General features: G+C 40.7%; 1 protein-coding gene and 1 long non-coding RNA gene across 4 annotated transcripts; one reads left to right on the top strand and one right to left on the bottom strand.

Annotated features, from left to right (window-relative positions):
• Window positions 1–125,599: 125,599 nt before the first annotated feature.
• On the bottom strand, window positions 125,600–285,387 carry LOC117514984 (E3 ubiquitin-protein ligase Midline-1-like). Of its 3 annotated transcripts, none has more exons than XM_034175554.1 (10): window positions 285,331–285,387; window positions 190,183–190,976; window positions 165,488–165,583; window positions 153,309–153,416; window positions 151,742–151,890; window positions 150,654–150,781; window positions 144,080–144,223; window positions 130,585–130,746; window positions 128,305–128,512; window positions 125,600–128,225 (listed from the first exon to the last, which is right to left on the bottom strand). In XM_034175554.1, the coding sequence occupies exons 2-10, from the start codon at window positions 190,906–190,908 to the stop codon at window positions 127,877–127,879; spliced, it is 2,070 nt and encodes a 689-aa protein (XP_034031445.1). In that variant the 5' UTR covers window positions 190,909–190,976; window positions 285,331–285,387; the 3' UTR covers window positions 125,600–127,876. The 3 variants fall into 3 exon arrangements, with proteins under 3 accessions (XP_034031445.1, XP_034031438.1, XP_034031451.1); XM_034175547.1 differs by lacking the exon at window positions 285,331–285,387 and adding an exon at window positions 228,656–228,956; XM_034175560.1 differs by lacking the exon at window positions 285,331–285,387 and adding an exon at window positions 228,656–228,956 and having other exon boundaries at window positions 190,297–190,976.
• LOC117515005 lies at window positions 242,870–259,489 on the top strand. The gene is made up of 3 exons (XR_004561986.1): window positions 242,870–242,882; window positions 249,784–249,793; window positions 259,329–259,489. It is a non-coding gene; the product is annotated as an uncharacterized LOC117515005 (long non-coding RNA).
• Window positions 285,388–288,358: the final 2,971 nt, after the last annotated feature.

Below are 288,358 nucleotides of genomic sequence, written 5' to 3'. Positions count from 1 at the left end.
ATATCTCAGCATTAGCAGCAGTTAGCAGTAGTGAGCAGCTATTACAGTATATAATCTTTGAGTGGATCCTTGTCATTTAATTGGTGACTTGTATGCCATGTGACATGGATTAGTCATACCATTTGCCATTTTGTTTCATTAACCGTGCAGTAGTTTTTTTTTTTTAGCATGCAATTTTGGTACTATATGAAATGTGCTATTGCATGCCCCAACCACAGCACATGCTCACAATACCGGAGGTGGCGTTTAGCTAAACATGGTGGAGTTTGTTTAGCTGGTAGATGACAAATTGATGGTGCTAATTCTTCTAACACACACACACACACACAAAAGAAATCCACCATGTCATAAGCCATCTGGAGGCATGAAGGGCTGCTAGGATGAAGTTAGGATGAAAAGCTGGACAAATTTCTGACATAATTTTTCGCTGGAGTGAGGAAAGCAGACAGCAGTCTGTACTGAATTCAGAACAATAATGGTATTACAGACTATATCTTCAGAATTGTTGTTTGCAAGTTGACTGAGAACAATTTTGGACTCCTGTTTAAAGTTTGTGTTGGACGGTTGACGTCAAAGCACCAGTGACAAACACTAAAATGTAAGTCCCCTGACTTATGTTTATAAATTAATAAAATGTCACATGACAAGTATCTATTTTTGCTGTTATGTAAAACAAATACTGTTTTTTCATTCTCTCAATGGAAGGAATATTTCATGAGGTGAAAGATAGAACATAACATTCAACTCGGCTTTACCTTGTTGAATGTTACGTTCCATCTTTCACCTCATGAAATATTCGTCCCATTGAACTCATAAACATTCATTATTTTTTAGCATTACTAGAGCATTACTGGTGGCCTCTACTGGTGGTTGGCTCTCACTGCGGTATTGTATCACTTCCTGTTCCGGAGCACAGCGGTGTTTTGCTGTATCTGTTAGCTGGTTAATCTGCGCAGTTAGATTGATCTAGATAACGATTTGTTTCACAGTGTAATCTTCACGTGCCTTAACTAAAGAACTCCGTCTGCTGAATCAACTCTAAATTATTTACACATTATTCACTTTGTGTGTTTTTAGGAATCTGCTAGCTTAGCGCAGCTACTAGCTCTTAGCCGGTTTAGCATGGCAACTTCTCCTGTCTCTCCCGCACTTTTCTGCTCTGGGTGTGAAATGATTAGTTATTCCTCGGCCTCCTTTAGCAGTAATGGTACTTGTAATAAGTGTAGCTTATTCGTAGCTTTGGAGGCCAGGCTGGGCGAATTGGAGACTCAGCTCCGCACCGTGGAAAATTCTACAGCTAGCCAGGCCCCTGTAGTCGGTGCGGACCAAGGTAGCTTAGCCGCCGTTAGTTCCCTTCCAGCAGATCCCGAGCAGCCGGGAAAGCAGGCCGACTGGGTGACTGTGAGGAGGAAGCGTAGCCCTAAACAGAAGCCCTGTGTACACCGCCAACCCCTTCACATTTCTAACCGTTTTTCCCCACTCGGCGACACACCTGCCGAGGATCAAACTCTGGTTATTGGCGACTCTGTTTTGAGAAATGTGAAGTTAGCGACACCAGCAACCATAGTCAATTGTCTTCCGGGGGCCAGAGCAGGCGACATTGAAGGAAATTTGAAACTGCTGGCTAAGGCTAAGCATAAATTTGGTAAGATTGTAATTCACGTCGGCAGTAATGACACCTGGTTACGCCAATCGGAGGTCACTAAAATTAACATTGAATCGGTGTGTAACTTTGCAAAAACAATGTCAGACTCTGTAGTTTTCTCTGGGCCCCTCCCCAATCGGACCGGGAGTGACATGTTTAGCCGCATGTTCTCCCTGAATTGCTGGCTGTCTGAGTGGTGTCCAAAAAATGAGGTGGGCTTCATAGATAATTGGCAAAGCTTCTGGGGAAAACCTGGTCTTGTTAGGAGAGACGGCATCCATCCCACTTTGGATGGAGCAGCTCTCATTTCTAGAAATCTGGCCAATTTTCTTAAATCCTCCAAACCGTGACTATCCAGGGTTGGGACCAGGAAGCAGAGTTGTAGTCTTACACACCTCTCTGCAGCTTCTCTCCTCCTGCCATCCCCTCATTACCCCATCCCCGTAGAGACGGTGCCTGCTCCCAGACCACCACTAACCAGCAAAAATCTATTTAAGCATAAAAATTCAAAAAGAAAAAATAATATAGCACCTTCAACTGCACCACAGACTAAAACAGTTAAATGTGGTCTATTAAACATTAGGTCTCTCTCTTCTAAGTCCCTGTTAGTAAATGATATAATAATTGATCAACATATTGATTTATTCTGCCTTACATAAACCTGGTTACAGCAGGATGAATATGTTAGTTTAAATGAGTCAACACCCCCGAGTCACACTTACTGCCAGAATGCTCATAGCACGGGCCGAGGCGGAGGATTAGCAGCAATCTTCCATTCCAGCTTATTAATTAAGCCAAAACCCAGACAGAGCTTTAATTCATTTGAAAACTTGACTCTTAGTCTTGTCCATCCAAATTGGAAGTCCCAAAAACCAGTTTTATTTGTTATTATCTATCGTCCACCTGGTCGTTACTGTGAGTTTCTCTGTGAATTTTCAGACCTTTTGTCTGACTTAGTGCTTAGCTCAGATAAGATAATTATAGTGGGCGATTTTAACATCCACACAGATGCTGAGAATGACAGGGCTGGATCAGGTGACCCTGAACCATCCCTTAGTTATGCTGCTATAGACTTAGACTGCTGGGGGGTTCCCATGATGCACTGAGTGTTTCTTTCTCTTTTTGCTCTGTATGCACCACTCTGTATTTAATCATTAGTGATTGATCTCTGCTCTCTTCCACAGCATGTCTTTTTCCTGGTTCTCTCCCTCAGCCCCAACCAGTCCCAGCAGAAGACTGCCCCTCCCTGAGCCTGGTTCTGCTGGAGGTTTCTTCCTGTTAAAAGGGAGTTTTTCCTTCCCACTGTCGCCAAGTGCTTGTTCACAGGGGGTCGTTTTGACCGTTGGGGTTTTTCCATAATTATTGTATGGCCTTGCCTTACAATATAAAGCGCCTTGGGGCAGCTGTTTGTTGTGATTTGGCGCTATATAAATAAAGTTGATTTGATTTGATTATTTGTATGCTAACAAAGCAAACCAGCTAGCATTTGTTGCGCACTTACCAAAAACGCTAGCAGGCTCGTCTTCTTCACTCAACATAGAAATTTAATTGATGGCCTCCAAAGCAGAAGGAAGCTTTTTCAAACAGTCAAAACGTGTGGCTTGTTTTCTTTTCATTTTCAAAACTACGAGGGTAGGCTGAAAAGTTCTAAGGCTGACTATGATGCAGTTGTCAAATTGAACAAATTCAGGGTTATTTTTCTACATAGTCTCCCTGTAACTCCACACACTTCCTCCAGCGGTGCTTGAGTGCTTCAGTTCCCTTGGCATAGAAGCTTTCATCTTGAGAGTCAAAATAGTCCTCAGCGGCAGCCATCACCTCATCATTGCTCCGATAGTGCTTCCCAGCCAAGTTTTTTTTCAGGTTTGGGAACAGATGAAAGTCTGAGGGTGCCAAGTTAGGGAAGTATGGTGGGTGATCTACCAGTTCGAATCCACACTCGTGGATAGTGGCCATGGCCACTGTTGACTTGTGAGCTGGGGCATTGTCTTGATGGAACAGCACCCCTTTCGTCAGCTTTCCTGGTCGCTTCTTTTTGATAGCCTCGTGTAACTGTCTCAGTAGGTTAGAATAGTACTGTCCATTTATGGTTTGTCCCTTTTCAAGATAGTCCACGAACACAATGCCCTTGGCATCCCAGAAAACTGAAACCATGACCTTCCCCACAGATGAAACGACCTTGGCCTTCTTTGGAGGTGGTGACCTTGGGTGTTTCCACTGCATTGATTGTTTTTTTTTTGTCTCTGGTTCAAAGTGGTGAACCCAACACTCATCCTGGGTAAGAAAACGTTCCATGTAATTGGCTGGATCCTCTTCAAATTGTGCCAAGTTTGCCTTCGACATGACTAGCCTGGTGCGTTTCTGATCAGGCGTCAGAAGACGTGGCACCCACCGAGTTGACACCTTTGACATTCCCAGTTCTTCATGCAGAATGTGTTCAATTCTCTCACAGGATATTCCCACAGCATCTGCTAGTTGATTAATCGTCAATCGTCTGTCGTCCATCACCATTTCATGAACAAGGTCAATGTTTTTTCTGGGTTGTGGCTATTGCAGGCCGCCCAGACCTTGGGTCGTCTTCAAGGCTCTCTCTGCCCCTCTTAAATTCAGCTGCCCACTTCTGCACTGTAGATATGGAGGGAGCTTCATCCCCTAATGTAGCAACCATATCCGCATGAATGTCCTTGGGCTTTAACCCCTTCTTATGCAGGTACTTAATCACACCGCAATGCCAGATTTTGTCCATTTTTGCATTTTCCCTCTACCACGAACATTCAAACTTGGCTATGAACCACAAACTACCTCACAACCTGGAAGAAAATAACACAGTTAGTCATCAGAAGAGTTGAACTTAATGCATGACAAGTTTTATTGAAATGGCATTTCTCCTTCTTGGTGAGCCTTAGAACTTTTCAGCCTACCCTCGTATAAATTACACACTTGCCATGAGGCACACTTCTCGTCGCTCTCTCCTGTGTGTGGCTTGGTGTTCGATTGCTGTCTTGCCCCCCTCCGACTTTCTAATGTGACCCAATCAAAACAGGATGAACAGTTAGTGAGACACAAACACAGCACGGTGACTGGCCATTTTGAAAGAACAGGGGGGAAAATAGAGCTTACAGCGAGTGAGCTCTAAGCGTTCATTTTATTTTTATCGGTACATTTCACAGGGCAAATTGTAGTGGGCATACATAAATTCCAGGGCTTTCTTATTGGTTATATGGTGTATACCTGTGTATCATGTAGACTACACCACTGGTTGTTCTTGGGGAGAGTGTACAGCAGACCTGGGTGTGAATCCTGCTCACACTACCTATTCCATTAGGCAAGCACTTAATTGTGTAATGGGAATTGTACATACTTGGGTGTATTCATCAATATTTGGGTATACTCATCAATATGTGGTTACACTTGTATGACAGCAGGTATAAAATAGTTGGTAATACAAATTTAAAAAATCAAACTATTTTAAAATCAGGCCCGGTTTCCTCCAGTTGGGACAGAGACTGGAGCCAAAAATCTGCAATGGGAGGCCACCCTCCGAGGCTTCCTCTGTTCGTATCTGTTGTTTTTAAGGATACCCTCTGCTCTGCATATATACCATTTTGCCATACTCTTCCCAGTTCTTCATAATTAATTAAACGGAGAGAGATAATTGGTGACATTTTGGTGGGTCAGTCCTTTCACTTGTGCTGTTCAAACACACTGTTCCCGTCTTCATGTCACTGGCTTTGGCACAGGCCCGGCGCCCAAAAAAAAATATTAAGGGGGCGATGAGTTTATCACAGATCGCACCTCCCCCTACAAAAAAAAGTGCGCACCGGAGGGTACCTGCCTCTGAGTGTGCGTAAAGCTCGTGTATTTAGGCTACACCGTTGTAAGAGACTGACTAAGAGTAAAGAGTGATGACAGTATTTTTTAATTATCATTTGAACGTATAGACGCTCGGTCAAGTGATCTCCTGCATACCACAAAACCAAACCAACAACTGATCTGAGAAACGACACGAGACAGTAGATTAACCCCACATAAACCTTTCATGTACAGTGGTCCCTCGTTTATTGCGGGAGTTATGTTCTAAAAATAACCCGCAATAGGCAAAATCCGTGAAGTAGTCAGCGTTATTTTTTACAATTATTATAGATGTTTTAAGGCTGTAAAACCCCTCACTACACACTTTATACACTTTTCTCAAACAGGCATTAACATTTTCTCACTTTTCTCTCGTGTGTAAACACTCTCAAAGTTCAATCCTTAGTAGAAAAATAAGACCAACCTGTTTTCAGGCTCAAACATTTGTTTGAGAAATAAAAATAGAACATTTTCCTATAAATAATTATGATGGCTTTTAGAACTAACAAATTTAATTTTAATGATCAACCTATAAGGTTGGACACATAAGAAATTATTAATAGTGACTGACCAGTATTACACAGTTCCTCTGATTGCGCCTCTTTGTTGTGGTGCCGCGCCACTGTCGCGCCTTTTTCCACTCACACCTCACTGCAGGTGTCTTTTTCTGAGTGAAGAACACAGTTATGGGTAGTTGTTGGTGCTCTTTTTTCTTCTGGGCGAGAAGATTCTTATAAACAGACACGCAGAACACAATGCGCATACTCTCCCTTCGCGGTGCCGCAACAGGTGTCCCGTCATCTCGACAGAACACCGGCCTGCTTGATGAGGACGCAGAGCACAATGCGCTGTTTAAAAAAAAAAAAACATGCAAAATTGGACTAAAAAAATCCACGAAACTGCGAGGCACTATATTTTCCAGTATTTCTTTTTCTTTCTTTTTATTTTTATTTTGATAACTCTCATATCCAAGGGGGCGAGGTTGATGAAGTGAGGGGGCGTCGCCTCCAAACGCCCCCTCGTGGCGCCGGGTCCGCTTTGGCATCATTCTGACACTATGGGTCATCGAGGCACAGGTGTAACATTTACACTAGAACCAGTTTAAACTACTGAATTAAACACTTTTTAGTAATCATGTGAAAGATAACCAGTTGTAAAAGTGAAGATTTAGTTCTTTGAAGACAATGTCCTCACTTTGGCATTAAACTGCATTTATAAAAAACTTTGGTATTAAATTCTCCATATAAAAAAACATGTTTGTTGCTTGTGTTCTTTTTTAAATATCAAAACATGTAAATGTCCATGGAGGAGAATACTTGCTGTTTTTGTTAGCCACGCACATTGAATGGGATGGAATTAAGTAATCTGGTATACTATATATATATATATATATATATATATATATATATATATATATATATATATATATATATATATATATATATATATAAAAACTAAAAAAAACAACAACAAAACAAAGCAAAAAAAAATCTCGATGTGAGGTAAGAAAATATATGGAGTAGAGAAACTGGCAATCATGAGGTTCAACAGCAAGTTCAGTTTTTTTTATTGTTTCGACACCACAGATTGCATTTCTGCCAGTTCCCCATTGGAATCAGTTTCCATTCATCACTTCTTATAACAGTCTCACCTGCTGGCATACATGTCCCAAGATATGTGCTGCTTCCAGATTCCTTGTTAAACACAATGTGTTTACTCACAATTGTGCCTCTCGTATATCACTTTTGTTGCCTTGTGTTCTTGGAGTTCTTCAGCAGACATTTTTACTGACTGATTTCTTAACTCTTTTCAGTTCTTTTATTTCAGCTACCTGACTTTGTCCCATTGCGTTCAATCATTTTTGCTTTGGAGTTATAGGACCCTATAGAACATACCGGGCATCTTTCTGGTGCTGAAGTTCAGCGGTACAAAGAGAAAAGTGCTGCTCTTGGGTCCTTGTACACAGCAGTTGACTGGACCTGGAGTGACATTATCACCGCACGTGTAAATACAAGTGAGCGGAGTCTCCCTCCCTCTTGTTTCCATGGTCCTCTCATGGCTTCTATAGTAAAACGAGTCATTTTTTGTGGCACATTTATTTTTAATTTCAATATTACCAACCCGACCCTTTGTGGTATTGTTTAAAATTAACTTCATTGGATGAGGTCGATGAGCTGGAGGTCAATGATCGACTCTGTAGTCGTATCATCTGACCTTTGGCCACGTATCTCGGACACTCGAGTGAAGAGAGGGGCAGAGCTGTCAACCAATCACCACCTGGTGGTGAGTTGGATCCACTGGGAGGGGAGGAAGCCGGTCAGACCTGGCAGGCCCAAACGTATCGTTAGGGTCTGCTGGGAATGACTGGCGGAACCCTCTGTCAGCAAGGTCTTCAACTCCCACCTCCGGGAGAGCTTCTCCCAGATCTCGGGGGAGGTTGGAGACATGGAGTCCGAGTGGACCATGTTCTCCACCTCTATTGTCGATGTGGCCGCTCGTAGCTGTGGTCGCAAGGTCTCTGGTGCCTGTTGCAGCGGCAATCCCTGAACCCGGTGGTGGACACGGGAAGTAAGGATGCCGTCAAGCTGAAGAAGGAGTCCTACTTATCTTTGTTGGTAGGTGGGACCCCAGAGGCAGCTGACAGGTACCGGCAGGCCAAGCGTGCCGCAGCCCATGTGGTCGCAGAGGCAAAAACCCGGGTCTGGGAGGAGTTCAGGGAGGCTATGGAGGAGGACTATCGGTCAGCCTCGAAGAGATTCTGGCAAACCATCCAACGCCTCAGGAGGTGGAAGCATCTCTCCACCAGCACTGTTTACGGTGCGGGTGGGGAGCTGTTGACCCTGACTGGGGATGTTTTTGGGCGGTGGAAGGACTACTTCGAGGATCTACTCAATCCCATCGTCACGGCTTCCGAAGAGGAAGCAGAGACTGGGCACTCAGAGGCGGACTCGTCCATTACCCAGGCCGAAGCCACCGAAGTGGTTAGAAAGCTCCTCGGTGGCAAGACTCCTGGGGTGGATGAAATCCGTCCTGAGTACCTTAAGTCTCTGGATGTTGTGGCACTGTTTTGGCTGACACGCCGTGGCGATCGGGGACAGTGCCTCTGGATTGGCAGACCAGGGTGGTGGTCTCTCTGTTTAAGAAGGGGGACCAGAGGGTGTGTTCCAACTATAGGGGGATCACACTCCTCAGCCTCCCCGGTAAGGTCTATTCCAGAGTACTGGAGAGGAGAATTCGACCGATGGTCGAACCTCGGATTCAGGAGGAGCAGTGTGGTTTTTGTCCTGGTCGCGGCACACTGGACCAGCTCTACCTGCTCCATTGGGTGCTCGAGGGTTCATGGGAGTTCACCCAACCAGTCCACATGTGTTTTGTGGATCTGGAGAAGGCATTCGACCGTATCCCTCGGGGCACCCTGTGGGGAGTGCTCTGGGAGTACGGGGTCCGGGGTCCTTTGTTAAAGGCTATCCGTTCCCTGTACAACCGCAGCAGGAGCTTGGTTCGCATTGCCGGTAGTAAGTCAAACCTGTTTCCAGTGCACTTTGGCCTTTGCCAGGGCTGCCCCTTTTATGGCCAGAATTTCTAGGCACAGCCAGCGTGTAGAGGGGGTCTGGTTTGGGAACCACAGAATCTCGTCTCTGCTATTTGCAGACGATGTGGTTCTGTTGGCTTCGTCAAATCAGGACCTTCAGCATGCACTGGGGTGGTTTGCAGCCGAGTGTGAAGCGTCCGGGATGAAAATCAGCACCTCCAAATCTGAGGCCATGGTTCTCGACCGGAAAAAGGTGCTTTGCCCTCTTCAGGTCGGTGGAGTGTCCTTGCCTCAAGTGGAGGAGTTTAAGTATCTCGGGGTCTTGTTCACGAGTGAGGGACGGATGGAGCATGAGATCGATAGACGGATCGGTGCAGTGTCTATAGTGATGCGGTCGCTGTATCGGAGCGTCGTGGTGAAGAGAGAGCTGAGTAGGGGGGCAAAGCTCTTGATTTACCGATCAATCTATGTTCCGATCCTCACCTATGGTCATGAGATTTGGCTCATGACCGAAAGAATGAGATTGCGAGTACAAGCGGCCGAGATGAGTTTCCTCCGCAGGGTGGCTGGGTGCTCCCTTAGAGATAGGGTGAGGAGCTCGGTCACTCGGGAGGAGCTTGGAGTCGAGCCACTGCTCCTCCATGTCGAAAGGAGTCAGTTGAGGTGGCTCGGGCATCTTTTCCAGATGCCCCCTGGAGGCCTCGCTGGAGAGGTGTCCTTTCGTGTGACTTTCATGGAAGATTTTTTGACAGGCAAAAACATGCTCCACGAATATCAAGAATATCATGCACCAACACGTACTATTAAGAAACCTATTAAGATGCGTTAAGTCACATTAAGAATGTCAGAATGTGTCACACATGACAGAAAAATTACATTCGTAACGCTTCTTGCTTATGTGTAAACGCACCTTAAGGTGAATAAGAAGTCTGCGGGTCACAGAGTTGTCTCTTATCGTGCCCCTGTTCTGTGGAATGATCTCCCTGTGTCAATAAAACAGTCAGATTCTGTGGAGACTTTCAAGTCCAGACTTAAGACACACTTATTTTCCCTTTCATATGGCTAGCATACTGGTACAGTTTTGTTTTATGCTTTTTACTCTTTTAATTCATTTTATTAGTAATTGGAGCGAGCCGCGGCCTCAACTTTACCTAAATTCTGGGTCTTTTAGTGAAGTTTAGGGCTAGTGGCTGGCGATCACCTTAGTATTTCTGTTTTTCTTGTTGTTTAATGCTGGCAAATTATACAGTTTTTTTTGTATTTCTGATGCCTGATTCTGTTTTTTCTCTCTGTTTAAGGTGCAGCTCCATCCAGAGATGGGAGTTGTATTCGTGTTGGCGATCCTCCTGTCCTGTGCGCCAGTAGCATTTCTTGTATATTTGCTCTGTGAATTGTTCTGTAATTTATGTTTGTAGCATGGCCCAAGCAGAGGGTCACCCCTTTGAGTCTGGTCTGCTTGAAGTTTCTTCGTCAGAGGGAGTTTTCCTTACCACTGTTGCTCTGGGGGTTGGTAAGGTTAGACCTTACCTGTGTGAAGTGCTTTGAGGCAACTCTGTTGTGATTTGGCGCTATATAAATTAAAATAAATTGAAAATGAAAATTGAAATGATGATTTATTTAATTAATTTAAAGCCTGATTTATGCAGCTGCACAGCTGTAACTGTGTGTCATGCAATGACGTCCGTGACAGCTTTGTCTCTGGATTATGCTTTAGTTTGGACTAATTTGACCCTGAAGCTTTTCTTTCTACAATCATCACCTCTAAATCAAAGGTAAGCTGTAGAATTTCCTCTTTTTCTGACTTTGTGCTGTAAAGCTGCGGACTTTTCTGATCCATTTTTAATGACTGCACACTATAAAACTGTTATAATATGAAGGGAGACGAAGGATTGAAAGTTTGAAAAAAAATAAATGGTCCGACTTTTAATCACAGAAATGACTTCGGTCCCACTTTCCTCCAATCGGCGAGTGTCAGAGCTGAACTTTAATTTGTACCTCTGCATGTCCAGACTGCTCAGAGTTTTTAATGGAAATACACTGCGATCAGACGGGAAATTTGATCCAATGTGAGCAATATGTATGTAGCGGATTAGTTACAGTCAGAAGATGCGGAACATCTATGGGGAATCCTGAATCAGGACCTGCACCCTCATTTCATGACCAGGTCAAAATTTCCTCTGATTGTTTTTTAAGACATATGTATTTTATCCATTATCAAAATGTAATCTGTGTACACACTGCAAAAACTATTAAAATATGATGAAAGACGAAGGAGTGAAAGCAGTAAAGTGTCAAATCACAGCCTTTTGCTATGTCTGATTTAACAGGCGCACATCAGGTTGCGGCTCCACGTCTGAGCACAGTGTGAAAAAAAAATGGTTGGGCTTTTAATCACGGAAAAGACTCCAGTCCCAAATGCGATGGGGTTTAATAGAAATACATTAAGATCAGACGGGACATTTTATCCAATGTGAGTGAATATCCGTTGTACAAAATCTGTTATATATGGTGTTTATTACATGGAAAACAATACAAAAACATAGTGACTTTTTTGTCCAGTGACTGCGAATATCTGGTTTATACAATGACGGTTTAGGTGAGTTTTCCTGTACATGGGACTGAACAAGAAATTTACTTCTCAAAGCTTTGATGATGAAGTCGCTTCCGTCCCACACGGTTGACTTTATTTTCCCAATTTTTTCTTCTGTTCAGATCTGAAAAGAATCTGTAGATCATGAAGCCCTTGCAGTCTATTTGTGCATCCAAATGCACAGCAACCTGGCATTTTCAGTGAATAAATAATTAAAATAGCTGGATTTACATGCAGACAGATTAACAGTGAATGCTATTTTGAACCCAAGATGGCACCATGAGTCATGTGACCGATTTCTTTATCTGTCTGTGATGTCACATGCAAAGCCTCTATTGTGGTACTCTAGAGTGCAAGAACTAGGGCTGTATTTACCTAGAATGCAAAATGGTGCACAGCAAAACATAAATTGACACTGCTAGTTTCTACCCAATGTTGTTGTCATTTTTACAACAAATGCCAACATTAACAGCCATTAAATCATTAAGAACCATTTTTCCTCTCCCATTATACGGTACTAATAACAATGGAGCAGGTCTCAGCCTCACTAAATCTAAATTCTGGGTTTGCTGGTGAAGCAAAGGGACAGCTGTCAAAGATCACATTAGTACTTTCTGTTTCCATGTTAAATTGCTACTGGCAACTAGTGCTTTAGCTGCTGTTAGCTATGGCTGACCAATTCTGTTCTTGTTCTGTCTATCTGAGATGCTGCCACTGAAGAAGGACTTGGGTCCATGATTTCTGTCAATTTTTACTGGACCACTGGATGCTTATCTAACCTTCTGGCTGGCCTGATGGGTGCCTAGATGAAACAGTGCTTCAAATTGACTTTTAAATTTTGGCACCTTCTCAAATTGGATCTCTTTTGGTCTCTTATTTGTTTCTTCATGTTCTCTTTCCAGCATTTGTACTTTGTTTTGTTGTGCAAAAATTCTGTATTAATGTTAGAATGGCCTAAGTAGTGGGTCACCCCTCTGAGTCTGGTCTGCTTGAGGTTTCTTCCTCAAAAAAAAAAAAAAAAAAAAAGAAAAAAAAATGCCAGAGGGAGTTTTTCTTACCACTGTTGCCTGTGAGCGTGCTCAGGGGGCTGGTAAGGTGAGAACTTAGAACAATGCCCATTGTTCACTGTTGTTAGCTAATATTCCTAATTTCTTCCAAAATATTAGTCATATCAACTTTTTGTTTTTGCAGCATTCATCCTTGACCCAACATACATAAGCATATCAAGCGGGAAATGTCAGCTCTCCCCAATTTCTCCGTGATAAAAGCCATATTCATGTACACACACTCACACACACACACACGTATACATACATCTAGCTTGAACCCTTTTAGTGACAAGTAATTTACGTGATCACAGGTCACCACCGGAGGTCGAGGGGGCGGAGCCCCCTTAAGCTATCGGGCTTTATATCTCTAAAATGTTATTGGCAAGCCCTATTTTAACCCAATTTCAGTGGTTTTAGATGCATTGAAAGCAAGAATAATAGACAAAAAAAAAGACATTTATGTTATATTTGCATCAAAAAGGGCTGTGCAAAGAAAATTGTGAAATCTGAGGATGCCCCCAAGGGGTCTGGGGGGCATATGAAGTTATGAATTTAATATTTCAAGGCTGCAGTCAGCGTACGATCTGGGCTGGCATGTCTGTTAATTATCTTGATGAAAAATGATCCAAATTGTTTTGTTTTTCTCAACATTCTTCAGAATGTGTATGAACAATTGTAAATTTAAAAGTAGTGATGTATGTATAATTACTTGACACATTTGTGAAAGTATTTAGAAACAAGAGCAATCAGAGATTTCTGACGTACGCCATTCTGGATCCACATCACCTCCAAATTCAGTGGAGTCTTCCATGCCCTATGGCGCAAATTGGGTGAGAATCTGTGAAGTAGTTTTGAAGAAATCCTTCAAAGCCTATATGATGGAAAATCTTGATCCAGATTCCAGATTCAGATCTGGATCACTTCCAAAATTTAATGGAGTCTTCCATGGCCTAATATGTATCCATGGTGACAATTTGGTGAGAATCTGTGCAGTAGTTGTGATGTAATCATTCAAAGCCTATATAATGTGAAACTTGATCCATAATCCAGATCCGGATCCAGATCATCTCCAAAATGTAATGGAGTCTTCTTTCAAAGCCTATATAAAGTGAATCTTGATGCAGGACATGGATCTGGACGTAATTGATGTAATTTTTGAAAGCCTATAAAGTGAAATCCTGAGCCAGAATCCAGATCCAGATCACCTCCAAAATTCAATGGAGTCTTCCATGCCCTAATATCTATCTGTGGTGAAAATTAGGTGAGAATCAGTGAAGTAGTTTTGGTGTAATCCTTCAAACCATACATAAAGTGAAATCTTGATCCAGAATCTGAATTCAGATGCAGATCACCTCCAGAATTTTATGAATTCTTCCATGGCCTAATATGTATACATGGTGAAAATTTGGTGAGAATCCATGAAGTAGTTATGACGTAATCCTTCAAAGCCTATATAAAGTGAAACTTGATCCATAATCCAGGTCTGGATCCAGATCCCCTCCAAATTGGAATGGAGTCTTCCATCACCTGTATCTTTCTGAAAAATTTCGTCACAATCCGTGCAGTAGTTGTGACATAATCCTGCTAACAGTAATCCTTCAAAGCCTATATAAAGTGAAACTTGATCCAGAATCCAGATCCAGATCACCTCCAGAATTTAATGGTTCTTCCATGAACTTAATATGTATCTGTGGTGAAAAGTTTGTCAAAATGTGGGCAGTATTTTTGACGTAATCTTGCTTACAGACAGACAAACAAATAAATAAATGCCGAAGATTTTACTGCGCCCTTGGCGGACGTAATGATTTTGAAAACATGGTGGAAAATACCCACAATGTGTCAAACCAACCAAATTTAAATAACACTAATGGCCATTTACACATAAAATCAAGAGAAATGCAAAACACGTACTTGGTTTTTACCACTCCAATATAATCCTTCGGTTCAGCCTGTATTCTCTGAGGCACAGGCAGATCTTTAATTCACAGCACTGAATAACAAATACTGACTGTGTGATTGCATTGCCGGTCTTTTCTTCACATTTTACATTAACAGGTTGTGAAAGGCGATGGTGCAGGCAGAGGAGGTGGTAGAAAAGGGAGGAAATATTGCAAATCTACGGAGACCAATTTAACTTCTCCAACAAATAATGTTGCTGTCAGCGAAATGCCACAAATGGTTCCTGAACCCATCCTAAAAGATAATGACCCAGACACACCCCTCTGTCAAGTAAAATGCAAGTACTGCTTCATCAGCCTGTTCCTTTTATTATCTGTTTTTGGCATCAAGGCATGTTTACGAGACAGTTCCTCATTGTATCTCTTGATCTTATCCTTTGCCCCATTTCATTTCCGTCCAAAGCCTTTCATTTAGACACCACAACACTGCACATTGCTTTGCCAAGCCTTGTCAAAGCCTGGCACTAAATATGCAGTGGCCCCTGAGGTGCTCTTCACCTCGCTCTGTCTTTCTAGTGTTTCTGTCATGACAATACCTCCTATTTTCACTTGTTTCTCCTCATTGTCTTTTCACTCCAACTGCGAAAACAACTGATGCACTCAGAGGAAATACAAAGAAATTCATTGAGTTTGTTGTCCATTTGATCCCTTGGAGGGAAGCCGGGGCTGACAACAGGATGAAGAGATGGAGGCCCAGATGTATGGAAGGGTCAGTAGAGCTGGGATGTAGGGTTAATGTGAAGGGCTGCTACTTCGTCAAGGGGATGTGATTGAAAATAAAGCAATGTCTCAAGTGAAATGGTCCCTGTTCAAATTTACTCCCCCTTATCTCTTTTGGCCAAAGTGAGGCTAAAACTAATCCAATTTGATTACAGAGTGGAGCTAATAATGACCTAGAAACAAAGCCCTGGACTGCATATATGTACACTGTTGAAAAACTAAAAACAATCATCGACTGTTTTAATGCTAAAAAAAATTGACAGCTATGATTGCCAGAATAATTATGTTTAAAAAATGAAATAAAAGCAGAAGAATTACTTGACTGGACTGAATTAGATTCAAAATATGAATAATAAGATTTTCAAAGAGAAATGGAAGGCTTCTTTGTGATAAACACACACACATATTTATAATACGTAATGTGAAGCCATATGTCACATTTTTATTGATCACATCACATCACCTGTGCCAGTGTGTTATGGTGGACTGGTTGCATGTTTGTCATGATGAAATGTCAAGGCCACTCAGAGCCAGATGTTATCACCAGTGATTCTGGTAACCCATTACTTAGTAATCTAACATCTTTCTTCAGTAACGAGTAATCCAATGCATTAATCTTTCCAAATCAGTAATCAGACTAAAGTTACTTCTCCAAGTCACTGTGCGTTACTGTTATTTTTGTATTGCGGGTCGATCACAGCATTAAACTGGCTCGTGGGCAGGGGGTCGGGGTTTGACTGAAATGCCCACTTTGCCCACTTTCAGTGAGCTGTGAGCTTTTCATTCGCGGTTTTCTGCAGCAGCTACGAGTAGACCTCATCTGTCAAAGTGCAGTGATGACAGCACACCTGCACTGAGCTTTACAAATACATTTCAATGCTTTTTACTTTTAATTTAAAACTCTGGTCCACTCTGTGTCCTCGCTAAAAACAGCTGATCCGTGACGCGTTAACGACAAACACTTTTTTTCACCCAAATGCGCCAAAACTCTCTTTCTGGTGACGACATGATGTAAAAAAAAACGCTGATTAAATTTTCTTACCTGTCAATGTGGTCGTGTTTTCTGGAGAAATAAATGGTATCCATTTTATTGTGTTCAAATGCCAAAGCAGGGGCAAATCCAGACACAAATCCAGACAGTGGGGCGGGGCACGGAGGTGGCCCCCCACAACACCCCTAGATTAAATGTCCAGTTTTGAATGCATTTTTTGCTACTACTAATACTACTCATAATAATAATAATTTCAACAACTAAAATGTTTTAAGAGAATTTAAATGTTAGAAAAATGTTAGAAATAATTTAATAGGTACATTTATAAACAATGTAGGTTAGAAATTGAATTGGATTAAAGTTTGACTGTTACAGTGCTGTCAACAGTTAAATATGAGGTCTTTATTTTATTTTTTATAAAACAAGTATTTATGTTCATTGAAGTCAAGAAAGGGTGACTATAGAGTGAGTATTGGCAAAAACAGGTCATCATTTTCATGTTGCAGTGGCAGGGGGTTGTTGTCGGCAGCTGCTGAAACAAACTAATAAAGTTACTAGTAATCTAACTTAGTTCCTTTTAAAATTGAGTAATCAGTAATATAACTATGTGACTTTTTCAAAGAGTAATCAGTAATTGGATTACTTTTTCAATGTAACTGTGGCAATGCTGGTTACCACTGAATAACAAATTATTAATTTGCAATACTCTACCAAACACACATTTTTGGTGTTAACTGCTTGTGCAATTTACATTTTAGTATTTGTAAAACATGTCAAAATTAGCTTCATTTTCAAATGGCCAGCCATGTCTTTTAGGGATTTTCGGGGCAGTAGCTAAAGTTATATCATGTGTTCTCTGAACATTTCAGGATATTAGAACATTAATGCCAATACTGATATCATACCACTGACAGTACCCATAATTTTGGGACAGCCATCATCATTTCTTTCGTTCCTCACTTTTGTCACATGGTTCATGATCTTAATACAACCCCAATTCCAATGAAGTTGGGACGTTGTGTAAAATGTAAAGAAAAACAGAATACAATGATTTGCAAATCCTCTTCAACCTATATTCAATTGAATACACCACAAAGATAAGATTTTTAATATTCAAACTGATAAACTTTATTGTTTTTGTGCAATATTTGCTCATTTTGAAATGGATGCCTGCAACACATTTAAAAAAAGTTGGGACAGTGGTTTGTTTACCACTGTGTTACATCACCTTTCCTTCTAACAACACTTAATAAGTGTTTGGGAACTGAGGACACTAATTGTTGCAGCTTTGTAGGTGAAATTCTTTCCCATTCTTGCTTGATGTACGACTTCATTTGTTCAACAGTCCAGGATCTCCATTATTGTATTTTGCGCTTCATAATGCACCACACATTTTCAATGGACGACAGGTCTGGACTGCAGGCAGACCAGTCTAGTACCCGCATTCTTTTCCTATGACGCCACACTGTTGTAACACATGCAGAATGTGGCTTGGCATTGTCTTGCTGAAATAAGCAGGGACGTCCCTGAAAAAGACGTTGCTTGGATGGCAGCATGTGTTGCTCCAAAACCTGCATGTACCTTTTAGCATTGATGGTGACATCTCAGATGTGTAAGTTGCCCATGCCATGGCCACTAACACACCCCCATACCATCACAGATGCTGGCTTTTGAACTTTGCGCTTGTAACATTCTGGATGGTCTTTTTCCTCTTTTGTCCAGAGGACAAAATGTCCATGATTTACAAAAACAATTTGAAATGTGGACTCATCAGACCACAGCACACCTTTCCACTTTGCGTCTGTCCATTTCAAATGAGCTTGGGCCCAGAGAAGGCTACGGCATTTCTGGATGTTGTTGATGTATGGCTTTCACTTTGCATGGTAGAGTTTTAACTTGCACTTGTAGATGTAGTGATGAACTGTGTTAACTGACAATGTACGTGTAGAAAGTTCTCCAAATTCTCTGAATTTTCTGATTATATTATGGACTATAGATGATGGAATCCCTAAATTCCTTGCAATTGAATGTTGAGAAACATTGTTCTTAAAAACTGTTGGTCTATATTTTCATGCAGTTGTTCACAAAGTGGTGATCCTCGCCCCATCTTTCCTGGTGAATTGCTGAGACTTTTGGGGATGCTCCTTTTATACCCAGTCATGAGTGTCCTCAGTTCGCAAACACTTATTGAGTGTTGTTAGAAGGCAAGGTGATGTAACACAGTGGTAAACATGCCACTGTCCCAACTTTTTTGAAACATGTTTCAGGCATCCATTTCAAAATGAGCAAATATTTGCACAAAAATAATAAAGTTTATCAGTTTGAACATTGAGCACTATGCTGCATGCAAGGTGTACTCAGCTCCACCAGTGGTCAACTCGGCATGTAGTACAGCTCAGAAAGTGGCGAATGGGCCAATCAGAAGTTGGCAAAATCCCACACCATATAATAATACTTATAATAAAAATGCATTTTATTTATAGGTGCATTTCTAAACACTCAAGGACACCACACAATGAATAAATGTAAAACAACAATAAAAGCTGTTCTAAAACTTTATGAGAAGTAAAAACAGGCTAAAAAAAAATTAGGCAGTGCAATTCGTGAGATCCAAAAATCAGTCTTAAACAAATGGATTTTGAGTTTGAATTTGACGAGTGGGAGACAGTTTTTATTTTTTAAGACAAGTGGTAATGATTTCCAGAGCTGGGTAGCAGAGCAGCTGGGGGACAGAGAAGTTATCATTCAACAGAGAAAACGGTTTGTTTTTGATAGTGTTTATTTTGTACCAATGGGGAGAACTTCTGTTTTATCACAGTTTAATTTGAGATAATTAGAAGAGAACCAGGATTTTATTTCTCCTATGCAGTCAGTAAGGGAGGAGGGTGGGAGAGTGAAAGTAGGTTTGCTCCAGAGATAGAGCTGAGCACCATTGGCATGGCAATGGAAGTTGATGTTTTATTTGCGCAAAATATTGCAGAAGGAAAGGACGTAAATGATGAGGAGGAGGGGCCCCAGGATAGAGCCCTGAGGCACACCTGAAGTGACAGTGGAAGGCTGGGGTGTGAAGCCTGAGAGACAGGATTTAAAGCAGATTAATGAAGTGTGAGTAATGACAGTTGAAAACAATCTATTTATTGGGGTGATGTGACAAATAGTGTCAAAAGCCGCACCCAAGTCAAGGAAGATGAGAATACTAATTAAACCAGAATCAGCTGCCATGAGGAGGTCTTTAAAAAATTTTAGGAGTGCAGTTTCTGTGCTGTGAAGGGTGCAGAAACCAGACTGTAACTGTTCATACAACTTACGATTGCATGTCAGAGCCAGTGGCCTCATTTATATCCATTGTGCACATATTTTTAGGTCCTATTTTATGTGTGTACAGAGGTTATAAATGAGGCCTCAGATTATTTTAGTAATTTGGAGAAACATGGCTGCAACCTTCATGTATTTCGTGCATCCAACTGCAGCCAATGGTTGTCATACTGGCTATTGGATTCTGAAAAAAATCACACCCATCACCCACACACAGCTGCAGCGTTATTAGCGTTCAGCACAGTGAACCACACTCATTGAAATCATAACATTCGGGTGCATCTGACAAGATTTTTGATGGAGTTTCGCTAGAATAGCAGGCTAATGGCTTTCACATAGATTTGATCATTAGAGCGAATGAGAGCTAGTGTTTGTCGTGCACTGGTTATTATCTGCCTGTTCCTTTTCTGGACCAATGAGAGGGGGGAAAAAAAAAGTTGGGACCACCAATTTGAATCTGCTCAGTTTGTGTTCATGTGAAAGGTTCATGATGGAATCAAAGGGCCTGGAGTGGTGCTTGTTCTCTCATCATGAGACAGAAGGAAGCCCAATCACATCACTGCACAAAACGTAATGATGGCAGCTGATGAGCAATTTATACAAAAAGCTTTTTCAATATGATGCCCATCTATGGCATCAATTTAGTGCCACAGAGCTTTCCATGCTGATAACCATCAGGAACAATGACTCACATCTGCTTTGTTTCTCATAAGTTTTCTTTTGTTGATGATCACAATAGGAAATAATCTAAACAATTATCAGTATTTTCCACCTTTCAACAAGGTTTTTTTTAATCACTCACCAAAAATACACACAAAATTCCCAATGAAACCGATTAAGGAATTGGAGTGTCTTGATTTGCAGTTGTCCTGAGTCAAGACCATAACATTTCCCTGTCCTCATCCGTTACAAACCTTGGTGTCAGATTTGATTCACATCTCACATTCGACTCTCACATCCGTCACCTCTGCAAGGTCTCTTTCCTCCACCTTAAAAATATCGCAAAACTCCGCCCCTCCCTCTCCCAATCCGACGCAGAGAAGTTGGTCCATGCCTTTGTCTCCTCCAGATTGGACTACTGCAATGCCCTCCTCGTCGGGATCCCCGGCAAAAGTCTACAAAAGCTGCAGCACATTCAGAACTGTGCTGCCCGGGTCCTGATGAGGAGGCGCAAATATGACCACATCACTCCAGTCCTCAGATCCCTTCATTGGCTGCCCATTCAACAAAGAATTCAGTACAAACTCTGTCTCCTTACACACCATTGCATACATGGAACTGCCCCTGCCTACCTTAGTGAACTCCTCACGCCACACACCGCGCCAAGAACCCTCTGCTCCACCACGTCCACCTACCTCTTGCACCAGCCCAGATCCAAGCTCTCCACCATGGGAGACAGGGCCTTCCAGGTAGTCGCCCCACAGCTCTGGAATGCCCTTCCAGAGACCCTGAGGGCCCCACAAAGTGTGGGGGCATTTAAAAAAGGCCTCAAGACACTTTTATTTAAAAGGGCCTTTTAAAATGTTAAAATGTTTAAAATGTTTGATTTTATTTGTCTGGTTATGTTTTATGAATATATGTTATTGTTTTTGACCCTGTACATTGTTTTTAGTCTCTGCTCTGTAGCACTTTGAGATTCCATGAATGTAAAGTGCATTACAAATAAAATGTATTATTATTATTAAGACTAAAGCCCCATTTACACATAGACGGTAAGAGCTCCCGGAAGTGTCCCGGAAGAGTTTTTGGCCGTCTTAAGGATCACACGCCGTTGTTAACGCCAGCACTAGGGGGCGTGGCTTAGTTCCGGCTTTACCGGGAATCGTCGAAAAAATTATTCAACATGTCGAATAATTCCGGGAGCGCTCCCAGAGAATTCGCGTGATGATGGAGACAACGCGAACAATGGCGTTGATACTTTTTAATCACCGTTTCATCCTGCCCCTTCCTGTAGTGCCGCAGTTTACACTGCCGTAACTGGCGGCCGGCGTTGTATCCCTAACCAATGGCGTGTAAAACGGCGATAGAGCCCACATCGGCATCCTCAAAGGCATTTTAACCGGCGACAGAGGCAGACAAAATGGCGGCGCGAGCGGACAGTACGCCGTTCTAAATGCCACCTCCTGGTTAACGGCGTTCCAAACGGCCGATAGGCGGCGGTCAATATAAAAACGCTAGCGCGTTGCATGCAGGCCTCTCACTTGCGGCCAGCTCCAGATATTTTTGCAGAGAAGCTCCAGTATGCCTCCTAAAAGAAAATTGGCAGTGGCAAGGACTTACCAAGAGGTCTGGTTCAGAAGCAGAGGGTAGCCCTGTGGTGGAGACGAGCAACACGTTGAGGAGGGGAAAAAGGAAAGAGAAGAAAAGGCTGAGAGATGAGCTCCCTCCCTCTGCAGTGACAGCTGCTTCAGCCTATTATACTCTGGGGGCGGTGCCTATATGCAAAAGTTCCTGGAGTAACGCAGGATTTGCCTGGATAAATCCAATGGTACACAGGGCATTATCGGCGGCAGCAGAACACCGCCATTCTCACGCGCGTCTTAACCTGCGATTGTAATGGATAGAACTGGGTATTAATCCCCGTTGCCTGACGTGTGCCGGATGCTACGGCGTCAAAACGCCACTTTATTCGGCAGATTTAGCGTCGTTTTATCCACGTATTTGCAGCTAGTATGGCTCTCAAAACGCCAGCGAAATGCTCCGCCCCTTTCCACCACGAAAACAGCCGGAACTACCGCGAACTTTGGTCTATGTACTACCTGCCGACAAAACCGTCTATGTGTAACCTGGGCTTAAGGGCTCATCACACATAGGACTAATGTGGCCAAATCAGCCCAAATGGGAAAAACAGCCAAAATTTGACCTGCATTCAGGAGGGACAGACAGACATGCATCAATACCGTATGAATACTCAGAATGTGTGTCAACGCCGCCTCCGAGGAATCACATACATTCGGAGTGCAGCAGCTCCCGACGTCAGGTCGACTGTGGCTGGAACACAGTACAGATGCCTAATGTGCAGGTCGGATGCGGCCACAACAGAACACAAAACCACACTGTCCACTCGTCCAATCATATTCAACATAAGAAGGGAAATCAGGCACATACCAGCTGACATGATTGGACGAGTTATCGAAAATTTCAGCGTTCATGTTGTTGTAGTTATTTGTCAAAGAGGAGCCTGGATAGAACATATTATCAACTATTAAGGACAGACCACCAAAAATGTTTCAATTTCTATCAGATTTGAAGGACATAATCTCCCATCATTCTGCTAATGTTTGGTGAAAGAATTTTCAAAATATCTCATCCGAGTAAAAAATGAGATCAAAAAGAAAATAGGGCATTTTTTTTGGACCACCCTGTAGATTAAAATTTCATGCTTGGTAATACACAATCAAAAGGAAAAGTTTTTTTTTTCTCTTTTTTATTGTTCCAACAACAAACAACAACCAAAGCAGACCAAATATATTATTTTTGTTGTTGTTGTTGTTGTTGAATAAGCTAACCGAAGGAGTTTGTGTCAATTCCCAGCTTGTCCATTCGGGGTCGCGCTTGTTCCGTGTCTTTGATGAGCCTGGTAATGTTATGTGAGAAGAAAATGTGAATTTGGTTATTCTGGGGCGGATTGTGACCAGAGAAGCTGTGTGTGTGGTGATCCCAGCATTGTGGACAGTTCATGTGCTTAGTGAAATTTTGTCATTGAGACAGAGTTTTGGGACTGAGGGAAAAGTTTGATTCATGGCATACAGGCATTGGTCAGTGACATCTTGGTTGGTATGTTGACATTCAACAAGCCTTTGGAGTTGGAGTGAATCGCCTTTGAACAAAAGGATTTATGGTCTTTGGCTTCATGCAAACTCAGGAAAGTATAAAGTTGGTCATAGGATTCTTCCTACACCAGGTACACTAGTGTTCAGAATAATAGTGCTATTTGACTAAAAAGATTAATCCAGGTTTTGAGTATATTTCTTATTGTTACATGGGAAACAAGGTACCAGTAGATTCAGTAGATTCTCACAAATCCAACAAGACCAAGCATTCATGATATGCACACTCTTAAGGCTATGAAATTGGGCTATTAGTAAAAAACTAGAAAAGGGGGTGTTCAAAATAATAGTAGCATCAGCTGTTAACGCTACAAACTCAAAACTATTATGTTCAAACAGCTTTTATAGCAATCCTGTGAATCACTAAACTAGAATTTAGTTGTATAACCAGTTTTTCATGATTTCTTCACATCTGCGAGGCATTAATTTTGTTGGTGTGGAACCAAAATTTTGCTCATTTACTAGTGTGCTTGGGTTCATTGTCTTGTTGAAACACCCATTTCAAGGGCATGGCCTCTTCAGCATAAGGCAACATGACCTCTTCAAATATTTTGACATATCCAAAGTGATCCATGATACCTGGTACGCGATATATAGGCCCAACTCCATAGTAGGAGAAACATGCCCATATCGTGATGCTTGCACCACCATGCTTCACTGTCTAGTACCTTGTATCCCATGTAACAATAAGAAATATACTCAAAACCTGGATTAATCTTTTTAGTCACATAGCACCACTATTATTCTGAACACTACTGTAACTTGTAACTTCTTGGACTTTTTTGATGCTGTTGTGGGCCTTTTGGTCTGGTCTACTGGTGCTATTAATTAATTCATTTCATTTATTTGATATGTGTACATGTAGCTGTACAGGTTGAAGTCCAAGTACAAATAATTTGTAACTTTTTGGACTTGGAGTTAAGTACAAATAATTTGTAACTTTTTGGACTTGGAGTTATGTGCCATGTTTTCTTTTGGGTAAATATGGTAGATGGTTACATAGTTATATAGGGGTGTAACCATTGTACATAGACTGGAATTCTTTGTGACTGATTTGGTTTTTAATTTTGAGATTAAACATACTTTTTTCATCTCAGTACATTTGCCTTTATCCCTAGTATAAGTCTGACACCAGTTCCAAGAGTCACCTGACATTTGCCTGGAATTTTACCAGGAGATGGCTAATGGTCCCAAACGTTCCGAGTGGCAAAAGACTGACAAATAGTATACAAATAATGAATGTTTATGACTTCAATGGGGCAAATATGTCATGACGTTGTGCAGCCGGCACGAGACAACATGGGGAAAGTCATGAACTCATTCACATGTGATCGGTTTGCTTGTCAGTCCACATGACGTGGTAAATTAAAAACACAGAGAACAGAGCCATGACAATTAAATAAATACATACAACAATAACTACATACATAATTACATAAGAAATACATAAAATAAATAATCACATAAAGGAACAGAGAGATTCCACGTGCTCGCACTGTATTTGGCCGCATGCACGAGCATGCACAAAACCGTCACCATGGTATTGTTCATGCAGATCCGACTGTGTGTCCCCATTTCGCTTTTTGTTCATAGTTTTTCGTCTGGTTCCTGCTTCTTTCGCCGAACTTTGTGTTATGTGTGAAGGGACCATAATATTTGCCAACTCTTTAGCAGACTCTTTCAAAATAATTTGCTAAAATGTTGCTCATTGTCACTAATGACAGAGGTGAACCCTGATTTTTGCAAACATTTTTTCAGAAAAATTGGCAAATCTAAAAATCGCAAAATTCATCAGCATTCACCACTCTGTGAGATTCTAACTGTACCATTATAGGAGTTACAGGTGTCTCACTGTGGCATCTGTAGAGGTCTTAATCCTTCCATTCTTTCAGGCATGTGTGTGAGGTCTGTCTCAAAGGCCAGCTGAATCACCTCCAGCTTAAACTCCTGGGCCCGTATCCATGAAGCAGCCTAAGGCAAAAAAAAAAAAAGCACCTTGTGATGCTATTCTAAGAAAAATCTTAGAATTCCTCAAATTCTTAGACATTTCTGAGAATTTCCTTTGGTAATGAAAGTTTAAGAGAGGTCCTAAGGTGCCAAACTGGTAAGAGGAGAGAGGAGGACTTTTAAGAAGCCTACAGTATCTCGAGGTTCCCTCATATGCCCTCAAATCATTTCGGATCCCGTTTTGCCACCATTGGAATATGTAAATTGTGGTTAGATGGTCCTCAAATAACACATGGACTGCCGTCGGATAGGTGTCCCACCTCGATGAACATGCGCATCACACTCGAGGCCGCCAGCTGATTTTGACCAAATATGTGGACTTCCGCAGATGGTTGTCAGAACGTTTTGGAACTGAAATCCGACACCTTTCAGATGTGCGCCAATTCATAAGTCCAACGCCACGCTGCATGATTATGGCTATGTGTGACAGGGGTATCAGTCTTCCAACAATACTGAAAATGTGAAAGGCACTTTGACACGCAATTCATTGTGCCAGTGTGACCTGCTGTGTTCCGCTGGATGCTCCACTTTGTTCTGCTGGATGCTGTGTTATATAAAATAATTATTTTGTTGCAGATTAATCATTTGCTCTCAGAACTTGGCTGATGAAACCACCTCTAATTGCTCCCGGAATCAAACTGAATCTTCTACAGCTGCAGCTGTTCTCATGTGCTTCATGATGTGGAGAATGCATTTAGAATAATTTCAAAGGTAATTATTTGTAATATTTATATTGTAATGGCTTGGTAAAACAGTTGCATTTTCATTCATTCATATGAGTAAATGTAAAATTATGTTTATTATAGATTTAACATCTCGTCATAATTGTTCAGATGAGCTGCTCTGACACAATGACTCGCAGTGACACAAAGTGTTTTTGATTTTTTTGTGCAATGTTCACATATAGTTCACAAAATTTATGCGTGCTATATAGCAGAAATGGAGTATAGAATTCTTAAGCATCTACCATTCCACACACTGTAGCTTTAAAAGTAGCACCTGTGATAGTTACTTCCCACCACTTTGTGGTAGTTAACAAGACCAAGCATTCATGATATGCACACTCTTAAGGCTATGAAACTGGGCTATTAGTAAAAAAAAGTAGAAAGGAGGTGTTCACAATAGTAGTAGTGTGGCATTCAGTCAGTGAGTTCGTCAGTTTTGTGAAACAAACAGGTGTGAATCAGGTGTCCCCTATTTAAGGATGAAGCCAGCACCTGTTGAACATGCTTTTCTCTTCGAAAGCCTGAGGAAAATGGGACATTCAAGACATTGTTCAGAAGAACAGCGTAGTTTGATTAAAAAGTTGATTGGAGAGGGGAAAACGTATACGCAGGTGCAAAATACTGTAGGCTGTTCATCTACAATGATCTCCAATGCTTTAAAATAGACAAAAAAAAAAGAACCAGAGACGCATGGAAGAAAACAGAAAACAACCATCAAAATGGATAGAAGAATAACCACAATGGCAAAGGCTCACCTATTGATCAGCTCCAGGATGATCAAAGACAGTCTGGAGTTACCTGTAAGTGCTGTGACAGTTAGAAGACACCTGTGTGAAGCTAATTTATTTGCAAGAATCCCCCGCAAAGTCCCTCTGTTAAATAAAAGACATGTGCAGAAGAGGTTACAATTTGCCAAAGAACACATCAACTGGCCTAAAGAGAAATGGAGGAATATTTTGTGGACTGATGAGAGTAAAATTGTTCTTTTTTGGGTCCAAGGGCTGCAGACAGTTTGTGAGACAACCCCCAAACTCTGAATTCAAGCCACAGTTCACAGTGAAGACAGTGAAGCATGGTGGTGCAAGCATCATGATATGGGCATGTTTCTTCTACTATGGTGTTGGGCCTATATATCGCATACCAGGTATCATGGATCAGTTTGGATATGTCAAAATATTTGAAGAGGTCATGTTGCCTTATGCTGAAGAGGACATGCCCTTGAAATGGGTGTTTCAACAAGACAATGACCCCAAGCACACTAGTAAATGAGCAAAATCATGGTTCCAAACCAACAAAATTAATGCCAATAATACTCAAAACCTGGATTCATCTTTTTAGTCACATAGCACTACTATTATTCTGAACACTACTGTATGTACAGGTGTGGTGCTGAGTCACCAATAGTAATGATGGACAATTAATCACATTTTGAGTTCAATTATGATTTTGGTTGACAAAAATAGTGTAATCGAGAGATAATTATTGTTTTCCTGCATTCCAGCTTAGAAAGAACCTGTCCTTTTACTATGTGTCACAAAGTCCAACTTTAACCTTCAGCTGGGTGCCTATTTCCACTGCCAATCCCTTGCTAATAGAGCAAGCAAGCATGTAGCCATTAGCTGCTGTGGACCTGACCACGTTTCTCCCTTTTCAGCATGTTAATCCTGAATATTTCAGATAATATGTCTTGCTGTTCATTTAGTCTTAAACAACAACCAACCTGACAAAGAAATCTGTTGTTGGTGTTATTCAATTTGTATGTTAGCAGGTATCGATTAGCGTGGTTATGATAGCTGGTAACGAATGAATATGAAAGCCACACTTTTTAGTACCCGCACTCAAGTCGCCAGTGAAGCAACCCACCGCCCAGTATACACACACACAACATATTAATCAAACAAATAAACCAAAATTAGTGTTTGGCCCATCCATATGCAGATAGGTTTGGACATGTTGACAACAATTTGGTGTAATATTGTCACTTCACCCACATAGATCCTATGTATTCAATGGATGAACACGCTACCTTTTTGAAATCAGGTGCCACAACAGATGAAAACACCTGATGTATGTATTTGTGTGGACAAGCAATACCAAGCTTTTCTGAAATGATGATGTCATAGCGTCACCTCTACAACCTCAACCACTCATAATGAATGAAGTTGCTGTTGTTAACAGTGTAATTCAACTTTTTTGTTTTGGTCTTGGTGGATCCTTAATGGGATTTATTTTCATCGCTAGCAGAGTGGTGAAGAGACAGAGAATGCCTATGGCCTATGACACGAATAAAATCACTGCAGAAAGGACTTTCAGCTTTTAAAATCTATTTTTCTTGTTGTTGGTGGGACAAAATGGTGGCATCCGTCAGCAAAAATTGACAAATGCACCTGGAGAAAACAAACACCATGGGACTTCTTTAAAAGCTCTGCATTTATTCACAAGTAATTTTATGTCTTATGTAATTTTAATCTTATGTGGATAACAGTCTTGAATAACAGTCTCAGTCTGTGATGATGAATCTAGCTGACAAGATGCAACAGGTCAGATTAAAAGACTTTAAATATTGTTGTGATTAGCAGCTCTCAAAGAATGAGATACAGCCCAGAAATGCAGGTCAGCCTAAGTTCCAAAAATATGCAAAAGTTTAATGTCCAAACGTGAATCAAAAATACTATTACAGGAGGAATAACAAAGATACAATTACCAACCCGACCAAGGGAGTGGGGAAATAAGCACCAACAATACAGGAAGTCATGTCCAAGTGTAAAACCAACATTAGGAGAGGCTAGTGCGGGATAAAGAATGAAAATACACTTTCAACCCTTCACAGGGGATGGGGGAAAAGAACAGCTAAGGTCAAAATGTACAAAGTCCAACAAAATCAAAACAGAAATACTCATGAACGTGGCAAAACGTACTGAACCACGAAGAAGGGAAAAACTATACACAGTAATAAGCCTGCACAGAAAAACGAACAAAGGATGTTTAAATAGACAGTCAACACACAAGGGAACAGGTGATACTGACTGAGATGATGATGAGTATTAACCAAAAGATGACTCTAGAGGGCAGCAAACCATAAACACAGAAAACAGAAACTCCAGCAAGACCAAGACAGAAAACCTGAGACTGAAATGCATAATAATAAAAAAAAAAAATCCACTCAAAATGAGTAAAGATACATTCACCATAAATAACCGGACACAAAGACTTGACTAGTAGCCACAATAAAATAAAACAGAATCACAAAAGGAAATACGTGACACGCCAACATTAACACAAGACATGACTAAATGGTAGAGACACAGAGGTGAAACATGGAAGGACAGCAACAACCACAGACAGAAATGATGCAGACAAATAAAGAAGACAGGAGAAGGCAAAACACGTCTGACACAAAACATCTGCAAGGAGGGGAGACGATCAGTGCAAAAACACACGCACACACCCAACCTGCAGCCCCGCAACTGACAGCCTGAAAAGGCGTGTCCACCAGACAGAGAGCGCACAGAACGACACACCCATAAGACAGCGAAGATCAGAGACACATGCACTCACACACAAAGGGGATTCACAGGAACGAGACACCAAACTCCCATAAAAAACCCATAAATAGGTGACATCCAGCATACGTATATCCACCCCTGCAACACTTTGTAAACTTCTAGCTTCTGTTGCTACATTGATTAGCTTCTTACATCAGTTATGTGCAAGTGTTACAGCTCCACATACAGGCCTGGAATATATACTACAGCATTTTCAATAGCTTCGTATGGAGAGATATTTCTGGAAACTGTGCTGTGTTTATGGAACACTTTTTGAAAACAAAAACAAATAGGGGAAGTTCCATTTCTGAGTGGACAAGGCCTTAGCATGCTTGGTAACTCATGGAGTGTTGGACTCCATATGTCCTGCCAAAGTCAGGCTGGTCTTGCCCACAAACCACCTCCTGTGTGGGTTGGCTGTGAGTTACTGTATATTCATTCATGCATTTATTTTCTGAAGCCGTTTTGATATAATAAGGGACATAGTGGTGGTGGTGTGGGTAGGGGAGGGGCGCTACACCCTAATCCCACCAGTCATTCTTGCAGTTGGAGTGACATCACAAGTCATATGATTTCTGGACAGCATCTTTGTTTGGAGGAAACGTTAACATTTCCAAAACGTTCGTTTTCTCTGTAGTTCCTAGTTTATTGCTGATAATTGTCTTATCAGTACGAAGATAATTTGCTGACTCATGCACTGACTCCATACAGAAAGAAGCTAGAGTTGGCAGGAATATAGCAATGCCCATCAGTGTCTGACTGGTTAGATCAGGAGTGGGCAATCGTGCCATGAAGGGCCAAGGTACTGCAGGCTTTCCTTTCTACCAATCACCTCAGCAGGTGATTTCATTGATATTCAGGTGTCTCAGCAAGTGATTTCATTGATGATCAGGTGTTTATGTTCAGCAGAGAAGCTCATCAGAAAACCCAACTGTTGATGTGACTGGTTGCAAGGAAAGCCGGGACTGTCTTGGACTTTGTTGCCCACCCCTAGGTTAGATGATCCACAATGGTCAGATCTTGCTTACAAAGATGTCTACACATACTTTATCCCCATGAGTATTCTATCATTTCGATTACTTTTTGTGAATTAGTCAACATCTGAATACTTTATGAACCCAGCCATAGTGTTAGTAATATAGTCACCTATACAGTAAACAGGTCAGTTCTACATCCGAGCATTATTTGCAAACCTTTTCCTTTGACAGTATGTGGTGTGTCCATAAAGTAACGGTCCCTTTTATTTTTTTTTTAAACTATATGGATTTCATTCATATGTTTTTACGTCAGACATGCTTGAACCCTCGTGCGCATGCGTGAGTTTTTCCACGCCTGTCGGTGACGTCATTCGCCTGTGAGCACGTCTTGTGGAAGGAGTGGTCCCGCCCCCTCGTCGGATTTTCATTGTCTGGAAATGGCGGAATGAAAAGGACTTTTTTCCATCAGAATTTTTTCAGAAGCTGTTAGAGACTGGCACCTGGAAACCATTCGAAAAATTTATCTGGCTTTCGATGAAAATTTTACGGGCTTCACAGAGAATAAGGACTTTAACTACAGCTTTAAGGACCCCTTTAAGGACGGTCGGTGTGCCACGCTCCGAGCTACGACGTCGCGGCACAAACCACTGGATCATTTCTAAGCTGATGGCTCTGTGGATACGAGACCATCGTGTGCTCTTTCTCTGGTTATCACAAGAGCTGGACATCAGCCATTTTCTGGCAGATTTCACTTTTAACAAGAGATTTTGTCATGGAAAGCCACACGGAGGCTTCGCATCACGACCGATTCGCTGATGAAGCGAGACAAAGGAACACCTCCATTTCGGAGTGTTAGAGGACAAGTTTGGACATGTCCAGCTCTCCACAAGTTCTCTTATACTCACTCGACTGGTAAGCACTGAAAGCCAAGATAGGCATGTCCAAACTTGTCCTCTGACACTCCGAAACGGAGGTGTTCCTTTGTCTCGCTCCAGTGGTTTGTGCCACGACGTCGTAGCTCGGAGCGCGGTGCACCGACCGTCCTTAAAGGGGTCCTTAAAGCTGTAGTTAAAGTCCTTATTCTCTGTGAAGCCCGTAAAATTTTCATCGAAAGCCAGACAAATTTTTCGAATGGTTTCCAGGTGCCAGTCTCTAACAGCTTCTGAAAAAATTCTGATGGAAAAAAAGTCCTTTTCATTCCGCCATTTCCTGACAATGAAAATCCGACGAGGGGGCGGGACCACTCCTTCCACAAGGCGTGCTCACAGGCGAATGATGTCACCGACAGGCGTGGAAAAACTCACGCATGCGCATGAGGGTTCAAGCTTGTCTGACGTAAAAACATATGAATGAAATCCATATAGTTTAAAAAAAAAAATAAAAAGGGCCGTTACTTTATGGACACACCACATACTTTTTGACATAGCACCGAATACATTATATGGTCTTTTGGCCAATTATTCACTTTGATATAGAAGGGGGGGAGAGTCGAGAGAATATCATTTTTGCAGATTTAGGACCATTACCGCTGTTTGGACCATTTTTTGTCCCTTTTCATAACCCTCTACATTCCATGAAAAATGCACATAAAATGACGCTTTTTCAAAATTGATTAAATTGGCAAAGTATTTTCATGAATACACCATGTGCATTCGGGATGATCACCAGGGAGATCATCCCTAATGCACATTTAAAATATATGAAATCTTTTCAAATGTTATGATTTTACAGACATAATTCCCCCCAAAATTGGAATGGTCCAACAAATGGCTCATTTACCTCAGTTTACATGTACACAGTAAAATCACCAGTGTTAAGTTAATACTGACAGTGAATATATGGTCCCACTCTGACCAGAGTAGGACCATATGTCCACTGGCAGTGTGAATTTAACACCGTCAGTGTTCGTTTTACACTGGAAATTTTACCGTGTATGTTATAAATGTCTTTCCTTATGCTACTTGATTTCTCAAATTTTGCTCTCTTGTGTTGTAGGGCTTTACTCAGAAGAGGCAATGGAAAATTACAGTGCACTGGAAGGTGGGTACAGACTGTGCATCATTTTGTCCTATGGAACAGCAGCATCTTGTTAAAAGCCAATGTCATGCCATCTTGGTACAAAAACTGAGGGACTGAGGCACTGAGGACCCTCACCAACCCCTGGGTGATAAAGAGAAGTGGCCAAATTGTAACTGCTCATTGTGACTGCATTTCTGGCCTGGGAGAAAGCTGCTGTCACCTTGAAGCCCTGGTCTGCTGTGCATCTTGGGTACACCATGTCAGCAGAGATAAGCAACATCATCCATTTATTTACCTATACAATATATATTACAGTGCATTGTTGCATTTCATCCATGTACCACTACAATAATAAAGTGCAGTGTTGTGAAAATTCCTCTGTAAATTGCCTAATTGCTTGATTTTTTTTTTTTTTTTTTTTTTTTTTTTTGGAGTTACAATTTATGGGCTGGTCTTATCCAGAAGTCTCTCTCTCTCATATGTACTTCTACAGATATTCTGCATATATGGTTATATCTTGAGTGAATGCAATGTGCTGTTTATGTAATTCTTCTAGATTGTTAAAATATTTGAGAATCAGTCCTAAACACAAATCCAAGCTGGATGTTGTACTTTTTTTTATGATTTAAGTGTCTTAAATCATAACTTGCAAATGTATACATAGGAATAACTAAACAAATACCTTCAGTGGTTGATCTATTCGTACCTCTCTTGTAGCACTTGACTACCTTAGTTTTCTCTCTGAAGTTTTGGGAAATACAGAGGGTATGTAGTCTGGATGAAAAGGGTCATTGACTTTAGCACCAGTAAAAAAAAAAATACTGGAGATGAAACATGTTTATATCTACAGTATTGCATACATTGTAACATTGTGTAAACAAATGTAGTAATTTGCATGATCTCTATTTTTGAAATTGAGTCATTCTTGCAGTCAGCATGACATCCCAAGTCATGTGCTTTCTGGACGCCATCTTTGTCTGGGGGAAACTTTTTTCCACATTTTCTGTTACAGCCTTATTCCAAAATGGAGCAAATTAATGTTTTCCCTCAAAATTCTACTCACAACACCCCATAATGACAACATATATATTTTTTTTTAATTTTGCAAAATTATTAAAAGATAAAAAAAAAATCACGTGTACATAACTATGTACACCCTTTACTCAATACTTTGATGATGCACCTTTGGCAACAATTACAGCTTCACGTCTTCTTGAATATAATGCCACAAGCTTGGTACACCTATCTTTGGGCAGTTTTGCCCATTTGTCTTTGCAGCACCTCTCAAGCTCCATCAGGTTGCATGGGGAACATTAGTGCACAGCCATTTTCAGATCTCTCCAGAGATGATCAATTGGATTCAGGTCTGGGCCGAGGAAAAAAAATCTAAATTTCATCTGTTTTCAAAGAAGGCTGTAACATAACAAAATGTGGAAATATACTCAACAAAAATATAAACGCAACACTTTTGGTTTTGCTCCCATTTTGTATGAGATGAACTCAAAGATCTAAAACTTTTTCCACATACACAATATCACCATTTCCCTCAAATATTGTTCACAAGCTCGTCTAAATCTGTGATAGTGAGCACTTCTCCTTTGCTGAGATAATCCATCCCACCTCACAGGTGTGCCATATCAAAATGCTGCTAAGACACCATGATTAGTGCACAGGTGTGCCTTAGACTGCCCACAATAAAAGGCCACTCTGAAAGGTGCAGTTTTATCACACAGCACAATGCCACAGATGTTGCAAGATTTGAGGGAGCGTGCAATTGGCATGCTGACAGCAGGAATGTCAACCAGAGCTGTTGCTCGTGTATCGAATGTTCATTTCTCTACCATAAGCCGTCTCCAAAGGCGTTTCAGAGAATTTGGCAGTACATCCAACCAGCCTCACAACCACAGACCACGTGTAACCACACCAGCCCAGGACCTCCACATCCAGCATGTTCACCTCCAAGATCGTCTGAGACCAGCCACTCGGACAGCTGCTGGAACAATCGGTTTGCATAACCAAAGAATTTCTGCACAAACTGTCAGAAACCGTCTCTGGGAAGCTCATCTGCATGCTCGTCGTCCTCATCGGGGTCTTGACCTGACTCCAGTTCATCGTCGTAACCAACTTGAGTGGGCAAATGCTCACATTCGCTGGCGTTTGGCACGTTGGAGAGGTGTTCTCTTCACGGATGATGCGAAGGAGATGTGTTGCACTGCCTGAGGCAAATGGTGGTCACATCAGATACTGACTGGTATCCCCCCCCAATAAAACAAAACTGCACCTTTCAGAGTGGCCATTTATTGTGGACAGTCTAAGGCACACCTGTGCACTAATCATGGTGTCTAATCAGCATCTTGGTATGGCACACCTGTGAGGTGGGATGGATTATCTCAGCAAAGGAGAAGTGCTCACTATCACAGATTTAGACTGGTTTGTGAACAATATTTGAGGGAAATGGTGATATTGTGTATGTGGAAAAAGTTTTAGATCTTTGGGAGCAAAACCAAAAGCGTTGCATTTATATTTTTGTTGAGTGTACTTTCCAGATGCACTGTATATAGACAATCTGAGTGGGAAAAACTCAGAAAATTAAGTGAATTTGATTTCATTTATCATAAATTGACCAATAATAATAATAATAAAAAAATAGTTTAGTTTATTAGTTTATTTGAGGGACAGTGTACAACATCATTAAGCTCATCAACACAAAAATGAGTTGTACCAGATTATAGCTATATAGCTAATTTCCATCCGCAGTCCCTGGGTACATCAAATAAATTAACAATAACTAAATTAAAATTAAAAAATTTAAAATATAATAACATAATAATCTAAAATTCTATTCTAAGTTCTAAAATTCCTCTCCCACAATAAATCACTTTCACAGGCACCATATCACCATATCACAATCAGATAAATTCCCTCGCAAGAAGGAAAAGTACATCGCCGGCAGGAACAGCATTTGTTATCTGTTCTTCTTTTACAGTACATCCAGAAAATATTCACAGCGATTCACTTCTTCTACATTTTCTTATGTTACAGCCTTATTCCAAAATGGAGAAAACACATTTTCCCCCCAGAATTATACTGGCAACACCCCATAATGACAACATAAAAAAAATGTTCTTTTTGTTTGTTTGTTGTTTTTTTTTTTTTTAATTTATTAAAGATAAAAAAACCTGTAAGAAATCACATGTACAAATATACGTATAAGTATTCACCCTCTGCTCAATACCTTGTTGATGCACCTTTGGCAGCAATTACAGCCTCAAGTGTTTTTGAATATGATGCCACAAACGTGACACACCCATGCTTGGGCAGTTTTGCCCATTTCTCTTTGCAGCAACTCTCAAGCTCCATCTGGTTGGTTGGGAAGCATCGCTGCACAGCCATTTTCAGATCTCTCCAAAGATGTTCAACCAGATTTAGGTCTGGGATCTGCTGGAGTGACTCAAGGACATTCACAGTTATCCTGAAGCTACTATTTTGATATCTTGGCTGTGTACTTAGGGTCATTGTCCTGATGAAAGATGAACCGTCGTCCCAGTCTGAGGTCAAGAGCGCTCTGGAGCAGGTTTTCATCCGGGCTGTCTCTGTATATTTCCTTCATCTTTTCCTCAATCCTGACTCATCTTCCAGTTCCTACCACAGAAAAACATCCCCACAGCATGATGCTGCCACCACGCTTCACTGTAGGGTGCCTGGTTTTCTCCAAACACAATCCCTGGCACTGGCGACAATGGGTTTGTCTCATCAGAGCAGAGAATTTTATTTCATATCTGAGAGTCCTTCAGGTGCCTTTGGGCAAACTCCAGGTGGCTGCCAAGTGTGGTTGTGAATACTTAAGTACAGTAAATGTGATTTCTTAGTTTTTTGTTTGTTTGTTTTATAAATTTGCAAAATTCTCAAACAAAAACTTTTTTCACATTGTCATTATGGGGAGCTGTGTGTAGAATTTTGAGGGAAAAAAATGATTTCCATCCATTTTGGAATAAGGCTGTAACATAAAAATATGTGGAAATAAGGATGTGTTGTGAATACTTTCCGGATGCACTGTATACTTGACAGTTATTCATGCCATAATCAATCAGTCCTAACTAATGTCAACCATTTATATATTAAATAAGATTATAAAATAATATAGGTTAGGGCACCCACAGAAAACTTTGCTGCTGCCATTCATTTTTCGTTTCACATCTTCATTTCAGTGAGCAACTGGAAAAGACCATGAATACCTCTGTTGCAGCTACGATGTCTTTTTAACCACAGCTATTTAAAAATGTGTACGTGTAGCGTGAGTGTTGTTTTAATGAAAGGACATTTTCATCTTGACTGGGTTCCAGCAGGGGAAAATTTAAACACTGGAAGTCATAATGTTGTTCAAAAAATCATGAGATAAGCCCTCAGGCTGAAAAGATCCAGAAATATGCTTTGTCATGCTCTGTGACACAGGCAAATATCATTTTGTGAGGAAGCAATTATTGGAACACACAACTCAACTGACATACTGTCAGCACACATTTATTTTCAGCTCTGAGAAAATGAACTCGAAGTCTTCTAACCTTGAGTTATATGACTGTCCCTCTTGTTTGGAGTTGCAATTCCTCCTCAAAATTATACTTTCACTACAAATGACCATCAACCGTGTTTTTTTGCCTCTAAATGCAGCGTGACTGGCTGAATTGAAAGTCCAGCACAGGTTGCCTGCATATATTTAAACCTGTATGAGCATGTGCATGTGTGTGTATATATATATATATATATATATATATATATATAGATAGATAGATAGATATGTAAAGGGTGTAACGGTATATGTATTTGTATTGTACCTTTTCTGTAGGGGACGTTCGGTTCGAGTTGTGTGTGTTTACATTCAGTTTTGCCACTTTAGCAACTTTCTTAATAAATCTGGCGACTTTCCAAACCCTCTTGATGACTTATTTTCTCAAAAGCAACTAGTGACAAATGCAACTACTTTTCCTGGCGTTAACGGAGACTTTTCTGATGTTTGGCAACTGAAAGTGAAAGTTCTGTTGTCACCGAGCGGCAGCGGGTCTCCTCGTCCTCTGCTGCCTGCAGCAGCCTGAAAGCACTGAGTGGAGGGATATCTACAATCCTCCTCACTCCCTCACTCAGACTCGCTCAGCCGACTGACCCCGTTTGCTGCGCTGTGATTAAATAGTTCCCAGACTTTGAGAAGTCGTGGCCTTGAGAAGTTATTTTATTTTAATGATGTGATGGCCAATTTTAATGGTAAAATAAATAAACGAACCAGTTTATTTGTGGTTCTAATTATTTTAAAGTGGTTTTACTCACTTTTTTGCCTCTCCCACAATGTTTTTGTTTTGAAAACTTTATTTAAAAACTTTATTTAAATATATATATATATATATATATATATTGGTTGGTTTTCTTTTACGGTGTCGGGGACTCATCACACTGGTTCCTGTGAGCGTGGTAGCAATCAGCGACAGACTTACAAAACAAAAGCTTGTGAGCAAAATACTTACAATAAAAAAGAAATTGTTGTGTGGGCCGCTGAAGAAGAGGTACTGCTGGCCCACCACCAGAGGGCGTCCTGCCTGAAGTGCGGGCTTCAGGCGTGTGAGGGTGCCGGAGCACCGGGAGTGGCAGCTGTCAATCATCAACAACGCCAGCTGTCACTCATCACCATCATCCACACCTCCATAAGAGCCGGGCAGCATCTTCACCTCACTGCCGAGAAATTGTCTACCGACAAGTAAACGTCTCAGCCTTTTGGTGTCATACAGTGGTAACGTTTTTACTTCTGTGCTGACTGACATAATTCTGAGTTTGCAGACTCTGTTTAAGTGTGACTTCAGGATCTGTACAAGCTCCGTGTGCATTGTGATTGAGAGGTGGAGGTGCTTTCCACCTTTATGTTGAACTGTTTGCTGGGTGTTCACGCACCCACCATCACCTGTCTGTTCTTCCTGCCAGCAGTACCCGATCTGACAGCCGGAGGCAGTGGCCACCTGGGGACCCGGTGCTTGGTGGCTCCAGGATTGCTTCAGGTCCGGTGGAGTGGAAGGCGTGTGGGATCCGGCTCTTTTCTAGACGGGCGTCTCCTATCCTCGAGCCTGCTCACACATCACCGTAACTTATTTGACTGTTGATCTCGATTGTGTTGTCTGTTGCTCTGTTGTGCACATTCACAACATTAAATTGTTATATTTGGCTTATTCCTTTGTCCGTTCATTTGCGCCCCCTGTTGTGGGTCCATGTTCCTACACTTTTCACAACAGAAATAAAAAAACAACTGCGTTAACGTGCGCTAAAAAAAGGTTATTACTGCATTAACTTGATAATAACGTGTTAACTTGCACAGCCCTATAGGATTATTGGATTGAATTCATGCACACACAGAGGTCACAAAGTGGAAGATATTCAAGCTGTTACACTGCTGCCGAGTAGCCCTGATGACATATAACTGATGAAAGCTGAGGAAAGCTGGGCAAGCAACTTCCGGTGGTGAAAAATGAAGTGGAAGTGCCAAAACCTGCAGTTCCTCAAATGGCTGCTTGAAGCTGGCTTCAAAAATGAGTCAGCCCCTGCAGATGCCCATGTTAAAATTAATTTTTTTGGTACTGAAGTTATGCCATAAGTTATGCCACTGTTTCTTTCTTTTTTTGCTCCGTATGCATCACTCTGCATTTAATCATTAGTGATCGATCTCTGCCCCCCTTCTCGGCATGTCTTTTTCCTGGTTCTTTCCCTCAGCCCCAACCAGTCTCAGCAGAAGACTGCCCCTCCCTGAGCCTGGTTCTGCTGGAGGTTTCTTCCTGTTAAAAGGGAGTTTTTCCTTCCCACTGTGGCCAAGTGCTTGCTCATAGGGGGTCGTTTTGACCGTTGGGGTTTTTCATGGTTATTGTATGGCCTTGCCTTGCAATATGGAGCGCCTTGGGGCAACTGTTTGTTGTGATTTGGCGCTATATAAGAAAAAAGTTGATTGATTGATTGATTGATAAGTACAGGTATGTGGAGAGTCACATAATTACAGGCAGAATCGAGTCACAGCTCAGCATAAGGACGTGATATCTAGGCAGCCAGCAGGAAAGACGTCACTAGTTCCATTCTGAGCATTTTAGTTCATAATTTTTTTAAATAATATCGCTTACTGTGCAGTCATTGTCTAATGATCTCTATCTTAGATTTATTGTCATCATTTCTTCTATGTTCATCTAATGTATTTTTAAAATTGATTACACTTGGTGCTGTTACTACAACCTCTGGCAGGATGTTCCATGTATCTATCATTCTCTTTGTAAATGAGAATTTCTCAACTCCGTGACCTTCTTGCTGTGACCCCTTTTGTTGTTGGCAGATCAGGAGTACAAAGTATCCATTTACAGTTTTCGCCTTGCATTTCATTATGCATGTACATAATTCAGCATATTCATGTGAAAGTGACCATGTCGTGGGGACAGGACCACTGACAGTGTGGTGCTGATGCCTGTGTGGACTTCTCATTTTCTTTATATTAGTATGTTGTTTGATTTTTTTTTTTTTCTATTTTTTCAGCTTTGTAATACTTTGCAAAACCTTGTAATTGCTAGAATGGCCTAAGCAGTGGCTCACCCCTTTGTGTCTGGTCTGCTTGAGGTTTCTTCAACATTGTCTTCTCCTATCATGTCCCGGTCCTGTGAAATGATCTCCCTGTGTTCGTGAGGCAGTAAGACTCTGGTGAGACATTTAATTCCCGATTGAAGATGCATTTTTTTTCTATTTTATATGATTAACATTTGTTAACATATATACTATGCTTTTTATTCTTTTCTTTTTTTTACCTTTTTAACTTTTTATTATGCTTTTTAATCTTTTAATCATGCACTTTGATCCTTTGATTTAATTTGTTTGGTTTTTCATTGCTGAGTTGTTTCCTGTGAAGCGCCTTGAGGCGACACTGTCATGATTTGGCGCTCTGTAAGTTCAACAAATTGAATTGAATTGAAATAATTTTTTTGGTTGCCTCAAACTCTGTCTTGTCACAGTTAAATTTAAGCACAAAAAATGTATCCATTTTGCTGCTGGCATGTTAGTTAAAATGTTTTCTTTTTCCCCTTCTTTTGTTGGTTAACAGTGTTTACAGTTATTTTTTGCCCCCCCCCCCAAAGAACTCTGGTGCTCCCCAGGGGAGCACACCTCACAATTTGAAAACCACTGCTCTAGGGGTTGTTAAGGTTAGATTAGACCTTACTTGTATGAAGCGCCTTGAGGCAGCTTTGTTGTGATTTGGCACTAATTATTATTTATATTTAATTTATATTATTTTATTGATTTTATTATAATTATATTTATATTTTTATTATTATATACTCTTTATTTATACTTCCATGTACTGTATTTAGGCAAGCTGGTGATTAGTTATGCTGGTGCAATTCACAGCTGTTTGTGTGCACAGACCGCAGAACACACACCCAGTGCACAAATGTGTATACATCATCCCACATACACCTTGAGATATGTGTGTGTGGGTGGGTGCATATACTGTATTTGTGTGAAACAGCATGACACATCAATGACTATAATTTTTATGATTTGCACCATGCATGGAGACAGTTATTCTTACAGAAAAAAAAACAACAAACTCACAAAGTATTAAAAGTATTAAGTATTAAACTCTTTTAATATGACCAATGTTTATGATGATGCAGTTATTGTCAAGGCTTCAATAGCTCAAAATACAAACGCTATCAACATCTCACCTCTTTGCACGTTTCCTCCCTGAATTTTGTACACTCAGGTAGACAAACCCCAAATTGCATATTGCTGAAGGCTAACATGGCAAATGGACATTATGCAGTATTTTGCACATCACATGCTATCTTTAGTATGCACTCTCAGAAAATCAGCATGTAGGGTGCATCAGGCGCATTTACAAGTTTAATGGTGTTTGCACACATTTTTACACATGCAAACCTTCAGTCAAACAGGCCTGAGGTCGCTGTTCTGACACCAGGCTCAGATGGTGCTGATGTTGGGGCAGAGTTAATGACAAAAATAAACCTACAGAGCACTCTGTGTTCCTCGCATTTCCAGGCTTTGGTAGAAGTGAAACATCACAGGAGTAAAGTGAGGTATCATGTGAATTTAAGCTGCAATTGTCCTAAAAGTCTCTCCCACCAGTGCTGCGCAACAACAAAGTGAAATTGATCCTTGTCTCAAACACCACCCTTAAGACGTTTGTTTTGCATTGCAAAACTGCCTGACAGTGAAAAGCGTGATTGGTTTAATAGGCTCTGTCTTCAACTTGTATAATTTGGAGCTGACATGTAAAGGTGCTTTGAATGTGGGATGATTTGGTTAAAGAATGGCTTGAAAAGGATCTGCGTGGTTCCGTAAATCCACACCTTGGGCGATGTCTTATACCGGAGCTATAAAGGGTGGACAGAAGAAGCAAAAGCTTTGCAAGCTGTTGCGCGGAGGGACAGGGAAATGATCCCAAGCATCTTGTTTGCATTGTCTTGCGTGGCCATTGTTTGCGAATGTCATGCAGCAGCTTCCAGCTCTCAGCATGCTGGAGAGGGTGGAAGCTTAGCGCTACGACAGATGCACAGCTTCATCTCCTCTAAAGTGTTGCAGAGGGTTTGAGAGTGGCTTACAGCTTTTCCCCAAAGCCGCAGTCTGGAAAACTTCCATTACAGTGTGTGCATTGCTCTCTGCTGGTCGTTCACAGCAACTGCATCATCCTCTGACCTACATTGTCTCAACCACTTTTACAATCCTTCTTATGCATTATTTGTTAGCGACATTATGTTAGTATGATTTAAAAAAATTAAAAAAATTAAAAAATAGTATATATATATATATATATATATATATATATATATATATATATATATATATATATATATATATAATATTTTCAATCTCATACACTTCTGAATAAAAAAAAAAAGTTCATCAGTTCAGTTTGATCTTGATCAAAATCGGCTGGTTTATTGATCCTGGCAAGAGCTGATCTGATGTAATTAGCATACGTTTTTGATGACTTCAACAAGACTCCGAGATAAACACAACAGAGCAGTGAAGTTCAATAATATAAAATTTAAAATGATTCAGTTGCACCCTCTTTCCAACTGAAGTAATATTTTTGAGACAATTATATCATTTGAATGCATTTTTGATGTTATGTTCAGAGCATCATTTTTTTTTTCAAAACATATTGATGGAACAGTGAATTAAAAAAGAATACAAATAGAAATTTCAGCCCTTCATACTGCCCTAATTACTTCTAATATAATATGCACACTGTCAACCTGAATAAGTGGGCAATTTCTTTTTTTTAAAAAAGGTCATTGATTTCCGAATTTTTGTAAGTTTATGCATTTAAAATAGGCTATCACAGCTTAAATACACTCATAAAATTACTTGCTGGATGATCTCAATGTAGTTTGCAGCCTCCAATAAATATATGTTTCTTCAACTCAAACAGCAAACATGGATGTAACATAATTTCATTTAGTTGAGTTGGGACCTTACCACTGTTGCCTGTGTGCTTGCTCTAGAGTTAGACTTTACTTGTGGCAGGTTTGTTGTGATTTTGCGCTATATAAATAAAATAAATTAAAATCGAATTGAAAAAAGTGTAATTGCTGTGCACTTGTTTAACTCAAATTAATCAAGTCAATTTTGGTGGAAAGGGTTTTTGAATATTTAAGTAAGAAAAATAATTATTTTAGCACTGCTATAACTTTATTATTTTACTCTCATCCTCAACCGCTTATCCGGAATCAAGTAGCAGGGTTATCACCCCAATCATATCACTCCAATAGAGCGCTTCGCTCTCAGACTGCAGGCTTACTTGTAGTTCCTAGGGTTTTTAAGAGTAGAATGGGAGGCAGAGCCTTCAGCTTTCAGGCTCCTCTCCTGTGGAACCAGCTCCCAGTTCGGATTAGGGAGACAGACACCCTCTCTACTTTTAAGATTAGGCTTAAAACTTTCCTTTTTGCTAAAGCTTATAGTTAGGGCTGGATCAGGTGACCCTGAACCATCCCTTAGTTATGCTGCTATAGACTTAGACTGCTGGGGGGTTCCCATGATGCACTGAGTGTTTCTTTCTCTTTTTGCTCTGTATGCACCACTCTGCATTTAATCATTAGTGATTGATCTCTGCTCTCTTCCACAGCATGTCTTTTCCCTGGTTCTCTCCCTCAGCCCCAACCAGTCCCAGCAGAAGACTGCCCCTCCCTGAGCCTGGTTCTGCTGGAGGTTTCTTCCTGTTAAAAGGGAGTTTTTCCTTCCCACTGTCGCCAAGTGCTTGCTCACAGGGGGTCGTTTTGACCATTGGGGTTTTTCCGTAATTATTGTATGGCTTTGCCTTACAATATAAAGCACCTTGTGGCAACTGTTTGTTGTCATTTGGCGCTATATAAATAAAATTGATTTGATTTGATTTATTTTAATTTAATTATAATTTTATTCATAATATGACATTGCCATTTTGATTAAAATTTGCATTGTTGAGAAAAAAAGTTCCCCTGAAGGGAAAAATATTAAAAGAACAGTTGGCCTTGAACTACATTGGGTAGCGACAATACACTCAATGATAGCGGCATCAGTGTTGCCACAGTTACTTTGAAAAAGTAATCCAATTACTGATTACTGATTACTCCTTGGAAAAGTAACTTAGTTACTTTACTGATTACTCATTTGTAAAAGTAACTAAGTTAGATTACTAGTTACTTTTTTAGTTACTTTCCCCAGCTGCCGACAACAACCCACCTCAACATGACAATGATACCTGTTTTGCCAAAACTTACTTTATAGTCACCCTTTCTTGACTTCAATGAAAATAAATACTTGTTTTATAAAAAGTAAAATAAAGACCTCTTTCTTGACCTCATATTTAACTGTTGACAGCACTGTAACAGTAAAACTTGCAATTTCGAACCTACATTGTTTATTAATGCAACTATTAAATTCATTCTAGCATTTTTCTAACATTTAAATTCTCTCTAAATATTTTACTTGTCAAAATTAATATTATTTTAAGTAGTATTAGTAGTTGTAGTAAAAAAAAAAGGCTTCAAAACATCCCTGCCCCACGCCCCCATTCCATCTGGATTCGCCCCTGCTTTGGCGTTTGAGCACAAAGAATGGATAACATTTATTTATGCAGAAAACATGACCAGATTTACAGGTAAGAAAGTTTTATTGCGTTTTCACATCATGTGGTCCTCAGAAAGAGAGTTTAGGTGCATTTTTTTTGCCAGCTTGCACTCGGCCGAGACGGACGCACTTTTCTCTTCTCCCTCCCTCCTTATCTTTAATGCTTCTGTGGCGTGTTGTCTGTGAGGCTGCAGCTTTGCTCTTCTGGAATGACAAAAATTGATCTGTTAAAGTGGTCTCTGAACGCAATTGACACTATTTTTTCTACAAGACATTCGGGGGCGGAGGACCCGACCTGTCCTGCCGGGACGCATGTGATGGGTTATGTGATGGACTCGTGGAGGAGATGGCAGGTCATTTGCCTTTACATGCTTTCTGTGGAGGACGTCGAAGATGTGTACATATTCGACTTGGTGGTGAACGGCTTTCTGATGTGTGGAGCGGGCACTATGCTGGTTTACCGGAAAATCAAGAAAGTGGAAGCAGCTTTGATTGGTCCTTCCAGGCTGCCCTACATGATTGATTCGATTGGGAAGGCAGTGGCTGTGCAGTGTTGGAAAATATCTCGAATAGAATTGCAGCCCTGGAAACCCGCTCTGACCATCTGTGAAGACCACATTCTACATTCAGATGCATTGAGAGCCACTCTGTTCTCAGAACTGTGGAATCTTTCAGGCGTCTGCTAATCTGGCTATTCATTTGGCTTCCCCAAATACAGCTGCACTTCAAGGTCGCTGTGATAAAACCTCCTCAGAAGATCAACACTTAAGCCTCGCTCCCTGGTCTTCCCCCCTCCCCTCAGTTTCTCCAGCTCTGATGTTGGACTGCTCAGGACTGCTTAGGACTGCTCAGACTGCTCAGGGCTGCCCCCCCGCCCCCTCCAGGATTGTCGGACAAGGCCGTTGACGGCGCCAAACAGGCTGCCTCCGGAGTGTTCTGATAAACTGGACCTTTTCAAATCTCGGTTGTCGTCCTGTGTCCTTGTTTTTGTCTGTGTGATTATTGTTTTTCTGTGCTGATGGGGATTTTTTTCCTCATAGCCGCTGCATTTTTTTTCTCCTTTTCCCTCATGTTTTGCTTTTCATATATATGTTTATGTACCGGGCCGGCCTATGTGTTGTGTGTTGTGTGTGTGTTGTTTGTTATGGGTCGGTGTTGGTTTGCTCAGCCCTGCTGTTGACCAAGGCAGGGATGTACATCTGGAGCTGGTCCCCGGGCGCCTAATGGCGACTTCTGCTCCTACTGGCAATTAGGATGGGTTAAATGCAGTAGACATATTTCATTGTGCAGGGAACATGTTCTTCTGTGCATATGACAATAAAATACCTTTGAATCCTTTGAATCCTTGAATTTGAATGGAAAATAGTGTTAGTTGTTGATGCATCGTGGAGGATAAGCTGTTTTTAACGACCAGATACGGAGCAGCTCAGCTCAGAATTCTAAATAAAGGAGGGAAAAAGTATAAAAATGTCTTTGTAAAGTTCAGTGCAGGTGTGCTGATCACCGCGCTTTAAGAGGTGAGGACGAGTCGAGCAGCTGAAAAAAACCGCGGATGAAAAGCTCACAGCTCACTGAAAGTGGGCAGTTCAGTCGAACCCTGACCTCCTGCCCACGGACCAAGTTTAATGCTGCTATTGACCCACAATGAAAAATAATAGTAACGCACAGTGACATGGAGAAGTAACTTTAATCTGATTACTGATTTAGAAAGATTAACGCGTTAGATTACTAGTTACTAAAAAAAGTAGTCAGATTAGAGTAACGCGTTACCGGCATCACTGAGCGGCATCATATATTACGTATGGGCTTGACTTGTGCAAAGAATACTGAGAAGCACACGGCAACAGCCAATCAGAGTGACGAAAGACTGGTGACATTCAATGGTTGCTCCCTCAAGCAAAATAACCCAAGATGGTGGAAAATGCTCCAAAACAGCTTATTTATGTATAAATCTAATATGATTATCATATATTAGGTAAAAGTTAGTGATAAATACTTAGAAATCCATAAACACTGCTTTTGAAACCAGATAACACATCTGAATCTGATTTATAAGTCATCTTATTGGATGTAGCTTGCATGCCCTGTGTTAGCGCATCACGCGCGGTCAAAGGTAACTCCTGCAGACAGCATTAAAAGGAATATAAATTATTTGGTATGGAATTCTCCACAGGGAAATATGTTTTCTTCATTAAAAAAGGTGTAATTTTGCAGTATATTTCAAAAATAAACTGGATTTTTAGAAACTACATTTTCATGAAATGTGAAAGGCTGCCCAGCTTTAAAAATAAGTTTTACACAATACATTTTGCAGAGTAAAATATACTCTGCCAGGATAATATTTGGTCCCAGTCCAAATAGAGTTAAATATACTCTGTCGCAGTGCTAAATCAGTTCTATCACAGGGTAAAATCAACTCTATCATGCTGTGAATGACTTTTATTAGAGTTGAAAATGTGATTTGATAAGACGGTAGGGCTGATTTCACTCTATAATAGAGTGTATTTAACCCACTGGAGTCCAGGGTATAATTGGCGGTTTTTTACTACTTCTGGTTTTACCTTTATAATTTACCTTTGAAAAGTGTTTACCTGGTCTTGTTTGGTGTCATTTTTTTTTCAGCACAACCTCACCTGTGTGAGTTTACAGTTTTTTATTCATTTTGACTTACTGTATTAACACAGTGAGCCTAAAATCACAGTAAAAACATAAATGCCGAGTCGAAAAAAGTTTTTTTTTTTCTGCAAAAACCACAAACTTGTTTAACAAACCATTTTCATAACTTCAAATGTAAATCTAAATTGTAAATTTCAAATCATATGTACAAATGTACCAAAAAAAAAACAACAACAAAAAAAAAAACAAAGTTAAATACAACTATTTACATAAATGCAGGAAATGCTTCAGGGTTGTTTTTTTTTTGTTGTTGTTTTTTTTTCTACAATTATTTACAAAACAGTCAGATTTCACAATAAGATTTAGAATTTCAAAAACATATGCACAAATATAGTGCAGGAAATGCTAATGCTAAACTATTTAGAAAACAATCAGATGTCAAAATAAGATTTAGAATGTAAATATAAATGGTAAATTTCAAAAACATATGTGCAATGTAGTGCATTGCAGGACATGCTAAACTATTTGTGCCACTCAAAAAAAAAAAAAAAAAAAAGAAAAAATCCTGTGCAACACAACACAGAGGGGCACACTGCAGGCCTGACACTTCCACGGTGTGTCACTCCTCTTTTGGTAAGGATCTGTGCCTGTCACAATTGGCACAGGAATGTGGTTCTGGCTCCTGTACTGTGGGACACCTGTATTGTCTGTGCCACACAGTTGACACACCAGCTCCACCATAAAGTCCTTGTATGTCATGGGCTGCACTTCCTTGACACTGCTGATCTCACGATGCAAGATGAATGCATTTGTGGCTGCAATGTCAAGGAAGTGCAGCAACACTGTTCTGTACCAGCGTGCAGTTTTCCGATGGGTGGAGTAGTACTGGATGAGCTGGGCAGATAGGTCGACTCCGCCCATGTTTTTATTATAAGCCAACACTGAGTCGGACAGGGAATGTCTTTCACTGTCCAGCATCCATCCTTTACATCCTTCTCCCTTCTCTGCACTGTCTCACCCGAAAACGCATGATGGATGGTGGTGCACACAGACACCTCCCGTGTGTCCATCCATTTTACAAACACCAGAGGCCCCTCTCTTATCCATCTTATAGATCCTTTTTTTTTCTTTTTTTTTCATGAGAGCATTTGCCCTCCCTCTGGGGCAACCTCTTCTATTCTCCCTGTATATGCCACATGCCCCAATCATGTTAGCCAAGTCCATGAACAGTTTGGGACTCGTGTAAAACTTGTCCATGTAAATGTGGTACCCAGTACCAAGCAAGGATGGCTGGATCAGGTTCATGACCACATTGTACGACAGCCCGTGCTCACTTGTGGTCACAGTCTTGCCAGTGTAAATGGTGAACTTGAGTGTGTAGCCAGTACTTGAAACAGCCAACACAAAAAGTTTCATGCCCAATTGTGTTGGCTTATCCTTCAAATATTGAGTCATTCCAGTTTTTGCCTTTGTTGCCACCATCCTTTCATCCACTGCCAGCTCCCTCCTCGGGTGGTAATAAGCCTGGCAGGCACTGAGGATGTCATCATAAAGAGGCTTGACTCGAAACAGTTTGTCATGACCTAGTGTTCTTTTTTCTATCATTTTGTACATCCTCATCTGGATCACTTAGGTGGATGTTCCAGAAAATCGATCTAAATCTGTATCTGGACGTTACTTTCACTGGAAAGGGCACCAAATATATAAAAGCATATAAAGGTAAAAATATAAAGGCACAAAATATGACTGTTTTCAGTAATCCTGGAGACTTGGCAGTGACACCAATGACATGTATATCAGAAGGCCCCAAAATTTGTACATTCCATTTCAATGTCTGTCCAGTTGTATTTTTTCCCTAATGTCTTGTTTTTTGCAGCAATGTTATTGGTGTTGGTGCAAATTGTTGTAATTGTGTCAGTTGCAAAAAACAAAAGAAAAAGGTCTTGTGGACTTTGGGTGGAAAGTGTATCAACCTGGACTCATGGTGTTCTCCAAGGCTGAAATCTGCTTACTGCTGGACCAGTGTCTGCATCCTCTTCCATGTTCCAGCAGTTAGCGCTGGAGCGTGTCTCTGCTGCGTGTCCAGGCGGAGATCTGGATTTGGAAACAGAAACGCAAGCTCTGACCCTCTGTTCAGATCTCCCTGCACACGTTGGTGGATCCACCTGCTTTGGTTGTCCTCCAGAACAGAAGAGGGATCATCTCTTTCATGACCAGAATCCTCACTGTCTGTTTCAGACTCTGACATGCTCCGTGCTGCATGCTCTGTCTTCCTCCAGTTCAAAAAATAACTGAAGCACTTGCTCCACATTTATAAAACGCCTCATTTTTACAAAAAAATAAAAAATAAAAAAAACAACAACAAAACACTAACATACACGCTTCCCACCAGTAACAAAGGAAAAATGCAGACACAGTCACACGCATATGGCATGGGTGGGTTGTAATCAAACACATGTAGGGTTAGTGAACACGCATGGGGTTACTGACGTGATCGGTGGAAAATGTCAGGTGCCAACCAATGAGGAAGAATGAGTCATATTTCTTCCCACCGCTGTTGCTGCTGCAGTAGAGAAGGAAATGATCCTTTTGGCTGTGTGTGTGTACATAAATGTGCAGCGAAAAATGACAATAATATTCATGAAAACACAGTGTAAAAAATATAAGTAATACTAGGCCTATTAACAAAATTTAAAAAGTGCTACAAAGGTTAAAGTCTCCACATTCAACACTCATTTGAAGGGAGAGTCAGAGTGCAGCAAATTGAGCGTTATGTCCGCTTAATTAGGTCATGTGACTTTTTACGCGAGGGCTCGTCATTCGACTCCAGAGGGTTAAATCTATTTGGACTGGGACGAAATGGCAGAGTACATTTTACTCTGCAAAACCTACTGTGGACGTTTTGAAATGGCTAACATTCTAGTTATTTATTTTTCAGTACATGATTAAAAAAAAATCAGTTGCCTAATTATATGTTAGTTTAATCAGTTTGTTAAAGTGCAAAATGAACTTTCTGATCTTTGTAACATTTATGCGATAGCGCTTGCATCATTGCAAAAAAAAAAAAAAATTGTTCTGGATTCATGAATAATTTTAGTCTTTTATTGGATGTAAAAGTACAGCATGTTTTCTGGTGGTGCATTCTTGTGCTGTGGTGAAGATCTGACACCAGAGTTTCACTTTCAGTTCAACCTGCAACAACTAATCGATAAAATTAATAATGAAAAATAGTTGGCAGCAAATTTCATTATTGATTAGTTGGCTCGCTGATGCCACATGCAATATGTCAGTACAGGCATAATGTGTTTGAACTGTTGCAGTGATGGTTCAAATATAATCCAAGTCATCTGGATCACGTCTGAATCTGATATGTGTGGGTTGGCCAGCTAATTTAAAGCTTGAGGTAGCAACCCGACAGTAAGAATCAAGAAGCAAAATTAGACTGGAGCTGCAGGCTAAAGTGAATGCTAAAACATGGTGACGTAACAGTGGACCCACACTGTAAATTCTAAGTTGACTTTACTAAAAAAAAAAAAACAATATGAAAACCTGCTGCCTTAAAATAGCAATTTATGTTGACTTAGATGAATCAGATTTGATTAACTTAATTATTGTAAGTGTGCAGTACTCAAATTAACTTGAATTCCAATGAAGTTGTGATGTGTGAAATGTAAATAAAAACAGAATACAATGATTTGCAAATCCTTTTCAACCTATATTCAATTGAATACACCACAAAGACAAGATATTTAATGTTCAAATTGATACACTTTATTGTTTTTGTGCAAATATTTGCTCATTTTGAAATGGATGCCTGCAACACGTTTGTTTACCACTGTGTTACATCACCTTTCCTTCTAACAAACTCAATAAGCGTTTGGGAACTGACGACACTAATTGTTGAAGCTTTGCAGGTGGATCTCAGAGCTCAATCAACTGCGATCAGATCATTTTAGTTGCTGTTTTGATGCTGTCACAATATGTAAATTGTGGTTATATGGCCGTCAGATTGCACATGGACTGCCGTCGGATAGGTGTCCCATCTCAACCACTTTCTTCTGTACTCAACCTCCTAACATACCTCCAGCTATGTTTGCAGTTGAAATTAGGTATGTTATCATTTTGTTACTTTGGCATGTGAATGCACCACTATGCAATGGAATTTCAAATTGCACTGAAATGACAAAACAGTGTAACTATGCAAACAATTTCTCAGCTTGCTTCATTTTCTTTTATTTATTACTCATTCAAGGAACAACTTCAGCATCAACAACTTCACTTAAAATGGGAACTCCAGCAGTTTTCAAGCTGGACTATTTTTTTATGCTTTTGGGTTTGTCTTTTCACTCCAAACAACAACAACAAAAATCAGTTTAATTGGTGCAGTATTGATTCAGAAAACAAACACTGTCATTAGCTAAACAGCTGCAAAATGTAATTATGCAGGTTAAGCTAAAACCACTGAGAATAAATTGCTTTTTCCACGACTGAACAGGTGAAAATATCATTACACATGTCTGTTAGTGTGGAGAGGATTCCTATGGAAATAAATGTGTTTATATTTCCATCAGTCATTTTATTTATTAAAAAAAAAAAAATGGTTATACAGTGAAGGTGCCCTGACACTTGCATGCATTTTGGCCCTGCACTCTCGCACACTTCATCATGCCAATCCCACCCGCTGTGTTCCCAGCTGGATGCTGTGCTTTGTGCGCTGGACGCTGTGTTCATAAAATAATAATTTCGTAGCAGATTAATCATTTTCTCTCAGAGTTTGGCTGTTAAAAACACCTCTGAGCGCTTCCGGAATCAAAGAGGACCGTTTCAGCTGGATTTTTTTTTTCTCTCTCCCTCTCTTTCCTGTGTTTCATGACGTGGAGAACATATTTGGAACCGTCTGACAGGTAACTATTTGTGATGTTTATATTGTAATGGCTTGGTAAAACAGTTGCATGTTCATTCCTTCTTATGCTGTAAAAGTATGTTTATGATAGATTTAACATCCCATTATAATCGATCAGATGAGCTGCGCTGTGATGTGGTGCGCTGATGCAATCACTCGCACTCACACACAGTGTATTTTAATTGTTTGCGCACTGTTCACGTGAAGTTCATGTAATTAATGTGTGATGGAGATTTTGAACATTTCAAAATTTTCATTGCGTACTTGCACAAAGCCATGCACAGTTTACAATAGTTTACAACAGTTTGTGACAAGTTTACTCTCCTGCATGGCAGAATGTGTGCAAGTGCACGAATCAAAGTTGTACAAGTGTCAGGGCACTTTCCGTCACTTACCTGAGTCCCCTCCCCATTTGGCAGCTCTATTGTCCACTGAGTCATGAGAAGGCAATTGTTAATGAGGAACTCATTGCTACTGTAAGCAGAAGAATAAAGCCCAACTGCCCAATTGGAGTAGCATAACTCCATATCTGCAACTCCTTAGCCACGTAGAGCCCTCTACGTCACTGCATTCCCCATCCAAGCCCTTTCCCATCATCTGAAATGCACCGTCCAAGAATTATACCGACATGTCAAGACAATGGAAACCACACAGCGATTGAACAGACTGTTGTTGGTCCTCTAACCACACCATTTAAAGAATCTCACTTTTCTGATTTCACAATAAATGACTTTCATGACCATAGAGGTCAAGTGATAGTAGGCCAGTCTTCATGAAAAATGATACAACCCCTACCGTTCTGGTGGGGAATTGCATTATGACACCCACCAACTTATTAACCATGATGTAGAACTTCAAACGGTTCATGATTGCCTCGAAGTGGCCACGAGTTACAAAGTAGTAGAAGCATAAAAAGGCCTTAAGGCACTCATTGCCAATTGACTTCTCTTGACTCAGTAGAGAACTGCACCGCTGAACACACAGGAGGCTAAAGGTGCCTTGATAATTGCATGCATTTAACCCCGGCACTGCCATGCAGTTTGTTGTGCCACTGCCACCCACAGTGTCCCGCTGGATGCTGCACTTTGTGCCGCTGGATGCTGCGCTACATAAAATAATATTTTCATAGCGAATTAATCATTCTCAGCGTTTGTCTTATGAAAGCATCTCTAATCCCTTCCGGAATCACAGAGCAATTTTCTGCAGCTCCAGCTTTTCTCTCTCTCTCTCTCTCTCTCTCTCTCTCTCTCTTGTGTGCTTCATGAGGTGAATAACGCATTTGGAATGGTCTAAAAGGTAATCATTGTAATCTATATTGTAATAGCTTGGTAAAACAGTTGGATTTTCATTCCTTCTTATGAGTATCTTTACAATTATGTTTATGCTAGATTTAACATCTCGTCATAATCGTTTCGATGAGCTACGCTGTGATGTGCTGCGATGACGCAATGACGTGTACTGACACTCAGTGTTTTTAATTGTTTGCACAATGTTCATGTGAAGTTCACATAATGCATGACAGAGATTTTGAACATGTCCAAATTTTCCTTGCACACTTGCACGAAACCATGCACAATTTCCAATGAGTTTACTCTCTGGTATGGCAGATTGTGTACAAATGCGCGGCTCAAATTTGTGCAAGTGTCAAGGCACCTTAAGCGGCTAACTGCATAACTGTCCATTTTAAAAAGTTTATTTACATGCAGTGAGCACATGTTTATCTCTGTGGGGATGCTCCACATGCTACCAGACATTTCTAATGACAGTTTTGTCTGTTCAGTGGTTACAAGAAGTGATTTGTTGAGTGTTTTTAGCTTGCTCTGTACAATTACATCGTGTAGCTGTTTAACCCATCACGGTATTTGTGTGCTAAATCAACACTGCATAAATTCAAGGAATTTTTATCCCGAATGAAAAAGATTACCCAAAAAACATTTAAAAATAGAACCCAGGTAAAGTCATGTTGATCTCCTTTAATATTGTTACCAGTATTCAGCAAAAGAAACCTTTTCAACAAGCTAAGGCTAACAGCTGTCATGCTAATATTTCTTTTGTGTATGTAAATTCCAAAGAGTAGTGCCTCAGTCACAGTTTTCCCCCTGCTGCTAAAATAAGAACTGCTGAGTTCTGAGTTCATCACCGTCACCCCTCATCTAATTCACGCCCTGCATGGGTCAATATGTTTTGTGTGTAGACAGGTATGTAATTGAAAGTTACCCGCGTAGGTTTCACCGGTCACAGAATCCCAGTAAGGCTGAAACTGTCAAACAGCCTCACTAGCAAACAGCTTGCTTAATCTAAACACTATTCATCAGCGTGGAGTGAGTACTGTCCTTTTCATTCATATCAGTCATGATTTCCTTGTGTAATGTTAGATAAAGGCCAAACTTTAATATTGAAGGGATAACACTGTTAGCACTGATGATAATGTAGTACGGAAGCTATTTCCTCTCGATGTGTCCTATGGCCTTAGTAATTTAGGTCCAAATTGTCACAAAGACACAAAAAAGACAGATATTGTGGAATACAATGATTACTGCATGTTCAACATGTCAAATGTTATCGCATATTGCTTTACAAAGATATTCCAGAGCCATTTTCATTCTGCCATGTAGCCATAAAATCTGTCTAACTGCACTGGTTTTAAGTGATGATAAAAAGATTTGTTGCAGAACATTTATAATGCTTCACGTTTCCCAAAATGATGCTTCCTCCCTGGTTGTAAGGCACCATTACTGCTGAAAACCTGTGTTTTTTCTTCTTTCTTCTATAATATGTGAGAATATTTACACATTCTCATTCACTTCCATAATCTTGCCTTACAGCTGAGGGGCATTTATTCAACTCAGTTATAAGGAGCATACTTGCAAGGGTACATATTTCACTTTCAAATCAATAAACAGTCCACAGGGGGGTCACTGCACTGTTCAAGATCCTAACAGATCATAAATCAGCAAACAACCTTATTGATGACTGGGAAAATTGCAACGTATTATCTTTTAATGTTTTTTATTTTTCCTTTTGCTAACAAAATTGAAAAAAAGGGAAGAGATTGTAAACTTTTAATTTAATATACACTTCAGCCTGGTGTCATAGTGTTGAGGACCCTGGTGGTTGGAGAAGGTTAAGGGGACATGCATTTTTCACCTGGCAGCAGCAGATAGATGGTTACTTTGGAGAGGTGGGGATGGATTATTTGTCTGGGTGGTTGCCATCCAGGACCCATGACCATTCCGGGGAGTCTTTGATGCAGCGACGAGTGCATGCCCCCCAGACTTGACTTGGTGTTATGAATAGATTTGTGTGTAGTGAGTCAAAGCGCGAGAGTCTAGAGCAGCTACCAAAGCTCCCTGAGGTGAAGCAAAGTTTTTTTTTACTTTTATTTCATTTATTTGTTGTTTTCAATGCAGTTTTGTTGTGTGCACAAGCACAGTATGAAATGTGCAATTGCAATTGTTCTGGGGGTGAGGAGTGTTTTTCTTACCCAACATTAGTTAATTTTAATTAATGTTACTTCAGGCAGATGCTTCATTTACTTTTGTATCATTCATTAACTGAATCAATCATAAGTTTGAATTGCAACTTAAGTTAGTATTCTTCCATAGACACTTGACACAATCAAATGTAGAACCTCTGAAGATAAGAAACTAAGGTCCCCTTCATACATAACACAACTGAGGCAGAATGGCAAATGCCACTCGTGAAAAATCGGAGCCGCCTCAAAAGCCTTGTACAGCTGTTGCTACAACCATTTGTGCACACCAGGGGCTGAAAGACAGTGAGTGCCCTGCACATGCTCATTCTATCCCCCTCTTGGCAGGTGTCGGCCAAGTTCTAGGTGTTGCACATCAACATCCAACACCTCTCGCTGGACACTTAGAAAGGGCTATTTGCACTCCTGGTATGAGAGTAGAGTGCAGGCGACCACATTTGAGCTCTCTGTGAAATTTGTCTATGTGCAACACAAGTGTGGCATCACCAAGAAACACACATGGGCGTGACTGTGCCAAACTCCCCCTCCATACACACATACACACACCATGAATCCAGCATTGTCAGCTGTGGCTGAGCAATGCTGTCTCACAGCAAGTCATGATTCAGGAGCACGAAATATACATTAATTTATTGGTTCGTGATATTGTGACAAAAAGTGCCTCATTTTCATCACAGCAGCACGAATTCATTCTCATTCATTCCGTGATGGCTGCACGAAATTAAAAGTGAAGTGGGGGGGAGGGGGTGTCGGGGGGGTTATGGTTAGGGTCGGGGGAAGGAGTATGATTAGGTTATGGTTAAGGTTAGGGTTGGGGGTTGGAGTAGGGTTAGTAATATTGAGTTAAAAAAAAGCCCCATTACAAAAATTTGACTCATTTCGTGCCGGGAGCATGAAAAACAAGCATGAGACTGGGCTGGGCTGAGGGTCCCAAGTCCAGTCGCTGTCCAGTGCAGTGCACTGCTGGGACAGCTGACCACTGTGTACTGCAGCTCAGCTGGAGAGCATGCAATGCAGGCGCTCATGCCCTCATCAACATGCTGATAATTACATACCGACATGATCACATGAGGACCAGCCAGCGTCTGAGCGCTCGGCATGGTGTGAAGCCGGCCGAGCAGCCTGATGTCACTTCCACCAAATAAATTGTAGTTTACATGACAGACAGAAAGAGTGGAGATTAAATAAAACTAATAAGGGTAAAGACATGAACTCATTTGCTCATTTGCTCATACGCTTTGCTGTGGACACAGTGCCTGTCAGCTGACCACTGACTGTCAGCTGGACGTGACCATGCACGCAAGGTGTTACATTACAAACACAGGCATCAGAGAGATGCAGGACAAAGAAGTCATAATACATACATAAAATGAAAATCACAGTATAAAGATACAGAGAGTGAGCTTGTTTTTCTGTGAGCTGACGAGGTCCACAGAAAAAAAGTGGGTGTGTCCCCCTCTGAGATGTAGCTGTTCAGATAGCTGTGCTCACAAGTCACAGCTAGGGAACACCTGTAGTAGCTTGTAGGATATGACCTGGCATAACTTTGCCGTGAGGCGTGGACATTGGCATGCTGTCCTCACGTGGAAATACTGTAAATTGAAGCACATATCGCTTTAGCTGACCACCACGTCAGCGCACCGCAATGCTGGTGAATATTGTGCCATACAGAAAATCACCACGAGGCGTGTGTCACTGCGGGATTTTCCCCACATTGAAATGATTAAATCACATTTGCAATGTGGTCACCAGCAGAACACCACACGATGGACACGCCATGCTGGCTGATGCGTTCATGACACAGGAGCCGACCCTTCATGAGACGGGAGCCTGGCTGATGTCTTCATGAGAGCGTCACATCAGGTAATTCATGTAAAACATAAAAGGGTGAACAGTAATCCGCGTCATTTCGTCATTTCACGTGTCTAACCCTGTCTGACCGTGAGTCCCTCCTGACAGCAAGGGGAATGGTTTGCAGTTCCCCATTTCATTTTTGGTTTGTGGATTTTCTTCCGGTTTCTGTGTCTTTTGCCCAATGTCATGTTACGTGTGAAGGGGCCCTAAAGTGTCCTTTGGCTTGCACCATGCACTGGACAATAGATTTAAATCAGCCATTTCAATGACGGCAGTGAAGAAGGCAAATGCAACTTCACCCAACGTTAAGAAATTACATGTTCCACTTTAGGGGACCTCTGAAGGCCCCCTGACACTTGCACAACTTTGATCCGTGCACTTGCATGCACTCTGCCATGCACGAGAGTAAACTCATCTCAAACTCGCTGTAAACCAGTGTAAGCTGTGTGCGACTTTGTGCAAGTGTGCAAAGAAAATTTTGAAATGTTTAAAATCTCCATCACGCATTAATGATGTGAACATTGCGCAAGTGAACATTGCGCAAACAAGTCAAAAACACTGCGTGTGAGTGTGAGTGAATGCGTCAGCGCACCGCATCAGAGTGCAGCTCTTAACGATTAAAACAAGATGTTAAATCTATCATACGAGGTCTATTAGAAAAGTATCCGACCTTATTATTTTTTTCAAAAACCATATGGATTTGAATCACGTGTGATTACATCAGACATGCTTGAACCCTCATGGGCATACGAAAGTTTTTTCACGCCTGTCGGTTACGTCATTCGCCTGTGGGCAGTCTTTGAGTGAGGAGTCACCCACCCTCTCGTCGGTTTTTTCATTGTTTAGGAATGGCTCAGAGACTGCTGCTTTGTTTGATCAAAATTTTTTCAAAACTGTAAGGCACAACTGAGTGGACACCATTCGATAAATTCAGCTGGTTTTCGGTAAAAATTTTAACGGCTGATGAGAGATTTTGGTCTGGTAGTGTCGCCGTAAGGACGGCCCACACCTCCTGAAGGCGATCTGCGCTTCGAGGCGGCAGCGTCTCGCCGTTTCAAGTTGAAAACTTCCACATTTCAGACTGTTGACCCAGGAACAGAGAACTTTCAGAAGAAGTCGGCATGAGGAGTTTATGCGGACATTCCATTGTTAACGGACATTTTGTAATGAAAGAACGTGCGGGCAGTCGCATGTCGGGCCGGACCCGACCGCGGGGGGTCGCGACAGGAAAAACACCTCCATTGGAAACCTTAACGGGCAAGTTGGAACATGCCCAAGCTGTTAAACAATTTCTCAGTTACTCACTTGTTGAAAACCATCAAAAGCCGCCTGAATTTTAGAAATGGTTTTCAACACGGAGGTGTTTTTCCTGTCGTGGCGCACAATTTGCGCGAATGTCTTTCATTACAAAATGTCCTTAAACAGTGGAATGTCCGCATAAAGTCCTCATGCCGGCCTCTTCTGAATCTTCTCTGTTCTCTCACAATGTCCTGGGTGAATTAATCCTTAAATTAGGGTGTTTTCAGCTCGAAACAGGCCGACGACGGCGCCTGGAAGCGCTGCACGACGTCCTGCTCCGAGGGACGTCCTTACAGCGACAGAAACACCCCATAATCTCTCATCAGCCGTTAAACTTTTCACCGAAAACCAGCTTAATTTCTCAAATAGTGTCCACTCGGATATTCCTCACAGGTCCAGAAAAATTTTGATAAAGCAACGCGCGCCGTCTCGAGCAGCATGTGAAACAAAGGAATTCAGCCGAGAGGGCAGGACCACATCTCACTCAAGGCCTGCCCACAGGGAAATTACGTCACCGACATGCGTGAAAAAACTCACGCATGCGCACGAGGGTTCAAGCATGATTGGTGTAATCGCACATCATTCAAATCCATATAGTTTTTGAAAAAATAAAAAGGTTGGTTTATTATCTAATAGACCTCGTAAACATACTTTTACAGCTGCACACAAGAAGGAAAGAACATGCAGCTGTTTTACCAAGCCATTACATTGTAAACATGACAAATAATTACCTTTATAGACAGCTTGAAGTGCTTTCTCTACCTCGCTCAGCACGCGTGCATGAGAAAAGCTCCAGATGGAACAGTCCGCTGTGATTCAGGAAGCAATTACACTCATTTTCAGCAGCCAACTCGAAGAGAAAACGATTCATCTGCTATGAAATAATGATTTTATATATGCAGCATCCAGCGCACAACGCGTGCCATCCAGTGGAACAAAGCAGCTGGTATCGTCACAGCAATGTTGGTGCAAGTGTGCGGATCAAAGTTGTGCAAGTGTCAGGGCACCTTTACAGGGATAACACTAAGGTCGGGGAGATATGAAGGGGGCATTCAAGTCAAATTTGGTCATGCCAGGCCCCCCAGTACCGGGTGCAATTGGAACCATATGCGCAAGCAGTGTACGTTTGTGTGTCCTGAATCAGGCGTATCCAGAAATTATGAATGAAATAAATATGAGGAAAACTGCACATTTTTGGTGTTCTACAACACATTCACATTCCGTTGCTGACACCACCTCATTTTAAGACTAGTGCTCCCATGAGTACACAAATGAGCCCAGCGGCACTCGCGATTTAAAGAAAGTGGGTGTTTGGTATGAAAATGACAACTCTATCAGTTGCAAACTAGCAGTGGCACTCGCATGGTGCTCTGTTGTGCCATTCTTGCATTTCCTCAATGCTGTCTGTTTATATGCAGCAGTGAGCATGCACGATCTCTTTGGAAACTGGTAATTACACTTGCACTGCACTCTGCTTTTTGCTGTTTCACACCTTTTTTTACCAGGTGGTGTACCAAACTATATACTGATTCCAGATGTGTGCTTCAGGCTACCTGTCTGTCTGTTGAACAAGACACTTCATTGGCACAATCCCAGTCTATCTAGTTGTTAATGGATGCCACTCTTGTGTAACATTAGCCAGCAAGAAGTGCTGTGCAGTGAATAAAACCAAAAGACCTTCTAGCGACCGAGGCTAGAGGCCTGGGTTTTAGCATTATGGTTAGACCACCTGTCTCCCACATCAGGGACTGTGAGTTTGAGCCCTGTGAGGGATGAAGAAATGTAGGTTACACTTGGCTTTGGAAGTAACCTGTAGTGGATGGACTATATTCCCCTCCGCAGGGAGTCATAGACCCTCATCACATCATGGTAAGCACGAGCTCAATGGGACTCAAGGGCTCTAAAGGACATGGGGAAGATGGGGTAATTTACCTTTGTTCTACATTGCTGCACTGTGCTGAGCCATTCAACCATCTTTCTAGCATGTTTGTCCATTTTGTTGTTTTTGCCTTGTCTTTTGATTTTCAGTGGTTTGCCTGAGAGATCTCATGGTTTGAATGATTTTGTATCCCCCCATCTGTGACCCCACAATGAAAACCATCTCACTCAAAAATTACCACATCTCACTGTTACAAAATTGCCCTGTGCCATCATTTATACACTGATGTATTTTGTAGAATAGAAAATATTCAGAACATGTAGTTCCTACTTCACCTTCAACAAATACATTGCAGCTCAACCAGACTCAAGAAGAAAAGAAAAATTTACAGTTTTAGATTGAAATTGAATGTCTGATTTGGTAACTCGGATAAAATCAGTTATAGGTAGTCTGCCCATATGGAAAAGAAATAGAAAAAACTTACAAGAAGTTACATCGATTCCAGTAATAAACTTTATGTGTGACATGTGTTGTGGTTATAAGTCTCAGTTTGATATTACACATATCTACTAAGGATTCTGTATGTGGAATTACTGTCATACTGTCGTTCTTTTAAGTTCCCAAGTTACATATTGTACAAATTTACTAAGGATCTTATATCTGGTTTGACTGTCACATGTATTACTTACAAGTTACAGATAGAACAGATACAAACTTTATAAAATTGATGTATATCTTTTCCATATGGGTGACATCACTCATATTGCATTAGTTTTTAGTTACAGATCCAATAATTTCCTGTATCAGCAAAAAGCAAAATACAAAAACAAAAATTTTAAAAATATATATTATTTTGCTTCCTAAGGATGAGATCTGCTTTGATTTCCCAGCAACATTGCATCTAGATTTACACAGTTATTACTTTAAAAACACTTCACTGTGATAATAACTTTGCAGTTAGTTCTTATCGATTCTATAGTGTGCGTTGTGGTCAATATGGATCAAGGATCAGCCATGGTTCCATTACACTAGTAGTGGACACAGCATATTGAAAGGTGAGCTTCGATAACGCTAATCTACAAAATTATCTGTGACAATGTGAATCCACTAGATGCTAAAGTATCTGAGCATCCTTGAATCAGATGATGTTCAAGATGTATATAAATGAAAACATGAAAGCCAATATTAGTTTCCATTCAACATAATTTCTTCACATTAGAGAAAGCATTAAACAAACAAGAAATATTAAGGACAAATAATACAAATGGAAAGTAATTTTTATAATCAATCCAAGCAGAGGGTCACCCCTTTGAGTCTGGTCTGCTTGAGGTGTCTTCCTCAGAGGGATTTTTTTCCTTATCACTGCTGCTCTGGGGGATGGTAAGGATAGACCTTACTTGTGTGAACTCTGTTGTGATTTGGCACTATATAAATGAAAATAAATTGAAAAATAATCTATACTGTAATTCATCAAATGTCCGTCCATCAGTCTGATCCTGCTTCACGCCAAAACATTAATCAATAGCTGTGATTTTTCACTCTGTGATAATTATTGCCCTTGCGTGATTTCTCTCATTGGATTTGAGTATAACCTTCAACAGCAACAAACATTTATGATTTTAGAGTTGGCAAATGTTTATTGCTGTTATGCTTGATTAAAACAAATGTTAGCTGACTTATAGTTAGTGGAAATGAATGTAGTAGAAGCTAATTGGTCTGTAAATGGCTTTAGCTGAAATGCTAATGCACTAATGAAAATGTGAGCTTCACTAATTAGCTGTTGGCTAATTAGCTAAACTGTGCCCACCAATAACCTGTGTCATAATAATGAGCCAACATTGCTTTTTTTGTTGTTGTTGTTGCTGCTGCATAACATTTAAATAGAAAGTCCAAAAATACTTATTCCTATTTTAGCATTGTTGTTTACTTTTACAAGGGTACTGAAAGCTTCAATGCAGAATTGGCATCTGTATTTTCCGGGAAGGAAATATACAATTAGAGTGATCACATGCACATATACCCAGTGGTCACTTCACAAAGGGTACTTGTCAGTCACTGACACAGACAGATGGCCTCACATCTGTAGCTGCTCTCAGTAGCTGAACCACTGTACTGGCTCCGATTATTTTGGAGTTTCTGGCCAAGCAGTCCTCCTAACCAGGCAGTAAAGTACTGCTGTCTGACAGCAGCGCCAGTAGCTGAGACAATAAAGATTTGAGAACGGCAGTGCTGTTAGCCAGGACAAATTTTATTTTGGGTTCTATGATGCCTGAGCACAGGGAATATCACTGTGTAAGCAGCACGAAGCTGGAGGCTTTCTTCAAAGGGTTTAGAAAGCGTGGCCAGAGATGTAACAATCTATATTTGCTGCAGTTCCTCAGTGTATACTGTTTATGCAGCGCTGGACAAGCAGAAACACTTTCAGACGGTAGCTGTGACAAGGCTAGGTAAACAGTCCTAGCATCAAACTCGGTTTTCTACAACAGAAGCACAGTGCATGTTGGGTTTTGACAAGCCCGTACTCGAGGAAGAACTGCTACAGAGCTTCTGTTTCACATTCCCCAGATATTTCTGGCATTTCTCCACCATTCAATGGTTAAATTACACAATTACCTCAGGACATCACATTATGCTTCCTTTCCGGTGGGGATGTAGAGAATTCCTACGCAGCCTTTGAGTTCCACTGGTGCCCGTGCCTATGCTTGGGTAAAGCAACTGAGAGTTTACAACTCCCTTTGGGTCCCATTGGGTTTCTTTCTCAGCTGGGGCTGGTACCCATTTACAACTGGGTGGCATGGGACAAGGCACATGAAGGGTATTGTCCAAGGGTGACTGGGAACTGAACCCAGCTCTACATATTGGTCTCGCACTCTGATTCCACAAAGCTGCAGGTCAAAATCATTGGGGAGGTGATGGTCTAATGGTTAAGGTGTTGGGCTTGAGACCAGAAGATCCTCAGTTCAAATCCTCACCTGACTGGAAAATCACTAAGGGCCCTTGGGCAAGGTCATTAATCCCCTATTGCTCCCACTGTGTAGTGAGTGCCTTGTATGGCAGCACTCTGACATCGGGGTGAATGTGAGGAATAATTATAAAGCGCTTTGAGTATCAGATGCAGATGGAAAAGCGCTATATAAATGCAGTCCATTTACCATTTACCACTGGCATGTCTGATTTTAAGACACACACTGAATTTGCTGAATTGTGTGAGCCCTTATCCATGACAACTCTAATATTAAAGGATTATTAACCTCGCTTGCTCGGTCTGTACGGGCAAATATCAGACTGAGGTGTTGACAGTATGGACCAAGCATCAGTACAGACTGAGCGTCAGAGCTCTGATATTCCCGTATCAGTCTGATATTCCCGTATTGATGGGGTGACTGACAGTTTTGGTTTCCAGAATGCAAAATATTTTAAAATCCATTCACATCTTTTTGAGATAGCCTTCTGAAAGGATATAGGTCTAAAAACAATACCTCCTCAGTGTTGGACATAATATATTTTATAATCCATATCCATTCTGTGCAAGTGTTTTTGTGTGTGTGTGTGTGTGTGTGTGTGTGTGTTCGTTTGTTTTGCACTTTTACCAGTATACTTTGTGCTTATTTATATATGCACATATTTAGCACCTCCATCACAGCCGTATGCTTTTGTTATTGCCTTAAACATTATGGCTGTGTCCCAATTCAGGGTCTGCATATTTTAAGGGCTGTGTCCCATGAAACACTTCAGGCTTCAGCCCTTCTCACACAGCAGATGCCGGTGTCGCCGAATGAACGGTCCCGCCTAAAAATCAGTCCCCCCCTGCCTTCATTGCACCTTCACTGTGCATGTGTCATTTTGGAGCGTCAGCAGCAATTCACAGATTATTGCCTTGTTTCTGCTTAAAACTGCACTCCAAGTCATTATCTGTTTCTGCAACAGATATCTGAAGCTTTTGTACAACAATCATTTCCACATAAACTCAGCATTATCTCATATTAAAAGATGGAGGAGTAATCAGAGCGCGACAGCAGCATGTCTGAGTCTGAGTCTCTGAGTCTGACTCTCTACCCCCAAAGCAATCAAAGGGAATAATGTAATTATTAACCATCAGATGACAAATTAAAACCTCTTGAATCATTCTAAAGTCAGTTTTAAGCAGAAATGAGGCGATAATCAGTGATTTGCTGCTGACACCCCGAAATAACACATGCGCAGTGAAGGTGGGGGGGTTCAGGGGGAGACCATTTGCTTTTGCTGTTTGGGTCTTGCATTTCTCAAGGCCTACTTCTTGTTGCCTGGTAACCTGGACAGTTGCACACACCAAGCTAGTGTAGTGGGCATAACCCATAGTTTAATAATCATTTTTCAGTACTTATCACTTATAAAGTGCACAGTACTTACTCACTTATAAATATTCCCTGTTTACAATTGTACATACTGAGCTTAGAAGTGTCATTTTGTTCTTTTTTTGTTGTTGTTTGTTTTTAAATTGACCAACTTTTTTGTCTTGAAAAGCAAAATTGTGCAGTGACTAATGGGATCGTATGGACTGTGAAGGATGCACCTGTTTTTTGGATGAAAGAAGGCTGCAAACATTGGCCACTTCACAAGCAGCCTTTGAAATGGGACAGCCTAGTCATGCCACTTATGACGGAAGGGAACTATGATTACAGCCTAATGCCGCATTCACACCGGGCGCGACGTGAGCGATAGGTTGCCATGTAATCCCTATGGAAGGATGCGTTTTGGCACCAAGTCACGCAGCGCGATGCAATGGACGCAAATGAAGCGATGCGAGTGAAGCGAATTTGAGCAATTGGTGTGTTTGTGGCACGATACTGCGTCACGTCATGTTGCCCTCCTCCCCAAGTTGAAAACTCTGAACTTTTTCGTCTTGTCGCGCCGTGATGACCAATCATGGACTGAATGTGTAGTGACGTGGAGATGTCTGGAGTTTGACTGAAGATGTGAACATGTCCTGTCTCTGGTAGCCAGCCTGTGAGCAGGACTTATGTCTCTTTTGTCCTTTATTTCACAATTATGACGGAGTTTTTGGAGCGAGCAGCAGCCCCACAGCATAGGGAGCGGAGGTTTTTTTCTCTCTTTTATGTGCGCGCGCGAGTGAATCGTCCATGGAGATTATTTTACTTATTAACTACACAGATGTATAATAAAACAAATGGTGACTGGTTTCGAAACACAATTATGACAGAGTTTTTGGGGGAAGAGCGAGCAGCAGCCCCACAGCAAGCAGCGGAGTTTTTTTTTTTTATTGTTTACATGTGCACGCGTGAACGGGATAGGAGGTCCTCAAACTGGGTCCTGCAGAGGCGGAAGGACCGCTGAAAGTGGCCGTCATCCAGAAGCAGCTCCTGCAGCAAATGATGATACTCCCAGAATTGGGAGCTTTCCACAACAACTTGCTCCGTGTGATCAAGGTCCGTCATGTTAACTTGACTGACAACCGGAGCCGGCGAGCGGAATGGAAGCTCCTCCTATTTGATGACGCACTGGGGCGAATTTGCACAGCGAAAGCAGAGCGACACACCGGGCGATGGTGGCACGTCCTTCGCCACACGACCAAAGTGAATTTGTGGCGTCTGGTCGCACACGATGTGAACGTGGCATAAGAATCATGCAGCCGCTGAATTAGGACATAGCCTATGTAGCAGTGATATTATGTGAGTTTGCAATTCAAATTTTGTACAAACTTGGCAGGTACATTGATGAGAAGATATAATCTGTTTTTTGTAAGCATTGGTCCATGGTCAAGGTCAAATTTCTGGTCCTATATTGATATAAATATTATTTTATATAAATAGTTCAGATATTTCATTATTGGTGAGCTCAAGAGCACCCGACTGGCAGCTACAGTTGCCACTTGAGTACTGTAAATTCCAACAGAAATTTGTTAAATTATATACATCACTGTGCTTCATGAGCACTTTTGATCTATTTAAATGTTGCTTTTGCACAATATGTGTGAAGTCTGTGAGAAACGGTTTATAAAACGGCATTATGTGAAGTCCTAAAACACAGTGTCACTTGAAATGTTGCCACTTTGCCTTGATCTAAGTCACAGATGATGACAGTTTAGCAGACACAAAATCTAACTCGCACTAGCTATGAACACTTTTCAAGTGTCACCTCAGACTCAGCTCAGATAATCCATAAGCAATTATTATGTGAGGGAAACAGACAAACCTTCCCACTCTGTGCAAATGCACTCAGGCAAAAAAGAAGAAAAAATGTAGACAAGTGTGAATGTGTGCAGAAATACATCTAATCTCTAATACTCTTTACCTGCCTTCTTCACACAATGTCAGCAAAATCATGTTTTCCTCACTTCTCACGTCGCCCTTAATCCCCCTTTCACACTCAGAAGAACAACCATCCCAATGAAGACCATTTCCTGACCGTTCATTGTGTAAATCCAGTGGATATTGATCACGTTCAAATTCCAAGAGAAGGTGCTTTCAGGAAACTAGGTAATGGGACATTACCTTAAAAGTGAGGTCTGACATTTGACACCAGTGACCTTGATTGAACTTCAACCAAATGATTGACCCCTGGCTGACCTTGTCAGGGTACCTCTGGAATCCACATCACTGTGTGCCATATTTAGTCCAAATCAGATTAAAAATGAGGGCATCTATAAGGGCAACATGTATGTGTGTGTGTGTGTCTGTGTGTGTGTTGGGGGGAGTCTACCATTATTGACATACCAAGTTCAGTAGAAATCACAGAAAGGACCTGGGAGGAGTAGACAAACAAGCAGACATGACCTTGGGCCCCAAATGATTGACAATGATTATGAAAATTGAAGTTTAAAAAAACAAGTAAAATTAAAAGTTGTCCATTGACCCAGTAACCTTGACCCCAATGTTTGGGCTTGGCAATAGGGCACCATAGTTTCGTTTGAACCCTGCATGATATCGCTTGTTTTGACCACCTATGGGGACCATCGCTTCATTGTGCAATATATACACAGCATAAGTTCACATGGAAAAATGGTATACAGTGGTCCCTCGCTATAACGCGGTTCACCTTTCACAGCCTCGCAGTTTCGCAGATTTTTTTAGTCCAATTTTGCATGCTTTTTTTTTTTTTTTTTTTTTTTTTTTTTTACAGCGCATTGTGTTCTGCGTCCTCATCAAGCAGGCCGGTCGTGGCACCGCGAAGGGAGAGTATGCGCATTGTGTTCTGCGTGTCTGTTTATAAGAATCTTCTCGCCCAGAAGAAAAAAGAGCGCGAACAACTACCCATAACTGTGTTTTTCACTTGGAAAAAGACACCTGCAGTGAGGTGTGACTCAGTGGAAAAAGACGTGACAGCGCAGCGGCGCCACGATGAAGAGGCACAATCAGAGGAACTGTGATATACTGGTCAGTCACTATTAATAACTTCTTATGTGTCCAATCTCGTAGGTTGATCGTTAAAATTGAATTTGTTAGTTCTAAAAGCCATCACAATTATTTATGGGAAAACGTTCTATTTTTATTTCTCAAACAGATGTTTGGGCCTGAAAACAGGTTTGTTTTATTTTTCTACTAAGGTTTGAACTTTGAGAGTGTTTACACATGAGAGAAAAGTGAGAAAATGTTAATGCCTGTTTGAGAAAAGAGTATAAAGTGTGTAGTGAGGGGTTTTACAGCCTTAAAACGTCTATAATAATTGTAAAAAATAACGCTGTCTACTTCGCGGATTTCGCCTATTGTGGGCTATTTTTAGAATGTAACTGCCGTGATAAACGAGGGACCACTGTACTGTTTTGTTTTTGGCTGCAATCACCGAAGCAGTCATGAAAAGTATGAGAAGATGAGGCAGATGGGAGACATTGTGTTGGTAAGTCTTAGCCTACACAGCTAACCAGAGTAGTTACGTTCTCTTGCCTGCAAAACCACCTCGACACGTTTGTCATAAACAAACCGTCCAAACACAGGTCCACTTTCCCACCGCATCGTCACTTTTTATTTGCATTTTCACTTTGTTTACGTGTAATTCGCCCAAAAACCCATTGAAAATGCTGTGATTTTTTTTTCCATGAAGTAGAGAAATTGTCATAGTTGTCATATTTTACCCCTTTAGCGTCCGCCCTCAAATGAGACTGTGGTGCCCAATTCTGGAACCAATCTCTATATGTGTGCCAGGCTTGGTGCAAACCAGAGTTAATAAGACCCTTTGGCTGCTCCCTTGTTTTCACTCACGGTCTGCATGTTGAATGCGCACAAATATTACGCCGGATGCCCTTCCCGACGCAACTCCACATTCAGTGACAAATGTGGCAGGGGTGAGAGATGAACCGGGGACCTTACACACTGAAACCAAGCACACCAGCCACCACCCCTGTCTGGTGCAAATCAGAGGTAAAAGGTTAAATGTTGTCTTTGGACCCCAATGACCTTGAGTGGAATGGTTGGCCATGGGCAAATTTTATCTCATCTGGCCAATTCTGGAAACAATTTACATATCTATGCCAAATTTGATGCAAATCTGAGTCAAAATTATAAATTTTTATCTGAGACCTCAATGACCTTATAACCAGAGGTGGGACGAAGTCACTCTCAAGTCATGAATCAGCAAGTCCCAAGTCAAGTCTCAAGTCATAATGACCACCAATTGTTTGCAAGCTGACTTGAGACTTGACTTGGGACTTGCAGATTGATGACTTGAGAATGACTTGATAGTGACTTCATCCCATCTCTGCTTATAACCCCAATGATTGACCATTAGTAAATACATTTCCTTGAACAATTCCAGATTCTGCCTCCATGCATATGCTATGTTTGGTGAAAATCAGAGTTAAACTAAAATTTGTACGAATGACCTCAATGACATTGACTCCACAAATTGGGCTTTGGGAAATTTTACCTCGACTGGGCAATTCCATAATCCACCTACATAAATGTACCAGGTTTGGTGGATATTGGGGAGAAAAATCAAACTTTGACCATTGCCAAAACAAATACTGTAAATTCCAGGGCTGATCTTTATTATATACTACAGAGAAACAGACAAACATTTCCCATATTATAGTATGACTAGCTGGGCATCAATGCCTCATTGTAAGAACACACAGACATTTGTGAAATATACCAAGCCCCATCCTTTGCTGAAAATGTTGAAGAAATGTGCAAGACATTGACCGACAAATGAATTTTTATTTATTCTCCATCAGAACATGTCTTATACATGTTAAGTCCAGAAGGTAAAACAACAAATTCATTTGCCAGAGTATGTCACTTTAGTTCTGAAAAAAAGCCCAAAATTCAATCTTTGCTAGTCAACATTTGTAAAAACTCACTCTTTTGGAAATGTTGTATGACTGTCCTAAAACTATCAAACTTGGCTATACAAATAATAAAATAATGAATGTTTGTTTGGTGTGTGTGTGTGTGTGTGTGCAGAGTGCAATGGTACCAAATGTATGGAACGAAATTTGCATTCTAAATGGAACCAAATTACACTCAACGCTGTGCAACACAAATGGGATGGGATAATCCATGTCATGTGACATACGAGGTCTATTAGAAAAGTATCCGACCTTATTATTTTTTTCAAAAATCATATGGATTTGAATCACGTGTGATTGCGTCAGAGAAGCTTGAACCCTCGTGCGCATGCGTGAGTTTTTCCACGCCTGTCGGTTGCGTCATTCGCCTATGAGCAGGCTTTGAGTGAGGAGTGGTCCAGGCTCTCATCGATTTTTTCATTGTCAGGAAATGGCAGAATGATTTGGGCTTTTTTTCCATCAGAATTTTTTCAGAAACTGTTAGAGACTGGCAGCTGGAAACCATTACAAAAATTTATCTGGCTTTCGGTGAAAATGTTACGGGCTTGGTAGAGAATAAGGAGTGTTACTGTCGCTTTAAGGACGGCCCCCAGCGGCTGTGGGGCGCGCCGCACTCCGAAGTCGCCATTGACAGGCTGAACGACCATTTCATTTCTAAACGGATGGCTGTCTGGATTTGTGACCATCGTGTGCCATTTCTCTGGTTATCACAAGAGCTGGACATCAACCATTTTCCATCAGATTTCACTTTTAACAAGAGATTTTGTCATGGAAAGCCGAGCGGAGGCTTCGCGTGTCATGATGGATTCGCTACTGGAGCGAGACAAAACCACCTCCATTTTCGTCTCACAGGACGGCTTTGAGATGGCGTTCAGACAGCTGTCGGTGTTTTTTCCATTGAGTGATTATCCGAGAAATTGTGGATATGCCTGGACATGCCAGAACATGTCCTGTGAGGCTTCATCACGGCATTGCTTTGCGCCATGTGGCACCGCCACGACGCGCAAAGCCTCCGCTCCTCTTTCCATGACAAAAACTCCTGTAACAGTGGAATGTGCCATTCATTTCCAAACTGGACGCTGTGTTTTATCTGGGATGTCGTCTGACTAGCACAGGAATTGTGAAAAGACGTGGACATCAGCACTTTTTCGGCACATTGAGACAGACGTGCGGAGGAATTCCGCACGTTGCGGCGGTGCCGCATGGCGCAAAGCAACGCCGTGATGAAGCCTCACGGGACATGTTCTGGCATGTCCAGGCACATCCACAATTTCTCGGATAATCACTCGATGGAAAAACCACCGACAGGTGTCTGAACGCCATCTCAAAGCTGTCCTGTGAGACCAAAACGGAAGTGGTTTTGTCTCGCTCCAGTAGCGAATCCATCATGACACGCGAAGCCTCCGCTCGGCTTTCCATGACAAAATCTCTTGTTAAAAGTGAAATCTGCCGGAAAATGGTTGATGTCCAGCTCTTGTGATAACCAGAGAAATGGCACACGATGGTCACAGATCCAGACAGCCATCCGTTTAGAAATGAAATGGTCGTTCAGCCTGTCGATGGCGGCTTCGGAGCGCGGCGCGCCCCACAGCCGCTGGGGGCCGTCCTTAAAGCGACAGTAACACTCCTTATTCTCTACCAAGCCCGTAACATTTTCACCGAAAGCCAGATAAATTTTCTAATGGTTTCCAGCTGCCAGTCTCTAACAGTTTCTGAAAAAATTCTGATGGAAAAAAGCCCAAATCATTCCGCCATTTCCTGGCAATGAAAAAATCGACGAGAGGCTGGATCGCTCCTCACTCAAAGCCTGCTCACAGGCGAATGACGCAACCGACAGGCGTGGAAAAACTCATGCATGCGCACGAGGGTTCAAGCTTGTCTGACGCAATCACACGTGATTCAAATCCATATGGTTTTTGAAAAAAATAATAAGGTCGGATACTTTTCTAATAGACCACGTACAAAAAAACAATCAAATAACAAGGATCCACTCAGCCATTATATAATGTCTCCTAATAGTGTTAAGATATTATTGTACATTTTGATTATTTATTTTTTTATATTGTTGTTTCACTTTGTGTATTCTATTGACTAATAATAACTAATGCCATGATTCTACACATTGTACTAGAGTAACTTGCGGGATACACCTCAACACTGGTTTATCATCTTATTCAGAATTATTACATTTATTTTCACACTGCTGCTGAGGAGTGAGAGGGGCACCTTTAAACAATGACTCATCTTTTCAAAGTCACAAGCATCACAAAAATGTGATGCTAACACTTAATGTTAGCATGAGTACCTCCTTTTTGTGCATTTTATGAAAATTATCTGTAGAAATATAAGTTGTGCAGTTAATTGTTCGAATACAACACCAGTTCCAATGAAGATGGGACGTTATGTGAAATGTAAGTAAAAACAGAGTGCAATGATTTGCAAATCTTCTTCAACCAATATTCAACTGAATACACCACAAAGACAAGATATTTAATGTTCAAACTGATAGACTTTTTTGTTTTTGTGCAAATATTTGCTCATTTTGAAATAGATGCCTGCAACGCATTTCAAAAAAGCTGGGACAGGGTCAACAATGCTCAAAGAACACCTGTTTAGAACATTCCACAGGTGAAAAGGTTAATTGGAAACAGGTGAGTGTCATGACTGGGTATAAAAGGAGCATCCCCGAAAGCCTCAGCCGTTCACAAGCAAAGATGGGGCAAGGATCACCACTTTGTGAACAACTGCATGACAAAATAGTCCAACAGTTTAAGAACAATGTTTCTCAACGTTCAATTGCATGGAATTTAGGAATTCCATCATCTACAGTCCATAATATAATCAGAAGATCAGAGAATCTGGAGAACTTTCTACATGTAAGCGGCAAGGCCGAAAACCAACATTGAATGCCCGTGACCTTCCATCCCTCAGGCAGCAGTGCATTAAAAACTGACAAGGATCTTACCGCGTGGGCCCAGGAACACTTCAGAAAACCATTGTCAGTTAAGACAGTTCGTTGCTACATCTACAGTGCAAGTTAAAACTCTACCATGCAAAGCGAAAGCCATACATCAACAACATCCAGAAATGCCGCCACCTTCTCTGGGCCCGAGCTCATTTGAAATGGACAGACGCAAAGTGGAACATTGTGCTGTGGTCTGATGAGTCCACATTTCAAATTGTTTTTGGAAATCATGGACGTCGTGTCCTCCGGAGAAAAGAGGAGAAAGACCATGCATTTTGTTACCAGGGCAAAGTTCAAAAGCCAGCATCTGTGATGGTATGGGGGTGTGTTAGTGCCCATGGCATGGGTAACTTACACATCTGTGATGGCACCAACAATGCTGAAAGGTACATCCAGGTTTTGGAGCAAAACATACTGCCATCCAAAGAACGTCTTTTTCAGGGACGTCCCTGCTTATTTCAGCAAGACAATGCCAAGCCACATTCTGCATGTGATACAACAGTGTTGCTTTGCAGTAAAAGAGTGCAGGTACTAGACTGGCCTGCCTGCAGTCCAGACCTGTCGCCCATTGAAAATATATGGAACATTATGAAGCGCAAAATACGACAACGGAGACCCCGGACTGTTGAACAACTGAAGTCATACATCAAGCAAGAATGGGAAAGAATTGTACCTATAAAGCTTCAACAGTTAGTGTCCTCAGTTCCCAAACGCTTATTGAGTGTTGTTAGAAGGAAAGATGATGTAACACAGTGGTAAACAAACCACTGTCCCAGCTTCTTTGAAATGTGTTGCAGGCATCCATTTCAAAATGAGCAAATATTTGCACAAAAACAATAAAGATTATCAGTTTGAACATTAAATATCTTGTCTTTGTGGTGTATTCAGTTGAATATAGGCTGAAGAGGATTTGCAAATCATTGTATTCTGTTTTTATTTACATTTTACACTTCATTGGAATTGGGGTTGTAGAACATTGAAGAAGTGGGGAGTATTTCTGTTGAGTGAAATTTTCAAATTAATTACTGTGAGTTGACATTAGCATGTTAGCAGGTATTCTCGAGGTCGATGCCACATCACACGCGAAGTGACTAATCCAAAGGCCATAATTCGTACTATAAGTAAAATAAGGTTTTACACAGCAACCCTCGAACCCACATTAGCCTGTTAGCTTTGTTCAGTAACTCCAAAGATAGGAGCAAGTTATGCCATTTATAGCCACAGCTAACTGTGGCTATAAACAGTACAGAAGATTAAACAGTACAGAAGAACAAACATAAGAAGAACAGGAAGACCCAAGCTACCAGCACACCAAATTTGGTGTAGATAGGGTCAAAACTGTAAATTTCTATGTTCCTTGTCCTTGATCATCTTTCATACTCTTGTGGTTTTATAATTAAATAAACCCCTTAAGCTCAGCTTGCTTCAGTTGAGCTGAGTTGACTCTTGTGATGCACACTGACAGCCCAATCAAAACCGCTCTCACAAATGCCATCACTTTCCACTAAAGCAATTAATCCTCAAGTGCCAAACACACCAACACATGCACACAAATGTGTAAGTTAGACTCTTTTTTGCAGGAAAGAAATCAGTGCCTGGTACAAGAAATACTGACTTGAAAAAAAAAAAAAACATAAAATCCCCAGCAGGATCACACAGAATGCACTACCCAAATTGTACTTCTGTAGATAATGTCTGACTTGGACCAAGCCATAGGAGAAATGAATAGTTCCTAAATGAAGCTGGCCCATGCCTACTACCTTTTAATTTTCACCGTTATCATTTCTTGCTTCATTGCCTTCCTCTTGTCTCCCTTAGTTTCTCCAATTAGTCGGATGCACAAAAGCCTTTGCCTGTTTGATTTCAATAAATTATCGTCTCTTAATTAGGCAGCGAGGCGGTAAAGGCATGTCTGCCCAAGTTTGCTTCACCCTGACTGAAGATTTTATGATGAGCGATGCAAACTAATTGGATTCTTGACAGACTTGTCTGGGTAAAACCACAACACTATCAAAAGGGACTGAAGTGAGAAAGTTTGACCTCACAGCCAAAAAGCAGGGTCAGTGTACACTGAACAAATATGACCTCAACAATAAATAGATCTTTTTTTTTATCTTTGGTCTGTACTATATATATATATATATATATATATATATATATATATATATATATATATATATGGCGTCCAACTGTCAGCTGAATGTCTTGAATGGTGGTACAAATACAGCCACAAATCTCAAGCAGTCTGCACACATATTGTATGAGAGCAACTGACATCCTTGCACTTTGCAGGTGCAAGTATTTGCATGCAAATGCCATGTGGGACTCTCACAGATACTGAGTGCCCCTGGCGTGGCTGATAGCCAACATTATGTGTCAAGACAATATTGACTAACTGAGTGCAAGTTTTACAAATTGTGGCAACGTTTTAGTAGGTTGTGCCCTTGTTTTAATGAAACAATGCTTAAAACGTGCACACAATATAATAAAACATGCGCACAATATATTAAAACATGCGTACTGTACATTCTCTCCACATGTAAAACATTTTGGGATGACACTTCGAGGGCTCCATACTTTCATGCAGGCAGTGTCTTTTTTCTCTTTTTTTTCCAGCTCCTTGTTGATTTTAGGCATTTTACGCTCCTGCTATAAGACAGTGATTGTAGTGCAGTGGTAACAGTTCCATCTGTTAATCTAAGCTTTTGTAAACTGCAGGTTTGAATCCCACAAATGGCATTTATTTTTTATGTTATTTAACTGCCGGGTTCTGTATTGCTTCCCCTTTTATTTATTATTGATATCAACCCAGTGATTTTCACTAATTATACAGCTGTTTTTTATTTTATTTTTCTTCACATCAGCGCCGTGTTGTGGTGGAACACCTTCCAACTGCTCTCACTGTGTTTGTGCACGCTTGTGCATGTGCACAAAACTATCACCGATGTATCGTGCACGCCTGTGCAACCGTGCGTCCCTCACGACAGCAGATGGATAATTCATGGTTCCCAATTTTGTGTTCGGTTCGTGGATTTTGTTTTGGTTTCTGCGTCTTTCGTGTTATGTGTGAAGGGGCCCAAAGACCAAGGAGTTGTGCTGTGGGGGCAGAGACAAAACACCATCTTTGCTGTTCCAGCCATTGAGCATCCAGGGTCAGATGGTGGAGCAGTTTCACTCCTTCAAGTACCTTGGAACAGAGATTGACACCTGCCTGTCCTTCTCAAGACACAGTGACACTTCATAAAAAGGCAGCGTCTCCACATGCTGAGGAAACTGAGGACTTTCCACGTCAGCAAGGATATTTTAACTCTGATCTATAAATCCCTCATTGAATTGCTCCTTTCCTTCCTTACCTCATCTTGGTTAAACCTCCTCACTATCAAACACAGAACTAAACTTTTCCATATTATCAGTCATTATAGCAAAGTACGTTCACCCCAAACCCCTCTGTCTGAACTATACAATTGCTCGATGATCAGGAAAGCCACCCTGATCACTGATGACCCCTCACACCCCCTTCACCAATCAAAACAGTTACTGCCATCAGGCAAGCAATATAAAGTCCCTCTGGCCCGCAAAAAAATATTTCAACTCTCAATAAGACCAGATAGATGTTTGTGTTGTCAATTGTACTTTTTCTTTTTTTTTTTTTTTTAAACTGTAAAGTTTTTGTATGAGCATTTAATGTGTGTTTATGAGCCGATTGAAGAAGAATTTCTGTGACCATTTTTGGGACAGACAATAAATTTTATTCTACTCTATTCTACAACTCCTCACTTGTAGGGAGGAGGAGTAACAGGAAGGCAAAGAACAGGAAGTAGAGGAACAGTAGTAGCCAGTAAATCAGTGTTGAGCAGTATTTATATTTGTGTATTTATATTTGGAAACTGTTTTTTTGTTTGTTTTTTACTTTCACTTTTGATGCTTTATGTGCTTCTTACCTTGTGTGCTGCTATGCAATACTGCTGAAACCACAGTTTTCCTGAGGGAGTCTTCCCAAGGGATTAATAAAGTTCTATTGAATCTAACCTAATCTAAGTCACCTCAACCCAATCACCCTTTTGTAAAATAATATTTTATTTCAGACTTACAAATGGCTCCATAAGAACATTTAAAAATAAATAAATGGTAAGTCCCTCCAGCTGCTCCCTTATTTCAGGGTCACCACAGCAGATCTGAGGCAGATCTACATGATGATTTGAATTTTTATGCCGAACGTCCTTCCTGATGCAACTCTACATTACATGGAGAATGGACAGGGGTTGGGATTTTTGACTCTGTCACCTTTTTTGCACAGGAAACAAGTATACTTAACCTCTTGGCCACCACCCCTGCCCATAAAAATAAATAAATAAATACATAAGTAAACAAATACATACACAAAACAAATATGTAAAACAGACACATACCAGTGTTGCTAAATGACTCGAAAGCCATGGGCACCAAAAGCAGCCCTTCCTAGGGCTTGTCAAAGCCTCTTTGATTCCATTTTTCTAATGCATCCAAATGGCACAAAAATGTATATATTGATTTTCTTAGTAGTGCCTGAGATGTAGGAAGACCAAGATATACAAAATACGTAATTAAACCATTCATAATATAAAAGTTTATCTTTGAAGACATGTTTTAAACATGTTTTTGCATGTAGTTTTTTCTTTTTGCCAGGGTAACATCTAGGAAAATACAGTTATCAAATCAGAACTCAGCATTGGCAGATACTCATTAAGTGATTTGTATTCATTTAAAAGTGCTCCAATCATGTTGCAACATCTGGACTATCTATGATCAGCAGCTGTGGGCTTACAATGTAGAAAATGCAATAAATAAATAAATAAATACATTTAAAAAAAAAAGGTTCCAAAAGACAATTTCAGTTTGTACAGTTGCTCCATTTTTTTTTTCTTTTTTTTTTTTTTTTTTAATGAAAGGTAATGACGTTCATTGGTTAAGGTAATAGGATTAAAAAACAAACATGTTGACTGTTGTGAATGCTTTGTCTCCAAAGTAACAGAAAACCAAGGTCATCACCAATTGTATTACGACACAATAAGCATAACAAATGCTGGAAATTCTTCTCTTTTTTAATTCTATTTTCTCAATTAATAATTTGTGTAACTTTTTACAAAAAAAATTGGAGAAACCTAAAGTTTTGACCCTTCTATGAAGTGGAATTGGACTTTGTCATTGTTTTTGCTGTTTTTACCCCAATCCTTCATTGGGTTTGACTGTATAATGTGTGCATTGTTGAAATCCTTGTAATCAGACAAATAATGTATATGTTTCAACATGACTGGAGCTTTTTCCCCACTTTTGACCCCTGTGCAGCATACATATTTGTTTTGAACATGGCACACTGAGACTGGATTGTAAGTGTTGTTTACTCACCTTAGGTGGTACCAAAAACTTGCTTGGCTCTTGGACTAATTGGTGAGCTAAAGTCCTTAATGGCAGTTTCAGCAAAAGTACATTATCAACAACTTTTGTTTTTGCTGATTCGCAGCCAAAGCCACCGCTACAGAGTTCATCAGAACACCCTGTGGGCTGAGTACAAAGATAAATTCAGGCAAGATCCCACTTTCTGGAAGGGGTTTCTCAGTCAGTGGTCGGGGCAGATGGCCTTAGGGCACACTTGCTTCACTTGGTTATGGATGGCACCCAGCTGGCAGTGGAGTATCAAATACAACTGAGGCCAACAGGAAAATCTGTTCTCGACCCAGAAGCAGCCGTGTCAGCAAACTAACCTTTAACTACATATCTACATCAGTGATGCACCTGAAATCTATGGTGGTCAAGTTGACGGTCATATCTACTTGCCACGTCACACGTAAATTAATTGCATTATATGATTATTAAATAAATGATGAATTTATTCATGTATATCCTCTTCTAAGATTTATTCATCATGTCACACTTCTGAGCCCAGGAGCATGGACAAGCCCATATATATATATATATATATATATATATATATTTTTTTTTTTTATATATATATATTTTTTTTATTTTAATATATTATTTTTTATTTTTTTTTTACCCATTATATTTAAGCGTATGATATCTAAAAGAAATAACATTATATAAAAAACATGGTACTTGAGTTGTAATTTTCATTGCGTCCTACATTTCCACTGAAGAGCCCCTAACTTCGTCATTGAAAATGTGACATAAAAAAACGCCAATTCCCATTTTTGTTATGAATATACACATTTTTACGTGCCAAAAACTGGGTGTGACGGTCGTAACGCCGTTCTGTCAAGTCTCATACGTGACAAACGAAGCTAATTTTGTTTACAAAATAAGTGTTTTGTTTTTAACTACAGAGATATTTTATCAGTTTTAGCCCATAAAAACATAATGCCAATGACCCCCTATTGATCCTGAGAGAACACAATGAATTATGAGCTTCGTAATTTCATCAGTGGTTTTTCTGTCCAAATCACTACCGCAGATTCCAAAAATAGAAGTGCTCTAATTTATGTATGCCTCGCCCGCTTGTTCCCGGAATTTATCACGTGATCTTCGATCAGTATGGAAATTAGTTGACGTCCGTGCTGTCTCTGTGTGAGGAAGAAGAATGCGTCCGAAACGAGGTAAGTTTTCCGTCAACAATTTTGGAGAAAATGCGTAACGACCGAACACATCGATGGGAGTTTGAACCCTATATTCTCCAGATTATTTGGAGCTAATTCATATATGTGTACATTGGGTAGAAACCTATAAACTTGGTTGATTTATCATTCGGTATCACGGTTCTCGAACTCGTGAAATGCCAAATTCCTTTGTTGACACTGGGGCGGTCGTGATTCTGACCATCAATTTGCTTGGTCAAAATTACAGCCATCATTGCTGATGTGGCATTAACGTGTTCCCATTCATTTCTGCTGCTTAAAAAAACAATTTTAACTAGGCTAGAAAACACTAATGTGTCTGTAATCGGATGTGCACTGTGCCGGCTGTGTTGTTGTTTACAAAAATAGGCGTGCGTACATTTTACTGAGTTTGCATGGCCGTGATTCGGACACTGACCTGGCCATGTCAAAATCACGACCGCGTCACATTCTGCTCTTGCCGAGGCTAAACCAGATCTATAATAGTAACAGACATGTTCTTCTGTGAATGAAAGCATGGTCCAATGCAATTGAAATTACCCCCCAAAAATTGATTGCACTGAATGTAGTTGAAGTTCTTTTGATTTTTATGAAACTGAAAAAGTGTGATGGTTGCGATTTTGACAACAACCTCCTTGAGTCCAAATGATGACTGATCGATGTTTTAGTTAACTAGGCTATGTGATACTGTTGTGATAGGTTAATGATCCCCTGATCAGTTCCATCTGGTTAATTTCATAATGACGAAAGTTATGAAAATGGTTATTCAGATTCAGCATCAACTGTGAACTGTTAGGATGGATGTTATCTGTAACTTGTGTGTCGGTCATGATTTTGACCACCTAGTCATGCCTTATTTCCTTGGTCAAAATCATGACAGAACATGCCCCAATGCATCGCAACTCATTATTTAAATTCTAATTGATAACCAAGATGATCCATCAGTTGAGTATTGAATGCCATCTTGCATGGGTTAGCTATGTAGTATTTGTGAGTCCAGACAATGTTTGCTTAGAGTGAAATGTCGAAGTATGCCACTGAGCGTGATGGCCATGATTTTGACTTGGTCAGTTTTAGGTCCAAATCACAACCACGTAGGGTTCTCTATTATCGGGCTCAGCGGACACTCACAAATAAACCTTGCTTATATTTTGGTTTTAGGTAGGGAATGCACATTTCAAGTGATAAAAGACAGGGCATCTCTTGGAATGTTCTTCATTACACAGGTCAGAATATCAAAATTGTGAAACGGTCATGATTTGGACAATCAATCTAATGGTCAAAATCATGACAGATCATGTCCGAATGCTATGATTCTTCACTCTCAACCCCATTGAAGATAACATTTTATGTTCCCCTGTATATAATGAAATACCTGGTGCTTTGATGATGAATATGCCTGAATATTGCCTGGTTTACCTATGATATCAGGAGTGTTTCCTGAGTTAGTGTGATGGTTGTGATTTTGACTTTGACAGCAAAAGGTCCAAATCACAACTGAACAGGACATTTGTCTCATTGCTACCAACAAGGCACACCTCATCTAGTCCTTCAACATAATAAGGGCATGACATTTTTAAAACAAAAATGTATGATTTTGTCAAGGAATTTGGTTTAGAGTGAAGGTCATGATTTTGACTTGGCATTGTGCTGTCAAAATCACCACCATTCACATTTTTCAATCTTTTCTTGGAAACAGTTCTACCAGATGCAGTATTTCTTGAAAAAATATTATATTTGATAATTAGGTTCTTGTATCCAAATGTGGCTGAAGAGATCTTCATGCGATGGTCATGATTTTGACCTCAACAAAATCATCACAGCTGTTGTTCTTAAGTTGTTGGTTATAAAGCTTTTAATTGGTACAAGCCATTTCTTATTCAGGATATACATGTAAAATGAACCAAATAAGCCCTTGACACTTCAGATATCCTGTGTTTGAATATTTGATTCCTTTCTTTTTTCAGATTTTCACTGCGAGTGAAGCTTAAAAAAGATTTAAGTGGTTCAACTGGACCTACCAAAGATGTGCCAGAAAACAATGAGAAGCACACTGATACCAAGGTCAAGAATGATAAGGTCAAGGACAGTGGTGTTCTTGGTCAAGATAAAGAAGGGCCTTCCAAGGATGCTTTAAGGGCAAGACAATATCGAAAGAATAGAAAGAAGGACGACGAAGCTTACAAGGCGTAAGTTTTGAAACTGCTTTATTTAAACAAAGTCTGAAGATCAAGCACAATATTTACAAAATGGAATTTAATGATACATATTGTATGAAGTGACAACAACAAAAATACTATCCCAAAACAGGACATACATCATTACATTGATTGTAATACTTCAAAAAATAATTGGCCGTAAAAAATGATATAGAAACAAGACAAGAAATCTGACCCTTTCACTTGAAATTTGTTGATGGTAAGATACTTGACTTGTGTATTTCTCTTTCAGCTACCTTCACAAGGAACAGGAATGCTCTCGACAGCGGCGTAAGGCAGAGAAGCCACCTGAACAAAAACAAAGACAGAAAGACTTGGCAAAATTACGGTGTGTATGACATGAACAATTACTGATATCAAAGTTGGTTTAACCCTTTAACTGCTGTCTCAACCATATGGTTGAGCACATTTTGGGTCATTATATCTCAATATGAGAAGTGCCTAACTTAGGTTAGTTAACCTGATTGAGCCATCTCTACTACTTGGTTGATGTACGTTATGCTAAAGAAATCCACTAGGGTGCACTGTTTCTCTAAATAGTATTATTCTCCTTCCCCTCCCCAAGCAGGAAGTCAGAAACACAAAAATCATTCAGAAATATTGACTGTTTGTAGTAAAACTTTGAAATGTAGGAATAGTTTCCTGACATATGATAGTGTTATAGACCTTACTAAACTAAATTATGTTACTTGATACCACCTCAAAAGCTAAATTAAATGTCTAATAATTTAATAATTTAAATAATTAAGTCTAATAATTTGACTATTCTCTATCCTATTTCTTTCTGTTTTCATTACAGGTCAGCTAGATATCGACAGTGCCGTTTCGATGCAGGTAAGGACCCTAACCCAACAGCAGCCAGAGCCAAAAAGACCAGGGCCGGGATTGACGCACAAGGAGCTTATTGGAAGGAGAAAAAACATGAAAGTCGGGAGAAGCTTTCCAAACAGAAAAAGAGAAGGATAAAAGAGAAGGACCGGAAACGCAAACAAGAAGCAAAACTCTCTAAAAAGACAACAAATGATAATGCAAAACCTGACAATGAGATGAACCAGTTTGTTACTCCTGAAGCACGGAGGAAAGCCGGGAGTAGAGTGTGCTCCTTTGCTCCAAAATCTCCCAGAAAATATGCAGCAACTGTAGATGCGTTGATCAGTACCTCATCTCTGCGAAAACGAAAGGCCCTTGCAGATCTTGGCCTTGAATCAAGGAAACGACGGAAACTATTTCAAGATTCCTTCCAGATCTTGAGGTGCACACTCACTGACACAAAATTCCGGAGATCCAAGAAGGGAAGGAGTCAATGCAAGCCGGTTGTTAGGAGCATAACAAGCCAACTGAATGCAGCGGACCAAAAAGCCTTAGGAACCAAACATAGAACTGAAGATAAAAGCTGTTAAGAAGTTGTGCACTGTAGCAAAGAAACATGAAATACTTGCGAAAATTGGTGACCGTTATAAAATGAACCGATTTACACTGTGCCCAAAGGCACCAGGTGAGGCCTACTATTCTGCAGCTTGCATCAGACGGGACTGCAACAAATGTGGCACAAAGAATCTGCAGCATCTACTTGCTGTTCTGCCAGGTAAACAAAATACAGAATGGTATCGCTGGGATTCAATCCAGACCAGCAATGGTAAAACCCACAAAGGTTTCCGTAAAGAAACTGGAAAGGTCAAGAAGTTACTCGAAGAGCTTGTGGAGGAGGCCCATACGATGGCGGGGCATTTGTTTAATGCATCCTGGCAGTGTTGCCAGTTTGTGAATCTTCGAGACCAACTACCGATGCTTCAAGACACTGTCTTGATGGTTTTGGATTTTGGCCAGAACTATGCCTGCTTCTGGCAAGATGAAGCACAGTCAGCGCACTGGTTCCACGAGCAAGTGACTGTCCATCCAGTCGTGGCATATTATGTCAATGATGGAAAGATTGTGAGTGAAGAGATGATCTTCCTGTCCTCAGATGGAACACATGATGCGCATGCTGTCAAGAAATTCATCTCCCTGGCAGTGCAACACCTGAAGAGAAGAGGGGACTGAAGATCGGGCACCTAATTCAATTCTCAGATGGATGTGGCAGCCAAAACAAAAGCAGGCAGCCCTTCCAACAGATTAGCCGGGCTGGAATTGAATTAGGTGTCAAGAAAGTGACAAGGGCTTTTTTTGGGAGCCGGCATGGAAAAGGTCCGTGTGACGGGGCTACTGGAGTGGTCAAATCCTTTGTGCGAAATGCAGTGAAGGCTCGACGCACAATCATTTCAACTGCTGCTGAAATGTACAAGTTTTGCAAGGAAGAGATGTCCAAAGATGAGGCCTGCAGCAAGCGTGGGTTCTTCCTTGTTGAAGACATAGATCACTCTGCACCAGTTGAAGCCAAGACAGTGAAAGGGACACGCAAACTTCACTGCGTTGCTTCTATCTCCCCAATGATAGTTGCCACCAGGAACTTGGCTTGCTTCTGCACAGCATGTCTATAAGATGAAGGTGAATGTTGCAAAACTTGCCATGTCGATCCATGGCAAGTTGTAGACCTCAGTACAGGCAAAGGGATTGTCAGAATAGAGGAGGGCCGTGAAACATCAGACCTGACAAAGGACATCAATGAACCAGTATGTTGTTCAGCTCCTAATGTCTCCATACATGTAAAGGGTGTAAGCCGAGAAGAGGCTTTCTCTAGATTACAGGAAGTGCTCAAGGAATGCAGTACATTTGAGGAGATGCGGACAGTAGCAGAAACCATTGTTTGGAGTGCTTTGCTGCATGAGTATCCTCTTGATGTCACAAGGCCAACAGTACTTTCCATACCAAAATAAATTGACCAGGTTGCTATGGAATTGGTGCCAGATGACCATGAGGGTACAAGTCGGTACCCCATCTGTGTGACAGGTGATGGAAATTGTCTTCCTCGCAGTGGAAGCATTTTTGCTTTTGGTGAAGAGGAAGAATGGAAGGAGATTAGAGTACGGATATTCCTGGAGTTACTGTTAAAGATTTTGTATATATGTTATCACTGTTAAACATTTGTACATTTGTCTTCTTTCTCATGAGAATGGTGTTGTGCTGTTTTGCACTTCACCCTGAGAATGTACGTGTTATTCAACCTTGTTTTAGCTTTGTCTTCTTTCTCATGAGAACGGTGTTGTGCTGTTTTGCACCTGTCTTAACCAAGCCTGAGAATTCAATTTTGTTTTAGCACTCTGGGGTCAATCTGAGCTGGGAATGAAGGGCTGGATGTACTTATTATTATAATATAACTTTGTTTTCGCAGCCTCTAACGACTGGGAGTAAGAGAATGTTTTGACTGTTGTGATGTGGTGCTTAGTGTGAAGGAGTGTGAAGGACAGGACACTTCAGGCAGATGCAGAACAGCTGATAACTGCAACAGACGAACGAGATGTGCTGACCTGTGTAAAAGAAAGTGTTCTTCCTTACAGCTGCACTTATTGACGTATGCGTTTATGTTACGGGAAGAAACTTGTCTTGCGTCATCACCCCCACCCTTAGGACAAGTTTTTTGTTTATGTGATGAGGGCGTCTCTTAATAAAAAGAGCGGAAAAGCAGGCCAGACTTTAGTGTAGCCTTGGTGTACAGCCTGACTGCACTCCGCGCGTAAAATTTGACTTTCTGTCTCACTGGTGTTTCTTGACTCTGTTTGTCTTGTTAAAGGTTTTAAAAATGTTTGGAGGAGAAAATACCCAACATTGACTGGGGGCTACGTCCGGGATCTCAACAACACCGGAGGTGTCCGGCGGAGGTCGTCAAGTCCAGACGTAAATCCTTGGCCAAGGTCCGATCGATTGATCGTGTCTGCAATTGTCGACCACCGTTGGCATCGTCTGGTTGACGAGATTTTCCCGAAGAAGACAGACAGGAAGTCGAGTCAGTGAGTAAAATTTCTTTGTAAACAGTACTGAGTGAGTGGTGATCAGATCGCATAAAACAGTTAAATTCCGCAAGCGATGATACAGAATCGTCTGTTAATGCAAAGCAGTTAAACTCTGTAAGGAGGGTGCGGACTCCTCTGTTTATATACGCGTACCGGTAGGGGATAAAAGTGATCACATAAAACAGTTAAACTCCGTAAGCGATGATACAGAATCGTCTGTTAATGAAACACAGTTAAACTCTGTAAGGAGGGCGGACTCCTCTACGGTTGCGAGGGACGCACGTAGTTAAATTCCGGAAGGAGGATACGGACTCCTCTGTTTTAATACGTAAAGGAAATCCCGGGTAGAAATACGTGCACTGTAAAAAGCAGTTAAATTTGGCAGGGACGGCGGAGTCCCCTAATGCAGGACATTAGTTAAATTTCACGGGAGGGCGAGCTCCCCTGGCATAAGAATACGCGTACGATTATTAAAAGTGTTTCTATGTGTACATAGTGTATTGTGTAAGTGTAAATAACTGTGTGAAAGTGTAATACTTTGGACAACGTTAGTGACAACCGTGCGTGTGGAAGCAGCAGGCAAGTGATTCCGCTTCCTACGGGGAGGTGAAAGGAATCAACCACACGACGGCAAATTAATTGTCACGTCCAAAGAAAGTGTGAAAACTTCAGATTTAGAACACCCTAGGTGTGCCCCCGTCTGAAGTCCAAATTATAACAAGGGATAAAAAATATAATAAAAATGGGGGGTAAGACGTCTAAAAATAAGGAAAATTTATCAACTGACGACTGGAAATTTATGGAGGCAAAAAATCCAAAAGCAACAAAGAAATTGGAGACCTGGATAAATAAACATGACTTTGACGGACGACTGAACCTGATCAGCATACAAAAGCTGAAGAAGGAGTTAGAACGGGAACATAAAGGTGATGAGAAAAAGATGCAGAAAGTAGGGGCAGATTTAGTGGCATTTTGGGAGGAAGAAGCAGAGAACAGACAGAAAGGAGCAGAGAAGCGACGATTAGAGAAAGCAAGGAAAAAGAAAGCTGTAGGTAAGGCAGAAGAAGATGTGATAATTCAGCACAGAGAGCCAGAACAGCCTCAACAATCACCGCCGGCTGGATCGTCGGTGACAAAGAGACCTTTATCTCCTCTACCAGAGGATGACGATGTACCGCCACCACAGTATGATTTGGCAGTAAAACCTAAGGTAAAAAGAGAAAAACCAGAAAAACCACAAACACGCAGTCAAGCGAAAGTGCCTACAGCCCCTCCCATGGTGGAACACAGTGACCAGGGAGGTGCCTATCCTATGGTAGAAGTACCAAATCCTCGTGCAGGAACAGCAGGACATCGAACAACCATGCTCGTATATCGAACATGGAATGCTGATGATATCAAAGCAGCAGTCGACATGATACCATCGCCACATGTTGATATTGAGGGATTTATGCAGGATATAGAAAACATTAGAAATTCTTACCACCTTAATGGACCTGAAGTCCAACAGGTGTGGATGAAAGCATGTGGCCCTAAATGGAGTCAGATACGCGGAGACTGGAATCCTGCAGACCAGGATGGCGTACCATTGCCACATGATGATCCAGTCTTGAAAACAAGAGTGGAAGCTATGATTACACGTGCAAAAGGTGTGTTAGGACCAAAGATAAATTATACTGAAATTACCAGGACAACACAGAAAGAAGGAGAACCATGGACAGAGTTTAGATGCAGATTTGAGAGTGTATTTAGGGTCCATAGTGGCATATTGCCAGGAACACCAGTGTATGAAAACAAATTGAAAAATATTTCACCTGTGAAGCTGACAATGACCGATTTGATTCATGATGGCAACTCAACAGCTGTCATAACAGTAACAGGTGCCACTGAAGATGTTTTAAAATTGAGATTCACAGGTATGCCATTACATGTGTCACTTTGTAAACCATATTTGACAGAATGGCAAGAATTGGGACTGACAGTCATAACAGCTTTGTCAGCCTCTGATTGGAGCAGAGTTGGACCACGAACGGAGTTCAGTCCATCAACTAAATTGTATAAAGTGCCAGTTAATGTCTCATTGGTGCTGACAGCTGGAACACACATTGATGTGTCCACTTCACAATCCTGAGTGTTTCAGTTGAGTCCTGAAGAAGATGATCTTCTCTCTTCGGTACCATCAGGATTGTGGACAACAGGTCCTTCAGACGTAGGACTGATAAAAAATGCACAACCTGTAGTTATAAGACCAAAAACAGAATACAGACCATGTGTAAGACAGTATCCATTGAAACCTGATGCAATTGAAGGAATCAGGCCAGTAATAGAGAATTTATTAACAGCAGGAGTAATAGTGCCATGTCCAGATTCACCATGTAACACACCCATATTTCCTGTAAAAAAAGGCTCCGCCCTCAGTGGGGTGGAGAATGATTCAAGATCTGCAGGCAGTAAATGCTGCTGTGATTAAAAGAGCACCATGTGTCCCAGATCCACACACCTTGTTAAATTCGCTGAGACAAAATTCTAATAGTTTCTCAGTAATTGACATGAGTAATGCATTTTTCTCTGTGCCAGTACACCCAGATAGTCAATTCTGGTTTGCTTTTACCTTTAAAGGACAACGATATACATTCACCAGATTACCGCAGGGTTACGCAGAGAGCCCAACTATTTATTCTCAAGTCATGTCAGCATGTTTAGCCAATTTCGTTCCACCAGCAGATAGCCAACTATTAGTGTATGTTGATGACATTTTGATTGCCTCTGACACACGAGAAAACTGCATAACTGACACAGTAGCATTATTATGTTTCTTATTTGACAATGGCCACAGAGTGAGTAGAAACAAAGTTCAGTTGTGTAGGGATAAAGTAAAATATTTAGGACATGAGTTATCAGCCACAGGGCGCACGATCCTGTCTGACAGGAAGGAAGCAATTTTGCACGCTCCAAAACCACAAACCAAAAAGCAGATGATGTCATTTCTTGGATTGACAAATTACTGCAGGGCATGGATTCCTTGCTATGCAGAGTTGACTAGTCCACTTTCTGATTTGATGTACAAAGATGATATTTCAATGTCAACCGTGTTGGAATGGAACAAAGATGCTGAGGAAGCCTTTGTAAAAGTAAAACAAACATTAGTGTCATCCACAGTTTTGGCACTACCAGATTATAGTAAACCATTCATTCAAACAGTTGATTGTAAGAATAAGTTCATGACTAGTGTTTTGGTTCAAGTGTATGGCTCAAAATTGAGGCCAGTTGCCTACTACTCATCTAAATTGGATGCAGTAGCAAATGCTTTACCACCATGCGTACAGGCTGTTGTTGCAGCCTCTATGGCTGTTCAAAGTAGCAGTAATGTTGTTCTATTCCATCAGCTGACATTGAAAGTTCCACATGCAGTCTCTGCACTTCTGTTGCAGACAAACATGAGCCTTTTGTCCCCAGCAAGACATCTTTCGTGCATGTCCTTGCTATTATCACAGCCACACCTTACGATAGAGCGATGTACAACATTGAATCCCTCCACATTGATACCTTTACCTGAGGATGGTGAGCCGCACAATTGTCTTGATGTAGCAACAGTCTGTACGAAAGCACGCCCAGACCTCCGGGACACACCCATCCCAAACAGTACAATCGTGTATGTGGATGGTTCTTCCACTAAAAATGCTTATGGACAAACGCAATCTGGATATGCTGTCGTCACAAATTCAGAAGTATTAGATTCTGCTTCATTGCCATCATCATTTTCAGCACAAGCAGCTGAATTAGTTGCCTTAACTGCAGCTTGCTATCTGTTTCAAGGTACGGCCGTATCAATTTATACAGACAGCCAGTACGCTTTCAGCACAGTGCATGTGTTTGCAAAACTGTGGGAGGAGCGTGGAATGGTGACATCATCTGGAAAACCAGTGACTCATGCCACTCTCCTAACTGCCCTACTGCAAGCTGTGAAGTTGCCTCAACAAATTGCTATATGCAAATATGCGGCTCACACCAATGGCTCTGACAGTGTTTCAAAAGGAAATGATTTTGCTGACAGAGCAGCAAAAGAGGCAGCAGCTTCTTCTATTTTTGTTGTACAGGAAACTACTCCAGATTTGCATTTAGGTCATACACTGCTTGCTGACATGCAACAGCAGGCAACTGACAGAGAAAAACAAATGTGGATAGCTAAAGGGGCTACGTATGCAAATGATTTGTACGTATGACCACAAAAGAAACCCATATTGCCAAAAAATATGTTTAAATGGGCAGCTATTATGAGCCATGGTGTGACGCATGTCTCATCAGGGGGTATGATATCGCAATTGCAATCTATTTTTTGTCTTTATGGGTTCGATGCATATGCAAAACAGCATTGTAGAGCATGCATGATATGTGCAAAACACAACTCACAAGGCAATTTGAGACCCCAAAGAGGTAAATTTCCAACACCACAATATCCCTTTCAAGTGATTCATATGGATTATATACAGCTGAGTAAACATGAAGGGAAGGAATTTTGTTTAGTCATAATTGATGCCTTCTCAAAATGGGTAGAATTGTTCCCTACAAAACATGCAGATTCACTTACAGTGGCTAAAGCATTATGTAAAGACATCATCCCACGATTTGGAATACCAGAAACAGTCTATTCAGATAATGGAGCGCATTTTGTTAATACAATAGTGCAATACGTAGGAGAAGCACTACAGGTTAATCTCAAAAATCATTGTGCTTATCATCCACAAAGCGCCGGATTAGTGGAAAGGATGAATGGAACAGTAAAAAACAGACTTAGAAAGACAATGGAGGAAACAGGCAGACCATGGACGCATTGTGTAGATTTGGTAAAAATGTATATAAACATAACTAGTACCATGGGGTTGACACCGTATGAAACATTGTTTGGCAGAAAATATCGATTGCCATATTATGGACAAATTTGGGATGTACCTGAGGAAGCCAATTTGGCGGATTACATGAGAAAAATGTTAGAAGGACAACGAGGGAGAGTTCCAAACACTGATGATCCCATTTCTCCACAGGAGGACCCTAAAGTGGTACCTGGAGACTGGGTGTTGATAAGAAGCATCAAGAGAAAACACTGGCATTCACCTAAATGGGAAGGGCCCTATCAAGTACTACTCACAACACCCACAGCTTTGAAAATTGGGGAAAGAAGTACATGGATTCATTTAACTCACTGTAAGAAAGTCATTTCTGCAGACACAGACAAACAGTAAGAACAGTAGGACAAGACTAGTAATAGTGTGTGAGCTTGGTGTTAAGATCCAGGTTAGACACGAAAGCTAGCAGAAGACATTAAGAAGCCACTGTTCTGAACATAGGTGTGCTGTAGTGTGCAGAAATGGCGAAAGAAAAAAATAAAAAGAACGAGGGTTTCTGGACCCCACGGACAGTCCTTGTTATGCTACTTTTCTTTTTTGAATTGGGATTATTATTAAAAGCCATGAGCACGGGACATGATAATAAGGATCACATCCGCAGATTGCAGAGACCAAAAAGAAGTAACGAAGACCCCAGTCCGATAACAAATGCCACAGTACATAGCTGTGATGGGAATAATGCGTACCGATTTGGTGTACAAGCCTGCATTCCTAGAAATACTTCTGTGATCATCTCTGTACCATATAGTGGTCTTACCCATGGAATGCCGGATGGTGACAGAGGGACTAATTACGGAAATAGTTTCTCATGGTATATGACCAACGATCAACAAGATAGGAGATGGGAAACGTTGGTAGCCGATGAATGGAGTAGATGGACACCAAGATGGGCACAAACCGAGTGGGCTAAGTACCAGAGTCAAATTCTCAAAATGTATCAAACAGATGATAAGCTGTCTATAGTGGTGAATACCACAGAAAAAGGAACCATATTCCCACCTGATATAGAGGGAGACTGTTGGTTGTTCCTCCTTTGGGTATACAAACAAGGAAAAGATCCGTATTTCCATTTCTTCCTCTGTGAAACAGATAGAGTACAGCAACCAATATTGACCGAATTAAGTACGTCAAAGGGGGTGTCCATACAAGCAAAGGGGGTGCCCATACAAGCAAAGGGGGTGTCTGTACAAGGCACAAAAGACATGAAGGCAGATGACTGGTTCCTAGTAACTACAGGAATTAGTGGACAAAATAACAATTGGCTTTTAATGGCAGAACAAGCAGGACTAGCAGCAAAGAAGGACTGTGTTGTATGTATGGGACCCAGACCTATATTACAGGTAATACCGGCAGCATTACCCAAAGACTGTCTACTGACTGCTATGACACAGACATACATTGCGGCAAACAACAATTGTTCTAAGTGGGACAAGATCTATCCAGTGACCAAATTGACTAAGATTAAACCTTTATTCTCAAGCAAAGTTGGGCATGCTAACCATACATGTGTACACTTGACAGGGACAAGTAAGACTTTGGGTAGCTTAAACCACACCGCCTGGTGTAAGAATGTGGTCCATAGTACTCCCACATTCAAACCTGTCGGGAGGAGTGACGTATGGTGGTGGTGTGGGGATAACAGAATCTTTGACAGACTGCCACGGAATGTGTCAGGTTATTGTGCATTAATATCATTATTGTTACCAGTGGAAGCCATACCCATGACCCCTGAAGACGTTACGACATATGCAGCCTCTCTTATTCCTGAAGATTGGCAGAAAGGCATAGCCAGACATAGAGTAAAAAGAGATTGGAAAGGAGTGGGAAATCCAACATATATTGACGCAATAGGAGTCCCCAGGGGAGTGCCTGACGAGTATAAACTGGTTGATCAAATAGCAGCTGGATTCGAATCTTCCATCTGTTGGTGGTGTTCAATTAATAAAAACGTGGACAGAATAAACTACATCCACTACAATGTACAGAAATTAGGAAACTGGACTGAGGAAGGATTTAAGGCTGTCCATTCACAGTTAGAAGCCACGTCCCTTATGGCCTTCCAGAATCGTATTGCTCTGGATATGTTGTTGGCAGAGAAAGGAGGTGTTTGTGCCATGTTCGGAGAACAATGCTGCACATTCATTCCCAACAACACGGCTGCAGACGGCAGTCTCACTCAAGCCATTGACGGGCTGAGGACGTTGAACAGGAAGATGAAAGAGCACAGTGGAGTAAACACCGAAGGCTGGGATTGGTGGCTGGAAGGGATGGGAAAATGGAGGTCTTTGATTTCTTCACTATTAGTGTCTATAGCAGTATTTGCTGCAATTCTAACATTGTGTGGATGTTGTTGTATTCCATGTCTCCGAGGCCTTGTAAATAGAATGATAACCACAGCAATAAGTCCAGGACCAGGAGGGGGTCCAGCATCATATCCACTTCTGGGGGCAGACGACGACAAGGAGGACGATGGCTCTCCTGACCTGTACCCAGACCAATGGAAGTATGATGACCCAGACACCGATGATGGTGACAATGATGACATCACCTCTGGGGTGTAAGCCTATAGAGAAAACATACCATGATGAACCTCTTAGTGAAAATCTCAAAAAGAAGTGCTAAGCTGAGTGATGCCTACTGTATGTTTAACAGGCGATAAACAGGAGGGGAATGTTAAAGATTTTGTATATATGTTATCACTGTTAAACATTTGTACATTTGTCTTCTTTCTCATGAGAACGGTGTTGTGCTGTTTTGCACTTCACCCTGAGAATGTACGTGTTATTCAACCTTGTTTTAGCTTTGTCTTCTTTCTCATGAGAACGGTGTTGTGCTGTTTTGCACCTGTCTTAACCAAGCCTGAGAATTCAATTTTGTTTTAGCACTCTGGGGTCAATCTGAGCTGGGAATGAAGGGCTGGATGTACTTATTATTATAATATAACTTTGTTTTCGCAGCCTCTAACGACTGGGAGTAAGAGAACGTTTTGACTGTTGTGATGTGGTGCTTAGTGTGAAGGAGTGTGAAGGACAGGACACTTCAGGCAGATGCAGAACAGCTGATAACTGCAACAGACGAACGAGATGTGCTGACCTGTGTAAAAGAAAGTGTTCTTCCTTACAGCTGCACTTATTGACGTATGCGTTTATGTTACGGGAAGAAACTTGTCTTGCGTCATCACCCCCACCCTTAGGACAAGTTTTTTGTTTATGTGATGAGGGCGTCTCTTAATAAAAAGAGCGGAAAAGCAGGCCAGACTTTAGTGTAGCCTTGGTGTACAGCCTGACTGCACTCCGCGCGTAAAATTTGACTTTCTGTCTCACTGGTGTTTCTTGACTCTGTTTGTCTTGTTAAAGGTTTTAAAAATGTTTGGAGGAGAAAATACCCAACAGTTACTTTTAAATAGGGACATGTACTTAGACTCAGATTTTCTCAGAAAGGGCATGAATGCAACAGATGAGGAGGCAGAAAAGCTGCCTGAGCTTATAGCGCTCTTTTCCAATGCTGACATACCGGGTGGTCCCATGACAAGCGATCGCATCAGGGCTGCCTATGAAGATATTGCAAGGACAAGCATTCAAGGTGGAACATACATGGGTATATGGTCAGTTCATGCCCTTGCCTCTGTTCTTGGTTGCCCCATATGTTCTGTATACCCAGATCTTGTCTGTGGAAAAGTTCGTACCATAATGAATCGCCTTATTCTGCCAAGAGAACAGAGAATTGATGATGCTGTCATCTCCATCCTGTGGTCAAGTTGTCAGAAACAGAAATCCAGGATGTGGAGCCCAAACCACTTTGTCCCTTTGCTGCCCATGACGAGTGACAGTCAGCCTGAAGTTGTAGCCAGTGATGAACCTGGGGAAGCATCTCACAATCTCCTTGATGACCTTTGTTGTATCCTTTACCTGAAAAGAAAAATGAAAGAAACAATCAGCCAGTTTGCCCTTGTTTCGACAGTGTTGAGTGTAAAAATGTACATGTATAGGAAAGGGTATCCATTGCATGCCAGACCATGAACATGTAACAGCACTTAATAATCATGGGAAAGCTTGTACATGTACTATCGGTGAGATGGTAATTGTTACATTGCTACCTTACAATTGCATTTGTATGCTTATTAGTTTCTGTTCCAGTCTCCAAATCTGCAGTAGTATTGATTCCTTGACATAGCAACAGTGACCACTAATGAAGATAATGTTGAATCAAGGTCTGAATCGCAGCCTGGTCACTCACCAGACATAAACATTTCCCTGCCAGATGAAGAAGTCCCAGATGCCACATTGGGTACATGTATCCTTTAATAAATTTACATGTGTTCTACCATGGAGGTTTTGTACTAATATGTCCCCATCAACAACACCTGTAATGGTAAGTGATTTCATTTTCAACTGGCTGCCTTTTTGACCCTTTTAGATTATGTTTCCTTAACATGCCAACAGCTGCAATTTCCTCTGGAGATCCAAATGCTACAAATCTTGCATGTGGAGTGATAGAAACTCAGCCCGATAAAGCTCAGCCTGCCATAGACAAAGAAGGTACAGCATTACTATCCACACCAAATGATGATGATGATTCACAGCCTGAAGAAGTAAGAGAAGTACCATTTCGCTTTATGACATGCATCCTTTCATAAAATTCACCATTTTAGTCAAGGAATAGAATGAAAAGCCACTCAAACAGGAGGCTTCACTGTTACATTGTGTACGTAGAAAACTTGTTAGCTGTGAACATTTATTCAACAATACATTTAGTATTGTATGTGTCATATTACTGCAGTTTTCCTTAACCGATAATCAGGTGATACTAATGGTATCACGTTGGTATTACTTACACCAACAAAGAAGAGTGAGGTAGAAATGGTCAGTTGGGATGATATACTAGAAAATGTTGCCTCAGATGAGACTACTGGAGTTACTGCAAAAGGTGTTCTGGAACAGGATCAAGGTAGTGGTATCCTTTGACAAGACAAATTAATAAAATTCATTTCACTGGGAACATGCATACATGTGACAGAAAAACATGCTTTTTCACACCTTTTAGGTAACTTGTCAGTAGAATTTAACATTTACCAGCTGCTGTTTTCCTTAACTTCTAAGCTGTACAATTGAACAACGCCACTGAAGACATTAAAGTGATCCCACCAGCTCCAGAAACTAAAGATCAGCATCTTGAGACATGTTATCGATATCCTTTTTACAATCAAGTGAACCTGATTCGTCATTGCAAGCTAGAAGTATTCTGAACATGAACCACTAGCAACTTAATGTAGACAAATCTTTGTCCTGTGGTTTTATATTTCAACAGGTAAAATGCTAAAAGGGTTCCATATGAATATTGTCCTTGACTCATTATTAGCTGACCTTGAAGTCCTACAACCTACAAGAGTAGAAGACAGCCCGCAGACAGAAGAATATCATGCTCCTGAAGAAAACCTAACAATGAATGATGCTAACTGTATCCTTTCTTGTGTATTAATTAGTATGCAGATGAAAGTTATCACCTCAAAGCACATTTCAAACCTGCATTACTTAAATTGATGATATTGGATTTCTACCCAATGGTTCACGCTACTGCAAGTAAAAGTCCATCACCAGTGAACATTAATAACATGAAAACTTACTTACATTTCATTTATGTGGTTTCTTTGTTACTTAACAACAAATCCAGTGAATGGAAGACCATCAGACTCGGAGAACAAAACGAAATGTGACTCTGGGAAGGCGGTGATGAAAGTTCCAAGGTGGGAAGTCAACTACTGTGATTGATAATGATAATAATTAAACAAAATGTACAACCACACCATCATGATTAAGATAAAGCAATAAATAGTAAAGAATGTTTTTCTGAAAACCAATGGTCCCCCTGCTCCTTATCTGATCCAGAATGGTTATTTTCTTAGTAATATTATTTGCTGGTTCATCATAAATGGTGTATTTTAACCTTGGTTTTCATGCTTTTTCAGATTTTCTGTTGGTGACTTTGTGGCAGTGAAATTCGCAGCTACAAGGAAACCGGACACAGTAGCAGTGTATATGGCTGAGGTTTTGTCCTGCACTCCAGAAGATGGAACTGTGATTGTCAAATACATGGTAAAGAAAGGCACAAATACGTACATCTGGCCAGATTCAGACAAGCAAGAAATCTCATGTCAACCTACCACAGACATGTTGCAAGTCTCCCCACCACGACTAGACAAGACAACAGGGACCAGGACTGCATTCAGATTTATGCACGACGACATTACCAGGGTCGAATTTGAATATGGCCCCAAGACAATATTTGCCTGAAACTTGCCTGTGATGATGTAGTGTGCATTTTAGTCATCAGGGCAATGCTTGGTCGGAACCGAATTCCTAAAGTGTCACTATGGGTGTGACTGTTATACTGAAGATGCAGTCACTACACCTCATTGAAATGACACTGCAGTATCTACTCAATAAGATGTATTGATGTGTATTTGTATTTTGTATTTTATGAATGTACTTATTGAATGGAATGATGATCAGCACACTGTTAGAAGTTCATGAAATGTGACGGATGTGATTTGGACCAATCCTCGTTTTTACCAATATTTCTTGATTTGAGCATCTTTTCTTCATTTTCAGTTGTTAGTAATTTTGATAACATGTTTCTAAATGATTCTGCTGAATGTTCTAACAGAGAATGGATAAATGTAGCAAAAAACACAACTTTCATATTTGGACGGTTGCGATTTGGACAATTTTGTTTTCATTTGGTGCCAAAATGTTCAAATCATGACCGTCACATAACCTGTGTTTTTTTCTTTAAACTGCTTGGATTTATGACAGTTAGGGTATTTACATTTAAACACAAAGTCTTCAATAACATACCACTAGTATTTTGAGGTTTCTTGGGTTTGTGGTGATGAATTCAGAAAGAAATATTATTTCACTGGTGAAAATCGCAACCATCATGCCACATTATTTTCTAAATATTTTTATGGTCCCTATAATTTTTCATTACAAATTCGTTTAGTTGAGTTTGAAATGTTAATAACTAATTGTCTGAATGAAACAAAGTTCAGGCAGAAGGTTTTGAATGAATTGATCAGCCTTTTTCAAAGTCAAAATTATGACCGTTGCACCTTGACTGACTATGACATTTTCCTCAAAATATAGTTTAAATGGGATTCAGTTATGTTCTCAGCAGTATTTTTGTAAATAGAGGGATTTTCTACAAATAAATGATGAATTTATTCATGTATATCCTCTTCTAAGATTTATTCATCATGTCACACTTCTGAGCCCAGGAGCATGGACAAGCCCATATATATATATATGTATACTCAACAAAAATATAAACGCAACACTTTTGGTTTTGCTCCCATTTTGTATGAGATGAACTCAAAGATCTAAAACTTTTTCCACATACACAATATCACCATTTCCCTCAAATATTGTTCACAAACCAGTCGAAATCTGTGATAGTGAGCACTTCTCCTTTGCTGTGATAATCCATCCCACCTCACAGGTGTGCCATACGAAGATGCTGATTAGACACCATGATTAGTGCACAGGTGTGCCTTAGACTGCCCACAATAAAAGGCCACTCTGAAAGGTGCAGTTTTGTTTTACTGGGGGGGGGATACCAGTCAGTATCTGGTGGGACCACCATTTGCCTCATGCAGTGCAACACATCTCCTTCGCATCATCCGTGAAGAGAACACCTCTCCAACGTGCCAAACGCCAGCAAATGTGAGCATTTGCCCACTCAAGTCGGTTACGACGACGAACTGGAGTCAGGTCGAGACCCCGATGAGGACGACGAGCATGTAGATGAGCTTCCCTGAGATGGTTTCTGACAGTTTGTGCAGAAATTCTTTGGTTATGCAAACCGATTGTTCCAGCAGCTGTCCGAGTGGCTGGTCTCAGACGATCTTGGAGGTGAACATGCTGGATGTGGAGGTCCTGGGCTGGTGTGGTTACACATGGTCTGCAGTTGTGAGGCTGGTTGGATGTACTGCCAAATTCTCTGAAACGCCTTTGGAGACGGCTTATGGTAGAGAAATGAACATTCAATACACGAGCAACAGCTCTGGTTGACATTCCTGCTGTCAGCATGCCAATTGCACGCTCCCTCAAATCTTGCGACATCTGTGGCATTGTACTGTGTGATAAAACTGCACCTTTCAGAGTGGCCTTTTATTGTGGACAGTCTAAGGCACACCTGTGCACTAATCATGGTGTCTAATCAGCATCTTCGTATGGCACACCTGTGAGGTGGGATGGATTATCTCAGCAAAGGAGAAGTGCTCACTATCACAGATTTAAACTGGTTTGTGAACAATATTTGAGGGAAATGGTGATATTGTGTATGTGGAAAAAGTTTTAGATCTTTGAGTTCATCTCATACAAAATGGGAGCAAAACCAAAAGTGTTGCGTTTATATTTTTGTTGAGTGTATATATATATATATATATATATATATATATATATATATATATATATATATATATATATATATATATATATATATATATACACAGTATTGTTCAGAATAATAGTAGTGCTATTGTGACTAAAAAGATTAATCCAGGTTTTGAGTATATTTCTTATTGTTACATGGGAAACAAGGTACCAGTAGATTCAGTAGATTCTCACAAATCCAACAAGACCAAGCATTAATGATATGCACACTCTTAAGGCTATGAAATTGGGCTATTAGTGAAAAAAAAAAGTACAAAAGGGGTGTTCACAATAAGAGTAGTGTGGCATTCAGTCAGTGAGTTTGTCAATTCTGTGGAACAAACAGGTGTACCCTATTTAAGGATGAAGCCAGCACCTGTTGAACATGCTTTTCTCTTTGAAAGCCTGAGGAAAATGGGACGTTCAAGACATTGTTCAGAAAAACAGCGTAGTTTGATTAAAAAGTTGATTGGAGAGGGGAAAACCTATACGCAGGTGCAAAAAATTATAGGCTGTTCATCTACAATGATCTCCAGTGCTTTAAAATGGACAAAAAAACCAGAGACGTGTGGAAGAAAATGGAAAACAACCATCAAAATGGATAGACGAATAACCAGAATGGCAAAGGCTCACCCATTGATCAGCTCCAGGATGATCAAAGACAGTCTGGAGTTACCTGTAAGTGCTGTGACAGAAGACGCTTGTGTGAAGCTAATTTATTTGCAAGAATCCCCCGCAAAGTCCCTCTGTTATATAAAAGCGAAGCGGAGTGGTGTTACTCCGCGAAGTGCATTCAAACCGTATAATGCACGGTTTAGAGTTGTTTAATCCGCTTATACCATGGTCCCACACAGTGAGCTAACACACAAATATTTATTTAAGTTAACAGAACTTGATAAAAATGTGTATTTGGGTCTATTTTATGTTTTGTTTCTGATGGACTTACCGTGTCTGCGGGCTCGAGCCGCAGCGGGCCGCTCACACCGCCCCTCCTCTCTCTATCTGCTGTGTCGCGCTGTGACAAACTCTGGCAAACAGGTCCAGAAACTACGCTCGCTGTTTTGATGCGGAGCGCTCGGCCGCCCACAAGGATAGAACCGTTCTCTTCTTCTTTCCCGTCTTCAATCTTGTCCAGTTCGTCCGACGTTAAATCTTTACGCCATTGCTTTTGCTGTTCTTCTCATCTGCTCTCCTCCTCTTTCCATTCCTCAAACATTTTATTTTGGCCAACAGTATTAAAATTCACTTGGAAATCCATGTTTTATCGCATTTCTGTCATTCACTTGTCAAAACACAGCTGATCTGCGCCAACTGATTTGTGCATTGCTATGGTGATGACCAGAGTGGAGTGATTATAACAGTGACTTAACTCGCCGAACTACTTGTGCGTACATACGAAAATAATGCACGCCAGTTAGACATGGAATTCTCATGGACCATGGTATAAATATACCATATAGACATTTTGCCAGAAACTGGGCAACAGCCAGCTGGAAACTATTCGGATGATTCAGACGGCTTTCGATGACAATGCTCTGGGCATCACACAGATTAAGGAGCGGTACAACCGGTTTAAAGACGTCTGCACAACGATGGAGAGCGAGCCACACTCCGGTTGGCCATCAACATGCAGAAATGACCAGATCATTTCCAAAGTGAACACTGTGGTGATGTGGGACAGTCGTGTGGCTATCCGAAAATTGCGGAAGAGGTGGACATCAGCACTTTCCATTGTGACAGAAGATTTGGCCATGAAAAGAGTGGCTGTGAAATTCGTGCCGATGGCTTCGACATGAAGCTGCTGATGGCGGAGCAAAAGCACCTTCGTGTTGAAGTCTAACAGGACATGCTGTGACATGCCCACCTCTTCCACAATTTCCCGGATAGTCACATGACTGAAAAGTCACCAAAAGCCGTCTGAATCATCCGAATGGTTTCCACCTGGCTGTCGCCCAGTTTCTGGCAAAATTTGATGCGGCGCTGCTCCAGTCGTTCCGTCTTTTTCCTTGAAATGAAAATCCGCCGAGCGCGCAGCACAATCCTCACATAAAAGCTGCTTACCAGCAAATGACGCAGTCGACATGCGTGAAAAAGTTCACGCATGCCCACAAAGGTTCAAGGTTGGCTGATGCAAGCACACGTGATTCAATTCCATCAGGTTTTTGCAAAAAATACAAAGGTCCGATACTTTTCTAACAGGCCTCATATATATAGTGTTAACTTGCTGTCCCAGTGTTGGGTGCACAATGGAGGTAGTGTCCAGTATTGCCCCTTGTGTTTAACAATAAAGTCAATTCAACTTTATATGTGTGTCTGACATCCATCACTGCTATACAAAACTCAGGGTAAGGCTATGTGAACATGTCTCATCGACCTCCAATCATTTTGTCTATAGGACAAATGAATGGAGAATCTTTAAAGTCTGAAAATCCTGAGAAATGCCCAAGTTGCCCAAAGGTCAAACAAACAACTTTTACTTTGATAACCCTATAGAACATGTTACTGTATAAAAGTTCACTGTATTCAACATCTCCAGGTCAACCTTCTGGCAATTAAACTACAAATTGCACATTTTTCGCAATTTCACAAATCTCAATGGAATTCCTCAAAACTTTGCAAAAGGTCATTTTTATGTTAATTGGAACAAATTGCAATGCCAGCCAAATTGATATTTTGAAATTAAAATTTGCCATTCAAATTTGATGCACCCTAATATGTTATACAAATAATGAATGTTTATGAGTTCAATGGTACGAATATTTCACCTCGTTGAATGGTATGTTCCAGCTTTCACCTCATGAAATATTCGTACCAATGAAAGAATGTAAAAACATTCATTATTTGTTTTATATAACGGCTAAAATAGATCTTTGTCATTTTATATTTTATTATTTTATAAAAAACAGAAAAGGGACTTACATTTTGGTGTTCCACTGTGACGTGTAGTCCAGTGATGCTATGCACTGACTTCGGACTTCCATAAAAAAAAAAGACTTTGTGTAGTTTCTCTGTCCAGCCAAAAATCACATCAGCGTTTCATGTTAGCAGCTCTTCATGCATCCAGACGGCTTTAGATTTTGTCTGTGTGTGTGTGTAGCAGCGTCAGTTAACTCAATCAAATCATCATGTCGCTGTCCCGTGCATGCGTGCATATGCAACCGGCTCAGTTGAGCTGTGGACCTCCTCAGTGCAGCGAAAAAAAAAGTTACGTCAGAAATGAGTCCAGGTTTTCTTTCTCTTCCTGCTAACAGACAGCACAGTGGATTTGTTTTGTGTGTGTCTGTCTGTATCTTACAAGAATTAGCAGTGTCAGCTCAAATTATGTCTCAGGAGAATCGTGTCCCCTGTGCGCGCACACACACACACCTGGTCGGGGCTTGTGCATGCGTGAACAAAAATAAGACTGTATATGTGCTCAGTGCAGCAAAAAATGAAAAAGTACAGCAGAAATGAGTCCAGCTTTTGTTCTCTCTTCCTGCTAACAACCTCCAGGCAGCACAGTGGATTGTCTTTGTGTGTGCGTGCACGCATGCACGTGTGGGCGCGCGTGCATGAGCATGCGTGGGTGCGCACGTACTCTTGCGTGAGCATGCGTGTGCGCGATGTGCGCATGCACGAGTATGCGTGCACGAGCATGTGTGCATGTGTAAGAGTATGCGCACATGTGCTCGTGCACGAGGACGTGCGCACTTGTGTATGTGTGATCTTATGTGTGCGCGTGCACAAGGCAGTGCATGTGCGCGTGCACGAGAGTGCAATGGTACCAAACGTATGGAACCAAATTTGCACTCTAAATGGAACCAAGCCGCACTCTGAATGCAATGCAACACAAATGGGATGAATTAATCCATGTCATGTGACATATAAAGCACCAATCAAATGACAAGAATCCACTCAGCCGTTTATATATATATATATATATATATATATATATATATATATATATATATATATATATATATATATATTAACCTGTGTTGGACTGGGGTTTTCGTCAGCACATGTGCCAGTTGGCCTTGGAGCCTATATAACGCTTGCTATATCATCAAACCAGAGGTGGAAAACTCCGGCTTCAGAAAGTAAAAGCCTTACCATGTGTTGCTTCTAGCTGTTCACCTAAAACAGGTGATCTCAATAAGTAGCCCATCCATCTGTGTGAAGAGTTGAACTAATTACAATCACCTGGTTTATTAGGAAGATGGAACAAATACGTAGTTGGACTTTTACCTTCTGAAGCCAGTTTTCCACCTCTGAATGAAGTGTGTGATTAAGAAAAAGAGGTGCTGCGTATTTAATGTGAAGCAATTTCATACTGTACTCATGCAATGTGCTCTGTGCTGAATGCAGGCATTGCACTGCCTGCATAATCACTGCAGTGACAGGGCATTCAGTGCATCTGGAAAGTATTCATAGCAGGTCAATTGTTCCACATTTTATGTTACAGCCTTATTCCAAAATGCCATAAATTATTGTTTTCCCTTAAAATTCTACTCACAACACCCCATAATGACAACATGAAATAGTTTTTTTTTCTTTTTTTGCCAATTTATTACAAATAAAAGAAAACTAACAATTCACATGTACATAAGTATTCATAACCCTTGCTCAATGCTTTGTTGATGCACCTTTGGCAGCAATTACAGCCTCTAGTCTTCTTGAATGTGATGCCACAAGCTTGGTACACCTATCTTCGGGCAGTTTTGCCCATTCATCTTAGCAGCAGCACCTCTCAAGCTCCATCAGGTTGCACGGGAACATTAGTGCACAGCCATTTTCATATCTCTCCAGGGATGTTCAATTGGATTCAGATCTGGGCCGAGGAAAAAAACTGGAATTTCATCCATTTTCGAAGAAGGCTGTAACATAACAAAATGTGGAAAAAGTGAAGTGCTGTGAATACTTTCCAGATGCACTGTATAAGAAAATGCGAGAGGGAAAAACACAGAAAATTTAGTGAATTTGGTTTCATTTTTCATAAATCAACCAATAAAAAAAAATAAGAAGAAGAAGAAAAATTTTGAACCACCAATAACACAACAGAATGTTTTTGATGGTAGCCTGAAAATAAACTTGCCATGCTGCGCAAGATGAGATATACTTTATTGATCTCACAGGGGAAAAATTATGTTTACACTCCAGCTACCTCAGACAGCAATTAGTCCACAATTATTACTTGTTTACCGTAATAATGGCACACATCAGAATTAAAGACAGCACATACACATTTGACATTGTTTATGTGCACTAAGTTTGAAGAACTCCGTTATCCGAATTGAGGCAAGTGGGTGAAGGCCACGCAGCAACCCTGAGATGCGCCGCCGTCAGCTTGGGAGGGAAGAACGGGGGCTGCAGCTAAAACTGCACCGCCCCTGCCGAAGGGGAAAGGAGTGACGTTAGCAGGTGTCGGAGAGGGGAGTGTTGATGGGGGATAGGAGGCGGGTGGAGGGAGGGAATGGAGCATGCTTCAGTCCTGTGAAAAGCAGTTTATTGTCTTTGTGAGTTGAGATAATAAACAGCCAATGTTCCCCAGGCCGAAAAAATTCCTCTGGAGGAAAACAGTCGGGCAATTTGACCTTCAGGCTTGATAAGCCTGTAATGTTATGGTTTGAGCAGTGAAAAACATTTTTTAACAGTTCCACTTGCACAACCAAATCCCAATTATGAATTAACAATATTCCCAATTATGAATTAAGAATATTCACCGGCCTCTGAAATCTTCAACTTCAACTGCAAGGCACGCATCTGCTCCAAGATGTCATCCAATTTGCATCTGAGTTCAAGAGTCATTGCAGTCTGAGAATGCACTGCCTTGCCAATCTCGTTAATCATGATGGACAAGCGAGGGGCCGTGGTTCTTGATGCCGCCATCTTGCCAATTTTCCGGTAGATCAGGGCAGCTCATAAGCCAAAAAGTACCAGCCCTGCTACCATAAGACCAAAAATGAATAAATCCTCGACGTCCTCAATGGAGAAAGATGCCAAGCATGCCACACGCCAGGAACTCCAGGAGTCGAGAACATAGCCTGCAGGATAACGTTCCATCTGGGCAGGTAGGATCCCCCGGTCCTGACCTTGTAGAAAAAATGGTGTCAATAGCGTTCAGAGACCAGCTGATCAATTCCATGGTTAATCCAATAGTAGTCCAATAGGTCCAGAATCCAATATAATTTGAGGAATTCACAGTCTGGTGAAGTAGGGACTTGAAGGTTAAAAGCAGAGAACAGAGATAAGGGAGAGTGGAGGAGATGTGACCGCCCTCGTCGGAGTCCCAAGATGAATATCTGCCATGAAGATAGGGGCATGGTGCATTAGTCCAACAGAACCATTCTGCACTCACCAGTGTCAAGCGGGCAAGAATTACTGTTGTGCCCTACAATTACAAATTCACTTCAGTTGCAATTACAAATCCATAATTTTGGTACAAATGGACCTTTGAATATGCATCTGCAACATCTCACAAAAGACAAAATTCAGAAAAACAATTGGGAGCATGCTCACATGCTTTGAAATTGGTAATACAATTGGTTTTATGGTTGTTGCAGATCCTTTAAAAATAATCTAACTTTATTATGATTTTAAAAATGAAAATTCCTTGCCCAGTTTTCTTAACAAAGTTAAACAAAGTGTCTGTTCAATGGTGGCACTTAATCAGGTGGTGCAATAGTTTAGGTAAATGCTTAAAGTGTGGTTGAATATCTTCAAAGGCAGATCTTTGTCTGTTATTGTCTGAGCTCATCAACGCTGATAAAGAACCTAACCTACATTTAGGTAAATGCTTGCTGACACCGGGTGGAAATCTTTTTTATTTGATGGGCACAGAGACGTTTCATCTTTATTGTAATGCTGCTGCTTCAGATTGTATTGAGTGGAAGTAGTTGCTTTCATCTAGCTAGAAAAAAAGGGAGTCTTTGTTTTCAAAGTTTTTGACAGATATTCCCCCTGTAAAGTGAAGAAAACAACTATTTGAATAATAATTTTGAACCATTTAGATTTTGACCTCATTGCGTGGAAAGATCATAACGGTGTATTGTAAATGGTGTAATAAACTTCAATCATGGAATTAAGGCAACCGCAACCATATTTTGTACAATTGAGCTATAAACAATTATGGCATCAATACTCTGCAAGTTTTTCCTTCTTTCTTCTCAGACCCCAGTGATGTCCAGTGCTGAAAAAGGATTCCAGTGCAGAAGTACAAAACCCTGTAGGTCCTTTCAAAGCACACTGGAGGCTAGTTCTAAAAGTGAACCAATTCACATCCTCATTCAAAAAATGGTTTGGGTCTTTGCAGTTTAAGCTATTTAAGCCAATAACATTATGAATAATAAGGGGTGTGGTGCTGTGAGGGACAGCTACTGTTTGCAGCTATTGGCCTCTGATAGCAGGTGGCCACTAGCTGAGGATGTGACCATGTTTGTCATTTCTGAGCATTTCATTACAAATATCTGAGATAATATAGCTTGCTGTGTGGTTAATGATACTAAAGCGACTATCAAATTCTGGTGGCTTGAGGAAACATATGAGTAATCAGCATCTGTTGATGTCTGGCAATTCTACTGGAAAGTTTTGGGTAGGCTCAAAACTTTGAGCGGACATTGGACAGAAAGCTTCCACAGTGGTTGTGTGTTTGTTTTCTGTTTCTGTTGCATTTTATTGTGTACTTCTTTGTTACTTCTATGGTACTCATACATTCTTATCCTGTGGTTGTGAAATTGGCTCCTGGTTGGTCTTCTGACTGGTCTTCTGACTGGACTCCATCAGAGTGTTTGTAAGGAGAATCATCCCCTTGACTGCCCTGGTCCATTATGTTTGGCTCATCTACTGCCTGGTCCTGGTCACTCTTACTGGTCCTCAGAGGACAAGGAGTAGCCCTCCTCCAATGGGCGGATGGGGTGTTCTTCTTTCCCTTCCCTCCCTTCTTTGGCAGCATGCTGAAAGAGGAACTGGAGATATGAATCATTGAGAAATGTAGGAATGGTGTGTGTGCGTTGGCCAGTCCATTGTATTAATAGTCCATTCCAGGTCCATCATGTCACCTGCGCTTATATGTTTGTTGGTGTATTTTGTCCATTAGCCTGCTGGTGGATATGCATTTGTTTTATCCATTCATAATTCATTTGTCATCTGACTGCATCCATCAATGATGTTGTGACACCTGATTGTGCGCTTATTGTTCTTTTTGTTCATTACATATCCTGTACTTAGCCACCCACTCACATCCCAAATCAATCAGAGACCAGCGAATTAAGTGAGTTTTACCAATGGACAATTTTTTTTTCAGTCCATTCCTAATCTGTGTAATCAATCACCACAGTGTGACAACACCTTAATAGATCATCTTCGAAGTCTGGATGTTGATTTGGGACATGTTTTATTATGCTGGATGTCCTTTGGATACAAAGGAATGGGAGCATTCTCTTTTGGAATCATATGCACTGACCACTTGGCCACCACATTGTCAGTACCGAGACAATATGCCTGTCATAGTATTTAATACCCTCACCAAAGCCAACCATTATAAGAACCACCACCCATTCCTCAAAAACGTGACAATCATTTACCTGTAACCAGGTTATTTAGCATGTTAGCCTTCGTTGGCTTGGTCACTTAGAGGTAGGTGGCCCTGTTCACAGTGGCGGCACCAGGAAATTTTTGTTGGGGTGGCTGTGGGGGGCCTGGGGTAAACGTTGGAGGGGCTACACAAAATGTCATTGAAATGAACAATATAGTTGGCCGAACAACGATATACAGCTTCTGTATATTCTGTGTTAGTGTGCGGCTGCAGCCGGCATGCTTGATGAATTCCTGCGCAAAAAGTAGTTCCCAAATAATTGTGATATATTCCTGTGAGATAATAAGTATATCTCATCCAAATCAATTCTAAAATTTACCAGTAATAAAATTATAAAGATACAGTAAGTGAATTTTTAAGGGTGGCCATAATAAATATTTAGGAAACCTAAAATTTTGGAGTATGGAGTTAAATATGTCTCATTAATACTTGCAAATGCACAGAGGGTGATTTACCAATATCCTTTGATTTGAACACGTGCTTTGTGATCCACAAACACAAATTTCTGATTTGTAACATGTGTAGGTTTTTACAAATAAATGTTTATTTGCAAAACTGAAAATTCTGTTTGTGAAGGGTGGATTCTGTTAGATTGGTGGATCACCAAACACACACATTCATCACTTTGCTCAGTTACACAATATTGAGACATTCTCAGTGCAAAACTGCAGTTGAGATCCACAAATATGTCAGTCGCTATTCACAATATTGGCAGAATTATTGGGGGGGGGCGAGGGGAGCTTGGCTCATTATTGAGGGGGCTTAAGCCCCCCCAAGCCCCCCTTTGGCACCGCCACTGCCTGTTCAGGTGACGTTTAACCCACCCAGGTCATTCTCTCTTGCCTATACCACTGTTTGTTACCTGTTTATGGGTTGGCCAGGAATTAGGTGTGGTCAAATAATCAGAAGATGTGTGAAAAAAAGTCATTGAGTAATGGTTTTCTTTTCTGAATTAATACATTTCTGTATGAAAACTGTCTGACTTACTATTGATCCTATTATGTTGTGACTTTCAAGTTTTTACTTATCCCAAAGATTCAAAAACACTTGTCTCACTGGGAACCACACCTGTTCCTCATCCATCATCAATCCACATTCATGAACAAGTGTTGGCCAAATGAGGTCACATGAAGCATTTATTTATTTATTTATTTTTCTGAGAACACTAGATGGAAGTATCTCTTTTAAAAAAAAGGTTGACAATAAAGTGAAGTGCAATGTGCTTTAATCCTTTTTTTAAGAGACTGCCTTCTGTTTGATTCACAAAAACAAACAAAAATGAGGCTCCATTTTACTATCACTACATGTACGTTGAGGTTTGTCTCATGCAGAGATTTTTACCTATCTGGTGAGTCACTGTATTTCACATAGTACATGTCTTGGCTTTTCCACAGCCAAGAGGAAAAAGTTTGCAATGCCAAAGGAAAAAAACCTGGAAGGCATCTCTCCGGATAGATGTACTTTCAGTGCTGTGGCATAAAGTGAATTTCATACACATGATGTCCCCACTCTTCGTTAGTGGTGACTATAGCAACACAGCTCATGAAGTAAATGGGCGATGAAGGTTCGACAGCAGGTGTCAGATCCAGTTCATCCTTTTTAAGTGGTGGTTGAGGAGTGAATTGGAGTGCTGGAGCAGGGAGCCAAAGAAAAGAAAGAGCTCCATCTTGCTGCCAGAGCTGCACCCTTTTGACCTCCAAGAAGGAACAGGTGCAGTATAATTAAATGACACAGTGATAAAATACTCTCCACTCTGTTAAAAGAAATTCAAATTGAACACTGAAGTGGTTTTCCTTGTGAGAAAAATTCTTGACTGCTCTTATCCAGCAAGGCTTGAAAGACAGAAGATGGAGGGACCACAATGGTTCCTTTCACTTTAGTGAGGTTGGGTGGCGGGGTGCATGTGCTGCAATCCTATTTTGCTGCACTTTACCATATCTCTATGAGATGGCACTTTAGCATCATATCATTCCATCCCACCTATGTATGACTCGCATCATAGCTGAGATGGTAGAATTCATGGTTTACTCAAGGCTCTCTTTGCTCAAGAATATGTTGATGTACAGGCAGGAGTAAATGGGATTAGATACCCAAACCTTTTTGCTGGTCAACAACTGATTCTAACTTCATATTAAAAAAGAGTTTCATTCAAGGCTAGTTTGTGTCACTTACATTTATTAATTCATTCATTTATTTTCTATACTTGTTTTTCCAATTAAGGGTGACAGGGGAGCTCACAGGATGAGAGGTGGGATACACTCTGGGCAGGCTGCCAGTCTATCGCAGGTTGCTTAAATTTACATTGACTCCTTTATATAATGGCTGAGTAGATCCTTGTCATTTCATTGGTGCTTTGTATGGATGGATGGATGGATGGATGAGATTTTTTGTCATTGTCATTACAAGTGCAACAACAACGACATTACCTCCACACTCACCTTTCCACAGACAAACATCAATTAATCCACAATTATTACTTGTTTACCGTAATAATGGCACACATCAGAATTAAGACAACACATATATATTTGACATTGTTTATGTGCACTAAACTTGAAACAGTCCATTATCCAAACTGAGGCAATGGGAGTGTGTGGTAGCCGCTGCAACTGGAGTCGCGCCACCGCCAGCTTTGGGGGAACGCGGACCTGCTGCAGCTAAAACCGCGCAGCCCCCAGAGGGGAAAGGGGTGGCGTAAGCGGTGGCCGGGATCGGGTATATGATGGGGGACAGGAGGTGAGGTAGAAGGGAAAGTGGAGCATGCTTCAGTCTTTGTCCATGTGTGAGTCTGTCTGTCCTTGTGTACTGGAGTAAGAAAGATAAGGAGGCAGCCAATCTTCCCAAGGCCATAGAGTTCTTCTGGAGGATAAACAATGGGCATTTTATCCTTGACAGGCTGATAAGTCTGCCGTGTTTGTGGTTGAGCAGTGGAAAACACTTTCTAGCTTCACATGAACAAACCAAAACCCAATTATGAAAAATTCCACGGCCTCTGAAATCTTCTCCTGCAAGGCACACATTTGCTCTGAGATGTTGTCCAATTTGCGTCTGAGTTCAAGGGTTAACGCAGTCTGAGAATACATCACCTTGCCCCATTCATTAATCATGACGGACAAGTTAGGGGTCGTGGTTTTGGCGGCAGCCGTCTTGCCAATCTTCCGGTAGGTCAGGGCATCACATAAGCCAAAAAGTACCAGCCCTCCTACTATGAATCCAAATACGAATAAATCCTTGACGTCCTCCACAGAGAAAGGCGGAAAGCATGCGACCCGCCAAGTCTCCCAGGCGTCGAGAACATAGCCTGCAGGGTAAGTTCCATCCGGGCATGCAGGGTCCCCCAGCCCTGATCTTCTTGTAAAAAAAATGGTGTCAATAGAGTTCAGAGACCAGTTGATCAATTCCATGATTAATCCAATATAGTTTGAAGAATTCACAGCCTGGTGAAGTAGGGACTTTAAAGGTTGGAGCAGAGATAGAGGAGAGTGAAGGAGATGTGACCACCCTCGTTGGAGTCCCAAGCTGAAAAATTGTCACATGACATGGATTATTCGTCCCATTTGTGTTGCATTGCATTTTGAGTGCAATTTAGTTCCATTTAGAGTTCAAATTTGGTTCCATATGTTGGGTACCATTGTATTCTGCACACACACATCTACACACACACACACACATGTGCACGCATGCACACACAAAACAAATCCACTGCACTGTCTGGAGGCTGTTAGCAGGAAGGACTAATATCTGACATGATTTTTTTCATTGCATTGAGGATATACACAGTCTATTTTTGTAGTAGTACATGCTTTTGGTGAAAGCTGGAACAAACCATTCACCTTGGCTTTGCCACGCTGCAGAACAAACAATCAAGCTCCAGTAAAGTTTAAGACATTTGAGTAAGCCCTAAGTACGCATCAAAAAGAAGGAAAAGTGCTGAAGAAAAGTGGCAAATGAAGAAAGAGAGTTAGGTATGTCTGGGTGTTAGGAGAGGAAGTACTCTCGGAAGAGATAGGTCTTCAAAAGGTTCTTAACGTTAGACAATGATGCCCTTACCCTGATAGCAACTGGTAGCTCATTCCACTATTGTGAAGTTACAAGTGAAGATGTGTTGGGAATAAAGATTACAATGCCAGGATGCATTCTTCTGAGGAATATTGTGGCCAATACTGAATATAATCCTGTATGGTTTTTTTCAAGGTGCTGGGTGAGGACCACATAATCACTCTGTAAGAAAGCAATGAGTTGAATTTGACTTGGGATACTATGGGTAGCCAATAATGGTCAGTTAACAATGGGTTCACATGTGACCTTTCTGGCTGATTGAATACTAGATGTGTCATCATGTTCTGGACAATCTGTGAGGATTTCACTGTGCATGCCGGGAGTCCCACTAGATTGGCATTGTAGTTATCAAGACAAGGGATAATCATGGCCTGTACCAAGAGTGGGTTAGCATTCTGAGTTAGGTAAAGCCTTTTTTTCATATAATGTAAAGAGCAAAGCAGCATGACTGGGAGACACAAGGTTGGACAAGGATAGTCAACATCAGTCATGACACAGGTGTTTCTCACAACCTTGATAGGGGTGTGATAGGGAAGTTATTTTTATGTTAATATTGTGCTGTACTGAGTGATTAGTTTTGAAGACCTATAGAACAGTCTTAGAGAGGTGAATCTGTCCAAGAGACAAGCAGAGATCTGCGCTGAGATGGTATCAGTTGCATAGCCGTGAAACAGGTTGAATATGTCAATTTTTTGGCACACTTTTCACACTTTGACAGATAACCATTCTGGAATGTCTTGGTCGATAACTGTGAAAAACCAGTGTGGTAAATCCTGATATCTGTTCTCCTTTGATCTGAAGCAGATGTTTCTCAGATTCACACACCAATATGTGCCCAGATTTCCATTCAAATTTGAGGAATTTTGTGTTTCTGTAAAATAGACATTTTGCCAACTTGATATCAGGGGATTTGTGTTCTGTTGTAGTGATGGGAATGTTAAAAACCCATAGTCATGTCATGTGGCAATTTCTCTGTGCGGTAATTTGATTATGAAGTTCTTGTACCTGGGACATTCATCAATGTGTTGTTACACTATTGTTTGAAGCATCATTTGCCAACATTACACTGCAAAAACTGATATCTAAGAAAGTAAATAAAATACTTGTTTAAAGAAAATTTGACTTAAATTTTGTCGAAATAGAAAAATAATCTTGTGAAGCATTTTCACATAAGAAAAAATGTCTTATTTAATACGTTTTCCAACTAATATCAAGCTGTATTTAGCCAGTAACAAGGAAAGGCAATGGATTTCAAATCATCCAAGCAAAGGAACAACATTGTTTCTGTTATTTTAAGACAAAGGGTAATCTTAAAATAAGAATTCTGTCTAGTTTTAAGGCACATTTTCATTATTCAGTGCCTAGACATTTTGCTAGTTTTGAGAATTCTAACTTTTTACCAGAAATTCAAGTAATTTTTCTTATCCCAATGGCACATTTTTTTTGCTTAATACAGTAAAATTTGGCGAGATTTTGTTTTATTTGGCTTATTTTGATAGGTATAGTTTTTGCAGTGAACACTGTAATTTCTACCCGGTTCTTTATGTAATTTACTGCTCCTTTACAAGAACCAAATCATTGTATTCCTCATTGTGGATTTATTAAAGGTCACAATGAAAACTGGACTGGGACCCTCACAGACAGTGTCCATCTTGTGAAAGGCCCAGAAAATGGGTCATACAGCACTTTTTATACAATGTGGGTGTTTACAGTGGGTGTAGTTTAGTCTCACATTTCTAATGTTACTGGCTCTCACAGATAGGGGGAGCCCTCCCTGTATCTGAAACTTAGACATAAATGATGGAAGTAAAACTAAACTCTTATGTTTAAATGTTAAACCAGATCCCAGAGACTTCCAATCAAATAGAAAAAAGAAACACTTGCTATTTAACATAAAATAAGGACTTAGCACAGATATTATCTAACAACATTATCCTTGAGCTCAAAGTGTAGGAAGATGCTGCCAGTGGCCCATGGTCCCCTGGTGAGCCATGAAGGTATTGCAGTTGGACCACAAGAAGGTATTAAAAATAAATGTGAAAAAGCATTTTTCTATACTGTAATAGAGTTCAACATTACATTATTGTTGTTGTTGTTGTTGTTCAAAACACACATTCACACACCAGTGTCAGCCTGCTGCCATACAAGTCATTCAGCTGTGTAAAGGGCACAGTGAACCTAAAAGTTAGCTTCGATAACCACTACTCTGTAAACTGGGCACCGGATGATTTCCACATTTCAAACTGCATCCTGGTGTTCTTAAGTTTCAGAATAGTCACTAGTCCACATGTTTTATTATCATCAATGTACAATGGCAAATATACATCGTATCTGCAGACACAAACACTGCAAAGTTAGCATGACGTTAGCATTGTCTTCTTAATGTTAACAGTGGTTGGCAAATTTGTTTGTGCATTACTGTCACCAAATGGATATCAGTGTGGATATATGCAGACTGACAAAGCAATAAAGTAAAAGATCTGCATTGAAATGTTATGTAAAATAGAAAGTACAGAAGTATTCATGTCAAAATACACATAAAGTACAAAAGTAAAAGTACTCATTATGTATCATGGCAGATTTTGCAGTACTGTGTTAATATGTACATGTTGTGGACATGAACAAGCGAAGCTCTTCACCATCTCATCATGTCATTTAGGTCCTTCAGACTTTTTTCAGTAAATGCTTCTGGGGAGCATTGGCATCCATGGCTAAAAACCTTCAGCTTCTTAATTAATTCATATCAAGTTGCAGAGATTTGCTTTCAGCTTGAGTTTCAATTTATTTAGTTTATATAGCACCAAATCACAACAAAGCTGCCTCAAAGCACTTCAAACAAGTAAGGTTTAACCTTACCAACCCCTAGAGCAAGCACACAGGTGGAAGTGGTAAGGAAAAACTCCCTCTGTTTAAGGACGATAATTTAAGTTAATTTTATTTATTTATTTATTTATTTTGTATTTGAAATGACATAAATAAATTAAAATGTGTGAAATACCAAGTGTTCCAATACTTTTAAGGGCAGTTGAGAAACACTCAGGGACGTGTATTTTTAAGTGAAATGCATCATCCGAGAGCAAAATTAAAAGGATATTTTAAAAAAAGTCCTTCAGAGAGCAAAATTAAGAGGTTATTAAAAATATGCTTACAGTCCTTATTGGACTTATTCAGCTAAGCATCATCGTCTCGATCGTGTTTCTTCAAATAACTATACTGTCTTTACTTATCGAAAAAAAGGACAACTTCTAGATGTCTTGTGCTGTTGAATGTAACAGCTGTGAAACAATCATTAAATAAGGCGTTACTGATGTAAATCACTGGCTTTCGGTCACCGCACTCACCTTGTTCCACCACAGCTAACACAACAGAACCGTGGTGAAGTCTAGAGCCTTTATACAGAACAGAGGAGGAATGAGCATATTCACGTTACATCTCATATAAGCCAACAGAGCATGAATCAGCTGACAGCCTGCTAGTTTTATTCATCTAAAATCACCGGAGAAACACGTATATATAAGAAAACCCAAATTAAACGAGAGATGCCACTTTTAACAACTTGGACCACATTTCTGGCATAAAATACAGTTGTTTACTCATCGATATAACTTTGGTGTCATTAGGAGTCCACGATTCAGATGATGTGTTCAGGTTAAAATCTGGCTCAAAGATTTTTCTTCTTCTACTAAGGTGGGTTAGAACTTTTGTGGTACACAGTGCAAACTGCTGTACAGGAGGGACCTAGCAGTCCATATGTGTCACAGATTTCAAAATGCACCTGGTTCATTTCAACCAGACGTGCAGGGTGTTCAATCAGATTTCAGGGGGAGCCCTGTTCCACCCTGGCCTCCCCTTTAGCCCCGCCTATGCCTGGAAGTGTTCAACATTTGACATTTCCTGTTTCACTGTGGGCTCAAAATTTGGCACTTCCTGTTTCAGTGTCAACTTGCACTGAATTCCCCTGAAATCCCACAATATCTCATCTATTGCCAATCCAGGAAGTGTCGATCCAGGAAGTGTTCAACATTTGACATTTCCTGTTTCACTGTGGACTCAAAATTTGGCACTTCCTGTTTAACACAGTGTACCAAGAGTGAGCTTCAAGCCGCTGTGTGACACTTCACTCGTATTATTGGATTATATTTATTGGGGGCAGCACGGTAGCTTTGTGGTTAGCACTATTGCCTCACAGCAACAAGGTCATGGTATTGATTCCCACCTGTGTCTTTTCTATGTGGAGTTTGCATGTTTTCCCCATGATTGTATAGGTTCCCTCTGGGCGTTCCAGCTTCCTCCCACATCCAAAGACATGTGTATATGTGGATCTGTGACACACTGGTGCCCGGTCAAGCGTGTAGGCGTCTCATGCCCTATGACTGCTGGGATAGGATCTAGCTCCCCCATGAGCCTTAACTGTTAGGTGAATTGGAAACTTTATAATTGTCGAGGTCTCCCTTGTAAAAGAGATCTCGATGTTTGGAATAGAAGTAAAAAAACTGGAGTAAGTAGGTATAGAAAATGAATGGATAGATGGATTCTATTTATTGATTGTTGATTCATTGATTATTGCTCTTTATCTTCAAGTGATGTTATGGCTTCTTTCAATCAAGTATGTTCAGTGATGTTGTGCAATACAAATATCATTCTAACAAACCTAATTGAATAATAATGTTTCATATTTGTCACAGTTTCTTAACTTTCAGTTGATTAAGAAACAAGACAGGATTTGACTGCCAGAGCAAGTAGAATTTCCAATCCTGCCTACTCAACACATGAAAAAATTCAGGGTTTCTGTCTTACTTCATTTTCATCACTGTCTTATGAAATATCTCTTACAAAATCATGACGTGCTCTCACTAGAGCAGTTCAGTACTGATGTTGTTACCAATTACTGTCTATAATCCCAGTATTGTTGTTGTTGTTGTTGCTATGGGGGGGGAGGGGTGTCCTTGTTTATCCAAATCATAACAGTGCCATCTCCTGGACATTTAAAGAAGTGACACAGCAACTGTTCTCCCAAAGTGATGTCATGATTAACCACCATTTTAAACACTGAATTATTACATTCTCATTTCTGCTTTTTAACCTGCACACATGATTGCATAACTATCAGAAATGCAGTTTGCACAAATGCTATGATTTGGACAAGATATTGCCGCTAGTGTAAGCATTTCTGTCCTACTTTCCACATCAGCTCCTGGGGGAATTCCTCTCATCTCTGAACACAACCATTGTGCAACAACAAAACTTTCACTGGCCTATGGCTGGCGATGCATGCACACTCACTCACCACATGGAAACACGTGCAGTAAGACCCTGTTGAGCACAGTATTGTACTGTTCATCCACAAGCATGGGCATCATGCCTTCAGTGCGCTGCTATATGCTGGAACAGGAAAAGAAAATCCTTTGGGGAAAGCGCAAAGCCTCAAGTCAGCCCATACAAGTAAAGCTGCAGTAATACAGAGAACACACTAGCTAATTATGGCCTGCACAAAAGTGGGGCAGCACTTGCCCAAAGGATGGGGATATTGTGGAGAAAGTTCCACGGTTCAAATACTGTGATCAAAAAGAATCAGTCACAGTCTGTACTTTGATGTAATGGGAGTCAAGGCACCCTTGTGTGGGGAGAAAAAAAAAAAAGGCTGGATTTTATGCAAATTCTCGAGGGCAGCGGTGGGCACAGTGAATCAAAAAATTACCACTAATACCCCTATTCCACAGGGCACTGTTCTAATACGATCCCCCACGATCGAGAACAAATGCAAAAAAAAAAAAAGGGATGAAACAGCTTACTAAGACATGCCTCCTATCTAGCCAGTTGCCAGGCCTGTTATTTATAAGCTATATAAATAACAGGCCTGGCAACTGGCTGCCTTAAAAGTCTCATATCTGGTAACCCGCACAAACACAAAAGTAAAGTTGCACCCGGCTGTGTTCTCAGACAGAACCTACTTCACGTTCTTTGCCCCGATGAAGGACAATCAAACACATTTTAAGCTGTGTCCACCAAGACTACCGTAAACTGGGGTGAATAGGGACTCGGGGGTGAATAGGGACAAAAGTCGAGAAAGTTATTTAATCCTCTGGGGTCCGAGGGCATTTTTTGGACAGTTCACTCACCTGGCATAATGTTTTATTATTGCTGTTAACAGCTCTGCCTGCATCCCACAATCAAGTTTTATGTCTCTTTTTTTCAGGACAACCTGTGCTTTCAGAATATATGTTTTTGTTGTGTTTTATAAGTGTAATAAAGGTTTATAATCAAAAATAAGAAAGAAAAAAGTAAAGTGGGAAATAATTTTCCACACACAGTTATTCAAAACACACAGCAAACTATAATAAACAACTGTTTTGACACTTTATAAAGGTAATTTGAGGTCTTGTGTGAAAGACTGTACAACAAAAAGGTTCAAACAATAAACACAAATGCACATTTTGAACAATATATACAAAATGGTCTATGTGAGGAGCGGCCCTCCCCCTCACTCCATTGATATGGTAAACAGAGCTTTACGACGAGAAAGCAACAGTTATCCAGTAACATTCACATGCAAACTCGTGGAGCAATCCTGATAGTTACACACTCTTTGTTTGAGCACGTGAGATTGTCATCAGAGGCTCTCCGTCTGCTTTCACTGATCGCTGTGCGTAATGGTGCAGGGCGCACTGGATGTACTCATTGCAGCACCCAGGGGGCTATTCAAACAGGCCAACTAGTAACATATCACTCCTGAAAACGATCTTTGGCTTTTCACGAAATCTGCCCTACGATTGGATTTTGGAAAACCATGTGACGGGGGAACCAATTCCGATTGGACACTCACATTGCGTACGTCATCACACAGCTTCTATGAGGAGTAAAAAGATGGCTGGCTCAAAAGTCTGCGGAGTTAACTTTTCAGCCAAAAAAAATGGAAGTTTCTATCTCATATCATTAAAAAGTTATTTATAATTTTGTAAAGCTTGGTCTTAGCCGTCGTATATGATGGCAGCAGCCCCAGAGGGTTAAGGTGTTAAATCGACATTTTTTTTATGCCAAACTTTGATATTTTCCAAAATGAAAGGTCACTCAATCCTTTTTACTTTCTTTTGCAGAATTAGATTCCAAAAGTAGTCCTGCAGTAACAGTGGTACAATGTTCCATACCATGTCATCAAGCTAGAATTGATATATCTTCAAAACTTTCTCATTGCAGAGGAAACTACTGAGGACAAGGCTATTTGCTTATTAGCATGGAATCATGTTGGATATAAATAAGTGGAATGTAAACTTTTGAATGCTACTGATTGTGTTTACTGGAACTTGTCAATTTCAGAAAATTCTAGCTTTTGAACGGGGTGAATAGGGACAAGATGTCACGAATATACAAACCTGAGCCAGGTGATAAAACACATGAAAAAAAACATGAGAAAGAGGACATTAAAGCTGTAAACAAGGGAATGTCACTGAGGAAAGCAGAAGAAAAGTTTAAAATACTCAAAAGTGTACTGAGTAGGCATAAGAAAAATGCTAACATGAAACAAAAGGGAGGTCAGTTGGTACTAGGTGCAGAGGTTGAGGAACTTCTTGTAAACAGGCGTGTTGTGTGTGCAGAATGGGGCTACCCAATGGACTGTTGGGATCTCAGACTGATTGTTAAAGGATTCCTGGACAGACAGGGTTTGAATATCAAGAAGTTCACAAATAATCTGCCAGGCTCTGAGTGAGCATGCAGCTTCATAAAGAGACATAAGGCACATAACATCAAATCATGACTGTCCCCATTCACAGGCACATTTTGAAAAAAAAAAAAAAAAAAAAAAAAAAAAAATATATATATATATATATATATATATATATATATATATATATAGAAAGACTTCTTCTCAGAAGTCTTATATTGTTTATTGGGGAGCTCAAGCAAATGGTCACAGATTGGGGAAAAAAATCTTCTAGAATTATTAAATGGGTAGGAGGTTATCACCAAAACAATCTGAAAACTGTCCCTCTTCACCCCAGATTACAGTACCCCATTTAAAGATGTTTGAACATGATTGAAGCTGTTAAGACTACGAAAACCTGGAAGTGAGTGTGTGATGATGCCAATTTGGTGGATTGTGGAGAAATTGTTGAACAGCTCGAACATTCCACCCCGATTTCAAAACTGGTGCCGATGATGGCCGTAACTACTGCATATACCAAGTTTATTCAAGATTGACAACAGATGGATCAAGAAGTGCTTTAAAAAATGCCTGTGGAATATGGGTATAATCTGCACACTGACAATAAATGCTAAACTGTTAAACATTTAGCTGAAGCTAAAAATAACACCAAACTTTTATGACATTTTAATATTTTGAAATATCAACATGGTGGTTGTTTAGCATGTCAATGTCAGGAGCTATGTTAATATATAATAAAATAAAAAAAATAAAATAAAAAAAAAACAATTTCCATTCAAGATACAGTTTAGAAACAGTCCAACAATTATTAAAATAAAAAATACACATGGAAAATAGTTTTAATAATCTAATTAATGCATTTTCTCTAAGTTGACCTCCTGCTCAGCCATTTCCTTGAGGTGATACTTGCTAGCTTTGTGCGATTTCATTCACTGAATAAATTTATGAGCTCAAACAGGAACAAGTATGTATGATTTTAGCATCTACAAATGTTTTTGATGGCTAAAGTTTGTTTTGTTTTTTTGTTTGTTTGTTTGTTTTACAAAAATGTTAGTTGACTTAAAGTTAGCAGAACTAAATTTTGTGGAAGTTGACTTCCTGCTCAGCCATTTCCTTGAGGTGATACTTGCTAGCTTTGTGTGATTTCATTCACTGTATAAATTTATAAGCTCAAACAAGAACAAGCATGTATGATTTTAGCATTTACAAATGTTTTTGATGGCTAAAGTTTGTATTTCTTTCTTTCTTTTTTTTTTTTTTTTTTTTACAAAAATGTTAGCTGACTTAAAGTTAGCAGAACTAAAACTTGTGGAAGCCAACTGGCTAATGATTGTCAAAGTTAGCTGGAAAGTGAATTATTGCCTGAAAAATGTAGCTCCGCTAATTCACTTAGCTTGCTTGGCTGAATTGTACACCCCTACTCAAGTGTGAATACCATGAGGCGCCAGTACTACAAACGCTTCCTTTCATAGTTCAATAAAATAGTTGGTGCTTAGCCTCCTGGGATGTTTCTCAGAAGGGCTGTAACATCCCAGGACACATTAAGGTTACTCTATTGATTGTTTTAAATGTCACCCAAAGCATGGAAACACAAGAGGGTCAGTAAGCACATTTAACCACTGAACAACACGGCTCAAATTACATTATTTTGGAGAAAAAGGTCAAACATTGTGTCCAAAATGTTTTATTTAACAATTAAATATAACTCTGTGATGCAGATGTTATTAAAAAAATATGAAAAAAAAAATCCCTTTACTGTCTCCGGCATGAGTTCACATTGACCTTTGAACAGAGGTGTCTGCTGACCAATATCCAACTCATCTGGGTCCTGGTGCTACCAATCCTACTGGGCCCTGTCTTATACCCTAAGCAAAGCAGTACAAAGTCCATTGTGGATGTTGTTGGTAAATGGGCTGTTTTTGTATGACGCTTTCATTTTGAAAGCAGTTTACGATGATGCCTCACATGTATCCCTACAAAGGGTGCTGCACAGGCACTCACATGCACACCAGAAGCAACTCAGAGATTATAAACAATTTACAAGGGATCTTTGTGATTTTCCAGTCTGATGAGGATTTGACGTGAAGATCCTCTGGTCACAAACGTACCATGGTAACCACTTGACCATTGTCAAGTTGTGTTCTGACTTAATTTGTCCAATTCCCCACTTGAAAAGGATAAACCTTCTACTTTGAATTTCAACTGGATTTCACTCAATGAGCTGTCATAGAATTAGATTTTCCATTTATTATTGTTCCATGTTGAACAGGCGGTTAGGTGAAAAACCTCAAAAAGAGAACAAAAATACAAAGTTACTTATTTTAGATTAAAATAAACACATTGATCATAATATTACAAATAATATTCATGTCATTTAAATCAAAATATTTTTATAACAGTATTTTTAACCAAATAGATTTAATATATTCTTGAAGATCCTAACAGTATTTTTATAGTCAAAGATTTTTAGCATTTTAGCCAGTAGTAAGATTTTAACAATATTTTTTTTGTAAAAGATTTACTATTTAAAAGTCATATGAATTGTAGGATAACTTTAAACACATAACTTTCAGCAGAAGGTTTAAAGGTTTAGCAGGTAAAGCAGAAGGTTTAAATACATTTTTATCCATACAAAAGTTTGTAGAATAACTTTAAATACACAATTTTCAGCAGAAGGTTTAAAGGTTTCGCAGGTAAAGCAGAAGGTTTAAATACATTTTTACCCATACAAAGGTTTGTAGAATAACTTTAAACACATAACTTTCAGCAGAAGGTTTAAAGGTTTAGCAGGTAAAGCAGAAGGTGTAAATACATTTTTACCCATAAAATGTTTGTAAGTACATTTTTATATTTATTTATGTTTTTAGCCAAGGTAACATCACAATTTTTCACCTTGCCCATTGTGAATGAACAGCCAATTCCATTGGATGTCCTCGCAGTACTAATGCCCCTTTTGGTTCTGTGAATGTGTTAGTCTAAAATTGAATGTGGATAGGGGCACAGCTAGGCCACTGATGTCTTCTATGACCAGAAAGTATGTGAACCTAAGAACTCCAAAAGCAGGTCTCACATCCAGTGGCTATATCTGCCAGTTAGAATCACAATAACTATTAGACATATGTTACCACATATGAACTTTAAAAATATACCAACAGATCTGACCTTGAGTAACCTTGGTTGTCACAATTTTCCGCAATGCAAAAAGATGCCACAATTTTCAAACTTGTAACTCCTGAATCCAAGCCTACAACCAACTGTTCCCATTTGACAAGAATAGAAAGATGTACATTACATTTTAAAAGATATAGAAATTGACCTTGATTGAACTTGAAGATCAAATTCAAGGCCACTCAAGCTTTGATGAGAACTTTTTTCTAGCACAAACAGATGGTGTGTGTGGGGGTAAAGGTGGATAGGAAGTTGTATTTGATGTTTCAAAACATATTTTTCATGTTTAGTGACCTTGATTGTCACATTCACATGAATAGGAAGTCATATATGGATTTTCATGACATAACATTGCATTTGATCTTGAAGGTCACAGTCAAGTTTGCTCATGCTTTGCTTTAATCATTTATATTGCCTGAACAGTGCCAGTTTGGCTCATGGTTTCAAACATGAATAGCAGTTCACATGTTGGCTTATAATATTATGCAACTTGTAATTTGACCTTAAACGCATTCAAGGTCAGATTGTAATGAAACACAATATACTTTCTCTACTGACAAGTGATTGGTAGACCTACTGCACCACTTTGCATTACATTTTATGAATGTATGTGATGTCAGACCTGAATTTGAGAGTTCCCAACTATTCCATTGTGTGGCACGCAAATGAAGAATATAATCGCATTTGTAGAAAGTGGAGTGCTTTTTTTTTTCCCCTCAAGGGAGTGACCAGTTTGTTTCCCAACTTGTCTGAACCTAATCTAAAGTTACTGATGTTAGAAGCACAGGTCTCCATCCAGAAGTGAACGTTGTCCACCCTTCAGTGAGAAAGAAATTGTTCTTGGCATTTTAACCCATCCTCCTTTAAAATAATGGCCCCTGACAATCACACTGCTATACTGGCTCACAAGAAGGAAAAGTACATCGCCGGCAGGAACAGCATTTGTTATCTGTTCTTCTTTTACAGTACATCCAGAAAATATTCACAGCGATTCACTTCTTCCACATTTTCTTATGTTACAGCCTTATTCCAAAATGGAGAAAATACATGTTCCCCCCAGAATTATACTAACAACACCCCATAACAACAACATAAAAAATGTTTTTTGTTTGTTTGTTTTTTCAAATTTATTAAAGATAAATAATGGTAAGAAATCACATGTACGAACATAGAAGTATTCACCCTCTTTGCTCAATACCATGTTGATGCACCTTTGACAGCAATTGTAGCCTCAAGTAAAGTAAGTCCCTTCGGCTGCTCCCTTGTTTTGTACTCGGGGTTGCCACAGCAAATCCAAGGTGGATCTGCATGTTGAATTGGCACAGGTTTTACGCCGGATGCCCTTCCTGACGCAACTCCACGTTACATGGAGAAATGTGGAAGGGGTGGGATTTGAACCTGGAACCTTCTGCACTGAAACCAAGCGCATTAACCACTTGGCCACCACCCCAATTACAGCCTCAAGTCTTTGTGAATATGATGCCACAAGCTTGGCACACCAGGTCTGGGCTCTGGCTGGGCCACTCAAGGACATTTACAGTTGTTCTGAAGCCACTACTTTGATATCTTGGCTGTGTGCTTGGGGTCATTGTCCTACTGAAAGATGAACCGTCACCCCAGTCTGAGGTCAAGAGCGCTCTGGAGCAGGTTTTCATCCAGGATGTCTGTACATTGCTGCATTCATCTTTCCCTCAATCCTGACTAGTCTCCCAATTCCTGCTGCTGAAAATATCTCCACAGCATGATGCTGCCACCACCATGCTTCACTGTAGGGATGGTGCCTGGTTTCCTCCAAACATGACGCTTGCCATTCTTGCCATTATGTCCAAGAAGGCAGCCATAGACTACATTCTAGCTCCACACATACTCAGTGGGCACGAATGCGGATATCAGCAGTGCTTTATTACAGCCTATGTTTTGCAATGCCTTTGAGTCAGTAAACAAGGTTGCTCTCTCACCCACATTGAAATTATGATGGAACCCCATAAGTTGCTGGACATCATTGCCCTCCTCTCCCCCCCCCCCCCCCCCCCCCATCATTCACAGGTACTGTGAATGATGTGTGGAGTGGGGAAAAATTCTCATACTCCTTCTTAGTTATTCTGGCATTCATCAGGGATGTGTTCTGGTTCCTACTCTGTTCTGTACTTATGTACATGGACTTTCTGCTGGAAAGAACCATGGACACCAGTGGCATAAGTACTTTCATCATAGAGGAAAGGTTTACTGACATTGATAAAATGGTACAATCTTTGCAGATTCAATGAATACCTTGATTCAAGGTGAGTGGAAAGGTGGCATTTGTGGGTTTGGATGTGTTCTGAATCAAGATAAATTCCAGGCTTTCATATATGTTCTGGACTCAGCCTTCAGAAGTGCATGTGTCGTGGTTTGGTGATGTTGATAGGTTTGCAAGAGAATGAAAGTCCAAGTCTTTGCAGTTCTGTGGATTCCTATTTTACTATATGATTGTGATATTGTGACATTACTACCTAAGGGTTAAACGTGGATGTCTTTTGTACCAGGTCTCTTCAGATGATCCTTGTGCACAACTGGAATGGCTTTATGTCACAAAACTGGTTATTTTGAGATAATCAAATGAGGTGTACCACATGCATTATGAGGGAGCTTCAGCTACGACAGTTTGGCCATGTGGTGATGTTCTCTGGGGACAATCCTCTACAGGTGACTCAGTGTTGAGGACTCCACAATGAAAAGGTCAAGAGGACCGGTAATCTGTTACTTTTGGGAGGTGGGGATGGACTGGCCACCTGCTGGTATGGTTGCTATTCAGGACTCAATGCAGTTCAGCATGTAATATTCAAGAAATGTGTGGTATCAGCAAATGCTCCCAGACCTGACCTGTCCCATGGGCATAAAGGTTAAGCACAAATATGAAATTCAACACCATATATTTAGATCAGTTCATTTTATTGCCAAGAAAACAGAATTAAAGAAACTCTTACTTGTCCTGAATAAGTTGATGGTAGCAAATGTAAGTGTTCCTGTTAATGGAAAAAAAATCAGAAATGCAAATAAAATATTGTTTGTAAATTAATCTGTAACAATTAAATGTTGTAAATTGTGTTTTTTGTTTGTTTTGTTTTTTGTTATATTTTTTCTTTTTTGCGGGTGGCACGGGGGAGTCTTTATACTGGCCAAAATTTTCAGTTGTTATGCACTGTATGTTTGATGACGCTTTCCAGAAGTCTGTTTTCTAAATGTTCTGCCTATAACATAGCCTCATTGGGCATACATATGGTATTCAATACAAGTATCAATGCACTTGCCCCCAAATGTTGGCGGTGCACACATGCTGGAGTCAAAGTCACTGGAAGTGAGCCTCCTGCAATGGAATGTGCACAAGAGCAGTAAAATTGGCAGGGGGAAAAAAATGCAGTTACCGTAGCGGATTAACAGTAGCAAAAGTCAGTGGGTATTATATTGATGAAACATACCAAACAACTGTAGTATTATTGGATTTTTAAGCAACCATGTGAAAAGAAATTAATTTGGGGAGGTGGGGAGGGGGTAAATTTGTGTATCCTAAGATTAGAAGTAAAATTTCAACCTCCGACTACTGCTTATCTCTGAGGCTATTTTGTGTTAGCTTGCTAGCTGGATGTAGACTTATATGGATAGAGGCTAACAACACAGCAGAATTTAGCAAGACTAGCGGGGTCATCCTTCTACTTATAAGACATCCTGAAGAATAATATCCTACAATTAGTGTGTAAATGCTTTTCAAATATGCAAACAAACAAACAACAACAAAAAGGAATGCTAGTGGGAGCCTCTTCATAAGTGGTGTATGGGTTGTTTTACTCCTTTTGAGTTGCTGCTACAACTGTTCAAGAAGTCATGCCATCTGTAGGAATTGCATCAGTTGGGCATGGCTTTAAAAAAAATAAAACAGGAAAACAGTTGAAGTGTACGGGCACACAAAACAACAATAAAAATGAAAAAAAAAATCTGAACGTGTATGTAAGCACTTAGTTCCATTAATCACCTGGGATTACAATTGCAACACGGCTCGTGTCGTGTATCACACAAAAACACTGTGGCAGGAGTTGTTTGACTGCCAAAACAGAGAATTAACACATTAATTCAAAAGGAACACAACACAAACATGTTAATTGCACCAAAGATAGGTTTTTGGGCATTTTCAACAAAGCCATTAAGTATGAACAATGTGCAAAAACAAGGGTCATGTCTACTTTAAGGGAACTCGTACCATTAATACAGTCTTAACACAATATCATCTGCCATTTCTTTAAAATAATTCAGCATTTATTTAAGTTAAAGTAAAATATTTATAAAAAAAAAAAAAAAAGATGTCTGAACAGACAGAAATGCCACTTTGGTTACTTTTCCATGAACAACTGCTTGTATAAATGCATATGAACTCTTATATTTTCTGGGATTTTCAAAGTGCTTGATCCGACACATAGGTTTTGGAAGAAAATAAAATTTGAACAATTTGTGGCTTGTTTCCTAGTTACTGTGGTACACATATGCAAATCTAACCTTTACAGCATAAATTTATGATCCAACAACATCCATTTGTCCTGCCTCAGTGAAATCCATCATTCAAAGATGACCACATACAGGATTTTATTGTTTATAACTCCTCCATAACTCAAAGTCACCTACAACAAATCATATTTTATTTATTTTATAACAATGCAGCACCAGGCAACTTTGCAAGAGCAAAGCTGTCTTGAATGGGGTGCACTTTATAAATTTTTAAAGAATAAAACAGTGCTACTAAATTGTAGGTTTTGGCACAACATTATTTTGCTACTACAGTATATGCAACAGGTTAACAGGTGTTGTGTCTCACAGCAGCCTGCACTCAACGTTCTTGAAATCTATCTGGTGGACATTTGCTGTTAAAGCAGGTACAATAGAATGTTGCCAAAATTTCACTCTATTTATCATGGTGTCGTAGTCTTTTTTCAAAAAACAAGGCTGGAAACTACAAATTGGGGTCACTGATTTACACATCAAAAGCTGTAAAAGTTGACCTCATAGTCCAGACATGGCAATTAAGACTTTGCCATTGCATTTCCATTTGTCTGAATTGTGTTTAGTCAATCAAATCAGAAAGCAATGAATTAGATTTTTTTTTTAATGCTAATAGTTACTGGCGCAGCTTCAAGCTAATTTAGATAAGTTATATCTCTGGACTTCAGTCATGGGGTTCAAGCCCCTCTAAATGGTCAGGAATGGGTAAACCAGTAAGAATGGTCAGACACTTATTCCACACGTTGAACACAGGGCACACAGGGTGGATGAAGGACACGTGAAAGGTATGGAGGTGCTGCGAACCCACAGCATCGTAGAAGGTCAGGTATCCGGCATCATAGTCTAATAGGACACCGATACGTCGCAGATGGGGTGATGGCTCAATGGCCAGCTCCTTGCTGTTGTGGCGAACCATCCAGGAGTTGTTGCATCGGCAAAGGACCCAGGACGCTGAGTTTCTGCCAATCCACTCATGTTTGGGGGCTGACTTGTAGGCTATCCCCACAGCATACCTGGGAAGCAGATGAATTGTTTAAATGTTTCTGGAAAACATTCAAGGTGGAGTATGTCTTGCCATGTCTTCAAACTCACCATGTGCTCCCTCCAATCAGAGCCTCCCAGTAGTGGCGGCCACTGTCAATGAAGACGTTTCCCACCACACCATAGCTGCTCTGGCTGGAGAAGCGCTCCTGGCTGTGACCTTTCTTGGAAGTGGATTCATCCCGTTCCACTGTTAGGTTATCGTGGGAGACCTTCAGCTTCTTGTGGGCAGATTTGGGGTCCAGTTTGAAAGGCTGGCCTAGAAATGGTGGACAAAATGAAGCAGCTTGTATAAACCAAGTTTAATGCCAAAAAAAGAAGCCATTGTGAAACTGTTAAAACCTGCAATACCGTGAACAGGTACTTGGAGTTTACAGCCCGGCACAAAAACTGGTTTTAGTCTCTATAGCTAGTTAACCAATTCATGTCTGTACAGAGGATGAATTTTTTTTATGAAAATCATCAGTTCAAATTCATCAAATTATAAAGTTGTGTATAATTAGGGGCATGGTTGAGCTACATCACAGCTAGGTGTAGGCATATGCTGTCTACAGTCTATGGCTAAAACAACAGAATGAAAAAAAAAAAGCAAAAATATCTCTGTAATATCACCAATAGGTTTCCAAAGAGCAGGTATGAAGTTCAACTGGATTGGCTTTGAACATTGCCATTTTGGTCGTGCCTGAGTCTGTCTAACTCTAGGCATACATTGGAAAGGATTTAAATATAGGCCATTCTCATATGACTTCTGTGGAATGACTGAAGCCCAAATACACCCACCAATCTCAAACTTACCAAGCTATGTAAGGCTAACAAACCATAAAGTGGGTGTGGGTGCAAAATTAATGCATATTTATGTGGAGTGGGTTGTGGCTATAATAATGGGTGGCATGGGTGTGGGTATTAAAACCTATGACCAGCAAATAGCCTCAGCAACCATGGCAGTGTCAATGTAGCTCTTGCTACAAAGCCATCAGTATTTTCTAAGTCAGGAGTGCCCAAGTTCGGTCCTCGAGATCTACCTTCCTGATGCTCTTAGTTGTCTCCCTGTTCCAACACACCTGAATCCAATGAAAGACTCGTTAGCAGGCTTTTAATAAGCCTTTCAACCACAGAATCTCGTCTCTGCTGTTTGCAGACGATGTGATTCTGTTGGCTTTGTCAAATCAGGACCTTCAGCATGCACTGGGGCAGTTTGCAGCCGAGTGTGAAGCGTCCGGGATGAAAATCAGCACCTCCAAATCCGAGGCCATGGTTCTCGACCGGAAAAAGTTGCTTTGCCCTCTTCAGGTCGGTGGAGTGTCCTTGCCTCAAGTCGAGGAGTTTAAGTATCTTGGGGTCGTGTTCACAAGTGAGGGACGGATGGAGTGTGAGATCGATCGACGGATTGGTGCAGCATCTGCAGTGATGCAGTCGCTGTATCGGACCGTCGTGGTGAAGAGAGAGCTGAGTAGGGGGGCAAAGCTCTCGATTTACCGATCGATCTACATTCCGATCCTCACCTATGGTCATGAGATTTGGCTCATGACCGAAAGAACGAGATCGCGAGTACAACCGGCCGAGAAAAGTTTCCTCCACAGGGTGGCTGGGCGCTCCTTTAGAGATAGGGTGAGGAGCTCGGTCACTCGGGAGGAGCTCGGAGTCGAGCCGCTGCTCCTCCATGTCAAAAGGAGTCAGTTGAGGTGGCTCGGGCATCTTTTCTGGATGCCCCCTGGACGCCTCGCTGGAGAGGTGTTCCAGGCACATCCCATTGGGAGGAGGCCCCGGGGAAGACCCAGGACATGCTGGAGGGACTACATCTCTTGGCTGGCTTGGGAACGCCTTGGGGTTCCCCCGGAGGAGCTGGGGGAGGTGTGTGTGGATCAGGAGGTCTGGGCGGCTTTGCTTGAGCTGCTGCCCCCGCGACCCGACTCCAGATAAAGCGGAAGAAAATGGATGGATGGATGGCTGGAACTACTGGCCTGTTAAAAATGCAGAACTTTATACCTTAAAAATGCCTAACCTAATGAGTTATAATAAATTTGACCCCTGTAAAGTTGCCATTAGTAGGGAAACCAGCTATAGAGACCAAAACCATGTTTGTACAAGTAGCAAACATTTTTATTTCTGTTGTGAAGTTGGACAATTTAAATTGGGGTTGATGGGAATTCTTTTGGAGAGTCAATTCCCATCAACTGCAGTGTTTGGCAGTTTCACACTGGCTTTGGTTTTCAGCACCAGAGTCTTCTGCTTGGTTTTAACAAACATATGTTGTCTCAAAGCAAATGGTTGGACATATGTTAAAGGGTAAATCTAACATGAAGTGCTCTGCATCAGTTTGCATGTGCTTACTGTTGGTCTTCAGAGTCCCTGGCTCACTGCTTCTGCTTCCCGCTTGATTAATTGCCTTGACCACAAAGATATACTTGGTGCCACTCTGCAGGCCATGCACCGTGTAGTGGTTCTGCTTGATGTTGGGAACGATCATCCAACTGTCTAATGAGTTGCACAGACCTTGGAGCACAAAAAAAAAAACAAAAAATGGAGAGATGAGATGGCAAAAAAAAAAAAAAGAAAATGGTGAAAACAAATTGTCTTCAAAGGCTTTGAGAGAAGTGAGATTTTATAGAACACTATATGACGTAAACAGGTGAAATGAAGGGTAGGGAACATGACCAAAGGAAATTATTCAGAACCTGGGGCTGTCACGCAGTTTAAGTTTGTTGGTGATTTTTGTTGGCCACCCAGTTGTGAAACTATAAAGCTTTGATGAAAATGCCAGTTCAGAATGCATGATCATTGAGAATGGTGGAGAACAATGTCACATATACGTATATATATATATATATATGTCATGACCTCCGGGACCCATTTTATGAACTCAAGATATGTCTCAAAGTGTGAAAGTGTAAAAATAAAAACAAAATGACATGTGGCATGTGTGTGGTAGCCTGTGGCCTCGTGCAAAAGCTGCGTATGCACAGAAACATGACATACCTCCTTCTCCACGCTAACCTTTAGATATATTAAACGTGAACTGACCATGGAAGTGTACGATGTGTCACGCCAAAGTCATGGCTTGCATACACGTGCTTCTACAGCTATTGGTTCACTGCCAACACATAGAGGTGATGCTGGGAAACTATTGTGTGAAAACAAGTCATCAAAGTGATATGCACACCAGAGACACACTTATGAACAATTAACACACCCATGTGTTTGCAATTATATGGGTGGATATATAAGGATGCGCAAAATGATGAGGAAAATCACATGAAGAATGGCTGCGTTAGCGTTGTTCGAGGACCTTGAAAATGGTGTAATCTGAGGTGAGCAGGGCTGGTGCAAGCCATTTGGGTGTCCCAAGCACAAATGCTTTGTGGTGCCCCCCCCCCCCAAAAAAGAACAATTCAGAATTTGTCAGAGCGGTTCTTTATTTCAAAATAACTTCTTAAATTTCTCAATATTAAATTAATATTGAGTTATTATTTTAATAATAATTTATTAATGCTTTGAAAACAGCTGCAAATAAATAACTTTGCATTAACAATGGCACCAAACATGACAAGAAATAAATATAAAATTTAAACAAAATACCACCACCATTTAAAAAAAAAATGATTGGTGCAACCACAGTAGACTAAACATTGCAGTTTACTTTGTAAACACAAAACAAAGTAAAATGGTAAATGGACTGTATTTATATAGCACTTTTCCATCTGCATCAGATGCTCAAAGCAAATAATGCCTCACATTCACCCCGATGTCACAGGGTGCTGCCATACAAGGTGCTCACTACACACCGGGAGCAATAGGGGATTAAAGACCTTGCCCAGGGGCCTTGAATGAATTTCCAGTCCGGTTGGGATTTGAACCGAGGATCTTCTGGTCTCAAGCCCAACGCCTTAACCACTAGACCATCACTTCCCCAAACTATTCAAGCATTTAGCCTTGCAAAGAAATCTGCACAGTGTTTGCGGGGGAGCAAAGGGGAGAAGTCAGTGCTTTTTAGTGCTGCGCGTCCATGACAGGGAAAGGAACAGGTGAAAGCGCCCCCACGCTTAAGAGACGAGCAACTCCCTTTCACCTTGTTGACCCCCAGTGGGATACCAACGGGTCTGATACTTTCAAACTCATACCATCTGCTCAAATTGATGTTAATCAGTGAAATCACCTGCTGGAATCAGTGGCTGCAAAGAAAACCTGCCCCTTCTTGGCCCTTTCTGGAATAATTTCATTGGAAGACACATTCATTCATCAATGTACAAATCATATGCAATATGCAAATGCTTTAGGGTGGATTGGGAACAGGCTAGGGGCTGGCACGGTGCGGGATGGGTGGCTGCTTAGTGAGTATATAGTTTATTTGTGGAATTGTTCCGAACAAAAACTAGCGTGGGCACATTTGGGCATGTTCACTTTTCAAATATGTTTTTTGATATTATTAATGTATTTTTTTGTTTTGCTTGATGGTGAAACTAGAGCTGTAGAGCTTCATAACAGGCCCCCGATTGTCTCCCTGTGTTCAGTATTTGTCAATAAACACATGCATAAAGTTGTGAATGTCACACAGTTTCAGCCATAGCGCAGCTGTTTTGTTTTAACTTCTGTGTCTGTGCAATACTCTGAGCCCACAGCCTTTACCGCCACACACACACACTCTCCCACTACCTTTATTTCTGTATCATGTTTATTCCATTTGACAGCGAACCAAATAAACTATTCCTGCATGTATCCACATCATTTCCAGTCACCTGTAGCTCACACTCAGGATAATTTCTTTTCTGTATTCATGCAGAATTATCAGACAGAGGGGAATCCCACATCCCAGGGCCTATTTACATGAATTTGCATATTAAAATATGGGCGTGGAGAGGGAATGGTTTGGTTTGTCTGCATATTCACCCAATTCCACAGTCAGTGTAATGTACAAACAGAACATGCTTGAATCCATGCATACACATACTTTGATACATCTGGATATTTTTGTGCATACACCAGTTTCTGGGTTTTAGCGTATGCCCTGTTACAGTAGGAAATCCATGCAGGTCTTGTGTACATGAGGCCCCTGGGGTGTAGGGGATTTGGGGGCTGGCCTCAGAGGCTTCAGGTCCCATGCTCCATGGCATCTGGGAGTAGGGACAGACTGACACCGTGGCCATAGATGGATCCCAGGCAGTCTTGGACAACAATTTGTTGTTATTATTACACACACACACACCCCCCCCCCCACCTTCCCCCAACCCATTATCCAAACCCTTATATTCTTGATTGCTTTCTTGATTGTTGGTTTAACTTTTCTAGTTCTTGGTTAAAGACCAGATACCAAGTCACAAGATTTTTTTGGGTGTGGGTGGTGGATTAAAAAATTAAGCACACAGTTGAAATCAGCACATCAACACAATAGTTTTAGATAATAAACTACAGCGCTCACACAGTACTTTTGTTCAGTTAAAAGTGTGCTAAAACTACCAGACTTGTGTTTTTTCCTGAAAGATATTATTGTATGTTTGATTATTTTTATTTTTTCATCTTATTGTTTCATGTTCTGTATTGTATTGACTTAGAATAATTAATGCCATAACTCCACACACTCCAATACAGTGGGTTGTGCTATACACCTCTAAAGCTGGTTTGCAATTTGCAGATGAACAGACAGAAGAAGAAGGAGCTTTATTTATGTAATTATGTATTTATTTTTATAAGTGTTAAGTTAATTTTAGAACTGTGGCTAATGACCTAACAATGTATTTAGGGTGAGCGCCATAATGCAGTGATTTACGATGGATTTTATATATCGAGAAAATTATGTATTTTAAGAAGTCACTTGCAATTCATAGAGCACTGGTAAAGGATAACTTTCACATTACTGAATGGTTCCTTTAGGAGCATTTTATTACTAGTATCTGGCATAATATAATAAGAGTAAAGCAGCTAGTAAAAAAATCAGTCATCTTAATTTAATAGCCGATTAATCATCAATTAATTGTTGGAGCTTGAGTAAGCAATCTGGATCAAAGTTAGCCAAATGCTATCAAAGGAACACATTGGGATCTAAGTTCAGTAATAGCAATGAAAGGTCAGTGTTGAAGATCAAAGATCCACATTTAGGATCAAAAATGAGTGATCAATGTCCAAGCTCGGCAATATCAACAAAGGTCACCACTCAGTTTTAGTGGCATTCATATGAGGCCTCCTGAAGCCTCATTAAGCATTTGCTGTTCTTTTTGAGCCCACTAGGTGGCGGTCTCTTATCAGTAATAGGGTTCAAATCAAACTGTCATGCAACATGCTTTCAATCCTTTTTTGAAAAGAGATCACCATCTAGTGGGCTCAGAAAAAGCGAATGCTTCATGAGATCTGATTTTGTTATCACTACTCAAGCTCAAAGGCAAGTGTTTGGAATGCTATTATTTGCTGTCCATGGGTGTATTTTGAAGCAGATCCAGCTAATGAGCTAGCTCTGGTGGTGGTGGTGGGGGCATATTTTTAGACAAGCTCACTGGAGTGGACTGAAATTAAAGTTGGTTTAAATGACCAGGGACTGTGAATCTTTGGCAGAGGTATTGGCTCCATTGTGTGCTCTTCTACCTTAAACTGGGAAAAACCTGATTTCTAATTAATGATGAGAAACAGAACCGTTGGAAAGACGGTAGGAAGCAATTTAGCGAAGGTGGAAAAAAAGGATGGAATCAAAGAATGTTTTTCCATGCAGACTCAGAAAAAAATAAGGCTGGAGGGATGTTGCAGACAGTTTGAGATGAAAGAGATCTTCTTGCTTCACAGAAAAAAGAAAAATACATAAATAATATACAAAAATATATATAAAAATAAAAGAAATGAAAGACGGGGTAAGTGAGCTTGTCTTCAGATGCCCTGAACCCATGTGCTTCCTTGTAGCTGTTGCTTACTCAAGTCTGTGTCTTGTTCATCTGCAGTTGTACAAGACTTTACCATGTTTATGTGCCAGTATGTGTCACAAAGTATTTGTTTACGACAATGATTCATTCTGCAGCTGACAGCTATCCGGAGATGATGTCTCAGTCCCACAAAGCAACTGAACACCAATGTCTTGGCAGCTGTCGGAGCGCATAACTGCAATTCGTTAAAGAATTGAGGCTGCGCCATAATGTGCATGTCTATTAAGGCAGAATGTTGAATTTGTAGACCATATGGCTAAGTCATGAAAACACATCTCCTCCTAAACCCAATTTATGGATTTCAATGAAACTCTCACAATGGTAGGAAACCATAAGGATATGTGCATGAAGGAAAATTCCGGTCCAACCTCTCCAAGGAGAATTGGACTTTTCTGTTCATTTAATCCATTATGTGATATTCAAGTGTTTAAGCAGCAATGGCTTTAAAGAATCACTATGGCAACCAGAAATGGATTTGTTTTTGCTGTCACAATGTAGATGATGAGTTTAAGCAGACAGGATTTTACGATGCCAAATACTGCCAATAGTGGTGGCCAAATGAGGCTTCTGTTTTTTTTTTTTTTTTCTAAGCCCACTTGATTATGCCATATTTTAAAATAAGTAGCGCATGGACCAGACCCACTAAATTTGGCTCATAACTGCCACTTGGGAGCAAATGCTAATAATTATATATATATATATATATATATATATATATATATATATATATTTTTTTTTTTTTTTTTTTTTTTTTTTTCTGAAAGTAATCTGAAGTTTATTTCAGCATGATAGAAATCAGTATTGTGCAGCTGAAGGACACCACATTATGTACTATAATTCATGTGGTGGACATGACATTTGTCTCGCCAGCTGGCCATTCACACGAGATAGATATTCTCACATGGGACAGTCTGGCTGATGGTGTCTGCAGTGCACACTGAGGCGCAGCTGAACATGTTTCAAAGATGATATGTATTTTTATTTTTCCTCATGTTGTCATCGTTTGCAGACACGTGCACCACCTTGCCTTGTACATGGGTGATTGAAGCACATGTGACAATATGTGTTCCCCAGCTTTGCTTTGCACTGATGCCGCAGCTGTGATGTGATGCCCACAGTGAGTGACACAGGAACACAGTCACTCACCGTGGGCTGTGGTCAGCTCCCTTCCTGCTTGATTTCGAATGACAGCCAACCCATGATGTGATTATATATCAACAACAGCCCCCTGACAAATGCACTCACTGCACACCAGGAGCCAATAGGGGCTTAAGGACCTTGCCCAAGGGCCCTTATGGCCCAGTCACATGACACTTAACAAAGGGCAATGAAGCCCTAACTTAACAAGGAATCTGGACTTTTGTTGGCATCGTTTAACCTTCGCACAGCTTCGTTCCTGCAGCTGGCTGTTCGTCAGGATTTTTAAACTGTGAAAAATTTGAACAAAGGGCAACAAAAACCTCAATTTGACCATGTTTTGTTTTGCTGTTGTTCTTGATTATTTTAATTGTTTGTTTAGTTTTTGTAACGTTATTGTTTAGTTTGACTTCGTTCGACCAGCTGAATGTTTTCACACAGTGCAGAAGCCGGTTTGTGAGCGCTGAGGCTGCTGCTGTATTCATGTGCAAACTCAGCCTTTTTGCTTGGATTTTTTTTTTTTTTTTATCTGGGTGGGGGGGTCAGCTTCAATGGGCTCAGGCACCTTATACAGGGAGGAATTAATCTCTTGTGTGTATACAATTAATTATTTTGCCACAAGCAACTGCTGAATTTGAAACAACAAAAAAGTTGTGTAATTTCCAACGGTACATGAATGCAGCATTAGCAGCAGCAGCAGCTGCTGCGTGTGCTTATTAATTTTTATTAAATATAACAATATGAGTGTAGGAATGACAATCCAGCCCTTATGTACATGTGGCAACAGGTAGATAATTCAAAACATTATATAAAGAGCTGTTCTGGAAGACAGAATTCACGTTGTGGATCAGCTACAGCTGGTAAACTAACCACACGAGTCAATGTGCCTTCACATGGACTGATCAATTTACTGCTCTGATATAGTCAATCATCTTTACACTTATATTTATTCCCCCTTTTGACAGTTTTCTGTTATAAGTCAATATATATGGCTTAGAACATAATACAGTGATACAACAGTGACCATGGCACACCAGTTTTTTTTTTGTTTTTTTTTTTTAATTGGAGCAAGACGGAGTGCGCAGCGTGTCATCCAGTGTTGTGGAAAGTAACTTTGACAAGTTACTTTTTTAGTTACTTTTTTAGTTGCTTTATACAGTTGCTTTATGCAGTTACTTCATTAGCAGCTTTATGCAATTACTTTATTAGAATCTGCAGAAAACTTGCAACTAATAAGTAATATAACTAATAAGGTAACGAGTAATCTAACTTGGTTACTCGTAAGATTGAGCAATCAGAAAAGTAACTAATCAGCAAAGTAACTAACAGTTACTTTTCTGAGTACTAAATCTTAAAAATAACCAAATTAGATTATGAGTAACTTTATTAAATACATTCAACAGCTGCCGACAAGGTGTCCGCAGCTGCTAATGAAGTAAATGTAAGAAGTAACTGTAAAATATAACTGTATAGATTAACTAATGAAGTAACTTTCCAAAGTTACTTTCCCCAACACTGGTGTCATCAGACAGTGAGGATTCTGATGGTGAAGGAGATGATCCCTCTTTTGTTCTGGACTCTTTCATCCCTTTTGCGCTCTTGCTTCGCAGGCTGTTCGGTGATAAAGCTCTTTCGTCCACCTGTTCTCAACGAATTGTGACTTTTTTTACTTTTTCCCTTTGTTCAGGAATTGTCATGTGCCGTGTGACTGGGCCATTAGTGATTTTCCAGTCAGGTTGGGATTTGAACCAAAGATCCTCTGGTCTCAAGCCCAGCATTTATCCACTAGGCCATCACCTCCCAGAGTAGCATTTGAATCTTTCTTCATGCATCATTCGGCCTCAATCGTGTTGTTTGTGAAGGGGCCATAAACTCAGCCACATGGGGTGTGCAGCCATTACATTCTGAGCGCCAGTCCCAAGGCCAGATAAATGAAGAAAGCTTAAAGAGAAAGAAGTTGCCAAAAAAAAAATAAAAAATTGGATAGTCAGAGAGATGAAGAAGCTAGACAGGAGTATAAGTAGATGCAGCATAAGAGAAGTGGCCAAAGCTAAGGAAAAGGCATATAGGGAGCTGTACAAGAAGTTGAATAGTAAGGAAGGACTTGTACCAATTGGACAGACAAAGCGACAGAGGTGGAAAGGATGTGCAGCAGGTTCGGGTGGTAAAAGATGCAGAAGATAAAGTACTGACAAGTGAGGAGAGTGTGTTGAGAAGGTGGAGGGAATATTTTTGAAGACCTGATTAATTTTAATTCAGACTTTATTAAACCAGGTTAATCTAATTGAGATTAAGATCTCTTAAAGAAAATGAGCATGAGAAAAGGCTGGATGATGTGGAGAGAGTAAATCAGGAAGTGCAAGAGATTAGTAAGTATGAAGGATGAAGTAAGGGCAGCTATGAAGAGGATGACTGATGACTGAGGAGATGAAGTGTGCTGGTTCCTGTTATTAAGAATGAGTGATGTGCAGAGCTGCAGTAACTACAGAGGCATAAAATTGATGAGCCACAGTGTGGAGTAATGGGAAAGAGTAGTAGAAGCTAGGCTAAGAAAACAGGTGAAGATCTGTGAGCAGCAATATGGTTTCATGCCAAGAAAGAGCACTACAGATGCAATGTTTGCTCTGAGAATACTGATGGAGAAGATTAGAGAAGGTCAGAAGGAGTTACATTGTGTGTTTGTGGATTTAGAGAAAGCTTATGACAGGGTGCAAAGAGAAGAGTTGTGGAATTGTATGAGGAAGTCTGGAGTGGCAGAAAAGTATGTGAGGGTAGTGCAGGACATGTACAATGGTAGTGTGACAGCAGTGAGATGTGCAGTAGGAATGACCGATTCATTCAAAGTGGAGGATCAGCTCTGAGTCCTTTCTTGCTCACAATGGTGATGAACAGGTTGATGGACAAGATCAGATAGGAGTCTCCATGGACTATGATGTTTGCAGATGACAGTGTGATCTGTAGTGAGAGTAGAGAGCAGGTTGACGCTAGCCCGGAAATGTGGAGATATGCTCTGGAGAGAAGGGGAATGAAAGTCAGTAGGAGCAAGACGGAGTACATGCGTGTGAATGAGAGGGAGCCCAGTGGAATAGTGTGGTTACAATGGCTCAAGATGATTAAAGTAGATGAGTTTAAGTACTTGGGGTCACCTGTCCAAAGTAATGAAGTGTATGGTACAGAGATGAAGAACAGAGCACAGACAGGGTGGAGTGGGTGGAGAAAGGTGGCAGGAGTGATTTGTGAGAGAAGAATATCTAAAAGAGTGAAGGGAAAAGTCTGCAAGACAGTAGTGAGACCAGCTATGTTGTATGGCTTAGAGACGGTGGCACTAACAAAAAGACAGGAGGCAGAGCTGGAGGTGTTGTGATTCTGTTTGGGATTGTGAGGATGGATAAGATTAGGAATGAACATATCAGAGGGACAGCTCAGGTGGGACGGTTTGGAGTCAAAGTCAGAGAGGCAAGATTGAGATGTTCTGTACATGTGTACAGTAGGGACCCAGGTTGTATAGGACAGTGGTGTCCAAACTATTCCAGAAAGGGCCGAGAGGGTGCAGGTTTTCCTTGCAGCCACTGACTCCAGCAGGTGATTTCACTGAACTCATTCCACCTGTTCAAAGGGATATTAATCAGTGAAATCACCTGCTGAAGTCAGTGACTGCAAGAAAAACCTGCACCCTCTCGGCCCTTTCTGGAATAGTTTGGGCATCACTGGCAAAGGAAGAAAGATGCTGAGGACGGACCAAACAGGCAGGAGGAGAGAGAGATGTCAAAGAGGAGGCTTATGGATGTGCTGAGGGAGGACATACAGGTGGTTGGTGTGACAGCGGAAGATACAGAAGACAGGGTGAGATGGAAATAATTGATCTGATGTGGTGACCCCTTTATCCACTGATGGAAAATTGCTGTCTTCCAAAGAGTCTTTCCGGCTTCCAGGGAAGAATGTTATGACCCCCCCCCCCCCCCCCCCCCACACACACACACACACACACACATACTTTTCACGCAAAGTGTCTGAAAAATGCCTCCCACTCCCTGGTTGAACTTATGGCCCCTCAGGACACTAAACCAACAGGCCCTATCTTGGATAAAGGATCAAACATGACTTAGGGCCCCAAACAGCACTCTTTTTCTAGTCAACACTGGTTTCAAATGGTAACTGACAGTTTAATGAAACCTGTCCTATTCGGAGAACTTCCAAACCCAGAACATGGCATTTCTGTGATAACATCTCAATAAATGAGAAATCCGTTCTGCGAAGTGGACCCATCAAACATGAAACAAATGTGGCCATGATCAATAGTGATGGAACCACAGTGCCCCCTGAAGGCCATGCTGGGACCTATACTAAAAATCCCCCCAAAAACTGAGCAGTTACCCCCCCCCCAAAAAAATGATTTGCTCCAAAAGTTTTATTCCAATATTAGTGCACTGATTATCTTGCAGTTGGCTTTTGTCATGTTACATAAAGGCATTGCCTTTCTCTTTGTCTGTTCTTAGTGTTCTTCCATTTGCATAATATAGTTGTTGTGGGGATGGACTTTGTTCTTTATTCATACATGTCAAAGTTTCTGTTTTCCAAAAGTTTGTTGCTACTGATCTGTTACTCAGATCACGTTCTTCACAGAATTTGCCTCATTGTTGCTTGTCTTGCTTCTCTGGCTATAGATTCATAAGTGTTCACATCTGGATTGAAAAGGTCTGTATTTTCCTGAACTTTGTCATTATGTACATGAGCTGTTTTGGCTGCTGATTATGCTTTATTAGCCTCCAGTTTTTAATTTCCTGCCTTTTCTTCATTCACCCAGGACTGTTGTTGTTGTCTTTTCTGAGGTTGTTTTGTCTTTTTTTCTGGTTCACATCTGTGAAATTACCCCCATGTCTTGCATGCTAATAAATTTGACCGTATGTGACTGTTTTCTTTAATATTGTTGTCATCAACTTGATCAGTACGAATCAGAGGCAATTTCTCTAAGACTGCAAGGGAAGCTCAACCTCCCCTAAAATGTCAAAAAATTAAATGGTCAAACATGTACAGTTTATCATTTCATTGACTACAAATGGGTTAGAACATGTTCATATTGAACACGAATCCATTCAGAATCAGCTACTTGTCACAAATCGATTGACTCTGTTTTGTTAACTTCTCATAAATATTTTTCTCATACCATCTGTGGTCAATGCATTTTCCTGGAGAAGCGGAGCGTCCGTTCACTTCAGTGGAACTGCCTGGAAAGGTTTTTTCATTGCCAAGAAAGACGCTGGAATTTTGCACGATTGGATGATCAGTCGAAAGGCTAAATCCAATCTTGATTGACAGCTATAGGGATGTGAGAATTAGTTTGCACATTTTTGCCTATTTATGCATTTTTTTATTTATGCCACAGTGTTTTGCATGCGCTGTATAACAGTCTGTTTTAAAGGCGCACAGAGAAGTACACTGGATTAGAGGTTATGTGAGAAGATCTCAGTGTGTTTAAAAGTCATTGCACGTTAATTAACATCCTGGTTCGTAACACAACATCAAAGTATTCATGATTATAAGTCTATTTGGGCATATGTGGTAATAATTAGTGGTTGCTGATGTAATTTATTCATGAAAATTAGTAATGGAGAAACCAAAGCATTTTGAATCAATATGAAGCAATGGTCTAGTGTTTTGAAGCTTTTGATACAATTAGATATATTGCAACATCTGCTGGCCAATCTTTAAAATAACATGTGCATGGAACAGTTTCATGAAACAGTCAGGCTCTGTTATGTATGTTTAATCATGAAGGTTCTATGTGCTTGTTGAAATTTTTGATGATATTTTTGCTTAAAAACATTAGTAATATTCTTGTAAAAGTAAGTCCCTTCAGCTGCACCCTTGTTTTTACTCAAGATCACCACAGCAGATCCAAGGTGGACCTGCAAGTTTATTCTGACACACGTTTTATGCCGGATGCCCTTCCTGACGCAACTCCACATTATATGGAGAAATGTGGGAGTCACAAATTGCTCTTACCTTTACCTTGCGTGAAGTCAAGCCAACATGCAAACAAAAATATTGAGAACTATTTCTGATTACCGTAGCAGAACTTGAAACCATCACTGCTCAAACACCCCAGCTGATATTGTAAGTGCATCATCTCTAAAACTGGTTCATGGATTTTATTGAAACATCACACACCATGTGTAGATTTCTAGAAAGGAATATAATTTCAGTTCAACATCTTCAAGGTGAGATGAATAGACTTTTGTTACTTTTATTATATTTGTCAGTTACATGTATTCAATACAGAGACTGACTAGTTTGTTAATCCATGATGAATACAATCAATGATAAAGTTAATCCAGAAAGTATTCACAGCACAGCACTTTTTTTAAACTTTTTTATGTTTACACCCTTATTGCAAAATGGATGAAATTCACATTTTCCCTCAAAATTCTGCACACAATACCCCATAATCACATGTAGTTGTTTTCACAGCCTTTGTAATGAAGCTCAAAGTTGAGCTCAGGTGCATCCTGTTTCCACTGATCATTCTTGAGATGTTTCTCGAGCTTACATGGAGTCCACCTGGGGTAAATTCAGTTGATTGGACATTATTTGGAAAGGCACACACCTGTCTACATATAACATCCCACAGTTGACAGTGCAGGTCAGAGCACAAACCTAGCATGAAGTCAAAGGAATTGTCTGTCGACCTCCAAAACAGGATTGTCTCGAGGCGCAAATCTGGGGAAAGGTACAGAAACATTTCTGCTACTTTGAAGGTCCCAATGAGCACAGTGGCCTTCGTTATCCATAAATGGAAGAAGTTTGGATCCACCAGGCCGATTTTCAGTAAAAGGCACATGGCAGGCCACCTGGAGTTTGCGAAAAGGACTCTCAGACCAAGAGAAACAAAATTCTCTCGTCTCATGAGACAAACATTGAACTCTTTGCGTGAATGCCAGGGGTCATGTTTGGAGGAAACTAGGTACCACCCCTACAGTGAAGCATGTGGTGGCAGCATCATGCTGTGGGAATATTTTTCAGCAGCAGGAACTGGGAGATTAGTCAGGATTGAGGGAAAGATGAATGCAGCAATGTACAGAGACATCCTGGTTGAAAACCTACTCCAGAGTGATCTTAACTTCAGGCTGGGCCAACGGTTCATCTTTCAGCAGGACAATGGCCCTAAGCACACAGCCACAATATCAAGAGTGGCTTCAAAAAAACTCTGTGAATGTCCTTGAGTGGCCCAGCCAGAGCCCAGACCTGAATAAGATTGAACATCTCTGGAAAGATCTGAAAATGTCTGTGCACTGACGCTCCCCATCCAACCTGATGGAGCTTGAGAGGTGCTACTAAGGTAAGTGTGCCAAACTTGTGGAATAATATTCAAAAAGATGAGGCTGTAATTGCTGCCAAAGGTGCATCAACACAGTGTTGAGCGAAGGGTGTGAATACTTATGCACATGTGATTTCTTAAGTTATAATATATATATTATATAATAATAATAATAATAATAATAATAATAATAATAAATTTGCTACATTCCCAATCAAACTTTTTCATGTTGTCATTAAGGGGTGTTGTTAGTAGAATTTTGAGGGGGAAAAATAATTTAGTCCATTTTGGAATAAGTCCATAACTTAAAAAAATGTGGAAATAGTGAAGCATACTGAATGCTTTCCAGATGCACTGTATATTATTCATGCAAACAATTACTGTGTTATAGTAAGTGAAACGGCAGTTGCTTTTGCATTAACAGCAGATTGCACAGAGGTGACTGTGTTCAGTAATTTTTGCCATAAATACTTACTGACAATATTTGATTGTCCAGTGAAGATGGCGTACCGGAGCTCATAGCACACAACTGTAAATTCATCATCAGACGTCCAGTGGACAGTGATGGTATCGTATGATGCTGTACATAACTCCTCCCTTATGCAGGGTGCACTTGGTGCTGTAGAGGATATGCAGAGATGACAAAATTCATATTTGGTTTTCTTTTATATAAAGGAATATGTCATCTGCAAACAAGCATCACAATCCATCTACTTCACTGCAATCACAAGAAAAGAGAGAGCACCTTCTCTACAATGCCCAAAATTCCTATTTATGTACTTTGTGCTGATGTACAAGGTCTATTAGAAAAGTATACAACCTTATTTAAAAAAAAACAAAACATATGGATTTGAATCATGTGTGCTTGCGTGAGCCAACCTTGAAGCTTCATGCGCATGCGTGATTTTTTTCACGCCTGTCGGTTGCGTCATTCGCCTGTGAGCAGGCTTTGAGTGAGGAGTGGTCCACCCCCTCAGCGGATTTTCATTGTCAGGGAAATGGCTGAGAGACTGCTGCTTTGCTTGATCAAATTTTTTTTAGAAACTGTGAGGCACATCCATGTGGACACCATTCGAGAAATTCAGGTGGTTTTTGGTGAAATTTTTATGGGCTTCAAAGACATTAAGGGATGTTACTGTCGCTTTAAGGACGGCCCACAGCAGCTGTGGGGCGTGCCGCGCTACAGCTGCCATCGACAGGCTGAACGACCATTTCATTTCTAAACGGATAGCTCTGTGGATCCATGACCATCGTGTGCACTTTCTCTGGTTATCACAAGAGCTGGACATCACCCATTTTCCTGCAGATTTCACTTTTAACAAGAGATTTTGTCATGGAAAGCCGAGCGGACGCTTCGCGTGTCATGATGGATTCGCTGCTGGACCGACACAAAACCACCTCCATTTTGGTTTCACATGACGGCTTTGAGATGCCGTTCAGACAGCTGTCGGTGGTTTTTCAGTCGAGTGATTATCCAAGAAATTGTGGATGTGCCTGGACAAGCCAGAACATGTTCTGTGATGCTTCATCACGGCGTTGCTTTGCACCATGCGGCACCGCCATGACGCGCGGAATTCCTCTGCACGTCTGTCTCAATTTGCCGAAAAAGTGCTGATGTCCACGTCTTTTCACAATTCCTGTGCTAGTCCAGACGATGTCCCGGATAAAACACAGCGTCCAGTTTGGAAATGAACGGCACATTCCACTGTTACGAGGAGTTTTTGTCATGGAAAGGAGTGAACGCTTCACGCGTCACGATGGCAAGCGAGACAAAGAACACCTCCGTTTCGGAGTGCCAGAAGGACAAGCTGGGACATGTCCACCTCTCCACAATTTCTCTGATACTCACTCGACTGGTAAGCACTGAAAGGCATGTCCCATGTCCACGGTGGTGCCATGACGCGCAAAGCAACGCCGTGATGAAGCGTCACAGAACATGTTCTGGCATGTCCAGGCTCGTCCACAATTTCTTGGATAATCACTCGACTGAAAAAACACAGACAGCTGTCTGAACGCCATCTCAAAGCCGTCCTGTGAGACCAAAACGGAGGTGGTTTTGTGTCGGTCCAGCAGCGAATCCATCATGACACGCGAAGCGTCCGCTCGGGTTTCCACAACAAAATCTCTTGTTAAAAGTGTAATCTGCAGGAAAATGGGTGATGTCCAGCTCTTGTGATAACCAGAGAAAGTGCACACGATGGTCACGGATCCACAGAGCGATCCATTTAGAAATGAAATGGTCATTCAGCGTGTCAATGGCAGCTGGAGCGCGGCGCGCCCCACAGCTGCTGAGGGCATCCTTAAAGCGACAGTAACATCCCTTAATGTCTTTGAAGCCCATAAAATTTTCACCAAAAACCACCTGAATTTCTCGAATGGTGTCCACATGGATGTGCCTCACAGTTTCTAAAAACAATTTGATCAAGCAAAGCAGCAGTCTCTCAGCCATTTCCCTGACAATGAAAATCCGCCGAGGGGGTGGACCACTCCTCACTCAAAGCCTGCTCACAGGCGAATGACGCAACCGACAGGCGTGAAAAAAATCACGCATGCGCATGAAGGTTCAAGGTTGGCTCATGCAAGCACACGTGATTCAAATCCATATGTTTTTTTGTTTTTTTTAAATAAGGTCGGATACTTTTCTAATAGACCTCGTATAGTAGAGATAGAGGGTTGTGTTTCACCAAATTACAAATTACATGAAAAAATAGGAGATTAAAAAAAAGAAAAACAAGAAAATACATACTAAATGCATATCTGGTTAAAAATATCAACTCTTCCTCTTCCTTGTCATAATGCCTGTCTCTGTATGAAACTGAATTGGAATCAGTTGGTGTTTTTGAGATATCCTAATAATAGTCACATGCACAAATTAATTTTAACCAGTTAATTTAATACAACCCCAATTCCAGTGAAGTTGGGATGTTGTGTAAAATGTCAATAAAAAACAGAATACGATTTGCAAATCCTCTTCAACCTATATTCAACTGAATACACCACAAAGACAAGATGTTTAATGTTCACACTGATAAACTTTATTGTTTTTGTCCAAATATTTGCTCATTTTGAAATGGATGCCTGCAACACATTTCAAAAAAGCTGGGACAGTGGTATGTTTACCACTGTGTTACATCACCTTTCCTTCTAACAACACTCAATGAACATTTGGGAACTGAGGACACTAATTATTGCAGCTTTGTAGATGTTATTTTTTTCCCATTCTTGCTTGATGTACAACTTCAGTTGTTCAACAGTCTGGGATCCCCGTTGTCATATTTTGTGCGTCATAATGCACCACACATTTTCAATGGGCAACAGGTTTGGACGGCAGGCAGGCCAGTCTAGTACCCGCACTCTTTTACTACGAAGCCACGCTGTTGTAACACGTGCAGAATGTGGCTTGGCATTACCTTGCTGAAATAAGCAGGGACATCCCTGAAAAAGACGTTGCTTTGATGGCAGCATGTGTTGCTCCAAAACCTGGATGTACCTTTCAGCATTGATGGTGCCATCACAGATATGTAACTTGCGCATGCCATGGGCGCTAACACACCCCCATACCATCACAGATGCTGGCTTTTGAACTTTGCACTGGTAACAAATCTGGATGGTCGCACACTTTGCCCCTTTGCGTCTGTCCATTTCAAGTGAGCTCGGGCCCAGAGAAGGCGGCAGCGTTTTTGGATGTTGTTGATGTATGGCTTTTGCTTTGCATGGTAGAGTTTTACCTTACACTTGTCGATGTAGCGACAAACTGTGTTAATTGACAATGATTTTCTGAAGTGTTCCTGAGCCCACAGGGTAAGATCCTTTACACAATGTCGGTTTTTAAACCAGTACCACCTGAGGGATGGAAGGTCACTGGCACTCATTGTTGGTTTTCGGCCTTGCCGCTTACGTGTAGAAAGTTCTCCAGATTCTCTGAATTTCGACTGTATTATCGACTGTAGATGATCGAATGCCTAAATTCCTTGCAACTGAACATTGAGAAACATTGTTCTTAAACTGTTGGACTATGTTTTCATGCAGTTGTTCACAAAGTGGTGATCCTCGCCCCATCTTTGCTTGTGAATGGCTGAGACTTTTGAGGATGCTCCTTTTATACCCACTCATGAGTGTCCTCAGTTCCCAAACACTTATTGAGTGTTGTTAGAAGGAAAGGTGATGTAACACAGTGGTAAACATACCACTGTCCCAGCTTTGCAAATAATTGTGTTCATTGTAATCATTGTAAGAGGATTTGCAAATCATTGTATTCTATTTTTATTTACATTTTTACACAATGTCCCAACTTAATTGGAACTGGGGTTGTATCTTCTGGGATATCTTGTGAAGAATCAAATGGATTAATGAATCAGACTATAAACATTAATTCAGTAGGGTGTCAAGCACATTTTGGAGTGTTCCTGACAGCAGCCCCAATTAACTTTTGGGATGTAAATTTGCTTTAATTTAACATTAAAAGCTTCATTACACACACCACAGAGGATGTTCTTTCCAGTAGAGTGGTAGGTTGAGCATTTAGAGCAAAGCAGAATGCGATGAATGCAGTAGTCAGAGATAAAACTGCTGACATTTAACAAATAGCTGATACCCCATTTTTAGCAATAATATATTTGACTACTAAGGTATTCTTTTTAATCCAAACACATAGCTGTAAAATTATATTACATGTGCGGGGTTGGCTTTGTTGCATTTAAAACATTTTCCCTGGTCATGATTTGTTTGAAAAAAAAAAAGGTAATAAATAATTGTGCTTTAGATGATATATGGAACCACTATCTGTCCCCACTGACAGTATGTTTATTATCCTCTTCATTTCTCCTTCACCTTCTGTCATGAGTGGCTGCACAGAGTGGAGTGATTCAGGCTGATTCACTTAGTGAAAATAGACTTCAGCAAAAGTCCCATGCTCTGCATAAACAAATATGAGCCAGACATTTAAATATGGTTTGCAAGTTGCCTTGTATTTGTCCCAGTGCAGTGTACATAATTTATTATGTGATATTTGGATGTATCCTTTAAAACAGGATATAAGAAAATTATGTTGAAAATTACATTTTATTGGTTGCGGCACTGGTTCAAACTCATGTCCTTGCTTGAATCAGGTTTTAGTTTGAATATGAAAAAAAATACCACATCATTCCTAGTACTGGTTGGAGCAAGGGGCCTTGCCATTTCAGCAGTATATGACCTATTTAAGAGACTGGGTCTGTCAAGGCAGCTGAAAGCCAGAGCTATAAAACAAGATTAAATAGGCTGAGACTCACTACAGAGTGTGATGCGGTGGACTTTCCATTGTGCATTCTCTATGCCACAGGCTTAAATCCCTGTATGACATCCAGGCAACACAATGGAACACGGTTGAATAAACTGTATGGACCACCTCCCTGAGACTGAAAGGAAGTTGAAGGCCAAAATGCTTGTCTGAGGGGGATTCTCTTCCACTGAAGATCTGCTACCTGTATTGATCTTGGGGATATTGATTACAGCAAATTAATTTGTAGCATTTACTGCACCAAACACCCCTATTACACAGGGTTCAGTTAAAAACAGTATGCAAAAAAAGGCTGAAACAGCTTACTCTGGGTTGCCTCCTATTAAGATGGCTTAATGCATGCAGACCTGGCAATTAGATGGGTTCTAAAGTGCAGATCTGGCAAATAGCTGGCTTATAAAGGGCAGATCTGTCATCTTGCCCAAAAAAATAAGGAGCTGTGCATGCCCTCAACAAGAATCGCAACAAACCCTGCTTTTGCTTCAAATTTTTCCGAGATGCAACATGATCAAACTTGTTTCAAGTTGTACTAATAATACAATAACATGCTTTTGGAGGGCGGTATGCATTTTCAGAGGTCCAACGTTCATGACCAGTCGCCCAAAATGACAGATGTTCGCTCGAGTTAGACGAGGGCGAATATCTGCCATTGCGAGCGACTGGTCATGAACGGAGGGATTCAGAAAATGCACACCGCACGACAACAGCATGTTATTTGCATTATTATCACTTTTTACTGAGGTACACAACACGTAACATGTACATAAAAAGTTGGCTCACTTTAACTTTTGTCGTGTCGGCTGGCGTGCGCTCTCCAAATTCGCCAGTGCATCCTCATCAAACTGGCTGCTCATGGGCTGCTGTTGTCATACTATCCATGAGAAAATCATCCAGAATATCCATATTGGGACCAACACACACTTCTCGCCTTTTTATTTTTATTTTTTCCCCCTCTGCGGACAGTTCTTGGGCTGCGCGCTATGACATCAGTTGTTTACGCACAGCGGGCGGGTATAGCCAGATAGCGTTGACATAAATCTATGATACTGGCCCAGAAATGCCCCTGTAAAGTGATAATAATGAGGAATACCCCATTTAAAGACATTTGAACATGATTGAAGCTTTTATGACTATGAACAACCGTAAATTACCACAGGATGAAATTTTTGGCAAGTTTGAAAATTTGACCCCGATTTCAAATCTGGTTGTGATGATGACCGTAACTACTATGTATACCAGATTTGTTCAAGATTGACAAAGATGGATCAAGAAGTAACTAAGATGCTTCAAAAAGTGCCCCGATTTGCTATTCAGGATTAAATGGGAAGGAACGGTGCTCTGTGGAATGTCTGCATAAGAAAACATTTTGCCCCCGACTGTATCTTTATAAATGTGGCAGTTTATGAAATTAATTTATGAATAGTAGGTAAAAATACATCATCAACCAGAAGGGGAACACAGAGCACATAGTACCTCCACCAAGGCATGATAGAACTTCAAAACATAATAACCTCAGTCCAACATAACCTCAGTAATATGAGGTATATATATTATTCCTTTCAAAAAACAAACTGATGAAACTATAAAACTGTTGAAAATGTTTCATTGTTCAGTGTTCATGAAAGTGGGGAAAAATATTCAACTTGCTACAAAAAACTTTATTAGCGCATGTCCCACTTATCCAAAAACCACTCAAGTTGGACCAAATGTTTCTGAGTATTCCCCATGACCAACCAACCAACCAGACACTGCTCGAAATGTAAATGTTTACCAGTGAGGTAATCCAGATTCTCCAACAACTTTTTCTCTCTTGTGAAGTCAAGGGCGAAGGTGTCAAAAGTATCCGTGAGGTGTATCTCTGGGATCAGAACTTGGGTTGATGCAGACGCCATGGAAATCCTGGATCATCATAAATCATACCGCAAAAATCATAGATAGTTATAGACAAATTTTAACAAATGTAGCCCTGAAAAAAGGCCAAAATAATCTTGAAATAAATAGTACTCCAGTAATACAGGGATATACACTGAATATATATATATATATATATATATATATATATATATATATATATATATATATATATATATATATATATATATATATATATATATATATATATATATATATATATATATATATATATATAGTTGTATGTAAATGTTTGGGCACCCCTGCTGATTTCCATGAGTTTACTTTATAAATCATTGGTTGTTTGGATCAGAAATTTTAGTTAAATATATCATATAACAGACAAACACAGTGATATTTGACTAGTGAAATGACGTTAATAGGATTTACAGAAAGTGTGCAATAATTATTTATACAAAATTAGGCTGGTGCAAAAATTTGGGCACCCTTGTCTTCAACTGTATATATATACACACACACACACACACACACACACACACACACACACACACTGTATATTAGGTTTGTTCCTCCTGACATTGAATAAAATTAGGGTAATTTTTCAAAAAGGATTATCCTTTAGAGGCCATGCTATGAATTCATTCCTTGGGTGAAGGCAACACTCACTGGTGCCATCATTGTGTTTAAAGCATTATGACACACTAGGCCATTATTTTTCAAGCATTTACTGTTTGGAGGGTTTCAAAACCATCCATGATTGCTTGATGCAGTTGCATTTAGACAATGGTGCATGTACTGTTTCATGCATGAAGTATGGTGTAGCAGTTTTTTCCTTTGGGTCAAAGCTTCAAAAGACCTTGTTTCTGCAAACACTATCAAATATGTCAAATGTCAGTGCCTCACCTTCACACCATCTCTTTCAATTAAGTTTGCTGTCATTTTGAGCTGAGAGATTTCAACATCTGTTCAGTGTGTGGGCTGTCTGACCTCTCATTGATGCTCTTGGCCGTCTGCAGAAAGCGAGCGTGATCAGTCTCTTTCAGCGTCTGATCGGCCTGTGTGATCAGAGCCGAAGACCTCTCGATGCACTGCTTACAGTTAGAGATCTGCTGTGCGAGCTTCCTTATCCTTTGTGCCTGGTTATAATGGAAAATAAGTAATGCATGATTTAAAAAAGTAAATTTGAGGTACTGTCACATTTATCTGAAAGTAACTGTTAGAAATAGATTAAATAATTATAAACTAAGCTCCAACTGCACAAAGAACCTCCACTAAGGGGGCTTCCACAGCTATTGGGTTTTGTCTGATTTAATAAAAACTGTTGTAAACCAAACAAGGGCATCATTGTTTGCCTGAAAATGTAAGATTTGGTTCTATTCCACGTTTCACTTGCAATCAGTTTACAAATCAAAAGAATGTTAAATATCCTCAAAGTCCCAATATTCTGTGCATGTTTTTTTTTTTTTGTGCTGGGTAGGAATATCAACAATTCCATTACATGCAAATGTAGGATTTCCTTCTTAAGAGATTGTAAGCGATTGAGGTCAGCAGTTGGACTGAAGGATAAAGGACAATTTATGAGCAGCATGGCTGTAACAATCAAAACACGCACTAATATTAATTGAAATACAGTGAAATTTGTATAGTCAAGTATGCCATTATAAAAGAAACTACAAAAACAATTTCAGATAATATGCCGATCTGATGACAATGCGCCTGAAAAATAAAAGCTTGTGCGGAAATAATTCTAAAACTAACTTATGCCTGTCATGACTCTTTTTTTTTTTTTACTTTAATGTGTGGAGTAAGTGTAGAACAAATATCCTGTCTCTGATAAGGTTGAATATCTTTGCCCCATGTAAGTCAAGAAATGGCAGATGATATTTATAGGAGATGCCACAAGATTTGTTCAGATTAAGACTGAGTGAAGATGTTTCTGTTCAGAGCATACTTGTACTCCACTTTGTATGGCTCATTTGTGGACAAACTGCAAAAAGCAAACTTGCAGATATATCAAGTTACTAATAATATACAAATAATGAATGTTTATGAATTCATTGGTACGAATATTTCATGAGGTGAAAGATGGAAGGTTCCATTCAACGAGGCAAAGCCGAGTGTGAGGGGAATTTTATCTATTCTATCATGAATTGTATTGTTTTTACTGTTTTTGCTATTATAATATGTATGGACTTTCTTTTTAAAATCTGAATTAGAATCCGCAATAAAGTTTGAAGTGAATATGTTCATGTAATATGTCATTATTTGAACGTACGCATATCGATTTGGGTAGAAATTGCTCAAAAAACACCCATAAAGGCTGAATTGAAAAAAAAGGTAGTTTAAAATACAAACAAAACAATATTTACACTGATCATATCTGCATAAATTCTTCTTTGATGGGAGAAAGTTGGTGATTAAAAAGTGTGCCCAGTTTTGTGTAAAGAACATCCATGTGGTGTTCAGTGGAAAACTATTAGAAATTGGTCCATGGTGGCTTTCACCATGTACAAATTTTACTTTATTATCCATTTACCTAAAGCCTTTACCTTACCTTCCCCTCCTTGATTTTGTTGCCAATGATCTGCCTCCTCTGCTGAATAATGTCAATTAGAAGGTCACACTCCTCCATAAGCTTGTCCTCTTGGCGGGATGCGTTTACCTGAGAACCAGTTCACGGAGATGATTAGATAAACATAGGAGGTGATGAATGCCAGGTGCGGGTTTACAGACGGATATGATTAGTGACTTCACATCATGTCAACCAAGGGGCAGAACATCATTTTCATCCATCAAATGACACTCCTGTTTGAATGCAAACAGTTGAGGGAGATATTCAGCCATTTCACATCCTGCTGACTTGAGAGCTGAGTGACAAGATAATAAAGAACAGGCAGACATGACAATCAGTGATATGCTATTGACACAAACCGAACTGTTCATGTTATAGCTGATATTTGGGACTGAAGTCCTCTGCCTGCCTAAACATTTAGCCTTGCCAACTGAAAACCTTATTTATACTGAAATACGGAGCATTGTAGGGTATAAGAAAATCAAGCAGTGATGGCTTTGGTGGCCACCACTTAAACAGAGTTAATTTCAAGCAACCTGTAACTTGCATCATGCAGTACATACGTATGTTGAAAGATGTAATAATTTTGCTTGGTGGAGATGGAGAAAAAAAAAATCTTTTCTGAGGCAGTTGTGTGGATATGTTACTGAGTGATCTGCAATTTGCAATAACCTCTGTTAAACAGTTAATGGTTTATTTCTCTGATTTAGTAATGTAGTAATTTAGTAATGCATTAATGCTCTATCACCACATACAGTATACCTTGCTCATTGCCTTCGCTGTCTTTTTGTCTTCCTGCTAAATTTGTACAAAATCCTTTCTGCTTGGTTGTGTGGACAGTGTTATTTTACTTTTAGAATGCAAGCACTGTGAAACAAGAGCAAGCCGAGATTACTGACATCTGTCAGTGGTTGACGAGGACTCAAAATAAAAGACGTGATTCACATTGTGACCCGGACTTCACCTGGATCCAGATTCGACAACACAGTGCAATAACTGAATAATGATCCAGAATGGTCTGACTGATTGAGATATTGCAACCTGATATTTAATTCACAAATTGGTAAACCATGAGTTTTCCATAGCCTGATATATTGGTGAGAATCCGTGAAGTAGTTTTGACGTAATCCTTCAAAGCCTATAAATTGAAATCTTGATCCAGAATTAGGGTCCAGATCACCTCCAAAATTTAATGGAGTCTTCCATGGCCTAATATCTATCTGTGGTGAAAATTCAATCAAAATTCGTGCAGTAGTTTTGATGTAATCCTGCTAAAACAAGGACAGACAAATAAATAAACCCAATGATTGTATTATGTCCTTGGCATAATGTGAAAACTATGGTTTACTTTTCCAATTTAGTACTATGTTGAAAGTGTCAGTCTGACTCACCATTTGATGAGCACAGCTGCAACTAATCCATCATCAGTATAGCGTCCATGAACCATGCAGGTGAATCTAATGTACTGGAGCATAGGACACATATTTTCAGGGTAGTATCAGCTGATGCATTTTCAGTGTTGCTTATATATTATTTTAGCATCTGTGGCAGCAATTGGTGCATAGATCCTAAGTGGCACAACCATACAAAGCTGTCTTAATTCTGATCTTCAGCAGCCCAAGTCCTGCACATTTTCTATTCTTCAAGAATGATGAGCCAAGTTGGGTGTTTCCAGCCATTCAAGTGCTAGTTGAATGGACCCCACCTGGCTCTGGCTCATTATGTGATGGTAGAGCAGGAAAAAGAACAAGAAAGGTCTTTATTGTCATTGTACATAGATTAACACATATAACAAAATTTGTCCTCTGCATTTAACCCATTCTAATTACAGTTGGACATGATCCAACCCCTAGGAGCAGTGGGCAGACACAGTCTGGTACGCAGGGACCAAGTCCAGATGTAGAGATGCTGCCTTGGTCAGGGGCAGAGAGAAGAGCAGATCCTAAATAAGGATGTTTTTGATAGTGGGAAGAAACTGGAATTCCCAGGGGAACCCATGCAGACAACACCCCAAGAACATCCAAACTCCACACAATGCTCCCAACCTTCCCACAATGGGTGGGACAGTCATGGAATTTACCCCCATGTCCTGTGTCCCACATGGGTATGTGCACGGTACCCATTTGTCCCCCAGTTGTGTGGGTCCATAGTTACCCTTCGCGCTCACGGCCACGCGTGGGTGTCTCGCATTGGTAAGTTGAAATGTTGGCAGGTACAGTAGTGTTCAGAATAAAAGTAGTGCTATGTGACTAAGAAGATTAATCCAGGTTTTGAGTATATTTCTTATTATTACGTGGGAAACAAGGTACCAGTAGATTCAGTAGATTCTCACAAATCCAACTAGCATTCATGATATGCACACTCTTAAGGCTATGAAATTGGGCTATTAGTAAAACAAGTAGAAAGGGGGTGTTCACAATAATAGTCGTGTGGCATTCAGTCAGTGAGTTCATCAATTTTGTGGAACAAACAGGTGTGAATCAGGTGTCCCCTATTTAAGGATGAAGCCAGCACCTGTTGAACATGCTTTTCTGTTTGAAAGCCTCAGGAAAATCGGACGTTCAAGACACTGTTCAGAAGACCAGCGTAGTTTGATTAAAAAGTTGATTGGAGAGGGGAAAACTTATATGCAGGTGCAAAAAATTATAGGCTGTTCATCTACAATGATCTCCAATGCTTTAAAATGGACAAAAACAACAGAGACGCGTGGAAGAAAACAGAAAACAACCATCAAAATGGATAGAATAATAACCAGAATGGCAAAGGCTCATCCATTGATCAACTCCAGGATGATCAAAGACAGTCTGGAGTTACCTGTAAATGCTGTGACAGAAGATGCCTGTGTGAAGCTAATTTATTTGCAAGAATCCCCCGCAAAGTCCCTCTGTTAAATAAAAGACATGCAGATGAAGTTACAATTTGCCAAAGAACACATCAACTGGCCTAAAGAGAAATGGAGGAATATTTTGTGGACTGATGAGAGTAAAATTGTTCTTTTTGGGTCCAAGGGCCGCAGACAGTTTGTGAGACGACCCCCAAACTCTGAATTCAAGCCACAGTTCACAGTGAAGACAGTGAAGCATGGTGGTGCAAGCATCATGATATGGGCATGTTTCTCCTACTATGGTGTTGGGCCTATATATCACATACCAGGTGTCATGGATCAGTTTGGATATGTCAAAATACTTGAAGAGGTCATGTTGCCTTATGCTAAAGAGGACATGCCCTTGAAATGGGTGTTTCAACAAGACAATGACCCCAAGCACACTAGTAATCAAGCAAAATCTTGGTTCCAAACCAACAAAATTAATGCCTTGCAGATGTGAAGAAATCATGAAAAACTGTGGTTATACAACTATATACTAGTTTAGTGATTCACAGGATTGCTAAAAAAGCAGTTTGAACATAAAAGTTTTAAGTTTGTAGCGTCAACAGCAGATGCTACTATTATTGTGAACACCCCCTTTTCTACTTTTTTTTTTTAGTAATACCCCAATTTCATAGCCTTAAGAGTGCATATCATGAATGCTTGGTCTTGTTGGATTTCTGAGAATCTACTGAATCTACTGGTACCTTGTTTCCCATGTAACAATAAGAAATATACTCAAAACCTGGATTCATCTTTTTAGTCACATAGCACTAATATTATTCAGAACACTACTGTATGTCGACATAGAAACAATCAAATGGGGATTCATCCCAAGACCTTCATTTTGTGAGGCACCAATGATAACCAGTAAGCCACTATATAGCCCAAAAGTGGGAAATATTTGAAAGCCCAGGCAGTTCTGAACACATGTTGGCTATGCACAGTCACAATAGATTTAACTGGTTACAGAAAAGTAGTTGTTGAGTTAGTCACTATTTAATGGTCTTATGTCCTCCAAAGGAACCAACCGAGGATATGCAAGTTAGGTTAGTCATGGTCAAGTATCAAAGCATATGCTGATGCTTGATGTTGCCGTATCCACCATGCTATGGAATCACCTTACTATTGACAACTACCAAAGCAATCTGTTCATTTCCATATCCTAAAAGTAGCTAGTTGTTTCTCACATCCATCAGATATGTGGGTGTTTCTTTGACCCTGTCCGATTGCACGGCCCCTCAGCACTGAGATTCCTGTGTGCTGGATCATTTTCACAAAACTCACCACGTGACCATCGTGCTGTCATTGAATTTCCTTTAAAATACCAAAAGTACACTTCATAATGCCCTCCCTTGGTCTGCACTAATGAATGTGAGAGTTTGATGAGTTTGCTTTGTGGCGGCAACCTACCTCGGTGTACCCGATCTCTTGCATATTGTACCCAGGGACAGTGCAAGCCTCTCTACAAGCCTTACTGGTAAAAAAAAAAAAAAAAATGTATGCAACTCTTCGTATATGTTTGGAAGACCTGAATGCTAAACAGTCACATAAGTTGATGTCTGAATGCCTTTGGTACGAGGTCTCTTCGATAATTGTTGGGTACAATTGAAATGACTTTTCCCGAACATGGGAGGCACTGATTACTTACTGTAATCTTACTAAAGTACTGTAATATTTGCACTGCGAGGGAACATCAGCTATGAAATTTGGACAATGTTACATGCTTCTCTCTGCGTTATCCATCACTTAAACGCTTCAATGTTGAAGACCCCAGCAACTGGAAAAGGCCAAAAGGATGCTGACTTATCAACTGCCTGAGCCAAGTTTGAATGGACTGCTTGGGTGCTTGCCATCCTGGATGAAGAGCAATTGCATAGTGTGGCAGATGCAGTTATGCATGACTAGTGCATGCTCTTCAACATGGGCCTGATCTTTTGATTAGTGTTTCCAGTTTTGTTGCTTTCCTTGACATTAAGCATTTCCACATCAGATTGTAAATCATTTAAAATCTGCTTGACAGTTTGCTGAAACTAACATTTCTTCAGGGTCATATTCACTTGTGGGTGTTTTGTAGACAAATGGTGCATAACTCATTTTTTCATTTGAGTCCTTTTGTACCTGGAACCTTTACAGTCTTTACAGGCTATAAAAGCTGCTCGAGTCCAATTATTCCAGACTGCAGGGCAAAACATAATGGGTCATATTTCAGTGTGATCCTTTTAGCACCTTGTAAAATGTTTTCTTGCTGCTGCAGAATGATTTAGTGATAGCCATGAAATTCTGGTGTGAATGTTGCAACGACAAAGACTCACATCATTGCATTTACATACTCACTGATACAGTGCATCCGGAAAGTATTCACAGCGCTTCACTTTTGTTATATTACAGCCTTATTCGAAAATGGAGTAAATTCATGTTTTCCCTCAAAATTCTACTCACAACACCCCATAAAAACAAAATGATTTGTTTTTAATTTTTGCAAATTTATTAAAAATGAAAAACTAATAAATCACATATACATAAGTATTCATACTCTTTGCTCAAGACTTTGTTTACCCATTCCTCTGTGCAGCAACTCTCAAGCTCCATCAGGTTGGATGGGGAGCGTCGGTCAACAGCCATTTTCAGATCTCTGCAGCGATGTTCAATTGGATTCAGGTCTGGGCTCTGGTTGAATCACTCAAGGACATTCAGAGTTGTCCTGAAGCCACTCCTCTGACATCTTTGCTGTGTGCTTAGGGTCACTGTCTTGCTGAAATATGAACTGTCGCCCATTCAAGGTCGACGTCTGAGGTCAAGATCACTCTGGAGCAGGATTTCATCCAGGATGTCTCTGTACATTTCTGCATTCATTGTTCCCTCAATCTTGACTAATCTCCCAGTTCCTGCTGCTGAAAAACATCCCCACAGCATGATGCTGCCACCACCATGCTTCACTGTAGGGATGGTGCCTGGTTTCCTCCAAACATGACGCAGAGAATTTTGTTTCTCATGGTCTGAGTCTTTCAGGTGCCTGTTGACAAACTCCAGGTGGGCTGCCATGTGCCTTTTACTGAGGAGTGGCTTCCGTCTGGCCACTCTACCATACAGGCCTGAATGGTGGATTGCTGCAAAGATAGTTGTCCTTCTGGAAGGTTCTCCTCTCTCTACAGAGGAATGCTGGAGCTCTCACAGAGTGCCCATAGGGTTTTTGGTCACCTCTCTGTCTAAGGCCGTTCTCCTGTGATTGCTCAATTTAGACGGGTGGCCAGCTCTAGGAAGAGTCCTGGTGGATCCAAAGATCTTCCATTTACGGATAATGAAGGCCATTGTGCTCTTTGGAACCTTCAAAGTAGCAGAAATGTTTCTGTACCCTTCCCCAGATTTGTGCTTTGAGACAATCCTGTTTTAGAGGTCTACAGACAATTCCTTTCACTTCATGCTTGGTTTGTGCTCTGACATGCACTATCAACTGTGGGGCTTTATATCCAAATCATGTCCAGTCAACTGAATTTACCCCAGGTGGACGCCAAGTAAGCTGTGGAAACATCTCAAGGATGATCAGTGGAAACAGGATGCACTTGAGCTCAATTTTGAGCTTCATGGCAAAGGCTGTGAATACTTCTGTACATGTGATTTCTTAGTTGTTTTTTTTTTTGGGGGGGGGGGGGGGGTTGTTTGCTTGTTTTTGTTTTTTTTAAGAAATCTGTGAAAAATACAAAAAAAAACAAAAAAACTTTTTCACTGGCATTATGGGGTATTATGTGTATAATTTTGAGGTTAAAAATTTAATTTAATCTAGTTCGGAATATGGCTGTAATATGACAAAATGTGGAAAAGGTGAAGCTCTGTAAAAACTTTCCAGATGCACTTTAGGTCCCCAATGTGTCAGGTGTATTTTAACCCATATGGGCTGAAATAATAAACTGTTTCCAGAGCAGACAAATTGTGATCATATTGGCAATATAAGATTGTGAATCCTTTAGCTGAATATGAAGGAACATAATGTAATGGTGCTGATTTGTTTGTTTTTGTTTTTTGTTTTTTTTGGAAAATGGTTTAAAAAACTGAAAGTGACTGCACCTTTAGACATACATTAAAATTTAGCTTTTAAAGCGTTTTGGTTTATCTTGACAAACACTGTAATTTGTTTCACAGTGTAACTCCAAATTACTTTCTCTGGCATTTTCACAAACCCCACAATTCTCAAACCCAATAAATTCAAATGGTGTTGGTGTTTAAACTTACCAGAAACATTATAAAAAGGTTAAGGCTCTCAAAAGGAATGTGTGAAGCAATTTGTGACACATGCAGTGGGCATAGGCAGAGCCCTGTGGTGCATGTGATCAGCGTGACAGATTGTAGCCTGGTGGGGACATGGAGTGATTCATTTAAACAAATGCACAGAAATGACTCAACCTTGGAGAGCAGCAAGAGTTATGCCTGATGCACCAACAAAACTTGCTTCTTGTTTAATGAAATTAATTTTAAATGTCTAATATGGTTCATTGAATTTGCAAGTGTGCACCGTTTTATGATCAACCTTCTGACAAATGCATTAAAAGGTATTTCTCACGCTGTGCTTTTTGCTAATAAGACTCAAAAAATTTGGCTTCTGCACCAAAACACATCATTTGAGTGGCTTGGAATATGTGGATTTCTTGCATTTTATGAAAAAGAAAAACACAGTTGGTGACAATTTGCATTTTATTCCTTAGTACTCAGTTCCTTAATACTCGCCAGTGATCAAAGCTACAGTGTGTAGGATTTAGAGGTGTTTACTATATGACTTGAAATGGAATACAACATTTACAACCACCTCATATGTGTATAATTACCTGCAGTGGTGAACTTGTGTGTTTTCATAAGCTTAGAATGAAAAGGTCCCTTTTATTGAGGCTGCCGTGTTACACCACCATGTTCATACAGTAGCCCAATATTCGGTGGGAAGTCTACCGCCAAGGTCCAGAGCATCGAGTGTGTCATCATCGAGAACCAGCTTCGGTGAACAGGTCATATCTTTAGGATAGATGACAGTCAACTTCCCAAACAGATGTTCAACTTCCAGCTAAATGAAGGAAAATGGTCCAGAGGAAGGCAGAAGAATCGCTACAAGGACCTCCTGAAGCACAACCTGAAAAGGTATTTCCATCGAATGGAAGACCTACAGCAATTAACCGAGCCAGCTGGCGAGCAATGATCTACATGGGAGTGGAAGTTTAAAAATGAGACAATCTTCCTTGCAACCAAGAGATTGCCACGACAGTAACCCAAAAATAATTTTTTTCAATTTCACAGGGTTCAGTGAAACAGGAATCACTGTTTTCTCCATACACACCATCTACTGGTTGCTACTGCAGGCTCATACGTTTCAGAACATTTTATAAATGGAGTATCATGCATATTGTTTATTACAACAGAAGGAAAGGGAGCATGGATTCCTGTTGCCAAAGAAGTGAAATGTCAAGGGAAATAACATCAAGACCAATGATGGCATAATGCTAATCTGCAACCTCGTAACTAGATGACACTAAACCTTACACACTGTAGCTTTAAGATGAAGTGTGCCATGGCAGAAACATTCCAAAAATCCTGTTTCACAAATTGCATCATCAATGAGTTACAATATGTTGCAACAATATTTTAGATTTCCTGGTGGTGGGCCATGTTATTTCAAAAATTTTTGAAATCTATCAATTTTTGCATGGAATATGGAAATATACACGGAATAAACCATAACAGTATAATTTTTGGGTCATTTGGTTCCAAAAACCCATATGGACGGAGCGTTTGAAAATTTGCACGCATGTGTCGTATATGTGCTGTTGACATAGAAACCCACTCTGTTGCTTATACTTAATTCATTGTGGCCATGTCATTCTTTAAATGTGATGATTATACTCAACTGATGTTCCTGAAATGAAAACTACATAGATTTTGTTTGTTACAATTGATCGTAACATATGTACTGAAATTAGGTTTTTTGTCAATTACTCTTAAAAAACACCAGGGAGGCTTATTGTTACTATAGAAGTTGAATATAAACTTGGGGTCAAGCAACATTTGGAGCCAAATTTCAAGTCTCTAGGTGCAGTGCTTCTTAAGATATGACATTTTCGTCGATATTTTTGGCGATTTTTGAACCCGATATCTTCACTGGCTCCGCCCATATGGGTTTTTGGAACCAAATGACCCAAAATTTATCCTGCTATGGTTTATTCCGTGTATATTTCCATATTCCATGCAAACATTTATAGATTTCCAATTTTTGGGAAATAACACTGCTCCCTAATGGTAAGCAAAGGGTTGGAATTTAAGTGCATCATTTATTCAGCAAAAAATAAATAAATAAATAAAATATGTTTTGTGAAGAATCTACACATGAAATGCCAAATTCATTTTGACATTAGACATTGTGGAGGTCTACAGTTTTGTCCCTGGTGTCCTTAGACAGCTCTTTGGTCTTGGCTATGGTGGACAGTTTGGAGTGTGATTGATTGAGTGTGTGAACAGGTGTCTTTTATACAGGTAACGAGTTCAAACAGGTGCAATTAATACAGGTAAAGTGTGCAGAATAAGAGGGCTTCTTAAAGAAACATTAACAGGTATGTGAGAGCCAGAATTCTTGCTGGTTGGTAGGGGGTCAAATACTTATTTGCAGCAGTAACATACAAATACATTATTAAAAAAATCATACATTGTGATTTCCAGATTTTGTTTTTTAGATTTCACAGGTGTTCAAATACTTACTTGCAGCAGTAACATACAAATAAATTATTCAAAAAAAATCATACATTGTGATTTCCGGTTTTTCTTTTTTTTTTTTTTTAGATTATGTCTCTCACAGTGGACATGCACCTAAGATGAAAATTTCAGACCCCTCCATGATTTATAAGTGGAGAACTTGCAAAATCGCAGGGTGTTCAAATACTTATTTTCCTCACTGTGTATATATATATATATATATATATATATATATATATACCTGCCATTCAACAAATGACTACTGGAATAAGCTCCAGCTACCCCTGTGACCCTTAATTGGGATAAGCAGGTACAGTGAATGAATGAGTACAGTGTTTCTTTACTGTGCGACAATGACTGAAAGCCTCAAAGGGTGCTTTCAATTAAAATTGTTGTACATGCAAAATGTGACTTCCAGCTTAGCTTCCGGAAACCAACTTTGCATTCTGGCAAAATGTAAAATCTGCTTTATTAATGATACTTCACGGGCATAGGGACTGTTTCCATTATACCCAAACAAAGATGCTGCTGTAGCATCCCTTAATTAAACATTTTTGAATGTTCCAGCCTGACATGACAAGCCTGGTTTGAATTGTATTACTGTACTTACAATAAAAATGAAACAATAAAACAGATGCAGCATAATTGCAAAAAACACAAGGAAATCGCTGACTGCAAATGGAAGTTTCTCCACAAATGGCATTGCATCCAACATCCATAAATGAGTATTGTCAACAATGCACAGATATTTTCTGTTACATAACATGCTACATCTAGCACATTTTTAGCCCTCGACTGTGTGTATATTAGTTCCACTTGTTCTGGTCAGCAAGATTAACACTCCTGACTTTTAAAGAATGATTTTAAGATTTTAAAGACAGATTAAGGTTTTAAAGAAAGATTTTAAAACACACTCAGAAATTGAAGGTATATATCACGCTGTCAGCTTGGCCAAAGTTGCAGGACATGAGGACTCCTTTATGAGCTTTCTGGACTTTTGCAGTTAATGTAGTTTTTTTTTTTTTAATTATTATTATTGTAGATCACAAGTTTACAAGAGCGGAGTGCACAGTGCTATGTCATTTTGAATCTATCTTATCTCGAGCATGCACTCTCTGTCACTCTCTCTCTTGGGATGTGTGGTGGGATCTCTTTGATGTGCTTGTTGTGAGCAATACACAAATAGGGAGGAAATGTGATGACATCCTTTCATCCTTTCACACTGCTCAGATCCAGCTCCAACAGCTGGATCTGAGCAGTGTGAACACTAAGGTTCTTCTGCTGTGGAGAACCTTAGTGAAAAAAAAAACAACAAAAAAAAAAACAAGGGAACAGCAAAAGGGACTTAGCATATTATTGCCAAATAAATCAAATTAAATCAAAGGATGCGCATGCCTGATGGACATCGGTGCATCACAGAGCAGAAGCTTTTCCAGCCCGTGAACAATTGCTGTGTGCGGATCTGGAACCCGAGGACAAAAGGATCATATAAACTGTGGATTATATACTGGACATGGAAGATAGGACACTAGATCCTGCAGGGACATCATCCTGCAAATTGGTGACTGTGCTGTATGCACTTCATTGTTTATTTATTATTTTAATATTTCTCATTTTATTTTATTTTACCATTATTGGGAATAGCTGAGGATATTTCACTGTCTATTTACATGGATAATAGCACAAATGTGTCATCCGTCTTCAGCTGTGAGTGGCCACTTCAGTGAGATACTGACACCGCGCTCATTTACCTGTTTGGTGGCTAATTTGTGTCTCCAGCTGCTCTCCAACAGTCCCGTCCAATGAGATAGGACCCTAACTTTGGAAATTTGATTAAATATTTTAATTACACAAAATTGGTTCATTTGCTTTTATTTCCAAACATATTTCATACTCTGTCTTTAAAAATCTGGGGAACCAATAATGCCATGCAGAACTGCAGCTTTCAATCACTCTACAGATTTCCTTCATATCTGAAATCATGTTGGCCACCAAAACCTGAACTGGATAATGTCAGGAAAAATATGGGATAGGTGCCAACAGGTTGTATGGATAATATTTAGCTGTAAATCTTGAGCCCCTTGGCTAAGATGTGGCAACAGTTCAGTGGATTTCATTCATTCATTCATGTTTTTGTTACTGTTTCTAACTTTTTTGACAGTTGGGTTTTGATCTGATATTGTCTTTGGGCTACATCTTCACTCCATTGGTCCTAATTAAAGAGCAGATGCTGCCTTTGATCATGCAATCAGCATCAGATAAATCAGAATTTAATTTCAGCAATCAGCATCAAACAAATAACAGTCTGTTATGTAAACAGACTGTTACAGCTTTCTAAGTATCTTCCTGGCATGAAAAGATCAACCTTCAACAACTGTTATTTTATATAATAACATTACATTATAAGTTAAATGCGGATTTGGAGCTAAAATTCCCTCAAACATAAATGGGAAAAAAAAAATCTATTTTTATTCATATTCATTTCATTCCACTGCTCGGCACAAGGTCAGCTGCATATACAAGCAATCACAAATTTTGCAAATTAATAATTTAGCAACATGACACTCACCTCCACATGTTGACAAGTTTGGATCAGTTTCCCCATAAGCGCCTCCAACTCATTGTTTCTCTTGATCAAAGTACTCAGATTAGAGTCCATGGCTTGCTGCAGCAAACACACAACGAAAAAAATAAATAAACTGAGAAATTAAAATGGCTGCAAAGAAGAAAAAGCAGATGACAGAGTCATAAAATCCAAACCAGCTTAAAAATTCAACAACTCTTTGCCTCGGGATTCTGCACTCGTATCAAAAGAAGTCGGAAGATGACCTTGGGCAGTAGATCACCAAAAAAGTTATGGAAGATGGAATGCATTAAAAAATGTGACCATCATGCAAAAAAAAAAAAAAAAAAAAAATAGCTCAAATCCTTTCTTTGCAAGCATTCCCAGTCCTTGCATAGCATTTTTTAAAATTTGTTGGAAGCCCACAGTTGGGGTCTGAGTACCTCTGGGTGCTGGCGATAGCCCTCATCCCTGTACTGCCGCCTCATCCTTCCCAGTCCGAGCCGCTAATGCTTGATTCTACACTCGGAAATGATGCAAGCGGGGCAGCCACGCCACTGAGCACGAAGCCATGCGAGAACCCAGCCGAGCAGCAAATTAGGCTTCAAAAGCTTTCCCTATGACAGGGCACAGTGCTCTCGGCTAATAAACCAGCAAACAGGTGACGGCGGTGATGTGCTGACCCTGAACCTTCCTCCCTGTTCTTTTCCCCTCTCCCAGTTTGCCATTTCTTTTTTGCAGCTTTTCGTCTACAGAGTTACAAGCTGTCGCATGTACTTAAGCATGCTTAAGCCACTCCGATCATACATCTCCACTGACCCGCACCAAACAGTTAAGCTGAAGCACCGTAAAAATTAAGATTTACAGGATAAAAATGTGGGGTATTGCAGCAGCAAGGCCAGGAAGGCAAAATCCTTTGCTTCTGTTAAAGTCACATTATTCAATATAATAATAATAATAATAATAATAATAATAATAAACAACTATGTGGATAGTTTGAGCTCACTAGCTGACTTGTGGAAGTTTCCCTGTTCTGACAACTGGTATAAACAAGCAAATCTGGTTGTGGTTGTATGTAAAGTATAAAAAGAGAGTACCCCGGAGGAGACACTTAAAGACCAGCAACGAGCACAGAGCAAGTTCATGGGATTTGTGCATCTGTGGTGGAGATGGCAGCTTAATGGATGGCCTAAATACAAGATGACACACAAACACACAAGCAACGTAAAAGTCTTATTGTAGGGGAGCATCACACTGTCTAAATGATCATCCACAGAAATAAAAAACAATAAATAAACCGCTTAAACAATGACACAATGAAAATGAATTCTGCGTCTTCATATGTAAGCCGTCATAAATCACAATTACTTTAAAAAGAAAAGCTTCCATTATGAGAATGGATGACACACTGTAATCTCTGGTGATTTAAATGTTACATTATTTCTGTCAGCAGGAACATTAGGATCATAAAATATGTTTTTCCCCCTCTGAACAGTAGGCATGTACCAGATTCACTCAGGTCTTCCTGGAGCTACATCTCAGAAACAAATCCCAGTGGAAAAGTTTTTTTTTTTTTTTTGGAAATTACAGAGTTTTCCAGTGTGTGTCACCTTGCCACAGTTGAGCTCAAACGTTTTTTGTTTGTTTTTTTTTGGCCATTTTTCAGAGAATATGAATATGAGTAAATGTACACAAAAACTTTTTTTTTTCTCCCACTCATGGTTAGTGGTTGGGTGAAGCCATTTATTGTCAAACAACCAGGTTTACTCTTTTTAAATCATAATGCCAACACAAACTACCCAAATGACATTGATCAAACATTTACATACCCCTGTTCTTAATGCCGTGTGTTGCCCCCTTTAACATCAAGGACAGCTTGGAGTCTTTTGTGGTAGTTTTGGACGAGGCTCTCTGATGGTAAAGCTGCCACTTACTATGTTTTGGACTTTATTTAATCAATTACAAAGAAATACAAACAATATGCACTCTATGGTAACTCTGCATGGAGTAGACAGTTCTCAAAAACTGAGTGACTGTGCAAGAAGTAGAAGAGTGAGGGAAGCCACCAAGACACCCAGACAACCCAGAAGAATTTGTATCACCAGTTATCCATCTTCATGATGAAGTGGTATAGAAGAGGATTTTCTTAAAAAAGAACACCTGAAAGTTTAGCTACAAATTGCTAGAAGGTACATCTGGGATGCAAGCCTGGATTTGATCTGTTTTACTGAAAGAAAATCCTTTTCTGCTCTACTCCACTATGAAGCTAAGAGTAGTGATGCAAAATGCAAATCTTGCACTATGCACAATTTCTCCAATCACAGCCACATAAGCCCATAACTTCTCCTGGGTTGTCTGGGTGTCTTGGTGGCTTTCCTTACTCTTCTCCTTTTTTCACAGTCACTCAGTTTTTGAGAACTGTCTACTCCATGCAGGTTTACCATAGAGTGCCATACAAGTCCAAGACATATTCAGTGGCAGCTTTACCATCAGAGAGCCTCGTCCACTACAAAAGGCTCCAAGCTGTCATTGATGTTAAAGGGGCCAACACACGGTATTAATAAAAGGAGTATGTAAACTTTTGATCATGGTCATTTGGGTAGTTTGTGTTGTCATTATGATTTAAAAAGAGTAAACCTGGTTGTTTGACAATAAATGGCTTCACCCAACCACTAACCATGAGTGAAAAAAAAAAAAAGTTTTTGTGTTATCATTCATATTCTCTGAAAAATGGCCAAAAAAACAAAAATTCTGTCAGGGTATCTAAACTTTTGAGCTCAACTGTATTTATCCTGGACATCTTTCCAAGGTAGCACCTTGGGTAGCAGTTGTGCCTGGCTAGTTAGCTAGCATTAACATATGCAGTCACTTTATCCATGGTTAGCATTTCCTGTTGTAGGTTAGACCTTAACCTTGTGATGAGCCTTGGGTGACATGTTGTATTTTGGTGTATATAAAAAATAAAATTAATGGAATTACTGCCCATCAATTAGTCCAGATGACATTCCAGTGGAGGCATAGAAATGTCTAGGAGAGATGGTAATGGGGTTCTTAGCTAGATTGTTTAATAAAATCTTGGAAAGCGAGAGGATGCCGTAGAAATTGATAAGGTGAGCAGATGTCCCACTTTGTGCCACAAACTGAGATGGTTTCCAGTGTTGTTATTGACAGTAAGGCTTCAGTTTTGAAATGTGTTTATTAAAAGTGCATTTTAAACATGCATTTCAAAACTGAAGCGTCAATAACAACACCAGAAACCATCTCAATTTGGGGCACCTAGTGGGACATCTGGTCATTGTAGGAGTGGAGAGGAAGTGTGCTGGTTCCTATTTTTAAGAAAAAAGGGTGAGGTCCAGAACTGCAGTAAATACAGATGCATAAAGTTGATCAGCACCAGCATGGAGTTGTAGAAAGAGTAGTAGAAGCTAGACTTAGACAACAGATCTGTGGGCAGCAATATGGTTTCATGCTGAGAAAGAGCACTAAAGATGCAGTGTTTGCTCTGAGAATACTGATGAAGAAGTATAGAGAAGACCAGAAGGACGTACATTGTGGTTTGTGGATTTAGAGAAAGCGTATGACAGGGTGCCAAGAGAAGAGTTGTGGTATTGTATGAGGAAGTCTGGAGTGGCAGAGAAGTATGTGAGGGTATTGCAGGATATGTACAGAGATAGTGTGACAGCAGTGAGATGTGTAGTAGGAATGACAGACTCATTCAAGGTGGATGTGAGATTACACCAAGGATGAGCTCTAAGTCCTTTCATTTTCGCAATAGTAATGGACAGGTTGACAGATGAGATCAGACAGGAGTCTCCATGGACTATGATGTTTGCAGATGACATTGTGATATGTACTGAGAGTACAGAGAAGGTTAAGTCAAGCCTGGAGCGTTGGCGATATCCTCTGGAAAGCAGAGGAATGAAAGTCAGCAAGAGCAAGACTGAGTACATTTGTTTGAATGAGAGGGAGCCCGGTGGAATAGTGCAGTTCTTGGCGGATGTAATAACAAATCCAAGGCATTGGAGAGCTGATGCTGGACCCCACAATATAAATGCACAATATACACTCAACAAAAATATAAACGCAACAATTTTGGTTTTGCTCCCATTTTGTATGAGATGAACTCAAAGATCTAAAACTTTTTCCACATACACAATATCACCATTTCCCTCAAATATTGTTCACAAACCAGTCTAAATCTGTGATAGTGAGCACTTCTCCTTTGCTGAGATAATCCATCCCACCTCACAGGTGTGCCATACCAAGATGCTGATTAGACACCATGATTAGTGCACAGGTGTGCCTTAGACTGTCCACAATAAAAGGCCACTCTGAAAGGTGCAGTTTTATCACACAACACAATGCCACAGATGTCGCAAGATTTGAGGGAGCGTGCAATTGGCATGCTGACAGCAGGAATGTCAACCAGAGCTGTTGCTCGTGTATTGAATGTTCATTTCTCTACCATAAGCCGTCTCCAAAGGTGTTTCAGAGAATTTGGCAGTACATCCAACCAGCCTCATAACCACAGACCACGTGTAACCACACCAGCCCAGGACCTCCACATCCAGCTTGTTCACCTCCAAGATCGTCTGAGACCAGCCACTCGGACAGCTGCTGAAACAATCGGTTTGCATAACCAAAGAATTTCTGCACAAACTGTCAGAAACCGTCTCAGGGAAGCTCATCTGCATGCTCGTCGTCCTCATCGGGCTCTCGACCTGACTCCAGTTCGTCGTCGTAACCGACTTGAGTGGGCAAATGCTCACATTCACTGGCATTTGGCACATTGGAGAGGTGTTCTCTTCACGGATGAATCCCGGTTCACACTGTCCAGGGCAGATGGCAGACAGCGTGTGTGGCATTGTGTGGGTGAGCGGTTTTCTGATGTCAATGTTGTGGATCGAGTGGCCCATGGTGGCGGTGGGGTTATGGTATGGGCAGGCGTCTGTTATGGACGAAGAACACAGGTGCATTTTATTGATGGCATTTTGAATGCACAGAGATACCGTGACGAGATCCTCATTGTTGTGCCATACATCCAAGAACATCACCTTCATGTTGCAGCACGATAATGCACGGCCCCATGTTGCAAGGATCTGTACACAATTCTTGGAAGCTGAAAATATCCCAGTTCTTGCATGGCCAGCATACTCACCGGACATGTCACCCATTGAGCATGTTTGGTATGCTCTGGACCAGCGTATATGACAGCGTGTACCAGTTCCTGCCAATATCCAGCAACTTCGCACAGCCATTGAAGAGGAGTGGACCAACATTCCACAGGCCACAATTGACAACCTGATCAACTCTATGCGAAGGGGATGTGACTGGTATCCCCCCCAATAAAACAAAACTGCACCTTTCAGAGTGGCCTTTTATTGTGGACAGTCTAAGGCACACCTGTGCACTAATCATGGTGTCTAATCAGCATCTTGATATGGCACACCTGTGAGGTGGGATGGATTATCTCAGCAAAGGAGAAGTGCTCACTATCACAGATTTAGACTGGTTTGTGAACAATATTTGAGGGAAATGGTGATATTGTGTATGTGGAAAAAGTTTTAGATCTTTGAGTTCATCTCATACAAAATGGGAGCAAAACCAAAAGTGTTGCGTTTATATTTTTGTTGAGTGTACATAAACTACCAGTCAAAGGTTTGGACACACATCTGTAATGGTATTTCTGATTATGTATGACTTTATCATATGACATCTGTGTGATTTCATTTTTAAGTCATTCATATTAATAAATCACAAATATTTGATCAGTTCATGCTTTGGAGCATCCCTCAAGGCCTCTTGATTGTTGAGATATGCAAAGAAATTGTGTTTTGCCTTGACCTTCTGTCCAAACTACAGCAAAATCTAATTACCTCTAGATATCTATCCGAGCAATATTCCCACCCTGTTTGATGGAAATCAATCCACCCATTTTGAGTGTCCAGACACACACACACACACACACACACACACACACACACACACACACACACACACACACACACACACACACACACACACACACAACAGTGAAAACAATACCCTGCTGTCACTGATACCTCTCTGACGTGCAGGGTAATGATGACCTGATGGCCAACCTGTAATCGTGTTGTTCTGTGAAAATGCTTGCAAATTAAATATATGGCAGAAAATATGATTTATTTGAGTGCAGTTAGTTAAGAGTTGGGAAGTGTTGTCTTCTTTCTCCAATGCAGCTTTTCCCTTCTGCAACATCTGCTGTTAATCAGCGGAAAAGCTGCAGCAGCTTAAGCTCCTTTTATTAATCAACAAAAATCCTCTATGTGAAACCTATCACCCCAAAATGCTGTGTATTGTTTTTCATCCTTGTTTCACATCACCTCCAATCTGCCAGTGAGCAAAAGTATTTGCTGTATTTAAGTTTCCGCCTGAGTGAAGCAGATCTATCTGAATCAGTGCTGATGAGTTCGCAATTTTGCTGACGTGCCACACATGCAAAGAGGACTTCTGCAAAATGTAATGCAAAGACGTTCATGGCACAAATGCACACTACTGCTCAGTGTCACAGGAAGTATTTCACCTACTGACATGTCTTTGGACAGAACTTTAAGCAATTTTATACCTTTGCCAAACAAGCAGCAAGATGCCAAATCTGCATCTGTCCAAACAGACTGTCCAAAAATATGATTTCATCCGAATGCCAAATCTGCATCTGGACGAAATCATATTTTTGGACAGTCTGTCGTTCTCCATTTTTGTCAACATAAAATATCGTAGATCATCTTCATTGGTACTATGAAGGAAATTAAGCATAACAAATGCACAATATACAGGAATACCTGAAGACATGGTTCGAATTAGAGTGGGTACTGGGGTAATTGTAAATATTACATTATTTCCCACATTTGTCCTTGTTGAAATGTGTAATATGATTTCAGACATCCCTAAAAGCCCCTTCACACATAACAAGAATGGGCGAAACAACACAGTCAGGAGGGACAGGCGGTCAGAGAGCCGTGTACAGATCCCACGGCGATGGTTTTGTGCATGCGCATGAACACAGTGTGACCACAGTGAGAGATGTGATGCCACATCATGCTCTCACAGCAGGAGAAGCAATTAAATGTACAAATGTTCATAAATCGAAGAAAATGTGTAAGGACAAAATAATGAGAGACTACAGAACATTATAAGAGCAATGAATGTCCCTTGTAATGATACTGGTAATGATGTTTAGTTGATATTCGATGACTTGACACTGGGACAGCATCTGTGATGGAATTGAGGAAACGAATGGATTTCTTCGTTTCCTATATCCTTTCTTCGTTTCCTATATATAATATCTTGTTCCTGTTATAATGAGCAGAGAATACAATAATTATCATCCTTCTGTTCCATTTTGTTCATGGACCATGCCCATGGACGTAAACAAGGAATGAATGGAATGACATGAATGATATGAAATAAAACGAAATAAAAACATCCCCCCTCCCTCACGCACGCAGTGACTGGAGGTCATGCCAGTGAAGTTCATGGCAGCTGTGGGCCATCTACCTGGTGCAGCTCTGACCGCATGCACGTGAGGCGTCCAGGCGCTCACATCATGAACACATCAGCTCGCCACATGGAGGGTCCGGCTATCGCTGGCCACTTGGCATGCACTGAAGCACTCACATGAATGGGATCATGGGGGGGGCTCATGAGCTGTCCACACTGGTACATGCATGTACACAGAGGTGAGGTGCGACATGATCTGATCGCCTCGTGGACGAGGAATGTACAGAGACATCCTGGGTGTAAACCTGCTCCAGAGCACTCTTGACCTCAGACTGAGGCAACGGTTCATCTTTCAGCAGGACAATGACCCTAAGCACACAGCCAAGATGTCAAAGGAGTAGCTTCAGGACAACTCTGTGAATGTCTTGGAGTGGCCCAGCCAAAGCCCAGACCTGAATCAGATTGAACATCTCTCAAGATTTGAAAATGCCTGTGCACCGACGCTCCCCATCCAACCTGATGGAGCTTGAGGGGTGCTGCAAAGAGGAATAGGCCAAACATAAAGATGATTTCCTGCCCCCTGCTGGAAAAGTGTGTGAGTCCAAAATGTGATTAGTAACATTAGCTGACATTCATAGTTTCTCTAAAAATATTAGTTCTATCAGTGTTCCATTTTGATGGCGTTCATCCTTGACCCAAAATTACATAAGCCTGCCAAGCAGCAAATGTCAGCTGTGTTCTCCATGTCCCTGACTGAAGTTGCTTGCACGCACACATGCAGACCTGTTTGTTGCTACCCATGCAGGTATTTCTAATTTTAGACAAGTAAACATTTCTCTCATGATGTCAGCAACATGAGACTCAATTTATTCATGGTAACGGCAACATAACTTACATCTGAAATTCCAATGATGTTTGGATGTTGTGGAAAATGTAAATAAAAACAGAATACGAGGCAACAAAAGACTGGGAAAATTGATGAATGTTCAAAGAACACCTAATTGGAAACAGGTGAGTGTCATGACTGGGTACAAAAGGAGCATCCCCAAAGCCATGAGCCACATTCTGCATGTGTTACAACAGCGTGGCTTCATAGTACAAGAATGTGGGTACTAGACTGGCCTGTCTGCAGTCCAGACCTGCCACCCATTGAAAATGTGTGGCACATTATGAAGCACAAAATACAACAATGGAGACCCTGGACTATTGAACAACTGAAGTCATACATCAAGCAAGAATGGGAAAGAATTACACCTTCAAAGCTTCAACAATTAGTGTCCTCAGTTCCCTAATGCTTATTGAGTGTTGTTAGAAGGAAAGGTGATGTAACACAGTGGTAAACATACCACTGTCCCAGCTTTTCTGAAATGTGTTGCAGGCATCCATTTCAAAATGAGCAAATATTTGCACAAAAACAATAAGGTTTATCAGTTTGAACATTAAATATCTTGTCTTTGTGGTGTATTCAACTGAATATAGATTGAAGAGGATTTGCAAATCATTGTATTCTGTTTTATTTACATTTTACACAACATCCCAACTTCATTGGAACTGGGGTTGTAACGAAAGTGACAAAATCACAGTAAATCAATAATACTAACAATATTGTTAAACTAACATGAACCACAATAACAACATTTAAAACCCCAAACTCCTATGGTGCATTGCATCACAATGCCCATTGTTTACTGATTCACTAAAATTGCTAATTTCACCAAAGATATTAGTCCTATCAACACTCCGTTTTCATCCTTTACCCAAAATGCATAAGCATATCAAATGGTAAATGTCAGCTTACCCTGGTTTTTGCACAATCAAAGCCAAACAAACCCACACACACAAACAGAGGCCACTTGGCTATTATAATATAAAATATTGAAGAGAGAGATAGCTGTATGCTAGTACTTGCTTTGATTTTTTTTTTAATCTGTTGGTTTTGATGAAATCCAAATTATATGCAGCAATATTTTGATGGTGTCGAACATCACTGCGTGCATAAGGCAGATATGTTACACTTAAGACTGGCTAATATATGTTAACCTGTCATTTTTCTCAATTTTCAGGTGGCTGTTCCTACAACCCCTAGCAAAAATTATGGACTCACCGGCCTCGGAGGATGTTCATTCAGTTGTTTAATTTTGTAGAAAAAAAAGCAGATCACAGACATGACACAAAACTAAAGTAATTTCAAATGGCAACTTTCTGGCTTTAAGAAACACTATAAGAAATCAGGAAAAAAAATTGTGGCAGTCAGTAACGGTTACTTTTTTAGACCAAGCAGAGGGAAAAAAAATATGGAATCACTCAATTCTGAGGAATAAATTATGGAATCACCCTGTAAATTTTCATCGCCAAAACTAACACCTGCATCAAATCAGATCTGCTCGTTAGTCTGCATCTAAAAAAGGAGTAATCACACCTTGGAGAGCTGTTGCACCAAGTGGACTGACATGAATCATGGCTCCAACACGAGAGATGTCAATTGAAACAAAGGAGAGGATTATCAAACTCTTAAAAGAGGGTAAATCATCACGCAATGTTGCAAAAGATGTTGGTTGTTCACAGTCAGCTGTGTCTAAACTCTGGACCAAATACAAACAACATGGGAAGGTTGTTAAAGGCAAACATACTGGTAGACCAAGGAAGACATCAAAGCGTCAAGACAGAAAACTTAAAGCAATATGTCTCAAAAATCGAAAATGCACAACAAATGAGGAACGAATGGGAGGAAACTGGAGTCAACGTCTGTGACCGAACTGTAAGAAACCGCCTAAAGGAAATGGGATTTACATACAGAAAAGCTAAACGAAAGCCATCATTAACACCTAAACAGAAAAAACAAGGTTACAGTGAGCTAAGGAAGAGCAATCGTGGACTGTGGATGACTGGATGAAAGTCATATTCAGTGATTAATCTCGAATCTGCATTGGGCAAGGTGATGATGCTGGAACTTTTGTTTGGTGCCGTTCCAATGAGATTTATAAAGATGACTGCCTGAAGAGAACATGTAAATTTCCACAGTCATTGATGATATGGGGCTGCATGTCAGGTAAAGGCACTGGGGAGATGGCTGTCATTACATCATCAATAAATGCACAAGTTTACGTTGATATTTTGGACACTTTTCTTATCCCATTAATTGAAAGGATGTTTGGGGATGATGAAATCATTTTTCAAGATGATAATGCATCTTGCCATAGAGCGAAAACTGTGAAAACATTCTTTGCAAAAAGACACATAGGGTCAATGTCATGGCCTGCAAATAGTTGGATCTTAATCCAATTGAAAATCTTTGGTGGAAGTTGAAGAAAATGGTCCATGACAAGGCTCCAACCTGCAAAGCTGATCTGGCAACAGCAATCAGAGAAAGTTGGAGCCAGATTGATGAAGAGTACCGTTTGTCACTCATTAAGTCCATGCCTCAGAGACTGCAAGCTGTTATAAAAGCCAGAGGTGGTGCAACAAAATACTAGTGAAGTGTTGTTGTTCTTCATGATTCCATAATTCTTTCCTCAGAATTGAGTGATTCCATTTTTTTTTCCCCTCTGCTTGGTCTAAAAAAGTAACTGTTACTGACTGCCACAATTTTTTTTCCTGATTTCTTATAGTGTTTCTTAAAGCCAGAAAGTTGCCATTTGAAATAACTTTAGTTTTGTGTCAAAATTAAACAACTGAATGAACATCCTCCGAGGCCAGTGATTCCATAATTTTTGCCAGGGGTTGTAAGTGAAAGGCTTGTTAAAGAGTCTGTTTCAAGTTGTTGATAAGACAATAATATGTTTGAAAGCAATAGAAGGTTTGGATAACAACAGGCCTGACATTCTTCTTTCCAATAATTTCTTAACATATGTTCTTTATTTTTCAAGACTTGGTGATGGTATCTGGTGGTGGGTAAAATGTAGAGTAGAATTAAATTAACTGTATTATGAATGAATAACTAATTATTAATAATGAATGTATTAATTATTATATATCAATATCAAAATACCCTTGTGCACCAAAATTCAGTGACCTGTGTCCCAAGATAGTGACTATCAATGTTTCAACATAACAGCCATGTTGGAATTCAAGATGGCAGCCAACCCAATAGGTAGACCTCTTGGATCTGGCAATTTCACATTCAAATTTCACACTTTCTGCCAGAAGCAAACATCTTCCACTATTTGACAGGGTGGTGGCCAAGTAGTTAGTGTGCCTTTTTCAGTGGAGAAGGTTCCTGGTTCAAAATATAACCCTGCCATGTTACTCCATGCAATGTGGAGTTGCGTCAGGAAGGGCATCCGCGTAAAACCTGTGCCATATCATTCTGCAGATCCACCTTGGATCTGCTGTGGCGACCTCGAGCGAAAAAAAGGGCACAACCTAAGGGTCTTACTTTCCATCCTTATGAATGTTACACTTGGTTAACTTTGTATTCATCTTGTTTTTGGTTTGCATCATGATCATTTCCTGAGCAGCACGGTAGTGCATTGATTCACAACGTTACAACAACAAAGTCATGAGTTTGTTTCTATAAAACCCAATTCCTGACTGTGTGTTTGCTTGCAATCCTTGTATTTTTACAGCTCCCATTAAAATGTCCATCTTGGCTTCATCTCTCAGCAGTTGTGTGCAAAAGCAGAGCGACGCACAATTAAGCACACTCCTATCGCTGATCATATCTATTTTTACCTACTGTATGTCACAGAGAATCATGTCATAATTCAAGCAACATTTTTTGAGTCTCTTTCCATAATCAAACGTTGTTCAAGCTCAGCCTCACACTGATGTTTCTTTTTTATGCTGACTGCTGTAAAAATATAATTACTCCTTATCTACAGCAACAAAAGTGATATTTTACATATTGGCGCACTCCTTGTGATGTTAAGCAAAAGGAAAAAGCTGCAGCTCGTTGTGTGTGTGTGTGTGTGTGCGCGTGTGTGTAATTGCTGGCTGCAGTGACCTGTGCTGCATAACATTCTGGATGCAAAGAAAAATGAGCATGATTTAGATGATGCACTGACCTGTGCTTTCATCGCCTGTCTTCCTCGGCTTACATTAATGCCAAAATGCAAAATGAAACAATTCAGACAAACAAATAATGAAAGTATCAACAGTGTGAAAGCTGAAACCTTGCACATGGATGTCTTGGTGGCTCCCCTCACTTCTTGCATGGTCATGTTTCAATATAAGTAAAGTCTATATCATAGTGTCTTGAAAATATTGATATAGCTATTCCCCGACTTGTTTAAAGAAAACTCGCTTTAAAAATTATATTTGTACTGAAAATAACTCTTGTACTAGTGTAATACATGTGGATGAACCCACTTTAGGTGAAATCCTCTAAAATAAAAATGCTTGAATGTATTTTTTAATAAAATTATTCAATGATTGAACTATATAAAATGTCCAAATAACAAAAGCTATCTTTTTGTTAAGGTTTCTTTAGCGATACTCTTTATGAAATATTAATGGATAGATAAAATATGATCAGAGCAAATTAATTTAACTATATCTGTTGAATCAATAGTCTTTCTTGCAAACACGTATTGATGGAAATATATGAATATGTTTCAATTATATAGATTTAATTGTTTTGCAGTTCATAATTGTTAAATTGTGTTGTAGCACTGTTTCATTATTTTTGTAAAGTTACAGTCTTTATATACTGTTTCTTTACATAACTTCTGAGTAGATCCTTGTCATTTGATTGGTGACTTATATGTCATGTGATATGGATTATTCGTACCATTTGACGTTGTGTTTCGTTAATCGTGCAATAGTTCCTTTTTAGCATGGAGTTTTGGTGCTATTTAAAATGTGCCATCGCACACCCCGACCACTGGGCATGCTCACATTACTGGGGGTGGTGTTTAGAGAAAGTGGAGTTTGGTGGAGTTTGTTTTGTTGGCGGATGATGATTTGAAAGGCCTAATTGATGCTGCTGCTAATTCTTTTAACACACACACACACACACACACAAAAAAACAAATCCACCACACCATAAGCCATCTGGAGGCATGAAGAGCTCTTAGGATGAAGAGGATGAAGTTAGGATAAAAAGCTGGACAAATTTCTGGCTCACTTTTTTCACTGGAGTGAGGAAAGCAGATGGCAATCGGTACACAACATCAATGCACGGCATCACGGACTACTGAGAACAATTTTGGACTCCTATTAAAGTTTGTGTTGGAATGTTAAGCACCAGTGATGAAGACCAAAATGTAAATCCCTTTCCTGTTTCTAAATTAATAAAATTTCAAATGACAAGGATCTATTTTCAAATTATATAAAATGTTAACTGGTACTTTGCAGCTTTCACCAAATTAAATATTCGTACTGAACTCATAAACATTCATTATTTGTATAATAATTGATTTGGCGCTAACTCCATTTTAGGTGATATCGCACATAATGTTATTTTGTGCTAAGCATCGCTGTTGTATGGAACAGCATTCATAATGTCCTTAAAAAAAACATACTTGTGAGTGCTTCTACCTTGTGCACCTGCAACACGTAATTTCACTAATTGGTTTATCTACCTGGGTGAAGTAATTAGAATCAGCTGGTTTACTGGATGGATGGAACAAAAATGTAGTTAGAACTTTACTCACAGAAGTTGAGGTTTTCCACCTCTGGAGAGGGGGCAAAAAGTAGCATGAAAACTTGATGGCATTGCATAAGGAGATGCTGACAAGTGTCACATAAAATAAGAAGGTAATGCTAACATTCGCATGTTTGTACTTAAAAGCGAAACGTACAGTTACAATTTTGCTTTGAAAGATCTTAACTGCACATCTTAAGGTGATTTTACATGTTGACTGAAAAAAATGTGTGTTCAATGAAAATCTTTTTTGAGTTTATTACTGGGCAGACAGACTGACTGACTGATGGAATGGACACACCTTTGGGCCTTCGAGAATTCTAGTTTTGAATTGGTTCTTCCACTTACAATGCTGTGAAAAAAGTTAGTGCCCTCAGTTTTACATCCAGGTGACTTCAGACAAGTCAGCAGATGGATACATGAACATTCTTAAGACACTAATTATGTCTTGGATTTGATGGTTTACATGTGCTATATGAAAGGGGGCACTTACTTATTCACACCATCATTTTGTCTTTTAGATTTTTCTTTTAATTCATGATGTAGAGATTACTTTTCACTGTGAGTTCCAAGGACATATTAGAAATTTTAATATACAAAGCCTCAAGATGCAAAACACTTTTTCACATCACTATATTTGTGGGCTTTGAAAACAGAGGAACTATAGATGTAAAATGGGCAACAAGATATGCACTTTTTGTTAAATCCCTTTAATTAAGGTTGAAAGTTAACACTACCCACATATCCTGATGGTTACATTTTGTGGTGGTGTACAGAGAAAAAGAAAATCAAAAACTGAAACTGCTCAAATAATTTTTACCTAACTCTGTGTTGGAAACGTTATTTTCTTGGGGAACAACAGTTAGGGCCCCTTCACACAGTGCGAATTTGGCCGATTTGCGCATAAAGTGTGCATGAAGCAGGAATGGTATGCAAAAGGTGTAGAATTGCAGCTGCTTCTAACACCTCGTACACCTGTTGCTACAACTATTTGCGCACACCAGTGGCTGAAAGACAGAGTGTGCGCTATACGAGCCCATCGAACCATCTTGTTGCAGGTGTCGGCCAAATTCCAACTGACATGCACGAACATCTAACGCTGCTCGTTTGGCACTTAGAAAATGTGTGGCCATTCACATTGTTAACACGACAACAGTCAGCAGACAATCACTGTCGAGCTGGTGGTGAAATTTGTCTAAGTGTCCCACAACTGTGAAATTGCCAAGTGCACATGTGGCTTCCACAGCTGATATTTTTTTCACTATATATTCTAATCTGAAGTTTTACTAGTGAGTGTATCAACTTGGAATCAGTTCTAATAATCTAATTATTCTTTCTCTTTTACATCTTGACACCATCTCACTGAGCATCAGGATTGGGTAGGATTACTTTGAAATGTAATCCAAAAGTAATCAGATTACAAGTAATCCAAGTGTATGTACATACATACATACATGTAATCCACATGTATTCTTTCAAAGTAATCCTCCCCAACCTTGCTGACCATATGTAAAACTACTTCACTGGTGCGTATGTACTTAAAACCTAAAAAGGAAAGAAAGCTGTTTTTGAATTGTGCCTCAAAGTTCCACTTAAAGGTGCTTAGCAAGGCTGAATAAACAGTATCAGCATGATTAGAGTGGTGGCAAAAATATTTTATTGCCCATTAAACTGTCAGAAATGAAGCTGTGTGAGAGAAAAACATGGTTGTCGGTTGGCCTAATGAAAGCTTTGATTGAGCTTGCAGAACAAAAAATATGTTTTTAATGCAATATTCAGTCTCATCTCAAAAAATGAAGCAGTTATTGTGAATAGATGATTTTGAAAAGGGTTTCCATAAAGTCCAGTTATTTTTGTCAGGCTTCGTTAAGCTTACAGGCACTGAGTAACTGGACACAATTGCAGGACTCACAGACACAAGCGTTGGAGTAAGAAAAGGATTTATCTTGTAAACAGGCTTAGGTTTGATACACTGGTGGACAGTCAGTGAAGCGGAGGTACAGGCAGGGCAAGACAATGGCATAGTCCAAGGCAGGCAGGGTTCGGTGGCACAGAGAGACAAAGCAATCAGAGCAGAGGCAAAAACTAGGTCACAAAAACGAGGCAAGGTCATACACAGCTGGTCAGATCAAAAAACAAAACTAGAGCAAGGTTACTGAGGCTGGAACGAGGGCTGAAACAAAGGGTGACAAGCACAACGAACTGGCAGAGAATGGAGAAAAATGCACAGCTTAAATAACAGGGTGTGATTAAGGAAAGTGAAAACAGGTGTGCAAGAAAGTTCAGGAAGGAGACAAAGCTGAGACAAGCAGGAGCAAGAGAGCGCAATAAAATAAACACTAAGAGGCATGGAAGAAAGAGATAAAGATGAAGCAAACAGGTGCAAGAGAGTGCAGAAAAGTAAACACTAAGCAGACAGAAAGAAAGTGGAAGGTGAGTCCCAAACATAATGCAAGAAAATCAACACCTGGAAGGAGCAAAGAAACAAAATCAAGACAAAGGTGAGAACTGAAAGTGATCAACAAGAGAATTAAAGGCTGGGGCTGAAACTGAAACAACTAACGTGGCAAAAGCATAACAAACAGAAATTACAAGCAATGACTATAGTGGTAAAATGCAAAATAAAACCAGTGACTAAAGTAATCCTAAACTGAAAATCAAAGACAGGGGAAATGAGCACAGACAGAACCAAGATGAAAACCCAGGCCCGGGGCAGTTCAATGACAATTTTATCCACTCTTGTTTCATTGTTTATTTATTTTTGTCATGCTGGATATAGAAGCGATGGCCAAATGAGGCCTCATGAAGTGTTTTTTTTTCCCTATGAAAATGAAATTCAACCAGTATTTTGTGCTCATAATTATCCACATCATGAAAAGTCCACAAATGTAACTTTTTTTCCTAGAAGCTGGAAATGCCTCGGCGTGTACCTTGCAAAAATACAGTGACAGACAGACAGATGAGAGTTGAGTCCAACCTCTCAAGCTTGCACAATAATTCTAAAACATCAACTGCTATCATCTTGTAACTCACCAGACACAAAGGGCATATACAATGAGGACAAACCTTGAACATTTTGGTGAAATCTGACATATCAGAGTGCAGCTATGGAAAGTAGGGCACTGAGGGGACTACAGCACCATCTGCTGGAAAAGCAGGCATCACAGTACAAGCTGTCAGATGACAAACAATATAATAAAACTAGAGCACTGCGCTCGTATAGAGCAAACCTCCACTAACTTTCCAATTCCACAATATTTTACCTTGGAAAAAATGTTCAAGGTCAATGCCCTATTAGAAAATAAAATATATATATACAAAAAATATATATAAAAAAATAGAAAACTAGATCAAAAGGTCTTTTCAATGTTAAAATAAAATGTCTGCTAAATCTGCAATAAAAATTAGATGCAGATCAAACTTAGTCTATTCATTGAGTGTACCAGCTTGCACCTCATTGTCAGAAATAAAGGTGCTTGTGGCACGTTTGATTGAGATACAGTATAATGCAAAATGTACACCAAATTGACAATATTATATTCAAATATCCACAAAATCCACAGTCGGGATCATATCCAGATATGACTTTGTCAGGTGATACTGTGTGCCAGTCTGTGCCTCACCTTCAAATTTGAGAGTGATTGGGGCATGTTTCATTGTGATATAATGTAAAATATCCATTAAATGGGATTTTCAATGTAAAATTTAAATGGCTACAAAATTTGTAATCCGGATTAGACTTCGATCAAACTTTGTCAGTTGATAAAAGATACCATCCTACATAAGGCTGTCAAATATGAAATAACTTTGCTCTTTTTTGACAGGGTTATGAATTTTTGAAAAATTGTTCAGTGTTAAGGGCCCCTTCACACATAACACGATTGGGCAGAAGGCGCACAAAGTCGGAGTCGTATGGCACTTGTGCAAAGTCAGAGCTGTGCTCAAACGCCTCATACAGCAGTCGCCGCATCCATTCGGGCACGGCACATGCACTTTATATTCGCTTGGCACTCGCACCGGAAACACATTCCAATGGCGGGCAAGATGAGGTTGCACTGTCATCTGATCATGTTCGCAGCATTCACACAGCATTCACGGTGCTGTAGTTTTATGTGTATTCTATGGCCCCTTCACACATAACACAAAGTTGGGTGAAAGAAGCAGGAACCAGACAAAAAAGAGTGAAAAAATATTTGGTGAATGGCAACAGATTCCACCTGCCTGTCGGGAGGGACACACAGTTGGACAGGCGTAAATGATGCCATGGTGACAGTTTCATGCACGTGCATGTGAGCATTATTTATGCTGTGCAGAAATCAGCAGAAATGTTACGAAACAGAACATCATAAGATCAGTGAATGTATTGTTTAAATGTAAGAGAATCATGTTACTGGCCATGATTGTTCTCACTGTAAAAACAAAACAAAACAAAAAACACATAAAAATAAAACACAACCACATTTTAATATTTAATTCCTGTTATAAAGAGTGGACAATACAAGAATCATCCTCCTCTGACAGACACCAGGAAGTACTGACCTGACATGGATGAGTTTTCTTCCTTTTATATATTACATTAATAACCTGATGCGCTCATACCCATCAACCTGCTCCACGTGGAACTTCTGTCCAGTGCGCAATGAAGCACTGCTGACCGTGTTGCAAACGTGATGTGTTTTTAATTATTACCATGCGAGGAGAACCCACACATACACGTGCGTCATGGTGGCAGGTCGTTAGGTGATATCCTGCATGACATGGTGTGTGTTCTCCAGCTGTGACTTGCGAGTCCACAGTTCTCAATAGCTGCAGCAGCCACGTACACTCCTACCTCTATGGACCTCTCAGCTGACTGAAAAAAATCTCACTCTCTGTTCCTTTGTTCTGTGATTATTTATTTCATGCATTATGTAAATATGTATGTAGTTATTGTATTTATTTATTTATCCTGCCTCTCTCTGTTCTCTTTGTGTTTTTAATGTAACACATCATGTGCACTGCCTCACTATTAGTTCCAGCTGACAGTTGCTGGCCGGTGATCAGCTGAAATGCCCCGTTTGTCCACAGCACTATGAGCAAAGCAATCACACATGACTGAGAGGACAAGCTGGGACATGCCTATCTCAGCTTTCAGTGCTTACCAGTCGAGTGAGTATAAGGGAAATTGTGGAGAGCTGGGCATGTCCCAACTTGTCCTCTGACACTCCGAAATTGAGGTGTTCCTTTGTCTCGCTTCATCAGCGAATCAGTCGTGACGCGCGAAGCCTCCGCGTAGTTTTCCATGACAAAAACTCTTGTTAAAAGTGAAATCTGCTGGAAAATGGCTGATGTCCAGCTCTTGTGATAACGACAGAAATTGCACACGACGGTCCCGGCTCCACACAGCCATCCGTTTAGAAATGATGTGGTGGTTTCTGCCTCTCGATGGCGGCTCGGAGCACGGCGCGCCGTGCGCATTGTTGGCCATCCTTAAAGCTGTAGTAACACTCCTTATTCTCTGTGAAGCCCGTAAAATTTTCACCGAAAGCCAGTTAAATTTTTTGAATGGTTTCCAGCTGCCTGTCTCTAACAGTTTCTGAAAAAATTCTGATGGAAAAAAAGCCCAACTCATTCTGCCATTTCCTCGCAATGAAACAACGACAAGAGGGGTGGAGCAGTGCTCACTCAAAGCCTGCCCACAGGCGAATGACGCAACCGACAGGTGTGGAAAAACTCATGCATGTGCACAAAGGTTCAAGCTTGGCTGACGTAAAAACATATGAATCAAATCCATATAGTTTTTGAAAAAAATAAAAAGGCCCGTTACTTTTCTAACAGACCTCGTATATGTTTTATTTATTTGCCACTTTTGCTGTCTGTCATGTGCACTACAAATTTCATTTCAATTTTAATTTTGTAATGAAAGGCGTGCGGAGGATTTCGTGCGTCGGCACGAAGCAGCTCAGGACGTGCAGCAAAAAAACACCTCCGTCTTGGAAGCCTCACAGGACATGTTGTGGCATGTCCAGCTGTTACACAATTTCTCGGATACTCACTCGACTGAAAGCCATCAAAAGCCGTCTGAATCTTCTGAATGGTTTCCAACACAGAGGTGTTTTGTTTTTTTTTTGCTGCGCGTCCTGAGCTGCTTCGTGCCGACGCGCAAAATCCTTCGCACGTCTTTCATTACAAAATCTCCTGTAATAGTGGAATGTGCCGCAAAAGTGCTATGTCCAGCTCTGTTGCCATTTCTGTGGTAGTCACACGATGTCCCGGATCAACACAGCGTTCAGTTTAGAAATTATCTTGTCGATCCAGCCTGTCGAATGGCCGCTCGGCGTGCCGCGCGCCCTCCACCGCTGTGGGCCTTCTTTAAAAAGGTTTTAACAGTCCATAATCCGCGTGACGCCGACAGAATCTTCACCGATATCCAACTGAATCTATCGAATGGTTTCCAACTGCCTGTCTCTAACAGTTTCTGTAAAAAATTTCATGGAGCAAAGCGGCAGTCTCTCAGCAAGTTCTCTGACAAAAGAAATCTGACGGGAGGGGTGGACCAGTGCTCACTCAAAGCCTGCCCACAGGCGAATGACGCAACCGACAGGCGTGGAAAAACTCACGCATGCGCATGAAGGTTCAAGCTTGGCTGATGCAATCACACGTGATTCAAATCCGTATAGTTTTTGAAAAAAATAAAAAGGTCCGTTACTTTTTGGACAGACCTCGTATCAAAAATTATACGAGTTTAGATGATTTTTTTTTTAATTTATTACATTTTTTCTTATTATTCTGTTTTGAAATCAGATTTCATGAACGGGTTGAGAGTTTGGTTACTGAGTTGTTTCTGAAACAGGGATCCAATAAACACAAGGTACACAGAGCATTGTACTAATGTAACTCGCAACTAAATGTACTCTCGTAGACACATGCAACAGAATGAAAAAAAAAAAGTCCATAAAGTAGATTTTACAATTAGTTGACATTAAAGTCCACATGAGTCAGTTGGCTTTAATATATTTTTATTTAGAAAGGAAAAGACAAATGAGTTGTTCCCTGACCTGACACCACTGAGGACATAGTGGTAGCAATCAGTGGGCATTTAATAACATATCTCCACATGATGACCATATCACCCTCAACGGGCATGCTTAATTAACCACACCTGCACTCTGCAGCAGCCAATTGCCTCTTATTAACCTGTGACCTCCTTTGAAGATGCCATGCTTTGTCACAAATGACACTTCCCATATTCACACTGTGTGCAAAAATCTCCTGCTGGCACACTGACGTGGTGCAGTGATTATCTAAATTGCTTAATTATTCAGGCAGCGAGGAATGATAAAGTCTCACACGATAATCAACCTAGATATCTTGGTAAGCATAATAGGATATTTAATGCTGTGCCGCAGAGTAAAATTGAAATTCATTAAGTTAAAGGGAGATGGGAGTCAAAGTATAATCAAGATAGGTGCCATTACTGTAAGCTACCCTGCAAATATCGTAAATATAGCTGTGACAAATATCATCCTGCCTTCAATGCTGGTCTTTTAGTAACGCAGCAGTGTCCCCAAGTGGTGTGAGATAGTATAAGCATTCACGCCATGGCCAACTGTGGAGGAATTTTTTGAAAGAAAATTACTGGAAAAGTTACATCCAGATTAATATCACTCCCAAATTTCATCAGGTATTCCTGGTGCCACAAATAAATATAAACATACAGTGCCATCCAAAAGTATTGAAACACTTGGTATTTCACACATTTTAATTTGTTTATGCCTTTTCAAATACAAAAATACAAAAAAAAAAAAAAATACAAAAAAAACCAAATACATTTCTAAAATTATCTTCCTTCACTGCAAACTCAAAACAGATCTCAACAACTTCATATAAATGAATTAAAAATAGAAAAGGCAAAGGATTTTTGTAAAAAAGAAGACCTGAAAGTTCAGCTACAATTTGCCAGAAGGTACACTCAACAAAAATATAAACGCAACACTTTTGGTTTTGCTCCCATTTTGTATGAGATGAACTCAAAGATCTAAACCTTTTTCCACATACACAATATCACTGTTTCCCTCAAATATTGTTCACAAACCAGTCTAAATCTGTGATAGTGAGCACTTCTCCTATGCTGAGATAATCCATCCCACCTCACAGGTGTGCCATATCAAGATGCTGATTAGACACCATGATTAGTGCACAGATGTGCCTTAGACTGCCCACAATCAAAGGCCACTCTGAAAGGTGCAGTTTTGTTTTATTGGGGGGGGATACCAGTCAGTATCTGGTGTGACCACCATTTGCCTCATGCAGTGCAACACATCTCCTTCGCATAGAGTGGATCAAGTTGTCAATTGTGGCCTGTGGAATGTTGGTCCACTCCTCTTCAATGGCTGTGCGAAGTTGCGACGATGAACTGGAGTCCGGTCGAGACCCCGATGAGGACGACGAGCATGCAGATGAGCTTTCGTGAGACGGTTTCTGACAGTTTGTGCAGAAATTCTTTGGTTATGCAAACCGATTGTTTCAGCAGCTGTCCGAGTGGCTGGTCTCAGACTATCTTGGAGGTGAATATGCTGGATGTGGAGGTCCTGGGCTGGTGTGGTTACACGTGGTCTGCGGTTGTGAGGCTGGTTGGATGTACTGCCAAATTCTCTGAAACGCCTTTGAAGATGGCTTATGGTAGAGAAATGAACATTCAATACACGGGCAACAGCTCTGGTTGACATTCCTGCTGTCAGCATGCCAATTGCATGCTCCCTCAAATCTTGCGACATCTGTGGCATTGTGCTGTGTGATAAAACTGCACCTTTCAGAGTGGCCTTTTATTGTGGGCAGTCTAAGGCACACCTGTGCACTAATCATGGTGTCTAATCAGCATCTTGATATGGCACACCTGTGAGGTGGGATGGATTATCTCAGCAAAGGAGATGTGCTCACTATCACAGATTTAGACTGGTTTGTGAACAATATTTGAGGGAAATGGTGATATTGTGTATGTGGAGAAAGTTTTAGGTCTTTGAGTTCATCTCATACAAAATGGGAGCAAAACCAAAAGTGTTGCGTTTATATTTTTGTTGAGCATACATGTGAGATGCAAGCCTGGATTTGATGTTTTGGTGAAACAAAATCCTCCACTATACCACTTCATCCTGAAGCTGTCTAACTGGGGATACAAAATGCAAAACATGCACAATGCACAATTTCTCCAATCACAGCCAGAGAAGCTTATAACTTCTTTTGTGTTGTCTGGGTGTCTTGGTGGCTTTCCTCACTCAGTTTTTGAGAACAATCTACTCATACAGATTTACCATAGAGTACCATACTGTTTGTGTTTCTTTGTAATTGATGTAAATAAAGACATATTCAGTGACTTGGAAATGTTCATGTATCCATCCCCTGACATGTCTGAAGAAAACTGAAAATGAAACTGATTATTTACAGCTATTATACCAAAATGTTCCATTACTTATGCAACCCGTCATCTTAGCTTTCATATTTTTAATTACTTTATATCAAGTTTTAATGAATTTATATCAAGTTGCAGAGATTTGCTTTCAGTTTGAGTTTAAGGAAGATACATTTAGAATGTTTTATTTTTTGTATGTGAAATGGCATAAACAAAATAAAATGTGCAAAATACAAAGTGTTCCAATATTTTTGGAGAGCACTGTACAGTATGTTTATTTTATGGACCTGAGAAGGTGAGTGTGAAGCCCTAAGAGATGACCCAGAGCACGGTGGTGCATCTGGTTTTCAATCATTCCAAAAGGGAACATGATTCTCATTCCTCATTGATCGTTTGCTCCCCGTTGCTGCCCGTATCAAATTCAAGTCACAAATGCTTGCCTATGAAGTGACTGCTGAATCTGCACCACTTATTCTAGCCTTCACTGCCACGCTATCATTCTCACAGTCAAGGTAATCCAGGTTATTCTCATTTATGGTCCAACGATGGTGGGATGAGCTACAAAATGCTGTCAGAGAATTGCTGCAATTGCAAGGAAAACTTGAAAACCCAGCTTTCCAAAAAAACCTCCTTGAGTAAACTCTCTAACAAGCGTAACATACTTAACTTGCACTTGCCTTGCATTTTTTTTCTCTCTCTACCTTTCACTGCATTCTTAAATTTCACTCATTGGTACAGTATATATGTGTATGTAAAGATGGTATTTATCATTATGCTGAAATGGGCAATTTTAATATACAGTACCTTCAAAAAATTATCCTATAAGTGTACTTGCATATAATATGATGCCCATGTGTTGCATATCAAAATGTTCAGAACATCCTCAACTTTCAGAATATGAGCAGTTTAGCCTAGAACACTATGGTTCTAAATTGAAAATCATGTGGATGACCTGTTTTTGTGTTTGAATTTTTTTTTCCCCAAAATCTTCAGTTCACAAATGTAGTGCAATATATGAATAAAATTCAAGATTAAGGTATACTAAATGTGTAAAATGAAAATACCTAATCTTGGTGAGTAGAAAATATACTATTTAAAAGATATTTCAAAATATATTATTTATTAATATACTGACATCCCTCTTTGAACTGTAGTTTGATTGTGATTCCTCACTTGTAAGTTGCTTTCGATAAATGTGTCAGCAAAATGAATGTAATGGAGTGTCATGAGGTTCAAGAATCAACTTCTTACCTTGAGTTTTTCATAGCGCTCACTCAGTGCTGCCACCTGATGGTCTCTGTGCCTTCCTACCAGTTTACAGAGGGAGCAGATCAGCTGATCATCTGTAACACAGTACATGTTAACCTTCTCCTCCTCATGCTCCAAGCACTGGAGCCCACGAAGGTGAGAGTCAGGCATGGGCTCAATGAGCCGATGGCCTGTAAATGGCTTTTTGTTGGGGTGCGTTGTCCGAAGGCATTCTTCGCAATAAGATACCTCACATGTCACACAGGTCTTAATGGCATCCTGCGGCGGGTCCTGCTCACAGAACTGGCACTGGACCGGCTCAGGGGGTGTGCCTGGGCTGGACATGGCTGCACTGACAGGGACCAATGCCAGCCGATTGCTGCCTTCCTCGCCTGGAGAGTTGGGCCCACTGAGGGGCGCAGGCAGTGGCAGAGGTAGCGGGAGCCCTGCTGAAGATGAGGCACGCTGAACTCTATCAATAATGTTCTGCAGGGTAATGTTCCTCTTCAGTCCTTCTAGTCCACGCTCCGGACTCAGGGAAATGACATATCTACAGGTGGGGCACTGGAAGGCACCGATGCTTTGAATGGATTCGTTGGTGGCGCAGTGGGAGATGAGGATGCGGTGGGCGCAACCAAAGCAGAGGCTGTGGGCACAGGGGAGCAGCAGAGGATCTTCGAAGAGCTCCAGGCAGATTGGACAAGTCAGCTCTGACTCCAGAGTTTCCATCCTGCTCAGAGGAGGCTAGGTGGGACCAGGCGCAGCTTTTGCAAAATCCAGTAGACGCGGTTAGCTGGCTGCAGGCCAAACAAAGAAGAACAGGGATTTCTGATTAAAGGGAGTAAACGGCTTAAGTTTCACTGCTTTCTCCAAAGCCCTTAAATTGGATCACAATACATCCAACAGCTGAGAAATATAAAATGACCAGCAGAGTCTTCTGCATATTGTGAAAACTAAAAATGATAACTCAGAAATTTGATTTTTGTTTTTAGTTGTCTGGGACAGCTTACAGGTGTTTTTTTTTTTTTTTTTTTTTTTTTCGAATAGGGAGATTTAACCTCAACTTCCACTGAATTCTCCAGATACAGTAGCATTGGTGTAGTACCTGGTATGAACAAAATTAAACATTATACCTATAGTTAATAGTTGTGAATACTCTAAACTTTATTCTAATCAATTACATTTGTTCCGCAAATCTGATCGATTAATGGTGTGAGATTTCAGAACATGAAATATAGCATTGATTGTGGCACAATATTCGCCTGATTCACATTTGATGTATTACTCTGCGCCCTGACCGGCAGATGTCAGTAATGGTGCTGTCAGCTGACAGTGAGAGAAATTGGTGGAGGGACGACGAAGATGCTGTTGCTACATTAAGCTTCGCTGACCGATGGAAATATTGCAATTGCTGTTGTGATAACCGATAAATACAATACTGACAGTGATTATTTGATAACTCTGGGCCAGAAATCTAGCAACATTTCACTAAAATTACGGTCTGTGTAACAGTTTTAATAAACTATATTATTATGCGGGTTTAGATGTAGCCTTCAGTGGTGAAGCGGTCTTTAACTGAAAACACAGATCCAAGTCAAATTACTTACAGAAAAATAAACCGTGCAAATGATGGAACTGGATTAGAATAGGAATAAACCCCTCGTGTCTGATGATTTGCGAGTGTTAATGCTGGATTTTACAGTCGCAAAAATCTGTTTTACCGGCTCCGCTAATGCGCAGACGGTAAACTCAATTTACGATCGTAATATCCAGGATTAACGTCCACAAATCATCAGACACAACAGGGTTATTCCCTAATTCAAAGGCAGCCAAACAGGGACACCTTTGACTTTTCATTTAATGTAGACATTCAGGTGATTGATGTCCACCATGACAGTTTCACTTGAATTTCTGTCCGTCTCCTAGTTTTTCCATGTTGATTTTTTTTTTTTCTTTGCAGCAGATGTCTGGCTGTACTAACCCACTCAGAATTCCCCTCCTGTTTATTTTCAGCTTTATACATGGCTTCCTTTCTGCCTGTAAAAAAAAAAAAAAAAAGCAAGAAAAAGAAGTCCTTACGTTAGCAATTGTAGCCCTGTACTATTGTTACCTGAAGTCTGAGGTGTGATACTATACATTTCCAATGGAGATAAGTTGTGGCTGTAGAAAATGGAAGAAGAAGAAATATCTTCCTTTAAGATCATTTAACTGTATGTATTTACTTATTGGAAAGAAAAAAAAAAAAAAATATTGCATTAAGCAGGAAAATAATATACTACTACTAATAATAATAATCATATAATCTGTAAGGAAGTGCGCGTGGTTTGAGAAATAGTGATAGAAATTTCTAGCCTTGTCTAGGGTTTACTGCTCCTCTCACTCTATAACTGCTGGGAGAGGCTTTTTTCACCCCTGCCCCGTCACTTTACAGCTGAGCATGATACGCTAACTTCGCTATAACCTATAGCTAAGCGAGCTATAACCTAGAACTATAACCTATAGTTTAGTAGCTGCTGTTCAGTACTTATTTATACTTTAGTTTTAAACATTATTCATATACATCTGGAAAAGATGCCCGAGCCACCTCAGCTGGCATCCTTTCGACGTGTAGGAGCAGCGGCTTGACTCCGAGCTCTTCCCGAGTGACCGAGCTCCTCACCTTATCTCTAAGGGAGCGCCCAGCCAGCCTGCGGAGGAAACTCATCTCGGCCGCTTGTACTTGCGATCTCGTTCTTTCGGTCATGAGCCAAATCTCATGACCATAGGTGAGGGTCGGAACGTAAATCGATCGGTAAATCAAGAGCTTTGCCCCCCTTTATTATTATTGTTGTTATTATTATATAAATGCAGTCCATTATCAGCTGTTGTCTTAGTTCAGGGTCTGTTCGAGCTGCTTTTTAACATGCTGCGGTTTGGCCCCTTATTAAAAAACCTCATTGTCTCGTGAGTTTTATTCAATTTTAGACCTGCCCTTACAAAGAACCATATCGATATATTCCTCAATTTGAATTTATTGAAAATCATGTTGAAAATCAGGCCCGTGTCTCCACAGACCGACTCCATCTTGTGAAAGACCTCGAACATGACTGGCACAACACTTTTATGAGCGGTACAGTGGGTGTGTTTTAGTCTCACAATCTTAATCTTACTGGTTCCCAACAGACAGGGGGAGCCCTCCCTTTATCTGAAACTTGGGCATGCAGGGTGGTAGTGAAACTTAACTCTTATGTTGAAACTTTGAACCGGGTTTCAGTCACTTCTAAACAGATAACAAAAGCAAATAATTGATAACTAACATAAAATAAGGAATTAGCACAGATATTATCGAACACATCTCTTGATCAGCACTGGATGTAGAATTCCACCATCCCTTCCGGAAATCGACAAAGATTCGATTTTCTTCACCACCAAGGGATTGTTAAGATGTCACTTTAGTAAATGCTGAAGAGAAGGTGATCAGACTTTTAAAGACAATAAGAGCCAACATATATATTTAAAATGATCAACCTTACTTTTCTCTGACTGCTTCTCATCTCATTTCTTTTCAGTGATCTTTTTGACTTAATATAACATTCTGGCGTTGGCTCTTCCCACGTGTGCGTTACACCATTTTCTTCATAATCTCATTGAAAGATTTTATTATTTCATGTTGGTTTGTGAATGGTGCTGGATGAAGATAGATGCACATATGGTGCAAAGCTGTAACAGAGCATGCCTGGGGACAAGAATTTACATCATATCCAAAAACTAAATTTCCATTTTGAAGCTCAATAATATCACCAGTCTGATAATGATTACTAAAACCTTCAATATTTCTTATGAGCCCGACCTGAATAAACAGATTCTTGATCACTGCTGAAAACAAACCAATGCGTAGCTTTCTGGAAAGTGAGTAATGTCTGTTTGTGACAAATAAAACTCTTGTGCTATTAATTCCACATTAGATTCTCTGGCTGTTTCTCTTTGACCTGACTCACCCATTACACTGTGCTCCACTTCTAAATCTTTCATTAAATTTAGTATGCTAGGGCTTTCCTTTCCATTCATAGTTTAAACTGATAAAACTTTTATAAGACCTCTTTCTGTCCATTTTCTAAAAAGACACAGACCAAAAGTGTGTGTGTGTATTTGGGTGTGTTATACATGTGACATGGATCACGACATTGTTGAACTGTTAATTATGAGTCTATAACAAACTGCATGCTAAACGAAAAAAAAACAACAACCAAATAAGCGAAACATTTTTAACAACAACAAAATACATATAAATAGAATAAAACCCACAACATACTGTAGTGTCCTCTTTAAAGTATGTGAAATGACAATATTTATGTGACTGAGTCACTGTAAATAATATTTTAGTAACATATCGAGCTGAAAAGAGGCAGATTCCTTTGCAACATCGCACTCGGTAAATGACGTGACATAAGCCAAAATGTCATCACATTACCGCCCACAAGCCACATTAACCCGTATAAAGATTGGAGTTGGCGTGAGCGCCTGTGGTGGGGCACAGGGCATGGCAGAAAAGTAGGTCATCCCCGCTGACCACGCTCGCATAATCAACATGCACTGTGTGTCTCGCTGTCTGGCCATCTGAAACAGGATGTTATCTGCCTGTAAGCAGTCAGAAAGTAACATTTTAGAGACAAATCAAAAACTAAATGAAATAAATTAATAAATGTTGCCTGGACAAAATATACCACGAATACTTATTTTGTTTCTTTTACTGTGGCTCTAATAAGAATGAAGTCAACTGTCCATTTCTTACAAGCCATCTGAAGCCCCCAAAACACACTTTAGTTTTTAACCCTCTTGGGTCGGAGGGCATTGTTTAGACAGTTCACTCGCCTGGCATAAATGTTTTATTATTGCTGTTAACAGCTCTCCCTGCATCCCACAATCAAGCTTTATGTCTCTTTTTTTCAGGACAACCTGTTCTTTCATAATATATGTTTTTGTTGTGTTTTATGAGTGTAATAAAGGTTTACAATCAGAAATAACAAAGGAAAAACTAAAGCAGAAATAATTTTCCACACACATTTATTAAAAACACACAGCAAACTATAATAAACAACTGTTTTGAAACTTTATAAAGGTAATTTGAGGTTTTGTGTGAAAGACTGTACAACAAAAAAGTTCAAACAATAAACACAAATGCACAGTTTGTCTTCAACTTTGTCTTCAGCAATTACTGCCTGCTATTATACAAAGGTCACATCACAAATTTCTATTTCTACTGTGTTTTAGAGTCTTCTGACTGACTCTGCAAGCAGCTGTCATTTCACACTTTGGCTCCTACAGTCTGAGGAGCGGCCCCTCTCCCTCACCCCATTGATATGGTAAACAGTGCCTTATGCCAGAGGGAGAGAGCCACAGAGTAATCCAGTAACATTCAAATGCAAATGAGTGGAGCAATCCTGATAGTTACACACTCTTTGTTAGAGCACATGAGATTGTCATGCGAGGCTCTCTGTCTGCTCTCACTTTCACTGTGCGTAATGGCGCAGGGCACATTGGAGGAGTTAGGGGGCTATTCAAATGGGCCAACTAGTAAGATATCACTCCTGAAAACGATCTTTGGCTTTTCACGTGAGGTAAATCTGCCCTACATTTGGATTTTGGAAAACCATGTGACGGTGAACCAATTGCGATTGGACACTCACATTCCGCACATCATTACACAGCTTCTATGAGTACAAAGATGGCCGATGGTGGATCAAAAGTCCGCAGAGATAACTTTTCAGCAAAAAAAAAAGTAAGTTTCTATCTCATATCATTAAGAAGTTATTTATAATTTAGTAAAGCTTGATCCCAGCCGTCGTATACGTCGGCATCAGCCCCAGAGGGTTAAAAAGCTGATTTGTTTAAGAAAAACTATATTTAAAAACTCCATAAAATGAAATAATAAATAAGAAAGATCAAGTCTGGTTTATTTTCTTGAAGACCTCATGCCACCCGCCTCTAATTTCTTGAAAATGAGCAATAGCTTCTAGAGCAAATATCGCGTTCACTGTTTGCAATTCTTGGTATCTTGGGATACGTTTTTCCCCATTCTTACTGTGGAAGTTGAATGGTGACGTGCACTGATTCTGCACCAGACCATCTTGAGCTGATCCCAAGGCGGACGAACTGTCCGGGAGTCCAACCAAGCGCCTGTAAATTTTGAATATGTTCAATCCTAGTGTGAGATTAACAAACCGTTCCCATCTTACACTGACTGATGGTGAGCAGCCAATCTTGGCCAAGTGTAATGACTACTTAAAGATCAAATCCACTTGTTCTGGTTATGTCCATGAATGTTTCATTTTGAACACGGACTGGCATATGCTGTATAAGAATGAGATTCAGAATCAGCTTTACTGCCCAAGTATGTGTGCACTGACAGAGAAATTGCCTCTGGTTTAGTGTTGCTCTCCAAAGTTGTCAATTTTGTATTTTGGTGACAGTTCTCTTCTGAAGGGCACATGCGTTATCCTAAATTCCTGAAATGTGACTTTCTCTTGAGTGTATTTGCATCACAAATATGATCAGGCCAATCACAGTGTTGTGTGGGCCGCTGAAGAGGAGGTACTGCTGGCCCACCACCACCAGAGGGCGCCCTGCCTGGAGTGCAGGCTCCAGGCACCAGAGGGCGCTGCCACCTTATGGGAGCAGCCTGGGTGACAGCTGTCACCCATCACTGGACACAGCTGTTCCACTCAGCATGGAGGTATATCAGTAGGATGGCGTCTCCACCTCAGTGCCGAGATATCGCCTTAAGATAAAGGTAACATTCTCTGCTGTACTTCGTACATTATTATATTGTCTTTCTTGTTGAGCATTGCAGGACAGCTGTTTACAAGAAGCCGTAGCTTCAGATAAGTACTCACCTTCCTGCAGCATTGTGACGTGAGGTGGAGGCGACTTCTCCCCTCCTCTGTGTTACTGGGTGCAGCCGCACCCACACCTGTGTGTCTACTGTTTTCTTGCCAGCAGTACCGGATCCGACGAGCGGAGGCAGTGGCCACCTGGGAATTCGGGACTTGGCGGTTCCAGTACTTCCAGGGTTCGGTGGCAGAGGAAACCCGGGTGGTTCCGGTTCGACTTGGACGGACGTCTCCTACCTTCGAGCCTGCCCACACGACACCAGTGGAATTCGGCTTACCCCCACATTGTCAATTGTTGTATTAGTTGTGCACGTTTCACAACAGTAAAACCTTGTTAGTCACCTTCTCCATTGTCCGTTCATTTGCGCCCCCTGTTGTGGGTCCGCGTTCCTACACTTTCACAACAGGATATCTCGGCCAGCGTCATGGATCCCGAGGGGCGTCAACCGGCTGTTGAACGGCCAATGGAAGAACAGGGCGCGTCGGCGTCTTCGGGAGGGGTAATCGGTGAGTTGCAGCGGATCCTCACCGCTTTCACCACTCGGATCAATTTAATGACCGAGCAGCACGTTCTCCTAAACCGCAGGGTGGAGGCTCTCGCCGCACAAGTGGAAGCGCGCCCTCCGGGCGCCGCTGCGGCTCTCCCTCCCGAGGACCCTGCGCGTGATAGTGACGTCCCACTGGTCGTTCAATGGTCCCTTCCTCCGTCCCCAGAAGCTTACATAAGCCCTCCAGAACCGTACGGAGGCTGTGTGGAGACGTGCGCGGATTTTCTGATGCAGTGTTCGCTCGTCTTCGCACAGCGTCCCGTGATGTACGCGACTGACGCTAGCAAAGTAGCTTATGTAATAAACCTGCTTCGCGGGGAGGCACGCGCTTGGGCTACAGCGCTCTGGGAGCAGAACTCACGGCTCCTTCATACGTACGATGGGTTTGTGCGGGAGCTCAGAACAGTGTTCGACCACCCCAATAGAGGAGAGACCGCTTCAACCGCGCTACTGTCAATGAGACAGGGGCGTCGGAGCGCAGCTGCCTATGCAGTCGCCTTCCGCATCGCGGCGGCGAGATCCGGCTGGAATAGCACTGCCCTCCGCGGCGCCTTTGTAAACGGACTGTCACTGGTCCTAAAAGAGCATCTGGTGGCGAAGGACGAACCGCGGGACTTAGATGGGCTCATCGATCTGGTCATACGACTCGACAACCGGTTAGAAGAACGCCGTCGGGAACGAGGCGAAGGGCGTGGCCAGGCACGCGTCGTCCCTCTCCCTTCCGGTTCCGACCGAGCTCCGCCCTCCCCACGCTCCTCTGTTCCTGCGCTCCGTGCGCCTACGGCTCCCCCTGCTGACGAAGCTATGGACACGAGCAGGGCAACATTTAGGGCACCTGGAGCACAAAGGAGGCGGGCCTATGGAGCTTGTTTTGTTTGTGGCTCGAGTGAGCATCTTGCAAACGACTGCCCCGAGCGGTTAAACTCCAACGCCCGCCCCTAGAGACTGGGCCAGGGGTGGGCCAAAACATTCACGTGGGACACACCCACATTGCCACACGACTCCCAGTCACAATCCTGTATGAGGATTCAACCCTGAAGGCCCCAGCACTGAAATGAAGGGAATCTGCTAGACAGCAGATGGGCCAGGGAGATAGGGCTCCCTCTGGTGGCTCTTACCTCGCCTGTACAGGTTCGGGCACTAGATGGCTCCCTACTCCCACCGATCACACATAAGACACCTCCAGTAACTCTGGTGGTGTCAGGTAACCACCGGGAGGTGATCGAGTTCTTTGTGACTCAGGCCACCTCCCGTGTGGTTCTGGGTTTTCCCTGGATGCTAAAGCACAATCCCCGGATCGATTGGCCGTCCGGGGTAGTGGTACAGTGGAGCGAGACCTGCCATCGGGAGTGTCTAGGTTCCTCGGTTCCTCCCGGCTCCCACGCTAAGGAGGAGGTCCGAGTCCCGCCCAATCTGAAGGCAGTGCCGGCGGAGTACCATGACCTCGCTGACGTGTTCAGCAAGGATCTGGCTCTCACGCTTCCTCCCCACCGCCCGTATGATTGTGCCATTGATTTGGTTCCAGGCAGTGAGTTCCCGTCCAGTAGGCTGTACAACCTCTCACGGCCGGAACGCGAATCAATGGAGACCTACATCCGGGACTCATTAGCTGCCGGGTTGATCCGGAATTCCACCTCTCCGATGGGTGCGGGTTTCTTTTTTGTGGGTAAAAAAGATGGCGGGCTTCGTCCATGCATTGATTACAGGGGGTTGAACGAAATCACGGTTCGCAACCGATACCCGTTGCCCTTGTTGGATTCAGTGTTCACCCCCTTGCATGGAGCCAAAATCTTCACCAAGCTTGATCTTAGGAATGCGTATCATTTGGTTCGGATCCGGAAGGGAGACGAATGGAAGACGGCATTTAACACCCCGTTAGGTCATTTCGAGTACCTGGTCATGCCGTTCGGTCTCACTAATGCTCCCGCGACTTTCCAAGCATTGGTAAACGATGTCTTGCGGGACTTCCTGCACCGGTTCGTCTTCGTGTATCTAGACGATATACTCATCTTTTCCCCGGATCCTGAGACTCATGTCCGGCATGTCCATCAGGTCCTACAGCGGTTGTTGGAGAACCGCCTGTTTGTGAAGGGCGAGAAGTGTGAGTTCCACCGCACTTCTTTGTCCTTCTTGGGGTTTATCATCTCCTCTAACTCCGTCGCCCCTGATCCGGCCAAGGTTGCGGCGGTGAGAGATTGGCCCCAACCCACAAGCCGTAGGAAGCTGCAACAGTTCCTCGGCTTTGCTAATTTCTACAGGAGGTTCATTAAGGGCTACAGTCAGGTAGTTAGCCCCCTGACAGCCCTGACCTCACCAAAAATCCCCTTCACCTGGTCGGATCGGTGCGAAGCCGCGTTCAAGGAGTTGAAACGGTGCTTTTCGTCTGCACCAGTTCTGGTGCAGCCCGATCCTATCCGCCAGTTAGTGGTTGAAGTGGATGCCTCGGACTCAGGGATAGGAGCGGTGCTCTCCCAGAGCGGGAAGACCGATAAGGTCCTTCACCCGTGTGCCTATTTTTCCCGCAGGTTGACCCCCGCTGAATGGAACTATGACGTCGGCAATCAGGAACTCCTTGCGGTGAAAGAGGCCCTCGAAGAGTGGAGACATCTGTTGGAGGGAACAGCCGTGCCATTCACGGTTTTCACTGACCATCGGAACCTGGAGTACATCAGGACCGCCAAGCGGCTGAACCCCAGGCAAGCCCGCTGGTCACTGTTCTTTGGCCGTTTTGACTTCCGGATTACCTACCGTCCCGGGACCAAGAATCAAAGATCGGATGCATTGTCCCGGGTACACGAAGACGAAGTCAAAATGGAACCGTCGGATCCCCCGGATCCCATCATCCCGGAGTCCGCTATCGTGGCCGCCCTCACCTGGGACGTGGAGAAGACCGTCCGGGAGGCCCTGACCCGTGACCCGGACCCCGGAACCGGACCAAAGAACAGACTCTACATCCCACCGGAAGCCAGAGCTGCAGTACTGGACTTCTGTCACGGTTCTAAGCTCTCCTGTCACCCTGGGGTGCAAAAGACCGTGGCAGTCGTCCGGCAGCGCTTCTGGTGGGCGTCCTTGGAGGCCGACGTCCGGGACTACGTCCAGGCCTGTACCACCTGCGCCAGGGGCAAGGCCAACCACCAAAAGACCTCAGGGTTGCTACAGCCGCTGCCCGTCCCACATCGCCCCTGGTCCCACATCGGCCTGGACTTTGTCACGGGCCTCCCGCCGTCCCAGGGAAACACCGTCGTCTTCACGGTAGTGGACCGTTTCTCCAAGGCGGCCCACTTCGTGGCCCTCCCGAAGCTACCAACGGCCCAGGAGACCGCGGACCTCTTGGTCCACCACGTCGTCCGTCTGCATGGGATACCATCAGACATCGTCTCCGATCGCGGTCCCCAGTTCACCTCGCACGTCTGGAGGAGCTTCTGCCAGGAACTGGGGGCCACGGTCAGCCTCTCGTCCGGGTACCACCCCCAGACCAACGGGCAGGCAGAGCGGGCCAATCAGGAACTGGAGCAGACACTACGCTGTGTGACAGCCGCGCACCCGACGGCCTGGAGTACCCACCTGGCCTGGATCGAGTACGCCCACAACAGTCAAGTGTCGTCAGCCACCGGCCTCTCCCCTTTTGAGGTGTGCTTGGGGTATCAGCCCCCCCTGTTTCCGGTGGTTGAGGGAGAGGTCGGTGTGCCCTCGGTCCAGGCCCACCTACGGAAGTGCCGTCGGGTGTGGCGTGCCGCCCGCTCTGCTTTATTGAAGGCCCGGACGAGGGCGAAGAAACATGCAGACCGGCGGCGGGCCCCGGCCCCCAAGTATCGTCCTGGGCAGGAGGTATGGTTGTCCACCAAGGACATTCCTCTGCAGGTGGACTCCCCAAAACTCCAGGAACGATACATCGGACCTTTCAAAATCCTCAAAGTCATCAACCCCGCCGCAGTGAGGCTCCAGCTTCCGGCCTCGCTGCGGATCCATCCAGTATTTCATGTTTCCCGGATAAAACCCCATCACACCTCACCCCTCTGCACCCCGGGTCCGGCACCACCTCCTGCCCGGATCATCGACGGGGAACCGGCTTGGACTGTGCGCCGGCTCCTCGACGTCCGTCGGATGGGCCGGGGTTTTCAGTACCTGGTGGACTGGGAGGGGTACGGTCCCGAGGAGCGCTCCTGGGTGAAGAAGGGCTTCATCCTGGACCCGGCCCTCCTGGCCGACTTCTATCGTCGCCATCCGGACAAGCCCGGTCGTGCGCCAGGAGGCGCCCGTTGAGGGGGGGGTCCTGTTGTGTGGGCCGCTGAAGAGGAGGTACTGCTGGCCCACCACCACCAGAGGGCGCCCTGCCTGGAGTGCGGGCTCCAGGCACCAGAGGGCGCTGCCACCTTATGGGAGCAGCCTGGGTGACAGCTGTCACCCATCACTGGACACAGCTGTTCCACTCAGCACGGAGGTATATCAGTAGGACGGCGTCTCCACCTCAGTGCCGAGATATCGCCTTAAGATAAAGGTAACATTCTCTGCTGTACTTCGTACATTATTATATTGTCTTTCTTGTTGAGCATTGCAGGACAGCTGTTTACAAGAAGCCGTAGCTTCAGATAAGTACTCACCTTCCTGCAGCATTGTGACGTGAGGTGGAGGCGACTTCTCCCCTCCTCTGTGTTACTGGGTGCAGCCGCACCCACACCTGTGTGTCTACTGTTTTCTTGCCAGCAGTACCGGATCCGACGAGCGGAGGCAGTGGCCACCTGGGAATTCGGGACTTGGCGGTTCCAGTACTTCCAGGGTTCGGTGGCAGAGGAAACCCGGGTGGTTCCGGTTCGACTTGGACGGACGTCTCCTACCTTCGAGCCTGCCCACACGACACCAGTGGAATTCGGCTTACCCCCACATTGTCAATTGTTGTATTAGTTGTGCACGTTTCACAACAGTAAAACCTTGTTAGTCACCTTCTCCATTGTCCGTTCATTTGCGCCCCCTGTTGTGGGTCCGTGTTCCTACACTTTCACAACACACAGCCCAGGATGGAACTACATGCGGGTGTGGGTGGAGGCAGGGCTTGAAGCCCTGTTTCTTTTCTATTCATGAAATTGCAAGAGTAGATGTTCATTCAATTTTTCAGATCTTTGGTTTCAAATACACACACACACGCACATATATATATATATGTATGTATGTATATGTGCGTGTGTGTGTGTATACATACAGTGAGGAAAATAAGTGTGATACAGTTTATCCACTGTAGATTTTGCAAGTTTTCCCACCTACAAAGAATGGAGAGGTCTGTAATTTTTATCATAGGTACACTTCAACTGTAAGAGAGAGAATCTATTTTTTTTTCAGAAAATCATAATGTATGATTTTTTTTAAATAATTAATTTGCATTTTATTGCATGAAATAAGTATTTGATACAATAGGAAAACAGACCTTAACATTTGGTACAGAAACATTTGTCTACACGTAAAGAGGTCAAACATTTCCTGCAGTTCGTTACCAAGTTTGTACACTGCAGCAGGGATTTTGGTCCACTCGTCCATACAGATCTTCAGAGTTCATCTACAGAGTTCAGGTCTAGAGACTGATTAGGCCACTCCAGGACCTTGAAATGCTTCTTATGGAGCCCCTCCTTAGTTGCCCTGGCTGTGTGTTTGGGGTCATTGTCATGCTGGAAGACCCAGCCATGACCCATCTTCAATGCTCTTACTGAGGGAAGGAGGTTGTTTGCCAAAATCTCGCAATACATGACCCCATCCATACTGTGCAGTCCTCTTGTTCCCTTTGCAGAAATGCACCCCCCCCAAAAAGTGTTTGTTAATGTTTCCACCTCCGAAACATGTTCTCATCCCCAAAACATGGTGAGTGGAGTTGATTCCAAAAAGCTCTTTTGGTCTCATCTGACCACATGACCTTCTCCCGTGCCTCCTCTGGATCATCCAGATGGTCACTGGTGAACTTCAAATGGGCCTGGACATATGCTGGCTTGAGCAGGGGGACCGTGCTGCCCTGCAGGATTTTAAACCATGATGGCATCATGTGTTACTAATGTAATATTTGTGACTGCGGTCCCAGCTCTCTTCAGGTCATCGACCAGGTCCTCCTCTGTAGTTCTGAGCTTTCTCAGAGTCACCCTTACTCCACAAGGTGACATCTTGCATGGAATCCCAGACCGAGGAAGTTTGACAGTCATCTTGTGTTTCTTCTACTTTTTAATAAATTATCATAACAGTTGTTGTCTTCTTCCAAGATGCTTGCCTGTTGTCCTGTAGTCCATCCCAGCCTTGTGCACATCTACAGTTGTGTCCCTGGTGTCCTTAGACAGCTCTTTGGTTGTGGCCATGGTGGACAGGTTGGAGTGTGATTGATTGAGTGTGTGAACAGGTGTCTTTTATACAGGTAACAAGTTAAAACAGATGCAATTAATACAGGTAAAGAGTGCAGAATAAGAGGGCTTCTTAAAGAAAAATTAACAGGTCTGTCAGAGCCAGAATTCTTGCTGGTTTGTAGGTGATCAAATACTTATTTCATGCAATAAAATGCAAATTATTTCTTTCTTTCTTTCTTTATTATTATTATTATTATTATTATTATTTCTCTCACAGTTGAAGTTTACCTGTGGTAAAAATTACAGGCCTCTCCAGTCTTTGTAGGTGGGAAAACTTCAACAGTGGGTCTGGTTTCAGTTCAGAAGGTTCTGGGTTCAAATCCCACCCCTGCCACATTTTTCCATGTAATGTGGAGTTGCGTCAGGAAGGGCATCCAGCGTAAAACCTGTGCCAATTCAACATGCAGATCCACCTTGGATTTGCTGTGGCGACCCCGAGTGCAAACAAGGGAGCAGTCCGAAGGGACTTACTATATATAGTACCAGTCCATATTTTGTATGCCAGAAAATGGGCATTGGATGTCCCTTTGTCACCCTAGCCTACCCAGTTTTTAAAACCATATTTCACACCATCTAAATTGTTTAAAACCACATTTTCCACAATTTGCCAACATTTTTTTTTCAGTAACCATTAACAGTTGGTGGGATTTGTGCTTCAGAAAACCCCTAAACTGCTTTCCGTGTGGTTAGTGCACTAAGAGAGCTTAACCCTTGGCATCGGGGGAGCTCTGGAGATCAACTTGTCTGTTCGGGGTTATGAGGTCCATGCAAAGTTCAAAGTGAATTTCCTCTGTGAATGGATTTGAACACTTTCACACAGTCAAGCAGCACTGGTGCAGATACGTTCTCTGAAATTTGAACTGAAACTTTGTATAAATATTTTTACAACATTTCCTTGAAGAATATTTCTGTTGGGATGTGCTGCAGGAAGTATGCGATAAATGTTGCTGTGCTTGTAGTTGTCTGCAGGTACCATAGGTCATTGGCTTGAAAGAGAAGAAAAAAGTACACAAGCTTGGAAATCTAAAGCAAAAAAATAAAAAAAAGCCTCAAAGCACTAATTTTAGACTGTGATAAAAAAGCTTGGAGCTTTAGAAGGCACAAGTGGAATTGGGTCTTACATCTCTCTTTCATCCGTTCTTATAATAGCCTCCTCAGCTTCTCTGTTTTCTAAATACAAGCTAAATTCTCTGGACTGTTAGCAACACTGACTGCTAACGCTTGACATCTTTGTCTGTTACTAGACTCCTGTCATCTTTATCCTCAGTCTGCTTCCTGACACACTGTCTGTGACCAATCGTGGCCTTTCATCTTCAGAAGTGGTCAGTCACACCTAACAGGATTGGTCACTCGTAGTCTGCGACGCCAAGGATATTTGTGATTGGGATAAACACAGGAGATTGTAATGCTGTGTGGCAGGGTTAGGGATTGCTTTTTGTGACCCAGATTGGATGAGACTGGGTGTGAAATCAGATGGGAGGCTTAAAACCAAAGATCATAGCAGACCAAAACACATCTGGTGTTGTCAAAAACACTCTCTTACAAATGCACAATGACAGCGCCATCAAATATGAATGAAGATAGATACCATACTACTCATAAGAAGTAGTCCGTTGGACGCCCTGAGCCATAGATACCATGGCATGAAGCCAATTGGTGCCTACAACTCTCTCTGGACTGGACACCAGTCCATGTTAGGTTAATTGCCTAGCCAAGAGTGGTACCCATTTAGAGTTGGACAGACTCGGACAATGTAAAATGAAACGCCTTCTCCAAGGATACAGACAGGTAGCTTTGAACACAAACCTGGAAATGTCACTGTTAATATGCTGGTAGTCTATCCCACAGAGCCACTTGCTCTATGCTACTCATAACTTTCTACATTATAACACAAAACCCTACTGATGTATTCAAAACTAGGGTAAACCTAGCTGAGACAAATAGCCCACCACTTTATAGTATACAAATAATGAATGTTTATGAGTTCAATGGTACGAATATTTCATGATGTGAAAGATGGAATGTACCATTCATCCCTCAAAGCACTAAAGGTCCAAAATGGAATGTACCATTCAATGAGGCAAAGCTGCGTTGAATGGTACGTTCCAGCTTTCACTGAATTAAATATTTGTTCCATTGAATGAATGAAAAAACATTCATTATTTTTTTATATAATGGCTAAAGTAGATCCTTGTCATTTGATATTTTATTAATTTATAAACAACAGAAATGGGCCTTACATTTTGTTGTTCCACTGGTGTTTAGATGTCAACAGTCCAACTTGAACTTTAAATTGGAGTCCAAAATTCTTCTCAGTCAACTTGGAAAACAGTTAGTCCATGATGCCGTACATTGACTGTGTACGTCCACAAAAAAGAAAACTTTGCGTATTTCCTCAGTCCAGCGAGAAATCACTTCACAAGTTTGTCCAGCTTTTCATCTTAACAGCTCTTCATGCCTCCAGAAAATAAAAATAAATCCACCACGCTTAGGGAGTAGTGGATTTGTTTATATTTTTTGTGTTACAAGAATTAGCAGTGTCAATTAGCTCCTTCAAATCGTCATCCACCAGGTAAACAAACTCCACCATGTTTAGCTAAACGCCGCCCCGGTGGAGTGCGCACACAGTGGTCGGGGTGTGCAATAGCAAATTTCATATAGCACCAAAATTGCATGCTAAAAGGAACTATTGCACAGTAAATGAAACACATTGGTAAATGGTACAAATAATCCATGTCACGTGACATCCAACCCACCAATCAAATGGCAAGGATCCACTCACCCATTATATAATATGTCCTAGCCCAATTTTCTACTGTATAGTGATTCATTTAAGAACATCGAGCTGAAAAAAACATGTTTTGCTTCTGTTTCACAAATTTGATCCAGATTCATGCAAAATCCTACACTTCTAGATATTCCTCGATATCTCTGATTCCACGATAATTTTATAAAACCATGGTCTGCTGAGTTCACTCTTGTCAAATCAACTCATGCTATCATTTTAATTGTCATATTTTTTACTGTATGTTTTTATTGTTACATTTTACTCTTGTTTCTGTTGATGTTATTTTCCCCAATTTTGGCATTTTTATATACGAGGTCTATTAGATAATAAACCGACCCTTTTATTTTTTTTTAACTATATGGATTTGAATGACGTGCGATTACACCAATCATGCTTGAACCCTCGTGCGCATGCGTGAGTTTTTTCACGCGTGTCCGTGACGTCATTTCCCTGTGGGTAGGCCTTGAGTGAGATGTGGTCCAGCCCTCTCGGCTGAATTCCTTTGTTTCACACGCTGCTCGAGACGGCGCGCGTTGCTTTATCAAAATTTTTTCTGGACCTGTGAGGAATATCCGAGTGGAAAGTGGTTTTCGGTGAAAAGTTTAACGGCTGATGAGAGATTATGGGGTGTTTCTGTCGGTGTAAGGACTTCCCACGCAGCGGGACATCGTGCAGCGCTTCCAGGCGCCGTCGTCGGCCTGTTTCTACCTGAAAACATCCTAATTTAAAGCTTAATTCACCCAGGACGTCATAAGAGAACAGAGAAGATTCAGAAGAGGCCGGCATGAGGACTTTATGCGGACATTCCACTGTTTAAGGACATTTTGTAATGAAAGACGTGCGCGCAAATTCGCCGAGTCGTTTCCGTGATGACTCGGCAAATCTGTGTGCGCCACGACAGGAAAAACACCTCCATGTTGAAAACCATTTGTAAAATTCAGGCGGCTTTTGATGGCTTTCAACAAGTGAGTAACTGAGAAATTGTTTAACAGCTTGGGCATGTTCCCACTTGCCCGTTAAGGTTTCCAACGGAGGTGTTTTTCCTGTTGCGACCCCCCGCGGTCGGGTCCGGCCCGACATGCGACTCTGCCCGCACGTTCTTTCATTACAAAATGTCCGTTAACAATGGAATGTCCGAATAAACTCCTCATGCCGACTTCTTCTGAAAGTTCTCTGTTCTCTGATGACTTCCTGGTTCAACAGAGCCTGAAATGTGGAAGTTTTCAACTTGAAACGGAGAGACGCTGCCGCCTCGAAGCGCAGATCGCCGTCAGGTGCCGTGGGCCATCCTTACGGTGACACTACCAGACCAAAATCTCTCATCAGCCGTTAAAATTTTTACCGAAAACCAGCTGAATTTATCAAATGGTGTCCACTCAGTTGTGCCTTACAGTTTTGAAAAAATTTTGATCAAACAAAGCAGCAGTCTCTGAGCCATTCCTAAACAATGAAAAAAATGAGGAGAGGGTGGGCGACTCCTCACTCAAAGACTGCCCACAGGCGAATGACGTAACCGACAGGCGTGAAAAAAACTCTTGCATGCCCACGAGGGTTCAAGCATGTCTGATGTAATCACACGTGATTCAAATCCATATGGTTTTTGAAAAAAATAATAAGGTCGGATACTTTTCTAATAGAGCTCGTGTGTATGTGTATGTATGTATATATATATATATATATATATATATATATATATACACACCAAAAAATGGGTGACCATCATTGGCTTTTAGATTTTTATTTTTATTTTTATTTTTTTTCATAATGTAGAGGTTACTTTTCTTTGTGAGTTTAAGAGGGGCATCATTTTGAAAATTTAAAAATAAAAAAAGGTTGTTTTTCTTTCTTTTTATGTCATATAAAATTCAAACATGTAAAAGTTTGTTGTACCAACATTTTCACATCACTGTATGATGTGTTGCAGTATGTCATTAGTCTGCTTACAAAATTACATTTGTGGGCAACTCTGATCTTCACACGTCAAATTGTCACAGTTACAGACTGGGACCTTTTAACATGCAAATGCAGGAAATTGAGAATGGGGATTAAAGGATTCTTTCACTAAAACATCAAATCTCGACTTGCATCTCAGATGTACGTCGGTTCAGCAAATTGTAGCTGAACTGTCAGGTCAACTCAAATATTACCAATGCTAAAATACCCTCGACCAGAGGAGCATTGTGTTCTTTGTAATTATTTTCATTTTAATATTGTCTTATCTATAATTTGCACAAGTTCAAATGAAATCATCACTTGTTCATATTGTGCAAATCAAGGTATATTTGTAAATCACCCTCTGTGTATTTGCACGTATTAATGAGACAAATTAAACTCCATAGAAAGTTAGCTTTGCGTTAGCAAAAGTTAGAGTCCAAGCTAACCTCCACAAAATGATGCCAGAGGTATTATCAGGGTACAAGAACAGTTTTTTTTTTTTTTTTTCAGTTTTAGAAGTGTTTATTTCTCGCTAGCTTGTACATAATATGTCAGAAACGAAACAGTTAGCAAGTCGCTAAACTAGGAAGTTGCTAAACTAGGAAGTGACATCACCATGTTAACTTTTGTAAAATGTCTTATAAATGAGTTCAGAGGTGTTATTAGGTTCCAAAAACAGCATTTTTAGTTTTAGAAGTGTTTATTTCTTGCTCGATTTTACATAATATATGATAAACATGTACACTCAACAAAAATATAAACGCAACACTTTTGGTTTTGCTCCCATTTTGTATGAGATGAACTCAAAGATCTAAAACTTTTTCCACATACACAATATCACCATTTCCCTCAAATATTGTTCACAAACCAGTCTAAATCTGTAATAGTGAGCACTTCTCCTTTGCTGAGATAATCCATCCCACCTCACAGGTGTGCCATACCAAGATACTGATTAGACACCATGATTAGTGCACAGGTGTGCCTTAGACTGCCCACAATAAAAGGCCACTCTGAAAGGTGCAGTTTTGTTTTATTGGGGGGGGGGGGGGGTACCAGTCAGTATCTGGTGTGACCACCATTTGCCTCATGCAGTGCAACACATCTCCTTCGCATAGAATTGATCAGGTTGTCAATTGTTGCCTGTGGAATGTTGGTCCACTCCTCTTCAATGGCTGTGCAAAGTTGCTGGACATTGGCAGGAACTGGTACACGCTGTCGTATACACCGATCCAGAGCATCCCAAACATGCTCAATGGGTGACATGTCCGGTGAGTGTGCCGGCCATGCAAGAACTGGGACATTTTCAGCTTCCAAGAATTGTGTACAGTTCCTTGCAACATGGGGCCGTGCATTATCCTGCTGCAACATGAGGTGATGTTCTTGGATGTATGGCACAACAATGGGCCTCAGGATCTCGTCACAGTAACTCTGTGCATTCAAAATGCCATCAATAAAATGCACCTGTGTTCTTCGTCCATAACAAACGCCTGCCCATACCATAACCCCACCGCCACCATGGGCCACTTGATCCACAACATTGACATCAGAAAACCGCTCACCCACACGACGCCACACACGCTGTCTGCCATCTGCCATGGACAGTGTGAACCGGGATTCATCCGTGAAGAGAACACCTCTCCAACGTGCCAAACGCCAGCGAATGTGAGCATTTGCCCACTCAAGTCGATTACGACGACGAACTGGAGTCAGGTCGAGACCCCGATGAGGACGACGAGCATGCAGATGAGCTTCCCTGAGACGGTTTCTGACAGTTTGTGCAGAAATGCTTTGGTTATGCAAACCGATTGTTTCAGCAGCTGTCCGAGTGGCTGGTCTCAGACGATCTTGGAGGTGAACATGCTGGATGTGGAGGTCCTGGGCTGGTGTGGTTACACATGGTCTGCGGTTGTGAGGCTGGTTGGATGTACTGCCAAATTCTCTGAAACGCCTTTGGAGATGGCTTATGGTAGAGAAATAAACATTCAATACACAAGCAACAGCTCTGGTTGACATTCCTGCTGTCAGCATGCCAATTGCACGCTCCCTTAAATCTTGCGACATCTGTGACATTGTGCTGTGTGATAAAACTGCACCTTTCAGAGTGGCCTTTTATTGTGGCATTGTGAAGAACTGCTTTAAGACTCGCCTCACACAGGACCTCAGACACCACAAGTAGTATTATTTTTAAGGACATTATACAGTGGCTTGCAAAAGTATTTGGCCCTTTGGTATTTCATGCATTTTAATTTATTTATGCCATTTCAAATATGAAAAGTAAATCAGGTTTCTCAATATAAAAATTTGGAAAAGTATGTTCTTTAAAATCAAACTGAAAACAAATTTCTACAACTTGATAAAAATTAATAGAAAATATAAAAGCCAAGATGATGGTTTGCATACGTAAGTAATGGGCCCCTTTGGTGTAATACCTTTAAATAATCAGTTTAATTGCCAGTTTTCTTCAGACAAGTCAGGGGATGGATACATGAACATTTCCAAGTCACTGAATATGTCTTGGACTTTATTTACTGAAATTATGAAGAAATACAAACAGTATGGCACTTCGTGGTAATTTGCATACAATAGACAGTTTTCAAAACCTGAGTGAGTCTGCAAGAAAGAGAAGAGTGAGGAAAGCCACCAAGACACCTAGCCAACCCAGAAGAGGCTGCTCTGGCTGTGATTAAAGAAATTGTGCATAGTGCATGTTTTGCATTTTGCATCACCAGTTATATAGCTTCATGATGAAGTTGTATAGTAGAGGTGGGCGATACCGGGAATTTTGGTATTGATCCGATATCAAGTAAATACTGGCCCAGTATCACCAATATCAATACCGATACTGATACTTTTTCATATTTAAGCTTCATAGATCCAAAGGATCCAAAAGACCCAGGATACAATTTTGCCAAACATTGTACATGACAACAAAATACTTTATCACAATCAACATTTTTGTTTTAAAAAATATCACTCAACACAACTTAAAACAAAATCTCCTGAGGCAGAGGGCTGACAAACCACAATACAAGGGTGCGCTGCTCCGTGTTGTGTGACACAGCGCAGCGCTGCTCTTACAGACAGAGTAGACTTTGATGAATCTGCGTGTGCAGCAGTCAGTGCGGGTGGGAGAGAAAAAAAGCTTGAGTATCGATCGTTCGATATCAATACCAGCGTTGGTATCGATATTATCGATATTAGGATCGATCCGCCCACCTCTGTTGTATAGAGGAGGGTTTTCTTTAAAAAACAAAGACCTGAAAGTTCAGCTACAATTTGCCAGAAGGTACATCTGAGATGCAAGCCTAGATTTGATGTTTTCGTGAAAGAATCCTTTAATCCCCCTTCTCAATTTCTTGCATTTGCATCCCAAAAGGTCGCAGTCTGTAACTGTGACAATTCTACATGTGAAGAGCAGAGTTGCCCATGAATGAAGTTTAGTAAGCAGACTGATGTCATACTGCACAAGTTGTAGATGTGCACCTTTGAGAATTATGGTATAGAGGTCATAAAATAGTGATACCTTAGGAAGAACTTTTGTTTCCATGAGCAACATATGATCATATCGATATAGAGAAGGGTTTGAATCTGATGCCTTCCTATTGGCAACTCAGGAAAACAAAGTAGGCTGCATAATGTGAATTTCCCTGCATATGGAAATAAGTATGAGATCAAACGCTTTCTGCCCCATCAATTAAACCTCGTTGCTGCAGAACAAACACCTTGATCACACTTAATTCACTTAATTGTTTCTTCATACGAGTTTCGATTGCATTTTTCCAATGGAATTTGCTTGTGCTGTCTCCCTACGTGCCTAAACTAAGTGGTTGCTTACCTCATCTCCAGCTGTAGGGGGATGCATTTCAAGATGAAAACATTTCATGATCCAATAAAAGTTCCAATGATAATTTTGTACTTGAGGGAATAACTACGTTTATTCACTTTCATCTTGTGGAGATATTTGAAGAACACATTTGCAGGCAATATTAATGCTGGATCCTGGAAGAAATTAACCAAATAGAAAATCGGTGTACACATTCATATCCTCAAACTAAATAACATTTTCCAATTAGCCCTATTTGCTATGCACACGACTCTGGAAGGATGGATCTTCAGTGTCAACTTCTACTTTTTTTTCCCCTCAACACAGTCCAGTGTTAATGACATATAAACCTCTTCCTCACAAATATTTATAAATATTTAATTGTAAACTGTCCTTCATTAACATTTTAGAATGAAAACAACACTCTATCATTATGCCCAAAGACTCAAGCTAATGAAAAAGTAAAAGGCACCATATGGCAACCAGAAAACTAAATTAGCTCATTGAGCTAAATGTAAAAACGGAACAGCTGCTAAATGTTTCACCTCCGGCTAACATGATAGCCTACGCTGCACCACACCCGTCTCTTTCTACATCTTACAACATCTGTATTTGTTTTGGTTTCTGTTAAAATGGTAGCAGCATCAAAAAAAACATTAGCAATAATGAAACAAAATGTTGAAAATGGCAGCCATGTTTGTTGTGATAGCATGGCATTACCAGTTATTGATACATTAGGGTCATTTTTTCTTTTACGTGGACCATTATATTAAAGTTTGCTGTCAGTTATTGTTATTATTTATTGGTTGGTTTACATAACCTATTCTCACTACATGACATTATCAGTGTATTTACTCAATGGTCTAGTTTCCTGAACTGGAGGAAAAGTAATATCACAAGCAAATTCTATGAATAAATAAATACATAATTTAAATAAGAACAATGCATGCTTCTGTATTTGATGAAATTGTGACAGAACACATTATATCATGCTCCATTTTCAGCTCAACTCCACAAATACTGATAAACACAAAAATCAAATCACTTGCAGCCTACTTTGATAAATATTTCATTGCAGTGTTGCCTCACAAGTCCTGGGATCACTTCCTGCCTGGTCCTTTCCGTGTGGAGTTTCCGTGGGTTCCAGGTAGAGGTGGGCGATACTGGGAATTTTGGTATTGATCCGATACCAAGTAAATACAGGCCAGTATTGCGGATATCGATACCGATACTTTTTCATATTTGAGCTTCATAGAGTCAAAGGATCCAAAAGACCTAGCATAGGACCTAGGAAAACAAAATCTCCTGAGGTAGAGGAAAGCGCTGAGTGGGTGGGCCAGGCTGAGCCTCCCTGCAAGGCTGTTGGCTGGCGCCGCTTAGCCACATGACGGCGCAACAACAAAAGACCAGAGGGGGGAGGGTGCGCTGCTTCGTGTTGTGTGACTGCGCTGCTCTTACAGACAGATAGTAGACTTTGATGAATTTGCGTGCGCAGGAGTCAGTGCGTGCGGGAGAGAAAAAAGCTTGAGTATCGATCTTTTTACACAAGGATCATTCAGTATCAATACCAGTGTTGGTATTGATATTATCGATATTAGGATCGATCCACCCACCTCTAGTTCCAGGTGCTCCAGCTTCCTCCAATTTCCAAATGCATACGTTAGGTGAACTGGAAATGTTAAGTTGACTGTAGGTGTGAATGTCTACATATGGCCCCGTCATGAATTGACAATCTGTCCAAGGTGTACCCTGCCTCTTGCCCTATGATCACCAAGATAGGCTCCAACTCCTTCTTGATCCTTAATTGGAATAAGCAGGTATTGAGAATGAACAAATGTATTTCTTACCTTAACAATCAACATTTCCTGTGTTTTTGTTTGTTTGTTTGTTTTTGTTGTGAACACAACATAGCACAAAAGCAGATTGAATTTTGTGGGTGTTTTCCCAATGCATACAGGTCTTGTGAGAAGTGCTCATAGGGCAATCCTATTGAGACTTGGTTTCTATCCGAAAATAGGATGTGTTGATATCACAGTCAGGTCAAGTCAGGTCTTGGAGCATTCGGCACATCCGCCACATTATGAAACCGCCCTAGGCCGCAGTTAGACACTACCCTGGCAGGCAAACAGCTCAATCTTCCATCCAGAAATTAGCCATCTTTCTGCCACAACCAGATAATGCATGAGCATCCCCTTGGCTTTTTGCAGTTGCTAGAGTCCTCAACACTGAAACACGAGAAACACTCTACATGGACATAATGCCATAGGTGATGTTCCCTAGTTCCCTAACAATACAAGAACTACACCGCATCTATGTCTCTTCAAGCAAAATGGTCATTTGACATGAAATCATTTCAGTGGTATGCAAGGATACTCTGGAAAGACCTGAGACATCCTATCACTTGACCCAGCTATCTTAGCTAATTATAGGCCAATCTCCAGCCTTCCTTTTCTCTCAAAAATGCTTGAAAGGGTAGTTGTAAAACAGCTAACTGATCATCTGCAGAGGAATGGTCTATTTGAAGAGTTTCAGTCAGGGTTTAGAATTCATCATAGTACAGAAACAGCATTAGTGAAGGTTACAAATGATCTTCTTATGGCCTCAGACAGTGGACTCATCTCTGTGCTCATCCTGTTAGACCTCAGTGCAGCTTTTGATACTGTTGACAAAAAAATTTTATTACAGAGATTAGAGCATGCCATAGGTATTAAAGGCACTGCGCTGCGGTGGTTTGAATCATATTTATCTAATAGATTACAATTTGTTCATGTAAATGGGGAGTCTTCTTCACAGACTAAGGTTAATTATGGAGTTCCACAAGGTTCTGTGCTAGGACCAATTTTATTCACTTTATACATGCTTCCCTTAGGCAGTATTATTAGAAAGCATTGCTTAAATTTTCATTGTTACGCAGATGATACCCAGCTTTATCTATCCATGAAGCCAGAGGACACACACCAATTAGTTAAACTGCAGGAATGTCTTACAGACATAAAGACATGGATGACCTCTAATTTCCTGCTTTTAAATTCAGATAAAACTGAAGTTATTGTACTTGGCCCCACAAATCTTAGAAACATGGTGTCTAACCAGATCCTTACTCTGGATGGCATTACCCTGACCTCTATTAATACTGTGAGAAATCTTGGAGTCATTTTTGATCAGGATATGTCCTTCCATGTGCATATTAAGCAAATATGTAGGACTGCTTTTTTACATTTGCGCAATATCTCTAAAATTAGAAAGGTCTTGTCTCAGAGTGATGCTGAAAAACTAATTAATGCATTTATTTCCTCTAGGTTGGACTATTGTAATTCATTATTATCAGGTTGTCCTAAAAGCTCCCTGAAAAGCCTTCAGTTAATTCAAAATGCTGCAGCTAGAGTACTGATGGGGACTAGAAGGAGAGAGCATATTTCACCCATATTGGCCTCTCTTCATTGGCTTCCATTTAATTCTAGAATAGAATTTAAAATTCTTCTTCTTACTTATAAGGTTTTGAATAATCAGGTCCCATCTTATCTTAGGGACCTCTTAGTACCATATCACCCCAATAGAGCGCTTCGCTCTCAGACTGCAGGCTTACTTGTAGTTCCTAGGGTTTTTAAGAGTAGAATGGGAGGCAGAGCCTTCAGCTTTCAGGCTCCTCTCCTGTGGAACCAGCTCCCAATTCAGATCAGGGAGACAGACACCCTCTCTACTTTTAAGATTAGGCTTAAGACTTTCCTTTTTGCTAAAGCTTATAGTTAGGGCTGGATCAGGTGACCCTGAACCATCCCTTAGTTATGCTGCTATAGACTTAGACTGCTGGGGGGTTCCCATGATGCACTGAGTGTTTCTTTCTCTTTTTTTCTGTATGCACCACTCTGCATTTAATCATTAGTGATTGATCTCTGCTGTCTTCCACAGCATGTCTTTTTCCTGATTCTGTCCCCTCAGCCCCAACCAGTCCCAGCAGAAGACTGCCCCTCCCTGAGCCTGGTTCCGCTGGAGGTTTCTTCCTGTTAAAAGGGAGTTTTTCCTTCGCACTGTCGCCAAGTGCTTGCTCACAGGGGGTCGTTTTGACCGTTGGGGTTTTTCTGTAATTATTGTATGGCTTTTGCCTTGCAATATAAAGTGCCTTGGGGCAACTGTTGTTGTGATTTGGCGCTATATAAATAAAATTGATTTGATTTGATCACTACCGTACATCACCAATGGTTAGCATCCAAGTATCTTCACCATACTCACAGGAAGCACAAAGTCCAGACAGACTTGGACCTTTGTATTGCCTACAAAAAACATCAGTGAACTCATGAATGTTTCCCAGGCATCACAGCATCGTCCACAATGTCAAGGTCTGTAAACCTTTCCTCACATACAAAAGCACCAAAATATCACAATACTGCATGAAAACTAAAACAGTACAACCAGCAGTTCCAGATGCACTGCACATCGGGTTATATGACCTCCACTGCAGGAGTAATATGATATCTATGTAATGTAATATGGTATCTCCTAAACCTGTGAGCATGAATGTAGTGAGGATGTATCCTTGATTCATGTTGAAAGCTTTTTTTTTGTCACTCTGTCAGTAGAGACATGCTCTGGGTGTGCTCTTCTGGCCTTTTGTGAACTGCAGTTTTGTTTATGTACAAATATCCTACCTCACCCTGCACTGTGGGCAAAGGTTTATTAGTGGCAAGAATAAATAAATACCTATTTGTACACCTTTTGGGGGATTTAGATTAAAATATAATTGTATCCATGTCAATTTCATTTTGTATGCATTGGCTCAGTAAATTATCAAAAATATGTTCCAATGCCTTAGGTTCATAAAGAACAATCCCAACTCAATGCAACATGCTACCTGCTATCACCTATGTCATTTTAAGAGACCATATTTGTAGCATTGCATAGCATGAAACATTACATAACTTGCATATTGCTGCAGACAAACAGATCTTCAAACACTGTTAGCGGAACAAACCAAGGTGTTCTCCATTGTGGAATCCACAATGAAGAACACCCTAAAGAGGTTTAGGGTGTTCCCTTTAAAGAGGTTCCACAATAGGATCCTGTTTAATGTTCATGGAAAATTTACATTATCTAGAATACACAGTGACTTTGTTGCGAGAATTTGTTATGAGTGAATGGTTGTCCTTGTGGGTCACTTTGTATACATTTTTTTTAATGAGGTCATGGAAGTGTGCCTTCATTGGGGGACACCAATTTTCAATCAATTTCAGTGGGATTTTAACCAGGTTTTTACATATGTGACCTCAGCTCAATCTAAACATGTCTGAAATGAGCCTACATTGTGCATATTGCATGTCCTAATGCCTACCATATGGACAGGTTTCAAATGTTTACAATTTCATGTGGATGTTCAACCTTTCAGCAATCTGCACATGTTGAATCAGTAGGGATTACATGCTAAAATGTGAATGCTTGAGAGTCCCTTCAAATTGGAGGATATACCAGAATGATATGACTTTTAACATCTTCCCATCTGCTGTAGATTACGCAAAGTCTTTGATGCATATCAAGTGTCTAAAATACATCTTCAGAATGCTGGTGACTCACATACTGAAGAAAATTAAACCATGACAGACAGCATTCAACTTAAAGGTGTGTTTCTGAACTCAAAAGCAGTAAAGTTGAGCTCCATAGTCTATTGGCACCATGAACGCGACCCGGAAATGTGTCAGAAAGTGAATAAATGAATGAAAAATAGGAATGTTCATATTAAAAAATTCAAGTTCCACAATTTGCACAATGCTGACACATTAACTTGCAGCATTAATTTCAAGTTATGTTGATATGCTTGCCCTTTGACGCCAAAGGTCTTGGCAGAATAGAAATGTTCCTTTAATGTCTTTGTTAACCCATGAATAAGACTGAGGTTGCTAGTAAACAGCTAGCTATGCCAGTTGATGCAATAGCTCAGAAAGCCTGCTAGCTTAGCTATTTAGGATGTTCCTGGCCAACAGGCTTGCTGAGCACCCAAGATGGAGGCAGAGTAGATCTGACATTACAGTTGTGCTCTACTGGTGTAAAAACCTTTCATAACATGCCGTTTCCTCTCAAACATTCCTTAATGTTACTGCTAACGAATGAATAAGCCCGAGCTAGCTGGCAAGCAAAAGACCTTAGGCCAATCAACACAGTAGCTAGTTAGCTTGGCTGTAAAGTTAGCATATAGCTGCTTTACAGGCTTGTTGAATTAATTCACAAGCAAACACCAAATGTCTCATCATTGCATAACATTAGCTATTCTGTCTGTGTTTATAAGAAAGCACATAACTTCGTTGTTACGCTTAACATTTATTTTTTTTGACAGTTAGCTAACTATGTACAATACAATACCATTACAAGATTTATACGACATTTTGACATCACCAGGCTTCCCGCTTCAAGCATTTCACAAGTCCACATACAAAACACTGGCATTATAAATTATTTGTGATGTTACCGAGTGAAAAGTTAAAGTATGGTTCAGCAGTAGCAATTTTGAAGTCTGAAAACAAGAATTTGTCCTGCATTTTTTCAGAGAATTTTATTTGGAGCTGAAGTAAAGCTAAATTATATTCCAAACACCAAATTCCCCTTTCTCACAACTAGGCTGTTATTTGGAATTTTTGCACGAGTAAAATTGTTTCTAGGTTGACTCCACTATCATCAGATTCCACACCCCTTATGATACTGTCATCATGGCTTTACTGATACATTCAGTGAAGATGTTACACAGTAATGATGTGTTCCGTGTCAATTCTGTTATTTTTTTCAATAAATGTAATTTACATAATCCATTTCCAAATAGCCTTACCTGAATAGAAATGAACTTCAGAGCTAAAATGTTCAGTTATGTCTAGGGATGGGTATTTTATCGATCAATGCCATTATCGATTCCGCTTATCGATCCGATTCCTTATCGATTCCCTTTTTGATACCTCTTGTGAATTTTCTGTGTACTAAAAGTAGGCTTTACAGGTTTTCTATGTCAACATTTTAAATTGTCACTGTATCCTTGATCTCTGGACATAAATAAAAATGAATAAAATCTGTAGTTTTTGTCAAAAGCATTTCCTTTCAGACATTTTGGCATGAATGTCTCTCCATACCTCTGAGCTGAGCTCAGCCGGCTGCTGCACATCAGCGCAGGACGTCTTGTTTTGTGAGGAAAAAAACATCTTGATCGATTGCAGTTTGTTTGTATTACAACATTTGAAAAGAGGTGTCATTTGATTTAAACAGCGTTTTGCTTTAAATTTATTAATTCCGACTGGACTCTATCGTCCTAACTTGACTCGCCAGAGAGCCGCGCAGTGTTTGGAGCTGTGTGAACAGAACAGAGGATGATTCTAATTTCTTTCTCACAACAAGACAGGAGTCTCAGTTAGTGACTTTAATCTGCACAAAAGTGACTCACGATTGACATATTCATGGATGAAAGTGGTGAAAACCAAAAAAAGCTGAAACCCAAAATTACTCCCAACACCACCCATACAAAAATGTTTGAATTCTAGAAGCTCTAAAATGGAATCTGGGACTATTCCAGGCAATAAACTGCAGTGAGTGCAGCATCCATTTTGGTGAGAAAAAAACGTAACTTTCCTTAATCAAATTCATTCCAGTAGTATTCTGCTCTTACTAGGATGCAGCATTTTTCTAACTTGGCAGATAGTTCTGGAGGAAATCACTGAAGAAATTAAACAAATTGAAAATAAGGTTTGACTGAAACAAAATTGTCATTAACTTAACAAAACAGGGATGAAATGGAGGTGTAAGAGTCACTAGGTGTTCACAGGAAACAGTTATTTATTTCTATATTTATTTAGTTATCTTCATTGTTAGTTGGTTTTATCTTTTCTGTTGTGTTTTGTTTCATGTTCTTTTTGTCTCTTTCTCTAAAATTGTATTGTAGCATCATGAGTTATTATGGGTATTATTACTATTATGTTGTTGTTGCTATTATTATTAATAATATATGAATAAAACAAAAAAAAAATGCAATTTGACTCTTTTACAGCAATGAACAGTGAGCCATTAATTATTATACAGAAAACATGCACACAAACATGCTGAGATGCGAACAGCTTAATGCTAACTTTAACATTGAAAATGCCATAAACATGCTAACACATTAGCATCGGTCCTGTTTTTAAGTTATAAAATACATCAACTGTTTTAGAAGACCACAACAGGTCAGTTTAACATAAAAAAGGTAAATATTACTCAAAGACATATGCTCTATAGGGTTTTAGTGTGGAAAAATATAGATAAACAAAATAGAACAATGAATCAATGAAGCAGCAAATCGAAGCAATGCTTCAATCTGCGTATCACTGCTTTGATTGGTTCAAGATTCAAAAGCAAAGCTGCACTGCAGAAAAGTTGATTACAGACCTGCTGCAAGGTCTGCAATCAATGTAGAGAAATGATCATTTTCCTGACAAACACCCCCAAAAACAACGGCCACTCTGAAGGACCGATAAGGGAATCGTTAAGCAAAAAGGTCATTGATGTCTGTGGTTCGAATCATTTCTTAATGATACCTGAATGGAACCGGTTCTCGATACCCAACCCTAGTTATGTCAAAATCACCAGTTTCATTTGAGATATCTATTGTTGCTCCAGACAAATGTCAGAAAGGTTTGAGCAATCATTATCTTTGCCAGTTTGGTCAAGCGGCTAAGTCTCCCTGAACAGATTGTCTCCGTTTGTGAAGTTTCCATGGCAACAATGCACTCATCTTACTCAACTGGTCTTTAAGAAATGTGCTGGAGTAAAGTAAAATAATTGAAGTGGACTGGAAATGGAGGTGTCAGGTTGAAAAGATCAAATCTACAGTATCTTTGTGTTGTTTGAAGGCTGTCTATATGCCATTACCACTTTGCCCAAAGGTTTTTGAAGTGGGTGAAAGCTGATGCACTGAAGATCAAATTAAAATGTGATAGGAGTCTCACGAGTTACCTCAAGAGGAGGCAAAAACCACTTTTATCCAGACACTCTTGTTCGGAAAAATGTGTGTTGCTGCTGTACTGTGGCATGAGAGAAGATGTGGATGAAAAGAAATGCAGGAAAAATGTTTCGGCAATTGTTCTCCTCAGACTTGTGCAGGACAATAGATCCTAGTATTGTAGATCCCAACTGGTAAGTACTCAGGGAGAACAATGACCTACTGAAAATAAACATCTATGTGCCACAAACAGGTATTTCCTGGGTGACTTGTCCAGTCACTGGTGTCCTCAGTAATGAGGCACTGCTTTCGTGACTGAACTCAGTGTGGCAGCTGATGCTTCCTCACAGTCTAAGTGGTGTACATCTGGATACCCCAGGAATCTCCTGGGAGACCTATTACCAAAGACATCCAATTGCTGACACAGGTCGCACTGTCATATCCAGCTCTCAAAACCTAATGATAAAACCAAAAGCAACAGGACAATGAAAACCAGGACTTTCACCCTCCTGCAAAGGTATCAGCTAGAGATGGGCGGATCGATCCTAATATCGATAATATCGATACCAATGCTGGTATTGATATTGAATGATCCTCGTGTAAAAAGATCGATACTCAAGCTTTTTTCTCTCCCGCACGCACTGACTGCTGCGCACGCAGATTCATCAAAGTTTACTCTCTGTCTGTAAGAACAGCGCTGCGCTGTGTCACACAACACAGAGCAGCACACCCTTGTATTGTAGTTTGTCAGCCCGCTACCTAAGTTAAGTTGTGTTGAGTGATTTTTTTTTTTTAAACAAAAATGTTGACTGTGATAATAAAGTATTTTGTTGTCACTTACAATGTTTGGTGGAATTCTATCCTAGGTCTTTTGGATCCTTTGGATCTTTGAAGCTAAAAAGTATTGGTATCGGTATTGATATCGGTGATACTGGGCCTGTATTTACTTGGTATCGGATCAATACCAAAATTCCCAGTATCGCCCACCACTAGTATCAGCATTGTCATACACCTTTGTCCATTGACCCGATGATTCCACAATCCCTTCACAAACAGGGAAGGTATGCAATTGTCAAGGCAGAATGCAAACATATCAGCTAGATTTTATAATTGACTTTACGAGGTCTATTAGAAAAGTATCCGACCTTATTATTTTTTTCAAAAACCATATGGATTTGAATCACGTGTGATTACATCAGACATGCTTGAACCCTCGTGGGCATGCAACAGTTTTTTTCACGCCTGTCGGTTACGTCATTCGCCTGTGAGCAGTCTTTGAGTGAGGAGTGGCCCACCCTCTCGTCGATTTTTTCATTGTTTAGGAATGGCTCAGAGACTGCTGCTTTGTTTGATCAATTTTTTTTCAAAACTGTAAGGCACAACTGAGTGGACATCATTCGATAAATTCAGCTGGTTTTTGGTAAAAATTTTAACGGCTGATGAGAGATTTTGGTCTGGTAGTGTCGCCGTAAGGACGGCCCACGGCGCCTGACGGCAATCTGCGCTTCGAGGCTGCAGCGTCTCGCTGTTTCAAGTTGAAAACTTCCACATTTCAGGCTCTGTTGACCCAGGAAGTTGTCAGAGAACAGAGAACTTTCAGAAGAAGTTGGCATGAGGAGTTTATTCGGACATTCCATTGTTAACGTACATTTTGTATTGAAAGAACGTGCGGGCACAGTCGCATGTCCGGCCGGACCTGACCGCGGGGGGTCACGACAGGAAAAACACCTCCGTTGGAAACCTTAACGGGCAAGTTGGAACATGCCCAAGCTGTTAAACAATTTCTCGGTTACTCACTTGTTGAAAGCCATCAAAAGCCGCCTGAATTTTACAAATGGTTTTCAACACGGAGGTGTTTTTCCTGTCGTGGCACACACAGATTCCCGAGTCGTCACGGAAACGACTCGGCGAATTTGCACGCACGTCTTTCATTACAAAATGTCCTGAAACAGTGGAATGTCCACATAAAGTCCTCATGCCGGCCTCTTCTGAATCTTCTCTGTTCTCTCACGACGTCCTGGGTCAACAGAGCCTTAAATTAGGATGATTTCAGCTCGAAACAGCCAGACGACGGCGCCTGGAAGCGCTGCGCGACGTCCCGCTCCGTGGGAAGTCCTTACACCAACAGAAACACCCCATAATCTCTCATCAGCCGTTAAACTTTTCACCGAAAACCAGCTTAATTTCTCAAATACTGTCCACTCGGATATTCCTCACAGGTCCAGAAAAATTTTGATAAAGCAACGCGCGCCGTCCCGAGCAGCGTGTGAAACAAAGGAATTCAGCCGAGAGGGCAGGACCACATCTCACTCAAGGCCTGCCCACAGGGAAATTACGTCACCGACACGCGTGAAAAAACTCACGCATGCGCACGAGGGTTCAAGCATGATTGGTGTAATCGCACGTCATTCAAATCCATAGTTTTTTAAAAAAATTAATAAGTAGGATACTTTTCTGATAGACCTCGTATATAACGGCTGAGTAGATCCTTGTCATTTGATTGGTGGTTTGTATGTCACATGACATGCATTATTTGTACCATTTGCTATTGTGTTTCATTGACCATGCAATGGTTCTTTTTTAGCGTGCAATTTTGGTCCTATGTGAAATGAGCTATTGCATGCCCTGACCACCGTGCATGCTCACACTACTGGGGGCGGTGTTTAGCTAAATATCACAGAGTTTTCTTTGCTGGGGGATGACGATCTGAAGGAGCTAATTGACGCTGAAGTCTGAACACGAAGTCAGTGGATGGCATCATGGGCTACTGAGAACAATTTTGGACTCCTATTTAAAGTTCGTATTGAACTGTTAAGCACCAGTGAGGAACACCAAAATGTAAGTCCCTTTTCTGTTGTTTATAAATTAATGAAATATCAAATGACAAGGATCTATTTTTGACATTATATAAAACTAATGAATGTTTTTTTTTTTTCCATTCTTTCAATGGAACAAAATATTTTGTTCCATTGAACTCAAAAACATTCATTATTTGTATTTCATTTGACAACAAAGACGAAAGTCTTATTTCTCACATCCCAAAACTAGGGACGGGCATGCGCCCAATAAATTGTGTAGCTTTCTGATTTTTTTTTTTTTCTGAAGGTTCTACTCAAAATTACTACTCCCAACAATGGGACAATAGAAAATAGTGATGAAGTCTTACATCTTGGCTCCCACTGCTTATTTAGCTCAATACGTTCAAGGTACCAACCTACACACTATATTCATCAAGTTAGATTGGGGGCTGTTTAAATTTTGCCAACAATTTTTTGTGCATTTGTGTATGAAAAATAAGTGAATAAAAACAGTCACCTTCTTTTATTTATGGCTACCAATTTGGTGTTTTACAGTTTATTGTTCTCTTGGCCATTAATATATTTGCTTGGCCCACCAGCAATGTTGTTCTTGAAACCTATTATACAATTACAATAAATATGTCAAATATTTTTTGCTAAATGTTTTTTTTTTTCAGTCCAACTTAGGGAAGACACTGTGGTCATGTGTCCTCTAAAGAAGTTGGGAACTCAAAAAAATGGGGTTAATGTTGTTAAGGAAGCACATGACAAGGGAGATGAGTGCACTTTTCTCTGAATGGTGTTAAGATTTATTTCATGATTTAGAACGTTTATGGACTGAACAGCAGTTACACTTGTTCCAAGTGGAAAGGGGGTAGTGAAAGAACGTTTACACACCAGACAGTCCAGGTTTTGGGAATGCAGGTTTGCTATCAGCAACAACCAATGAAGTTTTCCTGGATGCATTTCCTGGCAAATAATGCAACAAAAACAAGACAATCTTTGGGAATGTCATGTTATGAAAAGTGCATCCTTCCTTCCTACCAACTAGGCCAGTATAGAAACCGATGTAGAGTGTGGTTTCTCAACAAGTGCAATACAGGAAAAGCAACAACAATGGTACTTTTGTTATATTTATCTGCGGAGTTCTCACAGTCAGTCTTTAGGTTGTGAATGAGGGAAAGGATTTGAGAGCTAAGATGCTTTTCTGGTGTTCGGTTAAGCTGTCGATGTCTGGGAAATGGGGACAGGGGAGGTGAAGTGGAGGCAGAAACAATCCCATTGCTGTAATATGGGTTGGAATTGTGAAAACTAAAACAAAACCACAACCTTCAGTATACTGTATGTATCCATTTGATTTGTTTTTTTGTTTTTTTTTCTTAGCACAAATGGAGACCTTCATGATTCAAAACTTGTGTTACCGTAGGACCTTCATGGCTGGGATGGCGGTGGGATCGAACCCAGACGGCTCGCACTAAGACCATTCCTCTACCAGGTCAGCCAAAGGGGAATCCCCCCTCCAGCCAAGCTAGCGGGAATGCCCGGGACCTTCATCCCATTACATATCTCCCCACCATTTTTGACTTCGTCCTGAAGTCACAGGTGCATTTAAGCATATTCTCTGACTACCCACATCCTGTTCATGATGCCAGATTGTGACTGTAGGACCTTCGTGGCCGGGACGGCGGTGGGATCGAATCCGGACGGCTCGCACTAAAGACCATTCCTCTACCAGGTCAACCAAAGGGGAATTCCCCCCTAGCCAAGCTAGCGGGAACGTCTTTTCAATCAGGACCCAGGATCTTCATCCCGCTACACTTGTATCAGAGGGGTTTTAAGATAATCACAAGGGTGGGTTCAAGTTATTGGATAGTTAGTATGGCTCTTGATGTTTGGCTGAGTTGTTCGAAACACTGTAGAATTACATAAGCAAGCAGAACTAGCTATGGCTTTGTATTAAAAGGTAACAAACCCATCAAGATCCAATTCCTTCTAACTACTTTCAGTGCCTCCACTTCCTTACAGAACTGGTTTTGGATCTCAGTTGGTGAGGAGTCAGAAGAACAGTGGCTGATCCTTTCCTCCAAATATTAATATTACATGCTGAGACCAGATGTTACTCTGGTGCCATGAGATGCTCAAGTCAATATGATTGCCGCATTCATTGTAGCAAAAATACTGTGTTATTTTAACTTACTAAAGTAACGAATCAGATGAAGTATAGTATTTCCATTGTGAATGAATGTCACCCATGATATTTTGGTCATGTGGCATATGTCTTTAAGCATGGTCCAGGTAGCACGTGCCTCATGGTTGATGATACCAGTAACTACAAAAGGCCAAGGGGATGCCCAGGTTTCACCTGGCTGTGACAGATACTGTAGATGTCAACTTTCAATTGGAAGGAAAGGCTGGTTGTCTGGGGACTGGTTGCCTAAAAGAGCCCAAGGCTATTTTATAGGGTGCTGGATGCAGCAAAAAGTGGAATCAACACATTATCCCAGTATTAACCTAACCTCTTGAAAATACCCTTGAAGTCACAGAGGTCAGCTCAAGTTTGGGAGTATGCATAGGTGCTATGCATTCCCACATCAAGCATGTAATGGAATGGCTTTGGGTCCAAACCACTAAGACAGACCTGCAGTTCATCCATATTACATAGGCCTTCTTTTGGCCTTGTTAAGACTTTGGGGTCCTCAACACTGGGACACCTGGATTCCTTAATCATAATCTGAAAACAATGCTGTAAGTCTCCCCAAGTCATTCCAGTGCAATGCTCTTTGGACACACCTTGGCACCTGGATGTCCAAAGCCTACAAGTAATTGATCTTCATCTTTCTTTCTACTAAGGCCACTTTCAGCCACAAGACTTTGCAACTATTGTTGTGTCACTGGGCGATTATGAGCAAGAGCAACTTTAAACTTAAAGCTGTGTTGTGTACAAGATGAAGTGGGATTGAATTGCTGTGCAAAATAGATTCCTTTCATGAAGGAAAATCTCCCAAAATTTCCTCTATAATTTCCTGTATTGTCAAAAGTGTAGCGTGGCCCAAGCAGAGGGTCGCCCCTTTGAGTCTGGTCTGCTTGAGGTTTCTTCCTCAAATCATCAGAGGGAGTTTTTCCTTACCACTGTCACCTGTGTGCTTGCGCTAGGGGTTTGTAAGGTTAGACCTTAATTGTGTGAAGCGCCTCGAGGCAACTTTGATGTGATTTGGCACTATATAAATGAAAATAAATTGAAATTGAAAAAAAATGTTGATTTTCGACTTGCAGTGCCAAGACGTGAGAACAACCTGAAAGTGACTTTATTCCACGCTGTTTAGAAGTATACATCAGTTGCAGGAGGCCTGCCTTGTTTTATGTTTCCACTGTCTTCTAGATCTGCACAAGACTAAGGACTTTTTGACCCCTGTCACCCATGGCATGTGAGAAGTGGCTGTGGTTGCAGCGAGCCATTGGGACTCAGCTGTCACATGCTTCACTACACAAGAAACACAGATGCACATACAAGACATGCCTCAACACACAGAACATGCTGTGAAATTGAAGAAGAGCGCTCAAACAGATGCATTTGGTCATGTCGCCTAATGTGGCCTCTCGCTGTCAATCGGTGTGCACACATGGAGCGAACGTGTTCAGGATTTCCCAGTGCACTGCTCCAGGCACTTTACCATCTTTATGTACTTCAAGCACAACCAAAACAGAATGACTCTGCTCACAAAACAGACTCAACATCGTGCCACCGATGCACAATTTAAATTTAACCTTTATTTAACCAGGTTAGTCCCATTGAGATTGAGATCTCTTTTACAAAGGGGAACTGGACAATTATAAAGTTTCCAATCTACCTAACCTGCATGTCTTTAGATGTGGGAGGAAGCCGGAGCACCCGGATGGAACCCACGCAAACATAGGGAGAACATGCAAACTCCACCCAGAAAAGCCACAGGTAGGAATCGATCCCATGACCTTCTTGCTGTGAGGCAACAGTGCTAACCACTAAGCCACCATGCTGCCCATAGTTTGCTCAATATTCCAAAAGGATCTCAGCCAATACCTGTGGAGAGACAGGTCATAAAATCTGAAATTTAGAAGTCATTACTAGACAGTACGCAGTTAAACCAGATGAGGAACTGTTTCTGCAGAAGTTTGGCATCTGTTTCTGTCATGATCCAGATGGCTCCACTCTGGAGCCGCCGGTCTATCATTATCATTCCAGCAAAGCTGGCAGTCGCGGTTCATTCCTGCTGACAATACTGTCTGAAGGTGAAAGCGTGCACACTGGAGACGCAACCTAAGAGGAGCCCAAACTCCACCAGAGATGGGCCCTCGACAGCATGCGTGACAGTTAAAAGGTGAAAACAAACTCCCCCCCCCCCCCCCCACACTCCTGCGCTTACCTTCACCATGATTAAAATCCCATCGTCCACAAACAAGTGAAAAACAGAGAGAAGTGTGGAGACAGGTTGACAGTCTGATCTATCTTTGGTGCTCTCTCTTCTCTGTGTGATGCCGCGGCGCCGGCAGGAGAGAGCGGCGGGAAGAACTTGGGAGTCAGTGTGGATGTGAATACGTCTCTGGCTGTGTCATCACCTCTTATGACATGTTTCCTCTTCTGTCTGTGGACGCCTCTGCATCCTGACCCAGAGAAAGAGAGAGAGAGAGACACAGAGAGAGACTCACACACCGCCCCCTCTATACCTCTCCACCTCTCCTCCTCCTCCTCTGTGACTCTCCTCCCCTTCTGTTGCCCTCTATTTAAATCTGCCAGTGGGCTGCCGTGGCTCTAAGTAGGCCAATCATTGAGCATCTGTAGGTGGAGTCTGGCCGACCTCTGGTGACTGTCCGGTCAGACGTGTCGGTGTCCTCCACATATACTGCGTTGGAGCTGTGCAGTGGTCCATACTGCTTAGTGACGACATTTGTTGCCATACAACATGGTTAGACATTCGAGTTTGTAATGTGAAACAAGATTCTTTTTCCTTTAGACAAGTTAAAATCACAGAATGCTTCCCTACGATATACGAGGTCTGTCAATAAAGTATAGGTCCTTTTTATTTTTTTCAAAAACTATATGGATTTCATTGATATGTTTTTACGTCAGACATGCTTGAACCCTCGTGCGCATGCGTGAGTTTTTCCACGCCTGTCGGTGGCGTCATTCGCCTGTGAACACTCCTTGTGGGAGGAGTCGTCCAGCCCCTCGTCGGAATTCCTTTGTCTGAGAAGTTGCTGAGAGACTGGCGCTTTGTTTGATCAAAATTTTTTCTAAACCTGTGAGGCACATCGAAGTGGACACGGTTCGAAAAGTTAAGATGGTTTTCGGTGAAAATTTTAACGGCTGATGAGAGATTTTGAGGTGATACTGTCGCTTTAAGGACTTCCCACGGTGCGAGACGTCGCACAGCACTCTCAGGTGCCGTCGTCAGCCTGTTTCAAGCTGAAAACCTCCACATTTCAGGCTCTATTGATCCAGGACGTAGTGAGAGAACAGAGAAGTTTCAGAAGAAGTTGGTTTCAGCATTTTATCCGGATATTCCACTGTTAAAGGAGATTTTTTTAATGAAAGACATGCGGACGGATTGCAGCGTCGGCTAGCAGCCGCTGCGACGCTCCACCACAGGAAAAACACCTCTGTTGGAAGCCTTAAGGACAAGTTGGAACATGTCCAGCTGTTAAACAATTTCTCATATACTCACTCCACTGAAAGCCATCAAAAGCCACCTGGATTTTACAAATGGTTATCAACACGGAGGTGTTTTTCCTGTGCCACCGCACAGCGCTGACTACTTCGCGGATTTCGCTGTTTTCTACTGTTAATTGGATAAAAACGTCCACCAGAACATCCATGTTGACTCACAGACTGAATGCACTCTCCGTGCTTTCCCTTGAAAGAGAACTGACTGAATCGTTGGACTATGATGACGTGATAAGAGAGTTCAACAAAAAACCCCGTCGTCTCCTGCTGTTGCATTAAAAGGATTCATCAAATGTAAGTGTGAGACCATTAATTACATTTTTCTTCTAAATAGGCCTAATTGTTAATATTATATTGCAACTGCCACAAATCATGTTGGTGTCCGTTCTGATGGTTTTTAATTTGGCCGCCGAGCCATGGTTTCCATTGTTTATCAATTTCATAATTTGGCCGCCGAGCCAACCTGTTTTCATGTTGCGGATATATTTTGAATTTTTATTTTAAAGGACTTTACATGACTAAGCGTTGCGTTGCTGCTTGCATTGTCCATGGGGTGCTTGTGTCTGACACTTTGCGTCTGTGTAACTGTGCACACAGCGTCGTTAAACTTAGAATTAATTTTTGAAACAATGCCTTATTTAAATACCTATTGACGTTTTGGGTTTAGGTCCAGCCAAGTAGGCTACCAGACTTGCAATGAATGTGTGTGTGTGTGGGGGGGGGGGGGGGAGCGCTGCACTGCAGCTTTCATTACCCATGAAGAGTACTTGTGTCTGACGTGTTGCGTCTGTGTGCTCACTTTGCCAGTGCTGTAGGCTAAGTGATAACGTCGCTTGCGATGTCCAAACGAGGCATACTTTTTCAAACGGTGTATTATAATACCTACACCTTACCTACAACCCCAAAGGTTGGGCCCGTCTGATTTTTTTCTGGGCCCACCCGTTTTATGATTTCTGCCTATGTCCCTGATTCTCGATCACCAGATCCGGAATCTGGATCTGATCATCACCAAACTTTGTTTGATAGAACATTTGACTATGTTACACCCTAATTTTTTTCAATCCTTTCTGCCTTGTTTTTGTGGAGTTAGAAACTAGAATGTCAAAATTCCCCCTATCCCGCAATGGTGAAGAATCCTTTAAAAAATTCCTGGATCCGGATCGTGATCCAGATCACCACTAAAATTTAATCACTTGTTCCTCTTGTCATTTCCAACCACTCCACAAAATTTCATCAAAATCCATTCAAAACTTTTGAGTTATCCTGCTGACAAACTCGACCGAAAACATAACCTCCTTGGCGGAGGTAATAATATAAAAAAGTTCAGTACCTTTTAATAAATTGTTTCTAAATAGTGATATTTGTTAAAATAATTATTTGATTTTGTGTCAAGAAATTCAGCTTCAAGAATCATCTTCTGAAATAACTATTTATTTTGTGTTTCAGAAAGTGATTAATTAAAGCGATTAGTTAATTTAGTAATGTGAGTGTTTATTAAATAGTGAATACGTTTCTGAAACAATTGCTGAATTTTGCATTTTAAAACAATAAATCATATTTTGATTGTTGTAGTTGCTATTTACGTTTCAGGAAGTGAATCAACTTGCGATGCAATTAGTTTGGTTAGGTTCTGAGTGTTTCTCATGATTCATTTTGTGAACATTTTTTTTTTATTATTTCATTTTAAGCATTTCAACATTATGGATATATTCTGAAGGAATTGTTTAACTTATTATTTTTAATAATTTTCAAATAGTTTAAAAATTAGGAATATTTAAATAGGTAAATATTTTCTGAAGCAATTATTTGATTCTTTCTCAAGTACTTAAAAATAATCAGTCATGTCTTGAAGCAACCATTTCATTTACTATTGAGTGTTTCATAATGGTGATTTTGTGAATTGTGATTGTTTCAATCGTTTTAAATTGATTGAATAGTTGCTGTCTTCAGCGGTTATAAAATTTTATCATTTTGTGAAGCACTTGGTTCAGTTGGCATTGTGAATGCTTCGAAATAGATAATCATTCTGACACGCAATGTTTTTTTGTGAATTGTTTTCATGAAGCAAATGTGTTTTGAGTATTCTAAAACTGAAAGATACTGTTTCAACTTTGTGTTTGAAACATTTTTTGAAAGGACTTTGTTTTAGAGGATTCCTGTTTTTTGGAACTGTGAATTTAATCTGAAACAACTGTTTAAAGTGTGGTATGAGGCTCTGGCAAGTCTCCACCAAATAATAATAATAATAAAAAAAACACCAAAATGAGATGGCTTGGGATCAAGATGTGTTATATCCCTGTCTGTTTCTCCACTTGCTCAACATCAGTTCACCTTCTGACATTCTTTTTTATATATGTATTTATTTTTATGTCTCTCCAGTGTCTCATCTCCCCCCACCTTGAAAAAAGCTGTTTTGGATACTGGTATTTTTTTTTTCTTCTTTTTTATGTGACCCAGTAGTAAAGCAGTGTAAATTAACCTCAAAGATGCAAGTGAGTCACTAGTCCTCCCACACAGGTCTGGTCATTCCCCCATAACTGTAATCTCTATCAAAAATCTCAAACATCCATCATCTGCTTCATTGCAAATTATACCCTCCATCAGATTTGATTTACGTTTAGTCCGGTGGAACCAAAACCCAAAAGAAGGCATTGGTAATCCCTGACATTAATCCCTTGAAGTGAGTCCAGAGCAGAGTGTTGGCCTGTACTCTTACTGTCCAAGATTGTGGGGCTAGAAATAGCACTGCCCAAACATACCTTTTTTGGGCGCTTTGGCTCTCATACGCTTTAAAAGGCATTCCAAAAAAAAAAGGAATGAAGTACTGAAATGCCAAGAAAGAATTGGTTTTAGTGTTTCGAAGGCTACCTGAAGTGTACTTTTGCTACATAAGCATGTCTTTTGGTCTTCAAACATTTTGATTTTCAAGCAAATTCAGTTGATCACAAACACATTGTGGAAAGATGACATACGCGGACAGTCGTTGGCGCTCTGGTTTTGTGTGTCTCTGGCTGTTTTGGGATTTGTTTTCTGCATTTCTGGTGGTTGAAGTGGGCTCAGTCAGGGTGAGGCTGCTCTTAAAGAATGTTGTTTTGGAAAAGGATAAGGAATGAGTTTCCAGTTTGGGTCAGTTCTTGGCAAAAGTGTGACCACCAACTTTCCGTACACTCACTTACCAACCCCGTAGAGCATAAAATGTCACATCACCAAATGAAAAAGGAAAATGTTAAGCATTTAACATTGTTTCTTGGCATTTCAGCCAAAGATTTACAAAGACTTAGCACAGAACAATTAAGTAACACCTGTTTAATGATCATCTCCACGACTGCAGGTCTAATGGTGGCGCATTGGAGCATCAACCACACCATGGAATCACCCTGGGTGCCAGATCGCGACCACCCAGGCAGACGACTGTTCTATCCCCGCCTCTGAAAAGTACCACATGTCTGTTGCGTCCAGATGAAGTGAGTGGCTAGTTGGATTTTTTCAGTTGCTTGTACATGTGGGTTTAAATCAGAAGCTTGTCATTTTCTTTCATTTCCAAAGCCTTCATTTGGTGACCACCAAGCCCTCAACTCCTTGGACATTAACACATCATCATTTATCTGATGTTATAATCCTGTTATAGTTATTTTGGATACTTGGTCTAAATTATTTAAGAGTTCAATTGATCACTATTGGAGAAAAAAAAGCCTGTTCAGTAATTTAAGTTTGAAATCACTTGTGTCAATGCATAAAAGCTCTGAAATGACATAATGTTACCACCACCAAGAGGTTAGACTTTTAATGTACTTAATGTGTGTTTGCTTTGTTTGTCAGCAGGATGTCTCAGAAGGACATATATGGATTTCAGTGAAATGTGGTGAAGAGTTAGGCCCGGGTACGAGGAAAAGTTAAAATTTCCGTGAAGATTTGGATCAAGGGGTGAATTTCACTTTTGATCATTCTTCTTTGTGCTTTGATCCTCTTTGATTCTGATTGCTCCTTTGATCTTTGAGTCTTCTTTTTGGCCTTCATTCCTCTCATCCTATAATCAGGACTGCTGATTAGCAAACAAGGTCAGGAAAGGTCAGGTTTCAGTCCTTGATCCAGATTACTTTGATCCCAAATGCAGGATCAAAGCCAGACAGAAAGACAAATCACTGTGAAAACATAACTTCCTTGGCAAGGTTCAAAGACTAAACAACAGTGATCAGGATCAAAGGATTCAATCATGTTATAGTTATTTTGGATACTTAGTTTCGCTTCCTTAATAGTTCAATTGTTCACTGTTGTAGAAAAGCCTATTCAATAATTTAAGTTTGAAATGACTTGTGTCAATGCATAAAAACTCTGAAACTACACCAAGGAGGTTAGACTTTTAACATACTTTGTTTGTGTGCTTATCAGCAGGATGTCTCAAGACAACACAAATGGATTTCAATGAAATGTGAAGAGATAGGCCTGGGGTAGAGGAAAAGTAAAAATTTCTGAAAAGATTTGGATCAATGGGTAAATCTCACTTTTTGAGCAAACAGGATGAAAGTTCAGGATTCACTCCTTGATCCTGATTCCTTTGATCCCAAATGCAGGATCAAAGCCAGCCAGACAGACAGAGAGCAAATCACTCTGAAAACATAACTGCCTTGGTGAGGTTGAAAGACTAAACAAAAGTGATCAGGATCAAAGGTCAGTGATAAAGATGACAGATCTGTGATCAAAGAACAATCAGGAGAAAAGATCAAGATCAGCAATCATCTTCTAACAATAGTATAGGCAGAATCAAAGGTACAACCCAGTTGAAATGAAAAAAAAAAAGAGTCAAAACAGACATAACAAGACGATGGTCAAAGTATGTGCTGTAACTTTCTTGTGAATTTCTGCAAAATGTAAGTCTTTCATTTCTTGATTTTTAATTCCAACCTTCCCAAGACAACTCCGAATTTAGAAAAGCTTCATCGCTCCCCTGTAGTTTTGGAGAGGTTTTATTTTTAACAATGTGGAATGAGCGGAATGTGGCAGAGAGTGTCTCCTCTCCCAGGATGAGGCCATTACTGGGATAACGCAGGACAGGGTTATGACCGAGACCTTTCACAGGGCCACGACGCTGCATGTAACCTGTGATTTATAGGATTGGTACCACATATGTACAGATGGATGCAGGATTACAACTCCCTAAAAATAACACATCCAGTGGACTCCAATGTAAAATGAAAGCACACATAATGCAAGTATATCAGTTGTTCATTGCCAGATCTTAAGATAGGTGACGCTTTAGCACCACACCAGTCTCCACTCTCATGTGGTCTTGAAATGGATGAATGTTTCTAAAGTGAGTTGGGAACCAATCATCATCACCCTCGTTGGAGATTAACCTAATGTGCATGTTTTGAAGTGTCTGCAGGAGCAACTCACAGACACAGGAGGACGATGTAAGCTCCATGCAGGTTTTAGTCGAACCAAAATTACAACATTCCCAATTGAGGCATTGATTACTACTATCTGACTCTGCTGCTGCAGATGTCATATTTAACAACTGTTAAGGTTTTTTTGTGTTAATTTACATACTTGTGGACCGTCTCCACCATACACACACAACAGCGTGTGTGATCTTTTTCTACACTGTGGTCATCACAGCTAAAGCACTTTCAGAAAATGTCATTCATGTTTGCCTTTAAAGTGACCTTTGGCCTTCAAACTGACTGCAGATGTGGGATGTAAAGAACACGTAAACTTCATACAGGGTTTGGTGAAACAATACTCACAACTCTCAGCATTTTAAGCTCACAAATGATATATATCCCTCCTCCCCCAACCCAAACCACCCCTGCCACCACTCTACCACCCTAGTTGTGCTAGTTGCTTGCAACCTGGTCAACTTCAATTCTAAGGGCCCGTCTGTCCAATTTATGTAACTGAGAAATGTAACTGGTTTAGGAGGAGTTGCTCTTGTGAAGTCAGTATTAGATGATCTATTGCAAGCAAAAGTGTCCTTATCAGGCCAGAATTATTTTCCTTGAAGAGCATTCTCACATGTTGTTCTACCAATTAGTGACATTGATCTATAAATCAATAAGTGGTCTGTGTGTGGGTATGTGGCTCACATATGTCTCTGACTGTCAGATCGCCCTCAGCTTTCAGATTTGGCTTGCACATTGCACATTGATGTGCATCCTTTATTATGATTTTTTGGGGGGAATAATTTTCAATACTTTTATTTTGAAACCTTTATTTTGATTAACATTGCTACATTCGTACTTCCAAGATGGAGTGGCTCAATGATGTTACTGGTAGCAAAGTTAAGCAACATCAGATAGTTCATGTTGCTCGCACCATTTCACAATAAAATGTTTAATGCTAGCACCCTAGAAAATACTTTTACTGTGAAAGGCATGCTGTCAGTGTTCCTTGCAACTGAAGAGATGTTAGCTAATATACATTTTTTGATAACACCAACAAATTTCACACAATTTGTACCTTTCAGTAAATACATAAGCTGAATAAAATAGTATATTTTTCCCACAATTTGTACAATGTTTCATTAAGTACAAAAGCTGAAAAAAAAGTATTATAGTTGCTGTGTTCAGGAGTTTGGATATTGATTTGGTGTTTCAAATATTCTAAATGTTCTGTTTAATTTGTCCGAGTCTCTTTCAATAACCTGTTTAATAGGAATCCTTTTATTTTCAATTATAATTAACAATAAAACTGATTTTTTTAAAACAATATGAAATACTATATTCAAATAATAAGATAATATAAGTACACCTCTTTGTATATCCCACCTTCAAACACAACTCATACGACCATCCATGAGAAATTTACTTAAGCTCCTGATTTTCTATAGGAATACAAACTTCCTACAGGCACTGTGCTAGTTAATATAAAGTTAATTATATACAAAACTAAGGAACTCAGATTTGACTATAAATGAACAGAGTGATTATATTATTTACCTTTGGCTGAATAAAAGGTAACCAAAGGTCATCAAATATAAAACTCACAGTGTGATGCCACGTGTCCATAACATTTTTTTTTCTTTTTTTCCTAGTGGAAAAAGTGCTGAAAGATCACCAAGAAATGCTCCATCCCTTTAGTTTCATCAGTTTCAGTGCGGGAAAACCAGTCTGTGCATGGGATTTTTTGTTCAATGACAACAATAAACAGCTAATGACTACCCTATATTGGAAAGTGATTAAAAAGTACTCACCCTCAGCAGGAACATATCTGTACAGTTTTTAGCCTCTATTGTGATTTTGAGTGGCAAATATTCAATTGCTTATAAAATCAAGTTATTCATAAATTATCATTTTGTGAAAAATATCCAAATATATAGGTATCAGTGACAAAACTCCACCAGGGTTGTGCATTGGCACCAATTTTTTTTAACTTTCACTTTTGTGTATTTGTGTATTTATATTTATATTTGCTATTTTTTTTTTAAACTTTCATTTTTGATACTCTCTGTGCTTCTTATCTCAATTTCCCTGAAGGAGTCTTCCGAAGGGATCAATAAAGTTCTATCTAATCTAATCTAATCCAATCCTGTTTGTTATATTCATGGACAGGATATCGAGATGTAGTCGAGGGGAGGAAGGTCATCACTGCTTTTTGCAGATGATGTGGTCCTGTTGCTTTTATCAGTCTGTGATGTCCAGCACTCAATGGGTTGGTTTGCAGCCGAGTGTGAAATGGCTGGGATGAGGATCAGCACCTCTAAATCTGAGGCCATGGTTATAGCAGGAAACTGATGAATTGCCTACTCCGGGTAAGGAATTAGGTCTTGCCCCAAGTGAAGGAGCTCAAGTACCTCGGGGTCTGGTTCAGGAGTGAGGGGACAATGGAGCGTGAGACTGGCCGGAGAATCAGCGCAGCAGGGGCGGTATTGCATTTGCTCTGCCATACTGTTGTGACAAAAAGGGAGCTGAGCCAAAAGGCAAAGTTCTCGACCTACTGGTCATTCTTTGTTCCGACTCTCACCTATGGATATGAGGGTTGGGCGATGACCGAAATAACAAGATCGTGGGTACAAGTGGCCGAAATGGGCTTCCTTAGGATGGTGACTGGTGTCTCCCTTAGCGATAGGGTAAGAAGCTCAGTCATCTGGGAGGAGCTCAGAGGAGAGCTGCTGTTCTTTTGCACTGGAGGGAGCCAAGGTGGTTCAGGCATCTGGTAAGGATGCCCCCTGTGCTCCTCCCTAGGGAGGTGTTCCAGGCTTGTCCATCTGGGAGGAGACATTGGGGAAAACCCAGGACTAGGTGGGGAGATTATATCTCCACACTGGCCTGGGATTACCTCGGTATCCCCCAGTCAGGGGTGGTTAATGTGGCCTAGAAAACAGAAGTTTGGGGTAAGTTTGGGCTGATGCTGTTGCCCCCGCAACCCGATCCCAGAAAAATGGTAGAAGATGACTGAGTGAGAGTTACAAAACTGCAAAGTTTGGAAAGCTGAGCCCCTTTCAGTTTTACACAATGTTTTGGGCATGAAATGTTAAATCTTAATAAAATTTTAATTGTTGTTCGCCCTCTAATTTTTGCCATCTCACTTCATAATCTTTTCAGAACAACTGAACTGAAGTTGAAAGTACTTGCTTTTTTTAGTTTTGTGCAACTGAAACACATTCATTAAGGATTATAAAATTTAATAGGAAATCAAAAGACAAAAAATCAATATACAATTTACATCACCTAATAGTATTACTAATACAATACTTAACTGGTGTTAAATTGTTAACATTTAAAAATCTGAAAGGAGACCCATGGCTATAATTGTTAAGCTTGGTAGGCTTATTGAAGCTTCCTGGCAAGAAAATAAGCACCCCCATTGTGGTGATTTTTAAAAATACTATGCAAACAAACACAGAATTTAATCCAAGGAAAAAGGTAAATGCAAATTCAAGGTGATTTTCTGAAAGCTCAAAAGATTCTTTTTCACAATGATTGTCCTCAAGTTTGAGCTATCTTGCTTCCTTTGGACAAAAAGCATTGGGTTGAAAATGTGTAATTTGTGCAAAAATCTAGCAAACTTTTCCTATGCTTGATGACATCATAATGATGTTATAAGGGGCTTGGGGACCTTTCTCAACCACCCTATTACACACAGTAAACTGTTTTCTTTCAGAGGAGGGATTGCAAAAAGCTGAATCTATTATGGCTCTTCAGTATTAAGTATCTATATTTCAGAGTTAAGTGGTGTGTGTGTGTGTGTGTGTGTGTGTGTGTGTGTGCCAAGTTAATTACATTTTTGACTCATACACCTTTCCAGCTGTAAATCATCTTTATATTAAAAGTGTGCATGCATGATTTTATTTAGTAATTTCAATGTAAGTGCATAATATAATTGTAAATACGTTCAACATATATGGATGACACAAGAAAGTTAAAACACTTATTTCCATTGTGGTTGATTTAAAATTCACATGACAAAATAATAATAATAATAACAATAATAATAATAATAAGTAGCGTATATATAATAACAAAAACCTTAACAATTTATAAATACAGTGAGGAAAATAAGTATTTGAACACGCTGCGATTTTGCAAGTTCTCCCACTTAGAAATCATGGAGGGGTCTGAAATTTTCATCTTAAGTGCATGTCCACTGTGAGAGACATGATCTAAAAAAATATCCGGAAATCACAATGTATGATTTTTTTAAATAATTTATTTGTATGTTACTGCTGAAAATAAGTATTTGAACACCTGTGAAAATCAATGTTAATATTTGGTACAGTAGCATTTGTTTAAAGTTACAGAGGTCAAACATTTCCTGTAGTTTTTCACCTGGCTCTGTGTTTGGTGTCATTGTCATGCTGGAAGACCCAGCCATGACCCATCTTCAGTGCTCTTACTGAGGGAAGGAGGTTGTTTGCCAAAATCTCGCAATACATGACCCCATCCATCCTCCCTTCAATACGGTGCAGTCGTCCTGTCCCCTTTTCAGAAGAGCACCCCCAGAGTATGATGTTTCCACCCCCATGCTTCACGGTTGGGATGGTTTTCTTGGGGTTCTTCTCATCCTCTAAACATGGTAAGTGGAGTTGATTCCAAAAAGCTCTATTCTGGTCTCATCTGACCACATGACCTTCTCCTATGCCTACTCTGGATCATCCAGATGGTCAATGGTGAACTTCAAATGGGCCTGAACATGTGCTGGCTTGAGCAGGGGGACCTTGCTGCCCTGCAGGATTTTAAACCATGACAGCATCATGTTTACTAATGTAATCTTTGTGACTGTGGTCCCAGCTCTCTTCAGGTCATTGACCAGGTCTTCCTGTGTATTTGTGAGCTTTCTCAGAGTCATCCTTACCCCACAAAGTGAGATCTTACATGGAATCCCAGACCGAGGGAGATTGACAGTCATCTTGTGTTTCTTCCACTTTCTAATAAATAATCATAACAGTTGTTGTCTTCTACCAAGCTGCTTGCCTGTTGTCCTGTAGTCCATCCCAGCCTTGTGCAGGTCTACAGTTTTGTCCCTGGTGTCCTTAGACAGCTCTTTGGTCTTGGCTATGGTGGACAGGTTGGAGTGTGATTGACTGAGTGTGTGAACAGGTGTCTTTTATAGAGGTAACAAGTTCAAACAGGTGCAATTAATACAGGTAAAGAGTGCAGAATAAGAGAGCTTCTTAAAGAAAAATTAACAGGTCTGTGGGAGCCAGAATTCTTGCTGGTTGGTAGGTGTTCAAATACTTATTTGCACCAGTAACATACAAATAAATTATTAAAAAATCATACATTGTGATTTCCGGATTTTTTGTTGTTGTTGTTGTTGTTGTTAGACTACGTCTCTCATAGTGGACATGAACCTAAGATGAAAATTTCAGACCCCTCCATGATTTCTAAGTGGGAGAACTTGCAAAATCGCAGGGTGTTCAAATACTTATTTTCCTCACTGTACATTAAGACAGTAAATTAATTAATTAATTAAAATAATTAATTAATTTAAATAATTTAAATTAATTCATTTAAATTAATCTAATCTAAATTAATTAATTAATTACATGATTAACAGCAAATAAAAGGGTTGAGTTCCTCTTCTAAAAATTGTTGACTTCTAATGTTCTAAAAACATTCTGGACAGCCCGTTCTTACTCATTGCTTATTTTTTATTTTTTTTTTACCACCTTTGAAAAATGTCAGCTACCTATTTTAGAAGCACTACCCAATCTAGAGCCTGTGGATCCCCACAGGCAACACACTAGTTACAAATAATATGGGTCATTTCACTATCATCCTCTCCTCTGTAAGTGCCAATGTATGTATCTTGCATCTAGCATTGATTAAGCTATATATATATATATATATATATATATATATATATATATATATATATATATATATATATATATATATATATATATATATATATAAAACACATGATAAAAGGGTATCTTACAGTTGTGTGCTTGCAAAAAGCTGTATCTATTGTGGTTCCTGAGTATTAAGCAGTAGAGTATGGCTCATTTTGCTATTCCCCCCCCCACACACACACACAAATGTATCAATGCATGTATCTTGCATCTAAAATTGATCGAGCTATATAGTGCTCTGGCAAAGTTTTTTGAACTGTTTAAATGAATTGATTTCTTGATTATTTAACTACGTAATTGTCTCAGAAAGGGGGTAAAGGGCCCTTCCAGGCTCCAAATAATTCAGCATAAAACTAACTCAATATGAAGCTCGAAAGTAAATTGAAGATTTAAAATATTTAAAGTGAATAAAGAAGACCAAATATAAAGTGAAACAAATAGTAAAGTAGCTGTTACTTTAATCAACATTGACTGAATATAAACTAACTGGCCATATATACATCAGAATCATAAATGAATTGAAAGCCAACTGAATATAAAGCTAACCAAATCTATAATTAAATATAAAACTTTGTCAGTCTAAAACAACAAAATGTAAATCTAATGAAAAACCAAACTGACTGTGAAGCTAACTCAATCTAGTGCTAATGAGCAACCCTTTGTTGAAACCAATTACTGTATGTAATCTTTGAAAGGATGTTACATTTACATTTGGTACAGGTCTTAGGTTTTAAGTGTACATGCACATACTTGTGTACTGTCTCCACTGTCCATAGACACACACACACATGCACACACCCCCAATGACAACACCAACAACAACCAAAACGTGTGTGATCTTTTAGACATTGTGGTCATCACAATCGAAGCCCTTCCAGAGAGTCATTCCCGTTCACCCTCAAACTGCCCTCTGGCCTCCAAACTGATTTCAGATGTGGGAGGTAAAGTGTTGGTTTTAATCAGTGAGGGGAGATGGACAGCTGGTGTCAGCTGTGCAGGGACACAGTGACGGCTGTCAAACACGGTTTAGGATGACAAAGAAGGAAAGGATCTTGTGTCCCGTATTTGCGAAGCATTTTGTATTCAAATGACGTACCGCAAATGATCTGTCCCTGGAGAGAAAATGGGGACGAGACTTAATAAAAGCAACAGAGAGCAAATGTTTTTCAGGGGAGGTTAAAAGATGGCAGATTATTTATCGAGAGAGAGAGAGAGAGAGGGAGCACAATGCAAAGGAGTCTGGGTAATAAATATTAGCGACACTGCATCTGAATACTTTAGCCTCCACTAATGTTGATTTGAACATACTACCAAACTCTTACTGTAGTAGATACTAGAAGTACAGTAGTGTTCAGAATAATAGTAGTGCTATGTGACTAAAAAGATTAATCCAGGTTTTGAGTATATTTCTTATTGTTAAATGGGAACCAAGATACCAGTAGATTCAGTAGATTCTCACAAATCCAACAAGACCAAGTATTCATGATATGCACACTCTTAAGGCTGTGAAATCGGGCTATTAGTAAAAAAAAAAAGTAGAAAAGGGGTGTTCACAATAATAGTTGCATCTGCTGTTAACGCTACAAACTCAAAACTATTATGTTCAAACTGCTTTTTTAGCAGTTTGAACATAATAGTTTTGATAGAAACATAACAGACACATAATAGAAACATAGCAGTTTCAATCCTGTGAATGACTAAACTAGTATTTAGTTGTATAACCACAGTTTTTCATGATTTCTTCACATCTACAAGGCATTCATTTTGTTGGTTTGGAACCAAGATTTTGCTCATTTACTAGTGTGCTTGGGTCCATTGTCTTGTTGAAACACCCATTTCAAGGGCATGTCCTCTTCAGCATAAGGCAGCATGACTTCTTTAAGTATTTTGACATATCCAAACTGATCCATGATACCTGGTATGCGATATATAGGCCCAATACCATAGGAGGAGAAACATGCCCATATCATGATGCTTGCACCACCATACTTCACTGTCTTCACTGTGAACTGTGGCTTGAATTCAGAGTTTGGGGGTCATCTCACAAACTGTCTGCGGCCCTTGGACCCAAAAAGAACAATTTTACTCTCATCAGTCCACAAAATATTCCTCAATTTCTCTTTTGCCAGTTGATGTGTTCTTTGGCAAATTGTAACCTCTTCTGCACCTGTCTTTTATTTAACAGAGGGACTTTGCGGGGGATTCTTGCAAATAAATTAGCTTCACACAGGCGTCTTGTAACTGTCACAGCACTTACAGGTAACTCCAGACTGTCTTTGATCATCCTGGAGCTGATCAATGGGTGAGCCTTTGCCGTTCTGGTTATTATTCTATCCATTTTGATGGTTGTTTTCCATTTCTTTCCACGCGTGTCTGTTTTTTTGTCCATTTTAAAGCACTGGAGATCATTGTAGATGAACAGCCTATAATTTTTTGCACTTACGTATAAGTTTTCCCCTCTCCAATCAACTTTTTTAATCAAACTACGCTGTTCTTCTGAACAATGTCTTGAACGTCCCATTTTCCTCAGGCTTTCAAAGAGAAATATACTCAAAACCTGGATTAATCTTTTTAGTAACATAGCACTACTATTATTCTGAACACTACTGTAAGTGTGCAGTTGTGTGGACACAATTGGGATATTCTACACCTGTTCCATCTCACCTGTTGTTTGACCTGGATGTATATATGTGCATTCCCCTACCATATCTCATGGTATTTCATAATTGAGCATCATGAAATATACATTAATCTATTGGTTTGCGTTATTGTCAAGAAAAGTCCCACATTTTCATAATGGGAGCTCAAATTCATTTGACTACATTCTCTGACCGGCGCACGGAATGAAAAGTGACACAGGGGGTCTGGGGTAGTTATGGTTGGGTTAGAGGAAGAGGTAGGGTTAGGTTAAGCCTGGTTCACATGGCAGAATTTTACAATTGTCTCTAGGTTTCCAAAACCTGAGAGACTACACATGTGGAGATAAAAAAAAAAAAAAAAATCATAGATCTAACAGGTTTGGTTGTCCAGTGTGTGGTGTGCAGCCACACGGTAAGGACGACAACAACAACACACACGGACAGATTTCACACACGAACATTCTCAGGTCAGACAGGAAATCTCGCAAAATGGGTGGCATTGTGGGGTGGAGGCATTGTGTATTAGACAGCCACTTTAGTGTCTTCAGTTCCCAAACACTTACTGAGTGTTGTTAGAAAGGTGATGTAACACAGTGGTATGTTTACCACTGTGTTACATCACCTTTCCTTCTAACAACACTCAGTAAGTGTTTGGGAACTGAAGACACTAATTGTTGAAGCTTTGTAGGTAGAATTCTTTCCCATTCTTGCTTGATGTACGATTTCAGTTGTTCAACAGTCCGGGGTCTCTGATGTTGTATTTTGTGCTTCATAATGCGCCACACATTTTCAATGGGCGACAGGTCTGGACTGCAGGCAGGCCAGTCTATGTCCTGCACTCTTTTACTATGAAACCACACTGTGGTAACACATGCAGAATGTGGCTTGGCATTGTCTTGCTGAAATAAACAGGGACGTCCCTGAAAAGACGTTGCTTGGAAGGCAGTATGTGTTGCTCCAAAACCTGGATATACCTTTCAGCATTGTTGGTGCCATCACAGATGTGTAAGTTGCCCATGCCATGGGCACTAACACACCCTCATACCATCACAGATGCTGGCTTTTGAACTTAGCGCTGGTAATAATCTGGATGGTCTTTTTCCTCTTTTGTCCAAAGGACACGACATCCATGATTTCCAAAAACAATTTGAAATGTGGACTCATCAGAGCACAGCACACTTTTCCACTTTGCGTCTGTCCATTTCAAATGAGCTTGGGCCCAGAGAAGGCGGCGGTGTTTCTGGATGTTATTGATGTATGGCATTCGCTTTGCATGATAGAGTTTTAACTTGCACTTGTCAATGTAGCGACGAACTGTGTTAACTGACAATGGTTTTCTGAAGTGTTCCTTTGCCCACGTGTTAAGATCCTTTACACAATGATGTCGCTTTTTAATGCAGTGCCGCCTGAGGGATCGAAGGTCACAGGAATTCAGTGCGGTTTTCGGCCTTGCCGCTTACATGTAGAAAGTTCTCCAGATTCTCAGAATCTTTTGATCATATTATGGACTGTAGATGCAATTCCTTGCAAGTGAACGCTGAGAAATATTGTTCTTAAACTGTTGGACTATTTTTTTCACGCAGTTGTTCACAAAGTGGTGATCCTCGCCCCATCTTTGCTTGTGAACGGCTGAGCCTTTTGGAGATGCTCCTTTTTTCATGACACTCACAATTAGTGTCCTCAGTTCCCAAATGCTTATTGAGTGTTGTTAGAAGGAAAGGTGATGTAACACAGTGGTAAACATACCACTGTCCCAGCTTTTTTGAAACGTGTTGCAGGCATCCATTTCAAAATGAGCAAATATTTACACAAAAACAATAAAGTTTATCAGTTCGAACATTAAATATCTTGTCTTTGTGGTGTATTCAATTGAATATAGGTTGAAGAGGATTTGCAATCATTGTATTCTGTTTTTATTTACATTTCACGCAACATCCCAACTTAATTGGGACAACACGTAACGCGTACATAAAAAGTTGGCTCACTTTAACTTTTGTCGTGTCGGCTCTTCAAATTCGGCAGTGCGTCCTCATCAAACTGGCTGCTCTGGCTGCTGTTCATTGTCGTACTCTCCATGAGAAAATCATCTGGAACATCTATATTGGGACCAACACACACTTCTCATCCTTCTAGTTTTTTTTTCCCCTCTGCGGACAGTTCTTGGGCTGTGCGTGCGCTATGATGTCATTTGTTTATGCACAGCGAGTGGGTATAGCCAGGTAGTGTAGATGTAAATCTATGCTACTGGCCCAGCAACGCCTCAGTAAGTGATAATAATGCCTAATATTTGAGCTTCGAGAAACACTAAATGATTTTGGGATTCATTTGTTTGCTTAAAATGTGGTTCACAGCATCATTTATGCCCCGACTATAGCATGTGGGGTAATAAGGAACAAAGAAAAGTGGATTTGCAGCCAGGAACACCTCCTGTGGACATTTCCTGTGTCATTTCAATAGTGTCACTCAAGTGGATGCAATTTGAGAGTCCGGTGTTGTTATATGATACACTGTGCTGTCGTCCATGTGGAGACCCGCTGAATCTGACACATTCTCCAGTAGTAGCAGACGCACAAGGTCATTTCCTGTCACAGCAAGGAAATTAATGCAAGTACGCCCACTCAATATCCCACACGTGCTCGCAGATGCACACAATTGCGTCAGTGCACAAAGGTGAGTGACAAATAAACACATATGGAGAGACGCACACAAGCCCACAAATGACAATGGATGTCATCATTGTTCAGCACGACCGATGTGTCCTCAAACTGTCACAGCAGGAGTCACATCATCTACCTGAACCAGCACCAACTGCCACCCTGTGACAACAGCACAAAACCAAAAAGAGGGGATACAGCACAATCTTAAAATGTGCTGCCTGTAAAAAGTACTTACCGATTATATATATATATATATATATATATATATATATATATATATATATATATATATATATATATATATATATATAAAACTGACCGTGTGTGTACGTGTGTGTGTGTCTGCTATGCACAGCCAAAGTAATTAAGCAATTGACACCAAACTTGCTATGGTGATTGGGGTCACCAAGGGGGATGTCACTGTGCCCCTTAGGTTGAAAGCGTACATACACACACACTGTCACCCTTATATATTTAAATTAGATCATGAATTGCCACAGTAATTAAGGGCCCCTTCACACATAGTGCGAAGTTTGGACGAAGTGCACACCGGAATCCTGTGCAAACCGTGTTGCCGTCCCTGTCGCCAACGCCTTGTACACCTGTTGCTACAACTATTTATTTATTGAACACGAGCGCCTGAACTTATTAAGTTAACAGTCTCATTGCCATATTTACTGGAATACGAACTTTATTTATCATCCCGTCAACACATCAACTTTTCAACTACAATTGCACTTGGAGCCAGACTGCCTGATATCTTAGCGTCACTTTCAGAAAATGGCTATTCAGTAGACAGTCTTGTGGACAGCTTAAACTCAGCGCTCACAACCATACTCAACATGATTGGTCCACCAGTATTAAAACCATGTCCTTCCAAAAGACAATCACCTTGGTTGAATGATTATTTATGTGGCCTCAAACATAAGTCTTGAGGTATAGAATAAAAATGGCATAGTTTGAAACTAGAAGTATTCAACCTCACATGTCACAATGCTATTCAGACTATAAGCATGCACTACTGGCTGCAAAGTGGACATACTACTCTGATTTATTTAACAAAAACAAGCATAATTGCAGGGTTGAACCTGGTAAAAGAGACAGCTCAAATTATTGCAGAGACTGACCACACGGAAACACTGGATTTCTTTCCTGATCAGGAGAGAGCCGGCAGGCATGACCATCATCCCTGCTCGCCAGTCAACTCTGAAGGGCCAGCCAACTCACCTCCTGAATTTATTGAAGCAAAGTTGCATACCGACATATCAAGGTTGCATACCGACATACTACAGAAGACAATATACAAAACATATCGGTGTCTCCCAGTCTATTCTCACATTGACATGAATTGTTATCAGAAGATATAAGATTTCCTAGATTACTTTGAGAATAAAATAGATGACATTAGGTAAAATATATCCCAATATGCCTTAATCCAGCCACTACATGCTGCTATTGAGGTGGGTGCCATCACTGATACCTTACCTAGATTTACCAAATTTGATAGTATCTCACTGGGCGTGCTGATGAAACTTGTAACATCTGCTAAAGGCACAACCTGCCTGTTCGACCCTGTACCAGCAACATTGTTTAAGGACCTGTGGCCAACTCTTGGGCCTATTGTGTTGGAAATGATTAATCTGTCACTAACCTCAGGATCTCTTTCTCAATGTTTCAAATCTGCAGTAATTAAACCATTTCTTAATAAACCTAACTGTGCCACATTACATCCAATTTGGCATTTCTTCACTGGCTTCCTGTCTCCGTGAAGTCGGATTATAAGGTTCTGCTATAAACTTACAAATTATACAAGGACGAGTACCTCCCAACTTAGCTGACCTAATTAAACCCTACGTACTGGCCTGGGCTCTGGATTCTCAGGGTGTAGGACTACTTTGTGTCTCTTGGATGATTAAAAAGTCCACAGAGCCTTCTCTTATTATGCACCTGTCTTATAGAATGATCTCTCTAAAGAGATAAAACAGATGGATTCTGTAGAGACATTCAAGTCCAGACTTAAGATGCATTTATTCTCCCTGTTGTATGGCTAGCATACTGGCATAGTATGATACTATGCTTCCTATTCTTGTAAATTCATTTTATTTGCAATGGAACAGGTCTCAGCCTCACTTCATCTAAATTCTAAGTCTGTTAGTGAAGCTTATGGCTTGTGGTCGGCGATCACCTTAGAGTTCTCTCTGCTTTCCTGTTGATTTACTGCTGGTGAGTTGTACCTGAGGTGTAGTTATTCCAGCCGACTGATTCTGTTCTTTTTTCTCTCTGTCTGAGCTACTGATGATATTGCACAAAAATGACAGTTGCAAACCACAGGTTGCTGGACAGACCACGAGATGCCATGCCTGAAGCTGATACAGCACACTGCGGTCTGCATTTGGAATAAATATTGTCACTGTAACAGGCCCACTGACGGCATGAGGAATGAAACTGGCCCTGCACCCCAGGGTGCTGGATGATCCCCTGCATGCGGCGTAACTGCTTGCGTGGTCATCTTAACAAGTGCACCTTGTTGTTTATGTTGTTTTAATTTCCTCCTTCGTCAGCTTTGTAAAAACCTTGTAACTGTTAGAATGGCCAAAGCAGTGGGTCACCCCTCTGACTTTGGTTTGCTTGATGTTATATCATCAGCGGGAGTTTTTCCTTACCACTGTCACCTGTGTGCTTGATCTAGGGGTTGGAAAGCTTAGACCTTACTCGTGTGAAGTGCTTTGAGGCAACTTTGTTGAGATTTGGTGCTTTATATAAATGAAATGAATTCAACTGAAATTTAATTTTATTTGTTTACAAAGCCATATAAATGTGCATTGTAGTTTTCCTCATAATGCTCCACTACAAAACAATATCATATGTTTCCAGAACATATTTATTTCTTAAATCAATGCTTAATACCTTTTTGCTGTTCTTGGTTGTATAACATGAGAAATTGACATAACTAATTAATTCCATTTATCACTGCGTATCACCTGACTTTTCCACAGCCACCTCCGCATATGGATGAGTTTGTCTTGAAGCTAATCTGCTATTTCAGGCATCACTATATTATTAAATATTCAGTGCAGCATGTCTGCCAACTTGCATTGAGCAAAACACCAAAGCAGTGGAGCAGAATAAATTCTATACCCTTCTCCTATTTTCAAACCACAGAAGAAAGATTCATATCTTCCCCCCCCCCCCTAGCGTTCAAGCTATCCTAATTATCTCCGAACTGCAGGTCTTCAATAAGTAAAGCACATGTTTTGCATTCAACAAACTGACCATTTGTCTCAAAAATTCAAGTTTCAACCAACTTCCTTGTTGTAAATGGTAATCGGCGCTACGCTATGTCCAGAAAGTATTCACAGCGCTTCACTTTTTCCACATTTTATTTTGTTACAGCCTCATTTAAAAATAAATTCATTTTTTCCTCAAAATTCTCCCTACAAAACCCCATAATGACATGTTTTTTAAGAAAGTACATGTACATAAGCATCCACACCCTTTGTACAATACTTTGTTGATGGCCACGGTTACAGCCTCAAGTCTTCTTGAATGTGATGCCACAAGCTTGGTGCACCTATCTTTGGGCAGTTTTGCCAATTCCTCTTTGCAGCACCTCTCAAGCTCCATCAGGATGGATGGGGAGTGTCAGTGCACAGCCATTTTCAGATTTCTCCAGACATGTTCAATCAGATTCAGGTCTGGGCTCTGGCTGGGCCATTCAAGGACATCCACAGAGTTGTTCTGAAGCTACTCCTTTGACATCTTGGCTGTGTGCTTAGGGTCATTGTCCTCCTGAAACATATCCTGTTGCCCAAGTCTGAGGTCAAGAGAGCTCTGAAGCAGGTTTTCATACAGGATGTCTCAGGTTAATGCAGGTTAATGTTCAGTATACAAATAATGAATGTTTATGAGTTCAATGGTATGAATATTTCATGAGGTGAAAGCTGGAACATACTATTCAATTAGGCGAAGCCGAGTTGAATGGTACGTTCCAGCTTTCACCGAATTAAATATTCGTACCATTGAAAGAATGTAAAACATTCATTTGTTTTATATAATGGCTAAAATAGATCCTTGTCATTTTATATTTTATTAATTTATAAACAACAGAAAAGGGACTTACATTTTGGTGTTCCACTGTGATGTGTAGTCCAGTGATGCTGCCTGTGACTTCGGACTTCCATAAAAAAAAAGAAAAAAAAAAAGACTTTGTGTAGTTCCTCAGTTCAGCCAAAAAATCACATCAGCGTTTCATGTTAGCAGCTCTTCATGCATCCAGATGGCTTACAGGGGAGAGGATTTTGTGTGTGTGTGTGTGTGTGTGGGTGTGTGTAGCAGTGTCAGTTAACTCAATCAAATCATTATGTGGCTCTCCCGTGTGCATGCGCCAACACAACCGGCTCGGTCCAGCTGTACCTCCTCAGTGCAGCAAAAAAAAAAGTCACGTCAGAAATGAGTCCAGGCTTTCTTTCTCATCCTGCTAACAGGCAGCACAGTGGATTTGTTGTGTGTGTGTGTGTGTCTGTATCTTACAAGAATTAGCAGTGTCAGTTAGCTCAAATTATGTCTCAGGAGAGTCGTGTCCCCCGCGTGCACGCACACACACGCAACCTGGTCGGCGCTTGTGCGTGCTTGAACAACAAAAATAAGACTGTATACGTCCTCAGTGCCGCAAAAAAATAAATAAATAAATCACGTCCAAAATGAGTCCAGCTTTTGTTCTCTCTTCCTGCTAACAACCTCCAGGCAGCACAGTTGATTGGTCTTGTGTGTGCACGTGTACGAGCATGCATAGGCACGCATGTCCTCATGCGCAAGCGCGCGCATTTTGCGACGTGCGTGTGCACGAGTATGCATGCACATGTGCACGAGCATGTATGCGCACACACAAGCATGCTCGCACGTGGCTGTGCATTTGCGTGTGCATGTGAGAGTGCAATGGTACCAATTGTATGGAACCAAATTTGCACTCTAAATAGAACCAAGCCGCACTCTGAATGCAATGCAACACAAATGGGATGAATTAATCCATGTCATGTGACATACAAAGCACCAATCAAATCACAAGGATCCACTCAGCCGTTACAAATAATAAATGTTTATGAGTTCAATGGAATGAATATTTCATGTGGTGAAAGCTGGAACATACCATTCAATGAGGTGAAGCTGAGTTGAATGGTATGTTCCAGCTTTCACTGAATTAAATATTTGTTCCATTGAAAGAATGTAAAAACATTCATTATTTGTTTTATATAATGGCTAAAATAGATCCTTGTCATTTGATATTTTATTAATTTATAAACAACAGAAAAGGAACTTATATTTTGGTGTTCCACTGTTGCTAAAGTCCTAGACAAACTTTAAATAGAAGTCCAAATTGTGATGTGTGATGCTGTGCACTGACTTCGTACTTCCAAAAAAAAAAAAGAGTTATTGTAACACACACACACAAAACGACGCGTGTGCACACACACACAAAACAAATCCACTCTACTGTAAGCCATCTGGGTGCATGAAGAGCTGTTCAGATGAAAAGCTGACGTGATTTTTGGCTGGACTGAGGAATTAGCACCGTCAGTTACCTCAATTAAATCATCTGCTTGTGCCGTTGTCCCGCTTACACAAAAGGGACGTGCTTTTGCATGCATGTACTACCAAAAACAGGACTGTGTATTTACTCAGTGCAGCGAAAAAAAACCATAGAAATTAGTCCAGCTTTTCATTCTAACTTCCTGCTAACAGCCTCCAGACGGCTTACAGTGCAGAGGATTTGTTTTGTGTGTGTGTGTGTGTGTGTGTGCGCACGTGCGTGCGTTGTGTGTACACGTGTGCTCGTTGTGTGTGTGTGGGGGGGGGTGTGTGAGTGTGTACGCGTGCATGGGCGTGTGTGTATGTCCACGTGTGGAGTGCAATGGTAGCAAACATATGGAACCAAATTTGCACACTAAATGGAACCAAATCACACTCTTAATGCAATGCAACACAAATGGGATGAATAATCCACGCCATGCGACAGACAAAGCACCAATCAAATGACAAGGATCCACTCAGCCGTTATATAATAAGCTTTATATTTACTTAGTTTTACATTTTTGTTTGCTTCCAATTGCAGGAATTATGGTTACAAACTTTATTATATGTTTTTAAGACACCCTATTTTAGCTTTATATAATATGATATGGCCCCTTTAAACAGGAACCATAGCCACCAATGATTTAGTACGTTCCACCTGAAGTTGCAACACACAGGAGACCAATTCATACAAACACACATTTATAAAAATATATTGTATTTTGAATGCAAACTATAGTGCAACTCTGCCATGTGAGCCCCAGAAGGAGGTAATATGAAATTCTATATGAAGATTGTTGAAGAGCAAGTTGTTATTTTTAAAGTCACATTAAATGAGCTGTCCTGCTGTGGGAAAAAAATGATTTTTCTTCCCAGGTGTGCCAACTGTGTGAAATATGAATAAGTTATAAGTCAAAGTCAGGCTCTCCAACCTCCCCTGAATTCACCCCTGCAGTGTCATGCAGCAGCGTGACCCGAGTCAATATAGTTAATGCACGGCAGTATATCTGACAGTCAGAAAATATTCAGATTTATGGGTCTGCCATCACGTGGAAAAAGAGGGAACATCTGACTTTGCTCCTAGTGAATATAAAAGTAATGTCTCTTCTCTGGCCATAAAAATATTCCCAGCTGGGGATGAAGATGAGTATAAAATGGCATTAAATGGAATCAAACGATGGAACATTAATCACAGCACATGCATTTTTTATGTAGTGTGGGAAGGGGGGTTTCATCCACTGTGGCTCCAGCATAAGATGGCAATGAATTATAAATGAAGTAAATGTTGATCCCAGGAGGATCATTAATAGCTTGAATAATTAATCATAAACACCAGGCAAAGGTGTGACTGTCATAATCCTACATTTTCATTTTAGTTTATTGCATCAACTGATTTTAAAAAGTCATAAATATGTTGAAAAATGTAAAGAAATGACCTGTTGTGTACAAATGAACTTTTCCCAGGTTTTGGCCAGGGCCCAGACGTGTACCTGGTAAAATGCAGTGACTGGATACAAAAACTCAAACACATTAAATGCTGTTATCTTGCACATATCAATGTGAAAAGGACATATAATGAGAACAAATTTGTTCCAATCTTCCAAACTTCAACGCACCACATCAATACTAAAAGCATCTTTGTTTTACTTTTACTGCAATATTCCATAGACTTGCTGCAACATTCTGGATCGATAGTAGAAGTTGGATGGATGGATTGTGAAAAATTAAGAGCAGGAGTACTTGAATTTACATGTAGTTTGTCTCCTGCCTGTTTAACATGACCACAGGGCTGCAAGATCTCCATCTACAGATATGTCAAATTACTTATTTATTCTATTATTATTATTATTCCTTTTGACTAGTGATGTCTCATACAGACAGACACGATGAATCAGCCCAGTTGACTACATTGTAAGAAAAGAAATCCCTTGTTTTTATGGAAAATTTTTGGTGGTTGTGGTTAATTTTGTAAAATTTACAGTGAATATGTAAATGGTTTTCTGTAAAATATGTACATTTTACAGTGTAAACCTGTTGTAATTTTATTGTCTATTTAGAAGATAAACTCTCTGCAAAATGGTCACCTTATGTTTAAATATCCTTAAAATGTAGTTTAAACAGACACATCACCTCTTTTTCAAACCCTTAGTAATCCGTGTTGGTAACACTTTATATCAAAAGCACGCTATAAAGCAGTAGTAAAGCCTTTATAAAGTGTAAATGCTTAAATAACTACTTGTAAAACATTTACAAAGCATTCTTTTTATTAGTTACTCATTGGTAAGAACATAAATAAATGGCTTAATAATTATTAATAAAATATGAAATGTATTCATAAAACATTTTTAAAATATTTTTTTTAATTCTCTATAAACCATTCAAGAAAAGTTGATCATTAATAGTTCATCATTTACTAACATAAAAACAAACACTATTCATTAGTGATAAAATACTTTAAAAATCATATTTTTATTGTCTTTACATTTTTTTCCTAATAATGGATGGCTTAATAATTATTAATAACAAAATATGTAGTGTCTTTATAAAACATTTATGAATGATTTTTAAATTCTCTATAAACCATTTAAGAATCCCACAATAACTACTTCTCTCTTCAACTAATTATTTGTTCATCACATTCCTCTTCTGTTCTTTTAGCTGCTACATGCTCTGTGCTCTCTAATTCTTTCCTCTTTTCCTTTTAAGCTCTCTCATATACTGTACCTCTGGTTAAGGAGGTCCTCATACTTAGCTTTTTTTCCCAGTGCCATCTTTTTTTGTTTTTATTATTAATATTATTATTTTATTTTATTTATTTATTTATTTATTATTATTTGTCTTTAATTTTATTTTATTTTATTTCTTAATTTTATTTTTTAGCACCAAATTGTTTATTTATTTTACGTTTTATTAATTAAATTTCTTCATTTTAAGCACCCAATCGTTTCTAGGAATATAAACCTACTGTTTTTCTCAAACCAAACAAGATGTGATTTTACTTACCTCACCGACAAATGGCTGCAACACCAAGTGCAAATGATGCTATATCGCTGACAGATGGTAGCAGCTCACACAATTGTTCAACAAATTAAAATGGTGAGGAAGATGTCATACGACACTTCCTGTTTCTGTTCTCACTTGTCGATGAACATCCAAGGAGAAAGATTAAAATAAAAAATTGGTTTTAGCCGTTTTTTTGGAGCGTATGGCCTCATGTTGCTTAATCACTAGCGTTCTCACACACACTTCCAGCAGACACTTCACCGAAAATGATGGTTAATTGGCTACGTGCGTAAGTGTTAGCAAAATCTAGGCTAAAGCTGCATTGGCGAACCGTTGTCGTACCAAATCTAACTGCTTAACATATTGTAAGGTTGAAAATCATCAAGCAGACACTTTGTTTCTGTCCGAGAGGCTATCCGCTTGATCGATGTGAATGTATATCGTCAGATGAAAAACCTCGTTAGTTTTTTAGCCGATTAGCCACTATTGCTTAGTGGCTAATGGCGACCCATTCTGAACCCAAATTTAGCTATCAGTTAGCAACTATGGCAGCGCAATTACTCGCAAATCAACACCACCTCCTAACCAAACATCACTTTATCATTTTGTGAGGAATGAACCCACACTCCTCGTCTAATACCGCCGTACAAATTCCTCAAAACAAAATATGCATTGATAAGTATTTATGAATGGATATATAAAAGTTAATTGGTCAACTGTTTGAGATTGTGATTAAAATATATATTAAGCATATACAAATGAGTTATGAAACAAATTTAACTATCACTTTAGTTAAGCTTACACCAAATACTTTACTAATGACTTGTAAATTCTTTATAATAGTATTTTTAAGTTTACTAATACATTGATAAGCATTTATAAATGGACATATAAAAGTGAATTGGTCAACTGTTAGAGATTGTGATTAAAATATATATTAAGCATATACAAATGACTTATAAAACAAATTTAAGCATCACTTTAGTTAAGCTCACACAATATTCTTTACTAACAGCTTGTAAAGGCTTTATAATAGTATTTTTAAGTTTACTAACACGTTGATAAGCATTTATAAATGAACATATAAAAGTGAATTGGTCAGCTGTTTGAGTTTGTGATTAAAATATATATTAAGCATGTACAAATGAGTTATAAAACAAATTTAATCACCATAAGAATATTACAAATACTTAACTAATGCTCAGTTAAGGCTTATTTTAAGGCTCGTACATTGAAAGAAGAATTTGTACATAGATAAAGTCTTTAAAACTGCATAAATATAGTGATGGGGAAAGAGACTTGAGCTTTGTACATTATTAACAGATGATACATAAAGTTTTGAGCAATAAGGAAAAGTAGTTAATCTTTACAAATGTTATAACTGATACGTTGAGCATCAACTCATGGTTTATTAATGTGTCATAAAGGCTTAATAATTTGTGAGGAAAAAATGTGAAAACAATAAAAATATGATTTGTAAAGTATTTTTTATCACTAATGAATAGTGTCTGATTTTAAGTTTGTAAATGATGAACTATTAATGATTAACTTTTCTTAAATGGCTTATAGAAAATTAAAAAATCATTCATAAATGTTTTATAAAGACATTACATATTTTGTTATTAATAATTATTAAACCATCTATTTATGTTCTTACCAATGAGTAGCTAATAAAAAGAATGTTTTGTAAATGTTTTACAATTAGTCACTTAAGCATTTACTTACACTTTATAAATGCTTTACTAATGCTTTATAGAATGCAGTTAATATAAAGTGTTGCCTCAGTGTTTACTGTATTTGTAAAAATTCTCATCTCAAAAGTCTTCCTGGATTGTAGAATTTTTGGTAGTACAGTTTTTCTGTGTTTAAAATAGTCATTTGTAAATTTTAACATATTTGTACGGTTAAATTCACAGTTCAGTTTCCTTCCAGATTTTACATATTACTGTAAAATGGTTTTCTTTTCACAGTTTTGTTATGTTGTGATTTCACAGGATTTTTTTTTTTTTAACAGTTTATTAATTTTTTTTACAGTTTTTTAATTACAGGTTGTTATTTTTATTTATTTATTTTTTTACAGTTATATAAGTCGCCCAACTGGGCAATATAAGTCGCCCAACTGGGCAACTTATATAACTTACCTTCCTGATAATTACCTTTGCCAATGAAGTTGGAGGAGTTTGTTTTCAACCTTGTTTGTTTGTTTATTTTGCTGTTTTGCTGCTGATATAATTTTTGTATTTGAAATGCCATAAACAAATCAAAATGTGTGAAATACTTTTATAAACTGTATATGAAGACACATCCTCTTTTTTCAAATGAAAATAATGCATTGAAAACAGACGGGATTAAAGTTCCCATGCTCAAAGGACTGTTTGGGTTTGTGGAGTTGTTCAGTGCTCGGAATTGTTGCCGTTTCTGTATCATACAGAAATGTGATTTTCAAACTGTGTTCAGCAAAGATAATGAAAGAATGATAAAAGTGATGCATACAGAACATTGCCATACTATGCAAACAAATCCCCAACAATCTCATGTATATGGTGTGAAGTGTTCATGTTTGTTGAACTCTGAAATATTTCAACACAATTGATAATTTTTCAGTCCATCATGTATGACATTTTAGAAAGAGTTGCCCAGTTTGAGGTAAAACTTGTATTGGAGTATGTGCAGAAGAACCTTTTAACTGCTAATGAACTGGCTGGTAGAATACAGTCATTTAACTACGGTTACACAGAGAGGAGAAATCTGCCCCCTGCAGTTCAGTTACTTAACAGAAGAAATGAATTAGGCCTGAACGCTATACAGTCCTGGTGTTTATTGTGCAACATGCCATTGATATTTGGTGATGTAGTGCAGAGGAACAACGAGTACTGGCATCTTTTAATATTGTTTCTACAGATAGTGAATATTGTTTGCTCCAGTTGTAATGGATGGTATGATTACCTTTCTGAAACACATTATTGTTGAGCATCATCAGCTTTTTAAGTGTCTGTTTCCTTCTATAAATCTCTTGCCTAAGCACCATTTCATGACACATTATCCTCGCTGTTTAAGAAATACTGGACCAATTCTGCATACATAGTGTATGCGTTACGAGGCAAAGTATAACTTTTTCAAGACCCAATTTAAATGTTTCAAAAATATTACTAAGACATTAGCCAAAAAGCACCAAAAACATATGACCTTGCATTGGGAATCTTTCAGTCTGTGCAGATTAACTATTGATCCAGGAAAGATGGTGCACCTTGGACAACTGAAAGAAGGTCCAGACATTGCTGCCAACATTAACACTGCAATATCTACAAATGTTCTATTGGTGAGGTGGGTAAAGTAACATGGCACTGAATAGTATGCACTGAGGTAGTTTTTGAGATGCCGATATTTTGTAAGATCATGACTAATTGGTAAATGGTAAATGGACTGCATTTATATAGCGCTTTTCCATCTGCATCAGACGCTCAAAGCGCTTTACACATCAATGCCTCACATTCACCCCAATGTCAGGCTGCTGCCAAGCAAGGCGACCAGTACACACTGGGAGCAACTAGGGGATTAAGGACTTTGCCCAAGGGCACTTAGTGATTTTCCGGTCAGGCTGGGATTTGAACCGAGAATCCTCTGGTCTCAAGCCCAACGCTTAACCACTAGACTATCACCTCCCCACGAGACCATCACCTCCCCACTTGACCATCAACTCTGCGCTCATCACTATTATTGTGAAAGACGAGCAAATTATTCTTACTGGTTCAGGTGTAGAGACCATTTGTTTTGATGAACATTACCATCTATTTAACATTTTGCTTGAGCCATTTCATGAATTTAGGGTGTTTGATATTGAAGAGTTGCTGTACTTTAAACCAGTGAATGTTCAAATGGCATAAGGACCAAGAGAGTCCTCCTTTTTTATAGATCCATATTGCCATCTAATGCAGCATTAAACACCGAGTACACTGGTCTACAGTTGAAATGTTCTGAAATAAATGTAGTCAAACTTTACAAATTTTGGGCCACTGAGAATGAAACTGATGTTTGAAATGGTTTATTTGCACTAGTTTTAAGATATGTTACTACTATGCTACTAAGGGTTAGTTTGTGATGATTTTTACGTGTTAAAAAACTAGGTGAAATATTATTATATGAACAATCAGAGAAACATGAAAAAACCTATGTGTATGATTTATCATGAAAACTCTACTATCAACACAATGCAAGTATGTAGACTTAAAATGTAAAAACTTAAGTATCTTAGAAACAGTAGCCAGCCAGTCATTTTTATTGTCATATTTGAATTCAGCATGTCAAAATCCATCATAAATAGCACATTATATTTCTGAAGCAGACAACTTCTTAAAATTTGTAGACCAGTGGTATTAAAGCAATGTTTACAATTTTGCATAAAATTTAGAAAATTTTAAGATGTTGACTTATGCAAATGTTTCCTCTGGAGGGTAATGAGGCAGCAGGTTGAAAATGTGCAAGATAACCAAGAAATGTGTCTGTCTGTGTGAAATCTAATTCTAAAACACAACTGTGAAAAGTGAAGTTTCAGCATGTGATAAGAGAGCTCACTTGGATCTCAAAATGTAATGTAAACCTAAATGTTTAAGTTTTTTGTTTAATACATTTGTATTAAGACATTAATTTAATGGCATTTGTTGTGTTTTCACCCTGTAAATGTTAAGTGTTACTTTGTTTAAATGTTAGCTGGATATGGTAAAGTATAAAAAGTAATTGTATATAAGAACACATTATATTAAAAATGAATAGTCATGAAGGTGTTAGATAAGAACAACACTTGGAGTGTAAATACATGAGTAAATTATGTTTAGCACTACCTGGATATGATCTAAAATCAACACTATTGGGAGTAATTTCCTAATGAACACTTGGTGTTAAATAGGTTTGACACTGATTTCTATGAGTAAATTCTGATAAACAATGAACCTCTAAAGTGTCAAATGTAAGTAACACTGTAGGTGTTACATCCCTCGTAGTGTAAAATTTGATTAACACTTCTCAATGTAGTGAAGTGTAGTGTAGTGTAAAATATAAACTTTTATCATAGTTGAATTATCTCTGAAAAGTCAACACTATGTTAAGTGTCACTTTTACACTGTGTAGATTGGAACCATATGTTCACTGACTCAGTGTTAAAATGAACTCTTTAAGTGGAAAAGTGTAACAGAAATGCAGATCATTGATCATTTGTCTGTAAGAACCAACCACTAGTGCTGTTATAAAGGAGTTGAAAGCCAGCAGTGTGACTTGCACCAAAACGTCACGTTTTAATTGACTTTGGAAAAGACTGACTTCAGATGTTGAAGTATCAGACTTCAGTCCAGTGTCATTATGCTAAGTATAACAAAGTCTGGCCTCTTATGTGAGAGATCAGGTGGACTTGTGCACACTTTTTTTTTTAATTCACAAATCATTTTTGAAGACTGAAGAAAATGCTCTGTCTCCAAATCATGATGTGAGTAGGGAAAAGAATTATTGGATCTGCATCATTTTATAACCCTCCAATTCAAGATGTAACTTGTGTTCAGAATTTTTTCAGTTTTCAGCAGATTCTGTGTTTTCAGAGGATCAAGAAAGGAAGGAATTTTTCAGGTGTATTCAGGGTCACTGAAGGCAACATTCATTTGGACAGTTTTACCATCACACAGGTCCAACCCAGGGGACAAACCTTCTTAAAGCCGATGACATTTGCTTTGATTTGGGTGGTTTCTTGCCCTCTGAACATGTCTTGGTTCTGTATCGAGCCTGAGCTGTCCCCTCAGGCCAGGCCGACACCTCGTCTCTATTCTCCCATCATCAGTGCAGATGAACAGTGCCACGCACATGCAGACGCACACCGTGACCACAGAGGCTCGATCAATAAACTGTCACAGACAGTACCACAGAGACACTGTGCACTCCAAAACAAATGGGCTAATCCATAAGGCCATTAGTGATTCTGCATTACTCTCCCTTGGAATCCTTTGTATATCTCTGTACATGTTGTGGAATCTATTCTTCCAAAAAGTGAATCTAAAATGGATCACCAGTGGTTTGATGAACTGTTCGGACCTCAGTTTGAATGTGCATTGTCTACACTTTAACACAAAGGTGCTGTAGATCATGAAGAGGCGACCATTGAATGGGTTCATCACGCAGATGGTGCAGTTGGTGAATACTCAAAACTTTACATTGTTCTAAGGTAGAATCTACTGAAGTTGAACAATGGAAACATAGCAGACCAGCACAAAACAAAAAAGTGAGGGAGAATAGCGACACCTGTAGGACAGCCTCTCTCTTGAGGTTTGTGTTTGTGCAATTTCTACTGCTCTACCTGCAACTCTTTGCAAATTTCCCAAATTTGCATTTGTGTCCTGGTGGTGGGTGATTATATTATCTATTAGGCCAATTGGTGAAACTTGTTGTACCCTTAGTATTAGTAATTGTCCACAAGGTGGAGATATTGCTCCACTTCAAGAACCTTGGCTATAGGCTGCCGTGGGACACCGCCAACCTGTTGCTTATGTTAGCAGATGTGAAAGCCAACACAGAAGAAAACCTTCTGGATTTGCCACTGCACTAAATATTTTTCCATCTGATTAACCCTCCAAATACAATTTCTTTTGAGAGTGCAAATACAGAACATGCACTGATTGTATCCTTAAATATATATAATATCGTTCAACGCTAAATCAGCTGTAACAATTTCAAGTATTTACACACATTTTACATTATCTAATTCAATTTTTAATTTCATTTTCTATATTCCATCAAGTATTTACCCACATAGTCAAATATAAGTAGTTGCTAGCTTGCTAGCTGGGCAGAGCGGACCAACGAGCACATGGCATCCATTATTAAGAGGTAGACAAACTACATGTGAGTTTCAAACACAGCTGTTTATAATTTTCTCGTTTATTTCACATTTGGCAACCATCTGTTATGTGTCGGACGCAGCTTGGAGAACCGACCAGCGTTTGAAGGACCCAGTATGAAATAAGCAGAGCACGGTACAAAGGCTAACGGAATTTAATACATAACAGTGATACAAAAATAACAGAAAGTGCGGTCTGGCGTGGTGCACTCCCAGCAGCGCTAACGGTCCAAGGACCCCGCCGACACCCCCCAGGTGGCCGCAACAAACCGAGTCTGTGAAAGAAGGAACCATTATGTGAGTCCACACTCTACACACAGAGAGAACACTTAAAGGTGTACAAACAGCAAACACTTCCTGGCTTGATTACTAATCAGCTTCCCAACCTGCAGGCATGGAACATCCAGTTCACAAAACTCCACTGCAGTGGAAGCCGATACATGACTAACATACAGCTCAATATAATAAAGGTGTGAGGGACACCACATTTACTGACTGTATAAATGTTAGTCACAAAATCTAACGTACCTCAGGAAGTGTGCTGACGAGCGTGAGACCTCACCCCCTCCTCTTTCACAGACCGTGCATCAAACCCTGGACGTTCTCTGCATCCACTGATGATGAGATGGCTCCCGAGACGACGATCTCACCCGTCTGGTCACAAGGTCGAGTCTCTGGCAAATACACACTCTATACTCCAGTCTTAAATGCCACCATGTTCCAATCCATATAGATGCACCTCAGCTGTGAGTCCTGACGAGCCGCAGGTGATCAGGGTGAGGTCCTGATAACCTCAGCAACACAGCCACTCAGTCCCAAATGCAAGCCACCTGGAAGGAAAAACAAAAGACAGAAACAAAAAGGCAGCCAGGCCCCCCAGCCATACAACACCATCCATATCTTGCGAACTGATGTTCACGTACCAACCACCAGATGGCAGACACATCTATGGGAAACTACACAGGCAAAACGGAGTTGCTCTTACAGTTGATATAGTGCATCAAGGTTCATCAGCAGGAACAGGGAACGACAGCAATACTTAAAAAATTATATATATATATATATATATATATATATATATATATATATATATATATATATATATATATATATATATATATATATATGTGTGTCTGTTCTCCACTCAGATTGCAATAGCCAATCACAGATGAGTCTTTCTGTCCATGATTTACCTGTATTTTGGCATGCTTGGCGCCAGAAAGTTATGTTGGATCCAAAGGGATCCAAAGGGATCCAAAAAGGCTAGGACCAAAAGTTATATTGGATCAGTTCCCACTGACCAATAGTGTTAGAGCTTACTGCCAACAGCTAGCCAATCAGAGTGCAGCATACAATTATTCATGAGATGACATCACTAATGACGTAGCGGAGGTCAGGAACTTGCTGTCAGACGCTGGTTGAAAAAAATGGCAACAAACATGGCACATTGAGACAGACGTGCGGAGAAATTTGCACGTCGGGACGGAGCCACATGGCGCAAAGCAACACCGTGATGAAGCCTCACAGGGCATGTCCTGGCATGTCCACCTCATTCACAATTTCTCAGATAGTCACACGACTGAAAAGCCACCGAAAGCCGTCTGAAAGCCACCTGAAAGCCATCCTGTGAGACCAACACGGAGGTGGTTTTGTCCAGGTCATGAGCGGCTCCGTGGCGCATCCCTCTGCTTCTCTTTCCATGACAAAAACTCCTGTAACAGTGGAATGTGCCGAAAAAGTGGTGAAGTCCATGTCTTCTGCCATTTCTGTGGAAGTCAGACGACGTCCCGGATCAACAAAGCCTTCACTTTGGAAATGATCTGGTTGTTTCAATGGGGTTTCAGTGGGGTTTCAGCCTGTCGATCGGCGCTCGGAGTGCGCCGCGCTCTCAGACGCTGTGGGCGGTCTTTAAACCCGCTGGAGCACTCCTTAATCTGTGTAATCCCCATAAAATCGTCGCTGAAAGCCATCTGAATTTTCAGAATGGTGTCCACCTGGAGGTCTCTCACAGTTTCTGGAAAAGTTTGATGCAGCAAAGCTCCAAATCGTTCAGACATTTTATTTGCAATAAAAATCCAATGAGAGGGGTGGACCACTGCTCACACAAAGCCCGCTCACAGGCAAATGATGCAACTGACAGGCGTGAAAAAACTCATGCATGCGCACGAAGGTTCAAGTTTGGCTGATGCAATCACACGTGATTCTCTGACACACACACATTCTCAAATATTAGTGTTGAAAGTTACATGGATCTGCACTGTTAAGCTACGCTGCTCGGCTGAGCTGCTGCTGTTCAACGCAGCGCGGCTCCTAAAACCATTACAATACATTTATATATATTATATTTTTACACAATTATCCTTTATTGACTGAGTTTCATTCATGAAGTCAGAGGTGTGTATGTGTGCACATCAGAGTCTAATAATAGATTAAATGCAGTGTTGAGGCTGTCATTCTCAGCATCTGTGTGGATGTTAAAATCGCCCACTATAATTATCTTATCTGAGCTAAGCACTAAGTCAGACAAAAGGTCTGAAAATTCACAGAGAAACTCACAGTAACGACCAGGTGGACGATAGATAATAACAAATAAAACTGTTTTTTGGGACTTCCAATTTGGATGGACAAGACTAAGAGACAAGCTTTCAAATGAATTAAAGCTCTGTCTAGGTTTTTGATTAATTAATAAGCTGGAATGGAAGATTGCTGCTAATCCTCCGCCCCGGCCCATGCTACGAGCATTCTGACAGTTAGTGTGACTCGGGGGTGTTGACTCATTTAAACTAACATATTCATCCTGCTGTAACCAGGTTTCTGTAAGGCAGAATAAATCAATACGTTGATCAATTATTATATCATTTACCAACAGGGACTTAGAAGAGAGAGACCTAATGTTTAATAGACCACATTTAACTGTTTTAGTCTGTGGTGCAGTTGAAGGTGCTATATTATTTTTTCTTTTTGAATTTTTATGCTTAAATAGATTTTTGCTGGATATTGGTGGTCTGGGAGCAGGCACCGTCTCTACGGGGATGGGGTAATGAGGGGATGGCAGGTGGAGAGAAGCTGCAGAGAGGTGTATAAGACCACAGCTCTGCCTCCTGGTCCCAACGCTGGACAGTCACAGTTTGGAGGATCCAAGAAAATTGGCCAGATTTCTAGAAATGAGAGCTGCTCCATCCAAAGTGGGATGGATGCCGTCTCTCCTAACAAGACCAGGTTTTCCCCAGAAGCTTTGCCAATTATCTATGAAGCCCACCTCATTTTTTGGACACCACTCAGACAGCCAGCAATTCAAGGAGAACATGCGGCTAAACATGTCACTCCCGGTCTGATTGGGGAGGGGCCCAGAGAAAACAACAGAGTCCGACATTGTTTTTGCAAAGTTACACACCGATTTAATGTTAATTTTAGTGACCTCCGATTGGCGTAACCGAGTGTCATTACTGCCGACGTGAATTACAATCTTACCAAATTTACGCTTAGCCTTAGCCAGCAATTTCAAATGTCCTTCGATGTCGCCTGCTCTGGCCCCCGGAAGACAATTGACAATGGTTGCTGGTGTCGCTAACTTCACATTTCTCAAAACAGAGTCGCCAATAACCAGAGTTTGATCCTCAGCGAGTGTATCGTCGAGTGGGGAAAAACGGTTAGAGATGTGAACGGGTTGACGGTGTACACGGGGCTTCTGTTTAGGGCTACGCTTCCTCCTCACAGTCACCCAGTCAGCCTGCTTTCCCGACTGCCCGGGATCTGCCAGGGGGGAACTAACGGCGGCTAAGCTACCTTGGTCCGCACCGACTACAGGGGCCTGGCTAGCTGTAGAATTTTCCACGGTGCGGAGCCGAGTCTCCAATTCGCCCAGCCTGGCCTCCAAAGCTACGAATAAGCTGCACTTATTACAAGTACCGTTACTGCTAAAGGAGGCCGAGGAATAACTAAACATTTCACACCCAGAGCAGAAAAGTACGGGAGAGACAGGAGAAGCCGCCATGCTAAATCGGCTAAGAGCTAGTAGCTACGCAACCTAGCGGATTCCTAAAAACACACAAAGTGAATAATGTGTAAATAATTTAGAGGTGATTCGGCAGAAGGAGTGCCTTAATTAAGGCACCAGACAGGCCATGAAGCAGCACAGGTAACGCACGACAACAGCGAACGCACGACAACGGTGCTAAAATAAAATAAAAATCGACTAGACACGCTGTGGAGCAGCACAGGTAACGCACGACAACAGTGCTAAAAAAAAAATAAAAACGAAAGCGTTAGCAAGCTAGTTAGCTTGCCAACGCTGATGAAAGTTAGCTGATAAAAGTGCTCCGTCGCGATGTTTCGACCGTTAGAGGTCTTCCTTAGGCGTTGGAGCACAGTGAAAAAGTAAAAAAAAGTAAAAAAGTAAAAAAGTCTTGAAAAAGACTGTTAGTTCAAAGTCCAAAGCAGCAGGTAGCAGTCTCTGTGTAAACAGTCCCAACAGAGAGCCAAAATTCTGATGCAACGTCTTCCTCCTTCCCACATCAAAAAAAAGAAGTGCACAAAGTCAGTCTTCTATGCACACAAATCACTAACTTGCGCGGAATTAAAATGGCGATCACGCCTCCTTGTCGGCACACGGCTCAGCGCTACTGCGTGCTTTGCTGCCATCTACTGGAATAAACAAGCATTACACCATCTGCCACACTATTACAGCACATACACCCGATAATGGTGATATTTGATAATTGCCCACGGCACCCCTGACGATCGATCACGGCACCCTAGGGTGCCGCGGCACCCCGGTTGAGAATCACTGCCTTAGATCACACCTGGGAGTCAGAATCATTTTTAAAGCTGGGGGAGCAATATTGAGTTGGGGGGTCTGGGGTACCAAATTGCACCATTTTCTAGAAAAATGGTGCAATTTGGTGTATTCCTGTCTGTTAAAATGCACAGGAATGTGTTGTGAAAGTGTAGTGACACGGACCCACACCAGGGGGCGGTAATGAACGGACAATGGATTAAGCCAAAAAGTAACAATTTAATGTTGTGAACTGCACAACGGAATACAGACAACTGCAGTTGAGGAGTACAGTCAATCATACACAAGGTGACATGTGGGCAGGCTTGAGGATAGAAGATGTCTGTCCAGAGAAGAGCCGGATCCCACACGGCTTCCACCGCCAATGGATCTGAAGAACACCAGAGCCACCAAGTCCTGGGTCCCAGGTGGCCACCGTCTCCAGCTGTCAGACCTGGTACTGCTGGCAGAAACAGAAACAGTTAATGATGGGTGCGTGAATACACACCCAGTAATCTCTCTGTACTCAGTTCCTCCGGGAGGGAGAACCTCCACCTCCAGAAACAATGTCACCCGTGCAACTCCTGTTGGTCTCTTTCCTGGATGGAGGGAGAGGCAAAGAATGTCGCCCTTTCACTGTCCGCCAATCCAGCCTCTGACAGAGCCTGCAGGAACACGGCTGCACACAGAAGAATATTTTAATCTCAATATAAATCGCACAGAAGGTTACCTGAGTGGTAGCTGATTTCTCGGCGGGGAGGTGGAGTTGCAATCCGGCTTTTATGGTGATGGTAGAATGAGTGACAGCTGGTGCTGTTGACGAGTGACAGCTGTCACTCTCTGTTGCTCCGACGCCCTCTCGTGCTTGAAGCCCACACTTCAAGCAGGGCGCCCTCTGGTGGTGGTGGGCCAGCAGTACCTCCTCTTCAGCAGCCCACACAACAGGACCCCCCCCCCCCAATGGGCACCTCCTGGCACCCGACCAGGCTTGTCAGGGTGTCGGGTGTAGAAATCAGCCAGGAGGGCCGGGTCCAGGATGAAGCTCCTCTTCACCCAGGAGCGTTCCTTAGGTCCGTACCCCTCCCAGTCCATCAGGTACTGGAACCCCCGACCCGTCCGACGGACATCCAGGAGCCGACGCACAGTCCATGCCCGCTCCCCATCGATGATCCGGGCAGGAGGCGGCGCAGGTCCGGGGGTGCAGAGTGGAGAAGTGTGGCACGGCTTGAGGCGTGACACATGGAAAACAGGATGAATCCGCAGTGAAGCTGGCAGCTTCAGCTTCACTGCGGCCGGACTGAGGACTTTCAGGATAGGAAATGGTCCAATAAACCTGTCCTTGAGTTTTTGGGACTCCACCTGAAGAGGGATGTCCTTGGTTGATAGCCAAACCTCCTGCCTGGGCTGGTATGCAGGGGCCGGGGAACGCCGGCGGTCTGCATGGGCCTTGGCCCTCATCCGGGCTTTGAGCAGGGCAGAATGGGCGGTACGCCACACCCGACAGCACCTTCTGAGGTGGGCCTGGACCGAGGGCACCCCGACCTCTCCCTCCACGAGCGGGAACAATGGGGGCTGGTACCCCAAACACACCTCAAATGGGGAGAGGCCGGTGGCAGACGAGACTTGGCTATTGTGGGCGTACATGATCCAGGCCAGATGGTGGCTCCAGGCCGTTGGGTGCGCAGAGGTCACGCAGCGGAGGGCCTGCTCCACGTCCTGGTTCGCCCGCTCTGCCTGTCCATTCGTCTGAGGATGGTACCCAGACGAGAGACTCACGGTGGCCCCCAGTTCCCTGCAGAAACTCCTCCAGACTTGAGAGGAGAACTGAGGACCATGATGAGAGACGATGTCGTTAGGGATCCCATGCAGACGCACGACGTGGTGGACCAGGAGGTCTGCAGTCTCCTGGGCCGTCGGGAGCTTCGGGAGGGCCATGAAGTGGGCCGCCTTGGAGAACCGGTCCACTATCGTGAAGATGGTGGTCATGCCCTGGGACGGCAGGAGGCCCATGATGAAGTCCAGGCCGATGTGGGACCAGGGGCAATGAGGCACCGGTAAAGGCTGGAGGAGACCTTGGGTCTTATGATGGTCTGCCTTGCCCCTGGCGCAGGTGGTACAGGCCTGGACATAGTCCCGGATGTCGGCTTCCAAAGACGCCCACCAGAAGTGCTGCCGGATCACTGCCACGGTTCTTCGCACCCCCGCGTGACAGGAGAGCTTGGAACCATGACAGAAGTCCAGAACCGCAGCTCTGGCCTCTGGTGGGACGTACAATCTGTCCTTCGGGCCGGTCCCCGGGTCCGGGTTCTGTGCCAGGGCCTCCCGGACGGTTTTAGTCCTGGGGCGGTATGTGATCTGGAAGTCAAAACGCCCGAAGAACAGTGACCAGCGGGCTTGCCTGGGGTTCAGACACTTGGCGGTCCGGATGTACTCCAGGTTCCGATGGTCCGTGAAAACCGTGAATGGTACCGTCGCTCCCTCCAACAGGTGTCTCCACTCCTCCAGAGCCTCTTTCACCGCCAGAAGTTCCAGATTGCTGACGTCATAGTTCCTTTCAGCCGGGGTCAATCTGCGGGAAAAGTAGGCACAAGGATGGAGAACCTTATCAGACTCCCTGCTCTGGGACAGCACGGCTCCTATCCCTGAGTCAGAGGCATCCACTTCAACAATTAACTGGCGATTTGGATCAGGCTGCACCAGAACGGGTGCAGTCGAGAACCGGTGTTTCAACTCCCTAAACGCGGCTTCGCACCAATCCGACCAGGTGAAGGGAACTTTAGTGGAGGTCAGGGCTGTCAGGGGGCTAACTACCTGACTGTAGCCCTTAATGAACCTCCTGTAGAAATTTGCAAAGCCGAGGAACTGTTGCAGTTTCCTACGGCTTGTTGGTTGGGGCCAATCTCTCACCGCCGCAACCTTGGCCGGATCAGGGGTGATGGAGTTGGAGGAGATTATGAACCCCAGGAAGGACAAAGAAGAGCGGTGGAACTCGCACTTCTCACCCTTCACGAACAGCCGGTTCTCCAACAACCGCTGCAGGACCTGACGTACATGCTTGACATGGGTCTCAGGATCCGGAGAAAAGATGAGTATATCGTCCAGATATACAAAGACAAACCGATGCAGGAAGTCCCGCAAGACGTCATTAACCAATGCTTGGAACATCGCGGGCGCATTGGTGAGGCCGAACTGCATGACCAGGTACTCAAAGTGACCTAACGGGGTGTTAAATGCTGTCTTCCACTCGTCTCCCTCCCGGATCCGAACCAGGTGATAAGCATTCCTAAGATCCAGTTTAGTGAAAATTTGGGCTCCATGCAAGGGCGTGAACACTGAATCCAACAGAGGTAACGGGTATCGGTTGCGAGGTAGAAGGTGTTACATAAAACACAATCTCCTCCCTGTGATTTCCAGACACAACCATTGTCACTGGCTGTGTCTGATGTGTGATTAGTGGAAGAAGGGTGCCATCCAGTGCCCGTACCGACAATGGTGATGGTAAGGCCACTAGAGGGAGCCCAACCTCCTTTGCCCATCTGCTATCCAGCAGATTCCCCTCTGACCCCGTGTCCACCAGTGCTGGGGCGTGAAGGGTTAGATCCCCACTCAGGATCGTAACTGGGATGCATGCAGATCATTGGGGTTTCCCTGCGTGAGTATTATGACCCACCATTAGCCCAGTCTCTAAGGACAAGTGCTGCTGTTTTGACCGTTTGGGGCAGTTTTTCTGCGTGTGCTCGGTTGAGCTGCAGAGAAAACACTCCCCACGGACCAGCCTCCTTTGTCTCTGATCTGATCTTATTTTGGTCCTGCTCGTTTCCCTAACAACGGCAGCAGGGGGAGCTGTCGTCATGTGGAGTACCCTGGCTGTGGAGCGTGGGGAAGATGGCTCCCTTTCGGACCCGGGAGAAAGAGGGACGGCTTGTGCCTGACCACGCCCTTCGTCTCACTCCCGTCGGTGTTCTGTTAATCGGTTGTCTAACCATATAACCAGGTCAATAAGCCCATCTAAATCCCGCGGCTCGTCCTTCGCCACCAGGTGCTCCTTAAGAACCAGAGACAGTCCGTTTATGAAGGCGGCATGGAGCGCAACAGTATTCCAGCTGGCTCACGCTGCCGCGATGCGGAAGTCGACTGCATACTTAGCCGCGCTCCGGCACCCCTGTCTTATCGACAGCAGCATGCTTGAAGCAGTCTCGCCTCTATGAGGGTGGTCGAACACTTGTCTGAACTCCCTCACAAACCCAGTATATGTCGTTAGGAGCCGTGAATTCTGCTCCCAGAGCACCGTAGCCCAGGCGCGTGCCTCTTCTCGAAGCAAATTTATTACGTAAGCCACCCGGCTGGCGTCTGACTCGTAGATGACGGGACGCTGTGAAAAGACGAGCGAGCACTGCATTAAGAAGTCCGCGCACGTCTCGACACAGCCTCCGTACGGCTCCGGAGGGCTTATGTAAGCTTCAGGGGATGGTGGGGTGGGTCGTTGAATGACCAGCGGTCTGTTTCAGGCCTCCGGTCAGCAGGAGGAGGTGCTGCAGCAGCGCCCTGAGCACGCGCATCCACCTGGGCGGTGAGAGCCTCCATCCTCCGATTGAGAATAACATTCTGCTAAGTGACTAAGTCCAACCGAGCAGTGAAAGCGGTTAAGATTTGCTGCAGCTCACCTAACACACCTCCTGCTGACGCCTGTTCACCTCGCTCTTCCATTGGCTGTTCAAGCGATGGTTGACGCCCCTCAGAATCCATGACGCTGGCCAAAAAATCCTGTTGTGAAAGTTTAGTGACACGGACCCACAACAGGGGGCGGTAATGAACGGACAATGGATTAAGCCAAAAAGTAACAATTTAATGTTGTGAATTGCACAACGGAATACAGACAATTGCAGTTGAGGAGTACAGTCAATCATACACAAGTTGACGTGTGGGCAGGCTCGAGGATAGAAGACGTCTGTCCAGAGAAGAGTCGGATCCCACACGGCTTCCACCGCCAACGGATCTGAAGAACACCAGAGCCGCCAAGTCCTGGGTCCCAGGTGGCCACCGTCTCCAGCTGTCAGACCTGGTACTGCTGGCAGAAACAGAAACAGTTAATGGTGGGTGCGTGGATACACACCCAGTAATCTCTCCGTACTCAGTTCCTCCGGGAGGGAGAACCTCCACCTCCAAAAACAATGTCACCCGTGCAGCTCCTGTTGGTCTCTTTCCTGGATGGAGGGAGAGGCGAAGAACGTCGCCCTTTCACTGTCCGCCAATCCAGCCTCTGACAGAGCCCGCAGGAACATGGCTGCACACAGAACAATATTTTAATCTCAATATAAATCGCAGAGAAGGTTACCTGAGTGGTAGCTGATTTCTCGGCGGGGAGGTGGAGTTGCAATCCAGCTTTTATGGTGATGGTAGAATGAGTGACAGCTGGTGCTGTTGACGAGTGACAGCTGTCACTCTCTGTTGCTCCGATGCCCTCTCGTGCTTGAAGCCCGCACTTCAAGCAGGGCGCCCTCTGGTGGTGGTGGGCCAGCAGTACCTCCTCTTCAGCGCCCCACACAACAGAATACACCAAATTGCACCATTTTTCTAGAAAATGGTGCAAATTGGTCCGCCAAACCCCCCCAACTCAATATAGCTAGCTTTCAAGCTCACCTCTCTTTTTAAAGAATTTGGTTAGCAGCTGCTTTCCCTCATTTAGTTTTCTTTCCCTGTCCTTTTTTCTCTCCTTTTTTGAAATCCGGACTTTGATTTTTTAGGAAAGACATATTTTATTTCAGCCTAAACACTAGGGCTGCAACTAACGATTATTTTACTAATCAGTTTATCGGTCGATTATTTTTTCGATTAATCGTTTTGGGGATTTATTTACTTATATGTGAGTTCTGCCATTATTTCTTTAAGTGAGTTATTATTAAAATGCCTTTGTCACACAACATCAACGTTTGACCTTGTAACAAAGTTATGTCATATTCTCATCAAAAACATACCTGGAGTAGTGTTTTGTTTTATTTTTCACATACATACATCACCGACACACCACAAAGATTTCCATCAGGTTTAGATGCCTACAGCAATGAAACAATTGTGTCTTTTGATGTGACTTCGTTGTTCACCTGCATCCCCACCGCTGAGGCTGTCTCAGTTGTGAGGCAGAGACTGCTGGAGGATGTGTCTCTACTTGAAAGGACCAAACTCACACCAGACCAAATCTGCCAGCTCTTGGAGATCTGTCTTAACACCACGTATTTCCTGTTTAGGGGGAATTACTACAGGCAGATTCATGGCTGTGCAATGGGGTCTCCGGTATCCCCCATTGTGGCCAATCTGTACATGGAGCGAGTGGAGAAGACAGCCTTGACTGTCACTGGTTCAGATATGTTGATGACACATGGGTTAAAATCAAGCAACAGGAAGTTGAGGACTTTACAGAACACATCAACTTGGTGAACGCCAATATCAAGTTCACACGTGAGGATGCCATAAACAACCATTTAGCCTTCTTGGACTGTGATGTTACGATTGGCGAGAACAGGCAGCTCCAGACAGGGGTTTACAGAAAACCAACTCACACTGACCAATATCTGCTCTTTGGCTCAAACCACCCCCTTGAACACAAGCTCAGGGTGATCTGGACGCTTCAACACAGAGCCCAACAGGTGCCCACAACTGCAGAGGGAAGGGCTAAAGAACAACAACTTGTCCGGAAAGCCCTCACAGTATGTGGGTACCCACGATGGTCCCTGGACAAAGTGCAGAAGTCCCAGAGAACAAAGAGACTAGATAGACAGGAGACGGAGACAAGAAGAAGAGGAGTGTCTCTCCCTTATTTAGCAGGAGTAGGGGAAAAACTACAGAGGATCTTCAGACAGCACAAAATCCCAGTTTACTTTAAACCGGTTAACACCTTGAGACAGAAATTAGTTCACACTAAGGACAGGATCCCTAGTTACAAACAGAGCAATGTAGTGTATTCTATCAGATGTCAGGAAAACTGTAACGAACACTACATAGGTGAGACTAAGCAACCTTTACACAAAAGGCTATACCAGCACCGCAGAGAGGGCGTCAGTGGACCTCAGTCTGCAGTTCATCTCCACCTTAAAGACACTAACCACACGTTTAAGGACAAGGAAGTTAAAATATTAGCCAGAGAGAAGAAATGGTTTGAGAGAGGGGTCAAGGAGGCATTCTTTGTGAAACGTTTGAAACCTAGCCTTAACTGGGGAGGGGGTCTGAGACATGCTTTATCCCGTGTTTACAATGGGGTACTCAGGTCAAAGCAGTTTTAGTCTTTTGTTCATGGTAATGAGTCATTCACGTCATCAGCAGAGTCGTCAAGGGAGCCATCAGGAGAGGGACAGCTGCCCTGTCATTAGGAGGGTGTTAACTAGAGCACAATAGGTGCTAATTAGAGCTATTGTTTAGTCACCAGCCTATAGCAGTCTGCCTCTCGGTAGGAGGGGTCTGGTTAGGTTTAAAACTCCAGCTTTTGTGACTTCTTGATTATTTTTCTCTACAAGAGTCAAGACAGAAGTCAGACCACCAGAGCAAGAATTTTAGCTGAGGAAGCTTCTGCGATTTGAAGCAGCAAAACCTCCTCGCGTCAAGCAACCCAGTCCAGTCGAAGATTCAAGCTTCTCTACTATGGAAACCACCTGGACAACTGAGAGCCTACACAGAAATACAGCAATGATCTCAACCACTGACAACATATTACAGCAAGAGTCCACAAAAGTATTTTTTTAAATAAGATCATTTAAATACAATCATTGTTGTACAACTTAATTTTGTACAACTATGGTCATAACAGCCCACAATAGGGCTAACATTTCACAATTTGTTTTATTTCACAATTTATTTATTTATTATTTTTATTTTATTTTATTATTATTTTTATTTTATTTTATTTATTATTTTTATTTTATTATTTTTATTTATTATTATTATTATTTATTTATTTATTCACAATTTATTTATTTATTTATTTATTTCACAATTTACAGTTTTTGTAATGCTGATGTCTTAGAAATTGTGTGGATCGGGAGGTCTGGGCGGCTTTGCTTCAGCTGCTGCCCCCGCGACCCGACTCCAGATAAAGCGGAAGAAAATGGATGGATGGATGAATGGGCTAAAGTTTGTCCAGCAGAACTATAAGAGGTCGACTCCCCAAACTAAGTGAAAATACTTGGTTAAAAGACAAACACATTTGAAGTCCTTCATGCACACTTTGTTTTGCAATCAAATTTATAACAAAATTACACACAAAAGGTAGGTAACAGTAAATGTAAATGTCAATGAATCAAAATTGAGGCAGTGGTGTATTTCACTGTTTTTACATTGCAATTTTACAAACATAAAATGAATGTATTCAGACAGGAAGGCAAACTGGGTTGTACAGGACAGTCAGGTGCTTAACAGTTGAGAACATAAAGTAGCTGAAGGAAGGGATTAAATAAACAGAGATGGCCAACACATATACAGGGCTGGAAAATTGAATCTGCCTGGTCATACCCACAGCCTCAGCCTAAGCATGTTGTTGCTTTGCTGAGTGTCCTATGGCTGTGCTGTGCTGAGTGTGCTGTAGAAAGGGATTAAATACACAGAGATGGCCAACACATATACAGGGCTGGAAATTTGAATCTGCCTGGTCATACCCACAGCTGGCTATTTTGGGGGTAATTTTCAGTTCAACTTAAAAAAAAAAAAAATGTTACCAGATTATTCTCCATGTCACGAGGATTCAGAATATATATATAGTTTTTAGGGCTACATATTATAGTTTGGGAGTTTATCCCGGACAGACAGAAAGACAGACAGAAGTGGCAGGATGAAAAGCATATGGTACAACACTGTAATGGTTATTTTGGGGATAATGTTCAGTTCAACTTTTTATAAAATGGTACCAGTTTGTTCCCCATGTCATGAGGATTCAGAACATATACATATATGTTTTTTAATGCTACATATTATAGTCTGGGAGTTTATCTGGGACAGACAGACAGACGTAGCCCTTTATGTATATAGATACAGTATGTTATGATGGCACAATCACATTATAACACAAGTATATTATTAATAATTGTAACATGTGTTAGTAAAATAAAATTATAAGTAAATCCTCTGTAAAATATATTGGTCTTGACTTAGATCAGACCTTATCTGATGATCTTATAGCTGACAAAGTGATCAGCATGTCAAATGCAAAATTAAAGTTGTTATACAGACGGGCCAAAGATTTGGATTTGCATATGAGAAAAAGTCTTCCAACAGCTTTGATACAGTGTCACATGGAGTACGCCAGTGTAGCCTGGTATTCTGGCCTTACCAAGAATAATCAAGGAGGTTGCAGATTATGCAGAACAGGATCATTCACTTCTTTTAAATTTACAGCTGCACAGCACAAAATTAATACTCAGTCAAGTACCTTGTCTCTGGTCATTCCTCAGGTGAAGACCTGTGGGCGTCCTTCAAGTACACTGGAGCTAAACTATTTAATGATCCGCCTCGTCAAATTAGACTTTGTGAATCGAAGCCTCTTTTTAAAAACAGGGTCATACAGTTTTTATTCCAAGAAGTGGCTCAACAAGAGAACAACCAATGTATTTATTATTGAGAAAAAAAAAATACTATATATTTTTATTTTATTAACTGTTATGGGTTTTGTGTATGTATGGAACACAAAACTGTTACCCTGTATTTTATGTATTTATGTGTTTAGTTTATATATTTTTGTATTATTTTTTGCATGTTTACATTTTATACAAATTAAAATCAATTGTTCCATGCAAGTGCTATGTTAAAGATTGGTCAGCAGATGTCGCCATATTTAATTGCTTCAAACACTGTGAATGGTTTCAACACAATTGCTTCATATTGATTCAGTGGCTTCAGTTTCTTCGCAGTAATAATTATCAGTAAAATGCATCAGCAACTAGAGGTGGGCACATTGATCCTAATATCGATAATATTGATACCAACAGTGGTATTGATATTGAACGATCTTCGTGTAAAAAGATCGATACTCAAGCTTTTTTTCTCTCCCACATGCACTGACTGCTGCGCACACAGATTCATCAAAGTCTACTCTGTCTGTATAAGAGCAGAGCTGCGCTGTGTCACAAAACACGGAGCAGCGCACCCTTGTATTGTGGTTTGTCAGCCCTCTACCTCAGGAGATTTTGTTTTAAGTTGTGCTGAGTGATATTTTTTAAACAAAAATGGTGCTTGTGATAATAAAGTATTTTGTTGTCATGTACAATGTTTGGCGAAATTCTATCCTAGGTCTTTTGGATCCTTTGGATCTGTGAAGCTTAAATATGAGAAAGTATCAGTATCGGTATTGATATCGGCGATACTGGGCCTGTATTTACTTGGTATCGGATCAATGCCAAAATTCCCGGTATCACCTCTATCAGCAACCACACATTTTCAGCGCATGTGCACAAATAGACTTACAATCATGAATACTTGCTAACCAGGACATAAAATAATGTTTTCTTTAAATTACCAAGTTTGCAACTAGTTGTAGCTGACTGTCTCAACACACAATTAGTCTGATGAGGCTCCATATGTTGTGGCAAGGGACCCAAAGTTAGGCTTTTGATGGGCTTACCTCGTAATCCAAAAATTTTTATGCCGCCTCAGTTGGCTGACTTAGAACTTATAAGCTCCAAAGCTTTGCTTGGACCCTGTATAAACTTTTCACGAGGCAGCTGACGTATCAGGTGACAGGTTTTCATTGAATCAGTGATCACAGAATATTACAGTCAGAATGTTGTCAGCAGATGTTAACAGCTGTTTCGGGTGCCCGCCTTGTCCTCTCTTTTCATTAAGAAACAATGCGCTGTGGTCTGATCTGGTCTAATCTAGTCATCAACAGAAAATAAACAGGAGATATTTTTTATTTTGTGCATGAGAGCGTGAGGTTGATGCCGAAAGAGTGAGCGTCACGCCAGATGCATGAGAGTTGACAACCCTGAAACAAAGATGGATAAAATTGTTCTAGGTAAAGTGCCATAGGTGTGTCAACAAGGGCTAGTGATATTTTCACAAGTTTCCCACTGCATTTAACAATAGTCCACGATTGCTTTGTAGTGGCTGGCATAAATGCACAAAGAATTGAGCAGTTCAGATCCCCATATGGCCAAAGTTCTGCCTAGCCACTGGAGATGCAACAGAAGAGGGCAGATGACTAGTTCACGCTCAATTTAATCAAGTGTCTTTGGCTCTCTCAGTTTTTGTGCGGATAAACACTCAAGAGCCATGTTTGGTCACCCATAGAACAAACCAGCTCTTTCATGCAGTCCAACACCCCCAGGGTGGTCGAAAAGGGGCCATTGCAAACAAAATGCTCCTACTTCCATTTGAAACTCCCCCTACTTTTCTCCAAATTCTCACTTGCGCTGTGTTTCTATTCAAACTGATTTTCTTTAACGCTTTTTTTTTCCCCTGAGAGAAGGAGGTGGCGAGAAGCCAAAGTCTGACTGTTGGGGAGCTGAAACTTGAATGCCAAGCTCTTGAGTCCTCTGTAGAGGGATAATATTTTATAGTTGGAATGTGGGGTGGTTGGCTGGGCATGAAAAGAATTGCATGTATTGGCAGCAGCTGAAGCCAAGGCCTCCTGGCTTGAGCCAATGGTGAGATTCAAATATGGCAAAACATGTGTATAAAAACTGAACATGCTTCAAATAGCAAAGATTTCAATAGGGGAAATATTTAAATGAATGTCTTTCAAGGGCTAAATTACATTATAAAGTAATATTCTAATATGATCCAACAATGTACCTATTTTACAAACAAACAAAAAAAAAAAAACGCATCTCAAGCAATATTTCACTGAAGACACAAGGCAAAGTGATTTGCATAAATGCATGCCAATATTCCAACATAGATGTACAATATAGATAGTTGAATGAGCTCAACTCCTGGACTGATACTGATAAGTAGGTATGGATGGGTACAGCTATAGATATAAGTGAGTGAACTCAAGTCAGGTATTGATATAGATTGGTAGATAAATAGATGTAGATAGTTACTGCAGTCTACAGTTGTATGCAAAAGTTTGGGCACCCCTGATAATTTTCATGATTTTCCTTTATAAATCATTGGATGTCTGGATCAGTGATGACAGTTTTGCAGAGGGCCAAATTTTAGCTGTAAATTTGTCATTTTTACCTCCGCCAAGGAGGTTATGTTTTCGGTCGCGTTTGTTTGTTTGTCTGTCTGTTTGTCAGCAGGATAACTCAAAACGTTTTGAACGGATTTTGATGAAATTTTGTGGAGTGGTTGGAAATGACAAGAGGAACAAATGATTAAATTTTAGTGGTGAACCGGATCAAGATCCAGATCCAGGATTTTTTGAAAGGATTCTTCATCATTGCGGGATAGGGGGAATTTTGACATTCTAGTTTCTAACTCCACAAAAACAAGGCAGAAAGGCTTGAAAAAAAATAGGGTGTAACATAGTCAAATGTTCTATCAAACAACAAAGTTTGGTGATGATCGGATCCGGATTCCGGATCTGGTGATCCAGAATATGCAAAAATATAGGGAAAATGGAAAATGTGTCAGTGTGAGGTGACAAATGAAGCTAGAGATGCACAACTAACACCAAATTGTAGCTGAATCTGTACTGATTCAGTAAGATGTCATCAGATTTGATGTAGCTTCAAATGTTATGGAGCTAGATCCAGAAGAAAACCGCCATTACCGAAAAATCGTTTTTATACAATAACTTTTGAACTAATAAAGACATAAAAGTGATTCCAAGTTCTAGTGGTATGTTTTCATGATCAAGGATGTCAAATATAAAGGAAAGAAAAGTGTATGTATCATAGTTTTGGTTGTAATACTGAATTGTTGAATAGATCACTGTGCCAAGGAGGGAATCTCTTTAGGGTCAGTGACCCTATGGCCTTGTTTAGAGAAGTGTTTCATAAATGTTAAAAAAAAATTCATATATTTGCAGTTTAGTTGAATAATGAATTTTGTCTCTTATTTGTTTTTTCTATAAGCACATGCAATATCAATATCAGTGCTCAGATGACAGTAGCTTCTGGGAAAGGTGCAAGTTGCAATAAACTGTGATGCCAAACGTTAAGGATACATGCTATCCAGTCACAGAAGATGAAACTTTTTTTACTACTGAAACATCATTGTTAGACATTTTTAGGTTCAATGATTCCACGGCGTGTAGATGTTATGGCGTCAGTGACTAGAAGCACTCTCTGAGTTTCTCCGTTGAATGACAGATCTGGGCTTGGAGATTTACTTTACCACATTCAGAAGGATCTTATGTGTAAATATGTCATTTTTTGGTCCAAAGATCTGACTGCATTTATTTTAAAGCAGGTCTACTTTAAGGCTCGACTCATGTATCGATATAGACTGGTAGATAAATAGGTGTAGATAGTTACCGCAATCTATATAGTTGGGTGAACTCAGCTGGGGTATTGATATAGATAGGTAGATAACTAGTTATAGACAGGTAAAGCTATTGATATAGCTAACTGAGTTCAAGATAACCACTGTTTTCTTCCAGGTAACAATGGAAGATAACATTGACATTTTACAAAAAAAAACAGTCAACACATCCAAAATGTGATGTTCAACATACAAATCATCATCTTCTATTCCACATTCAATATCCACTATGTACATTTTCAACAGCTGAAGGCAAAGAGTTACAGCAAGTTAATTTGGGGTCTATCTGTTTGCTCTTTGTCATCACAGTAGACCCACTATGATGACAACACAGAATTAGAGTAAGGCTTTAGCTAGTGTGGTGTATAAACAAATTTGCATGCATGCAGAGAATACCTGCAATGAGAACCCACCTACAGTATGTGCAGTGTATTTGACTATTGCACTGAACAAAAAGCAAAAAAACTCTCTAAAAGCTCAACTTTTGACCACGTTTTTTTGGTCAATCAAAATAAAGCTTTCTGGAAGCACATTTGGTGCTTACAATACTTGGACAGCTGGTGGTGCAATATTAAAAACATCCTTGAATGCACAGAAATGGCTGTGAATTATTTCCTACAACAGCAGGTTGCGGCAAATTAAAAATGGGCTTGAAAGCCATCAGCTAGTAGAAATTGAGGTTTCAATGTCACCTTATGGGGCGTACGATCAATTAAAAAGAAGATTCTCAAAATACGAAGAGCAGTTTTGTATACACTGTTAATTATCACAATAGCTTTGAAATGCACAAACAATTCCACGTGAGCTCAAAGGCAGCGTCTGCATCGCTATCAGTGGCCATCTGTCTGTATCAGCACTGTGACTAAGCTGTAACCTTTATGCATGCTCCAACTTCACGGCATGTCGCCAAATCTTCCTTCAAGCACTGTTCCACTTCATTTTATCTCAGCATCACTAGCTCCAGGTATGCAACTGTCACATTACCAAATGTATGCTCTGCACAAATGTCACCACTAATAAAACATCTGACTGTGGGGAATCTATAACAAGGACAAGAGAGACTGAAAATGTTATAAAAATATGAAAGATCAGCACAGTCTGGGTCACCATGTGCCACCGACGCACAACGAAATGTGTGATTCCGCACCAGTTAGCATAAATGGAAAGGGGCTGCTACTCACCAAACCCTCTTTAAAGGGTGGGGGCGTGGCTCCACATCGAACAGATTGTGGATAAGCTGCAATCAAGATATGAACTATTGTTACGTAAGTCACACAAATTTAGCTTTAGCTATAGCAGGAAAGTTTCTACTCGCACAGACATAAAAAAACAAAAAAATCAGTATTTGCAATTTGCAATCCAAACATGTGCAATAATAAAATAGAAAAAAAAAAAATCATAATTGCACACTATAATCACATCACTTCCTGTGACATATGTCACAGAAGTTGAAAATGAACTGTCAAGTCTGAGTTTAGCTTATGGCTGACTAGGTTTTGCATGACCAGACACAAAACTGTGGGACTTTGAGAATGTTTAACATGAAACCTCAACCATATTTAGAGCCAGGTCCATAAGAATATGGGCAGGGACACTTTTTTATTATTGTTATTTATATTTATTTTGCTGCTGCACACCACCACAATGGAGCCAAAACTATCAGGATGTGCTGGCAGTGTAGATGTTTAGCTTTAATTCAGTTGGTTTAACAAAATGTTCTATTGGTAGTTACTATCTATCTATCTATATATATATCGATCATGAACAATATTTATGTTTCTGAGCTTTTGACAAGAGCAGAAGTTAGCAGAAGTTAGCAGACGTTAGCGCTGCATGCTGACGTCCACGAAATGTCTTGTGAAGCAGTGTAGTCTACAAAAAAAGCGTTTTTACTTTTAGAAGTGTTTATTTCTTGCTAACTTTTACATAATATATCACAAAAATGTCATATTTGCACACACACAAAACAGACGTTGCAGCTAGCTACCAGCTTGTACGTCATCATGCTAATGTCTGCCTAATGTCTTGTAAATCACTTCAGATTATTAGGTTCCAAAAACAGCATTTTCAGTTTTAGAAGTGTCTAGTTGTCGCTTGCTTTTACAAAATATATGAGACGCACGTTATATAAACACATAAATGAAGCATTTTTAGAGAGTCCTGCCACTGATGTCACAGTGCCGCTCTCGTCTGATTGGTTGTCACCTCTGCCATACAAAAATAAAAAAAATGGAACCGTTTGAAACAGAATTTTTTTTCACCTCTTAAAATAGGTAAAGGTTATCCATGTTTGAATTTGTCCAAGGTCTGTGTCCCAAGAATGTTTCTTGTGAATTTGAAGACTCTGGTCATAACAGGACAGGATTTATGCTGAGCACAGACAGATGGACTGATGGATGGATGGATGGATGGACCCAAGGTCTTTGCAATACCCGATGGCCACATATGATGGCCTTGGGTAATAAACAAATTAAATTTGGTGCAATTGGACCCTTTTAAGCATATTACATAGTATTTCAGACTATATGAATGAAATCAATTCGAGTTGTTAAAATGGTAATTTCATTGTGGGATGATTTATTTCTCCATTGTATTCAACACATTGTGAGTATACAGGCTTATAAACGGTTTAATATGCAATTTGCATTATGCAAACAATGAACCGCCATTAACCTGTTGGTGATATATTGGTAAAGATAGATGTAGGCTTCAAGGCGGTAAACAGACCTTTTCAACGTTGATGTGCAGTATGTTGAATGTCCAGCTGAGGAAGGTTGTTCATAATTGATAACAGCACATATACTCTGTCTGCATTATTCATTTGTCGTGTCAGTATGAATTCACTTCAGACACATCACATTTCAGTGATCCCGGAGAAAATGTTTTATACCCAAGGCTTCACTTTCATCCAGATCTGGCAGAATTGAAACTGAGCTGCATTTTTAATCATGAAAGAGTGAGTGCACATTTTAATAAAGTCCAAACAATAGATAAAAGAGACAAAGGCACAAAAGATGCTTGAATGACATCATTCTGAGAGAATTTTATTTTATTTATTTATTTTTTTGTAGCAGTTAAAATTTGGTGGGAAAAAGTAGCCTGGCACAGCTGGGCTAATTCTCAGTTTGAGAATTAGTCATTGGTATATCTTTAACCAATTTCTCAAAATACCAGTTCTATATATACCCTATAAAATATACGTAAGCACTCCACCAAAATATTGACTCTTGTCCATGAACTTTCACTGTTTTTTCTACAATTTAAGTCACTCTGTTCTTAATTGACCATTAACCACCACAACAATCTTTGAGTTATATTGTTCACAAACACATAGGGCTGAAGGCACGAGTGTAAGAAAGGCCATCAGGGACCAGTGTTAATGCCAACCCATGCTCACACTTTTTTTCATGCTCCTGTCATGAAATGAGTCACATTTTCCTGATGCTGTGATTTTTATTTTACTATTAACCCTACAACCTCCACTAACCATAACCTTAAACATAACATAAACCTTCCCCTACCCCTAACCCTTAACCTAACCCTAACGATGACCCCCACAGACTCCCCTGCTTCACCCCACATTTCATACCATCACAAAAATGTGGTGCATTCTGTGACGTTATCACAAACTAATAGATGAATTTAGTTTTTGTGATACTTTTGTGATGCCCAGTTTCACCTGAACAATTCATGTTCAACTACGGTTTAAGAATCCGGAATCATACAAGAGTGTACAAACAAAACCCAAGCACAATACATAAATTAAAATGAAATCAAGAAGATGCTGCAAAATAAATGAATGCTTCTAAACCATTTATGAAGAAAAAAAGAACATTGAAGAAAAAAAACTCACCAAGACAAAAAATAAATATGTGGTGTGATCTTATTTTATTATTATTATTATTATTATTTGGTTGGAGGGTTGCAAGTCTGTCAAGTCAGTCAATTAATTATTAATTGACTGCTGTTTGTTTCTTTGTTCAATTATAAATTTGGCTATAAAGAAGTAATTGTAGTTTTCTCGGTATGTAAAGGTATGGTATGTTCTAACCTGATATTTGCCCAATTCATTTTTGATCATTTACTGCTATACAAAAACCAAACAAACAAACAAAAACAAACAAACAAAAAAACATACAATTCTGTTTATGTAAAAATATTAAGGCCCTTAATACTTCTGCATAAAGAAAATAATTATTTTACAACCACATTTCACCATGTTTACTTCAAGAAAATGTTTTACAGCTCTATTGGTAAAATTGTGTGCAAGTGGGCGAGCAACATGTAATTGTTACTAAATAGAAATAAACTCTGAACACATTACAATCACTGCCATACTAAAACAAACAGTCTCTGACCCCATCAAAACCGTGTTCAATATTAGCAACATTTTACAAAATATAATCACTGGCATAACAAAATGTAAAAACATAAAAACTATATTTGTATTATATTATGTTTATGTTTAAATTCTAGTAATAATTATGTGACAATCATGATTTAACAGATTAACTTGTACAAACTGAATTGCAGCTGTGTTGCTGAGTTATTATGCAAGTAGGCTACCAAAATGTGATTTCTACTATTTAGAAATATACGTTTTAAACATTATTATTACTGACATACTAAAAAACATCAAAACCAGGTTTATATTTAAATACTAGTAATAATATGACAACCACAATTGACCATATTTAGTTGTACAAAATGTATTGCAACTCTATTTGTGATTTAAAATAAACTTAAAAAACATTATAATCACGACCATCACAACAAACCATACAAATGTCAACTACAGTGATTTTCTGCATTTGAATTTTGAACAGTACTGCATTTCACTTGTTTGCACATCTTATACTTATGTAGTGCATTTTAAGCCCATTAATGCATTAAAGGTAGCCGATAAGCAGGTATATCTAACCAAAAGTTGCACACAGCACATGCAGTAATGGGTGTTAAAATAAAACAAAAAAGCTGTGGAAACGCTCCACTAGAACAATGACTGCAGCAATACACGTGTTTTTAAGTCCCATGCTTGGACCACATGGAGCAATCAGGCTCCCCAAAAGCTACCCCACCCCTCTGATTATGACATCCTATTGTGCGACTATAGAAACGGTCTCAACGAAAGTGAATTAAGCAACAAAGGAGGCACTTACATTCAAGAGCCTCACATGGTCCTCCGACAGAAAAGAATCGCCCAATCTCTCCGGTCTGAGAAAACAACATTGAATAGACAGAGAGAGAGAAGCTGAGTGCGAGACTTGGCGAGAAAAGCGAAGATGTAGAGATTCATGCATCCACACATCCGGCATACACACAAATCAAAACACTTAGAATCTTTTCTAGCATCTCCTCCCTCCTCCCTGCTTCTGTTCGGCTTTGCGCCCCCCCCTCTGATGTGCCTTCGGGTTTCACTTGTCATGTGTTCAGGCTCAGGCAAGCGTAAAGTGGGCTGACGAAGCCGGTGCTCCAACTGCTTCTTTGTCCAGCAGTTGAGAAACGTATGCTTCCATTCAGTGGGACATCAACTGAGCCATTTGGGTCCCTTGTCTGGTTTTTGATCCACAGCAGATGGATGGAGACACAGGAGACGATATCCAGCAGATTGTCTCGACCCTGACACCTTTCTAGGATTTCAGCCTCAAAGGAAAAAGTTCTTCCATGTTCTTAAATTGAATACACAGTCAGATTCATCGGTATTTAGACTGTGACACTATTTTGGTAATGTACACCATCACAATGGAGTGCAAATGAAATGCTGAATTTGTGCTTGTTGTGTTGACTTTAATCTTTAATCCAAGGGATTTAGCAAAAATATCCCATTAGCCATTTAGTAATAACAAGTTTGAATAGACAGTCACTCAATTTTTAGAGGCCAAAAGTCACTGGGTTCAAAAACCTGCATTGTGGTTTATACCCTTTTTTGGAAACAGAATGCCATTTTGGGGGCTTCTGCTAAGTAGCTTAGAGTAAATTGGCAAAGTTATCTTTCTTAAGTGTGAGTTAGCTTTTAAGCTAACGTGAACACCATTAGCGGACAAACTAGCTTCCACAAAATGTAATTCTGCCAACTATGTCACCTAACATGAAAACCCCCATCACACATAGCAAGAATGTGCAGGAATTAGGCAGAATCAGCTGGAACGGGAAAAAAAACCAGACCTTGAGGTGCAGTCGGGAGGGAAAGACAGTCGGACGGCCGTGTAGGACTGCTGGACAACCACTTGGAATGTGGGCAGATCCAGTCTGGACTACATCGCGCACACCCACACAGTCACAGCCCAAATGTTGTTGGACAACAGTACGGAGACAGACTGCTGTCACATGTTACCGGAAACATAAATATAGCACCCAGACTGGTGGACGGATGCGCCGAATGCTGTCACTCACTCACTCACTCACTCATATACTGATTCGCTCACCCACTCGTTGTTTGTCACAATATCACGAACCAAGAGATTAATGTATATTTCCTGCTGCTAAATCACGACTTGCGGTGAGACTGGTATATATATATATATATATATATATATATATAGAGAGAGAGAGAGAGAGAGAGAGAGAGAGAGAGAGAGAGAGAGAGAGAGAGAGAGAGAGAGAGAGAGTAACCTAATTATATACAAGGTTTGTGATTTATTAATCTAATTTCACTGCCTGTGTAATTTTTCAAAAATATTACCCCTCAAAACACAAAAACTGATAAAAAAAAATACAGAAATATTATAATGTATAAAAATATTTATACCATGGTCAGTGAGAATTCCATGTCTAACTAGCGTGCATTATTTTCGTGTATACACACACAGAGTTTGGCGAGTTAAGTCACTGTAGTATCACTCCGCTCTGGTCGTCACCATAGCAACGCGCAAACCAGTTGGCGCAGATCAGCTGTGTTTTGACAGTTGAATGACAGAAATGCAATAAAACATGGATTTCCAAGTGAATAAAATAAAACATATGAGGAATGGGAAGAGGAGGAGAGCAAACGAGAAGAACAGCAAAAGCAACGGTGTAAAGATTTAACATCAGACGAATTGGACAAGACTGAAGACGGGAAAGAAGAAGAGAATGGTTGCCAAGGATGAAAATATCTTGAGACTGGCATGAAATAGTCCCAAACACTTACGCATTTGTATCAAGTTCTGTTAATGTTTCTGTGTAGGCTCTCAGTTGTCCAGCTGGTTTCCATAGTAGAGAAGCTTGAATCTTCGACTGGACTGGGTTGCTTGATGCGAGGACGTTTCGCTTCAAATCGCAGAAGCTTCCTCAGCTAAAATTCTTGCTCTGGAAGTCTGACTTCTGTCTGACTCCTGTAGAAAAGAATAAAACAGAAGCCAACAAAAGCTGGAGTTTTAAACCTAACCAGACCCCTCCTACTGAGAGGCAGACTGCTATAGGCTAGTGACTAAACAATAGCTTTAATTAGCAACTATTGTGCTCTAGTTAGCACACCTAATGACCGGAAAAGCCCTCACAGTATATGTGGGTACCCACGATGGTCCCTGGACAAAGTGCAGAAGTCCCAGAGAACAAAGAGACCAGATAGACAGGAGACGAAGACAAGAAGAAGAGGAGTGTCTCTCCCTTATTTAGCAGGAGTAGGGGAAAAACTACAGAGGATCTTCAGACAGCACAAAATCCCAGTTTACTTTAAACCGGTTAACACCTTGAGACTGAAATTAGTTCACCCTAAGGACATGATCCCTAGTTACAAACAGAGCAATGTAGTGTATTCTATCAGATGTCAGGAAAACTGTAATGAACACTACATATGTGAGACTAAGCAGCCGTTGCACAAAAAGCTATACCAGCACCGCAGAGAGGGCGCCAGTGGACCTCAGTCCGCGGTTCATCTCCACCTTAAAGACACTAACCACACATTTGAGGCCAAGGAAGTTAAAATATTAGCCAGAGAGAAGAAATGGTTTGAGAGAGGGGTCAAGGAGGCATTCTTTGTGAAACGTTTGAAACCCAGCCTTAACCGGGGAGAGGGTCTGAGACACGCTTTGTCCCCTGTTTACAATGGGGTACTCAGGTCAAAGGAGTTTCAGTCTGTTGTTCATGGTAATGAGTCATTCACATCATCAAGGGAGCCATCAGAAAGGCATCCATCCCATCATTAGAGGGACAGCTGCCCTGTCATTAGGAGGGTGCTAACTAGAGCACACTAGTTGCTAATTAGAG

This window comes from Thalassophryne amazonica, chromosome 1 (genome assembly GCF_902500255.1).
Source record: "Thalassophryne amazonica chromosome 1, fThaAma1.1, whole genome shotgun sequence".
NCBI classification, from domain to species: Eukaryota; Metazoa; Chordata; class Actinopteri; order Batrachoidiformes; family Batrachoididae; genus Thalassophryne; species Thalassophryne amazonica.
This window is presented reverse-complemented; position numbering and strand designations above follow the sequence as displayed.

Excerpts from the sequence above, each read along its gene's own strand:
- LOC117514984 (XM_034175554.1), bottom strand. The coding sequence starts at position 190,908 with ATGGAAACTCTGGAGTCAGAGCTGACTTGTCCAATCTGCCTGGAGCTC. Across the intron at positions 150,782-151,741 it reads GCCAAGAGCATCAATGAGAG|GATTTCCATGGCGTCTGCAT; the intron begins GTCAGACAGCCC and ends ATGATGATCCAG. Across the intron at positions 128,513-130,584 it reads AGGGACTCTGAAGACCAACA|GCCAGCCTTTCAAACTGGAC; the intron begins GTAAGCACATGC and ends CACCATTTCTAG.